We start from the raw sequence: 288,358 nt of genomic DNA on the forward strand, positions 1-288,358 counted from the left end.
GAAATTTTGCTGATTCACTCCTTTAGCGCATAATGAACTAATTTGAACCATTTTCACTTGTGACATTTATTTTTAAATGTACCAGCACTGCTGATGACAGTGGTCATGCCCCCCTGTCAAAGTTATAAATGACCAGCCACCAACTTTGGCTTGATTGGAAACTATAGGGGAAAGGTACAATATGAATTCCTCCCCCTTGTGCCCTGGAGTAAATTGAAATGGCCATGAGGGACATTCACAAGGTCATTCTAACCTTGATATAACTATTTGTGAGGCTAAATGACAAGTGAAAAGAACATCCTCACTCTCTTCCTCCGAGGAAAGTCTCAGTCTAGAGACTACAGTATAGTAGCTGTTAGTTACTCAGCTGACCTTCATTTCTGAGCATTAAGAAGAAGAGATTAAGCTGCATGTTTGTCATTTCTTTTCTTTTTTAAAGTGCCAAAGACCTATGAATCATCACTTCCTTGCTCTTACACAGCATGCTCTGATGGATCTTTCCGCTGCATGTTAAAAGCATATAGGAAATAATCATTACAAACTACATCTGTGTGATAATTTGTGATAATTGTTGGATCTCTGGATTGTTGCACATGACCTTGATGCGTGTACGTATTAAAAGGACAACTCATGAAAAACAAGATTTGAATTTTTTTATTTTTACACATTTTTCAAAGAGATTTTCAGATGTCCACTTGTGTGGACAGCATGCGTTTATGGTTTGAACTGAAGAGATACTGTATTAAACATAATACAATAATCAAACAGATAAAGTATGTGTATTTAACAAACTAATCAATAAAATTATATCAAATCATGTGAAAACTATAAAAAATATAAATGCGAAATATTGCAAAGGCAAATTAACTTCATACAAGTTGCACTTCGCGTATCTTTGATATCAGAACATGAGGACGTGATTCCATCAGAAAGCCTGTCAAGGTACAACTGTGGAAACCACTCAGATGCTCCCTCCAGTGTACCAGAGTATGGAGATTTACCCTTATTAGCTGATAATTCTGATTATGTTCAAGATGGGCACATTTCTAGCATAGCCCTCCTCTGAGAAAACCTAGCGATACGTTTTTTCAATCTCATCTGAAATGAGCAGTGTTGGGGATAACGCATTACAAGTAACATGCATAACGCATTCAGATTACTTTTTTGATGTTACTAGTAATGTATTACAAGTAACATGCATTACCTAATCAGATCATTTTTTGATCTAACAAGTAATTAATTACAAGTAATTTGCATTACGTAATCAGATTACTTTCTGATGTTACGAGTAAAGAAACGCATTACAAGTAACATGCATTACGTAATCAGATTACTTTTTGATGTTACGAGTAATGTATTACAAGTAACATGCATTACCTAATCAGATTATTTTTGATCTAACAAGTAATTAATTACAAGTAACATGCATTACGTAATCAGGTTACTTTTTGATGTTACGAGTAAAGAAACGCATTACAATAACGTGCATTACGAAATCAGATCACTTTTTGATCTAACAAGTAAAGTAATTAATTACAAGTAATGTGCATTACGTAATCAGATTACTTTTTGATGCTACGAGTAAAGAAACGCATTACAAGTAACATGCATTACGTAATCAGATTTTTTAAATGTTACAAGTAATGTATTACAAGTAACATGCATTACATAATCAGATTACTTTTTGATCTAACAAGTAATTAATTACAAGTAATGTGCATTACGTAATCAGATTACTTTTTGATGTTACGAGTAAAGAAACGCATTACAAGTAACATGCATTACGTAATCAGATTTTTTTTAATGTTACAAGTAGTAATGTATTACAAGTAACATGCATTACATAATCAGATTACTTTTTGATCTAACAAGTAATGCATTACAAGTCACATACATTATGTAATCACATAACTTTTTTTGTCAATGAAAATTACATTCTAATAATACAAATACATTTATTTACAGTCAAAAAAAGTCACTGCAGATTAAGTATTTTCAAAAAAAGTATTCACAATATAAGTATTAATTGTAGCTGAAATATAGCCATTGATGCATGAGGTCCACTATAGTGGACAGACGATTAATCAGATTAATAAGATTAATCAAAACTTGGAAAATTTTACTGTGATATGACTCATTAGATATTGCTAGATATTGCAATATTTGTTTTACCTACAAGAGTCTCCTAGGATAGAAGGAATGGGTGGATATTCCGGAGCAACTTGGCATTTCTGACTGACCATTGACCATCTTGGTTTGGAGGGGGAAAAAATTGAAACACAACGACTTGCCACTTGGTTGCAATGTATAGGGTGATGCACCAGGGTCCACTGAAGAGGTTGATGTGCAACTATGCCATCAAAACCCATGCAAATTCAAGAAAATGCTTTTTTAATAGCTGTCCACTGTAGTGAGCACTATGCATGAAAGGGTTAAAGTTGTTCAAAGCTGTTTAAAATATAAAACATTTTAATGAATTGCTTTGTTTACAATTTTACCTCAGTTTTACCTTTGTATAAAACAATTTTATAATATGCTGCCATATACAGTATAGCCTATACTATTATAAACTGTAATATTGTGAAATGTCATTACAATTTTAAAATGTCTTTCTTCGTTTTAATATATTTTAAAATGTAATTTATTCCTGATGTCAAAGCTGTATTTTCAGCATTATTACTCCAGTCTTCAGTGTCACATGATCCTTCAGAAATCATTCTCATATGCTGATCTGGCACTCAAGAAACATTTTTTTCACTCAAGAAGTTATTTAAAAAGTTAGATAAAACAGCATTTATTTGCTCATTACACTCAGAATATAACACTGTCTTAACTGTTTAAACTCTTGATCAAGTTAATACATCCTTGCTGAATTTATTTATTTAACTTTTAAACAGTAATGTATATGATTTATTTGCAATGTAATTAATTAAGAGTAAGGAATTATTTGTTTTACATCAAGGTGGAAAAGGACTTTCATCATATAAAACAAGAAAGATTGTATCAAACTTAATAAGTAATTTTACCTTGCTGGAGAAATCAGATTACATCTACTGAGTTATGCTTCAGTAAAACCTTGTTTTTACAGGTTGGTGGAATTCAGTTGATCAGTAATCTTTCAACAAAACTCTTGATGTTACCACATGAAGTACATTTTCCAAGTAGAACTGTTTTTATGCACACAACAATCTTTGTAGCTATTGTAAGGCAATAGAGTAGGCATGTTTGATTTAAGTCCTATATATACAGCAGAAAATGAGTTGCACACGAGCCAGTGACTGAGTAATGTGGTTTGACAATCTGAAAGACGTTTTACATTTGAATGCAAACTGTCTTTAGTCAAATGTAAATTTTCCTTATTGCGCTCTCTTTCTCTCCATCCTTGGTGCTTCAGCTGAAATGAACCAAGCAAGAAGACAATAAAAAGAGAAAAATTAGCAATAGCAAAAAATAGCAATTTTACATCTTTGCATCTCAATAGAGACTAGCCAAGGGGCAAAATAATGTCATTGTGTGATTGGTCATGAGTCACCTCTTCAGCGACAGTCATGATCACACAGAAACGTCATGTTTCTGATCCCCTCTGACTGACTCTGGGGCCTTTTAGCGCTTTTTTACTTCAGATGCAGTAGCTAAACTCTTCATTCTCATCTTCAATTAATGTTTGTACCGACACCGCTGACATGTTATTGTAGTTGTAACAATGTGTGAATACAGGCGGTTTTTACTAAAACGTGAGAGATCGATTTTCTTCACTGCGCTCTTTCTCTTCATGGTGTTGGGGCGATGTGGACTGAGCAGAACAATTTCTATTGCTTTACTACCAGCTCCATTAAATGAGTAATTCCATTAGCTTTCTTTCAAACACTGACCGAGCCATTTAAGATTCAGCTGAAGGTCTCGCTGCTATTGGCCTGTAGCACATTCCAGCCAGCTTTCCCTTTAAGTGCCTGTGGTTTGCCCAGAGAGAGTGCGTCTGAACATTAAAAGAAGGAGAATGTGGGGCACAGAGGAGGAGAAGCTGATGAATAATAACAGCATGGACTCGGTCGACATACATTTTTCACATTTAATCATAATACTTTGTAATTAGGTACATTACATCTGAACAAACTCAAAAACAGCAATTAGTTATATAGCTACATTTCAAGCGCTAACAATGCCTTTATTTATGAAATGTATAAAATTGATAAATATATATATTTAAAAAAAAAATTATAATATTTGTATATTATTAAAATAATAATAATAATAATAATAAACATGTTTTATTAAACATTTTATTAAGAAATAACTGATAAGGTATAAAAACTGATAATGTATTTTTATAAACTAGTTCTATCAAATCGATGAATCGCAATTAATCGCTAAAATGTATCTATCTATCTTATATAAATATATATTTTTTAATTATACAATTATTTATGAAAAATTCAAATAAAAAAATTTATAATGTATATTTTTAAATAAAAACTAGTGCTGTCAAATCAACATAAAAATTTGTAAATGTATGTGTGTGTGTGTGTGTGTGTGTGTGTGTGTGTGTGTGTGTGTGTGTGTGTGTGTGTGTGTGTGTGTGTGTGTGTGTGTGTGTGTAAATGTTAGATTTTATTAATCGGGATTAATCGACAGCACTAATGAAAATCCTTCAGAATTTATATAATGTTCAATAAATATGTAAAACAACAAAATAATTTATTGAACATTAATTAATCAAATTTATTTTGAAAAAAAGTGAATATTTTAAATAATTCATTCACATACCTTGTGAATGTTAAGAAGACTTTTAGGCTTAGATTTATATGATTCATACTCTGTTTTATTACAGTAATAAAGTGCAATTCTCAGAGTCTAATAAAAACAGAATATCACAACTTCCTGTATCATGTTGACTTACTGGCCGTTTACACAACAGTTTTAAAAACTAAAAACTTTTTATGCGTTTTGGCAGTTTATTTACACGATAACGGCGTTTTGGCGGCCTGAAAATGCAAACTATTAAAACGTGTTTCAAAGTGCAAGTTTTCTGTATAAACTATAAAAACGCAAATTTGAGAAAATGGTGACATCATGCACGTGCGTATTAAGTGTTCAGCCTGGGGTGCGTTTCCCGAAAGCATCGTCGTTGGCCAACTTTGGTCGCAAGTTCCGTCGTTACCAATAGAGTTCAATGGACATTGCGATGAACTTGCGACCATAGTTGGCCAACGATGCTTTCGGGAAACGCACCCCAGGCCTACAGCGTTTTTAGTCATTTTCACTTATCCATATGAACGGGATCGTTTTGACAACATTGTTGTTGTCTGTACACGAAACTATTCATAAACACAAAGGAAAAACGTTTCCATTTTTAGGACATCGTTGTTGTGTAAACGTACCCTCAGTCTAATGAAAAAGAATATCACAACTTCCAGTATCACGTTGACTTAGTTAGGCAGCAGATTGTCTTTAATTACATGCTAATCTATTTAAATTGTCCACATGCAGGGAACAATGCTAAAATTTCATTCAGATGAGTATCACAAAGAGCTGTTCTCTAGCCATTGCCATCAAATCAACATTCAAAATGCAACGAGTTATTGCACTTCTTTAGACCCCCCACCCCACCCCACCAATAAATATTACACAGTTATTTGGAAACTTGTTGCCAATGTTGAGAGCTGTGCTGGTCACCATGGAGATGCTCTAAAGCCGAACCTCCGCAGTTCTAAGGGAGCAATTACCTGATGACATCAAAGCCCTTCAGTAGCACAATAGAAGCATGCAGGACAGACAGGCTTCAAACAAATTAGTCTGAAGATTCCCCTCATTTGCATTAAATTTCCACGTCCACGGAGCAGAGAGCAACAGCAGGATGCAAATCAAATGTTAATAGTAAACAATGTTTGATGTACTTGGAAGTACATTTATGCTTGAGGAGAATGAAGGAAATGCCTCATTATTGAAGCATTCCGGGAAGGCCGACGATGTAGTTCACTTATTAACACTGTAAAGTTTTTTTGTAAGGGTAGAACGAGTGTAACACAGCGGGGCGATTTGGCAATTGTCAGAAAGCAACTGAAATGAATCACTTATGTCTGGTTTCACAGACAAGTCTTACATCTAGTTTGAGCTGTTTTAACTGAGAGCAACTTGCTGCCATTGATTTGTCTGAAGGTGCACATCAGTAATGTTTTTTAACCACTTAAACTCTGCAGCATATTTTGAATTTTTTAGAGGATTTGGCATACAAGCATGAGCGTAGAATCGTGGTGTTATGGACTTAACGTAATCTACTAGGGTAAATAATTTCAGAGAAAGTCAGAATAAATCCAAATGTAACAATTTATTATTAGTCAGGTAAATGTACCATGCCAATTACATAATCAATTATCAAGATAATCAATAAAATAACATCAAATGCTCAGAGATAAAGAGTAAAAGATGCATAACTGACATTATAAAAAATTCATAATGCTGAGCATCCGAGGACATTACATCCTCATTACGGGCTGATTTGGCTACAAATCGCCCTGAGCCTCTTGAAACATTTCTTTAAATACCCAAAGACAAAACATTCCCCAATGTGGGGCATGAACTTACAATAGGAATTTGCATTGACTAGGGTTATACACTCACCTAAAGGATTATTAGGAACACCTGTTCAATTTCTCATTAATGCAATTATCTAATCAACCAATCACATGGCAGTTGCTTCAATGCATTTAGGGGTGTGGTCCTGGTCAAGACAATCTCCTGAACTCCAAACTGAATGTCAGAATGGGAAAGAAAGGTGATTTAAGCAATTTTGAGCGTGGCATGGTTGTTGGTGCCAGACGGGCCGGTCTGAGTATTTCTCAATCTGCTCAGTTACTGGGATTTTCACGCACAACCATTTCTAGGGTTTACAAAGAATGGTGTGAAAAGGGAAAAACATCCAGTATGTGGCAGTCCTGTGGGCGAAAATGCCTTGTTGATGCTAGAGGTCAGAGGAGAATGGGCCGACTGATTCAAGCTGATAGAAGAGCAACTTTGACTGAAATAACCACTCGTTACAACCGAGGTATGCAGCAAAGCATTTGTGAAGCCACAACACGCACAACCTTGAGGCGGATGGGCTACAACAGCAGAAGACCCCACCGGGTACCACTCATCTCCACTACAAATAGGAAAAAGAGGCTACAATTTGCACGAGCTCACCAAAATTGGACAGTTGAAGACTGGAAAAATGTTGCCTGGTCTGATGAGTCTTGATTTCTGTTGAGACATTCAGATGGTAGAGTCAGAATTTGGCGTAAACAGAATGAGAACATGGATCCATCATGCCTTGTTACCACTGTGCAGGCTGGTGGTGGTGGTGTAATGGTGTGGGGGATGTTTTCTTGGCACACTTTAGGCCCCTTAGTGCCAATTGGGCATCGTTTAAATGCCACGGCCTACCTGAGCATTGTTTCTGACCATGTCCATCCCTTTATGACCACCATGTACCCATCCTCTGATGGCTACTTCCAGCAGGACAATGCACCATGTCACAAAGCTCGAATCATTTCAAATTGGTTTCTTGAACATGACAATGAGTTCACTGTACTAAAATGGCCCCCACAGTCACCAGATCTCAACCCAATAGAGCATCTTTGGGATGTGGTGGAACGGGAGCTTCGTGCCCTGGATGTGCATCCCACAAATCTCCATCAACTGCAAGATGCTATCCTATCAATATGGGCCAACATTTCTAAAGAATGCTTTCAGCACCTTGTTGAATCAATGCCACGTAGAATTAAGGCAGTTCTGAAGGCGAAAGGGGGTCAAACACAGTATTAGTATGGTGTTCCTAATAATCCTTTAGGTGAGTGTACATAGGCAGTTCTTTGTCGAGGAACAGGAGGTAGTTTGGATGAAGGCCCCTGGGAAAATGGCAGTATGCGTTTGTGTTGTCCAAATCTCAGGAGATCAAAGTATCTGAGGCTCTGTTTTTCTTACAGAATTAAACAGTCTTAACTTAACACACATAACCAATTTTTCATCACAACAATAACCCCTAAAACACCAAGAGAGAAAGACTGGCTTATCTCACATATGATGCTGTCAATCACTTATACACAAGAAAAACAAGGAAAAACTGTCAAAAGGACAAAAATATAACTTTCAAATAACATAATACAAAATAAAGGTTTATGGCTAAATAAGTCATTTTAAGAAACCTTTTCTGCTGCATGAAAATATGTTTCTTAAGCACCAAATCAGCATAGTAGAATGATTTCTGAAAGATAAATTGACACTGAAGACTGGAGTAATGATGCTGAAAAATCAGCTTTGCCATCACAGGAATAAATTACATTCGAATATATAATCAAATAGAAATAATATTTCACAATATCACTGTTTTTACTGTATTTTTCAGTAAATAAATGCAGCAGAAGACAGAAAATCATAAGTGTGTTAACATCTGTCTACTAACACAGGATGAGTTCATTTCTATACAGGGATCAGCCAGTAATTGAGTCAATGAGACTGGGCACAGTGTCACTGGACATTTTAACACCACTTTGCTCCAGTGGGATCTGTCCTTGCAATTAGTATATGAAAAGTCACTTTGGATCCAAATGGACTGCCTAATAAACTATGAACTACTTCAGAGCTCATCATTGTTGGTTATTACACAGTGCTAATGTGTTGTCTCTCACCTTGTATAAGGTGAAAACAGCGTTCAGGGTAATCGTGTACAAGTCAGATTTCCAGTGGGCAATGTTCTGTACAGTGGCTCTATATCGTGCTGTCCTCATTAAGGAAGACCTGAAATGTGCAGAAGTCATTTATAAAGCATGAAAGGGTGAAAGATCTCATTGATCTCTAGGTCAACCTCATTGCTTTTAATAAGACACTTTGCAAGTCTTACTTTAAAGAACCAGTTCACCCAAAAATAAAAGTTCTGTCATCATTTACTCACCCTCATGTCATTCCAAACTTTCTTTCTTCACTTCAAGACTTCTCTTCTTCTGCTAAATATTGATAGACCAAAAACCAACAAAAAAAATTAAATTAGATTGAATGGAGGATTTTAACTGTGTTAAGATGATTGACAGAGCAGTTTACGGTGACAGGATGCATGCGACAGAGCTGTCCGTTAAAGATGACGAAGATATCCCAAAGCTTGCCTACTCTTTTTGCTACACACTCAAAAGTATGTACATTTTCTTCACATAATGAGTACATACTTTTAGGGCGTAGTATAAGTAGGCGAATTGGGACGCAGCTTTTGTTTGGAGTTCGTTTCAGGAATTTAATGTCAGTTGGCATTCATAATCTTGCATTACTGCCACCTGCTGTCTCACTTTAATTTACTATTTCTAAATTAAATTCATCCTTCCAGTACAGTCCTCCTTAGGACGGACATTAAACAAATATCTCTGTCCTTGGTCATTATTTCGTTTCAGGAGTTCGAAACAGCTTGCCAAAGCAAACTTCCTGGAAAAGTTCGCCCCAGCTGGTAAACACCTTCTGGTTTACCATAAGTCCGTGGCGATAACGTAATAGGAAGGTGTGGCTCTGAGGCTCCACCTTCTTTGACATGGAAATCTTCAATCCTTCGAGATTAGACATCCACGAGTAAAAACATGCACTGCTTTGCTGGACATGCACTGCTGGAGCACTGCTTTATAGTAGAAATTAAAGTTGTAATTCTAATTACTGACACTGTTTTTCATGTTTAATACTGTAAAGCTCCTTGCTTTAAAGTAATCTATTGTATTAAGTGCAGTTATAAAAAGAAAAACGTGACTTGAATGGCAAATTGCAGAGCTGGTGTAAACATATCCACATCGCTATGATCAGATGCTTTCTTAACTGCTGTTTTCTAACAGGTCATTTTTGTTGTTTATTTTGTTATTGAGAGGAAAGCGCAGCACATATCTACATGAAGGCTGCTCTCAGATGTTCGCAACCAGTGTACCGCAGCTCTCGTTTTACGAGACCCCTGAGCGAAGAACGAAAAAGAACTTTGCTATGAGTATATCAGGGCCTTAATGTTGTAATGCCCTAGCTATAGATGTAATACTAATACCCCCAGCACACACTGCACATAGGCCTACTCGTTACTACAAAAAGCGAGATCACACAGACGTCCCACATTCATCCCCAACTGTGACCTGCTCGAGTCAGTCAGTAAATCAACAACACACCGTAATCCTCCCGTATCCGTCCATGCATTTATACAAAGAGTGATAATAAACTCTGCTTCACAATGCAAATTCCTCCCTTATAATCCTGTTGTTGTTAGTGGATGTTTTGTTCTGCAAGCAATAGATAACAAATCTGAGCATTAGGAATCAATGCTATTAGCTAATGTGCATGAAGTTTCTTGCCGGAAAAAAGTTTCACACAAATTTTAGACAGTAAATATTGGGCAAATATCCTGTGATGTTTGTGTGAACTTTTAAATGTTTGTATAATTGGGCATAGCAGATTAATATGTCACATCTCTTTCCTACATGTCTTTGATCTGTAAAAGCCTCTGCATTATTAACCTGGAAGCTGAAATTGCTATATGGATTACCATGATTGCTCAGATAAAACAAAATATTAATGAGAATCTGACTTTATAGCTGATTATGTTTGGTATATTTATTAATGACAAGCTACAGATTGTCATGTTTATTGTTCAAGGTCACGACCTCTAGATTTACCACGTCTGATGACTTAAAGCTACTTTATGCAGCTTTTTTTTATTAAAAAAAAAATAAATAAAAAAAAAATAAATAATTTCATCTTATAAATCAAGTCTCAAATGAAACCTATAATAATGATTTATGTTTTTGAGTTGTTGCATACTGTACATCATTCACCTGTCTGTCATGTCATATAATGTTATACATTTAAATAATGTTATCATGTATTTTGATTTGGCCAGGGACAAATAAACATTTTTAGTGTTCAATTTATTTTTTGATCTGATTTTTAGATTTGAAATATTTTTATGTAATTTAATTTCATTATGTGGCTGAATCACATCAGTTCAAATAATTCATTTCATTATCTTTCTAAAGCTGTTTTGGAACAACGTGTATTTTGAAGCACTATAAAAATAAATTGAACTGAATTGAATTGAAAGTCTTTGAGGTCCAGTAACTTCACAACCTGATTCACTTTCAGGACTGTTTATTGCACAGCTGGAAGACTAACCTTAAACTGATTTCAAAATGATGATGTTTGTCTCCTAATATGGTGAGGTTATTTATATGATTTTAGATTGCTTTACTATGTGGAAAGCACTAGAGGAGGACATTAAAGAGCAGGCTTTATCCCTCAGATCTTATCAGGAAACTCCATTTTGAGTGCATCGCAAAAAACACAAGCATTTCTTCACAGGATTTAACTGATTTGAAGAGACAGTGCACTTACTCCCAGGTACAGAGCCCCTAAAGGGACATGGTGATGGGAAAATATAAGATAGTAGGAAATAATAAAATATATTTCAGTGCTCTTCCTTCCTTGCAAAACATTTGAGTTCCCTCGCAAAACTTTTGCGTTCCTCCGATAAAGTTTGCATTTGTTTCCAAAAAAATCAAAAGTCCCCATTCTCTGGGGAACGCTAAAGCAATTTTTTCCTCTCATCTCATCTCATCTCATTTTTTTTTTTTTTTTCATCACCATGTCCTTTTAGGGGCTCTGTATGGCCTTTAAAGGTGTGGAGTGGAGTTTAAATGAAAAAATAATTTTCCTTGTTTGTATCCCAGTTTAATATGCAGAGACAACTGCATATTACAGGCAGTTGGCGTATTTGAGAAACAATCATTGTTTTTACAATTCAGTTTAGCTCAAAATCATAACTTGAACAGGATAAAGGTCATACAGTGATGCTAAAAATGTGTTTGAGCTCCATATATTTACAGTTCAAATGAAAAACCTTGATAACATTTTCTGTTTGAGCAGTCAAATTTCACTCCCAGTAAATCCAATGATCATTACAGGATTCTCTGGGATTCCATTTGCATTAATTTATTCCCTTCCCTGCTCTGTTCCGAGTCACTGGGCCTTGTTCCCTTGTTCTTTGTAGTCGATCCATTTAAGAGGTATGAATCCCCCTAGTGAGTTCCTTTGCCTGGAGCTCAAAAAGTAGGAGCCTTAAAGGGGGCAGACAGTAAGAAACTCTGGATACTCTCGCTGTTTCTCAAAGAGGGCAGGGGACAGAAAGAGTCTGACAATGAAGGGAAATTAATATATGAGATGTTTGAGAACTGAGAAAATATCCTTTATGTCAATGCAGATCTTCCAATGATATTTCTCTCTGCTTAAATAATAAACCTGATTCTGAACTAAAAAACATCCAAGCACTGAAACAGTAGGAAGTGCAAATGCATGCTGTCATTTTTCATTCAAGCAATTCAGATATTAATGTAGGAGAGAAAATGGTTTTGGGTTTTTTTTAGATCTTTTTTGTTCTCATAAAGAAAACAGATGTTCAGACTGTGCTGGAAAGCATGCTTAAAGCCTTATGTTCTTTCTTTGATTCTTTGGCTTATGCGTCACAAAATCATTACATTTAAGGTGTCTCATTTTAGTTCATTTAGAATTATTTTCAAGATTTACTCATTTGCTACCCACTAATATACTTAATTAAAACACTAAATGAAATAATTAGGTGTAATTATAAGCTGTTAACCAAAATAATTACATGTTGTTCATTAATATTACTCAGTTCTTATGTAGCCTAATTAAACTCCATGAAGACTAAAGTAAAGCAGGACCACATTTAATTTAAAAGAAGCAAGGAGCAGTGGGAGGACATTGTGGGTGTAAGAAAAAAAAGAAAGAATGAAGTGCTTCACCCTGAGTTAAAAGAGCCCAATGTATAGATCACTTTGAAACCTGTCAAAATCAAAAGAGAAAGGAGTGAACTGGGCTTGAGAAAGAGCAAAAAAATAAAAAAATAAATAAAAATAGGCTACTCAAAGCACTAAGAGACTTTGAAGAAAGGCACAATAAAAGGCTTCACAGTCAGTAATTTAATGAAATAACATCCTTCAGCTCCAAGAAACACTTTGCTACCTTTGAGGTATTTTTAAGCTGTAATTAGCCTACTGTGTGGCGAGCAGGACGAGGCTGAGGGCCGTGGGAGAACGGCGCGATGCCGTGATTGATAATGAGTGACAGCATGCGGTCTCGTATCTCTCATGGAGGAGCTGAAGCATAAAGGAGGAGCAACGACAGTGAAGATCGAGAGAGGCCAGGCCTGGATTTTTTTTGTGTTTTGCTATATGTGACAGCAGTCGTCCGTGAGGGGCTGCTGTCTTTATTCATTTTTATGTCATATTATACCAACAGAATATGGCAAGAGTGAGGGTCAGAAAGACAGACAGAGGTCTGATTCAGCCAGATGTTTAAGTCACATTTAAATCAGCTGCATTTTTTGCAAAGAAAAAGGCCAAAATATGTTTGCAGTTACATGTTAACAAGGTCATACTCAGGTATATTTAGGCTGATATAAAAAAAAAAAACAAGAGTAACAAAAAACGTACTCGGTTACTAACGTAATTTCGGTTCTCTCTAGAAGAGGGAACGAGTACTGCGTAAGTATCTTACGCTAGGGGAAAATCTCTTTTCCGCGAGATATTGAAGCCAAAAATTATCCTTAATTTTGTAATAATGTAAAACGCGTTGCAGCAGCATGCAGACATAGGCAAGACTGCTCGCGTGCCTATTGGCTGACCTGCGGCAACTGCAGCAGCCTATCGAGAGAGGCCTCTCGTGACGTCAGATACAATGAGGGCACTTCGCGCCCACTGCGCCACGTCCCGCCGAAACAGGCGTGGCTTAGGCCTATAAATATAGCTCGACAGGCTGATAGAATCTGGTTTTTCATCGCCGAAGCGAACCAGAGCGAGTTGCATGCACGGCTAAGATACGCAGTACTCGTTCCCTCTTCTAGAGAGAACTGAGGTTACGTTAGTAACCGAGTACGTTCTCTTACGAGAGGTCTCTCGTACTGCGTAAGTATCTTACGCTAGGGGAACCCAATGTAAAATGCCGTGCGTGCTGAGATCCAACACCAAAGTTCCAAGGGCAGGTGCCCGGTGCTCATATAGTGCACGATCACCAGGTAACTCACAGAGAGTCTGGGAAAAAAGGGGCTAGAACAGCATTTTTTCCCCGATTTAGTAGCGTCCTATAAGGCGCAAATTACATTAATAGTATTCCATACAGACAGGGCGAAAAACTCGGCCTGAACTGATGAATATTGTGGGTCTTACACACTGCCCATAGAGTTATTCAGTCGATCAGCGAGCAGCGCTCAGCAGTTTCAGTATTCTGAGCCGATAGCATCAGAACAGACAATACTGATTTATTAGACCGACAGCAGCTTAGCTTGTAAGGCGGGAACCTCTAGGTTATAAAACCTTATAAATGTAGACGGGGAGGCCCAGCCTGCCGCCATACATATATCTTGCAAGGCAATCCCACTGGACCAGGCCCACGACGAGGCCATGCCTCTTGTGGAGTGCGCTCTGACACCTAACGGGCACTGCAGGCCCTTAGAAGTGTAAGCCAGCGCTATAGCATCAATTATCCATCTGGATAGACTCTGTTTCGATGCAGCCAGTCCCTTAGAACGTCCGCTGAACGAAACAAAGAGCTGCTCCGTCTGTCTGAAGACAGTCGAGCGAGACACATAAGCCCTCAATGCCCTGACCGGGCAAAGGAAGCTCGCGTCCTTCTCCTCATTAGAGACTGGCAGGGCCGACAGGGAAATCACCTGTGCCCTAAACGATGTGTTGAGGGATTTTGGAACGTACCCGTGCCTTGGTTTGAGTATGACTTTCGAGTCATTTGGCCCAAATTCCATACACGTCACACTCACTGAGTGCTTGTAAGTCCCCTATGCGCTTCACTGAAGTGAGAGCCAGAAGAAACACTGTCTTGAAAGACAAGTGTTTAAAGCTACACTGTGTAACTTTTTTAGTTGATTCTTAGCAAAAAACACTTAGTTCTTTCAAAAATATATGTGCTCATTAATGTATATTTACTTCTTTCAAGTAATAAAGTATTCTCTTAAGTTTATAATCTGCCATTGAAAGTACATACGGGTGAGGGGTTCGAATGCCGGTCGCCATGTTGCCCCTCCATCTTGAAACTACATTAGCCAAAGAGGGACATACCTGTAAATTCAAGCTTCGCCTTTTGCGTTTTTCACTCAGTGACACCGTGACGAATGCGAGGGGGAGATTACTCGCGAGCTCGCGAGTGCCGGCAGATTTGAAAGATAGTGTGGTGTGTGTGTGTGTGTGTGCGTGCGTACTCACATTTGAAAGAGAGAATTAAAACGTCAACGCGACAGACAAATCAGCAAGACCATAGTCAATATTGGAGTAACTTTTCCCAGATGGAAAGAGCTCATGAGGAGAAAAGATTTTAAAACGGACGCCGAGGTTGCCTGCTTTCTTCTCGACAGGTAATTCAGCCTGTTGTAATTCATTTGTGTAAATTCGAAGTTTTATAGTTGCTTGTCTAACCATAGCATGGTTGTGCATAACGCCAGAACGACCTCTAGTATAACTTCATCCTCGCGTCAATGGTGAAAAAGTATTGTTTACCTTGTAACATAAATCTGTGCTGCGACAGATCACAGGTGATGAATAGTTTTAAAGGCGCAATTTTTTAAGCTATATAAAAAAAAGGACACTGTAAATTTTAGTTATTTTTAATTGCTTTTACTTTGTACACATTGTAACGTTAGCCTAATCTGATTATGCTGGGATAGCCGATTCCAAGGGTGACGTTTACCTCCTGACATCTGTCCTGTAGTTTTATTCATTTTAGACGTATTGTTTATTATTGTCATGGACGAAGTCGATAACTGGAAGCCATGTTAATCTTGGAATAATACGGCCACCGTAGGAGTTAAAACGCCCTCGGAATTGAGAGGAACAGAAACTAATATTCACTGGGTAGTCATATACAATTTCACCGCTAGATGGGGGTAAAAATCACACAGTGTAGCTTTAATATCTATCGTTTGGATTGGCTCGAATGGGGCACCTTTCATGGCTTCCAAAACCATAGAAAGGTCCCACACGGGGACTGAAGGAGGTCTAGGAGGTGAAGGTTCACAAATTTAAGAATCTATTTCAGATATGCTTCCTTAAATAACATCACGGTGAAGAATACTGATTTTAGCATTTGAGGTTTTAATTTAGATAGTATATAAACTGAGAAAGTGATTATTGAGTTTACAGCAAGATATTCCTGCCCGACCTGTTTTTCCTTTGTAAGTTAAATGAGTCAGATCACGGAGACGCTAACCTATTGTCTTTAATGGCTCTTGGAGCAAGAGCCACAGTCCAGACGTTGAATCGTTTGGCTGATTGGATTAGCACATATGCATTTGAGTGGTTATGCTGATTAAATTGAGACTGCCGGTCTGGGGCGGGTTCCTTAACCTGTATACTAATTTACATGCTTTGTTTGAATTTGTCTCCACCTTCAAAAGTCCCTCCTCCTAAAATGCCTATAAGACACCATGTAAATTTATATACTTTAGATCATGTTGGAAGTACTACAGCGACGTACAGCGGAGTTCTCAATAAAGAATAACTTCCGTTGAACGCGATCCCAACTGTCTCCTGGTCTCTGCTTCGATGAAAGAAAATTTTACAACAGAGGATTCAGCCTCTTAGCTCCCTTAAAGGTGCCCTAGAATGTGAAATTGAATTTATCTTGGCATAGTTAAATAACAAGAGTTCAGTACATGGACATGACATACAGTGAGTCTCAAACACCACAGTTTTCTCCTTCTTATTTAAATCTCGTTTTTGAAAAACACCCCTGAAAAACAGGCGAATCTCCACATAACACCGACTGTGACGCAACAGTCGGGATCATTAATATGTACGCCTCCAACAATTTGCATATGCCAGCCCATGTTCAATGCCAGGCGGAACTGTGCAGCCGAATCATCAGAAGTTCTGCAGGTGAAGAAACAAGCGAGGATCATAGGGAAAATGGCAGATCTGTCTATAATCTATCTATCTATCTATCTATCTATAATCGGATACCGCTACAGTTTAATTCGAAGTTGTTAGTTTGCTCTGCCCATTTCACCATGGACTGTTTCTCTAACCTGGAACAATATCAAGCAGCCAGGCTTCTCTCAGCGTATCATACTGACGAAGGGGGCAATTTCAACTAACGTTATATTCCCGCAAGCGGTAAGTAGTGATTTTATTAACGATAATTTACACTGTGTTATCTAGATCCAGCTCGATATTGTTTTTTCCTCGAGAGACATCATGGCTTGCGAACGAAACAGACCGGAGGTCCACGCTCAGCGCGGTACTCGCGCTTTTAGCCAGAACTGCAGTGGGCGCATGCGAAGCAGACCCAGCTGAAGTATCGACGATGCTGAGGCCATGAGACCCAGCATTCTCTGAAATTTTCAGCGGAAGAATTCCGTCATGCGCTGAATATTCAGTGCGCGCTGTGGCGATAGTTGCGCTGTCATAGATGTTGTTATGATGTTATCGGATTTTCAGTTGATATTCTCAATTCATTCACTTAACGGACGCTCTGAGGTAAAGCGTTACAGTACAATCATAACATAGTACAGACATGATCTTAATTCCATAATATCCTTAAACATAACAATATTGCTGGCCATAAACTGACAAAATGCGTGTCGCGGCGCTTCTCATCCGGTGTGTGATACATCGAGTTGTCATGGACGCGACACGGCGCTAACTCTCTCTGCCTGCCTTGCTTGCGCTAACAGCTTCCGCCCAGATGCGCAGGGCTCTCTTGCGTGCGCAATCTGCTCCATAGAACTGGCTTAAACAGACGATCTGACGGGTTTTAGAAGATTAAATACAAACCGAAACTAAAAAACAGACCAGGCCTCTATTTGAGACCGGCCTTTATTTATCCAAACCTGTAGCCACACCAGGCGTGTAAAAGAGACAGGCGTCTATTTGGGACTCGGCTATTATTTGAAGTTTTACGGTAAACCAGTCCCCTCTGCGAATTTGTGTGAGGATTTTTCTGGTTGTGAGCATTCTGAACCGGCGTTTTGCAAGCGCTTTGTTCAGCTGTCTTAGATCTAGTATGGGTCTGAGACCCCCGTCTTTTTTCGGTACCAGAAAATATCTGCTGTACAGCTCCCCTTCGCTCTGAGCTTGAGATAAAAGCTCTATGGCCCCTTTGCTCAACAGTTTCGTTATTTCGGCTCGAAGTAGGTGTGCTCCTTTTTTCTTCACCGTAGTTTCGACGCGTGCCGCACAACGGCGGGGGCGTCGACTGAACTGTAGCGAATAGCCTCTCTTTTCAATGTTCAGCACCCACTCTGAAACCCCGGGAAGCTCTGCCCATGCATCTGCACGAATGGCTACCGCGTGGCGACCGAAGAGCTTCAGTGTGCTGTAACATAAACGCTGTGCTTGCGACATTCGAGGCAGGGGGCGCGCTGATCACAGCGGGCAGTCTGCCCACGCTCGACCCTTCTATGGCGGTTCGCCGAGAGGGAGAGGGCGGGGTGAGCCCTGTGGGGCTTGTCATGTCTGTGAGTGAATGTGGGCGCGGGCCAGCGGGCACATTTACATTTACATTACATTACATTTATGCATTTGGCAGACGCTTTTATCCAAAGCGACTTACATTGCATTATCCTATACATTTATACATAGGTATGTGCAATCCCCTGGGATCGAACCCACAACCTTGCGTTGTTAACGCAATGCTCTTACCACTGAGCTACAGGAAAGCTACTGCACTGCACTGAATACACCGTCTGCCTGGGCAGACTGAATGTGCGTTGGTTTCGATTTTACAGAAACCATGAGACATGCAGAATGTAGTGTTTGTGGGCACTGGGTCGTGGGCACATTTACTACGTTTAATGCACAATCGACATGAGTCGATTTCATGTGTGCGAGCCCTGGCTTGTGGCGGGCTGTGTCTGTGTTTAGGAATGAGCACTGAGCTGGTATTTTTACTACACTCATAACACCCTCGGCCGTGGCCGGAATACCAGAAAATACACTCGTTATGGGATTTATCTGGGTCGCCGTAAAAACGGCGTTTGTGTGCAGGCAAGCGGGCTGTAGTTCTGGCTTGTTTACTGCAAAATACACTGGAACTGTCGCATTTTCTGGAACTGAACGAGCGAGAAGTTTTGGTGGAAGTCTGGCCGCAGCGAGACCTGAACACCGTCGTTTCCCTAGACGTGCTAGGACGACTTTGAGGCCTCGGGCTTTACCGCAATCCTAGGCCGGGGCCCACGCGGAGGGGGCCGGCGGTTAGCAGAGCGAGAGCGTGTTCTCAAGTCCCGGGCCTGTCGGCGCTGCGAAGTGGCGGTGGTGGGTGGAGGCTGTGGCTGTGAGCTTCGAGCAGACGGCTGTTTCGCACGGCCTGCTGTGGAGCTGAAGCGCTTCGGCAGGAAGTGCTTCATGGCCTGTGACGCTTTCTGCACTTGAGCGAATCTTTCCACGAAATCATTGATGGAAGATCCGAAGAGGCCGGCATAAGAGAGGGGAGCGTCGAGGAACGCAGAGCGCTCTGAATCAGACATCTCCGAGAGCGTCAACCACAAATGTCTCTCAGCTACGGTGAGAGAGGCCATGCTCCGTCCTATGGCCTGTGCAGCGGACTTAGTGGCATGGAGAGCGAGGTCCGTGGCGCTCCTTAAGTCCGGCACGCAAATCGCTTCCGGTCCATCCTCATCCAGTTTTCGGAGGAGATCGGCCTGGAAGATTTGCAAGGTGGCCATCGTGTGCAACGCCGATGCAGCCTGTCCAGCAGCGGTGTAAGCGCGGCTGAGCATGGTTGACGTCGTGCGGCAAGCTTTGGAAGGTAATGCCAACTTAGCGTACCGCCCAGCAGAGGGCGGGCAAAGATGAGCCGCTATGGCTTAGAATGGTAGACAGAGGGACGCATTCTGGCTGAGAGGGGAGCGTTCCATGACTTAGCGACTTCTTCATGAAGCTCAGGAAGAAAAGGCGCGGGTCTAGAAATCGGTGAAGCGCGGCCCCCTTGAAGGAAAAATCCATCCAGCCGGTTGTGCGCAGGCTGCTCTGGCGTTGACCACTCTAGGCCGAGGCTCGCCGCGGCTTGTGCGAGTAGACGCATCAGCTCTGCTTCGATGCTGGCTCTTTTTCCAGACGGCTCGTGAGCAGAGGGAGCGAGATCCACAGAGCTTGCCCAATCCTCACTGCCCGATGCCAGGATAGAGCAGGTATCATCCCCCACAAACGCGGCTTCTTCGTCGATATCCAAGACGGAAGCGGCGGCAGACGGCGGCCGCTGTCCATCAGGAAGAGACTCTAGCGAAGCGGGTGAAGCAGGCGGGCGAACCGGCGAGCTTTTGTGGGTTGGGGGAGGTTCTGGAACCCGTTGAGCACGGCGCTTTTTATGGCGCGGTACCGCGGCGGGCGGAGGTGCAATCTCAGAGAAGGATGTCAGGCGAGTCCTCAGAGTCACCATAGGCAGTAGCTCGCAGTGAGGGCAGCCGCCGTCGGCGAGTGTGAGAGCTGTGTGATCCTCACCCAGGCAGGAAACGCAGATCACGTGGCGCATCTTGAAAAAGACGCCCGGCTCTTTTAGTGCAATGAGAGTGTGTGTCGCGGCGGCGAACACACACACAAAACACAGTAGCAGAGAAAAGGATATAACGCCGGATAGCGCAGCAGGAACGGCGACTGAAGGCAGCGCGGCCAGCGGCTTCAGGTGCAGTGGCTCGTCCTGCTGAAAGGCTTTCTCAGACGGCGCGGCTTCTTTCTCTCCGGATCCAGCGATGCGTGAGCTCCACTGAAGTGATGAAAAATCTGATTCTATCAGCCTGTCGAGCTGTATTTACAGGCCTAAGCCACGCCTGTTTCGGCGGAACGTGACGCAGTGGGCGCGAAGCGCCCTTATTGGATCTGACGTCACGAGAGGCCTCTCTCGATAGGCTGCTGCAGTTGCCGCAGGTCAGCCAATAGGCACGCGAGCTGTCTTGCCTATGTCTGCATGCTGCCGCAACGCGTTTTACATTATTACAAAATAAAATAATTTTTGGCTTCAATATCTCGCAGAAAACAGATTTCCCCTAGCATAAGATACTTACGCAGTACGAGAGACCTCTCGTAAGAGAACCTAGCTTGTATATTGTTGTGTTACTTTTGACCCACCTGTGTGTTACACTAAAGTTATACTGAAGTCCTTCTACATGTTTACAAAATACCACCTGGTATTGATAGATATGTTTTTCTAAAAAATTGTACTTTCGCCCCTGCCCTCCCCTATTCATTTTGTATTTGTTTATTTTATTTTTAAAGGGGTGGTTGATTTATGATTTCACTTTTCTAACTTTAGTTAGTGTGTAATGTTGCTGTTTGAGCATAAACAACATCTGCAAAGTTACAACACTCAAAGCTAAAAGCAAAGGGAGATATTTGCTTTTAAAGAAATCATTTTTTAAAAACTACAACAAACGGCTGGTAGGGACTACACGACATTCCTCCCGGGTTAGTGACATCACAAACCCAAAAATTTACAAAAATCCCCCTGAACACGATTTATAGATTATCAAGACAGAATATGCTAATCAATGACTAGAAGATAACCCTTAACTCCACATCAGCTGCATAAATTCATCAACTTACCATTCAGAAATGTCCTGTTGCTTCTTGAGTCTCTCCATCATTGTCCGACTCCGGTTTAAACATAAAAGGCTAAAAGTTTTTGAAATTTTCAGTGTGTGTCTGTGTAAGGTTATCTGAGCTGCTAACACACAAACACACAAGAGCTCTTGAAGCTCCTCCCTCTGTGACGGGAGCAGCGGATAATTTGCATTTAAAGGGACAGACACAAAAATGGTGCGTTTTTGCTCACCCTCAAAAAGTGACAATTTTAACATGCTATATAAAAAATATCTGTGGGGTATTTTGAGCTAAAACTTCACATACACACTCTGGGGACATCAGAAACTTATTTTACATCTTGTGAAAAGGGCATTATACCACCCCTTTAAAATCTGTTGAATGTTTGCCTTCGCCGGTTCGCATAACATCTGAACTGCGTTACATACTGCGTTACATACTGATTTAATTCAGACAATCATTTGAATAAGTCTGTCCTTATGGGCACAAAATAAATACTGGCATTTTAATAATATTTAATATGTATAAGACGGTCGGCTGCTTCCTCAAAAATGGTGTAATTAACTTCTTTTGCTTTTAATTTTTTTATTTATTTTTTTATTCTGAAAGCACATTATGTTTGGTCACGTACAAGGGAAACAGACGTGTCAAAATCCATTTTAAGCTTTGTGAATTAAGACATTTCCTGTTCTTCTGATCTTGCTTTCTGAAATGAGGTGAATCCGGTGTTCTCGCAGGCAAAACACTGCTTCAGGCTCTTGGGCTTGTGTAAAATACCTTTGCAATCATATCCGATTGTTTTGTTTTCCCTCTCTGCTTTTTAATTTGTGTGCTTGAGGCATCCAGAATATCCTGTTGAGAATGTAAGGACAATAAAAACGTTGTAATGAAAAATCTGCACACACACACACACACACACACACTTCATTATTTAGAGATATTATTATCTGACAAGAAATACATACAAATTAATACAGTGGTGGTCAGAATTAATGGCACCCCTAGTAAATATTTGGCTGTAAAAAAATAAATCTGCATTGTTTATCCTTTTGATCTTTCATTCAAAAAAATCGCAAAAATCTAACCTTTCATTGAAGTAAAAGAATTGAAAGTGGGGAGGAAATCACATTATGAAATAAATGTTTTTCTCCAAAACACGTCGGCAACAATTATTGGCACCCCTAGATTTTTTTTTACAAGTAAAATATCTCTGAAGTATATTCCCATTAATATTTACCTTTATTTAGCACACCAGGGTAGCCTGGGTTTCCCCATGCTGCCTTGAGCGCAGCGCAATTTTATTCACGCTGCTAGGCAGTCTGGATACCATGGACCAGATTTTCCCCTCAGCGAGGGGACCAATCACAGAACGGGGAGGGAGCAGCAAGACGATGACGACGTCTATGCGACACATCGAAGCAGTTTGTTTATATCTATGGATCCAACATGGCAGCAGACGCGAAGTTACCTTTCGATGCAGCCTTAGATAGTGTTCTAAGTAGTTTAGAATGCAAGTTTATTTCGTCTTCTTCCTCGTCAAATTTTTGTCGCTCTACATACGTCATCTGGTATAATTGAAACAATTGGCTATGAGCTATGTACAGGCACATTTGATAGACATTCGTAGCGCCCAATAAACGGCTCTGGGCATTCGTAAACCACGCCTCAAATACGAGAAAATGAACATGTGGTTCCCAGACCACGTCTCAATGAGCAACGCATTCTCATCCTAGGGCGTCATATACTGACGCTTTTGACATTTCGTCTACATCGAACGCACATGGCACCCTTTAGCGTCAATATGACACGCACAGAGCTTTGTTCGGTTATGGGTAGGTTTAGGTCTGGGGTAGGGTTAGGGTTAGACCACTAGGAGGCGCCTTCTGGCCCATATCTATCTGCGTCTCATATTGACGCTAAATGTGCGTTCGATGTAGACGAAATGTCAAAAGCGTCAGTATATGACGCCTTGGGATGAGAACGTTAGCCAGGCTAACACCAGGGTGACTAGGAACATGAAATTGTTTAGCTATGACTTCTTGTTTCACAGGAGTTTAAATATGAGGAAACACAAAGGCCAAATTCCCTGAATCATCCATCACAATGAGCAAAACCATAGAATATAGTCCTGATGTGCATCAAAAGATTGTTGACCATCACAAAATAGAAAGTGGCTGTAAGAAAATAGCTAAAGAATTGAAAATCCCCATTTTGACCATCAGGGCAATAATTAAGAAGATTCCAATCAACTAAAGATGTTACGAATCTGCCAGGAAGAGGATGTGTGTCTATATTGTCTTAATGCATGGTGAGGAGGAAAGTTTGAGTGGCCAAAGACTCTCCAAGGATCACAGATGGAGAATTGCAGAGATTACTTGAGTCTTGGGGGTCAGAAAGCCTAAAAAAAATTATCAAACAACCCCTACACTTTTTATTTTACCTTTATTTTTCCAGGGAAGTCCATAACAAGTTCTTATTTACAATGGCGGCATGACAAGTGGAATGACCACTTACGGAAAGGGAAGTAGGGCTAAAATAAATACATTAGAAATACATACAGGTTACAATTTCATAAAATACAATTTAAAACAACACAGTAGACAACAGACACTTATAACCAGCTAAGTGTACAGGTACATAGAAGTGATAGTGGGTGGGTCATCAAAATCTATTTACTGAAAAAAAATAAACATAAAAAAAATTATTATGTAGAGAAGCAACTGCATATATCCGTGAACACGGATGATATAATAGTTTTGAAGGATGAAATTGAAATTAGTGTATCCAGTTTGAGAATATTTTGCAGAGCGTTCCAATCGCAAGCGGCAGCAGATTGAAAAGATGCCAGACCAAAAGCAGAGTTGGTTTTGGGAATGCTTAATTGAAGATGAAGTGAGGACCGGGTATTGTATATGACAGGCTTTGGCTGCAGCAGGTGACCTAAGTAAGGAGGTGAGCGGCCGAGAAGGGTCTTGTAAATGAAGGTGAGCCAATGAATTTTACGGCGATTGTGAAGGGAGGGCCAGTTGACAGATGAATTTAGCGTGCAGTGGTGTGTATTGAAAGGAGCATTTGTGGCAAACCCGATAGCGGAATGGTAAAGAGTGTCAAGTTTTGATAGAGTGAACTTGCGAGCAACCCTATATATAGTGTCTCCATAGTCTAACATGGGTAGAATGGTCATTAGAATAAGAGTAAGTTTGGCAGAAGTGGTGAAGGAAGAGCGGTTTCTGTAAAGGAAACCAAGCTTGGCCTTGACCTTAGATTGCAGATTTGATATGTGGATGGAGAAAAAAAGTGAAGTTTCCAACCAGATGCCCAAGTATTTATATGCAGTGACTTGTTCTAGAATAGCCCCCTTGCAGGTGGTGATGTTAAGGGCAGGAGGAGGCGTAGTACCCTTACGGTAAAACCACATGATTTTTGTTTTGGAGGTATTGAGAGTGAGTTTGAGTTGTGTAAAGGACTGCTGTAGTTGGAAAAAGCCATCTTGCAGGGTAGCTTGAACAGCATCTGGAACCTGTGGCATAAAGGATTGTATCATCAGCATATATATACGAATGAGTGAATTACCAACTGCCTGGGGAATGTTATTATTATAAATTGAGAAAAGTGTAGGGCCAAGGATGGAGCCTTGGGGGACACCCCTGGTGACCGAGAGGGAATGGGAGAAAAGGTTTTCAAATCTTACACGTTGAGAGAGATAATTTGAGAACCAAACCAGTGAGTGATCAGTGACACCAATGCTGCTAAGTCTGTGGATGAGTGTGTTGTGGTCCACGGAGTCAAAAGCCTTTGCAAGGTCAATGAATATAGCAGCGCAGTGGTGTTTGGTATCTAACGCGGATGTAATGTCATTGAGCACTTTAGTGGTAGCTGTAACACAACCATACCCTGATCGGAAGCCAGACTGTGCCCCAGAGATGATACCGTTCACATTAAGATGATTGATTAGTTGTTTATTGACAAGTTTTTCCAGAATTTTAGACACACAAGGCAAGATGGAGATTGGCCCGTAATTGTTTAGGTCAGCCTGATCACCGCCCTTATACAGAGGAAGCACAACCGCTTCTTTCCAAGAAGGTGGAATCTCGGCTGTATGGAGGGAGAGATTAATGAGGGCTGTTAGAGGAGCCACAATGACAGGGGCAGCAATTTTTATGAAAAAAGCGGCAAGATCATCTGACCCAGCTGCTTTATTGGGGTCCAGAGCGGTCAATTTCTTCAGGACTTCCCCCACTAAAACAGGCCGGATGGAAAAACTGTGAGGAGGTGCTGAAAGGCTGCAGGTGCTGTAGCAATAGGGTTTAACGCCTTGGAGACAAAGCCAGAATTTATGAAGTGGTGATTGAATGCTTCAGGCATGGAGTTTTTATTAGTAACAACTATGTCATCCACTTTTAGGGACAATGGTATGGTCCGGGGTTTGTTTTCAGTTTTTTTTTTACCGTATTCCAAAATGCTTTTGGATTCGCACCACAGAGTGTGAACTGTTCTTTAAAGAAGCCAGCTTTAGCCTCCCTCACCGCTTGTGTGGCCTTGTTCCTGATTTGACGAAATAAAAGGTTGTCTTTGGCAGAATGTGACTTGCGTGCTTTGCGCCAGGCTGTATTTTTTTTGCTGAAGCAGAACAGCTAGTTCACGATTAATCCATGGGCTGTTGCGTTTTTTATGCGTATCTTTTTGTTTGGGGCATACCCAACCGCATGTTGTTTGGGTTTCAAGAAAAATCCTCCTCGCCCCTCCAAAAATAAACTCCAGCATATTCAGGTGTCAGACATGACTGGAACTTCAAAAGGGACCGGATTCTATGGTCAGATGAAACAAAAAAAGGCAAACCCACCAGATGTGTTAGATGCAAACAGGGATAAAAAGTACCCCCATCCCTACGGTTAAATATACTGCTGGATCTTATATGTTGTGGGCCTATTTTTTTGCTGGAGGTCCTGGACATCTTGTTCAGATACATGATATTATGGATTCTAGCAAATACCAACAGATAAAAAATCAAAACCTGACGGCCTCGTGGTTGGATCTTCCATCAGGAAAACGGTCCAAAACAAACATCAAAATCAACACAAAAATGGGTAACTGAGCACAAAATGAAGCTTCTGCCATGACCGTCCCAGTCCCCTAAACTGAACCCTATAGAAAATGAGTGGGGTGAACTGAACAGAAGAAGCACCAACATGAACTTGTGAATCTGAAGGAACTGGAGAGATTCTGTATGGAGGAATGGTCTCTGATCTCTTGTCAGTTATTCTCCAAACTCATCAGGCATTATAGAAGAAGACTCAGAGCTGTTATCTTGGCAAAAGGAGGTTGCAAAAAGTATTTAATAACAGGGAACCAATAATTATGGCCAGCGTGTTTAGGAGAAAAGCATTTATTTTATAATGTGATTTCCTCCCCACTTTCAATTATTTTACTTCAATTAAAGGTTCGATTTTTGCGAATTTTTTGAATGAAAGATCAAAAGGATAAACAATGCAGATTTATTTTTACAGCCATTTTTGATCACATTTACCAGGGGTGCCATTTATTCTGACCACAACTGTACATATAATTATTATATTATATTATATTATATACTTAGTATGATCTTGCATGCGTTGTCATATTTTATCCAATAAAAGATTCATAAGGTAATAAAGATCTATATCTCCTCCAGGACATTGTGAACAACAATTTAATTACTCTTTAAAGTATCAGCCAAAACACTCTTACTTTTCCAGGCACAAAGAATGAAACAGTGGCAAGCACAGAAAAAGATAGAAAAAAATGACAGGCAAGGTCATTTTGTCTCTTTGTAAAAATCAACACAGTCTGATAAAAAAAAGGGGGTGCTATATTCTTGTTTTTCGGTCAGTAGATTCTGCAGATGTGAACACTGGCCTTAAGACCACAATCAAATATGTTCACAGTACAAGTTACTCACTATGTCCTAATTTCTCTGAAGAATCGGTTCTCTACCAAAACAAGAATTGGTTCTCTACCAAAAGTTTCAACAGGAATTGTGAGGATGCGCTTCCCTTGAGAAAAAGAAGTGCGCTTAATGTGCTTCAAAGTAATTTTTAAAAACTGTACTAGCAGTTAACAATTTTAATACAATAAAATACCACTTTTATTTATTTGAAAACACAACCTACAAGTTCCAATAGAAATTATATTAAAGCACTTTAACCATATATCAAAGACAACAGAATTATGAAATTATATATAAAGATGCTCTTCCTTAACTGGGTCAGAAGTTCAGCCGATTGCATTTAATATAAATTTAAACTATAATCCATTTTCATTTAATTGCAATTAACGTGCAATTAAGTGTCTGAAAACATTCCATTCTTTTATAAATGTATGCTACGTTCAAAAGTTCCTGCAGCGATCTCCAAGATTGCAAAAGTTTGATATTTCAAAGAACCCACAAAGATAACGTCGATTTCACATTGCCTGATGTTTGCATCATACCGGTCTACTGTCACTATATAACCATGAATAAAGTGATTCTTTGATCTCGAAAAGCAACTGAGTATCTTCACTTTGCCAGAAGGTCAGAATTTATCAATTCATTAAGACCATATCCTCTCGGAAATTGAACCATGATTCAAGTCTCTTCTTGTTTAAATGAACACAGCCCTGTAATCCTTGATGTAGTGACTTATTCCCAGCACTTCAAGTGGTGAGGGATTAAATCAATGAACATTGATTAATTGATTTGTCTGTGATGAGAACTTGCTCGACACCCAGCAAGTGCATTGTGACAGCTCTACTGGAAATCATCTCCCGGCATAAACCTGACAAACAGGGTTTTGTTAAAGCACAGTACATTATGTCAAGGTCCCCCGAACAACATCCTCCATAATGTAGTGGTGCGATCGATCAGGACCATGTGACCTGGATTAAGAGCAGGCGAGAGTAAGCAACGACTGACGAAACGCCCGGGCTGCCAGATGATCAGACCCGCCGAACATGCAGAGGGAGAAGAATGAGACTGCGCGAAGCAGTAATCGATAAGTTGTCTACGTTGAAGAAATTAATTCAGAGCTTTTAATATCCTAACCAACAGAGCATTACAGAGTCTTAAATCTCTAAAAAAGATGGGCTGCAACTCTTTAACCTTGGTTAGTGCTGCTCCATCTTCTGAAATATAAGATGGAAGTCAACACAAAATATATTTTGCAGGGCACTCTTATTAATAATTGATTTGTGTAACCAAGGGCCAAATATTGCTCATGCGGCAGGACAAATACTTGCTACATTGCTGTCATGCTGAGATATCCCAACTGAAAATTGCACCAGGATGCACCAGGATGAGAGTCGACCTTGTATGTGAATTTGCTGCAACCAATCAATTAAGATAATAGTGACTGAATGCAGCACGACTGACCGAGAGAGCGATCGCGTGAGCCCAAGAAGAGTTTAATGTTGCATTGTTCTTCAACGCTGTGTTAAATTGAATTCTTGATGGATGCTCATGACTCTTACACTTGGGTTTCTCTCTCCATGTGGTACGAGGTTTGTCAGAGGGCATCAACTTGAAGTCATGAAACATAAACATCTTTGAAATATGTCAGCACGGTTCTTCAGGAGCTCAATGGCTGCATTTGTTTTCACTCAGAGAGCTATTTGTCTCATAGCTGGCCTTGATGTTCTTTTTCGATGACGTTGTGTCATGTAAGAGCTATGGTAGTCCTGGCAGACAATTTTCCAGCTTGCTACCACATCAAAAGAATAGAAACTGAACCTCAGGATGTAAAGTATGGTTTGTTGCAGCTTTTAAAGAGATAGTTCACCCAAAAATGAAAATTCTGTAATTTACTCACCCTCAAGTTGCTCCAAACCTGTATATATATATGTACATATATATATGTATATATATATATATGTATATGTATATATATATATATATATATGTATATGTATATATATATATATATATATATATATATGTATGTATATATATATATATATATGTATATGTATATATATATATATATATATATGTATATGTATATATATATATATATATATATACGTATATGTATATATATATATATACATATATATATATATATATATATATATATATATATATATATATATATATATATATATATATATATATATATATATATATATATATATATATATATATATATATATATATATATATAAAACCTTTGGACCAATATTTATTGTGAAAGGTGCTATACAAATAATTTTAAATGATTAATAATTAGTTTCAATTCATATTTATAGATTAAGTTATTTTTAGCACAATGACAACATAAAATTGCAATTATTTCATTCATAATATCACACTTACTTTTTGGATATGGGGGTCCCTGGCATCAACTAGTTTGAAAATCTATTTAAACTAAATTTGCTTTCTTGGGACTTCAGACAGACATTTCGAGGAGAAGACCAATACGGCTCAGTATTTATTTGTGCATTATATTACACATACATTTGTGTATTTGGATTGTGAGCAAAGACTACAGTGTATTTGCACTTGGATAAAAGACAGAAATCCTTTTCATTTCCATAAAAATGTGAACTTGAAATCCCCCCTCGAAATTCACTTCCCAGACTCAATTTTACTTAATTTTCCACTCACACCTCTGAAAGGCTGAGGGGGTCAGAATTGCGTACTTAAAATGTCAAATTATTGTGAAGGGGCACAACAGCTAATAATTGGTGCAGTTCCCCTTAAAAGTACACTTCAAGGTACTGATTTGCTAAACCCCTTAAGGTACTAGTTTTTTTTTTTTTTTTTTTTGACTGCGTACATTCACAGATACGGGTAGCTGGGCACAAAACCCTTTTTGTTATCCGGTTCTACCACTCATATATTAAAATAGCATATAAAAACTAATAATAGGAGGACAAATAACAGTAAAATAAGGCTTAATAAAGACAAAGTTTAAAGCATTTGCCCTGAGTTTTTATTTGAGTGGATTTATGGTCATGCAAACAATGAGTAGAAAGGGGAACAAACCTACGGTTCAAGAATAGAATGTATTTGTCCAGACCAAACAACTGCTTCGGACTGCACCAGGATAACAAGATAACCAGAAAACGGCAGTGAAAATAAAACCGTAAGGAAATGAACCTCCATCCATCTGACATTATACAAATGTGAATGTTACTCAAGATTTATAAGCAAACCAAACATGAACTGTATTTCACCTTTATGAGTTGAAAGACAGCATCTAGAAAAGGCATTGTGGAGTCAAGGCACACATAGACACGTCTAACACTACAAGAATCAGACACATGAGGTGTGTGATAATAATCCAGGCTATCCTACATGGACCTGAAAATATTGCTTTCAAATCTAAACCTACACTTAGGAATGGCTGTTAAACCCAAAGAAAATTACTTGGAGTTAAAAGCTTGATCTGTAAGAATGATTTTCAGTAAACGAAAAATAAAGTTTTCACTTTCACTTAGCTGGAAAAGAAAAGTGTCCTTCGCAAACTGTGTCCGCAAAGATGGAAGTGCATATTGCTCAAAAATACCATTGTATGCCATAGCATTAAAATTGGTAAAATTAAGGTGATGTTCATTAAACCCAATAATTTAAGGTATTATACGTTAGGATTATTGGCAGTGTAAATAACTGAAGAACTTCTTACTCGGCTGCTCAAGCGGATTATATGAAATAGACTAGGGATTGTCAAACTGGGGTCCCAAGACCCCCAGGGGGCCACAAGAGGCTGCACTGGGGACCACACAATGCGTATTTAGGGCTTTCAAAGTTAACATGCACTCAAGATATTAATAAAAAAACAACAACCTGTTTTAGATTGTTCACTGTAAATTCAAACTGTGGTCAGTGTCACACATTTAACTGTAGTTCTTGCTGTAGGAAATGTAGCAGGCATTTTGGATTGCCTTTTTGGACACTGGCTTCATTTTTGAGAACCATTTTAAATGAAATCCAGAAATATATGAGTAGGTGAGAGCACAGAAAGACCAAAACTAAAGGATTACGTTGCTTAATTTTAGATGGATGTTGAAAAGCAGAATAGACGTGTCCTTTTGAACTCTGCAGATTTCACAAGCTGTTGCTATCCAGTAATGGTGTGTCTAATGGCAGCTTGTTATGAAAATTGAGTTTTTGGCAGCAGAGATGCCACCTGCAGACTGCACAAATTCCGCAAAGCCTTCTTCTCGTCTTGCCTGTTGAGCAGCACTCTCAGTGGACTTCCTTTCAGCATTTCTGGAAATCACCCATCAGCAATGCGTTGGAGGTTACTCAAGACGTCTAGATAGAAGAATTAAAACCTTGTCAGTAGTTTGAGGTCTGCGTGCTCTTTGAAGCCAACACAAAACCGAGGGTCAGGAGGCTGCAGGAGAGACGCAAAGGGCAACTGTCAGGCTCAGTCAAAGAACCCAGAAAACTGAGACACAAGAAATACAGCAGCCTTATCGTCCAACAAAAGAAACTGAGAGTGTGCATAAGGATGAGGATGAATAAATGATCAAAGAATGTTCATTCTGGGTTGAACAATTCCTTTAAAATACACATTCCTTTAAAAATTTTAACACAGGTTTTGAAGCGATCAAATCATCATTAGCTATAATTCAAGTGACTGAGTCAGTCCAAAGAGGTTTTATTAAAAGTAAAGGACTCCTGGTTGGGTAAATGGTAATGTTACGTAACAGTCAGTCCTTGGTTAATAAACAAGATTGCTTGAGATTAAATACTGGTCAAAGCGATGGAGTGATATGGAGAAATGTCTGTCACCATCTGCTGTTAGACAATTGCACAGAATGGTAAAAAATAGTAATGGTAAAAAAACCAAAAATGTATATTTAAGCAACATAAAATCATTTACATTCATTAATTTGGCAGACACCTTTAAACAAAATGGGTACGTTTAAGGTATACTGTACATTTCATCATGTGCTATTTTCAACCAATGCTATGACCTTGGTGTTGAGCTATAGAAACTTAAAAAATGGATGAAATCCAGATAGCAGATGGGACATGTGGCTGCCTTACAAAATGCAACAGATGTTTTGAGTTTCAGTAGTAAGAAGTTCAAATAGCTTGTAGTAAGGTGAACAGAAATGCCTACAAATGTATAAAACACATTTACAAGATCATGAACTATTAAACTAACTATAACAAAAACTATTTGTTACTGCATTGATTTCATAGTAACATTTATTGCATTTATTTTATTTGTAAGATATAATGCCGTTCAAAAGTTTCGGATTGGTATGATTTCTTATTAATTAAAAGAAATTAACATATTTGTTCAGTAAGGATGCATCAAATGGATTTAAAAGTGACAACAAAGACATTCATAATGTAAGAAAAGATTATTTTTTAAACTTTCTATTAATCAAAGAATCATGGTTTCCGCAAAAATATTAAGCAGCACAACTTTTTTCAAAATTAATAAGATATGTTGAATTTCATGATCATCAAATCATCATATTAGAATGATTTATGAAAGATTATGTGACAATGAAGACGAGTCATGGCACTGAAAATTCAGCTTTGCCATCACAGGGACAAAATACATTTTAATATGTATAAACATTTTATTGATATTTTGATATTTTACAGTTTACTGTATTTTTGATAAAGTACATGAATAGCAAACAAAATTATGAGAAAAACTATTTGTATTGCATTCATATTTTTGTATATTATTATAAAGTTGTATATTATTATCATTCAAGACTGAATTCTGCTAAACAATTTCCCTTTCTGACTTTCCCTTCAGTTAACATATAGCTGAGATGTTTGAGCTCCAACAATCCCCTCATCGCATTTCTGAGCCCTGATTTCAGGGATATGATGCTGAGTCTCTGATGAGTGCGAGAAAACACATGCTTTCTCCAGCAGTGCAGACAACAGATCACTGAGGCTGATGTCAAAGGAGCTGTAATGAATTCTTTTGGAGTCAAAATGTCTCTCATCAAGAGCAGCATCTCCTGGTCCTAATTTAGGAGAGAAGAGTAATATAGGTGACTATCTGGAGTCATTTCCTCATCTCCTAACCACATGGGAGCTGTGTAATTCCCCAAAGGAATCACTGGATTGTGATTGAAAAGTGTGCAAATCAAAGGGTGGGAGGACGCCTGGTGCAGATAAACACGACTGCAATCAGAAATCATCAAACCTGAGCTGAACAGTTCAACGTGAGCTTAAGAGTTCAACTCTGACATCATGTATAAGGAAAGCTCTTGACAGCGATGTTTAAACACTCAGAAGTTTCAGAATGACATCAAAGAGAATAATCAAATCACTGTCTGATGATTGAGCTCAAAAATGGTTGATCTCACTTTAAAAATAACTTGAAACATTCAAAACAAAGTGAAAATAAAATTTGAAATTAACTTTGCAAGACCGTAGTCTTTAATTAAACATCTAGGGCATCACAAAAATACTATAATGACCACTTGCAGGCACTATTTTCCTTTCACATATAATATTAGCTGTTCCTTTAGAGCTATTTATTCATAATCCATTTCAGAAAATTCAGTGCAAAATACATCTCAGAGATGAAGCCAAACAAATGATTGATTTTAAATCTCTAATAGCTCTAGTATGCAGTCGGAGTCCCAGAGTACATGCGGCTAATGCGCTTTGCTGGAGGCATGAATGGACACACTGAGAGCCTAAAGGCTCAAAGACATTGTTAATGAAAAGTACTGACCTATTCCAGACATGTCACATAGCGAAATTCTTCTGGCTGTGCATAACAAAAAGGAAAGAGGCGGAAATGATTAAGCACATTGTTGTGCTTATGTGCAACGAGTTCAACAACACCTGGAGCAATCATTTGCTTCACTTCAATCCAGAACAATTACACAGACTCCTAATTGCAACTTTTAATGTTAACAGCAGTTGTACACAGTGAGTGGAATCCCACAGTCACAAGGATTGCTAACATTAATATAATATTTTTTCCCAATCTCAAAACGCTTTACAGAAACAAAAGGATAACGTTATGCCTGCATAAGGAAATTGATATACAAATGAAAACACATTATTAAGTACATTACCACTATATGTGTATTTTTGACTTTTAGACTTGCATGCAACAATGCTTGCTATGAAGTGAGCCCAAAATGTCTGATTACTAGCTTCATTAATGGGCCCCTATATGTTTAGAATAGGTTTAGATGTTTAGATTTAATGTTGAGTGCCAGTTTTCATCCTGTCTGAACGCTTTGTTTAAGTTTCAGTTTCTTTAAAACCCGCAGCTGATTGGTCAGCCAGCTCCTGTCTGTTGTGATTGGTCAAGCAGTTAGAGAGTTAGATTATGGTAACGCCCCAAAAACAAAATCATCACGCTCCAGCTACCAGTGCCGTAAACACTATTGGCGTTAGTTTTGCCATATCAGTTCTAGCCTGAGTACAGTAATGACAGTCAAGAAGAACAAGCTGATCAACCACCTTCGCAAGCTTGATTTGTGCAGGAAGTTTCACAGCAGTAATTGTTATTATTTTAATACTTCGCTTCTATTTCACATGTGATGTCATTTCTCCGTTACCATATTGACCTGCATGGAATTGCATGTTTCAGGGCACAACAAAAGGTTGTTGTTGTACTGCTGAAGAATACTGTAAAAAAAACATACATACACAAGTTCCTCCTCCATTTGGAAGACCTTAGGCCAGACCAGAGGAACGTTTTCATAGTTCCTATGACTGTTGGCGAAAGTACCCCATCTTTGGAGTGTTCGCACCGCAGGAACTGGGAACGACTTTAGCTATATAGGAATGCCTTTTGTGGGCACTAAATTAGCTCATAATTAAGCATAGGGTCTAACCCAGCACAATAGGAACTAACAGTGATATTGATTAGCCAAACATGAAAAACACTGGCACCCGCCATTTGTAAAAGTACCTATATATTTACTCCACAAACATGGAAAACAGCGGTGGATAGGCAGATGGCGAAATCCAGGAAGTTCTCAACCTTTACGCTGAGGAGGAAATCCAACGCGACTTTGAAGGGACCAAGCGAAACATGAAACACGAAATTAGGCATCAACCACACGGCAAACGCTAAAATACTTTTTCAAATACCATTTACTTCCTGTCAAATAACATTTTAGGACTTCTAAACAGATCGTAAACTAATGAAAATGGAGAATGGAAGCGCTGTGTGGGATCGGCTCTGGCAAAATAAATGTCCCGCAAAACAACCAGAGCGGCCAGACGTAAGTGATGGTTTATGTCATTTCGGAGTTCCTACTGGCGATGCGAATGCAACCAGGAAAATGGCCAAAGGGAAAAATTGTATTCTCGGGGGAACGCCCTGGTGGCTAGTTCCTATAATTGAGTTCCTTTAAGTACCTGGCACAAAAGCCCCTCATGTAATGATGTTTTGCCCTGGTAGTGGGAGAAAAAAAAACAATGTTTCCTAGACATAATGATAGTCCATACATGGCCTCATAACTACCTTTGTTTGAGGGCGAGCAAAGTAGCCAGCAGGTGGCATTTTGCAATGTGTTACACTGTGACATAGCCACGTTGTGAAAATAATAGCAGGGCTACAAACAAGGCGTTTAAGGCAGGTGTTTTCTGTTGGAGAGATTAACTCCCTTTGCCGTTGACAGTAACTCTGCAGACTGTTTACATGCACAAACAGCTATATTACACACTATAGGAAAGGTTAAAAAAAAAATAGGTGCCCTTTTACACAATAGAACATCTTAAATACTACATTATAAAATAAAGAAAAAGTAAAAAAAGGCAAAAACAGTGCAAAAACAATGATTATGGAGCCCCAAAACGAACATGGTGATTGAAAAAATTATGATATTGGAGGAAAAATTGCGTTCTCTGGCAAAAGCACTGACATATCCTCCCATCAACGTGTTCCTTTAGGGGCTCCATACAATAATAAAAATGTTTGGGTGTTATATGACTTTTTGTTGGTTCTCATTTATCTTCATGGAAGATTGACACTTTGGGATATGCCAAATGTTAATTTTCTATACATCCTAAATATGCTTTTTGTCAGCACAAAGTACAAAGACATTTGGTTTATAAGAATATTTAAATAAAACTGTAGCTCCATATTTTGTTGTTAGCAGTAGCTAAGCATCTAGCCTAGATTGTTTTATTGAAGGTAAATTGAGCCTGAAGGAGAAAACATTTGTCTTTAGCCTCGCTACAGCTTCTTTTTCAAACGCATGTGCATGAACAGACTGGAATACTTAGTTCTAGCCTCCCACGTCTGCGAGCCAAGTTTAGAAACTTTAAATTGATTTGACACTCAAATGGATAAAAGATAGCGACTTTTCTGTCACAATGAAAGCTTTGTTTGTGCTTCTATGCAATCCTGCATTGTCAGACAAAACAGGCTTTAAAAAATGACATTTGAGTTAACATTAACCTATAAAAATAGGTTACCTGACGCTTATCTTTAACAACTGGCTTCAAAATACTGTCTTTTCAAAACTTTTGTCTGGTACAGCAAGTCACCTCTTTTGCATTGTTATTAGGAATTCACTCCACCAATGAGCAGCGCCAATTAAGTCTTTTTGGACTTGGAGAGCAGTTTAGGAAGAGAAGTGAATTCGACTAGTGTTGGTGGTAAGTAAGAGCTGGCTGTAAGTGGTAGTAGTAAGTAATAATTGTTTCCAAAACAGCGAAGCTTTTTCAGTGCCGTCATTTCTCCAAGTAGCAGTGTAGGCTAGTGTGTTTTCTCCAAATGTATAGCTAGTTTTGAGTCACAAAATACGTTAACCTGCACAGTTAATCAAGCTCACAATGCGAATAATTACAGCGATATAATTACAAATATTTGATACACACTGGTACGATACCTTGCTTGTGTTGCGTTATTCGCGTTGCCTCTTCTGTGCGTCTTTTGGGACATGCGCAAATTGCGCACAACGCCGAGGCCACCCGTTGTCCAAATGAAGCCCAAAGTATACTTCGGCTGTATACCGTCTAAAGTATACCAAAGTAATACCGTCCGCGTGACGTAATTTTCATCATCAGGAGGGTCCACGGACGTCGGCAATTTTTGTGACCGCGCAGACGGTGCGCGTGACTTGAGCGCTTGAAAACAAAATCCACTATTAGTACGCTCGCGCTCAACTGTGCACAAGACAGAGCGGAACGCAGAAAATGAAGTAGGCCTATACCGGGTGCTTTGTATACACAGTACGCGGACGAAGGCGAGCTAGAATAGCTTTATCTAGGACTATTAGTATGACCGAGAAAAGAAAAGAAAAAAGAGATTGGTTCGACTACTAACATGTGAAATTAAATCAAAATTAAAAATGAATCAATAAGTTCAAATTTAGATTTTTTTTAATTACCTGAACTTTTCACACAGATTGATTAAGTGTACCGGTAGGTGACTGTAGGGCCCCATGTTTCATATGAGTAGTTGTAGTGTGGCAAGCTACATTTTCAAAGGTCATCTATAGTAAGACAGCAAGCATTTTTGCACACCTGGAGGCAACAGCTATGTGACCTTCAACTAGGACATTGAGAGATTTGGTGAGGAAAAAAAGAAAGAAAAGAAACTCAGTCTTGTCAAGATTAGGCTTGAGGTGATGAGTAGGCAGCCAGTTTGATAGGCTATATCAGAGAGGCATGCTGAGAGATTGCATTTGTGCAGACAGAACGGAGGATAGAGATACAATTGAGTAGCATCTGCATATCAATGACAGCAATGAAACAAAAGAAAACATTTCAGTCTCTCAGACTCTGACAAAGAATAGATTCTGGAAGTCCGTAGTGTAGCAAGGGTTTGTTTAATTTCCTGCAAAATTGCTTAGGAATTATAACTGTAACTGCAATAAAAATGATTTGATGTAAACTGTTTCTCTTTTTGTAAAGTCATAAATATAGGTTTCTAAAAAACAAAATGTGAAACCATCGGCAGGGCAAGTAAAATTTGAACTACTGACTACTGGGGGGGGGGGGGGAGATCCTTTTTGTTGATCCCTTAGGGCAAAAAGGTTTGCTTTTTTATATAGGGTTAACATATTACTTTTTGCTCTAAAAACAGTTTCAAGTAAAATCCATATGTGCTGAAAGTGATTTTCAGTGTGAACGATGTTCAGTCAATACCACAACAATAGGATTGCTGTGTGTCTAACTGGAGTCTACCGGAATGTTCTACTTCACATAAATCTCCCTTGGCACAAACCTCCCTTACAAATCTGATCCTGCCAATGCCTGTCACTTTTAACTCAAATTCTAGACAATTTTTACTCCAGTTGAATGAAATCTGTTTAAATATTTGACTACACTTGTCAAGCAATTTAGATCTGTTTATTTAGCACTGTCCCAATAATTGATTTAAATAGACAGCTGTAACAAGCAACACGATGGGAAACGAGGGTAAGCTGTGAGGTGGAGATGGGCCAGAAACTTGTCTGAATGTCGATATATGGTAGCACCTTATTTTACAGTCCTGTTTCGCATGTACATACTGTATACATATTGTAGTAATTACAATAACTGGGCAATTACTAGGTACGAGTTCTGAACCTAACCCTAAACCTAATCTTACCCATATTGTCACCTTATATTATTTAGTACTTACTTGGTAAGTACACTGTAAGTACATTGAAAGTGCACTTCTTTAAAATAAAGTGCAACCTGACATATTTTCACTCTCAGAAAAAAGGTACAAAATCTGTCATTGGGGTAGTACCCTTTCAAACGGCAAATTGTTGTACATTATTTAGCCCTAAATGGTACATGATACATATTAGTACCACCCTAGTGACAGCTTTCGTACCATTTTTTATGATGAGCTACAGACCCCCTAAAGGGACATGGTAATGGAAAAAATGTATTTCAACACTTTCACATTCTCAAAAGAACTCAAAGTTTTGCTAGCAAACGCAAAGTTTCACAGGAGAATGCAAAAGCATTGAAATATATTTTCCATCATCAGGCTCCGTAATATACTATTTGTGGGTTCCAGGAAAATACTGCTTTTTTTTTTTTTTACTTTACTTTATGGTTTCCTGAACTTCGGAAAGGGTTTTAGTAATTGTATAAATAAAAATGCTATTAAAAATCACATGGTGTGCTAACAAGAGAGAACAGCAGATAATCACCTTATATAAGAGACACAACTATCTTCCCATCTCACATGATAAATAAGCACTTTCCGCATTAGTCTCAGCCTGCGGCAGATCAATGTACACTTGAACTGCTCCCTTAAACGATCAGGGTGACGGGTCGAACACTTCACTTAATTGATAACAGTATTTACCATTGAGTAAACTCTTATAATCATGATGAACTGGAATGCTAAGGTCCACCATCAAGCATTGATTCCCAAGTCATCATTCTCAAGTGATTGCTTCACACTGAAGTCAGTCTTAATATAGCAACAAAGCACTGCATTGTGGGAACTGAACCGAGCGCTCATATAAGATGCTTGTTGTTCAGTGCTTGTGTGCCCAGAGGGGGATTTAATTATATCATAATTATCTCCTATACATTCTAAAGTCAATCTGTCCTCATTTCTTGTTATTTTTTTGTAGTAATGACGCAGAATGTCTCCTTATCAGTGTGATGAGGAAGCTTGCCCTGAACTGTTTTTTGTTACATCAATCGCATAAAATGTGCGAATCCGAATGAGTTGCTATCCGTACAATAACATGCAAACCGTATTTTACAGCATTGGTTCTCACTTTCAGCCTTTTTGATTCCAAGTCCCTCGATTGCCAAAGACGATATTCAAAGGCCCAACATGTAGGCTAAAATATTTCTGGTTCTTCTGCTGTAATGAAAAAGCTGCTTGTTTGTACTTTTTTTTTTTTTTTTTCATTTACAGAGTGGTAATATATGGAAATAATTAAAGTAAATTCTGTAATTGAAAAAAGAAGAACTGACATATTTATTTTTTAACTCACAAATAGCAATTTCTCAGAAAATTATTTTAAAATAATATTTTAGAGCTTTAACTAGAAAATCTTTTTTTATTTAAATTACACTAAAAACAATTTGGTGTAGAAACAATTTTCACTCAATTTTTTTTAGTAAACTTCACAATTAATTACAAAGAAACAGCAAGTAACACATTTAAATTAAACATCAAATTTTGAAGTAGAAAGAATAAAATACTGTCTTGCCAAACTTACTCCAATATTCTTTGATTCACTTACAACTTTGAAAAATCTTTCTTTATAGTGTATATTCCCTGTCGAAATTTACTTTTTAATATTTTATTAATCTTCTTGATTTTCCAGTTCTAGGAATCGCACAAATTCTCTCACATATGCAGCTTTTCCAAGACTGTGGGAACCTTGGTTCTTAAATGAATGTCTTGATTTTTTATTGATTTTTCAAGCATATTTTGAAATCATTTTTCAGTTTTTCTCGATTGCTTAAACACATTTCTTGAAACTATGCCTCGTATTCTCAAAACTGTAAACACAAATCCATAACGTCTCACCCAATTCCCCAAACATCCTATTTTCAGGTCAAAATGAAGCTCTACACTCAAAACCATTCACTCTTGCTGAAAAACCAAACTTTGCCCTCAGACAGGACACACAAGCCCTCAAAATCACACACACTACAACATAGTCTAACACACTGGTGCAATAAATTCAAAACAACATTTCCAAAACTGTTAAGTTATGAGTTATGTTGCTTGTGGTCCCCCCCCCTCACAAACCTTTTCACATGATGAACACAAAAGACACAACCAATGGATACACTGGCACATTTTTATTCATTCATGTACTACACAGTACAACACACACACAACAAAACAAAAAAAAACTTTTTTCCCCTGTTTTACTTTTTTTTTCTTTTCTTTTTTTCTCCTCTATTTTTTTTTTTAATATTTACTTAAGATGTGTGTGACCATCATATGACAGTAAAAGAGCACACACAAACCTTATTCTAATATGGAATTGTATTGGAATGGTAAAGAGTGTTGGTCGTGACAGGAGGGCCTCCACTCAAGGAGACAATATGATGAACACGTCTAAGAATGTTCCACATATGGTTGAAATACAATAATTTGCCTAGATAACATTCTGGGAGTCAAGACTAAAAAGGAGAAAGGATGCCTTCACTGTCACACTCTGCAGCCACTCTGTGTGACTGTACGACTGCTGGCCTTTTCTTGCAAAAAATAAACCTCATCAAAGACTATTGGAAATGTTTGTCTTTTATTCAGTGAATTTTGTTTGCCACCACACCTCCCTGAAGGCTCTCGAGGTGACGGTAAAGCGACTCAAAATTGGCCTTACTCGTAGCCCAGCCTCCCTCATAGTCATGCCATTGACAAAGACATGGGCAACTAGAGTGGCTTGAATTTCATCTGAGACTGCTTGTCTTCTTGCTCTTCCTCCTCCTCCTCCTCCTTATCTTCGATCTCTTCCTTCATGTCTTTCTGGATCCATTGTTCCAAAACTCAAACTGATTTGGGCCCTTTTATATATCTATTGAAGGATCTGGTTGATGTGTGTTAAATTTTGACTCTTAGTGTTTCCACCTGGGTAATTGTGTGCTAACTGAGCTGAAGCTGTGCTGACTTGAGTGAACAATATTGAATGCTAGTGCTTTCTAAATGACAACATGGTGTAGGCAATGAGAAATGAAGGGATTTGTGTGTAGAGTTTTGCAGTGAAAGTTCAACAATTCTGACTCATGTGTCAAAACAGGGAATAGTGTTTATAGTTTAGTCAAATGGGTGTGCTTTTTGATAAATGGCATTATGGTTTTGAAATTTTAATTCAAAAGCCTGGTTATAGTGTTTAAGCAATCGAGAAAAACTGTAAATCAACATGCGGCCCCCTTGGAATTGTGCTGAGCCCCAGCCCTCTGGCTGAGTTCAGTAATCAATAAAATAAAAAGCAGTGAATGATTCTCTCATTTTCTTTTGCTGTTTGATTAACATTAAATGACACAGACAGCAGCAAGTTTATTAGGCTGCAGTCACTTTAAGACCAAATGCACAGATCTAATATAGGCAACTGACAAGCATTCGATTACCTTCCCAATTGTTTAAGTTCACTTAAGACATAACTGACTGCGTTTTAGTGAAAACTCGCCATGACGGACAATTTGAATTTTTTTTGTGTATCTGTCCATTTTAGTATCGTGCACGTCCGGCAGGAGACTATATGTCGCGACAGTTTCGTTACATGATTTGACTGATTTGGATGTTATGCAGGAAGGGCGACAGCGTTGTGAAACTAAAATTCAATTAATCGCACAGCCCTAGTCATTAAATCATTTTTGAGAGCAAGGGTGGTTCGGGGGCCACCCTTCCTGTATAGGGAGGACCGGCACTGGATTGGTAAATGCAAGATCCCTTGTAAACAAGACATTTATTTTGTAAGATTTCTTAACGTCTAATGAACTGGATTTTCTGTTAGTTACAGAGACTTGGCTGAATGCAGGGATACAAGCCACTTCTCTGAACTTGTGCCCACAAACTGTTCTTTTTTGAACTGCTATAGACTCCCTGCCAGGGGCGGTGGACTGGCATCCGTGTTCAGAAACAGCTTCTGTTGTCGAACTCTTAAGACTGAATCTTTCTCAAGTTTTGAAGTACTTCTAGTTCAGCTGAATAACACACAACGTGTGGTTTATCGCCTGAAACCTCATATGGACTTTTCAAAAGAGCTCTCAAATTTCTTAGTTGACGCTGTTCTTAAATATAATAGGCTTTTTATTGTAGGGGATTTTAACATTCATGTTTGTTGTAAGTTAAACTTCCTGGCCAAGGATTTTATTAGTCTGGTTAACTCTTTTGATTTTACCCAAGTGGTAAATGGTCCAACTCACAAACATGGTCACACCTTAGATCTTGTATTGTTGACTCGTTTTTTTTCAGTTCTTCATGTAGTGCTGACTTTTCTGTGCATTTCAAAGAGGCTTGTCAAATGTATAATCGTGATTCCCCTTCAAATATTTCAAATGTAGATGAACATCTTATGTTGTTAAACATCTTGAATTCTGTGGCTCCATTGAGAGAAAAACGACTACAATTTAAACCTGAACCTTGGTTAACTAGCATGACACAAGATCTTAGACAGGTATGTCGTAGAGCTGAACAGAAGTGGGAAAAAGATCAATTATAAGTGTCCTTTAAATACTGCACGAGTCATTAATCTGGTACCAAAAAAGTTAAAGCTGCAAAATCTCAATATTTCTCAGATATTATAGCTAAAAACTGTCACAAACCTAAAACCCTTTTTACTATTCTAGATTCTGTTGTGAGTCCAACTGGTGCGGTTTGTTTTAATGCATCAGCTGCAGAATGTGACAGCATCCTTAAGTTCTTTACAGATTAAAAAAAAATTGACATATCATATCAGCATATTATACCTCCAAATTTTTATTTTAAGCAGCTAAAACCTATCACACATCCACAAGACATCGTTCCAATACGTTTTCACGGTCTCTTCCTACAGTGACTGTTCCAAAATACCTAAAGAATGTTTAAAAAAATCTAATCTTGACACAGCCATCCTATCTAATTATAGACCCATTTCAAATCTATATTTTCTTTGAAAAGCCTTCGAAAAGGCTGTTTTAGTACAACTGCAGAGTTTTTTAAAAGTCCAATAGTATTTTTGAGAATCTGTAGACTCGGGGGACTCTATTGATCATAGAATCCTTATTTCATGCCTTTAACAATGTGTGGGTATTAAAGGTTGTGCTTTTGACTGGTTTAAAACTGGTTTGTCTTGATGTTTTTTTCTACATCTAGCTCTGCCCTGCATTTTGGAGTTCATCTGGGCTCAATTTTGGCCCCCGTTTTGTTCTTTTTATATATGCGTTATATATATTCCTTTGGGGGTCCATTTTACCAAGCATGAGGTGTCATTTCATTTTTATGCTGATGGCACCCAAACCTACCTTCTCTATGAAAAATGACTAAACAGGCTTACGATCACTTAGTTATGCATCTGATATTAAGTCTTGGTTATCTTTTCTCAATAAGAACAAAACAGAGGTCATCGTGGGCCTTCAGGCACCTCTGATTGTGATTTGGGAGATCTGGACTCCTATGTAAAACCTTCTGTGAAAAATGTGGGTGTTGTCTTCGATTCTGCACTTAAATTTGATAAACAGATCAATTCTGTAATCAAATCCATTTTTTTCCAATTAAGACAGCTATCAAAAGCTAAGAGTTTCTTATTTTTTGTAATTCTCTCTGTATAAAGTCGAATCAAATATAAATTGTCTTCAGATGATTCAAAATGCAGCGACCAGACTTCTGACTGGCACCCGGATATTTGATCATATCTCCCCAGTATCACGCTCTGCACTGGCTGCCGGTCTGTTACAGAATTGAGTTTAAAATTTTACTTTTTGTTTTTAAAGCTCTTACTGGATCGACTTCTATATATCTCTGTGATCTTTTAAATCCAATAATATCCGTTAGATCTCTGAGGTCTTCAGAACGAGATCTAGATTAAAGTTGAAGGGTGACTGTGCTTTTTCCATTGTTGGGCCAAAACTGTGGAATAGTCTTCCGGTTTCTCTCAGATTAGAATTAAAAATATCTCTTTTTGCCCAGGCTTATAACTGTCCCTAGAGTTTAAGGCTTCATCACTTATTTGTGTTTTGATACTCTCCTACTCCTCATTGCATTGCGGTTTAAATTGATATTCATTTTTGTCTATTTTTTAGCATGGTTTTGTACAGCACTTTTTCTTGTACAGTTTTGTTCAACTACTGTTGTTTTTTATTGGGCTTTTGATTTTGACTTATCATGAGTCAGTTGCTGTGAGAACCAAAACAGAAATGTTCAGAAATCATTTACTGGATATGTCTGAGTGAATGTATGCTGTCAGCTCCATATTCTGCTTTATTAAACAAAAAGGTTCAGCTGCCATGTTAGTTTTATGAGACATCAGTCAACAATATCCTTGTATGCATAGATGGATACACATCGAGACAGCCAATCTTATTAATTTGAATGAATTCAAGGTCCAAATTAAACTTTTTCTGGCCATAAATATACTGTTAATATAAGCATGCAATATTTTTCTTAAAAATGTTTGTTTATCAGAGAGTTATTTAGCTAGTTTTTGCATATTTCTGATTCAAATAATGGTGTAACAGTCCCAGTCCACATATGGTGAACTTCTATTCCCCAAAAGATTCTCTCACAGTTTTCTAAAATAGCCATTTTTCTGTGCAATCAGGTGGTCAGTGAACAGACTGTGGGCGGCCCATGGGTGAGTGAGCTTGAGACTAATAGTTTAGGACTTTGATGCCAGGCCTATTAAACAATGGAAGTGATCTAGCAAAGGGAGGGAGGGAGGGAGAGGGGTGGGGAGAGTTTCCTTGAATCTCAGTAACCATTTTGCCTACAAAGCCACTTTATAAACACATCACACTTTAAAGGTGCAGTATGTAACATTGGGGTGACAGTGGCTCACAGTGGGTAGCACTGCCGCCTCACAAGGTGTTCTGTGTAAAGTTTGTTTGTTCTCCCTGTGTCTGCATGGGTGTTCTCAGGGTGCTCATGTTTCCCCCACAATCCAAAAACATGCAGTATAGGTGAACTGGATATGCTTAATGTCAATATGTTGGAATGCATGTGTGTGTGTGTGTGTGTGTGTGTGTGAGTGCCAAGCCATGGGGAGGTTTGGGGAAAAACCTGGCAACCTACCGCGGAAAAATCACTTACAAGTAAATTCATGGACAGTTTCTCATGTAAAGCAGAAGACTGACCATAGCATCACCAAGAGTCAGATGCGACTGAAATGGTTAATGAAAGAATGTATGTAATATTGCCAGCTAGCGGTTGAAATTGGTACTGCAGTCCAAGTTCAAAATATTGGGGAGTGTCATTTCCCACCCCCTCCTCATCAGATGTGGGTTGCCAGATTGAGGATACGCAAAAGGAACAAGCGCAATTGGCAATGGAATGCGCCTTACACACTGTAAGTTCATGAGTTGATGTATCTGCGTTTTAATATGCTTCTGGTCACAGAAGTTTTTAGATGGATCTCTGACCCAGTTTGTTTGCTGGCATACATGGCAGCAATGCACAGTGTTTTCTACCAACTTGTAACCCCGGGTGTCGAAATACTATTGGATAAATTGGCAGTGTGCAGAATTACAGACAAAAACAGATATTCTGACACGGAACGCACATTTTAAAGTAGAATAAGTAGAATAAGTTTTTCAGAGAAACAAGTATGTGAACTTGGCATGTTTTCTAAACATCTAAACATATATGGTATTTTTTTGCATTGGTACAGTCAAAAAAATGACATACAGCACCTTTAAGGTTAGTGAGTATTTTCCCCCCACATAACTAGTACAATTTAAGACTTCCGCTTTAAAATCACGTAGTAACCAGACTTGCAAGAAACTTGGCAAATACGGAGGATGATATTGAGAGACGTAAATAATAACAGTAATTCAAGAAATGCCACATTTAATTGGACCTGATTCACACATCTTGCCACCAGGGAATGTTTCTGGTTATTACATCAGCACGAAAGTGTGGGCTTTCAAATGGTGGGAAAAGGGAGATCGTTGGAAGCAGCCAGGCCAAAACTATTTATACTATTTACTCAAGTGCGTTTAGTTTTGTTTTTGTGCTTTATTTCATTATTAGAGCTATTTTTAACAATACACTAAAAAGCTCAGCTCTGACTGTCCCTGATTGGCGTTAGGGTCATGCAGTCAGAAAATGTCCACCATTAGGATTTATACAAGCAAGCTAACAAAGTGAGATTTTCAGACTGTACTGAACTTTATTGAAGCTGCATCAATGAAAAAATAGGGCTCATATGTGAAAATAAAACTACAGAGCGAAATGTGCTACAATGTAACATATGCATGTCATTACAGATGTGAGATACAATATCAGGTGTGTTAGTGGTGGATAAATAAGGCTTAAAGCATAAGGCTTTTATTCAGACTCAAAAATCATTTCACAGTGACAGTCGTTCTTCTATATGACTGTGCTTCTTAATATCCCATTTTCAACCAAAAACATTTCCATAAATGTATAAGCACGTATTGCGTGTCCTTAAAAAAGAAAGAAAGCTTGCTACGGCAGTAAGAACATTCACTCATACATTTGCACTGTACTTGTGATTTAAATAGACATTTGTTTCATTAAACTGATGTATTTGGTTCTTCTGATCTCCTGTGAACCTCATGAGAGGTGCAGTGTTGGAGCATTAGCAGCAATAGTTATGGGAAGTTTAACATTTACATCCATTCATTTACCATTATGTGTATCTGATATCAAAAATGTTAATGACTTTTCAGTAGTTCCTGATATACTGATCTAGGAGTGATTGGGAAAAGCCACCCAAGGAAAAAAAAAAGTAATGTTGTCATGCAGTGTATTTTACATAAATACAAAAATTACAACTTTTTATATGAAGACTGTGTAAACACTGCTTGGGCCCTTTAAATGGCGCTTTCAAACTCTTTTCCCATTACAAAAACTTGATTCACAATATTTAATTCATTCTTTTTTTAAAGTGTCTCTTTTTTCAGTCTAAGTAGATTTCTGCCCCGTCTCAAACTTTGAAAAAGGTGTGTTTGAGGAAGCAAAAGAAAGTGTGTGTTTAAAAAATATGGAAGCTATTTTCTCTGGGGTATCATTAAAAGGTTGGCATCTCTGGTCTCAGGACTGGTTTTAACAGTCTGCTGTCGTCTTATCCTTACATGCCCTGGATAAACTCTTGCAGCTGTCGCACAATCTCCGTATCCACCGTCTCCATAAGAGCCTGGAAGCTCTGGTCTCCCATTAACATCTGCTGAGCCTTCAGCTTCTCATAGACAAACTGCTGAAGAGAGACACTGTGCACAGGGTCCTCAAGAGCCAGCTATAAAGGAAGAAAAAAAAACATAGTATGAGGATAGCAAATGAACTCTGGTGCCCCATTACTTTTATTTTTTTCTTAAAGAGGCCACATTATGCCCTTTTACAAAGTCTTGATTTTGTTTTTGGGGTCTACTGGAATAGGTTTTCATACTTGAATGTTAGAAAACACTTTTTTCACATATTTTGCATTATTGCAGCACCTCTTTTCACAGTCTGTCAGTAACGCTCGGTTTAGTTCCAGTCTCTCTGAAGCCCCTTTTTCTGAAAAGCGCAATGTGCTCTGATTGGTCGGCTGGACCAGTATGTTGTGATTGGTCAACTGATTCAATGAAATGAAATGATTAAATTAAATGATTCAATGAAATGACAGGCCCTTACCATAATCACAAATTTCAAGTTACTACAAATTTTTTGCGTATGCCTTGGGCGGGAATTATTAAAAAAAGGGAACAGTGTGACGTGTACGTTCCTGGAAGAAAACTTGAGACGGCAATCAAGGTGTTTCAGAAACATTGCTTACAATGTATTTCTTACTTTTTAATTTAAGCTAAATGATTCAACCCTGTTAATTATCATAATTTTTATAATATTTTCCTTTTAATGTATGAGAAATAAACACAAAAATCATGCATTATGTTTTATTTAATAAAAAATATTTAGTTTTAGGCCTTATTTTAAACTTGGAACAACAAGCACTAGCTCACTCTTCATAAAGTCAAACAGAATGTGTGTTATGGGATGCCAGTGTAATATATATATTCTAGAGAACTAGGCTTTCAGAATAAGCCCATTGCAGAGTTAGTTTATAAGTGTGAATGAATTACTTCAATATAAGGATATGGAACTGCAGTGAAACAAAACACTTAAAGCTGTCACAAAGAGGGGATCATACAAAGATAAAAATATATGAAATACAATATACACCATTAGAATGATGGATTATATAATAAAATGTCTAAAACTTTGAAAAAACAAAGTAAAATGACAACAACAAAAACAAATGCTAAAAAAACAAATGAAAACGTCTTTTTAAGGTCAAGGTGTTTTGAGTGTTAAAGAACTGCTTTGATAAGAGAAAAATAAAAATTGATAGTGATGATAGGGCCCTCGCACCTTTAGGAAAACAAAGCATGGGTGGACAATATTTAAATAGGTAAATATAGGAGGAATACATCAAAGTAATTTGTATTTGCCACTCTTCCTGCTGCTAGCTGGTTAGCACTATGACTGTAACTAAATTTTGGCATGTAGATGTCTTCAGGCCAGGTTTCTTATCAAGCATGTGAAGTTTGGGGCAGATTAGAAATTGTATGCTTGAGTTACAACAACTTGCTGATTCATGGCGATAATAGCATGCTTTAACACTTAGCTAAGTGTTTCTAGCATGCTTTAGCACTCAATGGCATATTTTAGTATGTTGCTGGTAGTGTATCACAGTTTTAAACATGTCACTTCCTGTTTCCAGGTGGAGGTATTACTTTAGCCGAATATTGGCGTGTAGATGTGTTCAGGGCAGGCTGGGGAGCACTAGCCAGGCGCTCAGAGTGAGTGTGTGGAGGCATCCGTACGTCCGGGACACAGCCACTGCTGCTCGTTGGCGATGAAAGAGGGGCCTGAGGGTGACAAGGCATAGCGTCGTCGACCACCAAGCGCGCCCTCTTGGGACCCAGAGGTTTCAGAAACTGCTCTTTTGTTGAAACTGTGGGTACCACTGGCCCGGAACAGAAACAAAAAGAAACAAAAGGAAACAAAAGATTCTCCGCCCGATCCACCTCTGGGTCACCTGTCTCAGGGTCGTTTGCATCTTCGCTTGCCTCCTGGTTGGGCAGTGGCTTGGACGGGCGGGGTCGACTTCCTGCGGCTTGCTCCATGCTGAGACCTAGGTGGTTGCTGCTGCTGAGGTTTCACAGGAGCGGAGGACGCCGCAGAAGGTTGACCTCGGCGCTGAGCAGACGGAGGGTCTGCGGTTGGCGGACGGGTGGGGGCAGCAGCTGTCTGCCGGGCAGGATGTGTCGGATGGCCTCCGTCTGCTTCTAGCTTTGCTGAGCTTTGCCCAGCAGTTCTCGGCCGCATCGCTGAACAAACCAACCTGGGAAAGAGGGGCATCCAGGAACCAATATTTAAGGTGGACATCGCCTGACCGACGGTAGGCGTGGAGGTCAGTTGCCACACAGAGCTCCCGGAGGAGCTCTCGGTCAGAACCACCCTAGTGCATGTCCATGAGCACCTGGGCCTGGTGGACTTGCAAGAGCGCCATGGCATGCAGGGCGGAAGCAGCCTGTCCACAGGCTTTGTAAGCCTTCGCCGTGAGACCAGACGAAAACTTACAAGGCTTGGACTGGAGGCGTGGATTCCCCCACCAAGAGGAAGCGGACGCTGGACACAGCTGCATCGCAACAGCACGCTCCACCGGCAGGAGATCCACATACCCCCTTGGCTGCTCCACCGTTGAGGGTGGTGAGGAAGGAGGAGCCAATAGGCCGTAGTCTGGCACTATACGGTGCCGACCACGACCTAGTAAGCTCCTCATGCACCTCCGGGAAGAAAGGCATCGGGGCAGCACGCTGAGAACCAGCAGGGCCCGCCCAGAGAAACCAATCATCCAACCGAGAAGGTTCGGGATGTGGTGGAGGGTTCCACTCAAGCCCGACCTTCTCGTGGCCCGGGAAAGCATAGATCCATTCTGGATCAGACTCAGATCCATTCTGGATCAGACTCGGGCAACGCGCTACACTCCCGAAGGGCAGACAACGCAGACAAATCCTCATCTCCAGAGGACTGAAGCTAACCCTCCAATGCTGCGACTGACATCTGATCGTCAAAAGGGGCCCCAAAAGACACGACTGGTCGTTCATGAGAAGGGCCAGCACGTTTTTTTGGAAGCTCCCGTGGCGGTAAGTGAGTCTCGATTTTAACGCGCCATAGTCATATTCCCACAATGGGAACATGAACTATTCACAAAAGCTGCCTCAGCGTGCTGAATGCCCGAACACGAGAGGCAACTATTGTGGCCGTCTGCTGGCACCAGGGAACGACCGCATCCAGAAACGCACAAGGCGGAATGACATCCTGAAAAGGACGCAGTGTCACGCCTGTGTTGCTCTTTTGTGAAGAAAAAAGAAAATTCTTTCCACTAACTCACCCAGGGAATGGCCGCTGTGTACTGTACACCAAATAACGCCCACCGAACCGACACAAGCTCTTAGAAATGCTAAGAGAGAAATGCACAAGCTCAAGTTGTTGGACATAGAAATGTTTGCGGCCACTCCCTGCACGCTCCGTCACACCTACACCATTTAGAGAGTCTTCAACACTCAGAAGCACTCCGTAGAGTTCAGAGATGAACAGGAAGCTCGGCTTCTAATTGAAAGAAAATGTGTGCGTGTGCCCGCTTCCTGTTTATTCCCGCACTGCGGGGCGCGTGACGCGATTCGCGCACACCAGCGGTCATTGGCTCGTTCTGTAGACACTCAAAGATGATAGGGCTTCCCTGAAGTGATCTCAATTACGATGTCACGTCGATGTTACGTCGAATGTTAGCGACTAAAAGGGAACTACAAAAATCAGAGGAAATTAAAAACAGCTGAATTCATGTTGCGTTTAGGACTTCTCCCCAAGAGACTTTTTTATAGGTATTGGGACGTCACATGTATGTACTGAATTCCGTATGCATCCGTGAAATGTAGTGGGAGGGGCAATTCGTTGAAATTTTATAGGTGGCGATATCGAGCCATTTTGCCACACCTAATTCTGAACCCATATGAGATGTACATTTTCGCCAGTTCTGACGCATGAGCAAAGTTTCATCATGAGATTGAGCATGTTTAGGCCCTCAAAAATGCGATTCATTTCGAAGAAGCGGAATAATAATAAATGGAGCAATTTCAAGAGCAATTCTCTTCGAAGAGGAACATAAATAAATGTGTTTAAATTATTAATGTAAGATTTGTGGATATAAAGAAATACAAGTGCAAAACCCTGTCGATGCTGGAACATGATCCTAAGAATTGTTTTCTGTTCTCCCTTTTAATAAGTCAAATCTACTTGATATCTATATCTGTTCAGCACATTTGTTGGTGACAGAGACATTGAGATGTCAGCAGACAATTGCGAAGGAATTTTCTTGGTGTAAAAGAAAAGGCATTGATCCGAGTTTAATCAAATGTGACTTAACTCCTGAAGAAAGAAATGAAAATACAAGACATCGATTCCCTCTCAGTATTTATATGCTAATCACTCCTGTGGCCGACTGTGCTAAAACAAAGGGCTGACGTCCCCATCCTCATTAAGATGAATTCATTAATTGACTTTGCATTCCATTGCGTAGACAAAGAAGTGTCACACTTTCTTTCTGTCATACACAGGAAAACAATACATTATTAGCATTTATTGATAAAATGACTCAAATTAACCATCTATAGGAATATTTTAAAATATATATTTTTATGACCAGTTGACCAGTGAATGACCAGTCAAGCTGTCATCAATTTTAAAATTAGATCATGTTTCAGAGGGTGAAGTCTTTAATAATTTGTTACATTTTTAATGATGTAACGTTATCACTGCACTCACATGCACTGGCAAACTGTAATGCCCTTGAATACCACAATGTAAGATATAAATAATGCTCTGCTAATGAAGAGGGAGGGACATGGAGAGAGTGATAGAATGAGAGAGAGAGAGAGAGAGAGAGAGAGAGAGAGAGAGAGATTAAAATTAACATCGCTGCATATATATTAATTTGATGTTTTAAGCTCTATTATGCATCAAATGACCGGAAAAATCTAAGTAAATATAACATTTAGGGAAGTCTATTTAGGATGGTGTAATTTCAACCCTCTCTTTGACACATGCTGATTGATGTATTGGCACTTGATGCTTTCAGTAATCCTCAACAGCAATGTTATAGTTGTAAATATTGCATAAACATCGCATTAATACATTATACGTTTATTTAAAAAACATTAAGATGTGTCATGGAGCGTACATCTGTCAGTGTGATGAGCATTAACAATGCCAGCTGTGATCTTTGGTGATTATAATTATAATTCACACTAAATTAACTCTGGCAGCTAAATTTTATGAAAAATAAAAGAGGAACAAAAAGTCATTTTCCGCAGTACTTTTGGATTTAATGATTTCAAATGCCACCATCTGCAAATTGTAATATCCTCCAAAAAGGTTAAATATGACAAATGTCTAACACACAGTCTCTCTCTCCACATAATATTGGTGTAAAACACAAGACTCAACATTTACCCTCCCTGAGACATTTGCACAGAAAGCTTAGCCCCAGTGCTTACATCTTCCCCTGAGATGTTTGATCACTGATTCATCTGATTCCCAACCACCAGATCAGTAGTGTCATTCTCATTTGTGCCCCCAATAATTTTGTAGGATTCTTTTTTCACGATTCTGACACCATGCAGGATGTGGAAGCAAAGAACCTTGTGTCTGTGAAGTTTGCAGCTCAACGTTTGATTAAAAGGGTAAAAGTGATGGTTATTTTTCCCACACTCGTAGTCACGGCTTGATTAACAGTTTAATAGTTGAGCCCAAGCATCTGTTGCCAAATCGAAAATGTCACTTTAGAACTAGCAACAAAAAAATGGGCTGCTTCAGTTAATAGTATTACTGAGTAGAGTATTATGAAAGAGAGTGTGTGATAACCTGTGTCTGGTATAGCTTTCTTTCTCTAGGTCAAGTAATAATTTTGTAAAAATAATAAATAAATTTGCCATGTCAGTGTGCACTGATAATATAATGCACTAACAATATTTTTGTAGTAGCATCCTTTCAATGGTTAAGGGGATTTCACATGACAGGCGTCAGCCCTGGTCAATGCATTGATCTCTATGAAGTGAAGCATCAGATTCAGCGTAACCCAGCGCCACGTCGCTTTTCAGTTTAGCCTCGCTCAAGATGGTGTGAAAAGTTCAAATAACCCCCTTGTTTAAAACCTTGTTTCATTCAATCAGCATTATTTAATTGACTGATGTAACTTGCATTGAAGTCACTGAAAGGTCCCCACCACTAACTTCAAGTGTCTTGGAGACGTTGCCACAGTTTTTCTGGATTTAGTCTCAGTTTTTTCTGTTTCTTTGTGCAATCCCAGACAGACTCGATGATGATGAGACCAGATCTCTGTGTCGATATAATTGTAATAATCTCACTGGATTATTACAATTAATGGCAAAAGGAATGTTTGGAAATGTTTATATGTATATATATATTAATTTTATACAAATAAAAATATGGTGTCTAAGAAAACAATGAGATAATATTTCCCCATGTTTAAACCTAATGGACAGTGTGAGCTCTTGACATATTTAGTCCAGAGGGATTTAGCCTTAATAGCAGCTTATTTTTCTTCCCAAGTGAATTTACAAGTCACAATGGATTGATTTCACAGAGAACGGCATTGGCACTGCTGGCAATACACACAGTAATATACACTAAACAAACTATAACCCAATTACACCAGATGACATTTTAACATTTCACGATGCAACATGCTGAATGAATCATAGTGTTTTAAAGCCAAGGCTCTTCTGAGGAGTTTAAAGGTACACTCTGAGGACTGAATGCAGCATCTTATAGTATTATTATTATTATTATATTACTAATATTATATTACCACTTATATAAATAATATAATACCATTCAGAAGTTTGGGGTCTGTAAGAATTTTTTTATGTTTTTGAAAGAAGTCTCTTATATGCTCACACCAAGACTGCATTTATAACAGAAATATTGCACTGATCTATATAAATGACTGGATTGCTCATGATGACTCCATAAAAAGTGAAGCCACCATGCTGCCATATTGGTATTCCCTAGTATACCCTCACATTATTTTGAATTAATAGGAAATCATCTGATTTTAATGAGAAAACATTACCTAATGAGTCAGGGTTTTTATAAGTCTCCCTCTAGGCCTCTACATTCTTACAACGCAAACGTTCTAGACATTTAAAAAGTTATTTGTTCAAAATCAAATCGGAGATTTTCACTGCTTATTAAAAGCTATGTTCATCTTCATTACAGTAGCGAATATCAGATCAGCTGACGGGTGAAACACCTCAGCATTTGTATTTCAAATGTCAAAATTATTCTTCTGATATCTGAATACAGATTTATGCTTTAAAAGGTATGCACATTCAACTTAATTCGTTATGTACAGTTATTCACTATGGTAATGCAAATATGCTGTGTGTGGGGTAAAACATCCACCTTGCCACCTCATACATTTCTAAGATTTTTAAACAAAATAGACCACTTTTATGGATTATTTTTACTCAAAATCTGTTGCTCCATAAATGTTCAATACAAACATACTATATATATTTTTTTTTTCTGCAATCATACACTACGAGAGTAGTGAAAAGTACATTTTTGTAAGGGTGTTTCTTTAGCCCCGTTGTACCCTGTTTATTAGAAAAAAAGAAGAAAAACTATATTGCTAGTAATGTAAAAATAGCTAAAATACTAACCCATGACCAAGGGAAAGGTGCATCATGAGGTGCCTTTTAAGGAACGGCCTCATAGTTACAGTATCAAAGTTGAAACACAGGAATCAATAGACAAATGGTGCTGCTTGTGACCTTGGTAGTCAAACAAAATTGTACATAGACTAAATCAGATCTCTCCAGTGATCCGATGTAACCTTGATGCTTTCCTTGGAGCACAATCAATACGTCTATCAATTGCAACTGGACAGCTTCAAAAAATAAAAAAATAAAACGCGGTTTTAAATTCCACCACTCACTCCAAGCAGCATTCATGAGCTTTGAGGGATTATAGACATATGCTCATTGTCATTGGTAGCATAAAAACCAACTGAAGATTAATTTATGAGTGGATGAAATGAAGCGCAATGATATGAGATCACTAGAATGCAATTGTGATACACACAAAAAACACAAGCATCTGCAGCTAAACATGCAGATCGGATGACAATATGAAGCAGCACTGTCAGCTCTCACACAGGAAAGACCCTGAATTTCAAAGGGTGTTATTATCTCTAAGAAAAATGAGTTAGTTTATGGAGTGAAATCTGTCCTCAAAGTCATCAAAATGGTTTCTTATTGTAGGACATGGATCATTCTGCTTAATCGAAACCTCCAAGGCCATAAATTGTTGAGACCTAAGTGGCAGTTAGACACAGGAAGCGCTAGGACCTTGAACAACTGAAGGATTTTGTTGAAAAACAAGGATGGGTTTAAGGAAAAAGGCAATCCAAAAAGGAACTTTGAAGTATTATTCTGAGCCAAGCCAGTACTATAAAGCAGAGAGGCCTCTGGAAGAAATCCTGCTCGAGCCGCCATGAACTTTTAAAGGATTTTCCTGAATAAAGTCAAAAACTTTGAAGACCAGATGTGTAAATGCCAATATTCAGTCTCAACTTTACTTAAAAGTAAAGGCAGTCATCTATATTTAAGCTTGACTGGACCCTTGATCTCCTTTTCCAGTCTCTTCGGGAATCCCCCACATAGACTTTAAAGTAAAAAAAATAAAATAAAGATTTACTTAGTAACACTGTATAATAACTTTCATTAAGAACATTACAACACTAGAATATGTTAAACAGACATTAGTCAGGAAGTTAGAACATTGATAATAGCTAGACATTTCTAGAGTAGGAAAAACCTATAAGTTCATGTACTGTGAGCACCCCAGTGGGTACTTGCAACATTTTGCTTAGATTGTATTTAATAACTAACTTCTATTAACTAAATCAAATTAATATTTGGTGTGTCCACCCTTAGCGTTTAAAACAGCTTTTCTCCAGGTAGGTTTCTTCAAGCATCATCTGTCATTTATATAAAAGTTATCAGATTAAAACTGTCATGATTTTTTTTTCAGTTTCTTTCTAACGTAAGAAAAATATTGTGCCATATTCATGAAAGACTATGCATTTCTGTGCAAATCATTCATAAATACATTGCTGTGTAAATCTTCCCAGTGATTTGATTGCAAACATTTAAGCAAGAATATTTTACGTATATCCACAGGAAATTATTCAGCTCATTTTTCATAAATTAAGCACAATGTGACACCTTTTCACAAGAATACAAAAAAGACATTATTTTCTCATTAATGCCTGTAAAACAAATGATTAACTATAGTAGTAGCAATAGTAGTAAGAGTGTTAATAGGAAGATATTTTTGGTTTGGTGTCCATGAAAGGGAACTGATGAGGCTGTGGGGGTGCATAAGATAAAGAAGATTTTGAAACGTATAAGCAACAGTTTCAGTCTCAGGGAAAACAACAAAAACAAAATCATTTATGTACATTTGTAAAAGAAAAGCCATTAGAGAAAATCATATTAAGGGCACTGTCTCATATAGCCATAAAGTGTCTACTCCACAAAAGAAAAGACATCTCAGCTATCAGAAAAATCACTGCAGAACCATTTGGTGCCCAACACAATCTCAAAATCTCAGTCTCTAATTCGCTACAAATCAATGTTCATTCAAATGGTCCTGGGATCTCATGCATTAAAATCTAACCCCCCCCTCCTCCCTGTATAATTTACAAATACTTGTTCAGTTTATGAAAAACAAGTTACCATTTGTACATGTACAAACTTTCATCCCCATTCTGTCTCCTCCGAAAAATAACCAAAATGGAGATTACAATGCATTTTTATTTTTATTATGCATAACTTTGTCTGCATGTCATTTCCTAGTGCAATTTAGAAGGAATTTCCCAAGAGCATGACTTTTAGGAGTCGAAATTATGATGAGCCAAATAAATTGGCCATACAAATATTTTTATACCTTTTTTATTATGCTACAGTGAGGAAAATAAGTATTTGAACACCCTGCTATTTTGCAAGTTCTCCCACTTGGAAATCATGGAGGGGTCTGAAATTGTCATCGTAGGTGCATGTCCACTGTGAGAGACATAATCTAAAAAAAAAAAAATCCAGAAATCACAATATATGATTTTTTAACTATTTATTTGTATGATACAGCTGCAAATAAGTATTTGAACACCTGTCTATCAGCTAGAATTCTGACCCTCAAAGACCTGTTAGTCTGCCTTTAAAATGTCCACCTCCACTCCATTTATTATCCTAAATTAGATGCACCTGTTTGAGGTCGTTAGTTGCATAAAGACACCTGTCCACCCCATACAATCAGTAAGAATCCAACTACTAACATGGCCAAGACCAAAGAGCTGTCCAAAGACACTAGAGACAAAATTGTACACCTCCACAAGGCTGGAAAGGGCTACGGGGAAATTGCCAAGCAGCTTGGTGAAAAAAGGTCCACTGTTGGAGCAATCATTAGAAAATGGAAGAAGCTAAACATGACTGTCAATCTCCCTCGGACTGGGGCTCCATGCAAGATCTCACCTCGTGGGGTCTCAATGATCCTAAGAAAGGTGAGAAATCAGCCCAGAACTACACGGGAGGAGCTGGTCAATGACCTGAAAAGAGCTGGGACCACCGTTTCCAAGGTTACTGTTGGTAATACACTAAGACGTCATGGTTTAAAATCATGCATGGCACGGAAGGTTCCCCTGCTTAAACCAGCACATGTCAAGGCCCGTCTTAAGTTTGCCAATGACCATTTGGATGATCCAGAGGAGTCATGGGAGAAAGTCATGTGGTCAGATGAGACCAAAATAGAACTTTTTGGTCATAATTCCACTAAACGTGTTTGGAGGAAGAAGAATGATGAGTACCATCCCAAGAACACCATCCCTACTGTGAAGCATGGGGGTGGTAGCATCATGCTTTGGGGGTGTTTTTCTGCACATGGGACAGGGCGACTGCACTGTATTAAGGAGAGGATGACCGGGGCCATGTATTGCGAGATTTTGGGGAACAACCTCCTTCCCTCAGTTAGAGCATTGAAGATGGGTCGAGGCTGGGTCTTCCAACATGACAATGACCCGAAGCACACAGCCAGGATAACCAAGGAGTGGCTCTGTAAGAAGCATATCAAGGTTCTGGCGTGGCCTAGCCAGTCTCCAGACCTAAACCCAGTAGAGAATCTTTGGAGGGAGCTCAAACTCCGTGTTTCTCAGCGACAGCCCAGAAACCTGACTGATCTAGAGAAGATCTGTGTGGAGGAGTGGGCCAAAATCCCTCCTGCAGTGTGTGCAAACCTGGTGAAAAACTACAGGAAACGTTTAACCTCTGTAATTGAAAACAAAGGCTACTGTACCAAATATTAACATTGATTTTCTCAGGTGTTCAAATACTTATTTCCTCTTAGTTCCTCTCTCAATTAAGCTTTTAAATGATAAGTGATGAATGTGTAATCATGATTTTATTAATGTACTGTATCTGTGATTGACTTTTTATGTATAGACATGATATGATATTACTTTTCTACAAGCAGTTTTTAGTAAATGGTTATTTGCAATTAATTTGCCTTAATGTTTTTATGTACTTTTTGTACTGTATATTTGTGATGGAGTGTTATGTATGTACATGATATGATATTACTTTTGCACAAGGCAGTTTTTGGAAATGGTGATTTGCAATTTGCACAGCTTTTTGAGTAGCCCTAACGCTATATACTTTTTTGTCTTAACCGTTTTAACTCTGTATTTGTTTTTTGTCTTTGTTGTAATACTTCTTGTAGCAATCTCCCTATATCCAAAATGAATTTCTCCTTTGGGAGACAAATAAAGAGACTTTGACTTTGACTTATTTGCAGCTGTATCATACAAATAAATAGTTAAACAATCATACATTGTGATTTCTGGATTTTTTTTTTAAGATTATGTCTCTCACAGTGGACATGCACCTACGATGACAATTTCAGACCCCTCCATGATTTCTAAGTGGGAGAACTTGCAAAATAGCAGGGTGTTCAAATACTTATTTTCCTCACTGTATATTATATAATATTATATAACTATGTTAAAATTTATGTATTGATATTTTACTAAATGTATATTATTTCAATAAATTAATATTTATTAATAAAGATTATATTCATATTTAGGATGGACTCAATATTAACTACTCATCTTCACAATTTAGTCATGATCTTAATTTTTTCATTGTCTTATTAACAAGAAATACTTTAGTAATTTATTAAAAAAAAATATTATCAGTATTGCAAAAACAAAACTACATCAGGGCACTCTGCCCTTTGGTTTAAACCTCAAAGCCAATAGTACGGCCACTGACTATACAGTACCTGTACTGACTAGTACTGTAAGGTATTAAAAGCCAATCCATAAATCCATTTTCCAAAAGGAAAGGTCAACCTCACTGTTTATGCAGATCAAAATTTTCAGGGATGATGGGGCAGCTGTAATTTACTTCCCGAGATGCCAATAAATCCTGCCTTACCTTACAAAGTTGTCTGAAAGGTTAAGCCCACGTTTGCTTACTCTGCACTTCCTCAGGCTCTTAAAATAGACTCTAAATGATATTAATGGTGTGCTTTGCATCCACTTTGCTGAACTGGTAATGAGGAAGTGGATCAAAGAGATGGAGCCATGCTTCATGAATTTCTAATTAGAGTTTTAAGCCTCATCAAGTCACTCAAAGAAGCCATGGACTAAATGTAAGCGGCGCTTTCCCATACAAATTGTGCATTCAGTCATTCAGAATCAACCATCATCCTCTTCTGTGAGCGACATTGTCTTTCTCTGTGTTCTTGACAAGTAATGGCTTTTCTTTAATCTGTTGGGTCACACAGAAGGGAAAGGAGTAGCGGGTGGCTCTACTCGGGCCAGTGACTTTAATATCTCCCGCTGACAGACGTGTCACAGCGCCGGATCATTTAATAATGAAGGGAATTCTCCAAGTGAAAGGCTGCTGTAGTCTTAAAGCCTTTGGAGAGGAAACTGCTTTTCACAATGTTGTATCCATGTTTAACATGGGGTCAGTGACAAACGCTGAATTGCAGCTATGCTGAATTTTTTTTAATGTCATGAGGCTGTTATAAATTTTATCCATTTAAGCTGAACTGACAACAATATTGAGGATGGATTCACAAAACATTCTTATGAATAAAATTCTTCTTCATTTTAATTTAGCAGTCAACCAATCACGAATTCAAATATTACGGCCTAGTCATCATAGGTAAGTCGCAATGACAATGCACTGGCATTAGCTTTTGGATCTCAGGAGATTTTCCGAGGATACTGTACTGTATGTCATCAAAAGTAAAAGCATTACTATTTAAGTGAAAATGAATGGCAGGTAATATACATTGTGGTGTGCATTTTGAAACCAGAAATTAACTATTCAGTTAATGGAAAAAGCCTGTAATCTGTAACCTTTTTAAACAATTAAACAAGTTTTATTGTAGTTTATGTATGGTAAGACACTTGCATGTCATATTAAAATATTTGCAAAATCAAGCTCAGATAGAGTTATGAGGTTTTTCTCCAGCGAATGTTGGAGATTTGTGTTTTTTCAGTCATTAGAACGGCCGCATCTGAGGCATTACGACTAACTTACAGGTTACAGAGTTTAGGAACGCATGAACAGAAACGTTAAAATACTGATTCTGTTTGGAGTGAACTTTCTGATTTTTAAGCCCTGTTCTTAACTGCTATGTTTAATATATTTAGAACTTTAGAGCAGTTTTAAGAAAAAAATATAAGAACTGCACTGCACTCGCAATGATATGGAAAAGTACATAATCAAATTCATAAATATTACACCATCTGAACATTTTTAAAAATACATACAGTACTGAATGACAAACTTCTTTGTCTTTGTCATAAAATACATGTGCTTGTTCACATTGAGCTTGAACCTTAAATACTCCTTTATTTTCAAGATCTGAGGTGAATTATAGCTATAATATAACAGTACCTGAGATTATCATTGCCATTGTATGTTGTTGTTCCAGCAGCAATGTTGCAGAAATTCACATATCGCGTCATGTCTGGTTGGGACAAAAACTTTGATTATATATAACTGTTATCGTGTGTCGCACCGTTGCACCGCACCTGGTTAGGACTTAGTGTAAGAGGTTTATTGAATTACAACATAACACTAGCTGTAGCTACATAAAATACATATTACTATTACTATGGATGTGCATGAGTACTCTGAAGATTCTTGAACTCAGACAACAGTTATTGACAATGTAAACAATGATCGATCATGTTTACCCATGACGTAAAGAAGATGCAAGAAAAACAGAGTGCAAAGTCAGTCTTGAGACAGGCCCTTTAAAAAAATATTTAAAATTCAATGCCCATTAAAAACACAATGACGAGTGCTGAAATCCCATCAAGCCAGTTGCGACAAAAATAGTGTGCTTGCTTATGATTATTATGGTAATATGCAGTCAGCACAAAAAGACTGTTTTTGAGCTGTTTTTTTCAGCTGATCAGCAAGTCTTAGACTGGAACCTAATGTACAATAAAAATATATTTTTTAAGAAATCCACTTAGGAACAGTCTTACAAACGTCTTAGAATTTATTTAGCTTCTGAAGATTTTCGTAAATCCGGCCCCTGATAAAATCACATGGGAGACTGCAATTCTGGTTCACTAAAATAAAAACTGCAAATTGTCCTGGTGGTTTAACCCTGCATGACAACTGAGAGATGAATGACAGGATTAGCAATGTTACCCGTTGTGCAATAAAACTGTATCCCTGAATTGATTAGCTTTAATCCCACTGCTAATCAAATTGTCTGTTTAAGTCTGGCTATTAAAGCAATATTGTACACTGTAAAACAAGAGTACATCAAATACCATACTCTTTCGCTGTAACTGTCCGATCAGAAGAGAGAAACTTCAAGTCTGACATCTTATGCAACACTCATTTATAAATTATACTACCGAATTGTCCGAAACAAAGAAAACAGCATAAATAAATAAATAACTTACAAAAAATAGATGCTTCTCTCTTCACACATTAGAAATTGACATCACTTCTCTGAAGAGATTCACTGTCAAAATGAACTCAGTATATCATAGAATATAATCTGGATTATATTTCCTTTCCCCACAACTGTGCTTTACAGAGGGAAAAAGCTAATCAGGCCATTTCAAAGGTCTAGATGAAGTTAACATTCAACATTTAACACCGTTATTTGAAATTTCTCAAGACTAAATATACCCCTGAAGCAGGAGATTACGAAAGGTCAAAATTAGCATTTTTGGCACGGCAGCAGCATAACAAAAAATCTGCTACTACAGAACAAAGAGATTACAGACTGAAAATAATTACTTAAACTGAAAGAAAAAGTGGATAGAACTAATTGTTTATCAATTAGGTACGTGATCGTGGGGCAAGCGGTGCCAATTTTAACTTAAATTGTAAAGCTATTAAGCCTAATTATATTTCAGAATGTCTGCTGAAATTAGAAGCATCTATAACACAGGACACAAAAACATCTAAAAAATATATAAAAAAAAAAAAAAAAAATATGAATAAAAAAATCTATAACACAGGACCTTAGAAATAAGAAACTACATATAAAAATACATGTAAAAATACATCAAATAAAAAAATATTAATATGTAAATTGATTGTCATGACAAACATTATGCACTCTCAGCTAGATTGAGGTGACAACTTTCTAAAAAAAAAAAAGATTTAAATGTATTAATTAGTTAAACAAAAATTGTCACAAATAAAAAATTAAATGCCATAAATAAACAAATAAACTAGATGTACCGCATCGCGGTACAAAATATGACCGCCGCTCAGGCCTGCACTGGCTTTCCACAAAAATAAATGACGTGGAGTAATTTGGCTGTATTGCGTGTTTATGTATATACCTAAAAAAAGTAGTAGTATGTGCATGTCTGTCTGTGTGTGTGTGTGTGTGTGTGTGTGTGTGTGTGTGTGTGTGTGTGTGTGTGTATGTGTGTGTGTTTGTGTATGTGTGTGTGTCTGTGCGTGTATGTATGTGTGCGTACATGTGTGCGCGTGTGTGTTTGTGTGTGTGTGTCTGTGCATGTGGATTTGTATGTGTGTGTATGGGTGTGTGTCTGTGCGTGTGGATGTCAGTGTGTGTGCATGCTTGCGTTTGTTTGTATTCCTGCATGTGTGTGTGTGACAGTATCATCCTAAACCAGCAACCCTTCGCTCAACAGCACCATCTACAGGCCGATGAGTGTACAGTCACTAAATGTGCACATAAATGAATTTATTTTATACCCCCCCATGGATGAAATTCTACGAAACTTAGCAGAGGATACCCCCAGAGGATGTCAAGTTAATCATACACATGAAATATGGTGCAGTTCTGAACATCTCCACTGAAGATAGGGGCGATTAAAGCAGAATAATATTGCATTTTCATTTTTTATGGGAGGGGCGCAAATCACAAATGAGTGATTGTGGGCTAGGTTGATGTGGGCCCTTAAGAGCAACATACCATAAAAATTTCTTTTGTTTCGGTGTCCCTGGTATCGTTGACGAAAAATTTACGGGGGCCCCAGCGCAGGGGGGAAGTGGCCCCCGGGGACCAAACAAAATTTTTCCGTAAAAGTCTAGTAGACCAACATACCATAAAAATTTCTTCATCCTCGGTGCCACGGTTCAGGTAGTTATTTAGGAAAAACTGCATTTTTTGAGTTTGGGGGGGCCCAGCGCGGGGGGGGAGTGGCCCCCGGGGACCAAACGAAATTTTTCCGTAGAAGTCTAGTGGGGCTACATGCCCACCAAATTTCATGTTCCCCGGTGCTTCGGTGTCCCTGGTATCGTTGACGAAAAATTTATGGGGGCCCCAGCGCGGAGGGGGGAGTGGCCCCCGGGGACCAAACGAAATTTTTCCGTAAAAGTCTAGTAGACCAACATACCATAAAAATGTCTTCATCCTCGGTGCCACGGTTCAGGTAGTTATTTAGGAAAAACTGAATTTTTTGGGGTTTGGGGGGCCCCAGCGCGGGGGGTGAGTGGCCCCCGGGGACCAAACGAAATTTTTCCGTAAAAGTCTAGTAGACCAACATACCATAAAAATTTCTTCATCCTCGGTGCCACGGTTCAGGTAGTTATTTAGGAAAAACTGCATATTTTGGGGTTTGGGGGGGCCCAGCGCGGGGGGGGAGTGGCCCCCGGGGACCAAACGAAATTTTTCCGTAGAAGTCTAGTGGGGCTACATGCCCACCAAATTTCATGTTCCCCGGTGTTTCGGTGTCCCTGGTATCGTTGACGAAAAATTTACGGGGGCCCCAGCGCGGGGGGGAAAGTGGCCCCCGGGGACCAAACGAAATTTTTCCGTAAAAGTCTAGTAGACCAACATACCATAAAAATTTCTTCATCCTCGGTGCCACGGTTCAGGTAGTTATTTAGGAAAAACTGCATTTTTTTGGGTTTGGGGGGGCCCAGCGCGGGGGGGGGAGTGGCCCCCGGGGACCAAACGAAATTTTTCCTTAGAAGTCTAGTGGGGCTACATGCCCACCAAATTTCATGTTCCCCGGTGCTTCGGTGTCCCTGGTATCGTTGACGAAAAATTCAGTAAGGTGACGGGAAAAAAAAAAAAAAAAAAACTTTGACAATCCCTATATGACCGCTTTCGCTAGCTACGCTAGCGGCGGTCATAATTATGTCACATGACAAAAATTATTCACTGTTCGCTAGATTCACTTTCCCCATTCTCCCCCATAAGCCATTTAGCACAGTGTTCCTCAACTCTGTTCCTGGAGGCACACAAACGGAGCACATTTTAAATGTCTCCCTTATCCCTTATTATTGAAACGAATGGGGAGGACCATATAAGAGCTTGATTTGAAACCGAAACATCAGACGCAAGTGCTTTACTTCTGAAGGACATACGCAACTATATATATAATATGCGTTCTTTATTTACCCTAACGATTATAAAAACGATTATATTCACAGCTCTAGTCATCACCGAGACTGCCATGATTGTCGCTCGTGCGGATTGATATTAAGGTCTGTTTGCAATTTATAATTGTAGAAAAGATGTTTCTGAACCCAATGATACAAGAATCAGCAGGTGTTTCTGTGCTGAAAGTAAACCCAGACACAACTGAAATCAATGTTTAGGAAGCCAACTTCTGGTATTTTTTTGCACAAAATAATAAAACGTAGTGTCAATAAAATGATTAATTTCAGTATTTATGATGTTATAAATGAAAATGTCGGTACTGTATCTCAAAGCCCTTGGTATAATCTATCATTTTTTAGAGCAGTAAACACAAATAACCTGTTTTCGTCATTTTTATAGCTATGACTACTTTGTCTTAATCTCATTATTAGATTCTGCTACTTTAGCCGGGGTTTAGACATCGAGGCGAAAACAGTAGGTGAAAAATCCCTGGATGAGCAATTACTTCCGCCTAGATTCTGAAGTGCGCATTCGATGGACACTTTACTATACCATGAGGTCACGGGTGAGGATTTATGAATGGCAGTGAAATGACGCAACTGACGCTGGTAGATCATGTGACTAACAACATGGCATATGCATTTTAAGATAATGCTTATTTGCCAATTACAGGAAAGCTTCCCATGGGGCAATTTGAGATTAAGAGTCAATCGTGACTCTAGTGGAAACACTCTGCTGAGAGCTGCTTACTGGATACCAGAGACTCCGTCTGTCACCAATGAATTAAACACACCCTATAAATGTGAGAAACACAAGAAAGAGATCAGCCTTGCATGATGCTTCCAATAAATGAAGCAAAAATGTGTCCGACACCACTTATCAACTTGACTCAAAGCACCACTGACACAATCCTCTCAGTCACTTGAGGAAAGAGAAGTGCTGCTCGATCCTAAGAGGCAGCTCTAGAGGACAAGAGTGCTGTTATGCTTGCGCCGCTAATGCGTGGCCACGGAAAACAGAAGAGAGTATAGAACGCTTGAGAGGGTTCTCGGTATGGTCCAATCAACAAACTGAAGGTTAAGCTGTCTGAGACATGCTGAGAGCTCTTCATTTAGGTGTGGAAAAGGTCAAAGACCTTTAAAATGGTTGCATGGAACTACAGAAAATACAGAACGGTGACAAACAAAACCATCCAAATAAAGTTAAAGCCACAATGAATGTTGATTGGAAACCAACTTATTTGGTTTATGTATTTAAAAGACTAGAACTACAACCCAAAGTTTTTCATTTGGTATTCCACAGAAAACAATCGTAGCATATACGGTTTTGGAATGACACAAGGTAAACAAATGACAAAAGTTTCAAGTAATTTAACAAGGGTCTTACAAGAGAACTCTGATACCCACCAAAACAGTCATTAGGTCCATTAAAAAGCAACATATAAAAGACAAAATGTCCATTTAAGTCCTATAAACATTATTCTTCATTGTGCCAAAGCAGTGTGAATGTCTTTTTTTCCCATGTGCCATTTTCCTCTCCCTTGCTGTCCAGTCCAAATTAGCATATTACTATTATGCTATGATAACAATCACATAATAATCTAATTAGACTAACGGCATGAGGGCCGGCTTGAAAGTTTTCATAGGCAGACTGAAGAAAGCTGTTATTATTATTTCATAATCATTGTATTTTTATGTGATTTGCAAAAAACCCTGAAATCTTGAGCTGAATACATTACTGATGATTGTCTAACACAATTTTGAGTTCTAATTTAGTTTTGATTCCCTTAATAATAATATGCTAATGCAACCATCTAATATGTCAACATTAATGATCTGGAGAAAAAAAAAAGTTATACTAAAGGTTCAAACTAGGCTATTAAATATTTGAATGTCGTGCAACAAGTGTTAGTAATTTCACCAAAGTAAACTTAATAAAACATTTTTAATAAAAAACCCTGTCACAGGTTAATTCCTCTCAATAATAAGTTATTTCCACTGGATAATAAGTTAGAATCATTGGGGGAAAATATATTTTTCCATTTAGTTTGGGATCAGTAAGTAATTTTATTCAGCAAGAATGCCTTATTTGGTGCCCTAAAAACATTTATAATGCTACAAAAGATTTATTTTAGATGTTCTTTTGAACTTTCTATTCATCAATGCATTATGAAAAAATAATTGTATCACGATTACAACAAAAATATTAAGCAGTATTAACATTGATAATAAGAAATGTTTATTGTGCATCAAATCAGCATATTAGAATGATTTCTGAAGGATCATGTGACACTGAAGACTGGAGTAATGATGCTGAAAATACAGATTTGCCATCACAGGAATAAATTACATATATTTTTATATATTACAATATATATATTTTTTATTCTAATAAAATTGTACAATATTACTGTTCAAATAAATCCAGCTTTAAAGGGGACATTGGATTGCCCCTTTTTACAAGATGTAAAATAAGTCTCTGATGTCCCCAGAGTGTGTATGTGAAATTTTAGATCAAAATACCCCACAGATCATTTTTTAGCATGTTAAAATTGCAACTTTTTGGGGGTGAGCAAACAAACACAGTTTTTGTGCATGTCCCTTTAAATGCAAATGAGCCGGTGCTCCCGGGCCACTTTCAAGAAGAGGGCGGAGCTTCAAGAGCCCATGCAACAACATAAAAGGACAATCTCACACACTTAAAAGGTCAGAAACTGTCAGTAGCAATGTTCAGCCTTATATGTTCAATCTGGAGTCGGAAAATGATGCAAAAGGTGCAAGACGCAAGGGCAACGGTTAAAGACGTCCATCTAGTATGTTTACATCAAAAAACATCTGGAAAAAAGCATAGTGGAATGGAAAAACGCGTTCTGTGTGAATGGCCCCTTAGGTAAGCACTTCTTTCATTTAAAAAACATTTCAAAAATCTTACCGACCCCAAATGGCAGTGTAGGCTTCTGCAGCAAGTCTAAACAAGGCCATAACACTTGAATACAGACGATATCAAGAGCCAATAATTTAAAACAATCACATTTTTTCACCCCCACCCCCACAGGTCAATGAAAAGTGAAGAATTAAAAGTGTGTGAAATTAGGAGCATTTCGCTCAGAGCAGCATTAAATAAAAAAGACATTTAACACGCTGACTGGCACACCCTGGGATTCACGGGTAATAAATCAGAGTGAAATGTGCTTACTAAATAGATGGATCTGGGTTATGCAATATCACATCCCGGAAAGCAAACGGTTTTAATTCGGTATTCTTGTTTTGACTGACCTTCAAACCCTGAAGCATACAAACAAATAATGAGAGAAGGCAGGCACTGACAAGAAAAAAGAAGGCAGGGATGAGCCTTAGTATTGAGTTTGACTATGACAGAGACACTAATGTAAGAGGCAGCATCAACAGTAAAAGATTAAGCATATTTAACCTATCCTGTTCACATCATCAAAAAAAATGACTAATCCACTTCAAATAAATAGCCCTGAGATGCCATATGCCGTCTTGGACGCTACTTGTCAGTATGAATGAGTGTAAGCAAAACCATCTTCTTAATTACACAATCTATATTTACTTTCACTGAGTCAGGATGAAATACAAAAACTAAAGAGCTTTATTATAAATTACAAAAGATGCCAGAGGGCCGAATGCCTATAAACACACCAAGGGGAAACCATTTCAGTTCCATTTCTTTTTATAATGGCAATGATGCACACAACACATCAGTTGCAACAGAATGACAGTTTAACCAGTTTGGGAAACAAGGTTAAACAAGGTTAATGCCACCCCTATTTCAGAACTATCCCGCTGTCTAAATCCGCTGGCACCAATTTTGTGCGGGAGTGACTGCACAAATATCACCCTGTCCGTAACATCATGACAGTTGGGTGGTTAAATGGCTGCGATGATTTGAAATAAAACCTTTTAAATCTAAACCTGCTTCATGCTGGGAAAAGTGATAAAAAAAAAGTACATTTTTCCTTTTAATCCATTTTGTGCATCATTAACCAGGGGGAACTTGCACCTTCCCTGTGTCAGTGTAGATTTGTAGCGTAATACATCTCTTTGACTTTATCTACTGTCTGTTGGGCACCCCACCGCCTGTTATGTGCGGACTGATTGCTCGCTGTGTCCATTCCCTCGATTAGTTTCCTCTCTCGCTGCAATATGAACTCCGGTCCTCCTTCGAAACTGCTCTGAACACTCTACGACTTTCTGCAGGAACACTAACGTAATTTAATATACCACTTCCGTGTCAAAGCGTTCCAGGTATGTGTCCGATATAAAGATTATATGATCAATAAGTTCACCATATCTTTTTACACTGGTTTAACTCACCAAAATAACTTTCTTTTTATGTTAAACAAGATTCAACAATTTTTTTATTAAAGTCAGTTTAATATAATTGAAGTTGAAATGACTTAAACATCCAAGTTGATTGTACTTAAAAATGTAAGGCAGCTTTTTCTTTTTAGCCTAAATACATCAAAATGGGACAAAAAACAAACTTATTTGAGTTCCATGGTGTTTAAGTGGTTATATCATGCCACTAATGCAACTTGGATAATAACATGTCAATCTCATCCCTCCTACTTGAAGCATTTCAGTCTTTCGGGGATGTAGGCGTGAGACTGCTTATTAGGGAGGAATATTTTGGTCATTTTGTCTACTTGAGCACTTGACAGACAAATCGGAGGTGGTGGTGTCCATCTGCGCAATTGTTTAATTATTGGCCAATGGATGTCTTAGTTTTTCTGCATTCCACTGCGCTGTATTTCCCTTGTTTTTCTATTTAAACATGAGCTAGACAGAAGCTTTTAAATCATTGCGCTCACGTGTTGCATATTTTGCAGCATCTCACGCACAACACTAAAGAAACTAGTTCTAAAGACATGGCACTCAAGTTAAAATAAAGTTAACAATAAAATAAATAAAGAAAATATAGAAGTTAACACTATTAAACCAGGTGTGTAGTCACCGACACATCCAAACAGACTATATACATGTTACCGTAACTCTTCAAAATGACTCAACCTACTCCTGTACGGAGTACAGTACACAACATGCTTGTTGCACCGTAACACACGGAAGTGGTACACAAACATTTTCCAGCACCTCCTGGACATTGCAGTGACCAATAGTATCATTTTACACAAATAGCTGTGTGCCATCCACTAAAAGCAGGGTTCCCACACCTTGGTTAACTTCAAATTCAAGGACCTTTCAAAGACTTTCCAGATCCAATACCCTAAAATTCAAGGACTTAATGTGGGGACACATTTCAAGTGAAAGCAAGGTTACATCGTTTCATCTATTATCATTATTGTTATTTTATTTGTTTGGTTGCTGTATACGTATATGTATGTATTGGTATGTATATATATATATTTATATGTATGTATACATAAATAATTGAACATGTTATCTATTTTTATTTATTATTTATTTGATAATACTTCTGTATTTGTATTGCTCTTGTGCGTTTTTTTGGACAAAATTAATAATAATAGTTGGAAAAAAAGATAGGAACAAAAAAACAGTCAAAACAGTCTTACCGGTACCTATAGAAAATTACCTATCTTAGCTTCATGTTCTAAAGTGAAAAAAAATCTAGTTAAAATATTTTTTTTTACACTACCCTGCATCTCACATTTTCAAACAAAATGTGTTCTATGTGAACGGCCTCTTTGGCTGTTGGATCATATCTTACTGTTTTTTTTTTTTTCTAAAAACAATAAATGAGCATCTGCGTTCAGCTTCATTCAGTTGCACTCTGACTACCGTATTTTCCGGACTATAAGTCGCTCCGGAGTATAAGTCGCATCAGTCAAAAAATGCGTCATGAAGAGGAAAAAAACATATATAAGTCGCACTGGACTATAAGTCGCATTTATTTAGAAATTTATTTCACAAAATCCAAGACCAAGAACAGACATTTAATCTGGAAAGGCAAGTTATTCAACTACACAGAACAACAGGCTGAATAATGTTAGGTGTCCGGTTTGTTAATGCAACACATTAACAGTTATTCAGCTACACGATAACATTAAGAACATATACCTGGGAGGCTGAATAGGCTAAATTAACATAAGCCAGCGAGCCCAACAAGCAAGTTACCAATAAACAAGTTCACCAAGCAAAAAAAAGTCAAAATCAGCTATTTGGGACTAGCCTATTTCGTCTACAAAAAGGAGGATGTTGACCAAAAAGAGGTAGGCTACTTTGCTGGAGTGTTATAAAGTTGTGGATGGTTGTCTTTTTTAAACATTCGTTTATTTTTCGTGTTCGCATTTATGAGGAAAAAACAATGTTACGTGATATTACGGACGCGACCGTTATGAAAGCGACACTAAAAGACTGCTTTAAAACTTTCACAGAGACCTCAAACAGAAAGCACAAAGCCTTTCTTTAAAACGAATTTCGTTTTGTATTAATTGTATCTTAATTTTAATCAGTATTTCATTATCCAATTTCCTGGATTTAATAATGATTAATAATAATTAAATATAGCAGCCAGCGCCTGAACCCGAGATTAAGCTATGATCCATGTACCGAAACTCAGCGTAAAAGGTAGCCTACTCGCCTCACACACCTAAAAAAAAAAAAAAAAAAAAAGAAAGAAAGAAATATATCTATTATCTACAGAAATCTCTACTTTTAAACAGAACCATTAAAAAAAATATAGCTATATTTAATCTGTATGAAAAGTGCATTTCTCCCGATCACTGCTGCGAAGATCGCGAGTCAGTATATTGTCAACTTCATCTTTACAGAAAACACTTGTTTATTAATAAACAATTAAAATGTCTCATTGTAATATTTTACATATTATTAATCATTACTTTTGCTGGGTCTAGGTGCCGTTTACATGAACACGTCACTGAATCAGCACAGAAAACATAATTTTTCAGGTCCTAGAACCCGAAGAACGTTAGGTCCTGCGTAGAACGTTCACCGAATTCTGAGAGAAATATGTTTCTGGAATAAAATATTAAGTGGCCTTTTTGTTACTTGTAATGAAGCTTGCTTATTAGTGAAATTATTAATAACATGGAATGGTAATTATTGACTTTAGCCTGGATTGATGGCTCGCAATATCGCAATATATTTCGTTGGGAAAAAAATATCGCAATGTAATTTTTTTTCCAATATCGTGCAGCCCTAATCCTTGGTGTCGCTTTTGAACAACTCCGCCAACTAGAGCGCTCCCTCTCACGGCTGTAGACGGTAATGTTTTCTCTTGGTTCATCTCAGTCTGAATTAATTTTGATATATAAGTCGCACCTGAATATAAGTCGCAGGACCAGCCAAACTATGAAAAAAAGTGCGACTTATAGTCCGGAAAATACGGTATCTGTTTTAAAACACTAGAAAGCACTCTGGGTAAACGCTATGTACGCTTTGGCCTCTGTCTTCATGTCACCGGGTACAGTATTGATGCAAATTGTAGTCTGCAAAAGCAAAATATCGTCAAAAACTATGCTGTATCCCATCAAAAACAGAAAAATGAATCCCCCGGAGTTGTGTTTTGATTAGTCACAGCTGTCATTTTTGAGTACTCTGGTACTGAGAATCATCCCACGTCATTCTCTAACAAAGAAACACCGTCATATAAGACCAGTGAGAAAAGGTTGCCACTTGCAAGCTCAAAAATGTGCTTCATTTCAAACCAGTAAGCGGCTGAAAGTATCATAAACCACCAGAGCCGTTTTATCATACAGACAATTAAGAGAAATTACTCACTTAAAACCGAACTACTTGGAAAAAACAAACAAAAAAAAACCTTGAACTACTGCACTTCACATGATTGATTTGATCATTTTCAACTGTTGTTTGGAAGCTATTGTTGTTGGCAGATTTTCTATCAGGAGCCCCACTCAGCTGAAACATGCTCATGTGGGTGTTACACAAAAATAACATTAGGAAAAGACAGACTGAGATTTCACCACAATTCTCTCCAAAACACAGCAATGGCATTTTATTCTCTCATTACAGATTTTATCTAAACACTATGGGTGAGGCAGTTCCCATAAAAAAGAAGCAAAACATCAAAACACAGTTTGCCACCCATATGGCACTTTTGTACCATGGTTCATCTAATTTCTAACTTTCCATTTGTTAACATTAACTAACAGTTAAAAATACTTCTAAAGCATTTATTAATCTTATTTAATGTTAATTTTAGCATTCACTAATTCATTATTAAAATCAAACGTTGTGTGTAAGTATTATTTAATGGACTTTAATGGAAGCTAACATTAACTATTAACTAACAAGTATGAATAATTACTGTAATAAATGTATTACTGATTGTTAGTTGATGTCATTTGATAGCAGGGTTCCTACACATTTTCTATTTCAAAATTCTATACTTTTTCTATACTCAAATTTACAAACCTCTGTAGATTTTTCAGACCATATTTAAGATAAATGGTTCTTCAGCATTATATTCGGTATTCCTAAATATTTTTAGTTTATGGTTTTTTTTTATTTTTCATTGATTTTCTTCAAGTGATGACATGCTTAAATGATGAGAAGAAACCTTAAATGTTTTAAAACCTGTGTATATTCATCTCTGACACATCGGTTAGATACTGTAAATGTGGTTTGATGTTGCACGATCAGCAAAGTCTGATTTAAATTATCGTTTGCTCCCTTATCTGTTGCATGTTTAAGTGGCACACGCACATTCATTCATTCTTATTTTAATATTTTAGGAAACTGAATAGAGGCAATAGACAAAAAACAAACAAATATTTTTCCATACTTGTGCAGACCTGTAAATTACTCAAATCTAATTCCATACTTTTCCAAACTGCATAGTAGGAATCCTGTGATGCATTAACTAATGGGACCTTACGGTAAAGTGCTACCAAACAAATATCATGTTGAAAAATTGTATCTCTATACAGAAAATAAAATAACGGTTATCGATATTAATATGTTAAAATATCGGTTATCAATATTGGCCTCCAATTAATCTAACTGGTGCATCCATAAAAATTACTTACTGACAAGTATTTATTGAACCTGGGCCGGATTCATGAAACATTCTTCTTAACTGCCAATTTCTTCTTATTTTTTGTCTTAAGGCGAGACACGGCAGGCAAAAACATAGTCTTTTTTTACTGGTCAATTTTGAGATTTTTGGATATTTGTCTTCATTAACATGTCTTCTTTCAGACTTGTAGTGAAAAAAAGTCCGAAATACACATTTAGGTCTTTATTTTACTACACTTTGTCTGTTTGCGTCTGTAGATTTCTCATAAATTCAACAAAAGTTGGCGTTCTTAATCAACATGCTGCTCCGTGATTGCTGCCGGCACCCTGTCATCACATGCACCGCTGGAAAGCTCTCTCTCTCCTATACAATCCTGTCGGATCCAAATATGGTCATTTCCTTTTTATCAGCAACCAATCGTGAAAGTAAAAGGGCTGAATGCGCAATCTCATTGGCTGATGATAAATCTTTAAAGAAGGTGTTCTTAAGAAAATATTGAAGAACTTATGAAGAATTTTTCAAGAGTTGCACATAGCAACATTCTTATGAAACTTCTTAGAATTTATCTTAAGAATTTTCTTAACTTCTCTCTGAAGAGGATTTCCGTGAATCCGGCCCCAGGACCATAACCTCAGGACAGAAGCATATAGTGAACCGTGAGAAAATTGAACCTTTAGACCCTTATCCTTAGGATAAGTTGGATGTTCATCAAGCTTGTTCATGAGAAGTTGAGATCTCTGAACACATTAACACCCTTTGACCTCTTTGTTTGTGAACTGAAGTAGCAATGCAGCCAGTTCTATTTGTCCAATCAGTTTTAATGTACTATTTCAATCAACACCCACTATAACTGATCAATAACAGCCACTTTGTGACATCTGTCATCAATAGGCGAGTGTAACATCTGTGACCTTTGAGCCGAGGTGAAACTCACCTGTTTCCTCCTCTTGTCCTGTTCTGTTGGGGGTTCTTCGTCATCTGTCAGCTTCGGCTCTTCAAACTGGCTCATCAGCATGCAGCTAGAGGACAGGCAGCCGGAGAAAGAGAGTATTGTGAAGTGTGTGTGTGCAAAGGAGAGAAATTACATTCATGTTACACTTTCACTTTCTTACATTTCTAAAATGTGCCATTTTCCCCCATTTTCCAGCAGTTGTGTAATCTCTCACTGCATTTATGAACACTCTTTTGACACCTCACTGAAGTATGTGTGAGGAAATGATAAAATGCCTTAGGAGATGAACATAAGGGTATAGCACCACATCCTGAAGTCATGAAATATTTGCAACCTCACAGCATCATTCACATTTCATGACCAGCTTTATACACACAACCCAAACGTATACATAAAACAAACATACTGTATACCAGGGGTCGGCAACCTATGGCACGTGTGCCAGAAAACAGATCTACATTTCCAGGTAATCATTACTCATAGTAATACAGCTTGTTTTATTAAGGTAGGAGTTATAAATATGATTAAGGTGTGAGAATTGAACTGCGCAAGTCAATGAAAGAGGGGTTGTGGCACTTAATGGAAAACAGTTAGCTGACCAGGTCCTGCAAATTCTTCAGTTTTCCAGCATCTTTTGTATATTTGAACCCTTTCCAGCAGTAACTGTATGATTTTGAGATACAATTTTCAAACTGAGGACAATTGAGGGACTCAAACACAACTATTAAAAAAGGTTCAAACATTCACTGATGCTCCAGAAGGAAACACAATGCATTAAGAGCCTCATATATATAATATATATATTAGTGCCGTCAACGTTAACGCGCGCGATAATTTTTTTCCAGTTTAATGCATTAAAACTATTTAACGCAATTAACGCAGCATAATTTTTGTGTCATCCTTTGGCTAGCGTTACATAAGTGTTCATGCTCTTATTAATGTAAATGCTTTTAAACCATTCAAGTGCGACAAGAAAAAAGAGAACGCACTGTCTGTGAATATCCTGTGACACACACAACAGACACAAAAACGCACGCAAGTATAGAGTTATCTTTCACGCTTTACAAACAGTAAAACACAATTATGTCAAAATGTCAATTTTGTCAAGTATCCTCATAAAAGTAGTCTTAAATGAGTTAAATAAAGTCTTAACTGAATGGAAAGAGCTGTGAGAAAATGAGACGGGTGTCAAGGTCTTAAAGTGGCAGCAGCCAATAATGCGGTCTGTCATTAAAGTTAATCAAAGAACAAAGGTACCATCTATATTTAATTTGTAATTTATGCAGTGCAGACTGTTTGATAACTTTATTCAATTTCTGTATATTTCCTACCTGTTAGACATCAGTAGCTGTATAAGTATCAGTGATAGAAGCCTTCATTCATAAAAAGATGCCATTAAACAAGTACTTAAAATATACTGTCTTTAAGTTGTTTCTACATTAATTTGGCGATTAACTGTGAAATTATTACATTATAAAATATATTAAAAACGTATAAAAGCTTAAGTGTTTTTAATCAGAAAAAAAGTATGATTAATCTAGTTCATTTTTTTTAGCGATTGACAGCACTAATATATACACACACACACACACACGTAACCTGCTTTAATAATGAATAATCTAACAAATACAAACATTGTGACACACATCACGATCACTTCTCTTAATGTTGAGCATTTGTTTCATGAAACCCTGCCATGACAGCGTGTGCCCTTGTCCACCAGGTTTTCCAGGTCATTAGGCAGACAAAATGCCTCTGTGGAGAAGTGTCATCAAAAAGAGAGAATCAAACTTACTCTTTGAAGGTAGCCGTCTCAGGGTCTTCCGTCATAACATCGTGCAGCGCCTCCACGCTGATGTTAATGATCCCGCAGAACTTGTCCTGGATCACGCTGAAAAATGATTGCAGTGGAAAAAAACGTTATTCAGAGAACGAACACAGCGTTCCAACATTCAGAGAACCATGTTGTGAGTAATGACACGACTGTGACAGAAAGATGTTTTAGGGTGTCTTCACAAGCCTGTGAGCAGGGATGTCATGGTGGAAGTTTTAGTAGTCAGAACCAAAGGGAGTGAAATTTCACAATACGATACCACAACAGAAAGTAATACGCTATTCAAAACATTAATTTAGCTAAAACGTACTGTATAAACAAATGGCATAAAAACAATAGCCTTCAAGTATTTCTCAATTAAGTAAACTTCATTATCTTTATTTTTATTATTGCCACACCAAGACAGCCATTTCGAAACAAGAAATGCCTTTGCATGCAGGCAAATACGCATGTAAGCGTTCAAAAGCAGTCACCTGTCAGTCTGACAGCGCGTGGGTATGGAGTTGATACTCGCCTAGCTAAACTTTAGAAAGACTGCTATTGTTACAATTTTTTTTATTAAGTTAAGTTTTAGCATTGACTTGGTTGCAAAGCACCGGTACTTTCGACATCTTTGCCCATGGGTATTGAGATTTTCAGTCTGAAAAAGAAAAAAAAAACCTTTTCAGCCTGGAAATAGCTTGCACTCACAAAACCTTTATGCAAGGAACAATCACACAAGAAGAAATACTCAGTCTGGCTGAGTGTTAAAATCCAAACTACACTCAAGGGATCTAAACATGGCAATAAATGTTGAAAGTCATTAGATTATTAAACCCTTAATGCAGATGTTCTTTATGCTTTCTGTTATGTAACAACAGTTAGCACTTTATGAAGGACAATCTCACCTTTTCACAGTCACATGAGAAGGAATGTAAAAGGAATAATTTACCCAAAAATGTAAATTCAGTCATAATTTACAACCCTCATCATGTCATTCCAAACACATACTGCATGACTTTCTTTTGTGGACCACAAATGGAGAAGTTTAGACAAACGTGAGCTGCTCTTTTCTATACAGTGAAAGCTCCAGTAAAAATAAAAACACAAACAAGTGCTATTTTAGTATTATTTATATACTATTATAGTTTTTGCTATTTTTTTGCTTTTATTTTTATATTTTTCAGTTGTCATTTTCATGTTCATTTTATTTTTTGTAATAGTCATTTTTATCATTTTTTTAAACATTGCTATTTTATTAGTAATTTTAGAGATTCAACTTATTTCAATTACTTGCAAAGGCAACAGTTATAATTTTTTAAAGTTTTATTTAACAATAATAACCTTGAATCATTCGACTTGTGCACTGTATTCCAAGTCTTCTGAAGCCATATGATAGATTTGTACTTGACTGAAATTTGATTCATTATTCACAGCTGTCGTCACCTTTCACTTTCAATGTACTGTGTAAAAGAGGAGCTCTGTCATTCAGCACTAAACATCTCCTTTTGCATTCCATGGAAGAAATCCATTCATATGGGTATCGTAAGATATGAGTGAGTAAATAATGACAGAATTGTCATTTCTTTTATCCCTGATAACCCTGTAAGAATGAAAACATCCTAGGGTCTTGACCTTGCCAGCACCTTCCCATTTCTCTTCTATCCTGTGTTTAGCCCTTTCCATCACAGCCTTCAATATAATCCCCCAATGTCTGATAAAAATTGCTTCATTCGTCACTCATAGATCTGGAACACACAAGATCCTTTGACTGTCTACTTAGAACCCTGTGAAGATTCTTCCTCCGCCTCAGATCTGCTCATATGCAGCATTCAATGAAAAGCCAGATAAGGAAGGTCAGTCCTAATTAAATCTCAAAAACACTGCTCGGTGAAATGAACTAGTCGATACCATTTCTAGAGCAGGAATCACATCTCTGCTTTGGAAGATGATGAGGTACTGAGGCTGCTAAGGGAGAGGGGCACAGCCGATATGACTTAATAACAACAAATTGGTCAGAAATGAAAGACGGCTGGTATGAAATTACGATTGTGATACGAAGTGTGCCTGCCTATTACCCATCTGCACCCCAGTACTGGGGAATTACTTAATCCAAAACGAGGTGTTCACATCATATTTTAACTACGTTTTCATTTATTTTTACTACATAAAAGTAAAATTCTCAATATTGCATGCGCCTCACCATTCAAAACTGATGACTAAAAAAGTTTTAAATAACTCAAAATGTGTCATGCTAAGCATATATTAGAATATATATACTGTAAAAAAGCCAATTAGCATGTTGCCGGAAGACACCCTGTAAGTCAGCTACAGACAAACCTGGCAAGCACCAAAGCTAGCTAAATATCTACATCAGCTATACATTTATTAAAGCTTACAGCTGTAATATTACATTTTTGTCTAGTATAATACAGGGTAGGAGGCAATCTTATCTCAACACGCCAATATTAGAGCTACAAGAGCTGTGCTATTCATCAGATGCATCATATTAAAGATTTCTTATCACCCTGCTTGGACCTGAAAAAAAGGCCTGTATACTACCTAATAATGCTTAAACCGGCACTTTTGGACAATTAAACTAGCAAAAAACATATTTTTTATGGGACAACATATCAGAAGAATTGCATTAATGTAAGACTACTGTAAAGTCTTTAAAAAAAGTCCAAATCAAATATAATTTTATTCTCTTTTTTTGTGCACTTATAATGAAAGTTGAGGCTGGACCCTCAGACATTTGACCTTTAGAATTAGAATAGGCTGTTTTAGCTACTGTGCCTTTAAATGTGAAATCAAAGTAACAGCATCACTGACAGGCCATGACTGTTATAATATAATTTCTCTATTAAAGTGAAGTATTTAAATGAATCAATGACACTGCATTTTTTTAATTAAAAAAAGTAAACTTAAAAATTCCTCTGAAATAGAGCTGCACAATTATGACAAATATCAAAAAGGGAGATTATTGATTGAAAGATTGAAACCTTGTCAAAGAATGGAAAGAAAAAGCTGAATCTATTTACCTGTGAAACATGTCTTGTGGTTATGCTACTTGAAATTAGTGATAAATTAACCACAGTCTAAATCACGTAATCCACTTGGCTTTCTTTATGAATATGTATTCCAACTGTAATCAAGCAAGCAGGATTGCTCTACACTGTCTAAATGTTCTGGCAAACTCCAACATCATTATTCCAAAGGCAGCTGGTTGAAAACACTCTGGACGGTTCTATTTGTGCATGTGTAGAAATGAAAACGAAAATCTGCATATCCCATTTTTTTTGGCCAGGCTGTATGCACAGAGATCATTACATCATTATTATCATCATCTGTTTATTCCGCGCTCTCCAAATGACTGAAGCAGAGACAAATCTGTATCGTTTCATTGCTGTCATCAACGTGGTTATACTTCATTAAGGGGTGAAATTGTTTGTGACGTATTGCACCTCAGAGAAGAAACATTCAGTGCCTTTGGCATTGCTGTGAGCCCACAGGTGTTTATTCAGAGTGAGTCAGAACACAGCAAATAGAATAGTAATGGCAGGATCAGAAAATGCCATGAATGAATTTGAAAATTAATATGCTGGGCCTCATTTCATGCAAGCCTCTCGGCACAGCTAAATACCCTTTCAGAGTCAGCTTTCATAATTTTCTCTGCGTCGTTCAAGACACACAAGTATAAAGAAACGAAAAGGCACCTGAATATGAATGATTGTTGACTGGCGGAGCACAATTCCTCCACAAAATAAGTCTGTATATTGCAATATTGTAGTATCACAATTATTAAAATAGTATTTTGAGGCACACCAGACAGAAAATTTTTGATCAGGGTCAGAAATTAAGGTGAAATTAAAGGCAAGGATGATTTGTAATATCGATTTTACACAACCATTCATAAGTAAGGTGAAATTTCTTAATGTTTTTGAAAGGAGACTCTTATGCTCACTATGGCTGCATTTTTTTTAAATTAAAGCTTTACTATTGTGAAATATTTTTACAATTTAAAAGAACTGTTTTCGATTTTAATAAATGTAAAAATGTAATCTATTCCTGTGATGGCAAAACTGAATTTACTTCAGCATCATTACTCCAGTCTTCAGTGTCACAAGATCCTTCATGAAATAATTTCTAATATGCTAATTTGCGGTTCAAGAAACATTTCTTATTTTTATTATCGATGTTGAAAACAGTCTGCTGCTTTGTTTTTGTGAAAACCATTAACCAGTCATTTTTTTTTCAGGACTCTTTGATGAATATAAAGTTTAAACATCTTTATTATAAACATCTTTACTGTCACTTTTGATGAATTTAATGCGTTCTTGCAGAATCAAAGTCAAAAAAAAAAAAAAAAAAAAAAAAAAAGCTCAAATTTTGAACGGTAGTGTATTTATATTTGAAAATTCTGATCTAGGGCTGTTTGGTGTTTGCTCAGGCATCATTGTTCATATTATTATGTCTATTACTCTCCAGCTAAAAACCTTTTATTCCAGGGTTTATACAGATTCTGTAAAATGAAATTCCAGGACTTTCAAGCACTACTTTTTTTTTATTTCAAGGACAACAATCAACACTTATCAAACAATATCTTTATTATTTATTTATTTATTACTCAAATTACAGATATAAGGTATCCGACGTTTCACTTCATAGAGATCAATCCATTGACCAGCGCTGTCAGGCATGGGAAATCACCTTAACCATTGAAAGGATACTATGACATCGCTTGTAGATATCGCTTTCCTCATTCAAACTGATTTTTAGCGCAATTTTCCACCGGACAAATTGCGATTGTTAACTCATGATTTCTGTTCTGTGCGTCTGTGCGCACCAATCTTGCACTTCTATCTACTCCTCAACCAGACCACCTAGAGACTTCGGGTTTTCGGCATTATGTTAAGGAAGGTCTAATCTCGGGAACGCACAAAAAAAATCCAGGAAAAGATTTACTATCTCTTAGTGTTGTGATCCCATGAGGTGAGAAAATTGCGCTAAAACACTCACTGAGTTTTTATTACTTGTTTACCCTTATGAATATATGATTGACCTGAAGAATGAAAGCTATATCATATACTTAAGGGCTGCAACGTTAATTATGCATGAAAATATTGCATTTGTGTTTTTTTCCTAAAAAACTGAAACACTAATTTCATATACATTGTACGTCAATAATTCAAGCACTTTTCAAGTACCTCTTCAAAAATAAAGATATTTTCAAGGGTTTACCAGGACCTAAATGTAAAAAAGTCAAATTCAAGTACTTCACGCACTTTATACACCTTGTACGAACCCTCTTATTCAGAATATGTAAAAATCTACAGCATTATTTAAATTTATAGGCAATCATTTTCAATCTAATTATTCCTAATTAAAATGTGGTATTTGACATATGTATATTTATGGCATGCATCATATTTATTAGTAAATTAGTCAGGAAAAAAAGCTCCCCAAAAATATTTAAAAAAAAAATTCACCTGAAATAGAGCTATAGTACAGTACAAAAATTAACACTGTCATTTATCGCTCTTGAAGTGTAATTGCAATTCTTAATGTTGATTAATAGAATATTCATTAAAATACCTTAATCACTAATGAGCGGATGTCTTTTCATGCGGTACCTCTAGATAAAATGTTGGAATAATGTATTCATGATCAGTTAAAAACGGTAGCGGTCGTAATTGCAATCTAGCTTATTTATTGAATGACTGTGCATTCATACCCTGCCTGCAAAAGTAATGGAAAAGATACATTCTGACACTGGTTTAGATACAACCAGAAAGCAAGATGTGGCAATAATGAAGAAAACAACATCGTGTTCCTGAGCTTCAGAGACTGAGGCTCAGAGATACCGCTCACGGATCCAGGCTGTCTCTACAAGCGTGATAATGCATGGCTAGCCCACTCTCTCCCCCAAGACTCAGGCTTAAGCCGCACTGGGAGCCTCCTGCATATCACTGTAAAGCCCTGACAACTGCAGATGGAAAACAAGGCCATGATGGAGCTATCATTGTTGCCAGTTAATCATTTCTTTGGGTGGGAGGGAGATTGACAATGAAGGGCTCTGGTATCGATGCCATTATTGATTTCATAGAACAATGACCAGTACGATCAATCTCAATGAAATAAGGTGACAACAGACCTGCAGCGGCACCACAATCGATTTCACCGGGCCGAACGCAATTCCATAATACAAGATTTCAAGATGGCCCCATATACAGACAGATACATGCATACAAAATGTGGACACATACAGTACGACAGATAGGATAAATCCATAGAGTGAAATATTTTGTAGGTGACCGGCCACGTGTGTTGTACGGTCCAAACATGAGCCTGCATGCAGAAACATGCTCAAGTGTTTTCAAGCAGCCGGATTGAATATTTATATTGTAATGAGAAACATGAATGTGCGTCAATCATGAATTTCTGTACCATTTCTCTTCCCCTGATAGCCTGCACATGGTACAAAAGCAATATGACTGGTCAGATTGTCTGGTCTTTAAAATGGCCAGGGGTTAGCAACCTTTTGACATGAATTTTAAATATTTCTTGTTAATCACTGTGCCACATTGCATAGAAAAATATGTTGTGATGCGGTGCAGAATGCTTGGCACTGTTTCCCAGAAAGAAAAAAGAAAAATCATGCAAATTTCCACCTCATTGTGTGTTACTGCATTATTTGCACTTGTATTTGGGATGTGTGTTGTGGAGGCAACTAAGTGCATCACTTCCCTTGATGCTATTTTGAGTTTCAACGTCACTGCCAGGATCATGTATGCCCAGTTGAAAAGACTGAAGAGAAGTGACTCAAGCAGATGTGTTATTCTGCAGAAAACCTTATTTAAAACATTACTCATAGTAACATCTCATTTATTTTTTTGAGAGCAAAAAGAAACAGAAAAAAAAAAATCTGCTCACAGAAAGTCATTTTTGCTTTTTGTTGGTCAACGCGCCAAATCTGCAAGACCAATGTCCACCCGTTGTGAAATCCGTGTGGCCGAATCTTTCGACCTCACAAGAAAATTCCCAATTGCATGGACTGCAAAAATTCACTGAACAACGGCAAATGTGGCTGAGCCTTAATATGTAAATATATCTCCATAAATAAAGATATAAACTCGCATTCAATTAGTTATAAAGTCAGAATTGCGAGATATATACTCACAACTGTGACTTATAAAGTAAAAATTGTGAAATAAATGCTCGCAATTGTGAGAAATAAAGACTTTTTTCCTTGCAAGGTTACAGTATATCTCGCAATTCTGAGAAAAAAGTCAAACTTGTGAGAAGTAAACTCGTAATTGCCAGAAAAAAAGACAGAATTGTGAGATAAAAAAATTGCAATTACTTCAATTATTTTATTCAGTGGCGGAAACAAGCTAAAAAATATCGTTAAAAAAAAAATACTTTGACTTTGATACCGGTTCCTGAACGATAGATTTTTCAATACCAATTTTACGAAAAACAATATTACATTACATATTACCTTTGTGTAATACCTTTGTCATATTACATAAAAACTTTGGTTTTATTTTTTCAATTTGTTTACTTTTTTACACTCAAAGACTCATAAAGGCCACTAGGGGGCAGAATATATGCCTCACGCTCCTGCGCACATATAAAGCTTGCCGCAAAACACTGGCAAAAGTAGCTTAATGATAATGAATGTGTCGGGAAAAAGTAGCAAGGAGACATTTAATTATTTATTAATACACTAGTGTTTTGTAAGTCAGTATTGGCTGCAAAGATGAAATTGGCGATGCTGACTCCACAGTTTAGTGAACGCTCGCACACCTACAGTAGAGAGAAAGGCACCTTTCATTTGGATTACATTACCAGAGAATATTTGTTTTCGATTCGAATTGGTTTGTTAAAAGTAGACATTTCAAGCTTTCTATATGAGTTTTATATTTTATATAAATATATATACTTTCTCCAGTTCTTCTTGCAGTCGAAGACAGAGCAACTTTCTGCTCTTAAAGGGGTCATATAATGCCATTTTTGTACAAGCTAATATGATTCTTTAGGGTCTAAATTAAAAGTTTGTAATATACTTTAATTAAAAATTCTCATTAGTATTGTAAGAAAACACTCATTTTACCTGGTCAAAAATAGCTCTGTTTTCAGCACGCCGTTTAAGTGCATGTGTCTTTAAATGATAATGAGCTTTGCTCACCCCGCCCCTCTGTTCTGTGGGGCGTTTTGACCTGACACAACACACGTGGAGTGTTGCCTTGACAACAGTTGAGGGTTTAGTTTGAAGAATGGCAGCGGGAGTCTCTGAGGACACTGTGCAACCGTATCAATTTGAACCGGAGTCAGACCCGGAACAAGATGACGGCCCCGAAGAAGTTCGACAATTAAGGCTCGAACAGGACGTTTCTGAATGGTTGCTTAACGTAATGTCACTTTGATCTATCTTTGTGTGTACTGGCAGGGTAGAGTAGTGAGATACGAACGCTATGCGTTTACTGATGTATACGTTAGTTCATTGACAGATTGATGGTCATGAAAAAAATGTTTTCGGTAAATGTAGGCTTGTCAGTGATGCGTAACGTAATCTATGCAGTGTTAGGTACAACTGTCAGGGCTGAAGCACTGACATGAGGTCATGGCAGGAATGTTTCTAACAGTAGTTGAAGGACACCTAAGAATTTTGTATTACCATTCATCTTCATGCAGTTATAACTGTTTTTTTTAACATTACTTCTTAATCAGTAACAGATACCGTTATAAACCATCTACAAAAGTAAGCTTAGTGTAGTATTACCACATTAACTTTAACACCTGCGTACACAGTGTGTAATAACACAATAACCATAACGCGTTGTTCATTATAAACGTGGGATTATGAATTATATTGAGAACGTCGTACATAGAAAACATGCCGTAATGTACCCTGAGTGTAAACCTTAGCCGCATTCATCGTGAAGCGTGTAAGCGATTTGCAAAGATTAATATAAAGGTTAATAAAATGTTACACTCACTTCTTCTGGAGATGCAGCAGGAACACGAATAGTTGGTACCGAGCCTTTTTTCAGGAGCAGCTTCTTAGCAAAACCAGCTTTATACTGACCTCGTTTGTATAAGTCTGGTGTGTGAAATGATTCGCGCAAACATGAAAGCATTGACGTTGATTGTGGGGAATATTCCCTTCGAAAACAAAACTCAACTGCGTCTTCAGCGGTTCGGATTTAGGAACATCAAAATGACTGCTATGTTCGTTATTACACCCAAGAACAGAACACCACAATCGCTTAGACGCCATTCTGCTCATAGACAGTGCTCCAGCGCATCAACAATGCGGACTATGATGACAGCTCGCTCACGAGCGAGGGCGGGTCTGTGTTGAAACGCTGCTGTCAATTAACAATCGTGGGAGGGGCGTCTGGCTGTATGACGTCATGGTCGAACAGCTTGATTTGAGACAGGGGAAAACATATAAGAAGATTTAAAAAAAAAAAACACTGGATGGATTTTTATCATTTTATGATGGTTGGGTACAGGCACTGCCAACACACATTTCAGTACAATCAACTTGTAAAAGTGCATGTACCATTATATGACCCCTTTAAATTTATTCATCAGATTTTTCGTGTTTCCGGTCTTGCCAGCAATTATCTTGTCGCAAAAATTGCATTGCACACTGTTGGCATCGAGCCTGGTGAATAGCCACAATTCTGATCTTTTCCACATCTTTTCCATCTACGGGGGTTGGGACACTTTCACACTACAGCCTCACATGTGAGCCATGTCTCTGGGCCTAACTGGCGTAAACTAGTGTTTTTCCTCACTGAGTTGACGAGATTAACCCCTTAGGTATTGAAATTTGGTACCGAACAACAAGAAATGTTTTGATACTCTATGGCATCAAGGCAATTCGGTCAGAGCTAAAAAACCCAGCCCTACTTGTAATTATGCATAATTTACAGTTATTACTAAAGTAAGTACATGTAGTAACGTGAAACTATGTGACCTTGAAATAGTGTTACCTGAGTTTGGTTCATGATCACTCTTGCCCTCTATACTTAAAAAAATGGGTAGTCATTTGCTTGGTTCGTTTCTATTCTATTACATCAGTAGTAAAAAAATATTTAACTATGAGGCATGGAAACTTAAATTACTTGTAATATTATAGGCAAAATGACTGACTTTTACAACACCTGACATCTCAATTAGATGCAAATGGAACCTTGAAACATAATAGCTATAACTTAGAGGCTATCTCACAATGTGACAAGAGGGATGATAATGGGGCTATCACTGACATCCAAACTGCTGACGTAGCTAATACCAACATGCCATTTCTCCCGACAAGTCACCATTATGAAGAGATTTTTCATTCGTTTGGGCTCTGAGGTGAATGTCAAATGATTTGCAAAAATGCTTTCATTTGTACAGCTTGCTGATGACATCTACAATATCAGCTTCAGGCATTTGCATGCAAATGTGATAGGATTCTCCTGCAGTGTTTATAAGATGACGAACCTGTTGTCAGACGGTAAAAGCGACAGGAGCGCCAGGGCAGAGAGCTTTCTCCTGTCAGGCTGGGTGATGTTGTCCATGCGGTCCACCCACATCTCAATCATACTCCCCAAGAGCTGGTCTGCCTGGGAAGCAGAGATCGCCATGATAAACAATCTTGTTCATATAATTCTCATTTATAATTTAGCTGTGCACAGGTAAGTGAGGCACACTGGGAACAAGATTAATACATCCTTCATAAGATAAGAGGAACACATTAGGGTACGTCGAGCCGCCTGACAGGCCGAATATATAAAAACCTCCGTCTTTGAAGTTGTTTGGCTGAGACTGTAAATAATAAAGGGGTCTCTGCAGGAAAGATATTTCTGGGATTGAGGAAATTAAGGAGAATACTGATATATGCTGAGACTACAATAGTGCAAATGAGTTCGATTTTTCACCGGGGATATATGGCCCAGGGTTTAAAGGGAAAGATTCTGTGTGGGCGGCTCAGCAAAGCATTCGGGTCCACTGGGACCAAATTACAGTAAGATCAGCTCCCACAAACACAACTAAAGATATGCTGCGCAGAGAAAGAAAACTAGGCCAGGCTTTAGAATATTTAGTTTGTTGGTTGATTTTTTGCTTCAGTCTATTTGACCTTGACATATATATATATAGCAGTGGCATGTAACGCAGTGACTCTTACTTTGGCAGCGTTGAATTTGATATATTTTTCAATTGTAGTCTTTTAAAAAGGCATCTGAAATAACAAACTAAGTGCAATGTAGTGTTGTGAAAAATATAGATTTTTCAATACATATCTGAAACGCTTCCAATACTCATTTTCTGCAGAATAGATGATAACATGATTACAGCTGCTCTTTCTTGCTCTCTCATCTCTTCGACAGCAAGTTGACACAGAAACCCGCCTCCCCTCACTCACTCATTATATTTACTACGGATTAATATTGTTGGTGTTACAGAGCTTGAATTTTGGCGAAGGATTGCGCATAATTTTACTTATTCCCACCGATGTGCATAACTCCGCCTCTCATTACTAAATTGAGTTCTTTTTCGCTGCTTATTGCACTTAAACAGTCAAATACAAACAAAAATAATGTCAAAATGCCAGTCTTGGCAAGTATTCACATAAACACAGTTAGTTATGTTTTAAGTGAGCGTAAACAGTTGAGAAAGAAAACATGTTTAACAGTATTATGGATCAGTGTGTCAGGTCTTAAAGTGACAGCAGCCTAATATGCTGCCAAATTATAAGGAAATATTAACAATATCTATATGGTTATAGATATTTCCTTATGGTATCGAGGTCAATATTGTGGTCTGTGAAAATGCTGAGAGGCTAGTAACTTTGGGAAACCACTAGCCACAGTGGCTGGTGAGCAAAAAAGTTAATGTCAAGCCATGTATGTATGTATGTATGTATGTATGTATGTATATAAAATGAACTAAAACCTTAAAAAACATTTTTATTACTTAAAAATAAAATAAGAATGAACTGAAATAAAAAACTGAAATTTATTTCAGCTAATTGCAAAAAAGTTTTTAGTTTAAAAACTAAAACCTAAGTGAAAATAATAAATACAATAATTAATTAAAAATAATTCAATGAAATAATTCAATGATATACAGCTAGGCGTTTCATCAGAACTATGCTCTCTATCAGGCAAGCAAATGCTGGTGGCCTGGCAGTCATCCTCACCTCCTGGTTGAATTCCACAGCCATCTGAGTGAGAAGTGATTTAAAAAAGCCTGAATTCTGCAGGAGAATCCGACCCATCACCCCAAGGTATGTAGACATAACCACAGGATACCTCTGCAGTCAAACACACAAGTACGTGCAAATATTGAAAACTGGAAACAGTGGAGTTTCACTGAAATGAGGTTAGTGCAAGATGAATACTGTAATAGACTATACTGTGTTCAAACTCACTTCTCCTTCGACAATCCCTTGTAACACAGCTGGCAGAAGAGGCTGAAACATATGGGAGCCTAATATAGGACTTACTTTGATGGCAATTTCAACAACCTGCAAGAGGCAAAGGGAAAGAGAATGAATTGATCATATATTATATATATAATTGCCTAGAATCGCCAAGTGCTCAAGGAGTTACACAACAGATGGAAATCAAATGGTTAAAACATTTGAGGATTGCAGAAGATCAAACTCATTTTAAAGCTGTGGAAAACAGTTAAATTGGACTAGAAAGAAGCTTTGGAAGAGATGATAAATAGTGGCTGAATCATAGTAAAAGATGGATCTTCTAAGCAGGAATCGGGTGGTGAGTGATTTGAATTCTCATCTTTAAATCCCTCGGTTAGATGTTCTACTGTGAAATCATAACACTGTTACTATTATGTTTTTCTTCAAAAACATAAAAAAAACATGTTTTCCACATGGATTGGGTGAAGTTTTATTTAAATCGATTTAAAATGTATGTAATTCATTCAATATAATATTTTCTGAAATATAAATATATGGCATAAACAAACAGCTACCTACTTTTTAATTGGTATTTTATTGCCTACGGCAATTAAGAACAACTGTGGGCATACACACACACAATAAATACAAATGCATGAACACGTCTTTCAAAAAAAAGTAGGGAAAAACCAAAACCAAAAAGCAAAAAAATAAATTAAATGAAATAAAACTACAAAGTACACAACAAACATCTAATATACAGGATCTACATGCATAGCCCTCTTGTTTTTATAAGCAAATTGTAAAATTAGTGCAATACCACATGGAGATTTTTGAAATGGAAATAAATCAATGTTATTTTTTTAAATCCCCAAACTAATTTTATTTGCAGTACTGAGGTCTTTGGAACCCCAAACATAAAAAAGAGATGTTGAATCTGTCAATCAGAACATCAGGGTCATATGCCTTGTTCAAGGGCACAATGGTGGTGGTACAAGTCTTGCTTCTTGCAGGAATCAAACCACAGGGACCATATTAATATTTCTGAACACCATCATACTCGTGAATCGAGAAGGAGAAGGCCTGGAACAAGCCTACAGGCATTGCCTTTAGGAAACGTAACGGCCAAATAAAAAGCATATTGAATCACCATGTTTAATATTACATCACCAGCAAAATCAGATTGAAGCCCCGCTGCACAATTCTGACCTTGAGGACAAGCAAATAATTTTCAATAATCTCAAATTGCCTTGTCGCTCTGAAAGAGAGGAAGAGAAGCTTGTAATTGTGTGAATTCTGTTGTCAGACTATGTATTGGTTTGAGAAGGGATCTTGGCAGCCCAAGGCCATTAACCTCCTGTTCCACCCTCACTTTGACAGGATACAGGATGAACCGTTCCCTGAAGGTGCGCTCCTGTTTTCATTTTTCTTCTTCAAGCTGCTGGTGCACAAACATCCTGGCACATGGGGCAGAACTTTACTTAACTGACTTCAGAGGGTGATTTACAAACAACATGTATAAAGTAATGTGTCTGGATTACAGCCATGATGGAGTAGAAAGCTTGAGCTGGCAAAGTCTTTCCAGACTGCTGTCGGAATTACACCATTATCGAGGTTCACTTACATTAAATGTCAATTTTAGTCATTTTGACTTCCATTTACTTCCATTGACTATTTCCTGCAAAGATAAGCGTCTTGATCAGGGTTCCATACATGTTTAATTCTTTTTAATCTCAATTGTAGCATAAAGTTGATCAGCACAGGAAATCATTTTGTTGAATTTGTTAGTTTTTAGCAATAGTAATCGTAGCAGCAAATTGCTCTAAGCCATGTCAGCACCGTTTTTTAATGGAAAATATGCGGCGGCCATAATTTTCAAGATACGCGAATGTCCTCCTAGACAATCACGGCACTTGGGACAAAGACACCTCATGGCAGTTTTCAAGTCAATAGGACAGACTGTTGCGTAGATATAGATGTTTTTGTGTTTTTATCCCATTCTATAGCACCACCTTTTTCACGCAACCACAAACTGAGCTCATTCATAGGTTTATCAAGTTTGGTGAGATTATCTCATTCCGTTGAAGAGGGATAGCAGTCTTAGTAAAGTGACAAAGCCCACTTCGAACGTTTTGATGTCCCGTCATGGACGTCAATCAAATTTTTTTCCTTTTTGATAGTTATGAACACCAGAGACTCCAGAGAATTTTTCTGCACCGGTCTGGTTCAGATCTAACGGAAAAAAAAACTAGTACTAGCTCACAAAAGTATCTTTTTTTTAATTTTTTTTTAAATACCATAAAATTTCAACCATTGAATCTGTGACGTGTTTTGTCTGCCTTGAGTCAAGGGTTGCAAAGGAATAAGAGCGGTTTCGGAGTTATAAGCCATTACGTACTTTTGACCACTGTAGCTTATAAAGCCCTAAACGGCTTAGCTCCAGTCTATTTAACGGACCTTCTATCGCCCTATAATCCATCGCGCTCTTTAAGATCACTAAATTCAAGGTTTTTGGTCATACCTAGGATATCCAGGTCCACCAAAGGAGGGAGAGCATTTTCACATTTAGCTCCAAAACTCTGGAATAGTCTTCCAGATACTGTTCGTTGCTCAGACTCGCTCTCCCAGTTTAAAACTAGATTAAAGACGCATCTCTTCAGCCAGGCATTCATATAATACTTTTAATCTTACAGTTAAATCCGACCTCTAGTTCATAGACGCCAGAGGAGAACTGGCCCCCGACTGAGCCTGGGTTCTCCCAAGGTTTTTTTTTTTCTCCATTAGGTCACCTGATGGAGTTTTTTCGGTTCCTTGCCACGGTTGCCTTTGGCTTGCTCAGTTGGGGATATTTAATTTAATTAATCAATCAACAATACTATTGATCAGCATTACCAAACGTGGACGTTTTCCACTAGAAACAAACATTGATGTATTATTTTAATTTAATACTGCGAAGCTGCTTTGATACAATCTGTATTGTGAAAAGCGCTATATAAATAAACTTGACTTGACTTGACTTGTAGCGCCACCATCAAGCCGATTGGGGAAAGCATGGTGACGTTGTAGACGGAGAGGGTACTCCCATCCCTCAAAGTCTCTACGACTTACGTTTTGGATCAGAGAGAAAGAGTGAGCGGGTGGAAAAAACAGATGGATTATGGCATTTAGAAGGGAGAAAGATGCCAAATTTACCATCTCTCACTCAGCAGCTGTACTCTTTTTTGTAATTTAATGCCTGGGTAATAAAACATTAAATATTGTTATAAATGTACATTACGTTTTTTTTTTTTTTAAAGAAGAAAACAAATAAAAAACACAATTTTGTAATATTAATACTGCTCTGAAAAAAGAAAAGAAAAATTCATATACATTACACTGGGACTTTTGGGAAATTTGATGTAAAACTGCAGGAAGATAACTGCTTAGTTTGTAATAGTTTTTAACTCGCTTCAAACTTAATTCTGTAAACCTCTGCACACAATAACTTTTGAGATTACGCTAATGTAAAAGTAAATCTAGCATGCCGTGTTCTAAATGCATGTTATAAGGAACTCAAACTCACAGCAAAGGCAGTGATAGAGTTTGTGTGGACCAGCATTTACTGTGAACTAGGGCTGCACGATTAACCTTTATCGCATCGATATTGAGGTTTTAACTCCCGCAATAACCTAACCTCAGGAGTCTGAGGTTTTTTCCCCCGCCTCTGACATTTGAGTGACAAACCTATTAGCCAATCAAAATGGTCGAATCTCGCGTTCCTGGCTTGCTGGCCAATTAGAAATGGCAATGGAAAGTTACAAGGTTGTATGCAGTGCACCGGCTTTCTGGCAGCAGCAAAGCAGCTAACACACAACCTGTACCTCGAAAAAGCTTGTAACTGCGCAGAAATGGCCGAAGGCACTTCTTCGGTGACGGGAGAGGAAGCGGGGGAGCACTTGTACTTCAGCTGTTTGGACTTATTTTGGATTCGCGAAGAACGACGTGGAGCAAAAGAGTGCTAAAATATGTCGACGTGCCGTGGCCAGATCCAGAAGAAACACTACCAATCTATACCAGCATCTTAAAAATCACCACCGACACCAGGGTTCCAGACTGCGACCATTTTTTGAGAATGTGCGAGTTAAAATTTTATGTGGTCGCATTTGTGCGAGTGCATGGTCATGTAGCCTACTAAGTTAAATTCACGCATGAATTTTCTGCATTGAACTTGTTTTAGCGCCCGCCAAAGTGAATTTTTGTCCCGCCAAAGTCTTATTTGATCGGTGAGTAATGTAGATGAACTGCTGCGCTTGTGAGTGACAGGGCGCATGTTTAACTGAAAGAACGAGCAGAGAGAGAGAGAGAGAGAGCCGGTCGCGCGCGCGCGCATTCTCTCTCTCTCTTCGGAGCCAGGCGAAAATGTAAACAAGACTTCACCGTCTCCAAACTAAGCGCTGTCTTGCTCTCTCTCCCTCGCACATATTAATCAAAATAAATCGACACGGTGGTAAAAGGTCGGAAGACCAAAGTTTCATGTGGATCATTCGGAGATTTTTTTTTCTTTTTCTGAATTATCGCTGGGTGTGAATTGTGCTAAATAAATTGAACTGAAAAGCGTTCCGGACATTTAACTGACAAAAAAAAAAAAAAAAAAACTCTTTAATTAAACGGAAAAAATATCCAGTGATGAAATGTTTTCTGTGTTGACAGAAATCTTGGATGTCCATGTCCTAACTGCTGGGATAATCACACAACGCGCATGACACGTCCAATTCGTGAACTAATGACTCCTTTGAACCGATTCATTTTAATGAATGGTTAAAACAACTGATCTTTCCAACACTGAACTCAGGAGACGTCTGAATCGGTGTATAACTAATCAGTAACACTTTACAATAAGGTTATATTTATTACATAAATTACATAAAAAGTACAGTTTGCTTACTCAAGCTTTAAAATAAATAAAACCAAAAATATCGAAAATCGCACCGCAATCGCAATATTTGTCAGAAAAACCGCAATTAGGTTTTTTCTCAAAATCGTGCAGCCCTACTGTGAACCGAGCCGCTCTAAAACACTGTACGCTTGTGCAACACAGTGACATGGTTTTGTGATTTGGAAAATAAAATATAAATCTTCACTGAAACATGACCACTGAAACATGGATTTAAGACATTTTAATGCAAACTAAGGACTTATTTTTACATTAACAACACCCTGTAAAAATAAAAAAGGGATGAGTCAAAATGATTTCTTGTGGTAATCAACTTCATGCTACAACTGTTGACAGAGCATAACCTTTTAAATTTATTTTACATTCCATCATATAGAGATGCACTAACCACATCAGTTCTGCTAAAAGCAGCTGTAAGAATGTTTCTCAAAGGAAGGATCTGAGCACTGACAGTATGCAAGCTGGTGGTCAGTGTGTGTGTGAGCATCCAAGGGTGCCCCTACGGGCTCCCACTTGTACTTGGCTCCAATTGCACGGTTTGCTCTTCAAATCAATCACAAACTACCACATGTTTCCCAGCAGACGTCCTGGCCAGGGCGGATAGAAGGCCAAAAACATTTTCCTAAACCTCACTAGAAATCATTCAGACTAGCCTGACATGCTGCCCTAGTTTCATGCAAGTTTCCTTAAAAAGGCAATTTAGCTTCATCTACTCACTTTCATGTCATTTCAAACCTTGTGCACTATTTTACAAATCTTCTGAATTTACACTACCATTCAGTTTTATTTACAGAAAATAATAATATTGATCAATTCAACTGACAGTAAAGACTTTTATGGTGCTTTTGTGTCCATTTTAAAGCTTGGAAGCTTTAGTTCTCATTGTAATCGAATAGAATAGTTCAGAACAGATTGTCCTTTTTTTCCACAGAAAAATTTTTTTTGCAACAACACGAGGGTGAATAAATGATGAAATTCTTTTAATTTTTAGCTGAACTATCCTCTTAAGCCTGACAAATCCTATTCACACGGTGAGCAACATCTCTGTCTGATTTTTGAGTACTCTTTACAGAAGTACCTTAAAATTAGTTCCTCTTGACTCTGTCATGAAATAACATGAACTGTATAGTCCTTGAATCGTGTACACCATAGGAGAGTTAAATGGCCTGTCATCTCTCATTGTCCTTTAGCCTTTGACTTAACTGACATCTCTCCAAACACATTTTACTGAGAAGATTAATTAAAAATATCAATAAAGTGAAAGTAGTGCCTCCAGATACTGCTAATATAAATTAACAGTTAATTAGGGAGTTACAAAGCTGTTGTCCATGGGTGATTGGTGATGATTTACGTGCCAAACATGCTACCTGAGGTGTAAGAAGGCAGGGAATGCTCTGTGAGGTTAATCGAATGGCTTCCCACACGTCTGAGACTTTCACTGCCTACACAGTTGCTTTAATGCATTCAGAACAGTTCCCATGTAGAGAAGCAAACGGAGAGGTGCAAGTCTGAAAGGTTGTTTGATACGTACAAACTCATTAAATGTTAACAGATCAACCATTCAACGAACAATTAGTTATTTACTAATTCCAAAGCTGTATTATTGTACACAAAAGAGAGATATGAAGCAGAATGTCCTTGCTTCTCTTTTCCATTCAACAAAACTGGATGGTCAAGATTCAAAAAGGGTAGAAAGCATTTACCTTTTCTATTCTATAAAAACAATTTTCTTCTGATTTAAAAAATAAATCTGTGCTAGACTAACTGAGACTTGTTACAGCACTTGTATACTGTTGCCTTCTTGTTGGTCTGGGCTGGATTTTCTGAAACCTTCTTAACGCTACGTCGTTCTTAAGTTATACCTTAAGCTGTACTTTATCGTTAATGCGTGTTTCCCGTACTTAGTTAAGTACACCTTCTGCAAGTCATACGTTCGAAAGGTTGGTCTGGGCCACTCTTAGCTATACCTTATCAGTGTTGACAGTCTATACGAATATAATTCTGAAGTTGTAATACACCCAGTGTTCAATTAGGCTAAGAATTTTCATGCAAAGAATAAAATTGTCATTACACTGATTGTTGTTAGATTTTTAATTATATTATCCAAAGGTACATCAGTTGGCAAACCATTAGGCATTAAAGGCTTAGAAGTCTATTAAGGGAATGATTGTGGTGGGGAGTTTGCTCAAACTATGGCAGCGATGCAGCGAATAGTTGTGCTAAATCAAAGATGGCGCCGTCCACGGAGCCCTTCCAAATGCCAGTAAAAGCATATAGGCTACTGCCAGTTAAGCACTATTTGGACGCTAATTGTTTCTCGTGGGGTCGTACGGTATTTTCAAACATTTACAGGGGTTAGTCCGTGATTTTATTGCAATCCGTATTCCAGAATGTCAGTGTTTTTCTCCCACCACCCACGTAAAAATCCCCGGCCGAATTACCTTCTGTTTTCTGTCTTCTGGTGATTTAATTGCCATCCACATCTCTGAGTTTACAAGAAAAAATCACTTCAAAATTCACTGTTTAAATCCTTTTTGATCACTGCCGAGCACCGTACGTACGATGTACACTTTTATTACTGAAATGCTGGAAAGTATTTACAAGAACAATATTTCATCACAGCTCCACCTCAACAAACAAAAAGGGGAAAGAGAAGAAAGCACGTGAAATGGGCCGTTATTGTGGCAGCAATATATGATACAATTTTAAAATATGTAGGCTAGGCTATAATTTTTTCATAATATCCCATGAGTCCTAATAAATGCAATTTCAACTATTTCTGAAGTGATTATTTTATTAAAAAAACACCACTTTCTCAAATAACGCAGTGAAGCAGCCCCTGCATGAGTGAATAATTGACTCTCGAGCCATCGATATCAACCAATTCAGCACCATCGCACGTAAGAAGGTATATCTTAAGCAACTTCCTAAGGTATGGTTTGGGGAACACGCCTAGAAATGATATACAGGTACCTTTAGTTAAGTTAAGCCTTAAGAGTCTTCGTAGCACGCTAAGAGAAAACGTTATCGGGAAATCCAGCCCAGATTGCTTCTATTGTTCTCCTCATTTGTAAGTCGCTTTGGATAAAATAAAAAAATGTATCTGCTAAATGATTAAATGTAAATGTAGAAAAAAAAATTGCTATCTTTGAGTGAGAAACATAATGAGATTTTTTTACTGATTAAAAATGTTAGTAAAGACATTTATAATGTTACAAAAGATTTCAGTTTCAAATAAATACTTTTCTTTTGAACTTTCTATTTATTTATCAAAGAAAACTGACACAGTTTCCACAAAAATATTACATAGCAAAACTATTTTTAACATCGATAATAATCAGAAATGTTTTTTGAGCACCTAATCAACAAAAAAAGCTGAAAACTTTGCTTTGCCACCACAGTAATAAATACCATTTTACAATACATTAAAATACTTATTTTAAATTGTAATATTTCACAATATTACTGTTTTTACTGTTTTTTTTTTGATCAAATAAATGCAGCCTTGGTGAGTGAGACTTTTCAAAAACATTAACAAAATCTTCCAGACCACAAACTTTTAAACTGTAATGCAAGCTGTTCACTGCTAATGTTCCAATTTGTCATCTCTTTCAAATCTCATTTGCAGTCGTATTTGTAGCAAACTCATATGTGGAGCTCTAAATCACCATTAACTTTCGGAGTATGGAAAAGAAGAGCTTGGACATTGTGCCAAAAATATCATTTTGAGTTTCACCGTGGGAAGAATATAAAGTGGAATGATATGGGGGCTAAATTATTCATCAGAGAATTAAACAACTCTGCTTTTAATATGTTTAAAAAAAAAAAATCTTTAAAAGACAAAAAATAAAAAGACATGTTGGGAACAAAACGACCACCATAATTGGTTCTGAATGTATAATGCTGTATACAGGGATTCAATGCAAACAAGTTGAGAATGCTGTGGATTTCCCACCTACAGTAGCATACCATTACTTGTTATTTTCAACAAACGTCTTGTAGACGCAGATTCCCACCGTCAAAAGGCACAAAACAAGTGTATGTCTCAGATAACCTTGGGCTTGTTTTTTTCCAATTAAAGTTGCCTTCACTCTAGTGGAAAGATGCTGCCTGTTGGCACAACGCAAGACGCAGAGCGCGTAGACGTGTGCACACCTGCGCTCTATGCTACTTAGGATCTACAGAGAAAAATGATTGAAGTTAATTAGAAAAGTTTCACAGTATACCCTGAAGAGATGACAGAACAATGATGCAGTCACAATACAATGCTAACATAAAAAACAAATATCCAAAACCTCTGGTAATGCATTCCAGCTCTTCCTGTGGGGGCGCAAAGAACGTTTTATTCTCCAAATTGGCTTGGGGTCTCCGATGAGCATCTGCTAACCTATGAAGGAGAACCTGGAGGCCAAAGCGAAAAGCTTTATCTGTAATGGCAGCATCCTGACAGCCACTCTGTCTCTCCACCACCAGAGAGGACCGGCACTGCAGTGCGGACAAGAAGCTCGCTTTGAAGCCCACATCAGGCAGGCTTCTTCCAGTATGACCCCTGCAAGATAATTATCTGTGCTACAAGGACCAAATGGTCACATGGCAAAATGAATTAATTAAAATGGTCAAAAATAAAATAGCAGGGTCCTGCAAATAGTGCTTTCACCGTTTCTTCAAAGTAGAAATCCACCCCAACTGTTGGTGTGGAAACGAGAAGTGTTTGAAAAAACGGAGGGCGATGTCAAAGAGCGCGTCTCTTCTGTCAGATCTAAGAGCTTTAGTGCATAAGGTAAAGCAAGCAAAGTTGAGATTGGCTTCAAAAAAAAAAGAAAGAAGCTGAGCTGACTGTGGTCTACTCAAAACCAAAATGACAGAGTTGAGGAACGGGTTCTCTAGTCATTACTCTGCAGCAGTGTCAGGGCACTACATTTCAATACGGAGCGTCAAGAAGACAAGCACAAAAGAGCCTTGAGAGGAAGGATGGATCAGGCTGTTTGCGAAAGAGTGTTAGGGATTGAGTCGTACCTTCAAAACCTGGACCTGCCCTTCTGTGGTGATGTCTCTCAGAAGTTCACAGAAAGATCTGCACAGAGCTTCAGCATAGTTCTGGAGAAAGAGAGACGAGTGTAAAAACAGGGCACAAACATTTCTGTTATGAAGTACATCATGTACTGTATTCTTATTATATTGGATAAAATATTGACATGTAATTAAAAAAAGTTTTCATGAAAACATGGTTGAACACATTTTAAATGATTTTCCTGCTTTAGTTTGAGAGACTGTTGCCCTTTTTTCCATCAACTTCTATTTCTTTTTAAAAATATTTTATGAGAAATATTTCAAATGTTTTAGCATTTTTACAATTACAAGTTTCCCAACAAAACATCTTCGAAATACCCCACTTAATCCGTTGAGTTAATTTAAATAACAACAGGCGGTTTATTAGACAAATAACATAATTTCTCCAGAAAGCAACACCATTTTTGACGGGAAAATGACAACATAAACATCATTATGTATTAGCAATGGATTTAATTCATTCTAAGATGTTCTGTGGTGTTAGTCTGGTTTTAATTTAAATAATGGTTTGTTAAAACATTTCATTCCGTTAGTTGTTATAAAATGAAAGAAACAGGTGCAGTCAATTTTTCCAACCAAAAGATGGTAATAAAAAAATCTAAATTAACTAAATTAACATGTTACCATCCTCATTTAAGCTAACTTTAGCTTTTTATTAACATCATGTTACACATCCTGTTCGTTTACTCATTGTCGTGTACATAACTTACTTAGAATTTATAAATTGCCTAAGTTTGAAAGTCTTTTAGTAATGTATTCTTATTTTTTTCGTTACAAAACTTAAAATGATCCTCCAAACAGGAATGATCCTGTAGAAGTCACTGATTATACGCAATAATTAAAACTGAAACATCACACACACACACAGTAGTCCGTTAAGATTTATTCCTTTTGAGAAGGTGCAAATAAGGTTACGTTCACACAGTCATTCCAATCTTCTTTGAATTTCCTCTTATTTGAAGTCGTTTTTACTCCTACCTGTAAGAAATCTGTAGCAGAGAGATAAATGTAGGCATTGATGATCTGAAAGCAAGTGCGCACATTCTCCGAGCTCAGTTCTGAAATAGAGAAACAAAATAAGAATGAAACCAGGGTGAAGCAATATCACAAGAGTAATATCTCAGAGAAAAATAACAGTTGGGAGAGAACATGAACACCAGCAGTGAGGGAGACAGAAGCGGTATGTGGAAAGACAGACATTTCATATAACAAAACAGCAGTCTGGAGCACAGACAACTTTAAAACACTGCTACTCTGTCTCATCGATAACTCTCACTCCTTTATAGAAGACAAGATAATAACTGCAGTGGCAAACATTACCTTCACTTATTACACGGCTCTGTGAAATACTTGATTCTGATTGGTCACTGGTCAGGGAATTACCAAGACTTGCACAAATACTGTAGATAAAGTAACTTCGCACAGAATAGCATTCCCCAATTTGCAGACAGCTTTTTTACAGAAAGAAGAGCCAGTGTTGTTCCACTCAATGTTAATGGCTTAAAAAAGCTCATGAGTGGTTGAAAAATGTCTCCCAGTTCATCTGAGCTTAATGCGAGACAAATATTCACTATTTGTGGTTCAAATCTGGACTCAGATCAAAACATGTTCTCAAGCCACTTCTAGGTTGTCTTTGCAATTTGGACAAGAGCATTGTCTTGTTGAAAAATCATTTCTCTGATCATTCCTCTTCAGATAACAACTTTTCATTTGTGGGAAGCAAGCCATTCTGCAATATTCTCTTGTTCTTCAAAGCATTAAATGACTTTTCACAGTGAAGTAGCTCACCGATACAAAATGACACAGTCTCTTCCTCCATGCTTCACTTGTAATAGAGATGCATTTATTTATATATTTCTCACCAGATTTTCAAAGACACCGCTCTGGAGCATCACCATGCATCTCGTGTTTATTCAACTCTGCTGAACCACGCCGAATAAAACTTCCCATATTCTGCCAAAAACATTCTGTCTTTGATGTTTTTCTGAGATAGCAGACATTTTGTTAATTTCCTGACCAATAGTTTGTAGTTAAGAAAATTAAATGCTTTGTGTTTAGCCATTGTTTTTTTGTACAGGAGTATGAGTGTATATATTAAAATAATTAATAAAAAAGATTAACAGTTAATGCTTGTGCAAAATATTGTTAGATGCATTTATTGAACCCATCTACTGTACATTTGACAGTATTTTTTTGTAATAATTATCAAATAATTAATTTTGATTAGCCCTTGTTCAAATTTCTCTATTTTCCCTTTGGGGTGCTAGTGAAGTGCATAAATTAAGGTTACAGTACACTAAGCTTTAAAGGAGAACTCCGGTCAATTTTAACATTGAGCTCATTTTTTTGTACATTTGGAGTGCTGTCAATACAGAGAACAACGACAAAAATCGGTGTTGCCTACACCGAGTTATTCTATTTTTAAAATTTGCACCCTGTTGACTTCAATGGGGCAAGTACTAAACCTGCTTTTAGCCTCTTAACATCCTTGATGTGTCATTACAAGTGCACAGAAAATGTGAGTGATTCCTTCTGAGTGAACACGAGTGAGTCTGACTGCAGTAGATGTGAAAGAAATGTATAAAAATGATGTTATTTAAGCCAGCGCAAATACCTTTGTTTACATCCTGTTTTTCGGTTGAAGTCCAAAGTAGTCGATTGCAGAGTTCACACGCATAGGTTTAATACCTATGATCACGCGCGTGAACTCGGCAATCGACTACTTTGGACTTCAACCGAAAAACAGGATGTAAACAAAGATAGAGAGATAATCATACAGCAGTTATAGTATAATTATATCAATACACATTGGCACAACAATGAACAAGAAGGAAGCCACTCATCTACTGCTACATTGCTACAGTTGCTATGGAATCCAAAAATCACCTTGCCACAGTTTTTTTCAATTAGATGAAGCTGATCTTATTGAGCTTGACTTGTGGCCTTTATCCTGTTAAATATGACTTTAATTTATTTTCAGTTGGTTACTGTGAAAATCAGGACACTGCGAAGGCCAACTGTCCCGGCTTCCCTTTGCAGACGACCTTGCACAAAGCCAAGGTCGACCTCAGCTGAAAAAATGGTGCAAAATGTCTCAAAGGCTGAATAGGATTTGGGGTGAATTCCAAGGGCTTTAGGATGGGCTGACCCTTATATTGTTAACAGTAATGAGAGATGGCAGAATCACTGCTTCAATTGTGCCTGGAACCGTAGCGTGTTTTGTACTTTTCTAAGGTCAAGAGGGTCTCCATTCTGCACAACCTCTCGGTGACACACACAGCACTACTGCCATCCTCATCTGATGATCTGAAGATAAAATTGCTTTTCTGAGCTGGTTAAGTTCAAATGCAACATCACAAGCCCCTTCATCTGCAGGATGGACAGAAAAACACACAAATCGCCAGTGAAAATCCAGTGGCTATTTTAAAGGAATCCATCCATTCACTTGAGGACAGACATATACACACAGACATACATACATGTATGTACACACACACAGGCTATTACACCATGCCATTATTTATTTAACAAAAACTAGGCCAAAATGAAAAAGCCATGGATGACAAACTAAGTACACTCTTACTGATTCTATCGGAATTAAGAGGGTAAGTAGCAGTCAGACAATGCTGATCAAATGCCTTTGATTAATTGATCATCAGCAAGCATGATCACCTCTATAAAAGCAGAAGTTTTGGCAGTTTGCTGGTGTAGAGCATTCAGGTGTGTGTTAACACAATGCCAAGGAGGAAAGACATCGGGGCAATGTTCTTAGAGAAGCCATTGTTGCTGCCCATCAATCTGAAAAGGGTTAAAATGCCATTTTCAAACAATTTGAAGTCAATTCTACAGTGAGAAAGATTATTCACAAGTAGAAGACATTCAAGACAGTTGCCAATCTTCCCAGGAGTGGACATCCCAGCAAATTCACCCCAAGGTCAGACTGTGCACTGTTCAGAGAAGTCGCAAAACACTCAAGAAATACATCTCAGACTCTACAGGCCTCAGTTAACATTTTAAAATTCATGGCAGTACAATTAGAAAAATACTGAACAAGTGTGTCTTGTTTGCAAGGGTTGCAAGGAGAAAGCCTATTCTCTCGAAAAAGAAAGGACAGATGAGACCAAAGTGGAGATGTTTGGCTATAATGCACAGCGCCACGTTTGGCGAAAACCAGCCCAAACACATTATACCAAGTGTCAATCACACTGAAAGAAGGTTGATGATTTTTGGCTTGTTTTGCAGCCACAGGACCTGGGAACCTTGCAGTCATTGAATGACCATGAACACCTCTGTATACCAAAGTATTTTAGAGTCAAATGTGAGGCCATCTGTCCGACAGCTAAAGCTTGGCCGATATTAGGTCATGCAACAGGAAAATGATCCCAAGCACACCAACAAATCTACAACAGATCAGCTGAATTGTTGCAATGTTTCAATGGCCCAGTCAAAGTCCAGACCTCAACCCTATTGAAATGATGTGGCGGGACCTTAAGAGAGCTGTGTATAAACAAATGCCTGCAAACCTCAATGAACTGAAGCAGCGTTGTAAAGAAGAGCGAGACAAAATTCCTCCACAACGATGTGAGAGACTGATAAAGTCATACTGAAAACGTTTCTTTCAACTTATTGCTGTTAAAAGTTGCTCTACAAGCAATTGAATCATAGGGTGTACTTAGTTTGTCACCCATGGCATTCCCATTTTTGTTTTATTTTTGTTCAAATAAAAAATGACATGTGTAATATGTCTTTTTTTGTTGTTCATCTGAGGTTGTATTTACCTAATTTTAAGAATTGTTAACAACCAGATAAGTTCTATGTTCTGATACGTAAAACCGTAAAATTCTAAAGGGTGTCCTTTCTTTTTCACATGACCGTATGTGTGTGTGTGTGTGTGTGTGTGTGTGTGTGTGTGTGTGTGTGTGTGTATATATATATATATATATATATATATATATATATATATATATATATATACACACACACACACACACACACACACACACACACATATATATATATATATATATATATATATATACACACACACACACAAGCATATATACCCTGACACAGTTCAGATAAAGCAGCTGGTTTCTCAGAAATGGGATTTGTTCAACTGTGTTGAGTGGTCCATTTCCTGTACAAGAGCACTTTACGCTTCCTCTTCATACCGCACTATCATGGGAACGCAGTCCGCAGACTGCTTGGATTTCAAATCATTTGAATAAAATTAAAATCGTTCCCATTTTACAATAAATAAATGAAATAGTTTCTGAAGCTCCCCCGCTTCCCCTCGCCGTGATTCACAGACATCTAACGATGATGAGGTACGAAACAATTTAATTTATACCATCTCGTGCAGTTCATGAATATTGATGTCATCAGAAGAACGGCAGCTCTGCTCAGCCTCTAGAGCACCGTAACAAGTGTGTCATGAGCACTGTTATTACACAGATACACAATGAGCTGAACAACTGAAAATAAGATGGAGGGGAAAAAAGAACTTGAATCTGAATCAGGGAACATACTTACAATCCTGCTATTTCACAATTAGTCAGCAGTGATTTTTCAGACTATGGGTAAACAAATCTGATTTAATATATGAACCGGCACAATGAATATAAGTGGAGGTCTGATGCTGTGATTTCCATCAAAGTGACGTCAATAGACCTTATTCAGAGCAGCACCATAACAGGTATGAAAGCGAGGTTGTGAGGGATAGATTTACCGTGTTTTCAATGGCATCCGCTGTAAAAAGTTATATAAAGCTCCTAGATCACTTATTTTCCACAGCTCATATTGACTGGAGTTTTTTTTTTCCTACTGAAATTTCTCAGAAAGATATTTTTGCAGTGTGTCATCAGCAGAACAATCCAAAAACACATTAAATAACAGTACAACCCACTGAGAGATGTCCATCCCTCACAGCCACGCTTTCATTCTTGTTTAACATCAAAAAAGTATTTAAAAAAAGAATAAGTAAATAAAATAGTATTTTTTGTGTGAAAGCAATTTCTATCATATTTCAAATTATGTGTAATGTGTTTAATAGCATTCTGTTAATGAAAATGACAGTTGTGGGACAATCAACGCTTATTATTATTTTATTTTTATAAATCATTGCCACTCAATAAATATTGAAATGTTTTTTTTGATGTAATAACTTAAGAATAAAAATCACCCTGAAGGCATAAGTGTGCTATAAATTGAAAATAATAATAATAATAAAAAAACACCCCAATATAAATCAAAACAGCACCATTATTGGCAAAAACAACAATAACATCTCTGCCCACTACCATTACCATAGTTTTTGTAAATACTTGCTTTGGTTTTCTTTATGCTAAACTCTGAAGTGTTAAATTTATTCCTAGTGCCATAGCAGGAGTATTTACACCACTAATTAATTTCTGCTGTCGCAAATTGAGAAGTTAATTACATTCCTGAAAACCTTATTAAGCTAAGTGTCAACATTTCAGAAGGCCACATGGAGTTAGAGCTCATAATGGAAAAATGCTGATCCTATGGCATTTTGCAGGTCTGGTTGCAGAGATTAAATCAGCCAAACCAAACACCATTCAGAGAATATTATACATTACAATTAATATCAGATATGCATTGTTAATTGCCATTCATCATCTCTTTCAAAGCTTGTTTTTGAGATCAAAAAAGCTGGCAATGTCTGACAGCAAAGTGTGACGTCAATTTAAGTGTGACAATGGCACTCATACTGTATAAATCAAAATGAAACCACTTACACGCAAACACAATCGTAATGTCTGCATTCATTGCCATCATATTACATACAGTGAGGAAAATAAGTATTTGAACACCCTGCTATTTTGCAAGTTCTCTCTTAGTTCTCCACTTAGAAATCATGGAGGGGTCTGAAATTGTCATCGTAGGTGCATGTCCACTGTGAGAGACATAATCTAAAAAAAAAAATATCCCAAAATCACATTGTATGATTTTTTAACTATTTATTTGTATGATACAGCTGCAAATAAGTATTTGAACACCTGAGAAAATCAATGTTAATATTTGGTACAGTAGCCTTTGCAATTACAGAGGTCAAACGTTTCCTGTAGTTTTTCACCAGGTTTGCACACACTGCAGGAGGGATTTTGGCCCACTCCTCCACACAGATCTTCTCTAGATCAGTCAGGTTTCTGGGCTGTCGCTGAGAAACACGGAGTTTGAGCTCCCTCGAAAGATTCTCTATTGGGTTTAGGTCTGGAGACTGGCTAGGCCACACCAGAACCTTGATATGCTTCTTACAGAGCCACTCCTCGGTTATCCTGGCTGTGTGCTTCGGGTCATTGTCATGTTGGAAGACCCAGCCTCGACCCATCTTCAATGCTCTAACTGAGGGAAGGAGGTTGTTCCCCAAAATCTCGCAATACATGGCCCCGGTCATCCTCTCCTTAATACAGTGCAGTCGCCCTGTCCCATGTGCAGAAAAACACCCCCAAAGCATGATGCTACCACCCCCATGCTTCACAGTAGGGATGGTGTTCTTGGGATGGTACTCATCATTCTTCTTCCTCCAAACACATTTAGTGGAATTATGACCAAAAAGTTCTATTTTGGTCTCATCTGACCACATGACTTTCTCCCATGACTCCTCTGGATCATCCAAATGGTCATTGGCAAACTTAAGACGGGCCTTGACATGTGCTGGTTTAAGCAGGGGAACCTTCCGTGCCATGCATGATTTCAAACCATGACGTCTTAGTGTATTACCAACAGTAACCTTGGAAACGGTGGTCCCAGCTCTTTTCAGGTCATTGACCAGCTCCTCCCGTGTAGTTCTGGGCTGATTTCTCACCTTTCTTAGGATCATTGAGACCCCACGAGGTGAGATCTTGCATGGAGCCCCAGTCCGAGGGAGATTGACAGTCATGTTTAGCTTCTTCCATTTTCTAATGATTGCTCCAACAGTGGACCTTTTTTCACCAAGCTGCTTGGCAATTTCCCCGTAGCCCTTTCCAGTCTTGTGGAGGTGTACAATTTTGTCTCTAGTGTCCTTGGACAGCTCTTTGGTCTTGGCCATGTTAGTAGTTGGATTCTTACTGATTGTATGGGGTGGACAGGTGTCTTTATGCAGCTAACGACCTCAAACAGGTGCATCTAATTTAGGATAATAAATGGAGTGGAGGTGGACATTTTAAAGGCAGACTAACAGGTCTTTGAGGGTCAGAATTCTAGCTGATAGACAGGTGTTCAAATACTTATTTGCAGCTGTATCATACAAATAAATAGTTAAAAAATCATATATTGTGATTTCTGGATTTTTTTTTTTTAGATTATGTCTCTCACAGTGGACATGCACCTACGATGACAATTTCAGACCCCTCCATGATTTCCAAGTGGGAGAACTTGCAAAATAGCAGGGTGTTCAAATACTTATTTTCCTCACTGTAACTTATTGTAAAGATGCCATGGAGGACCACCAAAGCTAAATCTGAGTATTATAGATGATTCTTTTCAGGGAAAGAACAAAGTGCTAAGATTCTCTGAAATCTATTATTGATGCCACAGGGAACTGTAAAATGAACATTTGTGGAGTTTGAATTCAAATATAATAATTAGCTAGGAATTCATGGACTAATGCAGTCAGACAGAATTATAAGCTAATCTTGCTCTGACTAAACCGGGCTCCCTCTGAGAAAATAATGACCACTCCATTAAGGCATGATTAAACATGCTGCTATTCAAATCTATTTCAACTTTTTTTTTTTTTCAGTTTTATATAGGCTTTATAAGAAACCTGAATGGCAATTAAATGGCCTTTACTATTTAACTATGAACTTCTTTCTTTTTAAGTACTTAAATCTTAAAGCTATGGTCTACGATTTCAAAGATTGTTCATTATTAATAACCTCGTTTAGATGCTGGTTATGGTTCTACAGTACAGTCCTAACAATATGAAGAGAAAAAAGAATGAAAAAAATCCATTCACTCTATTGGGTGTACAGCTGCAGAGAAGTTGACCAATGTAAGCTGTCCGGCCGGACAGCTTACATTGGTCAACTGCTCTCATCCAATCCCCCGCTCCTCTTGACGCTCGCGTCTCCACCCCACCGCACCCCACCCCGCCCCCCTCCTGCGTCATGAAATTTCGCGGGCAAGCAGCTGACAGTCTATGGTAGCTAGCAAAGTAGCATCAGCTCAGCAATGGAGAAAAAACAAACCAAAAAAAACGACGCTGACACGGCTGACTTTTTGTTGAGCAGGTAAGCATTTATTTTTTACTTTTATGGTGTGAGGTGTTACATAAATAGCTTTTTATCAGTCTGACAACATGCTTATGCTGCCGGTCGGCATTGGAATGTTAGCCGTTTAGCATCGCCTATCACGGGTCAAAGTGATTATATTTCTTGAAGTGCTTGAATATATTTCAGTATATATTCAGTTTCTGTTCGAGCCGATCGGAATTTGAACAAGATGCGCCAATGTTTACTACCGGTGATCACAGCTTGACTGAGTGACGTTATTTAGGTCGTTTCCCGGTGGGAGGGATCAGGTAGCACAGAAGGGAGGGGGGTGTGTGTGGAGGGGCGGGATGAGTTTTTTAAAACTTCCCAACTGTCTCAGGCTTTCTCGGCCGATTTTCAACATCGTAGACTACAGCTTTAAGGAAAATGCATTACTGGTTAAATGACTGAATTACTGAAAAAAAATCTTCAATATAATGTGAAGAGTAGAAAAACTTTTATACATTTACTGGACACTTGATTGAACATAGATTACAAATGACAAAAAGAGCAGGTAATTATCAGACATGAGCCAACAATATTAGCAGCACTGCAACAGAAACAAGTACAACTACATATTTTAAACCTGACTAGTTTGCCTGAACAACTAGCTGACTTGCGCGTTCACCTGACCCCAAATCATTTCTTAGGATGCGGACAGACACATACAAAATGGCTGGCAAGAGAGCAATGGATTAAAATAGAATGTTTTTACTAACTAACTACTAACTTAACTTAACACAATGTCTTAAATGCAAACTCATGGTGTGAGACACTTAAAAAACATTAGTGAATGCAACGAAGCTTAAAAAAAAAAAAAAAAAAAAAAAAAGATAAATAGTTTTAACTCATTGTTTTAATCTAATGTTTAAAGCAATCTTCAGGATGGGAAAGGCATCATATACATTTTTACAAAAGCACATATCATTTCTGTAGTTAAAATAAAGAAATATTTGACTTCACTCATAATCAATCCGTACTGCAATGCCAAAAATGTGAGTGCTTTTATTTAATATAGTGCTTAAATTTGCAAGAATTTTCTATTACTATTTAATAATAGCTGAAAAAGTAGTAATGGAATTTTCATGAAAAATTAAAAAAACAGAATAGTGCTTACTATTAAGCTATGTGACTGTTTAAATGCTTAAGGACAATGAGGGACAGATACAAGGTCTTCCTTGTGCACCGAAGTGAAACAAATCTCAATTTCATCCCTCGTGCCAGCTAACATGCTTTTAATATTCAGCCATTGTTCCTTGCTTCATTAAGACATTAAGAGCTGAGGCCTTCAGAATTGTTGAGTTCTCAAGAGTGCAGACGGCCAAGGGCCAAAGGCATGAAGGCAAAAAAATAAAAAAAACCTGTCAGCTGAACAGATGTGTGCAGGGCACTGATAATGCATTTAGATGTGAAAATGAAACAAAATAAACACAACTCAATAAATTTCACATGGCTGCCATTCTTTCCCACTGACATTAAATCAAGAAAAGCGATATAACCTCTCGAAGAACCAACCCAAGCCTCAGTGGATTTTTGTCATTAAATTATTTCGAAAAAGGTCACATCTAAGCTATAGCTTGAGGCAACGAACCAAATGTTATACATTAAGAGTGAACATATTAGCTTAACAATTCGAAATATCAAATCAATGTACATAAGAAAATCCGTGTCAGGTTTTAAGACTGGTCTGGTCAACATGAAGCCACATTTATAAAAGAAACTCAAACAAGCTAACAGGGAGAAACTTGCCATCACTGTTAACAGACCAGAAGCTTTACATATGCATCCAGCGGATTTCACAGAGGTGATGATAATGCTACATTAATTTAACTGAAGTAGAAAATTAGATGTACCCTGTGAAGAGCTCCACCTGTGTGCGAAAAATTTCTTTTGTAGAGAAAATTATGTAAATTGCATTTCAATATGTATGGTGTGACGCTCTCAATTGTTTCCTTGCCAGCGCTTTTAAGCACATAGTGTTGAAACCACAAAGACTTTTTCATGCTTTTCATGACAAGCTAAAGGCCATAATGTTAGGCAGTTTGTGTTTTGTTTTACTTTGTTTTTTAAACTCGTCTCTGCATATTATAAGTGCATTCATTCAGAGATGAAATCTTTGACAAAAACTATATTTCTCCCAGTACACCATTAAATTGATCCAGATTTTCAACTATTGCCATCATTGTTTTGATGATTATAGACTGTCCTCCCAGTACAATCTATTGTTGTGAATAGACATACAGGACACGAAAGACAATCGCAGATTTCTCAGAGTAGAGATTTTAATTCATTCAAATTTATTCTTACTGTAAATAAGATCTTGTGACTGGAAACAAATAAGACTGAAAGAGTTTTGCAAAAACATGGTAAAGATCTTAACCTTTAATTTAACCGTTTAATTATTTACTGAATTAAGAGGCCTTTTAAGAAAGATGACACTTTAAAACTAAATTTGTGAGCAGGGATCCCAAAAGTATGTCTTCTCTGTGTGTGTGTGTGTGTGTGTGTGTGTGTGTTATACACACATACCCGTTCAAAAGTTTGGGATCAGTACAATTTTTTATGTTTTTAAAATAAGTCTCTTATGCTCACCAAGGCTGCATTTATTGAATTAAAAATACAAAAAAAATGTAATATTGTGAAATATTAATACAATTTAAAATAACTGTTTAATATTTGAACATTTTAAAATGTAATTTATTCCTGTGATCAAAGTTGAATTTTCAGCATCATTACTCCAGTCTTCAGTGTCACATGATCCTTCAGAAATCATTCTAATATACTGATTTGCTGCTCAAGAAACAGTTCTTATTATCATCAATGTTGAAAACAGTAAAAAAAATTGTAGGATTATTTGATGAATAGAAAGTTCAAAAGAACAGCATTTATCTGAAATGGAAAGCTTTTGTAACACTATAACACTACTGTTCAAAAGTAAGAAAGAAGAAGAAGAAAGAAAAATTCAAAATAATTTTTTTGGAAAGAAATGAATAATTTTATTCAGAAAGGATGCATTAAATTGATCAAGTGACAGAATCTTTTGTAACATTAAAAGTGTCTACTATTTCAAATAAATGCTGTTCTTTTGAACTTTCTTTTCATCAAAGAATGAAAAGACAGACAAATAATGTAGACAGATGGACGGATGGAGAAACAGATAAACAGAATGACTGAAAGACAGATAGAGAGAGAAAAAGAGAGACAGACAGAAAAGAGATAGATAGGTAGAACAATGGTTGGATGGACAGAGATAGACATACAGAAAAAAATACAGACAGACAGAAAAGAGATAGACAGATACACAGACAGACAGACAGAAAAAGTGATGGATGATGGATGGATAAATAGACAGACACACTAATACATAGAATGACAGACAGATACATAGAAAGATAGACAGACATACAAACTGATGCATCATAAAAACGCTTGTATCCCACTGCTCTATTAATAACCGTGTCTCCTGAGGTTTAAAAAACGGAATTGCGTTTTGTTTTCACATAACCAGTGGTAGTCCTACAGATTCCGACTTTGTACACAGCCCCATGCTGATATTTGTTTGAGTGGCGCTTCTGAAAGTTTAGTTCTTAAAGAAAATACGCTTTATTTATTTTTGCCTCTAAGGGATTGTTATGAAATGTAGATGCCGCTCCATTACTAGCATCTCTCACGGGCATCTTTCTGATCTTTGCAAAAGGCTTGTGGCTACGACTCTTTGACACAGCCAGTAAATACTACTAACAGCCAGAGCATCTAGGCACTTCTTTTTTTTTTTTTTTTTTTTTTTTTTTAAATGTCAGGAGATTCACCAAAGAGACAGTCAAAGAGGCAGATAGAGCATCCCTTGATCAGATTAGATCCAGACAAACAGCATATCTACAACCTGAAAAAGCATTTCTCAGCATATCAGGAACAGCGGGCCTCATTACTTGTCCTGGAAGAAAAACACACACACACACACACACACACAAGGGCACGCTCAGCAGTTTCAAGTGAGACAGACTAAAACTCTGGCAGACGAGAAATATTCTTCCACTGAAAAAAGTCAGTCAAAGGGTTGCTGAAACATCTATGAGGTGAAGTCACAATTCTATGGGTTTTTGCTGCTTGGGGTCAACAACAACAAAAAAAAGACAATTCAGTGAACGTTTCTACTGCAGGGTCTGATAAAACTGGGAGGGAGGGACAATTCCAGCGCTGTCAAGATCATCAACCACAGCCATCAGTTACAGTGAAATAACTCACCATAGAAGCATATTTCTTGAAAAAGCAATGACTTTCCTGCCACTGTGAACTGCTGTAAGTAAAGCAAACTGGCTTAGGCATCAGCCCGATGGCATTTCAGACACTCACCGGTGCTATTGAAATGGGTAGGAAGTTTTGTTAGGTTATTACATCCACTGCAAACCATCTCTGGCATTTAAAAGGAAAATCTCATGGCCCTAAGTTTACTTATTATGGGATTTCTGTTGTGTATGTGTGAGAATAAGTAGTATTTACACTGCTAATAAAGCTCTGCTGGCACAAACAGAGAAGTTCATTACATTTCTGAAAATCTTATTAAACCCAGTGTCAACATTTCCATTACAGGCTCTAACCCCCAAGCGGGTTAAGGGAAAAGTCACTTCAGTTCACAGGTCTGATGGCGCAGAGTAAATAAAGCACCAACCCAACAAACTGAATAGTGCCATTCAGAGAACATTATTCATTTTTCAAAAACTCAATCCCTGATTGTACTGTCCTGAGTAGAAGCTAACTATGTCGCAACTCTACTTCGTTAATTAAATTGTTGTATCTTAACAACATGAAATGGGGATTTTCAAAGAACTTTTGTATTCTGGAAACAGTAAAGTTTCCCTTGAGCACACTTGTATTTGTCTTTTATCAGCAGTTACTCAGCATGAGAATGTCCAAATCTAATCATTTTTTTTCAAACGATACCTACCATTTGACTCTCCATGCTACAGTTTTGGAGTTATGAGTCTTTACTTTTGTGTATGTCACTCTAAAAATGCCTTCAGGGCTTAAAGGGCTAACGCTATTTCACTGTAACAGGAAGCAAATGGCAGCGCCACGGTAAATCAGCTCCACCTCACGAACACGCTCCAGAATCAGAGAAAGACAGTAGTGTAGTCAGCAGGAGGGCTGTAGCAGGAGCCTCTCATCCCAGACCTCAGCAGGTGAGGAGCTGCGAGCAGTGAGAGATGAGGGAAGTGAGCTGTTTGGCACACAGCGAGAGCTCTCCTCCCCTGTCGAACAGCGCTAAGAACACAGATGAGATTTCATCATCCAGGCAGATAAGCTGGCCTGAACGGTGCGCTGCGATCGCAAGAGCGTTGGCTGCAGGCGACAACCTGAAACTTTTTCATTTTTCACATTCTGTCAAACGGAGTTACGTTTTCTACCTCTCTTGTCCCAATTTGCATTTGTAAAAGCCATACTGCTATGAATACCAGATTTCAGAGAAAAAAAACATTCAGTCACTGAGATTAAACTAGGGTTGTCACAATACCAAAATGTAGTCATTATCAATACCAGTGAAATTCATGATTCTAAACACCAGTTCTGAACACCGACTACTCAAAAGCCACCAATAAGCAATTTGTTTTTGTTATGACCAATAACTCAAGCCTTGAGACTAAAGCCTTGTCTCTTGTCTCGGCCAAAAAGCTGCTCTTGAAAACACCAAAAGGTCTACAGGCGATGGTCAACTAGCATGTGCGTTCTATGCCTGCGTGTAAGGAAATAACTGTCTATATCAGCAGGTATCAAGCCTATTTTCACCATTCAAAAGGGGAAACCGAAACTAGGACTGTAGATATAAACCGTAAAGAAAGCAGTGCTTGCTTAACATTTTGAAAATCAATCATGCTGATCACTTTCTTCATTCCAGTCAGCTAACGTTATTATGAATATATTCGTGCATTTGAATGCTAAGGTAAGATGATGTAAAATTTGAATAGCCTTCAGTTTGTACAGTCTTGACTTCTTCGCTTTCATTCTCGTGCACGGACTCGTTCGAGAAGCTGAAAAGAAAATCAGAGTTCTCTCTAACTGAAGGCACTGCTGTGCATTCAACATGCTGAATTGGCCCCCAAAAAAAGCCTCTGACTAGAGCCAACGGTGTGGAATACACCGAAAAAAAAAAAGTCGCCCGATGCTCAAAAACGGCCAACTGTCGGCTTGGTGTGTCCCGGGCTTAATGTTGATAGGCTATATTTTTTCTATTTTAGTATCAACTTTGTACCAGTACTTTCAAAATCTCTAGATGATACAGACTAATTTCCGGTCAGAGGCCATCCTCATTCCATTCCATGCAGCGATTTTTTTTTTTTTTCTCAACTATCTCCCCAAAGAATGGATGAAAGAGACTGAGTCTTAACAGGCCCTTGTGCTAATATTACCATCAGCACCTGAAAGAGACGAGGATAGGAGAAATGAGCATGCAAATGGAAAAATCACTTCAATCAGCTGCCTCTCTTTGCATTTCAATGGACCGGCAGATGCTTTAATATAACGCTTTCTCTCTCTCGTACTGACCTCGATCATCCCTTGACTCCGACGGCTACGCATCTTTCCAACCATTTAAGGTTATGAGAGGTGTTGGCCTTACGCTTGAACGGTCCCTATCCAGCGAAACACTTCTGTGTGACATTTCCCAGAGGCTAGGAGGCAATGATGCAAGCATATTTAAGCCCCAATCAAACCGTTAATTATCTAATTCTAATACAACTCCAGGGAGGCAAAACCAGCAATTTTTGTGTTGCCTCAGTCGGTCTGAAAGTCATCGTATTCACGTCTGAGAAACAGTCCAATTACAACCAAAATAACATTTAAGTGAATTAAAGATAAAAGTGAAAGAGACAACCACTAAAGGGATCTAACTGAGCAGAATAAAGAGCTCAACAACTATCAACTTGAATATGAAATTGGCTTCTGCTCACCCACATGAATAAAAGAACTACTTAAGTAAGCTGCTGATTGACAACCAATCTGACTTGAAATTTTTAAAACCCATTAGACTACAGGATTGAGGTCAACCTAGTTAATATTCTGCCAACAATAATTGAGAAAATTGAAGAGGATGAATTAAGTTCTGCTCTGGAAATTGCATTTCAGGGCCATTCAACAGTAAAACTGGCTTTTAGGTTGATCCTAGGGGTTAAACGGATCGTTGTTGATCCGTATGGACCAGACCCCGCGGTTCGGCACGCATGTGATTCACGGATCAATTGCGGATCAAAGTTTAACCGCAATAGAGCGAAAGGTTATCATTTGAACTTGTGTTTTTTCTTGCTAGTTTACACATTCAATAGATTTTAAGACCATTCCAGCACTAGATGAGGCAAAAGAGAATTGAATTCTGTATCGTGCGCACAGCCGCACACACAGAGAGAGGCGCGTTTCAGATAGCGTGCAAACTCCGAACTGATTCCTCTTTCGTTTCCCCATGCACTTGGATGGACACATACACACAAATTATGTCAAAATCTCGGCAAGCATTCTCGTAAACACAATCGGTTGTGTCTTAAGAGAACAAGTTGAGAAAGAAATCGGATGTGTATCATTGTACTGGATCTGTGCGTGCATGTTGTCTTAAAAGTGACAGCAACTTATATATATATATCTGATGTTGTAATAAATAGTAACAAATGAGTAAAAAATGGAAAGCAAAGTTACCCCCCTCCCCACACACACCCTCCAATTTCTTTTCTTGTTTTTGCTTATTATTGTGTTCATAGAGCGAACCTTTCGCTGATTGCTTACAGTTTAAATCCCATAAGTTCCTCCCATAATTCACGCAAAATGTCATAGGGCGTAGGAGGTGGATATGGTGGATACCGTTAAATAAAAAATAAAAAATAAAAAAGATTGAGGTAAACAACTATCTAAATTGAGATCTTCAGATGGAAAAGTCTGTGAACTGCATTTAAGGGCATGTACATTAGACAGTTAAATTGGCACTGGCTTTTAGCTAGATCTGTAATTTAAAAAAAAAGAAACTGGACACTTAAGGAAAAACTAATTCAGAGGCATCTACTTACCAAGTAGGGCATACATATTCTGGAAGATCCTCAGAAGCTCAGGGGTGATGGCAGGGCTGTTCTCTAAAGTCACAAACCTGAATGAAGAAAAAGATCATGCCATTTAAACAGCCTTCATTTAAAATGCAACACCTTTTTTTCAGTCAAAGATGTTACTTGATCATCATGACATTAGTAATATAATAGTAATTTTACAATGAAAGAACTATGCTTTTAGTGTCCATGGAAACACTTCATGGCACCAATTCATAAAAAGGGTGGCTTCAAGCTGAGCATCTTCCATCTTTAAACAAAACAGGTGATCTTTTATAAAAGCATTGCAGAAAATGGATGCTGCTAAATTTGTTGAAGTGCTGCTATATTTGATCCAGAGGCTACAGAGGAGTCTTTGTGCAGGTTGGGTTATTCTACAGAGTGACTCTCTTTGTCTTGATCCGAGAGAGATAGAGTGACTCAGAGAAAATGATAAATGGACAGCGGGGAAGAACAACAAACCGAGAGAGAGAGAGCGAGAGAGAGAGAGCGAGAGAGAGAGAGAGAGAGAGAGAGAGAGAGAGAAGCCGAGGCAGCCTTGAAGCCTTGGGGGGGGGGGGGGGCACTCTTCAAAGAGATGAGCGAAGAGAATGAGAAGACTGACGGAACAGAGGGAAATTCACTCAGAAAGGAGAAAAAGATAAAAAAAAGTGTATGAATTACAGCACTACTGAATAAATCTATAAATACAAAGGAGGGTTGAGCTTATTATCACAGACAATATCGATCGGAATGTAGGACAAGCAGTTCAAAACCCAGAGTTGAAGATAAATTAATTTATGCGTAAGATTTCTCCTGACTCAGCGTTGTCTTGTCGCTTGACAGCAAGTGTAATATGGGGCACTTGCATAAAAAAGTGCTGGCCCGGTTCCTCCGAGGCCCAACTCCAATGATTCATGCTATCATTCGCATCTGGACAGGCAATTTGTCACACAAATCCTTTAAGCATTACGTGTGTCAGTGGTTGACAGGAGTGAAAGAGCCACTAACTGGGATCCCATTTAGATTGAGGGCAGTTAATACAAGTGCAATGCTTTAGCTGTATTCCTGAGGTTAGGAATATCTTGAACAAAGAAGAAATGTGACACTTATTTCCTTAGTCATGAATTGGGTAAATCTCATCCCATATAAAAAACCACGTGATATTTTACATGATAATGTTAATTTGTTAATACAAAACTGTCAAGAAATTAAATACCCTATTTTTCACAGTTATACGCAATTTGAAATTGAAAATCTGAAATAATCTAAATTTCAGAATTTGAATTGAGATAGCAAACAAAACGCAGAAAGGCAAAATTACATTTCTGAAGAAAAATAAAACGAGTTTAAAAAGAAATGTGTATTTCGTTACATCCACTAGTGTTCAAAAGTTTGGTAAGTGAGATCTTTTAATGCTTTTGAAAGATGCTCAACAAGCCTACATTTATTTGATCAGAAATTACAGTATAAACAGAAATAGTATTACAACTTAATGTAATTTATTCATGTGATGGCAAAGCTGACTTTTCAGCAGTCCAGTCTTCAGTGTCACATGATCCTTCAGAAATCATTTGCTGATTTGGTGCTTAAGAAACATTTCTTGCTATTCTTATTATTCTTAAAGCCGTGTCGTGATACATTTTATTAAAGGATTTTTTGATGAATAGAAAGTTAAAAAGAACAGCATTGATTTGAAAGACTTTTTTATAACAATGTAAAAGTCTTTGCAGCCACTTTCGATAAATTGAATGCATCCGTGCTTAATAATTCTAGTAAATTCTTAAAAAAAAAAATTAAAAAAAATCACTGACCCTACACTTTTTAACGGTAGCGTATATTTCATGAAATGTAATACATTTTGTGGATCAGAATGGAAGTACACTTTATTTCCCAGACATTTGTATGAAATTGGTCTTCCAGTCATTTCAATCGAACTTCCAGTAATGTTGTGGCTAATTCCATTCTAATTAACTGAAAGGAGGCCAATTCAATTGCTACGGCAATGTCGATGCCACTAGTTGACTTTCTTCTACAACGGTGAGCAGCAAGCTAGCAGTTTGAAGAGAGCTGACAGAAAGCTGGAAATTTGTCCTATCCTTATGTTCACCATGGTGGCCAGCTGCACCGTTGAACTCACACAGCGCACAAAACAGCATAAGAGCCCGAGGAGAGTATGTGACGCATTATTCTGTGCTGCCCTCACCACTGGCATCGCTGAGCAGCGTGGAGTACAGAGGTGAAACAGCCACATGACTCACATGTAGTTTTTGTTGAATTTTATGACAGATTTGAACTTTTTACGCACTATGTTGGGTGAAATGTGACGTCAAATTCATGTGGGGTCTTTAGGGCAATGAAAAAAACAAACACTTGAATCTGAAAAAAATAAAAAAATAAACATAGTAATAATAAAATTCCTCATTCTGCATATTATAGAATTCAGTCTCTCTGTAGAAGCACGAGATGAGATGAGATAAAACCACTCTTGAAGTGAATTGAGATCAGATCAGATATGGGATCCTGCTGATATATAGATAGACAGACATAAAATAAAATTGTGACCGTACATGGAAAGCAGAATATATAGAGAGTATAGGTAAATCAAGGACTTCAGAGAGACAAGTGAGAATAAAATAAACACTACCAGTCAAGTTTGGACAGTGGACACACTACTTGTTACCAAAGGTGTGTGCCTCCTTTTGTATTAATATATGGTAGCCCAATGCTGGAGAACAGTGCTCTAACACTCAAAGTTTGACTTTTCATTTTCTTATAACTCATCACCACTTTGTTGTAGAAACTGTCTTTTTCAATTTCATTCCACTAAATCGATCATCCAATATTGTGTACTATATTGCTACCTGTTGGTTAACAACTTTATTTTAGCATTACTTTCTATTTGGAAGATATGAACAGATATGAGGCTGAATCTTGGTAATGCTTTCAACATCTGGTAAGAGTCAATGCCCTGAGGGTTTAAAGAAGCCTGTGAAGTTTAGGCAATTGTATTAATTGTTCAATTTGTCAATAGCTTTTCTAATCATATGGCCTAAAGTCAAACCTCTAGAGATTCCTAAGGTCAAACGAAGTACAATGACCAGTCATATCCAAGGTCAACCACATTGCCTGTTAGCCATTTTGAATTTTATTTGAAACTGATGCATCTATAAAGCTTTGGTGCATTAAAACAAAACTTAACAATATCAACGATAAGTACGATGCCCTGGGTGATAGAGCAGGGACAGCTCCAACTAGGCTATGTTCAGACTGCAGAGGCTTTTTTTGTGCTCATTTGTGACACAGATCTGTTTATTTCATAACAGTGTGAACACCGGAATAGAATCTGATCTTTTCGATTCTGATTTGGGCCACTTCCATATGTAGTCCTAAATCAGATACAGGTGTGATGTTTTGCTAGCCAAACTTGGAGAACCTAAACAAGAAAACATTTGCTCTTTCTCTTCACCCTCGCCTGTATTCTCATTATCGGCTGTGCACAAATTCACTGGCTTCCGGCCATGGCACATCACATTATAAATGAAGGTGTATATGCTGACTAAAATAACCTCTGTGTTTACTTCCGTATAATTCCGTGTTGCGTGCAGTCTCTGTTATTGTTCTTTTGCGCAAGCGGGTTAGTTCGGACCGTGACCTGCTCACACTCAAATCTGATTTTGGTTACATTTAAAAAATTGTTACAGCTCTGCAGACTCTCAACCAATGCCATGTTGTATAGAGTGGTGCAGGTATGACATCACTTTGAAGGCCAAAACGCAGTTAGCATTTTAACACTTACGGTTCCATCTTTCCAAAGTCAATGGGTTTTTTGAATGGGTTTAGGTTAAATGGCTGAAATAAGGTCTGTGGTGAACACAAGCTCAATACACTTTCACGTTTTATTCTTCGACATAAAATACATCAATATTATCCACTTGTGATTTTTTTAAGCTGTTACGTGTCTTGAAAAGGGGACTACAGAGGCTGTCAAGGAGATTAAATGTCATCAAGGTGAAAAGATAAGCTCAGTCCGCTTTTACAGCATCATTATGCTTATAATTGTGCTCTTAAAAACTATTCTAATTCAAAAGTTCTGGAAAAATGTTTTTAGATAAAAACTGAAAGAGTTGACGGAAGCTTAGTGATGGTGACGTTGAATTCATGGGACAGTGTCGTAGTTCGTTTATAGCCTACCTTTAGCTTTTTACTTCTGGCAACTGTATTTAAGCTTCGAAATTCATAAAAGTTGTGTTCATCTGTGATAATTATCTTGATGTACAAAACGTGCAAGTATTATAAACTTCTGTTGATCACAGAGCTTGTTTTTAGCGATAAACCAAAAGCCTATGGGAAAATTCTATTGGGTTTTTGTCGAGGGAACCAGCGTGATGCTGACAGCCAGTTGGCCTACAAAGTGACCTCATACCTGCACCACTCAATTCACTAAGGAAGCTTTGTAAAGGCTACAGAATGTATATTGACACTGGTCTACTGCTTTTCTTTTACTATAGAGTCCAAAAAAATTAAAACAGTTTTAAAAAGACATTCATATGTAGGTATAGTCACAATTCATATTTGTCTTCAAAACCATTTCAACCATTAAAGCATAAACCTCTAAGCCAGTCAGGGGTGTCCAGACTTTTGACTGAAAGTGTACAAAAGGCATAATGACCTAGAAATGGAGTTGAAACACATTTTTGGAGACTTACCAGAGCTCCAGACCATCTTCCAGCAGGTAAACATGAGGGGGCTGCGAAACATCTGTGCTGAGCTGGATAACAGGTAAGAGGAAGGGATAGAGATTCTTGCTTTCCGCTCCCAGGCCCTGGACAACACAAAACTATATTTCAACCAATAATACCTGGGAAAAACTGATTGCTTAACTTTTTCAGAATGAAAATAAAACAATGTAAAGCCCTGAACATTGGCTATGTTATAGATTCCTAACAGTTGTACAATGAAGATGCAGACAAAAAAACAAAACAAAAAAAAACATTTGTATTCAGATAAAAATGTGATAACAGGTTGTCAAGATAAGGAGCTCTGCCAAAATGAGTTTCTTACAACTGAGCAAAAAAACATTATTTTCTGTCTGAATAGCGGCAGGTGTGACATTGTGTCAGTAAGGGGATATCAGGAATACACCAGCGGCTGTGTGTTTTCTGGGTTCATTCAAGGGCCTGGTCTTGAGCGAGCCTCGCTATCCCCTGGGAAAGATATGTCCTCTCAGCACCTGACTGATGAGGGCTCATCACATAGACCACCACAAAGGGCTCTTAAGTTCAGGGCATGACTGCCTTCGACGGTCTGCTGATTCGGAGCTGTCCATCAAAATCACAGATGGAGAGCTCTAGCGGGCTCAGAGAAGGTAGAGCTGTACCATCCGTAGAATCCAGGTGAAGCTTTGTTACTGTCAATGGGCCAGTGATGAAAAACAACAAACAGAAGCCAAGGACACACACCACAGACACGAAAAGCCATAACGAAAGAAAAGAGACGAGGAACTTGGGTTTGTGTTTTCCTAAATGATGAGTTGCAGTACTGTAACACTTTGTCCTAATAATAAATAAGCTAATAAGCTTGTACTGTATATTGTCCTTGTTAGGCAGAAACCTTTTATCTCCATATTACATCTTTTTTTTCATAAATCATTACTATTGGTCACCCTTTAAAAACAGCTTGAGACTGAACCTCATAACTCAACTGGCTCCTCAAACTGTTGGTCAAACATTATAACTCCAATCCGCCTCTATCGCTAATGAAGTGCTTCATGCAGTTTGGACCATCTCTGCTTGCTTGCAATGAAAGGGCAAATAAAGAACTGGTAACACTAAAGTAACACTGTGGGCCTATTTTAACGATCTGAAATGCAAGTATCAAACGCGAAACGCAAGTAACTTTGTGGGCAGATCTCGGGAAATGGGTTGGGACGCAAATCTAAAAAGGGTTGGTCTGAAGTAGCTACATTACTCATAGGTGTGGTTTGGGCGTAACGTGAAATAGACCAATTAGAGCGTCATCTCACATTCCCTTTAAAAGCAGGCGCGCTTGTTCCATGACGGATTGCTATTATAATGGCGGATTTGCCAGGCGCACGTCAGGAGCAGTTCACAGCCGAGGAGACATGTTCTCGTCAGGGCCATAAAAGACAGAGAAGTTACATTGTATGGGGATGGGAGAAACTCTAGGTTAAACCTAGGTTAAACAGGTGTATAATAATTTGGGTAAATGTGTAAGCTATATTTATGCCTATTTTTTTCACATCTTCATGGACACCACAACGATTTCCCTCTGTATGATTTGTAATTATGTATGATTTGCAAAAATGGCAACTGCTGCGTGTAGATGAGAGAAGCAAAGTGTATGCGTGTTGTGCACACGCTACATTATGGCCAAGCATGCGCCCTCAAAATAGCATCTGAATAATGCGCCACTGATTTTAGACTAGGTTTTTCCTGGTCTGTGGCGGAATTGAACCGACCCCGGGAGCGCAAGTTCATTCCCTAATTTACCGGCGTGCGTCTGTGGAGGGAAAAGTCCGCTGTGCGTCCGGTGCAAAATAGAAATGATACATGCGTCGGTGTACAAAGTCAATTGCGCTAGGTTCAAGATAGGGCCCTACATATACATATATATATGAAACATTAGCCGTTTTATATATGAAACATTGAAACATTAGCCGTTTTATATATATATATATATATATATATATATATATATATATATATATATATATATATATATATATATATATATATATATATATATATATATATATAAACGGCTAATGTTTCATGTATTTGAGGAGTGGAAAAGATTGTCAGTCTAGTATTTGTCATCAATACTGTCTTAAATAACCAGTGCGAAACACTTTGTCTTTATTAACATGAGATTTTGGCCATATGAAAAAAAACTGAGCGACCACACATAGCTACATTATAACCTGTAAGTTGCTGAAAACATAATGCAGTGCACATACTGCCTCAGACACGGCCATTCTAATGACAGACAATACACGTCAAAAACGGTCAAATACCTTGCAACTCCATTTGAGCTTTTTTTTTTTCATAATATAATATAATATAATGACTTGCAAGTACCTGTCCATATATAGAGTCACAGTTTCCACCCAACAGAGACAATATAAGTCTTGCACATTGAGAGGAAATAGCCACATCTGTTTTGAAAAATAAGGTGGATACCAGGGGTAGCCAACCCTGCTCTTGGAGAGCCAGCTTCCAGCATACACATCTAAACCAGTCAAGGTGTTCAGGATTACTTGAAAATTACAGACAGATGTGTTGGAACTTGGCTTGACTAACCCTGGTGTAATACGATACAATCACAAAAATCAGATATAGACTCATTTACCAAATAAAAATTCCAACTAGTTCACAAAAAACATTTTAGTTTACCAAAAAAAGTTTCCAAACATTCCAAATTCCAAACAAAAGCTCCATCAATTACATCGGACAATTTTGCAGGCCAAGGCAATTTAGCCTCTGCAGGTCAACAAATCATATCCAAGTGTGCAATAAAGAGAGCATCCATTTTGGAGCATCTGTCAGAAATATGCTTTTGGGGATGGACCCATGATGGGGCCATTTAGGGATGATTGACTTTGAATGTTCACTGGTAATATTGTCTCTTCAGCATTCTGTGCCAAGCTGGATAGCAGCAGCTGTGATACCATATGGCTGGAAGAGGAGGCCACAGAAAACACAAATAAATGCAAGGTTAATAGCAAACTGCTGATGGCGGGTGGTGAGATATGCAAACAAAAGATAGTTTCCGGAAGGACTGCTGGCATTTTAATATGCAAATCTAAGGACTTAGCAAAAAAAAAGAAAAGAAGAAAAGATTAATGAGTGCTGGTCAACTAAGCTGGCACAAGTTTCGGATTTTTGGAAGTATGCAAATTTCAGCCAAGCCTTGGGCGATCTTTTAGACTGATTCATGTGCCTGTGATTTACAAGAACTGAAGACGCTGTAATGAAAGGGCCTTTAACGTGAGCGAGAAAGTTAATATGCAAGATGTGGTGACTGAACAAAAGAGCACTTTTAAACACAAAGACCAGCTCATTCAAGCTGATGATTGCTCAATAACTCTCCTCAGAAGAATATTTATGAAATGAACTATGAAATAAATGCCATTTTCGACTTTTGGCCGAAAGAGAAAAAAGGCGAAAAATAAATGCTACCCTGTCCCTCCTTGTTCAGTGCCCAGGTTTCACTCTTGGCTCCACTTACAAAGATGCACAACTTCTGAAGTGACTTTGGCTGAGCTCTTCTCAATATAGAAATAAATAAATTCCAATATTAAATGAATAATTAATGAAATGATCACAGTATATTCCAGACAATTCCATATATAATGAAAAAAAAAATAAAAAAATACAAAGCCTTTTGGTTGGTTGCTTTATATGTCAGTCATATAGTGCCTTCCTGGCCAAAACAAAATAAAATGTGGACACTGGCTATGTGAGACCCAATCCTGCTTTGACCCAATTTTGGCATAAAATTTTGCCATAAAGAGAATCTAATCAATCAATTTGCACAATATGATTTCTTATTGTTAATAATTATATTGAATAATTATCAACTTAAATGTGCCGTTATTTAAATGTATTTTTATAATTAAATAATTATTTAGTTAATAAATATAATTAATAAATGGTAAAATAAATTTCTTTCATAATTCAGTAATTGGTAAATAATAATATCAATTTAATATTTAGTCATTATTTGTCATTATTTAATGTAAATACTAACAATTATTTAATTATAAAGGATTTAAATAACTAAATACATTTAAATGTTAATAATTATTTAAATGAACAGTATATTACAGACAAATCCATCTCTAATGACATGCAAAAAAAATAAAAAAAAATAAGGAATTTTGGTAGCTTGCTTTGCATGTCAATCATATAGTGTCTTCCTGGCCAAAACAAGCTGCAATGTGGATATTGAACTTTAGAAGTTTAGTCAAAAGTCTGGCTATGAGAGAGACCAAAATAACCAAAACTCAACATTAAGAGCATGTATGTTTTTGAAAACGATACCATTATCGTCTTTGTGTAAACTACAAAAACGTGAATTTGTGAAACCGGTGACTTCATTCACGTGTATTAATTAGGTGCGTCATTTTTCTTTACAAAGTGACATCACCAACTACTGGCCTGACATGCATAATAGAGAGCTTTGAGTCGTTTTCACAGGTCTGTGTGAATGAAGGATCGTTTTGTCAATGTTGTCGTCTATACTCAAAATACCCAAAGGAAAAACGTTTCCATTTTAAGTACATCGTTGTCGTGTAAATGTCCCCTTAGGCAATCTCCAAGAGTCACAACCCAGTATGCAGTATCCATAACCCAGGATCCATTTAGTCAAAATTGATTTTATTTTATAAAATGTCGGTGTCCCTGCATCAGCAAAGCGTTGCTCAATGGAGCTCTCAGTTAAACCAAGCTACCATATAGCAAGATATCCAGCTACTGCAGCCTCTGGATGGTTAAATGTGAGTGTCACTCATCTCCTCAGGGGCCGGAGTGACACAGAAACTGCTCCTGATTCATAGAGCAAAAAAAAATAAAAAAAAGGGGGGAAATAATAAATAAATAAAAAGACAGGATAAAAAGAGCAGCTTGCAGGATCCCATGTGGAGGAAGATGGAGAAGCACTGTGGCAATTTTCAAATACACCCATCAATAACAAGCCCCTGTCCGCATGTGTGTTCATACGCTCACAGCAGGAAAGGATGAAGTGTTTCGTACTTAAATAAAGGTCTTCTGCAAAACCATGGCTGGAGGGCATTTGTTCATATCAACAGACGACGACGGTGAAAACCGGTGGTGGTACGCACATCACGTTCAAGTCAGCACTTGAAACACAAACAGAATGCTAAACACCCGACCCGACCATTTCAAAGGCTCGTTATCGGTTTCATTCTTGGCCCCGTGGGTATGCCGTACCTGTACGAGATGGATGAGGGTAGTGAGAATGGCACAGCGGAGCATGTTGTGTTCTTCTGACTGCTTCCAAAGAAGAGGAAGGTACTGAACCAAGCAGCCCACGTACGGTCGAATCTAGAAGAGAAAAGGGGAAAAGTAAAGCACTGATCTTAACTGCAAAGGAGCACACAAACAAACGAAATTCTTTTTTTTGTTTTGAGCCTGAATGCTTTAGATTAATTAAAAAGAAAAATCGGAAAACAGGTCAGCTTCAAAGAGCCTCTAAAAATGTGATTACACTTTAAAGCAGGAGTGACCTGGTAATTATAATTATGGCTGTCATTTGATTTTAAAACTCCAGTAACCAACAATTAGAGTTATGGAGTTATTAAACTTTGTGATCGCAATGATACTCAAATATGATGATCCTCTATTGAGGGAAACATTTAGGTAGGTGACCAATTTATACTATGTAAAAAATAGTGAGTGAATGTCAAATTATGAATTAAATATGAAAAATAACTTTGAATACTAGTTCTATATAATCATCAACACCATTATTATTATTATTATTAGGGCCCAAGCCCTGAAAGGGCAAATATATAATATATATATTAGATAATATATATATTATCTATATAATATAGAATATATAGAATATATAATATATAATATATATATATATAAATATAGCTGCAAGCAGCGATGAAGGGCCAAAGCCGGCAACCCGGCTTTAGGTAACTAAAGGCACCGGGGTTGCGGTGCCACCGGCTTGGGCCCGTAATTGCTGCTCGCAGCTATATATATACACACATACATATATATACACATACATATATATACATATATATACACATACATACATACATATATATATATATATATATATATATATATACATATACATATACACATACATACACACATATATATATATATATATATATACACATATACATATATATACATATATATATATATATATATATATATATATATATATATATATATATATATATATGTGTATGTATATATATATATGTGTATGTATGTATATATATATATATGTGTATGTATGTATATGTATGTATATATATATATATATATATGTGTATGTATGTATATATATATATATGTGTATGTATGTATATGTATGTATATATATATATATATATATGTGTATGTATGTATATATATATATATGTGTATGTATGTATATGTATGTATATATATATATACAGTACCAGTCAAAAGTTTGGAAACACTACTATTTTTAATGCTTTTGAAAGAAGTCTCTTATGCTCATCAAGCCTGCAGTTAAAAACAAAAACAAACAAAAAAAAACAGTAATATTATGAAATATTATTACAATTTAAAATAATGGTTCTCTTTTTTTAATATATTTTAAAATGTAATTTATTTTTGTGATGCAAAGCTGAATTTTCATCAGCAAGTACTCCAGTCTTTGGTGTCTTATGATCCTTCAGAAATCATTCTAATATGATGATTTGATGCTCAGTTATTATCAATGATGGAAACAGTTGTGCTGTTTAATATCTTTTTTTGGAATACTTTTTTCAGGATTCATTGATGAGTAAAACGTTAACAGCATTTATTCATAAAAACAGCATTTATTCAAAATAAAAACATTTCTAACAATATAAATCGTTACCATCACCTTTTATCAATTTAACGCATCCTTGTTGAATTAAAGTACTAATTTCTTTTAAAAAAAATAGTTATTGTTCCCAAACTTTTGAACGGTAGTGTATATTGTTACAAAAGATTTCTATTCTAAATAAATACAGTTCTTTTTAACTTTTTATTCATCAAATAATCCTGAAAAAAGTATCTCAGGCTATAAAAAAAATATTAAGCAGCACAACTGTTTCCAACATTGATCATAAATCATCATATTAGAATGATTTCTGAAGGATCATAAGACACCAAAGACTGGAGTACTTGCTGATGAAAATTCAGCTTTGCATCACAAAAATAAATTACATTTTAAAGTATATTAAAAAAGAGAACCATTATTTTAAATTGTAATAATATTTCATAATATTACTGTTTTTTTTTTTGTTTTTGTTTTTTTTAACTGCAGGCTTGATGAGCATAAGAGACTTCTTTCAAAAACATTAAAAATAGTAGTGTTTCCAAACTTTTGACTGGTACTGTATATATATATATATATATATATATATATATATATATATATATATATATATATATATATATACACATACATATATATATATATATATATATATATATATATATATATATATATATATATATATATATACATATATACATACATACACATATATATATAAATATTTTCTTAAATATATATGCATGTGTGTATATTTATATATAGAAAATAATTATACTCCATACACACACATATATTATGTAAACACAAACTTTTATTTTGGATGCGATTAATCGCGATTAATCGTTTGACAGCCCTAATATATATATATATATACACACACTGCTCAAAAAAATAAAGGGAACACTTTTTAATCAGAGAATAGCATCAAGTCAGTTAAACTCCTGGGATATTGATCTGGTCAGTTAAGTAACAGAGGGGGTTGGTAATCAGTTTCAGCTGCTTTAGTGTTAATGAAATTAACAGCAGGTGTACTAGATGGGCAACAGTGAGACAACCCCCAAAACAGGAATGGTTTCTCAGGTGGAGGCCACTGACATTTTTTCCCTACTCATCTTTTTGGACTGTTTTTCACCAGTTTTGCATTTGGCTAGGGTCAGTGTCACTACTGGTAGCATGAGGCGATACCTGGACCCTACAGAGGTTGCGCAGGCAGTCCAGCTCCTTCAGGATGGCTCATCAATACGTGCCATTGCCAGAAGGTTTGCTGTGTCTCCCAGCACAGTCTCAAGAGCATGGAGGAGATTCCAGGAAGACAGACAGCTACTCTAGGAGTGCTGGACAGGGCCGTAGAAGGTCCTTAACCCATCAGCAGGACCGGTATCTGCTCCTTTGTGCGAGGAGGAACATAATGAGCACTGCCAGAGCCCTACAAAATGACCTCCAGCAGGCCACTGGTGTGAATGTCTCTGACCAAATAATCAGAAACAGACTTCATGAGGGTGGCCTGAGGGCCCGACGTCCTCTAGTGGGCCCTGTGCTCACTGCCCAGCACCAGGGAGCTCGATTGGCATTTCCCATTGAACACCAGAATTGGCAGGTCCGCCACTGGTGCCCTGTGGTTTTCACAAATGAGAGCAGGTTCACCCTGAGCACGTGACAGACAGGAAAGGGTCTGGAGAAGCCGTGGAGAATGTTATGCTGCCTGTAACATCGTTCAGCATGACCGGTTTGGTGGTGGGTCAGTGATGGTCTGGGGAGGCATATCCATGGAGGGACGCACAGACCTCTGCAGGCTAGACAATGGCTCCCTGACTGCCATTAGGTATCGGGATGAAATCCTTGGATCCATTGTCAGACCCTATGCTGGTGCAGTGTGTCCTGGGTTCCTCCTGGTGCACAACAATGCCCGGCCTCATGTGGTGAGAGCATGCAGGCAGTTCCTGGAGGATGAAGGAATGATACCATTGAAGGGCCACCACGCTCACCTGACCTACATCCAATAGAACACCTCTGGGACAATGTGTTTCGGTCCATCTGACATCATCTGGTTGCACCTCAGACTGTCCAGGAGTTCAGTGATGCGCTGGTCCAGATCTGGGAGGAAAAACCCCAGGACACCATCCGTCGTCTCATTAGGAGCATGCCCCGACGTTGTCAGGCATGCATACAAGCACGTGGGGGCCATACAAACTACTGAGTACTATTTTGAGTTGCTGCAATGAAATTTCAGCAAAATTGACCAGCCTGCTGCATCATTTTTTCACTTAGATTTCCGGGGTGTCTTTGAATTCAATCCTCTGTAGGTTGATCATTTTCATCATTTCCATCAAACGATGTGGCATCCTTTCGTTCATAACACATTACCCAGTCCATATTAGTATAGATATCCAGCATGATATTTTTCCCCATTGAGATCTGATGTGTTTTCAAAGTGTTCCTTTAATTTTTTTGAGCAATGTATATATATATATATATTTATTATTACTTTTACTCAAATTTTCTTTGAACTTCTCTGAAACATAATTGTTCAAAACAATATTGTTATGACCCATTTATACAGTGTTAAAAATATGGTCTGACAACCATGTCAAATTCTTAATTTATATTTATAAAATGTATAAATAAATAAAAATAAACATTTATTATTACTTTTTTTTTTTTACCATATATTTTTACATTTTTTCTGGCGAGCAGGACGAGGCTGAGGGCTGTGGGAGAACGGCGCGAGGCCGGTGGCGTGATTGATAATGAGCGACACCTGCGCAACGCACCGGTCTCGTATCTCTCACAGAGGAGCGGAAGCATAAAGGAGGAGCGACGACAGTGAAGATCGAGAGAGGCTAGGCCTGGATTTTTTTGTGTTTTGCTATATGTGACAGCAGTCGTCCGTGAGGGGCTGCTGTCTTTACTTTCATTTTGTATGTTTATTTTATCGTTTATTAAAGTCTTTGAATGTTCACCGGTTCCCGCCTCCTCCTTCCCACAACATCTAACCTTGCTACAATTTTATTGTTCAGTACAATATCATTGCGTTTGCTATTTAAGTGATATTGAAAGTCACTAAAACAAAACTTCTGTAGCAAGAGCTCTTTTAGTCTTAGCAAGTGCTGTGTTGCAAGTTCTTGCAATGTATACGAGCGATTTGGTACTTGTTTTAATTAACAATATTCCATGAAATATTCCTATTGGGCTATACAGGCTAAATCCTCCCTCACATCTCTCTCCCAGTCTATTTTTTGCAGGGGTGCCCTAAAACGTTATATTCTTCACTTCTAATCCCTATGAGCATCCTTTACTGTGAGAATGTTTCACAAGTAGAGAAACATAAAAGAGCAGATACCTTACATTTATCTGTCAAAATGACAAAGCATTTTGAATTATTATCCATCAATGTTTTTCAAATTCTGTGCATTAACGCAACCTCTGCCAGCCTCATATTTTATTTATTAATATATATTCATATTATTTAATTCATATCACGTAAGTATTTTCTTCTGTTAAAAGGAAAACAAAGTTTAAATATGCCGCAAACAGTCTGTCACTATGCACCAATACGTGATAACAGTATTTGCATGTCATAATTAAATTATATACACACACACATATATACAATTATATGTGTATATATGACTAAGATAATTGCAAACAATTTTGTGAATTAATCTGATTACTCTGTCAATTAATATCTTTTACTCTTAAATCTACTTTTAAGCTCTGTCTGCACTGTAAGTGATGCAGCATAACAAAACTAGGGCTTGACAAGGATCATACCAGAGGTTTAGGGTTTTGTTTGTGCTGCTGTGCCTTTAAGACACAACACAAACAACACAAATGTACTGCAGAAACAATGCAAACCTATTGACGACGTTCCCGCCTCAAAATGTTAATTGCAACTTTATTTCACACCACTTTAGATCTTGCAATTTGGAGAAATAACTTTGTAATTAAGGTTTTTTTATTGTTTTTTTTTACTCTGAGGGCGAAGCAGCTTTAAAAGATTTTAATTATTTCTTTTAATTGTGATTTTATATCTCACAGTGTGACTTTCTAACAGTCTGACTTTCTCACAAGGCGACTTTCTAATTTTAAACTTTCTAACACAATTGCCTTTATTTATTTTTTATTTTGAGGCCCAAAATCGGACTGAAATAATCGAGAGAGATATAAAGAGAGATATTCACAACTATATATTTTTTTCCTCTCAGAATGCTGCATATTCCTAACATTAGGATCCTTCAAAAAGATTTGCAGAAACAGGAACAGACAGGAATTTTCATATGTTTTACTCCTATATTATTAGTTCTTCAGGTGTTTAGGATGAATAAATTCTCCTTTACCTCTCCATAACTGAATTGGCCCAGTTTAACATTTCTGATCACCCAACAGGCATCGCTGGCGCACAGGGTTTGAAATGAACTTTGTCACTCACCGGCTAATTTGGCTACTAAATTAATTTACCGGCCATTCAGAACTTCTACTAGCCAAAAAAATAAAATAAACCAGATTAACTACTTCACAGCTTATATATTTTTTATACAATTTGAATTTCATACATTCATTTCTTATTCAACCAAAATCCTGTCTAGCCATCTCCTCCCTTCCTTTTTCATCCTCATCACCAAAAATAGATTTTTTGTGAAACATCAAACACTGGCTTATCCTGTGGTCTCAGGATAAGCCAGGGTCTGCTAAAATTGTAGGGTTTTGGAAAATTACAATGTCTTTTCAGTTAACTAAATGCTTAATGTCCTCCGAGCTCTCATCTTCAGCTGTATCAGTAAGGAAGTGCTGTTTTTCACCTCGGTATTTGCGTGTGAAATGAGTGAACTCTGGCCTGCGGGAAGTATCGCCACATTATTGTTTTTTGTTTTTTTTAATCTTCGCTTCAGTGTAAACGAATTGCGCACCGTTATTTGTTGTGTAGTGATGGGTTTATTCAAGTAAGCTAGATATGTATATATTAAATGCAGCAAATGCTGTATTTAATCATGATGACTCACGAGTTGAGTATTTGCGTTAAATCTGCGCAGATTTGGCTTACACAAACTTCCCCAGCAAAGTGAGTAAACAAAATAAGTAACAGGCCAAATTGGCTAGTGATTTGACAGCGTTACCCACCACAGTTGATTTTTACCCTCATTTGGCGGGTTGGCGGGTGTTCATTTCAAACCCTGCTGACGCATAAACTGTGTTGACGTATTCATCTAATGTCAGAAAGATGCTAAAGGTCACGTTTCAGAAGGCACATGATAAAGGCATTAATAAATCCATTTAACTTTCCTTTCAGGGAGGACTGTGAATACATGGGCGAACTAGAAGATTTTAAAATAGCTCCCAAAGATTTGATCCGATTTCCAAAAACTGCCTAGAACACTCCATGTGCACCCCATGCTAAAAAGACAGCCGGTTCAGATTTTAAACCATGAGTGAAGCAAGCTTTAACAAAAGTTGAAACTAGCTTAGCTGTGGCATGAGGAACTTGCAAAAAAAAAAGTTAAAAGTGATTGAAAAGCATTTGTTTCTCTCTCTTCAGAACATGGAGGCTAAAAGGTCAAATAGATCTGTCAAGGGTCAACATATATATTTCTAAGCTCGTAATTACAAAAAAACGAGAATTAATTTATCATATGGTTATAAAGCACAGATTTGGGAGCCAAAAAAAGAAACAAGGAAAAAATAATGAACATGTTGCGTGGAAACACTTTCATATTTAATGCTGGTCATTTGACTAAACTTTAAGCTGAGTATATACAGTGGAGCATTGAATCACTTTACACGGTATGACCCTTTGTAATTTATGCATGTTTGACCTAACAAAGCTTAAATCATGAATCTTTGTATTCTACCATGATTAATATAACTATCATTCTTCAAATGGCTCAGAGTCAAGGCTCACGCAATGAAAGGTAATTTTCATTACCAATGAAAGGTAATTTTCGTGCCCTTGTCCTCAGTCAACATGGTTTGGTAATGACATGACATGACATCAATATGTGTCTTTCAGTGTGCAAAAACAACAAATACTAGCGTTTTAAATAGAAAAGCATGTGACCCCAGGCGGTAAAGATTGCACCCTCTGTGTTCAGATGACATCATTTGACCTCTCAGGGTGACTGAAGCTCACCTGGATGCTGACTCTTTCGATGACGCAAGAAATAACGTGGAGAACTTGCATTTTGGTGTCGCATTCATTGACCTGTTGCAACAGCTGGAACAACAGGCCGAAAATAGACTCCAAGTACTGAAGAGGAATAAAATAGATGTTAATGAAGGCCTTTAAATCAATAAATGAAATGTAATGATGTCAAATGTTCAAAACAACCGTCTTACCGGTAAGAATTGCTCAGTTCTGAACTCAAAGTCATCGACGGGTGAGGCTGAGTTAAGTGTAATGACTACAATGACCTCTTAAATACACACCTGATTATCAGACATGAAGATGAATGAGGATGAAAGTGATTCAAGTAATCATACGCAAACAAGCGGGAATGGCTATGGGTTAATAGGCAAACTAATTACAAGTGTGCTTAAATGCATTCAATTAAAGTTGACAAATGACCACTCTGGTGAAAAGACTGGAAGCTGCGACAGACTCAGCATCACTCAGAGAAAAGGATATCCAGCTTTAGAGTTGTGGCCGTTTCGATGCGAACCTAAAACAGAGAAAAGTTTCATTATTATGCAAAAATTAATAAAGCGTGATCTGATCTGTGAAGTATGAAATTTTAATGGGAGAATGTTCCACACCACCAGTGACACCAAATGTAATGGAAATAATAACCTTCTGGCCAATGCATTTCCAAAATGTTTTCACTGGTTCATTAATTTATATCAAGAACATTTATATTAATAAACATTTCCATTCTTTTTCCTTGGCTTTAAGATTACTTTTTTTATTACTTTTCCACTGGTTCTGTATTACAGGATTTTTTAAAATTAAATATCTAATGAAATGTATGAAAGCTGCCATAACTAAAACATTTTACATTTTCCAGCAGTGTAAAATGTCCATTAATTTGCATCACTGTAGGAACCCTGACAAGTGTTTGCAAACACACTACAGTTCAAACATTTTTTTTTTTTTTTTTTAAAGAAACGTGACAATATTAAAATGTATAATGTTACAACAAATGTTCTATTTAAAATAAATGCTTTGTTCATCCAAGAATCCTGAAAAAAAGTACCACGGTTTGAAAAAAAAAATATTAAGCAGATGTTTTCAACATTCATAATAATCAGAAATGTTGCTTGAGCAGCAAATCAGCATATTATAATGATTTCTGAAGGATCATGTGACACTGAAGACTGGAGTAATGATGCTGAAAATTCAGCTTCGCATCATAGGAATAAATTACATTTTTAAATATATTAAAATAGAAGACAGTTATTTTACATTATAATAATATTTCATAATGCAACTGTTTTTACCAAAAAACTATTTTTTTAACCAAATAAATGCACTGAATCAGTTAACATACTGTAACAGACTTATTTAAAGTTTTCCCTGCATATCAAACTGAGCTAGGAAAAACTATTTTACAAGCTTCACCTCCAAAAGAACTCTTTTAAAGGACAGCCATTCCATTTCACCTTAAATCAGTGTGGTACATGTCGACAAGAGACCTCTAAGCCTACTCAAGTTTCCTCAACATATGAATCTTGAGAGTTAGCCTGTAACCAAAACAAAATTAACATCATTAAAAGGTCTTGCCGGTACGGGATAACAGAGGAGCCTGAGGGTGTTTAGCAAGGATTGCATAAAGAGTGCGACTCAAGCAGGTGGCTAATGACAGACCCCAACACCCTCTCAAAATGATCTATTACACCGGCTGATGGGACAGCATGCTGCGCTCCACAAACAGGTTTAGAACGAGCAATAGCAGGAGATTATGAAATTTCCCCAACACATCAAACTTAATGATCAAGCAATTTTCTGAGAAATAGCCAAGGGCCTGAAGCAATGCATTTATTAAGTAGTGAACGGACAAAGACCGAAATGGACAAGAAAGACATCTTAACTACTGATTGGTCTGATTCGTCTCTGAATAATCCTTCCATTAAAAGTCCGTTCTTACTGGCAGCTGCTTTGCTCCAGTATATCAAAAAACGATCTCTGTTATGTTAATAGAAATGCTGGAAACTCTCACTTTCAGCCACTTTGTTTTTGTACTGTATATAGAAAAAAAGCAGTATGTCAACTTAGGGATGCAAAATAAATATCATACCATATTGGTCATTGGTCGATTTGAAAAAAAAAAATTACATTTATCAGTAACAGACTATGTTGTACATTAAATTGTTCAAGCTCATTTTCTCTATTTTTATGTAAACTTTATATTACATTTGCTGTTTATTTAAAGGTATAGCGGAGGATTTTCTTTTTCCGGGTGGATCATCAAGACTATTGGTCCTCCTAAGTGTCAATCATTCTGGTGATATGTTTACGTAAGGCCGTCGTACGTGCTCGTGCACACGATTCACACGATGGCGTGCGCTCAAAACACAGGTTGGGCTTCCCACTGATGCCTCAGTCGCGAAGTTTCTACTTGACAGGTAAAGTTTGGCATGCTATTTGGAGAAATCCATTTAAAATCACTGCTAGTAAAAGTTAATGTAAGCTATAATTAGCTCGTGCATACGTTTAATAGGCGTTCCCTCTCGGGAGCAGGTAGAGTGTTGCGCATGTGCAGTTTTCAAAAAGTGGAGAGGGCGGTTCTTTTCTAAAATTTGGGAAAATCCTCCGCTATACCTTTAACATTCAATTAAAGTTCATATTTAAAACACATAATTTACTAACGCTGTTAAAAGTCCTCTTTAGCAAATCTCAAATGAAATATCCATTTTCATACTGCACATTCTGTGATACCTAAAATCACTTATAGAATTTAAAATGACTTCTTTATTTTTGATTAATAAATTAATTATAATGCACAGTATGGCCCCTCCTCAAGGCTGGAACACTGCCAGAAGCCACGCCCCCTGTCTCTGACATCAGAACACATACAGTCCAACCAAAGCCCAACCTACCTGTGGGAAGATGAGACATTAGTTTTTTTTCAAAATTTTTCAAATATTGTGCATAAATATTTTTTTTTGGGGGGGGGGGGGGGGCTTCTCTGTATAAGTACAAACAGTTACGTTAATGACTGGCAGTAATTTGCGAGTGAGTTCAGCCATCTTCAGTCTAGCTCGCTAATAAACAATAATTACGTGTCATCATTAAAACGTAATTACAATCCCTAGCAATCTGTTGAGTTATAGATAGCAGTCAGCAAATTGTTTTTGTGTCGAGACATGACAACTTAGTGGAGCTTCATAGAGCTTCAGACATGCCCACTGGCCAAAGGCTGCAGACCAGAAATGTCCCAAGCATGGCATTAGAACAATAAAAGAAAGTAATACAGGCAGAGGACAACGTCTCTGCAGACCCAAACAGCACTACACGCTTCTAGAGGAATACAATTATCAGTTTATCTGTATCGGCCAGGATTATAATATCGGCAAGTTGTCTTATATCTGTTTTACCACATCTGTGTAAATTATAGGTAACACTTTGTGTCCTAGTTACACATCTTACATGTATTTATAGGCAAAACAGTAAATTACACAATTATATGCAACTAACCCTAAATCTAAACCATAACCATATAAGTACATGTTGTTAATTAATATTACTCCATAAGTATTAGTCCATAATTGTATAATTACACTGTAACAAGAATAACTTAAAATAAAGTGTAACTAAATTATTATTGTTCGACGAACAAAAGTGTGTGATTTCAGATACAGCAACTGTAATTGTGAGTCTCTATACTAAAAAATATTGTTGATTTAACTTAAAGTTGCCTGGTTGCCTTAAAATTTTGATTTAATTTAAATTAAAAATTGTAGTTAATACAATGAAGGAGATTGGTTTAATCAACAGAAACTCAAAATAGCATGCTATCTGAACCACATTAATTATCAAAGTGGATTTGAGAAAAGAAAAAAAAGTTGTGACAAATCATGAAAATAATTTTTTACGGTGTAGAAGGCTAAAGCTGGAAGACTGTAAGAGAAGCGCCGCACAGGTGGCACAGTTTGCACGTCTTTTACGCTCCTACAGTATTTAGGCAACCAATTAAAACACAAAAAACCTGCTATTTTCTAAGCATTTTCACAGCTACAGACTGTAAAGCATGTAACTAACAGAAACAATATCGTCAGTTCCCGAATTCAATCCATCGTCATTGAAATGGGTTTAGGAGGGCTTACATATTCTACAGAGGATTAAAAGCAGAGATAAGCAGGGCTGCCTCCTCTCTCTCAGACGTAAAACATCAAACACCGGCTGAAAATAAAGCACTCTGCTCCCTGCCAGAGTACAGAGCGCCCACCCAGCAGATATGAGGGAATTATGAGCGAGGAGATGGGATTCTGTGACAGGAACCCTTTACTAAGGTATATGCCTGCCTGCGGATGTCGGACGAGTCCACGTGCCACCTGGCCAACCAGAGCGGCCCATCAGTATGGGTCTGCCTGCATCACTGTTATCAGCCTGCTCAGCTTGCCCCCGATATGGATATGAGCATCTAATCCTGCTTTCTTCGGCTCGTCTGAATGGAGATAGGTGAATAATAGCTATTAGTCTCCACAAGCAATCGCTGAAGACACAGCTGCCGAGGTAATTCCCCCACAAGACTTCCCACGCAAACACATATCCATGCACTGTTCATTGTTCACAGTGTTTTGTTTTGGCTATAGTTGTTGTTTTGAACATATACAATAATAAAATACAAAGTATTTGAGAAAACTGGAAATTCTAAAATACTATTTATAATAAAAAAAAACAAAAAAAAAAACATAAATACTTCTTGTTTCAGAGACGCAACTTTACAGGCAAAGTATGTGCCAAAAGTTAGGAACTCTCTTAATTGTAACAGTGGCAAAAAATAAATATTGAAATTATATTTAAAATTATATGGTAATACTTTAGCATTCATTGACTACATTAGGAAACATGAACTAACACTGAAAATACTTAGCATTTAGTAATCGTAGTTAATGTCAGCAATTAAAAATACTTTATCAAAATAAAACATTTTTGTGTTAATATTTAATAGACCTAAGCTAACATGAACTATGAATGGCTGCATTTTTATTGACTATTATTAATAAAGATGAATAAATACTCTTGAAACAAATGAATTGCTTATTAATGTTAGTTAATGCATTACCTAACATTAGCAAATGGGAACGTATTGTAAAAAGTTATAAATTAGGTTAGGGTTAGGGTTAATCATAAAATATACAATATTATTATTATAATATATAATAATTATATCATAAATTAATTTAAATATAAATAAATACATTTTACATTAAAATAAATACATTTTATAAAGTTTTAAAGTGATCATCCAAAGATAAAAGTTGACATCAATCTTTTTATTATATATATATATATATATATATATATATATATATATATATATATATAAACAAAATTTAAAGTCAGCCCCTGGCAAATAAAATACCAGTTTCCTGGTATTTAGCTATTTCATCTAAAGTAGCTCAATACACATTATTTGTTTTTGTTTTGTTTTTTCTTCTAAACGCATAGTTAATAACTTAATGTTAAGTTTTTTATTTTTTTTATTAAAATCGATTATTTCGTCACAATGCTTCTTTTGGACTTATCTTCGTGTATATCAGATGTCAAAACATTAAAGAGGAGGTACTTTTCCCCTAGTAACAGCAGTGCAAGCGAAGGAGCAGTACAGTATTTGCAAATACAAGCTGTATATATGTATGAGGGTGTGTTCATATGAAAGCGATTAGTCTATTCTTTTCAAGCTGACAAACCATGAAATAGAAGTAGCCCGATCTCATTTCCTTTGCATAATAGAGTTCGGGCAATGTTGAAACATATAAGATAAATGATCTACTGCTGTGTTGAAAGATCCTGGAGGCATGAGAGCTCATTTCTGAACAGGCCAAACACTGCACATTCTTCACATTACCTAGACATACAGTGTTATTGACACGCTTTCTTGTTGTGCCTAGGATAGAGGTCAATAATTAAAAGAACACAGCTGACATCCATTCAGACCAAAACCATCTCATAAATTAATTAATAAACGTTAAATTAACGTGTTCATTTATCATACATTTGTTTTTCTGCAGTTTAACACTTTAAAGATATTTAAAAACGCAATTACGCAATCCGTTTAATTTTTGCCATCCTTTGGCTGTGCTATATGATCGTATTATCATTGATTCAAGTGCCATTAAACCACTCAAGTGCGATAAGATGCAAAAAAGAACTCAAATCTATGCTGGCGTGCTGTCTGTAAAGCGGCTTTCTGTGAACAAACGCCGAAACCAGACAGCGTGCCAGCAGTCATTGCCAGCATTGAGTTCTCTTTCGTGCTTGAACAAACAAAAACGAACAAAATTGTCAAAATTTTGTTGAGTATCCTGGTAGGCACAGTCTTAGAGGAGTTAAAAAGTGTTAAATGAATAGAGTTGTGAGAAAATAGGATGCGTGTTAGATCTGCATCATGTGCGTCAGGTCTTAAAGTAACTGCCATTAATGTTAATCAAAGAAAAAAGGCAAAGAGAAAATAACTGACTTTGACTTAGGAAGACTGTGCAGTGTTTGATTTTTACATTTCTGTATATTTATATGTTAGACCTAACTGAAAATCTTAAAGCATGTTACATGGGTCAAAAACAACAAACAATAAAAAATCTTTTTCGCAGGGCAGAAATGATACTGACCTTCATTCATTGTGCTTAGGAAAAAAAGATGCCCTTAAAAAAATACGTAAAATATACTGTCTTTATATTGTTTCTACATTATTTGAGTTTCAATGTGAAAGAATTACAATATAAAAATATTTAAATGTTAGCTATAAATATATACACGTGGTCAAAAGTTAAATGCTTTTGAAAGAAGTCTCTTATTCTCACCAAAGCTATATTTATTTGATGAAAAATGCAGTAAAAAAAAAAAAAAAAAAAACGGCAATTTTGTGAAATAATGTTTTAATTTAATATTAATTATCTATTCAAATCAAATGTGTCAGCATCTGACAACATTTTTTATTTCAACACCATTCAGATTATATACTGGACAAGACCATTTGAGAAACAATTTCAACTTTTTCTACATAATATAAAAAGGCCAAGGCATGTGAAAATTTATCATATTTTCAAATCTATTATTTAAGATTTATTATTTCTTACTATAATCTCAGTCCTTGAAAGCTGTGCTTAACCAAAACCCCTTGGATAGGACACAAATAAAATGTTCTTGGTAAACATACATTTTGACAAACAAATGCCATTTTAATTGGTTGTTAAAAAAATTGCCACTCACACTAAGTTCCAAATCTGCAACTTCTTGCACTGAAATTAAAGCAACACAGATCACAACATGTCATTATTTTAATGATGGATGACTGGCCTATAATGAATTTCTAAGGCTTGTGGAGCTTTAATTGAACCCAAGAAATGACCAATGGGTTGTTTTATAAGCAGGAGGCTAAAATCTCCAGAGTTGTTATGTTGAAGCTGTGTAAGAGTAGTTTGTCTTTGCCTGGAGCCCTCAGGCCCGAGGCAACTGTCAAGTCAACTCAAACTGCGAGTCTGCACACTGACATGACAGCACCTCTAGAGCGCTGACGGCTCACCATGCTCAGACGACGAGCGTTTGTGGAAAAGCACGAAGGTAGAGTCTGCAAATGTGCTCAGAAAGTAAACTACCCGTTTAGTGCACGTCTGCTTGCTGGCTCAATAAAGTGAATATTAAGCTTGTTAAAATGTTGAAGTTATACAGATAAGAGAATGAACTGTAGATAATGGTTACATTTAAAGGGTTTGCTCACCGAAAAAATGAAAATTCTGTGTCTTACACACAGGCAAGCTCATGATCTGGTGTTTTCAAGCGTTTTCAGTGCGGCTTATGCTGCCTTCACGTGCTATCGGAATTATCGTAAATACGAGTTTGCTAGATAAAAATTGCCCTCTCAAGACATATTTACCATTGGGAAGCTTGGGGGTAATATTGATACCCATGTTCCTGTGTTAAGTGGGCCATAAAGTCTTTAAGTCTTAAGTGTGTCCCCGGCTTAAGACACTACCACAACTACAAAGTCCAGTCATTGCAAATACCTCTTCAATTTGGTCACTGAAAAGGGGTTGGAGGACTAAATTGTGCTCCCAAAGTGCACCATATTAATGCATTTAACTTTAAAATATAAAATGTTCTTCTGAGGTCAACCCCCTTATAGTCCCACAAAATTCTGTGGGAAAAACTGCAATTGGATCAAGACAGCAAAATTCGACCCCAATAACCCTCATTGCATGGACAAAAAAAATTGACATTGACCAAAAAATACATTGTTTAAAATATCTTATTTTGTGTTCCATATAAAAACATGTAGTTCCGAACGTGCAGTAAGTCATACACATTTGGAATGCCATAAAGGTCAGTACATGATGACAGTTTTTATTTTTGGGTGAACTATCCCTTTATTGCTACAACAGAATTATACTGCTCCAAAAGAAAGAAACCAAAAATGAACGCTTAGATGTTCTAACCATCTCAAGAGACCCCCTAAAACATAAGACATAGTACTGATAAAAGGCTATAAATGCCTTAGGTTTTACATCCAAATTGCCCTGTTGCCAATTGAGACTCACCCCTGAGACGGGACAACATTTCTATGCCTGACATGTTTAGGATGAAATGTGAAATACATTAAATTAATATATTACCAGCATTCAGCATTCCCAGTTTGTCCCGTTTTCCTTCGTTCAATAATACTTATTTGTTTGCCATTCCCTCCCTGGATGGGTTCACTGAGTGAAATGGAGCTGGGTTTTTACTCGGTTTTATAAGCTAATAACAAACAGGTAAACTTTATTTGGATTCCCTGTCACACGTACCTAGCAGCTGCACAGCTGAAAGAGAGTTAATGGTGTTTGGTGAGCCCATGGTTTGCCTCGTTCCCACGGTCTCTGACTTCAATTTCCTGTGGCACGCACGTAAATACATACACAAACACCCAAGCGAGCGCGCTCGGCCGGGAGCTCTCATACATTTGAACAGCATGCTAATGGTCTGTCATCTCCACAACTTAAATATTTAAACTGGTTCTACTGAGCCTGTGGAGCCTGCAGAGGCGATATGACATGAGAGAGTGGGCCGCTCAACGGCCTTGGTACACACTACACCGACTTCCATAAATACAATGAACATATCAATGAATAAATAAGTGCACGTTAGGGTTGGGCAGTAAGACGGCGTAAACAGCGCGATGCTAGAAATATCCACATGAATTATCAATGAGCAGGAGTGCGTTACACTGTTTACATGTTATGTGAAAGTAATGAAGAAACATGGAATATAGAAATACGGAATAGGACGTGTCCCAAATAAGTAAAACAAACCTATTATTATGAGATGCTTGAACAATGCAAAGCAGATTGCACAAAGATTATACATTATGTATTAAAAATATGTATTACTTAATGTATTAGGCATTACTTATTTTTATGTACAATGGAATCCACACCGTTGATCTAGAATTTGAAATGTAATTTAAACCTACAGTATAAATCAGGGTTATTATCGCTAACTAAAACTACATCTATTAAAAACAATTAATATAAAGCTAAAGTAAAATAAAATATAAATATTAGTTCAAATTAACTAAATGAAAATTAGTTCCCTTGGCAAGAAACTAAAACTGGAAATATATAAAAAAATATATAACTAAAACTGAAATAAAATAGATTAAACCTGAATAGATATATAGATATGCATATACACATGCATATACACATACATACACACATATATACATAACATACATACAGTCGTGCTCAGAATTAATCATACCCCTGGTAAATATGATCAAAAATGGCTGTAAAAAATTTATCCTTTTGATCTTTCATTCAAAAAATTGGCAATATGCTAACCTTTCATTGAAGTAAAAGAATTGAAAGTGGGGGGGAAATCACATTATAAAATAAATGTTTTTCTCCAAAACACGTTGGCCACAATTATTCATACACACCCTTTTATTAAATACCTTTTTGCAATCTCCTTATGCCAAGATAACAGCTCTGAGTTTTCTTCTATAATGCCTGATGAGTTTGGAGAATAACTGACAAGAGATCAGAGACCATTCCTCCATACAGAATCTCTCCAGATCCTTCAGATTCCCAGATCCATGTTGGTGCTTCTTCTCTTCAGTTCACTACACTCATCAGGTCAGGGAACTGGGACGGTCATGGCAGAAGCTTCATTTTGTGCTCCCTAACACATTTTTGTGTTGATTTTGATGTTTGTTTTGGATCGTTGTCCTGATAGAAGATCCAACCACGGCCCATTATAAGATTTCTAGCAGAAGGCGTCAGGTTTTGATTTTTTATCTGTTGATATTTGATAGAATCCATGATGCCATGTATCTGAATAAGAAGTCCAGGACCTCCAGCAGAAAAATATGGCCACAACATTAAAGATCCAATGGTATATTAAATTGTACACATGGGGTACTTTTTATCCTTGTGTGCACCAAACCCATCTAGTGTGTTTGCTGCCAAAAAGCTCTTTTTTTAGTTTCATCTGATCTGACCACAGAACCCTGTGCCGTTTGAAGTTCCAGTCGTGTCTGACAACTGAATATGCTGGAGTTTGTTCTTGGATGAGCGAGGAGGATTTTTCTACATTTCTACAACATGTGGGGATGTAGGGGTTGTTTGATTTTTTTTTTAATAGGCTTTCTGACCCCAAGACTCAACTAATCTCTGCAATTCTCCATCTGTGATTATTGAAGAGTCTTTAGCCACTCAAACTTTCATCCTCACCGTCCATTAAGACAATATAGACACACGTCCTCTTCCTAGCAGATTCGTAACATCTTTAGTTGATTATAATTCTTAATTATTGCCCTGATGGTCAAAATGGGGATTTTCAATTCTTTAGATATTTTCTTACAGCCACTTTCTATTTTGTTATGCTCAACAATCTTTTGCTGCACATCAGGACTATATTCTTTGGTTTTACTCATTGTGATGGATGATTCAGGGAATTTGGCCTTTGACCCTGGTGTGCTAAAAAAGGTAAATATTAATGGGAATATACTTCAGAGATATTTTATTCATAAAAAATTCTAGGGGTATGAATAATTGTGGCCAACGTGTTTTGGAGAAAAGCATTTATTTTATAATGTGATTTCCTCCCCACTTTCAATTCTTTTACTTCAATGAAAGGTTACTTCAGATTTATTTTTTACAGCCATTTTTGATCATATTTACCAGGGGTATGATTAATTCTGAGCACGACTGTACATGCATACATACATACATGCATACATACATACATACATACATACATACATATAGACTAAAACGACAAAAGCACATAACAAAAATGACAAAACATTAAACTAAAATTAACACGAAAACTGAAAATATAAAAATAAAAGCCCATTCAAAATAATAACAAAACTATAATAAAACTAAAATAATAACTTAAATAACACTGCTATAAATTTATTTTATTTTATTTAAATTGTGTCAATAATAAAATTTCAAATAAATAAAGCAGCATTCGCACTAGTAGTCTTAGACTTTTGGACCCTACTATACCCAATTTAATTTCTTGCAAAAATAAGTACATTGTGATTTATGGCGTTACCATGATATAAAACTGTTCATACAGTAATGTAAGATTACTGTCCTCCCCTAGTACATATTCATTTTCATGCTAAGAGCTGCACAGCAATAACTTTAACCACCAGTATGACGACGACAGAGGTGCAAACTGTGCCGTAATCAACGCCTTAAATGTAAATGTAATCAAGCCAGGAATGGACAACAAGTATGAGTTAAACCTAGATAAAATGCTTGGATGATTTTATGCTACCACTCCCATTTTAAAAAATACATCATTTCGTAGCCAGCGACAGCAATCAAAATTCCAATCAGGTTGATGGAAATGAAAATGATTTGTGGATCGTCCTTCGCCTTGAATGTTTGAAGAAATCCCAAAAACACTTCTGTGATAATTTTCCATCACCGACTGAACGTGTCCACTCTGCTGATAAAGCCTTCATTCTATTTTCAGACTCCGATAAAGCCACCGAGAAGGGATTTTCACAAACATCTGTATGCATATGATGAACTCCAATAGCCACTGTTGACATCCTACTTGCTAGCATATAAATATATTTTTACCATATACTTAAAAACTTCAAAAGATAATATTCTAGACGTTCTAAACTACATATTTTCAAGAAGCTTGAGACACATTTTTAAAAGTTTGAGAGAATCACAACGGCAAAGACGGCCAAAGACCTCAATCAGTTGAGGAAAAATACCAACGATTAAGAAACTGTGCAGACTACACAGCTCTTCAATACAATAAGTTTAGGATATTCAACAAATGAATAGTCTTGTGCAATTAAAGATTACTGATATTTAGTCTATCACAGTCTCCACAAAAAGTGGAGCTACAGATTATGTAAAATAATGAGAACATTGCTCACAGCTAGTTATTTGAAGTCAGACAGCAACTGTCTGAATGTGTTACAACAGCGCTGCTCTGATGAGTATAGAAGCTGTGCTTTAATGGTGAGATTTAGAGAATTTTAGAGTTTTACCACGCTAACAAGTCACTGCTAGCACAATGCATGCTAATGCCGTCAGCAGGATAAATCCCTTTGAAAATGTAGTCTCTAAATTAACCCCTCTTAATGAAACACCTCTAAAACAAGCTAATTGCCCTGACCCAACCTATCTAGAAAAAAAAAAAAACTTGAAATGCAGGCAGTCAATTCTGTCAATGCATTGAACTGCATAAACCTTCATATCTGAAAATCCGATCAGAAAACTCAGGCTACTGAACAGCAAATGAATACAAAATGACTGTAAGCTGGGAAAAGTGCTGGATGGCAAAAAGGTTCTCGCAGTGCGCAAACTGCACATGAAATTGATTTTGAATTAAATGGGGCTAAGCTGCAGGCTGGAGGGTGCCTTTACTCACGCAGTCGTATTAGCGATTAGCCACTGGTGATGCTGATTAATGCTATTGTTCATAAGTTGGCATCTAATGATGGCCTCTAATTATTTACCGAGACACAACGAGGGTAATCAGAGACCTCAAGCATCCCTAATTGGGGAAGACAATATTGATTTGAACCAAGGGGTGATTTGTCCAGACTTTCAATGCAAAGAAAGCAAGTCAATAATTGGTAATGCTCATTGGGAATTCATAATTGCTCTCTTGCACAACATCACATCAGGGTTATTATCGTTAACTAAAACTAAAAAAAAAAATATATATATTTTTTTTAAATGAAATAGATCTGAAATAAAATGCTATAAAATAATTTGATGAAAAACATATTTACAAAAAAATTGGAAAAGTGGCCTTGGCAACTAACTGAAATAAGTCGAAGTTGAAGCTTTCAAAAAAATAAATAAATGAATAGAAATATTTAAAAAGAACAAAAACTGATTAAACAAAATTACAAAAGCACATAAAATTACTGCAAAAAATCAAATACAAATTTAAAAATAAAAGCTAATCATTTTGATAAAAACTATAATAGTATCACATCTAAGTGTGGTGTGTGTAGTCATCAGTGTGATTGGGGATTCTTATACTTAACATACTAATTAATCATGGAAATTATTGAATAGACATCATAGAGAAATTAAGATGCTGAATTCTTTTGAGGAAGACTAAATGAATAATCAATGAATAATCTAATATTTCACATTGTTTATGATACTTTTATGGTGCTTGTGTCCTTTTTGAAGCTAGAAAGCATCAGTCCACATTCATTGTAATCACATAAGGGTGAGTGTAAATGACAGATTATTAGTTTTTGGCTGAAATATCCCTTTAAGAAACCTGGACATCCTATGTAAGCTTCACATACCACAAGATCGGGGTCCTGCATGAGACTGAGGATGACCTCGTAGAGCAGGGGCCGGAGATCCGGCTTGAACTTGACCGAGATCCATTGTCCAATCAGCCAGATCACCCGCCTTCTGATCAACTTGTACCTAAAAAGCAAAATGAGCCAAATCAGCATTCCCTGTGCATTGTGCTGTTAATGGCTTAACATCTTTTAAAAAGCTTCTTTTATCTGAGAAGGTAAGGTTCTGAATTGCAGGTGTAAGACACAATAGGGAGATAATGTCCTGAAATGGTCTTTTACTCTTCAAATCCTGTATTCAGCAAACCTTAAACAGTTCTCATTTCCATGAATACAGAAAAACTTGCAGGTTTCTGTTCCCGGGAGGAAAAATTACATGAGGTTAGTATTCAAAAGGCAAAAACTTTCTTTGCAGTAACTTTAAGTTCAGAAAAAAAGGAAGGAAGGAAAGAAAGAAAAGCTGGCACAAGTACAAAATAAAACACTGGGGGCTCATTTATAAGCATATACTAATCCTACATATTCAAAATATTCCTATCATTCTGCTTTATTAAAGTGCAAATTATTTTAAAATCATGCTCACAGGTGATTGAATGCACTCCACCTACAGAATGCCTACAGATCTCTCTATGTGCTGAGATTAAACAACTAAAGTGCATTCGGAAATGTATTCAAGAGTTACAAAAAGGTATACAGCAGTGCAGCCGAGGACACCTTAATATTTCTGCCCACTCAATAGCCTAATCAATGTTTAATTTTTCATAATTAATGTTAGATTTATTCATTAGTCACACTGAAATGCAAATCACTTCCCGATCAAAATCGTTTACGTATTTGTGGAACGTGCATGTGCCCTTGATAATATTTGGAATATACGGTACTATTTTGTTCTGCTCTCTCTTGTCTACTAACACTTTAATAAAATAATTTTCATTTTTGTCCACGACAAAATGCGACTAATGACTGAAGGATGAATTGCAAAGTGTAGGTTAATAACTTTTAAATATTAGTTTGTCGCTTTTACACATTTGTACATCGATTTATGTTTGTCAATAATACTCACTCTCCTCCTGGCTCCCAAAATGCGTGCTAGACATCTTACAGCTGGCTGTTATCTTTTAGGTCTCAGAATAACTTTATGGATGTGTGCCCATAAATATTATAGATGTTAAGAATAAATACAGAGGATATTCAAAATAATAACAGTAATAAAAGGGGCAGGGGTGTTCGCTTTTGTAAAGAATCCGCATTCTCCACCAAAAACTAGTCAACATTTAAATGTTTTTGCAGTATTGGTTCCCAAAAGCAAAGCAGGCATGAGTCTGAGCCCTGGGGTTCTCTCAGGTCACTAGAGAGAATAAAAGAGAGGCATCATTTCAAGGCTTTATTTGAAGAAAATATCTCTAGAGAAACAGGCTGCGGTGCCAGTGGCGTTGATAAAAAGTAAGTGAGCGTGCCAGGGGTTTAAGCTGCTTTCGTCTGCTTGCCAGTGAGCGACAGAGTAATTAGAGCCAATGGTGATAAAAACTCCAGCATCGCACCCGAAACTACCAATACTAATATCAACAGCACCTCATTACGTTAAATATAAAGGTCACTCCACAGAGAGCAAATATATTAGCCAAGCTGCGCGTTATAATGAGTCCACTCTAAGGAAAACATTGTATTTGCTCAACAAAGCATCAGCTAAATGACATGTAACCAATGATTACTCTCAATGGTAAACAGCGTAGCATATAAACATGCAAATAAAGGTAAACAGGCCTGCTGACGAAGGCACTTTAGCTTCTTGTACACTCAAGTGTAAGGAGTCTCCAGAGAGACCTCATTTTCCTTTTAAATCATTTGAATTCATTTTTAATAGGAATTTAATATGGAGTTTGGCAACAAGGTTATGAAGTAAATGGATACAGGAAAGGACGAGAGGGGTTGATAGCATGAGGTACAAAAAATAAGCCATAGACACATATTTCCCTAAAGTTAGGCCGGGCATTTAAATAATCTCTCTAAATTATATATTTTTTAAAAATATTAAAATGTATAAAATTTTAATGTAATGTAATTTACTCATTTACACACACACACACACACACACACACACATATATATATATATATATATATATATATATATGTATAATAATAATAATATAATAATATATAGTATTTTGAGCATCAAATCAGCACATTCTGATTTCTGAAGGATCATGTGACACTGAAGACTGGAGTAATGATGCTGAGAATTCAGCTTTGCATCACAGGAATAAATTACAATAATAAAAAAACATTGAAATATATTCAAATAGAAAACAGTTCAGAAGTCATAATATTTAATAATATCACTTTTTTTTTGTTGTTGTTGCTTTTTTAATCAAATAAATGCAGCCTTGGTGAGCATAAGAGACTTCTTTTAAAAACATAAAAAATTGTACCGATCCCAAACCTTTTTAACGGCAGTGTGTGTGTGTGTGTGTGTGTGTGTGTGTGTGTGTGTGTGTGTGTGTGTGTGTGTGTGTGTGTGTGTGTGTGTGTGTGTGTGTGTGTGTGTGTGTGTGTGTGTGTGTGTGCGCGCGCGCGTGTATAATTCTACTAAATTTAATTTATGTATTCGATTACATTGAAATGACATCTTGACAACATGAAAAATTAACCCAATTCAGACCTTTGTGTTGCAAATGAAATAATTCCTAAAGGACAAATTATACACACACATCCAGAGTAAAATCCCCAGTAGTAGGAAGTTGCTTGTGTTGTTTGTTTGGTAATATGCATCATAAAGTTTGTATGCATGCCTGAGGCAGTGTCTAAAAGTGTTTAATGAATCACCATATGAGCTTCATGCAAGTTTTTGCCAAAGTTCTGATCAATCTTTCAAAAAAATAAATAAAACGTCAATCCCAAAAGGAAAGACTCAAGGGGTTTTCACAGTATGGTCCCCAAGGACCATCTTCACATTATTACTGTGAAAAACACATTTTACAAATTTAAAAAGAGGACAGAGTGCCTGCCATTGTGCAATTAGTGAAAGGACTATTAAATGTGTCAGAGAGCCGTGACTGTGTCGCATTGGAAATTTAATTTTGTGATTTAGTTATGACCTCTAGTTGCATACGTTCATGTATGTATGTGCGGGTGCCACAGAATTCAAATTCTGCTATTTAGTATTTGAATCACTTCATAAAAATAAATATATTCTAGTAGGCCTGAAAGGTGCTGACAATAATACTCTGCCTCTATTCACAGTAAATGATTGATTTTAAAGAGGGCTGCTGTCAAGTGGCTGCAGCTCAGACACGTCAAAACAGACCATGGCAGGGGACGTCACTCAAAGACTGCTGATAACCTCAGTCTTGTCTGTGTCAAAAAGAAGGGTACGGAAGCGAAGCTCTATAAAGGAGACTGAAGCTTGTGGGCTGTCTCTCTTAAGTTTGTCGTGAACACTTGAGCATTGAAAAGATGAAAGTATCTGAACACTAAGTTGTCATATACAATGACAATTAGGCCTCCAGCAGGGGGACTGGTAATGAAAACATTGTTTCAAGTACATTACTGCTTTCAAATAGCTGAGTCATCATAAATGAGCTCTGCCATGCTGCGTCTCTTTCACATATACACAAAACACAGCAACACTTCTTCAATTACACACCTCTAATGAGCAACAAACCATTAAAATTAAGCAAACACGAAGAGAAACAAAGGAACCCAAAACAATTTCACTGTCACTCTTTTGCTAATGAGCATACAGTATTCAGTTTGAGACTGAGCATACAAAAGACCCGATATTTATAAGTGAATATCCATGGCAAAGTTTTAGTTGAGCAATCGGACACCCCGGACTTTGACTATCAGAATAAAATCAAGTTCAATCTGCTATTTATTCTTAAGAATCACCCGCTCAGACAATAAAATGCCATCAAAACAAAATGCAGCCCACCCATCATAACTTACCATAACCTCATCTCTGTGAATCCATCACTGGATTTTCCACATCTGTACAAACTCACCTTTCTACCATTCCTGAACATACTAGCTCAATTGATATCCTTGCCAAATATGATACCTCCATTTCCACTGTAATCGATACTCACGCCCCCCTTCTACACACACTTCTCCCTGGTTTACTCCTGCTCTTCGCAGCTTGAATACTGTTGGCTGTCACCTTGAACAACTCTACAGGAAAACTAGTAAGTGTGCATTTTACTGCTTAGAAAGACCATATTGAGCAATACAAATACGTTAAATACGGCATGCTAATTCAACCTTCCACCACTGTTAAAAACCTGGGTATAATTTTCGATTCTTCCCTCTCTTTCTATCCTCATATCTCATCTGACCAAATCCTTTTTCAACCTCTGGAATATTGCTCATTTACATCCTTTCTTAAATATCATGATGCTGAGACCCTAGTTCATGCTTTTTATTACTTCCCGCTTAGATTACTGTAATTCTCTCTTTTTTGGCATAGCCACTACAACACTAAATAAGCTCCAGTATATTCAGAAAGTCGCAGCCAGAGGCCTCACACATTCCAAGAAATCCTCCCACATTACTCCTGTTTTACACAGATTACATTGGCTTCCCGTTCGTTTCCATATTCAATTCAACGTACTCATCACATTCAAAGCCCCCCATGGTCTCACTATTGGTCTTACTATTGTAAAGCAACTTTGAGTTTGTAGAAAGGAGCTATATAAAATAAACTTATTATTATTATTATTATTTCATTTAGCCAGACATGACCTGCAGCATAAAGTCTGATCAAGTCTTAAGCCAGAAATTTCCCATCAAGATGTTTTTTTTTTAAGTTAAATAATTTTTCCAAGTTTTGAACAAAACAGATTATTGAAGTAAGTTTTACAAGAAGTTCAATGTGTTACTAGCCATTTTTTTGTAATTACTTGTGAATTGTGCAATTTCTGAGCAAATTTTTTTTTTTCATTGCAGACATGCCTCTATAAACTTTAATTCCCGACTAACTTCCTAAAAATTTAGTAGTGCCCATCCAATCCAACTGGAAGTGGTGTATTTTGGTGGCTATGCAAATTTACCACACTGCATAAACAAACATAAGTAATGGGTCAAATCATAACCCTTAGTGTGTGTTTGGGATGAGGTAACATCTTTGACTTAACACTCAACACAGTTTAGTCGCCCAAAGCTAAACTGGCACCACAGCTGCCACACTGAAGCTCTGAGATGAAAAGGTCATTTCATGCTGCTGCGAATCTCACGCTGACCATCATCATCACACATGCTGCTGCTCTCAGAGGTCGCCTGCAGTGTGGCTGCTGCAATGTATTTGAAACGCTATAGAGTCTGGCATGTGGCGAGGGTCGCTGAGCACTGGCCTGATTCTCCAGTGCACCAGAGGACACGACCCAGCTAGGACAAAGAAAGGACGCCTGCTTCCAAGAACTCTTAGAGTGGGGGAAGCAAAGATGGATTTTAGTTTGCGAAAGAACGGCAAAAAATCTCTTTCAGGTTCACAAGAGCTGTACGCAAAAACAAACATACAATACAACCAGAGTAGCCTGATTTACCCCAAAAAATACTCTTATGAGCCTGTTTGTGATAGTGAATTAAAAACATACAAGGCGACCAGTGTAGTCTAATTCACAAACATACTCTTACAGTATGAGCCAATTCAGATTAGTGAATCAAAAATATACAGCATGACCTGTGTAGAGCAATTCACAAACAAATGACTCTCACAATGAGCCTTTTCGTGTTAATGTATCAAACAAATACAGCACAATCAGTGTAGTCCAATTTATGAACAAATTACTTATATGTACCAGTTCTTTTTAGTTTCTTTTAATGACAATTAAAAAAGACAGGTTACCATTTGAATCAGTATGAAAGACTGCCTTGTATAAATATACAACATTAGTAGAGACAGAATTTCATACATTTGCTAGCAAAACCGATATATCTAAAATATACACACATTAATAGGAAATGAGTCATATGGAATCAAAATCTGAATCTAAGAGTTTGTGAATATGAACAGGTACGAATCCATAAATCTGCATCAATACCCAGCCCTTCCACACTTAATGCACTCATTTTACCCCTCAACCAAATTTTTGTTACTTATTATCTAATTTAATTTTGTTATTTAATAAGCATCTTTGATTTTTAAAAGCATTTATTGTATTTTTAAAAATACTGGCACATGTGTCTATTTATATGTACTCCAGTGTCTTTTATTCAGGTGTCTGGCCTCTCAGCAGCCCGTTGCACTGTCCCCAATGTCCAAGGCCATAATCCATCTATGGTAGGTAATAGTTCACTATGTCCTGCTAAAGGCGGAGAAAGAACATGACAGAGTTTTTGTAAATGGTGAAGACGGATGCAACAGGCTTCTCCAGCCAATCGATCCAGACTTTAGCAACACCTGTCCAGCGTAGCTGCCCTTTTTGACCCCTGAGGCACAAGATCAGCGCTAAGATAATCTGTCCGTCAAGAGTCTCGACTTTGTGACACGGTAGGTCAAAATGAAGTGATGAATCAATGGGAGGGTCTGGAGGGATGCCAGTCAGGAGAAATGAAAGTGCACAAGGTCAAGGAATTTGCAGGCGTTTCTCATAACATGTAATGAGGACAAATTACCAAGGTATAATGCATATTGGTAACTTCCTGCTGAATATAAACTAGTCAAATCCCAAAGCTCAAGGCACAGATGGCAGATGTCAGCACCAGGGTTACTCATATGTATCTCTGAAAATCCCTCGGAGGCTTTCTCAGGCACACTGTCTCATCATGACAGTGACAAATGTGCCTGATTAAAGAGTGGCAAGCGTACATTTGCTTGCTCTGTCAAGAGACCGCCTCAATGAACATGAAAACACACACATTCGAGTGGTTGACTGATCCCCTCTGGAGCCGCACAAAAGCCTACCGACAAGCACATATTTGCACATACATCGTCTGTAGCAAACTCTCGGCATGTTATGCGTAAACTAACGAGAATGAAACACGTGGATGGTTACAAACAAATGTGGAATTTGGAAATTCATGACTTTGTCTCTCTCTTTCCTTAAAGACGCATGAAATTGCTTAAAAAGTGACGCTTTCTGCCATTTTTTGAAGAATTTTGTATTGAAACTAAGTTTGGTCAGGACACTTTTATGGACACAGGACACAGGAATTAATTATACAAATTGATGTAGTGCAGAACGAGTCATCAATATTTTTGTTTCATTTTACAGGAAAAAATGGGTATATCTGCTAAAATTTACTTTTGCTACCATTTATAGATATGCTTGCATAAACAGTACTGTTCAAAACTTTGGAATCTGTAATATTTTAATGATTTTGAGGTATCTTATGCTTACCAAGGCTGCATTTATTTGATCGCAAATACAGAATAAACAGTAATATTGTGAAATATTACAATTACATATTAAAAGGTAATGTATTCCTGTGATGGCAAAGCTGAATGTTTCAGCATCATTACTCCAGTCTTCAGTGTCACATGATCCTTCAGAAATCATTCTAAAATGCTGATTTGGTGCTCAAGAAACATTTCTTATCATTATCAATGTTCAAAACAGCTGTGCTGCGTAATATTTTTGCGCAAACTGTCCCTTTTTTCAGGATTCTTTGATGAATAGAAAGTTCAAAAGAATTATAGAAAACTTTTGGTGACATTATAAATATCTATCTATTTACCTTTGATCATTTTAATGCATCCTTGCTGAATACAACTTTTCATTTCTTTCAATACATTTTTTTTACTGACTGCAAACTTTTAAACGGTGGTGTAGATGACCTCAAAACATCTAAAAGCCACAAAAGTTTTAATTTCATGGAGTCTTTAAATGTCAACATCAATGTTATGAAATATGCAAATTAAGTTTAAATCCCACTCTCCTAACTCAATAGGAGAAAGAAACCGACGTACAAAAGCAAAATGGAAGGAGAAACTGGCGGTCATGGTTTCAAATGCGATCATAATGAGATCTTCCACAACAGAGGTCTGTTTTTCTTCTCTCTCTCTCTCTCTCTCTCTCTCTCTCTCTCTCTCTAAAGTAACAAATTATGCTTTGTGTAGAGTCACAATCTTCATTACCTCTTTTAATTTTGTATCTGTCCTCCCACAGAACTGTCACCAAAACATAAAAACGACATCAGGCATTGCACAGCAGTGTTGGGGAGTAAATTACAAAAAGTAAAAAACAAACTACATTTCTTAGCAGCACAAAATTATCTTTAAGGAATGAGCTACTTTTCTAAAAACGAATCCCAGCGGCCACTACGTCACTATAATTTGTATGAATATACAGTTAAGTGACGGAAAGTGGGCATTTTAGGAGAGCAATTCATTCTAATAAATCTGTTTATTCAGCCAGTTGAACCAGTTAAAAAAAAAACAATTTAATGGTCCAATTGAGTCTCTGCAGGACTTTACATCTTGCTTTTCAATACAAAACATTAAAATATTTATTACAATAATTGGCCAAATGTATATTGATAATTGATATCAATATACATTTTGATAATAAATGTAATTGATAATAAATGTAGAATATTGTTAAGTTTGTTTGTTTGTTTAACACCATGCCAGCTTCTCTGGCTACTTTCTTGGCGATCAGGTTTTTACAATCTATTTTTGCTAAAAACTGTATTTGGTTAAAACATTTCTTCAAGAGTGTTAATGAGGTAAAAAAGGTTTACACAGGGTTAAAACCAGCTCAATCTAATAAAACATGCTTCAGGGATAAAGGGTTTTGACAGAAAAAAACATGTTGATGGATCTTCTTCTAATATTAAAAACTTGTGTGTCATCCTGGAATGGCATATTCGCCAACGGGTATAAACAATCGGTTACACTTTAGTTTAGGGTCCAATTCTCATAATTAACTAACTATTAACTATGATTTTTGCCTCAATAAACTGCTAATTACTGCATATTAATAGTTAATATGGTAGTTGTTAAGTTTAGGTATTGGGTTGGATTAAGGGATGTAGAATATGGTCATGCAGAATAAGGCATTAATATGTGCTTTATATGCAGTGTTGGGGGAAGTTTTTTTGAAAAGTAATGCATTACAATATTACGTTACTCCCTTAAAAAGTAACTAATTGCATTACTCAGTTACTTTTTTTAGAAAAGTAATGCGTTACGTTACTTTTGCGTTACTTTTTTTCACCTGGGCAGGGCTTGTTTTTTTATAACACAAAAAGTTATATTTTTGGGCAAATGTAAAGACCCTTTCACACCAAAAGTGAAATAAGCCTGAGGCTGAAGGAAATGCAAATTCACAAGTGTATAGTAGAGGGCGCAGCTCAAACAAACCTTTCAGCTGTGCTGCCATTTTGGATAACGGAAGAATAGGATGCAGGAGAAAAAAGTTTAACACTTAATTTACCAATAAAAACTAAAAAATCTATAGTCATTTTTGCTCATGGTTTAACTGAATCAAAGGTTAGAAGCAAGTACATTGGTCAATAAAGTGAGATTAAATGCATAAAAATGTATGTTTTATTTAACATATTTAGTTATTGAATGTTTGCATAGGATTCTGATTCTGCATTTCACTGATTTTATTCATTTTGAGGAATATTTCATCTTTTTTTTGTGCAAGTGAGATAAGTAAATGCACGCTCACGTTTAGTCTAGAACTACAATAACCATCATGTTCACACACAACGCCTCTGCACTTCAATTTGTCTTAACATGGGGACAAGAGAGCTGCCAGTCAATAAATGGGAAAACAAAGTAACTTGTGCTACTTATTTGAAAAAGTAACTCAGATAATTTGCTTTTTAAAAGTAATGTGTTACTTTACTAGTTACTTGAAAAAGTAATCTGATTACAAAACTCAAGTTGCTTGTAATGAGTTACCCCTAACACTATTTATAAGCTCTAATAAACAGCCAATATCCTAGTAATATGCATGCTAATAGGACATAATAGTGAGAATCGGACCCTAAACTAAAGTGTTACCAAACAATCTGGTCCCATCGGTTTGAAAATGAATTCTTCTCCCAACATTACAGGGCTGATTTCATGGAGTTTATACATGGTATATAGATCCTACTCGGTTTGCCATTTGCTATTCATTTAGGAATGCATTATTGGTTTTAGATCCATAGGAGGTATTGTTAAATGTAGAAAATCTTGAAGTGTATCTAACTATTTCGAAGGGGTAGTTTGACTAGTTTAACTACTCTAAATTAAGAGCAGTTTGTCAAGTCATTTTCCCCAGCACTTCTGAACATACTTAAAGCTACACTGTGTGATTTTTACCCCCATCTAGCTGTGAAATTGTATACGACTACCCAGTGAAAATTAGTTTCTGTTCCTCTCAATTCCGAGGGCGTTTAAACTCCTGCGGTGGCCGTATTATTCCAAGATTAACATGGCTTCCAGTTATCACTTCGTCCATGACAATAATAAACAATACGTCTAAAATGAATAAAACTACAGGACAGATGTCAGGAGGTAAACGTCACCCTTGGAATCGGCTATCCCAGCATAATCAGATTAGGCTAACGTTACAATGTGTACAAAGTAAAAGCAATTAAAAATAACTAAAATTTACAGTGTCCTTTTTTTTATATAGCTTAAAAAATTGCGCCTTTAAAACTATTCATCACCTGTGATCCGTCGCAGCACAGATTTATATTACAAGGTAAACAATACTTTTTCACCATTGACGCGAGGATGAAGTTATACTAGAGGTCGTTCTGGCGTTATGCACAACCATGCTATGGTTAGACAAGCAACTATAAAACTTCGAATTTACACAAATTAATAACAGGCTGAATTACCTGTCGAGAAGAAAGCAGGCAACCTCGGCGTCCGTTTTAAAATCTTTTCTCCTCATGAGCTCTTTCCATCTGGGAAAAGTTACTCCAATATTGACTATGGTCTTGCTGATTTGTCTGTCGCGTTGACGTTTTAATTCTCTCTTTCAAATGTGAGTACGCACGCACGCACACACACACACACACACCACACTATCTTTCAAATCTGCCGGCACTCGCGAGCTCGCGAGTAATCTCCCCCTCGCATTCGTCACGGTGTCACTGAGTGAAAAACGCAAAAGGCGAAGCTTGAATTTACAGGCATGTCCCTCTTTGGCTAATGTAGTTTCAAGATGGAGGGGCAACATGGCGACCGGCATTCGAACCCCACACCCGTATGTACTTTCAATGGCAGATTATAAACTTAAGAGAATACTTTATTACTTGAAAAAAGTAAATATATATTAATGAGCACATATATTTTTGAAAGAACTAAGTGTTTTTTGCTAAGAATCAACTAAAAAAGTTACACAGTGTAGCTTTAAGCTCCATTTTTCGAAGCAACCTGTCCAAATCCCTTTTCTTGTTCTTTTCTTTAAATCCAAAGTTTCTTTCCTTAACCCTCATGGCCTTCAATGAATATTTCAACACCTTTCTCTCCAGAACATTTATTTTACATATCTGATACCACATATCTTCCAAACTCTCTTGACCTCATCAAGTCCACCGCAGGAGTCTCCGAGAAGAACATTATTTAACCAATCCATCAGCTAAAGCTGATATAACACTATGAAGGTAAAAGAGTAGCAAAACTCGTGAGCATGTAGATGTGAATTTGAGAACTTGTATAATAAATATTCGTACTTGTACATGAACATTTACACTCACAGCTCCACTGTGAAAACCTGTAAAATAAAAATCTGACGTTGAATGTTGAAATTTGCACTCGCAGACAATAGTCACAAACCTGTATTCTGAATCTGAAGCTGCAGACAAGTAGTCACAAATGTTTTGTATTTTTTACACAAATGTGTAAAATGCCATTCACAGAAATACAATGACAGACACAAACTTGTAAGATATATTTGCATTTAATCTTACATTCACATTCGCAGTACAACCTCAATTGTGCACTTGCAACTTCTCAAATCTGTCACTGCAATTTCAAATTTCGCGGCTTGACTTTTGCTACTCTTTTCGCGATATATCAGGTGAAAAACTGACTTGTGCACTTGAAACTCAGTGGCGGCGAGAGAGAAAGGGGGTGGGAGCGGGGGGTGTTCAAAGGAGTCGTTTTATTGGTTGGCGCCTAGCCAATGAAATGGGACTTCTATTGTACAGTATGCGATGATGTCACGTTGTTTGTGACTATTGTCTGCAAATGCAAATTTCAACATTCAACTTAAGATTTTTATTTTACAGGTTTTCACATTGGAGCTGTGAGTGTAAATGTTCACGTACAAGTATGAATATTTATAGTACAAGTTCTCAAATTCACATCTACATGCTCTCGAGTTTTGCTACTCTTTTACCTTCATATAATACTGCCATTGTAAGGAGGCAGCAAATGTCATTGAGGCACAGTGTAAAGATTATCTAGGCTCCCGTCTGAGAGGTTTATCTAAATCTTGATATATTTGTGCTGTTCTTAAGACTTGAGAAAAAGTGAAAGATATCAGCTCTTTCCAGGGGTTGTCTGCATTCAGCATTTGATGTTATCCTGCACAATTTTAAACTCCTGAGGCCAAAAATCCCCCCCCCAAAATAGAGTTATTAAAATGTGTACACCTTTATGTAACCAACCTAGATTTCCAGAAACAATCATAGGAAACAGAAAGAAACTTGAAGGTGCTGGGATTCATCCCACATTCTTTTTGATAAATTGCCTATCTGAGCCCACAGAGGAGTAATGCAATAAAAAAAAATAAAAAAAAAAACTTCTGAGAGAAAGCTTTAGTCTTTTATCTTTAGGAGGGTTAGACCCCGTCACTGCACAGAGGCGCTTCTTTGAATGCACCTGTTGAGTGACATCACTTCCTGGAATAATAGAACTGATTATCATTTCATCTACAGAAAACAGTGCTTAAGAGGTTTAATTTGTTGATGTCAAATGTCATACTGCACAGACATTCCATTATCAAGTGTTCTTTACAAAGGTTTATGAATGTATAAATGGCTTTTAGGAGATTAATGATGTTTATTAGATCATACCTGTTATGGCTGACTTGTAGCTCCCCTAGGAGTTGGTTCTTGAACCACTGATCAAAATCCACATTGTCAAACAATTCATAAGCGGCTAACCCAACGGCGTTGTACACTGCAAAGAGAAACAATTGATTTTTGCACAAGTTAACATTTAAATTAAAAGTTAAAAACTCGATTTTCTTACAAAGATGTATACATAGTCCGTGTCAGTTTTGCATATATAGTGATCTAGTGATATATTATATATATATATATATATATATATATATATATATATATATATATATATATATATATATATATATATATATATATATATATATATATATATATAAAAACACACACACACATATACAGTGTGTGTGTGTGTGTATACGCACACCCACTGTAAATATGAATGACTACATTTAATTATTGATCTAGTACAAAATTGTAATATATTTATTATATTATATATTACTTATAACAATTGGAAAGTAAAAAATGATAAATATAAATATTACATAATACATATTTATATCCATCAATGTATTTATTAAGCATATACAATAAACACACCAGTTGACTTTTGTGCTGTAGCAGCTGTACAACCACAATAAATTATACAAAAACATTCAAATAAATAAATAAAGATTGTATGCTACACTACTCATGTGCTAACCAGAAAAAAAAATAGGTCTTTAACTTAGACTGACCTTCATGTAAAGAGGTAGCAGAATAATATACAGTGCCCTCCACAATTAATGGCACCCCTGGTAAATATGATCAAAACTGGCTGTAAAAAATAAATCTGCATTGTTTATCCTTTTGATCTTTCATCCCAAAAATTTGCTAAATTCTAACCTTTCATTTAAGTAAAAGAATTGAATGTGGGGGGGAAATCACATTATGAAATAAATGTTTTTCTCCAAAACACGTTGGCCACAATTATTGGCACCCTTTTATTAAATACTTTTTTCAATCTCCTTTTGCCAAGATAACAGCTCTGAGTCTTCTCCTATAATGCCTGATGAGTTTGGAGAACATCTGACAAGAGATCAGAGACCATTCCTCCATACAGAATCTCTCCAGATCCTTCAGATTCCCAGATCCATGTTTGTGCTTCTTCTCTTCAGTTCAGCCCACTCATCAGGTCAGGGGACTGGGACAGTCATGGCAGAAGCTTCATTTTGTGCTCCGCAAAAAAATTTTGTGTTGATTTTGATGTTTGTTTTGGATCGTTGTCCTGATGGAAGATCCAACCACGGCCCATTATAAGATTTCTAGCAGAAGGCGTCAGGTTTTGATTTTTTATCTGTTGATATTTGATAGAATCCATGATGCCATGTATCTGAACAAGAAGTCCAGGACCTCCAGCAGAAAAATATGCCCACAACATTAAAGATCCAATGGTATATTAAATTGTACACATGGGGTACTTTTTATCCTTGTGTTCACCAAACCCATCTAGCGTGTTTGCTGGCAAAAAGCTCTTTTTTAGTCTCATCTGACCACAGAACCCTGTGCCGTTTGAAGTTCCAGTCATGTCTGACAATTAAATTTGCTGGAGTTTGCTTTTGGATGAGCGAGGAGGATTTTTCTTGAAACCCTCCCAAACAACATGTGGGGATGTAGGGTTTTTTTTTAGGGTTTTTTTTTTGGCTTTCTGACCCCAAGACTCAACTAATCTCTGCAATTCTCCATCTGTGATCCTTGAAGAGTCTTTGGCCACTCAAACTTTCATCCTCGCCGTGCATTAAGACAGTATAGACACACGTCCTCTTCCTGGCAGATTCGTAACATCTTTAGTTGATTGGAACTTCTTAATTATTGCCCTGATGGTCAAAATGGGGATTTTCAATTCTTTAGCTATTGTCTTACAGCCACTTTCTATTTTGTGATGCTCAACAATCTTTTGCTGCACATCAGGACTATATTCTTTGGTTTTACTCATTGTGATGGATGATTAATGGGATTTGGCCTTTGTGTTTCCTCATATTTAAACTTCTGTGAAACACGAAGTCATAGCTGGACAGTTTCATGTTCCTAGTCACCCTGGTGTACTAAAAAAGGTAAATATTAATGGGAATATACTTCAGAGATATTTTACTCGTAAAAAATTCTAGGGGTGCCAATAATTGTGGCCAACGTGTTTTGGAGAAAAACATTTATTTCATAATGTGATTTACCCCCACTTTCAATTCTTTTACTTCAATGAAAGGTTAGAATTTTGCACATTTTTTGAATGAAAGATCAAAAGGATAAACAATGCAGATTTATTTTTTACAGCCAGTTTTGATCATATTTACACTTGTGGAGGGCACTGTATACTAATACAGCATATATACATGTGTATATAATACTAGATTTAACAATAGTGCAGAATCTAGAGCAGAAATATTAAATATTTATTCTTCATTTTACACAAAAACATCTCTTTTTTGCTATTTACATTTTTAAAATACTTTTTGACTGCCCTATCTTAAGTCTCAGATGTGATGGTTGTGTATAAGGGTAAGTAATGCATGATGGTACCTGCATCCTTCATGAGCATCTGCACTGGGTCCTCAACATTACTGGGGCCTGAGAGAGAGAAAGCAAGCATTGTGATATTTTTCCCTCCTCGAAACCTGCACACAATGTGCTTTAGGCCTGTTGGAAACATCTAGCCCTTTACACATCTGTAATAATTGTGACTTAACCACTTTGCAAGCAGTAGTAAAAGCAGCAAAGCATGTAATAAAATAAACAAATAAAACTTTCATCCCATTTCCCTAAGCCAATCACAATTAGCCATTCCAAAGCGACAATGGGGGGGGGGGGACGCTCCTTATTGTCCATGTATAATTAGAACACAGAAAATGCTCAAGAGAAAAACAATGACACGACTAGGAAATTAACTGAGGGATCATTATGAGAATCATCATCGGAATGTGTGTTTTTATAATGACTTCACACTATAATGATGCATGATGTGCAAAAAAACAAACAATTTGTCATCTCTTTCAATTTAGTAAAACATGGAAATGCAATAATGATGAAAATGTGCCAAACCTAAATTCCAGGCCAAAACACTCAAATATTATTATATGAAATGTCCATAAGAATACCATTTAGCAGTTAGCACATCATCCTAATTTAATCATGATAGTAAATTTTAATCAACTAATTTACACAGAAAGCTCATTTGAGTCATTCACTAATTAATTAGGGAGCCAGATCAAAAGCAATGAGAGCGTAACGCTTGTCAGATGGTCCTTGTATTTGTCTGAAAGTGCGAGCTTAATTGCTACACGTGGCTTTAAGAGGAGCACTAGCGGTGGACACGCTTCAGCTTAGCAGGGTGTGCTTTATAAAGGTGGCATTTGCCCTGCAGGGCTATAATCAAAAAAGTCCACATCTAAAGTAGAACCCCGGGTGACTTTGTCAGTTTTTCCCTCACAAAAAAAGTTTGAGAAAATCCCTCATTTGGAAACAAAAAGAGCTTTGAAGAACTGATGGCATGTGTCATTTGGTGTCAACCCAGCCTATCAATCCAGCTAATGTCAGCAGGAAGCTAGAAATGAGAGTACTTCCATGCTGAAACACTTCAAAAAGAGCTTCTGTAAAAACCGTGTGGCATTCAAACACATTTTCAGTGCCTACTCTTGTAGCACACATGAACGGCTTTTCAAAATATTTCATGTAAGAAGCGAACATGTTAATTACTATAGATAAAAAGGGACCTGCAGTGTTAACTGGTGATAAATCACCTTCAGTTTATAAAAGAATCCTTTTTCACCATGTTCTCAACTACTCCTGATCCAGATGTGACATTTCTTTCATTATCACAACATAATGACAGCTCATTTAACCAGTGAGTTTCGTTTGATCAGCGATTCTTTAATCATCACATTCAAAGCTTCGACTTGTCTAATTTATTGTCTATTATTTCTTTATTTATTGACTTGTATAATTTATTTATAAATTATTGTCTAATTTATTTGTGTCCTTGAATGCTAGGAGTCATGAATGAAAATGCTCACTTTTCTCTGTTAATAAATGTAATGAATCTATCCCTGCTGGACCAAAACAAAAACAAAAACAAAAAACTTAAGCCAGGTAAAACCAGGTCATAGGTGTATTGAGCTGGTTTAGCTTTCCAAAGCCAATTTAAAATCTTTAAAAAAGAACAGAATAACCAGCTTGGCAAGGTTGGGAAACAAACCAATAAGCTGTTTGTCCAGCAGAGATTTAGTTAGGGTTGGAAATCAAGCAGAATGTATTTATTTATCTATAAAATGACCAAATGATTTTCATTAGGCTTGATTCTGATAATGTTTCTTAGCATCTACATTCATAAACTGATCCAGAGGCAAACCGGCACTAAAATACTCAATCTTTAGTCAGATTCTAGAATGACTCTTATGAACTACTTTTTAAATACTCTCAGAAATATTTAATAAACATAATCATTATTATCAGTTTAAATCAATCTGATGACTCACTCACTAAGTGAATCAGTTATCTTGAACATCAAATCAAATAAATCCAATTAAATCATTAAAACAAATAAATAAAACTGGCATTGTTTTGTTAATATGCGTATATTTAAGTAAACAGTTATGTCTAATTAGTCTTAAAGTACTGAAAGAATCAACTTGATTCATTATTTCGCTACAATTTTCCAACCCTAGATGGAGTTGATGTAATATTCATCAACACATCAAATAAAACCAACCTTGAAGATTCTGCACCATCTCCAATAGTACTGGTGTCAAAGTTTGACTGTAGTTGTGGAAAATGTCCAAGAAAAGCACTTCCGTGCACGGCTGTAAAGATAGAAAGAAACAAAATGTGAGGGAGCATTCGATGCAGGAACAACATTTCAACACAAACATTTACCCACCAACACAAACACATGGAAGGCAAACCATCTGGTTTTCCATCATTCTTGCCAACACGATCAATAGTGTGCAATGAAGAAGTGGGTCAGGGTTTGAGACCTGACTCAGTGGCCTTCAGCATCTAATATTACAGGCAGGGACACTGACCACCCAGTGGAAACAAGGAAGTCAAATATCACACCTTTGCAAAGTGTGCCAAGAGAAAAGTGTCACAAAAGTATCACAGAAAAAAAAAAGACTTCATTTTAGATTTTAGCTTCTACCAAGAAATGCTGTACGATTAATTAAAATAAAAACCAAAATTTTGATATGGCTTAGCGCGATTATCAAATCAGAAAGGCTGCGATTTAATTAAATAAATATATGCACCGGACACAAGCGGCGCAACAAAAGACAATATAAGCCATTATAATGAGCGATGCTGTCTACACTTGATACACCTTCGCTATCTTAACACACAATTTTATTTTTAGTTACAATTAATTATTTGAATTAAGCACTGTTTTTTTTTCTATCCACAACACAATCATAACAGACATGTGGCACATTTTTGGGTTGTAACCACCGAGTTGAGATCCACTGCTAGGCAGATGTGCAACAGTCATATTGCTTATAAATATTTGCATTCAGAGGACAAGAAATATTTAAGCCTTATGCATAATTAAGACATTCCCTTTCGAAATTACCTGAAGGTGAAGTGATTCCACAGCGGTGTCTTTCAGCGAGTAAATGACAAATGTGATGTAAAACACATTTCGCATGAGGTTATAAGTTAAGTCAGCCAATGTCATTTTAAAGCCAGGACATAAAAGCCACATTAAGTAGGCAGCCAGATGTAATGCAAATCAAGTCGCATGAGGGCAGTAACAAATGACCCTGTAGAGTCACGGCCCCCCCTATGTAAATTCCATAGAAATGAGACAGACCCATGGTTCCTTTTAACTCGGTCGCTTTGCATTTACTTACACTTCCATTGACCTTGGAATACATCTTTCTGTAAGGCAGTTCACCAAAAGACGGGCAAATGGAAATGTTGCATATGCAAAAAGCAGTTTTAGAAATGATAATTATGAAATCAGTCAAACTAAATTTCATAGAGAGAGACCACTTACCCGCAAACTATACTTCCAGGAGTCACCACCTGTCTCTTCCACAGCTGAAGAAAGAAATAACATTAAACACAACTTGTCACAACATATATCATGCACTTTAAATGGATAGTTCACCCAAAAATAAAAATTCAGCCAGTTATTCATCTTCATGTCATTACAAACCCCTATGACTTTGTTGAAAAATGTCCTGTCCACTCTATTCAATATAATAGGACTGAAGGAGGACTGAGGCTGTCAAGCTTCAAAAAGCAAAATCATCCTACTTGTGCACAATATTCCAAGTCATTTAAAGCCATATGATAGCTTTGTGACAAACAGAGCAAAATTTTAGTCATCATTCACTGACAAACTTCCACTCCAAAGGCTGTTAACCATTTTGACTGGACCATTGAGTTAGTGAGCTGAATTTCAATTAGATCATTTTTATGATTATTTTATGGTGATTCCTTGTCATTTTAGAGCTTGACATTCCCAGTCCACATACATTTTCATTATACTGAAAAGAGTAGCCTGTATATTCTTCAAAAACTGTTCCAATTTGGAATAACGCAAAGGTGAGTAAACGATAAGAGAATTTTCGTTGTTTTGATGAACTACACTTTCAACCTTCACAACTTATGAAAGAACATTTTTTTCTATCAATCAGGTAGCCTTTATGAGAAATCATATCCTGGTTCCACACCATGAATGGGGCAGGATTCTCTCCTCCCATGATCCAATTAAAGAGGAGGTCATTAAAGTGATAATTTCACCTTCTCTATCATCTCTAGTCACCTTATGTTCCTAAGGGTTGGTCATCAACAGGCCAGAACAATTCCGTCTGCTGCTGAGTCACTGAATTAATCGCAATTACGCTGCCTTGACAGCCGGACCCCTGGACGATTCAACAACTATGCCAGAAAAAAAAATCACTGGACCACGGCAATATACATTAGAAAATGACACCAGCAAAGTACACCAAGAGATTTTAAATTACGGCTAACTGTACTTTGTGAAGCTCATTTCCTTGAAATAAATGACATCTTAAATTAATGCAGCAGGTACGGTTCAGCATCTCTGGACATGACACAATGGAGGGCTCAGTGCCAAAAAGGGCAGCTTCATGACTTTAAGTTCATGGGTAGTACATCTGTTGTCATAGCCACTTTCACCTCAGTGATTCAGAAATTCAGGTTGAGCCATATATGGTCATGATTAATGAACACCTGCAACAGTGTGGTTCATTTTGAAGCCCTAAAACCCAGAAAAGAATGTCCTATGGGATTTTAGAATGGTGATTTTTAGTATTTGAACATCACATAAATTAAAGGTATAGCTGGATTCAAAATGAAAATGATGTCATCATTTACTCACCCTCAAGTTGTTCCAAACCTGTATGAGTTTCTTTCTTCAGTTATATTTATTTCTTCAGAACACAAAAGATGATATTTTGAAAAACGTCGGTAACCAGACAGTTGACGGTAGCCATTGACTTCCATGGTAGGAAAAAAATACAATGGAAGTCAATGGCTACAAACAACTGTCTGGTTACCGACGTTTTTTGAAATATCTTCTTTTGTGTTCAAAATACTCTTTTTTTTATTTTTTATTATCTTTAGAAGAACCCTCTGTGGGGAAGGAAATCCAAGAGTTCACATATCATTCATTGAATGCAAACATGGCTTATCATTTGAAACATGTAATAGCTTAACATCAGTTTGGTTTTTCCGGTCATGTGATCTAGCAGTTAACATTTGGGATTCCAGATAGATTCTCTCTCGTGTATCATTTCTTCTCACCATCTCTACGGTCTCTCTCTGATTAAATGGCAAACAGCCCAGAAAAACAAAAAGAAAAAGTTTTACAGCTTTAGATATGTTATTGATTTCATAATTCACATTTACCAAAACTCTCTGGGTCTTCTTCCCACATGGTTAGCTCTTCCTCTGTCAGCAGAAAGTATTTGGATACCAGTCTCCTGCCGATCTCCGTCAGCGTTTGGTGTGTAAAGAATGAAGTCTTAATTTTATGTGCCTCCAGGCTCTCTGGTTTACTGTCTGGAATGCATATTGGAACATCACTTCAATATACAATTATCCATATAGTAATGTTCAAGATATTAGATCATTCATTAAAATGTCTCATGTGCTCCAGCGGTTCATTAGTAAGGCAATAAAACAATATAACGGGAGGCATTTTTATATCAGTTTACTTCAATCTCTATCTAGGGAACCTTAGTCATGACTGAACAGCCAGATTTCATTATGAAACATCTCAATGGATCGCTTTTGCCCTCTACCAACTCTGAAATGTCCTTGATGAGTTAAAAGGCTGTTATCCATTTCCTATTTCGAATAAGCTAGAACTTTAAAATGGAGGCTCGCCATGCCAAAGCCATTACTAAAGTCATTGCTGCTGATGGGCTGCCTACCTTCAATGTTCTTGGCAGGTTTGTAGGCATCGTTTTTAACAATCATCTTGATGAGGTTCATGCACTGTACAATAAAACGCTCAAAAACAACTCCTTCGCCAGCCTCGGTGAACACGTAGCTGACCGCGAACTCCAGCGATCGCTGAATAAGGGGGATGAAAGGCCACGGGTGATATTCCAGGAAGTCCAGCAACTAGCAGAGAGCGTTAAACATGAAGTTAAACCACAGTTCAAGAGTTCAGCATGGCCCACATCATCTCAAGTAAAAGTGCCCAGATTATTTCTTTTTTCCTCTTAATTGACTGAACTTTTAGACTTACAACTTTGGTGAACAAAATGATGGTCTTCTCAAGCTTTTCTCTGCAAAGACTGCCTGGACCAACATGCCGGCCTGCAAAAAGTAGATGGAAAGGCTGAAAACATATACTTCAGTTTCCTTGTATAAGGAATAGTTCCATACAAAAATGAAAATGTTATCATTATTTAGTCATCCTAATGTTGCTTTAAAACTTCTATGACAAAAAGCACTATAAAAAAAAAATCATAAAAGGTGCCCATATGATGTGTGTGCAGTACCTATCTGAATGATCTGATCTGTATGAGGAACAGACCGATATTCAAGATGTTATCCACTGAAAATCTAATCTATCTCTTCTTAGCACATTTATGATAGTTCAAAACCTATCTGAATGATCTGTTCAGAAATTACACTGATCCAGTTCTCTATGATTTGCTCACTTGAGGAGAAGATTGTCTGTTATAGACTTTGTTAGCTTTTTGTTTGCCAGTTTGCTTCACAGACAAGGTGTCTGAACTACTTTTTATGATATTTTTATAGTGCCTTTTTATCATTTTGGAGCTTGACATTCTCAGTCTTTATTCACCTTCATTAGCCTATATGGAAAAGAGGTGCCAAAAATCATTTATGTTTTGCACAGAAGAAAGTAAATCACTGAGGTTTGGAACAACACGAGGACGTGCAAATGTGTAAAAATTTTCATTGTAAAGGTGAATTGTGCCATCAAACGTATTTTACACATAGTACGAATATACTGTGATTGATCATAATGTCTAATTTATATTTATATCAGTTTATATCTTACAATTCAGACTTTATAACTTGCAATTGAGAGTTAAACCCCTGGTTTCACATACAAGGTTTAAGATAGTCACGGACTAAAATGCATGTTTGAGGTGTTTTAACTAAAAGAAACTTATCTTAAGAATAAAGAGTCTTAAAATATGTCAGTGCCATTGTTTTATCTCAAGATTCACACCAGTAATGTTTACTTTCTAAGGCATGTTTATAAATCGAAATGCCCTAACTGAACTAAGGCCTAATCCTGGCTTAATCTAAGCCCTGCCTGTGAAACCAGGCCAAAATCTCACAATTCTGACTTTTTTTGCTCAGAATTTCAGGATATAAACTCGCAGTTGTTAGTTATATGTATATGAACTCACAATTCTGACTTTTTTTGCTCATAATTTCAGGATATAAACTCGCAGTTGTTAGTTATGTATATGAACTCACAATTCTGACTTTTTTCTCACAATTAAGAGTTTGTATCTCGCAATTAAGACTTTTTTTTCTCAGAATTGTGATATAAACTCGCAATTGTGAGTTATCAAGTTCTCACAATTCTGATAAAAAAATGGTGACTGATCCATACTAAATCAGTCAAACGAAAGCCAAAAAAAGAAAAAATAATTCCTCTCAGCAGCCAAACCGCAGAGACTAATCTGTTTCCTTGCAAGGCAACACTCAGGACAGCGTGATACAGTGTGATAGAGCAGGGTAACCTTTCAAGGGGATTGGGCATCAATTTCTCGGTGCAGAGAGAAATGAAGAAATGAATAGAACAAAAAAGCCTGGATTATTTGGAGGACCTTATCTGGCCCACAGTTGATATTTCACATTCTGTTTGCTCATAAACTAAGTTTCTCATCCACGCCCGAAATACCAACAGGCTGAATGAAACCTGACCTGCGGCCCAGCCAGGAGAACATATTGCCTGTGATATCACCAGTAGATAACAGCTTGCTTCTGTCTCATCTGATGACATATAACTCATGCAACGACAAGCCTGGGAAAAGCAGGCACAGTGTCTCCAGGTGAAACCATGCAGATTTGGCATTATTGTCTTCTGCTTTAGCAGAAATTTAGTTGTAGCCTTTGAAGTGGTGATCTTTCAAAAATAAATTGGTTTGGCCTTTGACTATGCACTCTATACTCTAGCAATAAAGAACGACAGTCCATCAGAATTAACCTTGTGATCTCAATCAGAAATATCTAAAAGTACTTTTCATACAAACCCTTATTACTTATAATATTATTTTGGATTAAACTGCAGAAAAGATAATATTGAAGCACAACGAACCTGTACAATTTCAAAATGCACAGTCTTAAACAGGAATATAAGAATTTAGGCCTATTATAGTGATTAAATTGTAGATGGGTATTTGACTTAAATTGACATTCAAAAATGAACAGGAACATGTATTTGCTTCACTCAATAACAGATAATGAACTCTGTAACCATAAAATGTGGCTGTTATCTCTGAATGGGCTGAGGATTAAAAACTCCTACAAGCAAAATCAAATGTTCATTTCTCCTTAGATGGTTCTAAATCCTCTAAGTCCTCTAAATCCAGTTCCACTATAATATCACACCACTTTATTTTCCAAATGGGAATAGCTTTGAATAAAATTGAATTGGCAAAAAACAAGTCTAACAGTAAATCATGGGGAAAAGTCTTTAAAGGTGTTCTCAGTAGGGTGACCACCATCAAACAAACCAAATGTGGGACGTTTATAAGTTTGTGTGGGACAATGTGGGACATGTTACCAACACTAAAACATAACTTAATCTAACTTAATACAAACATTTGTATTCTGCCTTTCAGCTGATAAAAAATACCATTACATCACAATGTAATATGTTACATGTCATTTAAATTCAACATCACTGAGCCCAGGCAGCAGGCATCATGCAGATAACTATTTTTGAAACAGTTCTGACCAAGTCCAACTAAAATCCAACAAAATAAATAATGAACAAATAAAACAACATGATATTTGATCACTGACGGTCTTATATATTAAGAATATATTAAACCAAAAACTTTCATATTTTTAGAAAGGATGTGAATTAAAACAACCACAGCAGGCAAAAAGTTGATAAATTCTGTTAAATTAACAATTTTATTCACTAAATTATCCATTTGTTTTCTGACAGGGAACACATGGAACGAATCACCGCTCCACATTTTGATTGACAGCCGCCACAACAAGTGACCGTGTTTACTCCTTTCTTTTCAACCATTGGGTAGGATTTTAAAAACAGCTGTTGTATTTGTACTTCTGATGAAGCGCTGTTAAATATAGGTGAAAAACTACGCCGCAAAAAGAATAAATAAAATGCTTTCTTAAAAAGGCAAAAAAACCCGCACGTTTTCTTAATATGATAATTAATTACCAACAGACTGATGAAAATGCGGGACATTTTCTCTATATGCGACTCGCGGGACAAGGGGTGAAAATGCTGTGCGTTGCAACACAAAGCGGGACGGGTGGTCACCCTAGTTCTCAGTGATTTGTAAAAGGTTTTACACAAAGAAATGAATAGTACTAAATATGTGTAAAATCAAGTATCTTTACATGCGATTACTCCTGTCATGCAAGTAGCCTAATTCTTTACTGTATTTTTGATCAAATAAATGCAGCCTTGGTAAGCATACAATATTTTTTTCAAAAACATTATCTTACCAACCTCAAACTTTTGAAAGGTAGAATACATCAAGTTACTTGTGTTTACAAGTCATAAGATTTACTAAAGCCGGGTTCACACAGTACGATTTTGGCCACGATTTGGCCGCCTGAGACAAATTTTGTGAATCCTAAAAGATTCCTCTGATCCTAGGCCAAAATCAGAAGTCGCTCGTTTGACATGTTCGCCGACAGCCGATTAATGACCAACGCGATCAAATTTGACCTCAGACGAAATTCTACCATTGTCAGAAGATTTGACGCACAGTCCTGCATTGTGGCTTCTCCTACGACAACCGTCAAATAAAAAAACCAATAGGAGTGGAGAACACAATTAGTGACTTGAGACAACAAACCACCACTGTTTTTCCCCAAGTTTTCTTTTTAAGAAAAGCCATGATGAAAATTAACGCTAGAGACTGTTTTTGTTTGCTAGCCACAATTTTTAATCCTGCATGTAAATGCAGTACACAGTCACTGAATGTGTCACAGATTGATGATGTTAAACACAGAGCGAGTTGACATGAATGACAACTGAGATCCTACAGTGTTGACAGCTTACAGCGGGGATCATGTTCGTACAGTCTGACAAGCAACGATCATAAAGGACTATTATAAATCATAAATTCCTATGTCGATGGAAAAACATGGAAGAAAATGTATGACAAATGTATTTGAAACAAAAGAAAAAAAAAATTAGAAAACACCATAGAAAAAAACTGAAAAACAATCCCAAAAATGGTGTTACACTATTGGAATTAGAAAACATACTCACAGCATTCTAGAAACTGCTTTAGCCTCTCGAACACTGCATTGAGGAAGCCCTAGGGAAGGAGACACAGATAGCAAATGAAACATCGGTATCAGGTGTGGTTAGCGACTTTGAAATCACGCCGCTGACAATATCTAGGTTTTCATGTTGAAGGCAGATTTGGCAGGAAGCCCCAGGCAATCTTAACTCAGGCTGGGGAAGGACAGGCTGTTTACGTGGGGCGTCGGAGGAGAGATTTAGAGAGTGCCTGTCGTGCCAGGATACAATCCTAGAACGGTCGTTAAATAAATGGAACCAGTTTGATCAACACAGGACAAAAGTAACACTCTGCTGACAGATGGAAATTTCTGCACCACACACAGTAAATTACAGCAGTTCATTTGCTGCTAGCACTATAAATAATGGGATAACTGACTGTCTCTTTAGAGGTATAAATGAAGTGAAAAAGCAACTGTGTACATATTAATGTACATTCATTTATTCTATGCCTTAAGCTGCAGTACACACACAAAGAAGCAGTATGACACAAAAAAAAACCTAATCTGCAACCCTATGTACAGTAACATCAAACAGACAGCATTCAAGTATTTAAAAGTATAAATAAAAAGCAATATACAATAAAAGATCATACTTCATATAAACGTATAAAATACATCAATGTATACATTTATCAATTTTTTTTAAAATAAAGAATACATTAGTATAAACAGAAACTTATTTATTTATTTTTTATCTTTTATATATATAGCCTAAATAACCATTAGGTTTTATATAATTTAAATAAAGAAAAAAATAAATGTACAAAATAAAATGATATATAAATATATAATACAATCACTTGATTTATTTTTAGATACAAGTAATCATTAGTTTAGAAACAAAAAATTCAAATTTTGGTTACACTTGTCATTGGTCCTATTTTAACCTGGTCACTTCATGCGTTTTTACTGATTGATAGCTACATAAATGTGTTTCTGCAAAACAAATATTAATCCGAACTTTAATTCCCACACTAATTGCAAACTTTAACTTGAATTTATTTTGAGTTCACGTCAGTGAAAGCAACAGTTATGAGCTGTATTTCAAGATCAAAGACTGCAATAGGAGAGAGAGCAGCATCAGCACTGGTAAGATCATTTAGTCGGTTTCCTTTTAATTATGATGAACTTTCAGTTTAATTTGCCTCAGTTTGCACGTCGGCTTGCTGAAGAGATACTCAGCTAGTCATCTGCGGCGGGCCATATCTGTGGCGAATGGCGAAAGCGATATTTTCTTCTCGACTGCCTTTTATGTAATAAACTGATGTTCACTTGTTTCTTATGCCATTTGCTGAGGCTAACATATAAACTCCCTGTGATGAGAATCTCACTGGTAGCTGAACACCCTGTGAAGTCCACTTTAGACACAGAGCATTTTCAGTCTACCTTTGACTGATGCCCAGTGTTTGATAGGGATGAAGCAACGAGCATGAAGAGGATTGGGAAAAAAGCTGGATATTTTATGACAGCGACTCTCTGGCTTTGAGCTGAAAGACAATATTAAAGTCCAAAAGACTCCAGAGAGACAAGAGAGCTACTGTCCTACCGGGAGAACACGGTTTCTCTGTAGCTTTGGTGGCTGATTGATAGCCAGAGGTAGCAGCTCAATGAAAATATTCTCTTTTGAGTTGCCTTACCTCCAGAAGGGATCAATGATGATGCCATCATCTTTTCCTTTACCGTAACTAATAAGCTCAAATTCAAAATGTCAGTTGCATAGGCTCCAAAGATTTAGTCGTCCTGACAGTCTACAAATTGACTGCAGGATCAGGGGTTTAATAAAAAAAAACTTGGGGTCTTCTTTAAAGCAGAAAGGAAATATTCATTTTGAATATACTGTGAATATCCGGTATGCATCACCCAGTCCTACTATACTGAAATACCCTCATATACTATATATAGACAGTTTGTGTATTATGAAGTAATCCTAACTGTCCTTTGAGAAAAATATGTTTAAATCTTAGTGTAACATGCACTGCACCAACAAAGCTACAAAACTTTTTCTTCGACTCAATGTTTCCTGCCAATTTCTTTTTTTTTTTTTTAAGACTCATTAAGGTTTAGGAAGGATCATAACAATGTAATTTGAATATTATCTCTGATATACCAACTCCCACAGATGCATTAAGAGATGAAGGCACCATATGGGCTTCCTGCAGAGGCTAACTGCATTTCAGCATGTGCTTTGTGCCAGAGAATTCTCCTCGTATCCAGATTACATCGAGACGAAACTCTCATTTAACCCATTTAAATACAACAAAGTGAACAAATAAATCACTATTATTTCTTACGTGTCAAAGCAAGGCAGAAAATGTTGTGTTTAAAGGAGGGATTTTCTAATGTTTTATGCACAACTACCTCAGGATATATATAATGTATTAAATATTCACACTGACCTTTTTTTTCTCAACCCCTAACTTCCACTTGAGAATAAGCATCTCATTTATGAGCAATGATTTATTTTTAATGTCAGAACACCAACATCATAACATCATAACCCTCAGGTTGATTTTACTTGCAAACAAATACTGTTTCCACAATACTGAAATGCAGAGTGTGGCATTCTGTATGTCTTTGCTATTATATGGGCCATTCTACAGAACTGGTTCAAAGTCAGAGTTGGAAACATCTTTAAAAAAATTAGTTTTTTTCCCACAAATTTTGTGTGTATACAAATTGTATAATATGGTACACATTTCTAGTAATTGTGCAGTTAATTCTCATATTGTATTTTCAGAAGGTTTTGGAATATTTGTCCTCTCCTCAAATTTGTCACTACCGAAACACAATATATAATTTAATAAGAAGGATTATATTGGCCTATTAAGATTTTGTTTAAATCAACCTTGTAAATATATTTTTAAATTTTATAAAAATGTATAAATAAAATTTCACAGGTGAATCAATAATTACAATTTTAAAAAAATTTCAATTGTAATTTATGAGGTTTGTTGTATTTTGAATCCATTCTTTTTGTAAAAGGCATAAAGTCAATCATACTAATTTTAAAGTTAAGGATTTATTTGTTTGAATATACATTGAACTATCATAACATCTTAGCTGATAATTCAATTTATTTTTGACAAAACATCCCATGTTTCAGTAGTGACAGTAACGTTTTGGTAACGACCACATCACATTACAGAATTTTAACTTGCATACTAAAACACTACTAAAACATACTAAAATACTAGTGATTTGCATAACTGTCCTTAAATTTTGTTTATTTCACCCAAATAAAGGATTTTGTGTTCCTATTTGTCACTACCAAAACAATGATGTCACAACCGAAACTTTACCACGTTTCGGTAGTGACAATTTTAGATACTTTTTAGCCTAGCTCAAAGTTGCTAATCAGCACATGGTTAGCAATCACAGTTCTGAACAGTTGTACATACAAAAACTAAATTTTATGGAAAAACACCCAAAAAACGATGTCACAACCGAAACTTTACCACGTGTTTCGGTCGTGACATTTTTAGATGCTTTTTAGCCTAGCTCAAAGATGCTAATAAGCACATGGTTACCTAGCACAGTTCTGAACAGTTGTACACACATAAAAACTAAATTTTATGGATTAGCATTATGGAAAATGATGGGCCCTATCTATTAACCATGTAGCTACTGTATGAGAGAGAGGGACAGAAATGTAGGGGTGTAGTTAAAATCAGTCTCAGCCAATGGACAAAAACATACACTGATTTGGTAGTACCATCCAAATGTGGGACACAATTTTTACATTAATTTTCATGATTTACAAAGAAAATCTAAAAAAAAATGTTTTAACTTCACTTAAAAAAAAAAAAATCAAAAAGATCATTTAAAAAAAAAATGTATATTGAATAATATGCAAAAATTATTTCAATATCTTTTTCATAAGTTGAAATTTAGGGTTCGGGACAGCCACCTCCCAATTGAAAGTACCCAATAAACGATGATTTTATATATATTAAGCTTACTGATACTTTAAATATTATTATGGGTTTCGACAGATAATAGAAAGATCTTAGTAAACATCTAAGATTTGAATATTTAAATGTTTTTTTAAAAGTGTTTTTTGGTTGTGGGACAGCAGTTTGCACCAATTCTTTAGAATGGCCCATATATGAATTATGATACACCTGATACATTACATGTATTTTTTGTAATACTCAAGAGCTCACCATGATTTCCATGTTGTTATGTGGCTCAATGAATCCATGCACCGTAAGCTTCCGAAGAACTGCAAGAGGAACAAAACAATCCATCCAAAACCATTAGATCTTAAAGATTTTATTTACCAATTAAATTACTAGTGCTGAGTAATATTACCATGTACGCTGAATGAGGCAGAAGAAAAAGCCTTAATTTAATATAACCATAGATGCTTAGTCTACTGCTCAATAAATATAGTTAATAGCTCTCAGTTAATAGCCATAAAAGCTATTCTTATAATGATACAAGTATACATATAAATAAAGTAATTATTCAAGTCAAGTAATAAAAAGTAATTAAAAAAAAAATTCTTGGCATTATTATTAATTAAATTTATAGCCATGTTTATTATAAAATTGAAAAATGTTACATTTATAAGTGGATTGATTCGTTAAACATGTTTAGAAACATTCACCTACGTTTGGGTGCAACATACTGCTTCTATTTTCTCACAAAAAGTATTTTTATTATACATTAAACGGATGGTGAAAAAAATGTAAATTCTGTCATTTTTTACTAACCTTCATGTCGTACCAACCCCTTAAGACTTTCATTCATCTTCGAAGCACAAATGAAGATCTTTTTGATAAAATCAGAGAGCTTTCTGTCCCTCCATTGATAGCTATGCAACTACCACTTTGACGCTTCAAAAAGTTCATAAAGAGATCGTAAAACTAATATGAATTTATATGAATAATCCATATGAATTGAGCAGTTTAGTCCAAATTTTCTGAAGAGACTCGATTGCTTTATATGATGAACAGATTTAATTTAATATATTTTTTTGTATACTTTTAATTTAGTATACTTTTATTCATATATAAACATTCATCACATTCTCATGTTACGCAGCACGTTTGAGCTTCTGCAAGAACCAATGAGGTTCATTCTCGTGTGTTACGCAGCACGTTTGAGCTTCAGCAACAACCAATGAGGTTCATTCTCATGTTACGCAGCACGTTTGAAATTTTGCAAGAACCAATGAGGTTCATTCTCGTGTTATGCAGCACGTTTTTGCTTAAGCAAGAACCAATGAGGTTCGTTCTTGCGCGTAAAACCGGTTCAGTTGAGCTTCTGTTTATGCTCGTTGAGCTTCTGTTTATGCTCGCTGATCAATGTTTATATGTGAATAAAAGCCAAACTAGATCTGTTCATCACATAAAGCAATCAAGACTCTTAAGAAAATTTGGACTAAGCCACTCAATTCATATGGATTAGTTTTACAATCTCTTTATGAACTTTAAAACGTCAAAGTGGTAGTTGCGTAGCTGTCAATGGAGGGACAGAAAGTTATCAGATTTCATCAAAAAGATGAACGAAAATGAACGAAAGTCTTACGGGTTTGGAACGACATGAGGGTTAGTAATTAATGACATAATTGATAAACTATAATATAAACTACTAAACTAACAGCAATAAACTATTATAAACTAACCCTTTAATGCTGTCGAGTTTGCCTGACAAGCAGGCCAGTAGGCTAATTAAAATTAGCAGTACCGTTTCAGATTTTAAGCCTAACTCCCTGTTCATGTTCGATTGCAGAGGGCTTAAAGCTACTAAAATTATCCAGCGAGAGCAGTAAGTGGTTTGCAACATCAACTCAACCAGTGTCTGTGCTTTCATGTATAGTCTGCTTAAGTCTGTAATCTGCAGTCGTAGGCTGGGAAATTTTCTAAGAAGCAATAAGTGTTTCAGCACTGGTCGTGCGTGCGTGTGTGTGTGTACCTTTCAGAGAGAGCAGAGTACGCTCCAGGGAGCTAAGAGCAGTTTGTTGGTCTCCAGCGTAGATCTGCTGTAGGAATGTGTCCGTGTGATGATTCCACAGAGAGCAGGCAAAGCTATAGATGCTTGATGCCAGCTAAAAAAAAAAAATAAAAAAAAAAAAAAAACAGAAGCACAATAACAGAGGGACTTAATTAGCATTTTGTAACCATTTCTTAGGGGGCATTCGCATAGGACAGAGCTACAATTTGATGGAAATATTTGGCAGATATGCTAAAAGTCTTAGTCTTCAGTGAATCTTTGATATGAAGCGCCCACTACACTAACTTTACTTTTGTTTGTTTTTTGGCCGAAAGAGAAAAAGGCTACGCTCTTCTCACATACTCTGATAATAATAAATTTGCAGGACTAGACATTATTTGGATAATTGGTCAATAAATAAATCTGTTAAACCTGATTCTGCTGCATAGAATTGAATAAAGAATAATATATTGATATTTAATATTAATTCTGTCAATTTTAGTGTGTTACTTTCAAGAAAAGTGTGTTTTTTTACTGGCTTGTATTTTTTAATTCCAGTAAAATTTTAATTATTGAATTATTTAAGCTCAAAACTTATTAGCCTATTTATTCATTTTGGTAAGCAGCTGTGTAATTAGCAGAATAACATGCAGTCAGCCGCACGTTAATTCAAAATAAATCCTGACAGGGTGATCATCTACAAGCCTGAAGGGGTTTATTTTGCAATAATAAACGAATGAGATCAACATTCACTCAGCAGCACCCAAATATTTCTTAAGGGCAGTTATTATTTTAAAGCCCAATTTATTTCAGGCATTACAGCATTAACATAAATCTCCATTATGGGGAAAGCCAAAATAGAAACATCTCAGAATGACAAAAAAAATGCATCTGTAACACAAAAAAAACCGGCCAACCAAACAACCAACACACACTATGAAGAAAACTGTGATTCATACAGTTCACATTACAAAATCATCCAGCGCACAGAGAAAAAAAAAATTCTTCATAGCTTAAGGACAGTGAGACATTAGCAGTAATATCTTCCACGGTTCATTCAAAGATATTCTCAAACCACCAGAGAGGACGCAAGCATGTCATCAAAGACTGCGGCACAGAATGCTTTTCTTGAAGAGCACTTCAGAGGAGCTGCCTGACATGAACAAAAACTCAATCTGTTTTCTGTTTTGCATAGCAGATGATGATTAGCATTAATTACATATATGAGTTGCATAATAAATGACTTTGTGTATAATGATAAATGGCATTTTCAAGGGAGGAAACAACATAATGATGACTACCTGAAGGAAAGTACAATTAAATCACTAAGGCAGCTGTTACTGAAAAAAATTAATTAAAATGCACTTCATGGAGAAAAGCATCATATTCTACTAACATATTATTGAAGGGGTGTGTCACAGTGTGGTTGTAAAGAAAGCAATTTGCGGTCTATACCTAGAACAGGCACACATCTACAATGACTGGGGCTTGGCCTTCTTATCACTATGGCAATGTTCTTGGCTGAATCCCCATGAGAGACGTATAAAAAGTGAAAATGGATGACCCGTTTCGGTACATCTTACAAAAAGTCGGATGCACAAAAAAAAGATGCATAGTGTTATAAGCATTAAAAGGTGTGACAAAAGGATATGGCACTTTACATGAACAGGGTGAAATAAAATTGGTGTGAAAATATGTTTTTCTTTTTCAACAAATGGTCAGTGAAAAGAGGTGGGGGATGGGTGGGGGGGGATTAAGGTTGGCAACCCTCTTATACCAGGTATGAATACGTGTGAATGACATTTTCTATCTAGTTATTAATACAACCAATAATACAAATTCTGTCATCATTTAGTAACCCTCATGTCATTCAAAACTAGGGATGTGACAGTGAGGAAATTTTCCCACCAGTTAATCGACGTGTGACAACGCGTTTTCCCCTGTTTTTCCACCTCGCTTTTAAAATCGCCGCTTTTAAATCGCTTATGAATGTCCGTGGGGCCGTGTGCATTTTACTTTCGCTTTCAAATTAGCGGCAATTCGGGTGCCGCAATTGCTTGAATGGTGTGTTCATTATTATTCTTAAGGAAAAACACAACAACAAAACAGTACAATGATAAACTCGCTTATGTTAAACACAGAACTACTTCGCTTTGAAACCGAATCTTCTGCCATCATCTTGTCAGTCACCCTGCCTCACTCTCGTCACGTAATAAATGAAATCTGACTCCTGCTGCTGATCTGTGCTGGAACTGAGCAGATGCATTTAACTTTTAATTGTCGTGTCTGTTCTCTAACTGAACTAAATTATTTTTATTACTATAAAAATCAAAACGACACTGGAGGGCGGTGCCGCGGTTGGCAAGTGATGTAACCGGTGTGCGGCTGAACACCGGTAACACAGACTATCATAGCAAACCTATTACACACCCTAAGCCCTCATGATCTTTAACCAAGTCCACTTTCATGGCATAATGGTGCTTTGACTGTCGGGTGGAATCTGCTGCAGATTCAGAGTTTTGAGGGAGCATATTGGCAACAAAGGGGGAGCTCACAAGTACCCTTCTGAAACCATAAATGACAAATGGGATGCCCTACGACAGGGGTGCCCAAACTTGGTCCTAGAGGGCCACTGTCCTGCAGAGTTTAGCTCCAACTTGCCTCAACACAACTGCCTGGAAGTTTCTAGTATGCCTAGAAAGTAGGGATGTAACAATTATGGAACGGTATGGGCGGTGCATGCACACTGGCGCGAAGCAGAGCAAGCTTTTTCAGTTCATTCCTAGTGGAAGCTCAACTTCCATAGGAATGAATTGAAAACGCTCACTCTGCTTCACTCACTTCGTGCCAGTTCGACACGCACCGTCAAACAGTAGCATGGCGACGGCAAGCGGAATGTTGATGTTGACTATTCAAATCGGAGGTGAAGCGGCATTTTGACTCCCCGAAGACTAATAATCACCACAATGAGAAGCTCCAATCACCTCTGTCTGCATGTAAAAAGGCAAACCACAGTGACCGATGTGGACATGACAATTTACTGCATGAATGATACCCACAGCGCTTGGGGAAAAAAAATCTTAGTCTCCACTTTGTATGAACAATCTGGAAGAATCAAAAAGTAGAGTGATTAAGTGATGGTTAACTTTTAGGCTGCACATGGAAAGTGCATTTCTACACATTACATCGGAACTCAAAGGTGTTGCATTAGTGTTTGTACTGCTTGTTCTGTACGTTTCCAATAGTAAGATCACAAAGAGGCAGCAAAATCAATATTTATTTAGCTATACTTCACATAAAAACAACATCTATATTCTTATCACACACTTCCTTAGAAGCAATCAATGTCTTTCGATTAAGGTCACAGAACTGTTTCCTCTGTCAAATCCAATTCAACAGGATCATATTAATCTGCTGTCAGTGATCCTCTAACACATGAGCTTGTGAACACAGTATACTGTATTTCCCTGGACATACTTTGGTCTTGCACATGTGGCACATCATTTACACCACTGCAAAAGCCATAGTGTTACAAAAGACACAAACACACACTTGGCATGTCGCTACAGGCAGAACATCTTGTACATGGATAGGCTAGGCCTAGTTGGTGAACGCAGGTAACAGAAATTGTCTACAATGGACAGGAGAATAAAAAAGGATTTCTATGCATTGAAAAGTGACCTTGGGAACTGCATACATAAATTCCCATCTGGTTTTGCACATTGCATTGGAGACAACTGCGTATATTGCAGGGGCACTGCTAAAGGATCTGGTGTCTTCTTCCAAAAAAAGGACAGTGATAAATAAATAAATAAATAAATAAATAAATAAATAAATGAGATCACCAGCAAATAAAGATCAGGAGATCTCTTTGCATTCATTAATCTTATTAATAAATGATAATAATCACTAAATATATTTTGTATAATATAATTTTGTAAATATACAAAATTTTAATTTAATTAAATAATTTAATTATATCAACTTACATTACAATTAATAATTAATTTTATTAAATAATATCTAATTACATTTAAATATTACATATTCAAGTATTTAAATATTTGACAAGTATAAACCTCACATAACTGGAACGCCATAAAACAAATCTCCAGGAGAGGTGCCTTTGCCGCATTATTTTAGAAGTCCATCACACGACACTCATTTATTATCCATATTTTCAAATGCAACAGAAGCGCATAGCTCTTCTACCTCAATCAGTCGACTGCTATTTGATATTGCAAAATGCAAATGTCCTTGTTCTGAAAGGTGTCAACATCCTCATTTTACAGATGAAAGACCATCTGTAGAATATGCCAAAGGTTTCCAATTTGTGCATCCAAAGACAACACTTTTTTCTGCACAATTAGTATTGAAATTTTGATCTACACAGCAAATGCTGTTTACATTTACCAAAAGGCTCAACATAGTTATTTGCCATTTGCAAATGTAGCAACTGCTGGAAAGACCAGGTGGCAAATGATAGTTATCATAAGAGCAAATGATGTGTAGACCGTGAAAAACATTTTTTTTTTTAACTCTCCAATAGCATGAGGGATTTTTTGTTGTTATTTGTGCATTTATATTGACAAGACAGCCTAGCAACAGGTGAAATAATCAGCAATTACCAGAAGCCAGAGTGAAGGTACAGCCGTAATAATCATCTGAGAGCGCATATGTTCACATTAGGGATATTATGAGAAGCATACCATGTGCTTAATGTACACTAATTACCAAATTACCATGGAAACATTTTATTCTAATCTTTTAATATATAACATAACATGTCTTGTTTTTAGAAGAGTTCTGCAAAATCAAATCATTACAGAGCACATTGAGAACACTGAATAAAACATGAAATGACCATTAACAGAAACAGTAGTTCATGTCATGCTACAGGTCAGATGGAGGGATCAGCACAAACAAATTATTTCCTGCCTCTGCAAACTAATTTAGCACAGTATAATAAGTAAACTTTAAAACTAAGTGTAGCCTCTTAATGGAAACTTGAACATTTCCCCTACACGGTGGATTTACAGTCAAGAGTTTACCCAAAAAATGTGTGTGGCAGCACAGACATCAACTTCTGAAACTGACAGAGAAAATATCACAATTGAAGACTAGCAGTGAGGATGAGGAGCTGTTCGGTGCCAGTTGCCCTCGCCCAAAATTGAGGTCAGGGAAAGTTATTTTAAATTGTTGGTCTGACTTGAATGGATATACTCCATGGTAAATATTAAGTTCAACAGGGGCCTGCTTCTGGTGCCATTAGATGATTAGAACTAGGGCTGTAACTACCGATTATTTTGATGATCGATTAATCTATCGATTATTTTTAAGACTAGTCGATTAATCTATTGATTATTTCTCTGTTAATTATTTTCTGGCCAGTTGATTAAGCCTTTAGTTAACCTCCAGTAACTTCTGCCATTAATCTTTCAACGTTTTATTCAAACATTTTCTCATTTGCCAAGAATTAAAATAAGCAGTACGAATGTCCATGATGGCTGCATACATATGGAGCCTTCACGTGCTATGGAAAAGATGATATTTTCCACTTGTCAACTGGTATTTACCAGTGTGTTGTGTTCAAGTGCTTTTGTTGTCGTAATGTAGGGAAAAGATGGACTCACAGATCCAGACCTGTTATTTGGCTAAAACAATTTTAGATTGCTTAAGTCATCTGCTACAGCAAGAAGATGACTTATCAAAACTCAAACAGTAAATAATATGCTGTATATTTTCTAGATCATGAATAGTAGAGATTTTTTTAAGGACAAGGGAGTTAATAGAGCTAATATTTCTGTTTAAGCTGTAAACGCTAGGTCTACTTTTATGTGAAGCAGCTACTAGCCTAATCTTTCCTACCAGCTCACTATCCGCTAACAGTAGCAAAAAAACGTTTAGTCGTGTACTATGCTTACCATTCACGACTCTTGCGTTGCTCTCCGCCATTTTGAAAAGGTCAAAGGTCATCTCATCTCGGCAACTCGTGCATCAAAATATTCTACGAGCTGCCCAGTGGAAAATACCACATGAGGGGGTGTTCATGTGCATTTCCCACGTCGGCTTTAGGTATTTACCATAATTACCATAGCACGTGAAGGCTCCAATAATCACAGTTTGGGACTGACAACAAGGTGTGAGTCTTGACATGTTTTAAAGGGTACATAACATACACAGTTTCACCTAATCTCATGTTAATCTTGAGTACCTATAGAGTAGTAGTGCATCCTTAATATATCCAAAAAGTCTTTAGTTTTATCATATTTATAAAAGGAAAATACAGCTTTCCGATTCTCTCCGGAAAAAGCCGAGCTCCTGGAGGCATGCCGTGGGCGGAGCTGTATAGAGTCAACATATATTCACTTATGTGCTGATTTCCAGCAAAAGACAGAAATCTGATCCAGTTGTACTTACATGAATGGGGTCTTTTATCACTGGGAACGCTCTACGTTTTAATAGCAAACGATGTGCAAATCCAGCGTCGACCTGGGCCTTGTTAATAAAACATTCGTCACTGAAATGACCAGAACACACAACCGCACTTGGTACACTCCGTTGCTGCCCCGGAAAAACAAACTGCATCCACTGTTCCTGTAACGCTGGGTTCTTTGGGAAGCTGAACACGGTAAGCTTTCCCTCACATCCAAAAACACACTTTGGAGACATTCTTGAACAAATCCTATGCAGCAGCGCTGGCTGCCAATGATTTCCTGTTGAAGCGCGTTGATGTGCGCGGTCTAGCTCTCCTCTGGTCGACGTGTGCGCGGGCGAGCTTTTCCGAGAGAAATGCTCATATAAGGAGTTCCACTCTGGTCTACGTCATTAGATCCACGATCGAAAAAAAAACAGCCGAAACTTGTACCAACCCGGAAGGAAGATTTTCGGCACAGAAATTCTCCGTTATTCGTCCAAAATATTTTTTTTTAAACTTTGGCCATGTTTAGCATGAGAATCCATCTCTTTAACACTGTAAACAACTCTGAATACATGAAACACCATTGTACCCCCCCCTTTAATCATTCAGCAGATTAAAGGTAGGGTAGGCAATTTTGAAAAGGCTAGCAACAGAGAGCTAGCTTAAGGTCCCATCCAGTTTCATTAAATGGCACAAACTCAGAAAATCAGATGTGTATCAGTATATTGGATCCATGTGTTAGGTCTTAAAGTGACAGCAGCCTAATATACCTGCTCCCTTAATGTTAATCAAACAATCTCTCAGTACTCTGAAATTAATAACTTCAGTAGCTTTAATAAGACTCATTATATATTTAATTCATGCAGACTGTTGTTTTATTTGATTATTCAATTTCTGTTGTAGGATATTATTTACCCGAATACTACGGTGAATAATGCCTGAAAAAACCGAACACCACTTTTGGCCTCTGCACGTCAAGAATTTCTTTGACATAAAATACTGGAAGCGTACCTGATAGTTTCAACGGTGCTCAAGGTTGGTATGATTTCTCCCATTGATGACGATTTATTTTATTTCTCCTATTCCTTACCTAGGTTGTGAATTCACTCTAGCACTCAATAAACGCAATTTACAACATCAGACAAAAGACATGCCAGAAAAATGGCTCAAAGCCTTTAAGAGAGGTTGAAGGAAAAAACACACACCATTTTTCAAAAACAATTTCACGCTATGTGTAGCTTTACAACAAAGAGGCAGATTTCACTTCTTAAAGTTTATTAGCAAATAAATCCACAAAGTGACTCAAAACTACCTGAAACAAACTGCTGACATTGGTGTGGTGAGCAGAGCAAAGCCAATCCATCATCTTTATATCCAAGCAGACTTTCGCAAAATACTTAATTTTTTTGGACCACAGTCAATTTGAAGAAACTTTTCAACAAAGACAGGTGGGATTATTTGTGCTAATTCCTGACAATACACAGAGGCTCGCTGCAAACCTTTCAGCGTTTAATAGAAGATGCTTGTTCTGTGCAGTGCAGTTTCATCAGCTAGAAGAAAGATTACAAGCAACTTTGCTCCCAAGTTGCCAAATATTGAGGAATACAGCATGCAGCTGCAGTTTACATACAATCTCCACCTCCAGATGAATATTGTCACATGCGCACACAATTAAACATGCATATGACAGGTGTTCAGTGCCTAGCCTAAATAAGAAATATCAGTTCTGGAGCTTTGAGGTATATTGGGCCTCCAAACTTGGGAATTATCAATAGCAAAGCACCTGGCATGTCTCATTACAATACAGCCACTGGAGAATTATACTGAGCTCCAGGAGCCTCTAAAAGCAAGTGAACACTTGTTGAATATTAAACGATGCTGTGGGGATCAGGAGCCACAACGTCTACGGATAAGCGCTCTGGGATTTACTATAGCATATCTCTTACCAGATGGGAAGCATAATGAAAATATGTCACATGATATCATTGTACCTGTAAACTATAAAACACTAACTCCATTTTAAGGCTTGTTCACATCAAGTGCAAAAGTGCAAGAAGTTTTTGCTTGATTTAATTCAAAACACAAGCCATTTGATAATACAGATTTAATTTGCTTTGTTACACAGATAAATATAGAAATATATATTGCGGATTAATGAAAAATAGTGTAACTTACAGTCAGCCTGATCCACGTCTATGCCCTGTTTGTTTTGCGACAATGGCTAAAAAGCAAAGAAAAACAAACAAAAAAAAAAGCAACAAAAAACAAACAAATCACTATGAACTATGAAAATGTATTGTTTTTCATTTCACTACTTTTTGCTCTGCTTTGCCACTGTTATGCTTTTATATCATCCTTGCACTCAGAGACCAATTATATAAACCGCTGACAGCTCCACACTGTACAACTTTAGACATGTTTTCTTTCTGTAAATGCCCATTCAAAACAGAGACAAACATTTTTAAAAACAGAGTTTGCTTGTTGTGTGGCCTGGACATCAAAACAGCAACTGTCATTGAGTTGAAGCACTGCTGAGAAAAAAAAAAAAAAATATATATATATATATATATATACACACAAAATACTCTTTTTATCCAAACAATGTCATGATATTGAGAGAAAATATTTCTCCTAACAACTTAACATATTGTTAACAAGCAATATAACTTATATTTAAACTTATATTTAAAGTAAACTCTGAAATTCATTTTTAAAGGAGTCATGAATTGAGAAATCAAATTTTCCGTGATCTTTTGACATATAAGCAGTCATTAAAATATCTTGCAAGTTTCAGAACTCAAAACTTCTTTGTTAGTCCAAAAACAGCTTTCATTGAAACCAAGCTACCAAAGCGATTTTCTCTCAGTATGGCGTCAGTGCGAACGAAAAGATCAACAGAAGGATCAACTCTGCCTTCTACATCATTGCCTCTTTAGCCCCACCAGCCTAGTCGCACACATGTAATAGGAGGTAAGTGAATACAAGAGATACACAAACACAGGATTACTCCAGCAACAAAACGATAGAACGTCCCATTCCGTGCCGATCTGGCCCAGGCGGTACACATATGGTTTTGTTTTCCACTGTGGGGCTGATAACAACCAATCCTGAGTGGCAACGTCACTTCACGCATTCTACCAGCATAGTTCAGCGCGGTTAGCATGACCATGCTGAGAATTCCAGGCCGGGAACGTACCAGGCTCAAGTTGAAATATAACTGGAACTGTTCCTTACCGTTCTTAGAACCATTCAGCCCGACGAAGGAAAAGCGGCTTATGTTTCACAGTTGCCAAACGTTTCAATGAAATAAACACCCTTCTGTAGCGTCTTTGTTTTAAACACTAATATAATGCAATACCTACCTCACAAATCCATGAGGATAAGGAACACATATAAATAAAGATGATTATTACGACGCTGTTGCAGACTGGAGTGTCCTTGAGATTTGAGTTGTCTTCTAAATCGGGATCAGATTCTGGCACAAGTGCTTATGGCTGAATTTCACCGGTTGACATTTTTTCAACATTCCACACGTGTAATGACGGGGATATTGAAAATAATTTTATGCAAAACTGTCACCCAATCACAGCAGTGGGCATTTACTTCCAAGTCTTGAATGCGGCATGCCTTTCAAAAATGAGTGTTACAAAGAGAGGACCAAAAGCAGGATAGAAAATAGCCTATTACTACTAAATTAGGACGTTTTTTGATGGAAAAAACTTGAGAGGACCAAAAGCAGGATAGAAAATAGCCTATTACTACTAAATTAGGACGTTTTTTGATGGAAAAAACTTGACATTATAAAGTGGACATCAAAGAACATTATAATTAAAAAAATACAGTTCATGACCCCTTTAAATTATTCGAGACCATGTTATAACTGTACATGTAACCTACTTGCTGATCATCAACAATCACAGAAGATCCCATGTGACAAACACACAAGCTCCTCTCATCCAAGTGCTTGTCATATCAGTCACAACATCAGATTCATCATGTCATGAAAACTCGTGGCGCATTCATATATGCCATATAATGTGTTGCTCCACTGATGTGCTGAAGCAAATTTTGGATTAGTGAGTCACGGATTTCCTCTCTAAAAACTTCAAGGCTAATATAACGCTGGCGGTGAGCCTTATGCCTACACAATAAAATCAGATCTGTTTACGACTATGGCTGATGACTATAGTTCCCATATGGACACTCAATTCTGTCTTGTTAGCCTGCTCACACCAACTAGTCATTAATCTTCCTTTATTACAGTGAGCCATGGACAGTGCTTTATGAGTCTATATGAAAAGTAACCTGTCCTCTAAAGTCCAAACAGAATCTCTAACAGCTGCCTTAAAGTGACATTCAAGTAAAAAATACAAATTCTGTGATCATTTACTCACTATAATGTCCTTCCAAACCTGTATGGCTTTGCAGTCTGCACTTAAAGGGATAGTTCACCAAAAAATTAAAATGAAAGAATCTCCAAAACTGTTTGGTTGCCAACATTTTTCAAAATATGTTCTTTTATGTTCCACAGAGGAAATTCAGAAATTCAAACAGTTTTTCCATTTATATGGAAACATTTCTCAAAATATAGCCATTTTTGGGTGAACTATCTCTTTAAATAATTATGTTTAATAAAATTTTGCGGCAGAATTTTTGTATTAATTTTGTTATACATAAAAAAAAAATCCTTATTAGCCATTTAGATTTTTAAGCTATTGTTTCCGAACTGTTCTGTCTTGAACCCAGACAGCCGCATTCATTTAGTATATTATTCAGCATTGTTATTCATTATAATAAAGTAGCAAATATTACAATAGCCTAATTCACTTAAAATTACAGATACTGTAGAAGAAAGACTTTCCAATTAGTTTCTTTCTTTAATGAAGTGCATGAGCTTTTAGGGCTTCAGGGGGAAGTCATGCAGAAATGTGCTAGAGAAAAAATTAATAGTGAAATTATTTATAAACAAGATCTAATTAAGTCGTGATTTCTGCTTTACCGGTTTTAAAAAAGCAAAAGCAAAATAATGTCCTGGTTGGGAATCACTGTTCTGAGGAAGCTCTTCACTGTCGACTGGTTGCGACATCAAGAAAAGTGTTTGCAGGGGTCAAATGAAAAGTATTTCTTAGTGGAGAAAAAAGGACCTGCATTAACATGAACAAATGCCAGTGATAAATCACTTGTCAAAATTACGAGTCTCCCTGCAACTTGGTATGGTACAGGTGTCTTATCTCCGCAATTCTAGCGGCCAGTCAGAACGTCAGTAAAATGTAGAAGAGAGGGAAAAATGTGATGCAGCTTGAAGTCAAAACATCTGCTGATATTTCACACAGGAGTGCTCATACATCTCCTGTGAGGCTCAGTGAACTGGGGCAGAGGGTGAGAATGTGCACAGCTTAACAGTGGCTCCTAGAGGCAGGTGCTTGTAGAGCGGCTAAAATGACGAATGATAGTCCATGTCACTGAAAGTTCCTAAGGCGATCTCTAATAAATTAAGGTGGAAAATGGAGAGGAAAATAATAAGAGAGCAGAAAGCTCTTTGGAATAAAACCAGCATAACATCTGGGTGTCATGCCCAACAAACACAGAATACTAAGTGCCACCTGTTTTCGTCTATAATTGGCCTTAAGTTTTTTTGTTTTGTTTTTTATCATCATTCTTTGTTTATTACCTGAATGCATGCATTAAAAGCATACATTAAAACAGTATTGGCCCGATAAGAAAATTTTGGCTGATATATTAAAGCCGATAAATTATGGATTATTTCTTTCAGCTGAGACACTTCAGATGCGCACTGTTCGCCATGATGGTTTCGAAATGCTTGAAATATGATTGAAATCACTGATTGAAAATACAGTTAAGTACAACATGCAAGTCTGTCATATTGGCTACATACAATTATAATGAGAACATTATAATTGTGTGCTTGGGACATGGCTTTTACTGGGGAGATTTTTGGTTTTGTAATCAGGCTCTCAAAAATTATATAAAAATTTGCGTTTAGATTTATCGGCCAATTTATCGGTTATCGGCTTTCAAATATAAAGAATTATCTTTTATAGGTATCGGACAAAATGTTCATATCGGTGCGTCCCTACAATATTAAACAAACAAATTGTTACTGTTGTGGTTATTAATAATAATAACAATAAATATGAATAATGGTAATAATAATGTTATTAATGAATATTTCTTTAGTGTGTAATGCTGTTGTTTGAGCATGACAAATATCTGCAAAGTTACAAAACAAAAAGTCCACTCCAAAGAGAGTTATTCTATATCTCAGGTTTATGAACTCTCTAAAATGTCGTAGTCTTGAGATTTTTTTCTGAGAACATACACATCACAAAATTCCTTATTTATAATAATTACTCCCACCAAAGCCATGAGCAAAAAAATGGCGTTCATAGTGTGTTGAAACTCCCGGTTATGGTAACGGGCATGACATTTCCAAAACACGTTCGAAGCAGTTGACCAATCACAACACACTGGTCCAGCCGACCAATCAGAGCACACTGCGCATTTCAGAAGGAGGGGCTTCATAGAGATCGTAACTAAACAGAGCGTTACTGACAGACATGGAAGAGAGGTGCTGCAATAATGAAATATATGTGAAAAATAATGTGATTTTTGAATATTTAACCATGAAAACCTGTTCTAGTAGACCCCAAAAACAAAATCTAGAATTTGAAAAAGGGCATAATAGGACCCTTTTTATAACAACATTATTTAGGAACCATAAGAGTAACACGCTTCCCAAACATTTTAACAAATTAATTTTCATTAATTTTTCCAGTTGTGATTACTGGACGAGAATTTAATTTCACTTAAAAGCACATTTTAGAGCTGGTTTTGGAGTCATATTTTAACTATGGGAATTTCCATGATGCTTTAACATTAAATTCATTTCCTTATTGGGTTACATTTTAAAATTTCTGCAGCGCTCTAAGAAATATTTTATTTAGATTTGTCAATCGCATTTGACCATTGTCCAAAACAACCAATTACCTACATAATACTAGTTTCATTTCTCTTGCATCACTCTGTGGTCTCTTTCTTCTTACATTGTAAACTAATTAAAAAATTAATCAATATTTCACTGAAAATCATCCCCTTACACAAAGAAAAGAAAAAGCGACACATAACAACCTTGAGCAGCAGGTATAATTCTAAGAAAAAAGGTTGCGCAGAAAATAACACAGATGAAGGTAAGGACCATGAGGGCTCTACTCACATCCTGGAAGAGTCTCCTATCGGTGGCGAGGCGTTTGGAGGCCAGAGTCTTGGTGACGTGATAGAATGTGAGCAGGGCTCTGTGCTGCTGAAGACTGTCCTGAATCTTCACAGACTCCAGCAGAATAGGGATCAGCTCGGGCCACTGCCGAGGACAGTCCAGGCGTGCCACTTTAGCGATCAGCACTGCTATCTGGGTGGCGATCTGCAATACAAAAGCAACTTTAAAGGGAATTCAAGGACACGTCCAGTAGCAGATTTCAATCACAGTTGCCGGTGTGAATATATCAATATTCTTTAAAATGTGAAACGAATGACTACTGAAGTAACAGTCCTCATCCTGTGGGCATTTAGCCCTTTCAAACATGTCTCAAACGGTTATGAGATTTAAATGAACCATTTTAATTAAATTAATGAATCCAATATCCCTAAATGCAGAAGTGTTACCACCATTAAAGCAGCAATTTAAGCAATCAAACCTCTTTGAAATGATGGCTGAAATGAAGGAGGCGACTTATAATTCTTATACCATATTTACATATAACCAAATATTCACTACTGAGGGGGAATCAGGTAAAATGTACACATTTTAGAATTGTTCGCTGAAGAAAAAAAAAAAAAACATTCATCACCCACTGATAACTGGAAGTGGGGCATCCACCTCAATGTCCTAAATTGTCATGAATCTAATTAATAATAATAATGTTTCATTAACATTTATTTATATTAAAGAATGATTTGTAGGCCCAAAATACTGAATTCTGGATCAGATGGGTAACCAATGGTTTCTGTGGCAGAAACTATGGAAAAAAAACTGTGTGTGTGATGCACAATTGTTTTCGTGTGTGTATTTTGTTTTGTGTATGTTTTAGGCAAAACCGTAATCTGTTCTGATTATCTCACACTCAATACAAATTACACAGCAATGTTCTAACCAAGATTATACTTGCAAATTAGACCAAAGTTCCAAAATGTTCCATTATAGTGATCTGTTTTGTAATAGGAATAAATACTGGCACACTCTGTACATATCAAAATAAATTCTCCTTTACAAATATGCATTTGGCATACACTTCTTTTCAAAGTAATTTACAATGCATTTAATGTATACATTTCACTATTATGCGTGTTTCCTGGTTATTAAACCCATGACCTTGGTGTTGATAGTGGTGTGTCCTACTACCAGTTCAGCTACCGAATAAAAACCAGATAAAATAAATGAATGAATGTATGAAAAAACATATTTTCTCAGAATTGCGAAATATAAACTTGCAATTGCGAGAAAAAAGTTTGAAGTTTATATCTCACAATTCTGAGAATAAAGTAAGAATCGCTTGGCAATAGCGAGTAAATAGTAATTCAGAATTGAAAAGAGGGATTAAAAAGTCACAATTACCTTTTTTTTTGTTTTTAATACCTGGTGGAAACATGCTTCTATAAATGTATTTACATTTGTATTTTCACATTTTGTTTCCACTTCGTCATCCAATTTGGAAATAACAAGGCAGTGTTTGTGTACTACATCTTCTTCATTCACCAAAGTCTCTAGATATCTGTGCAGTGTCAGCCATGGTCTATAATAAGAAAGCACTTTTAAGCCTACAATTAATTTAAATGTGCATGTGACGTTACTCCACAACAAGAATTGAGCACAGTCATTAGCCAGTAATAAACTAAACAGTGTCCAATACCAACCCATAAATAAAAACCCTGCAAAATACAGAAATAAATGCAGGAAAAAAATACGTAGCAAATGAGAAAAATATTATGATAAATTCATGTTTAAAAGATGCGTTTATCTATTTTTAACTTGTCAATATAATTGACTGTGCTATCCTCCAAATTGCCTCGAAATCAACATCAACAAATAATCAAAACGTTACATTCTCCTTAACTTACATTATCCATTACCACAAGAGTTATTAGTTAAAACTGCATCTAAATATGAAATGGGCAAAGATATTAAAAGAAGAGCAGATGTTGAATCAAATCCATGGATGTCACTCCACTTTATTATAATGACTTTTCTTATAATGATTCAGGCTTTATTCAAACTTAAGGGTTGAATTGATGCAATATATAAAACTGCCCCCCAAAAAAAAAAAATCAATGTCTCCAGCATTCCTCAACAACCCATTACAGCACAGACTTTAAGTGCTTTTTGACTCCAAGCCCATTGATCTTTCACTACAATCACAGATCAGACCCTCCACTAAACAGAAGAGTTTAATGGTACTCAATCATGACTGGTAGTTCATTTTAATGGTCGACTGATCATAAACAGGACAGGTAGAACATATGGTCAGGGAATGGACTGCATTTCTCTTCGAGTGGCAAGTGTGTGTGTGTGTGTGTGTGTGTGTGTGTGTGTGTGTGTGTGTGTGTGTGTGTGTGTGTGTGTGTGTGTGTGTGTGTGTGTGTGTGTGTGTGTGTGTGTGTGTGTGTGTGTGTGTGTGTGTGTGTGTGTGTGTGTGTACTTGTACAACTATCTTTGTGAGGACCAGTTTGAGTTTTAGACCATTGGAGTGAGGACAAAGAGAGTAAAGTGAGGACATTTTGGCCGGTCCTCACTTTCTGAGACCCCTTTAAAGGCCTGTTTGAGGGTCAAGACTTGGTTTTAGGGATAAGGTTATAATTAGGCTAAGGGTAGGTTTAGGGTAAGGGTTCGAGCTAGGCACTTAGTTGTGATGGGTAAGGTTAGGGTAAGTGGCTAGAGATTGCATTGTGTCAATGAATGTCCTCATAAAGAAGAAAGTGAGTGTGTGTGTGTGTGTGTGTGTGTGTGTGTGTGTGTGTGTGTGTGTGTGTGTGTGTGTGTGTGTGTGTGTGTGTGTGTGTGTGTGTGTGTGTGTGTGTGTGTGTGTGTGTGTGTGTGTGTGTGTGTGTGTGTGTGTGTGTGTGTGTGTGTGTGTGTGTGTGTGTGTGTGTGTGTGTGCACTAACCTGGTTGACTGGCTCATTAAAATTAGTGATGAGTCCTGCACGGAGGGTTGACTTCTCTTCTTCTGAGAGAGCACTGAAGAAAAAGAGAGAAGTACAGAGTGTGAGAGGTAGAAAGGAAGTTGTCAATACTGAATCTAGTGTATCTGAAACAGAGCAAAACAGTGGCCCCAAAAAGTATTTGGACACTTTTAAAAATGTATGAATCTCATCGCATTTGATACAATATGATATTAATATATTAAGATATTAATAGTTTTAGGGACAGATTTACTAACAGCTTGCGCCAGCGCAAACCCTCTTTTGGCATTAAAAAACTACTGTTAGGATTTAGAACACGCAGTAAAAACTTAGCGCTGAGAAGGCGTGGACAAGGTTATTTTTGCGGCTGACCTTATTGCATATGCATTTGTAGGAGTTTTCCTTTCAGACACAAAATTTATGGGAGGAGAGTATTTAAATTAATCATGCAAGGTGATTTACTAAGGTTTGCGCTAGTCAATGTACTGGTATTTGCGCCATTATTTAACGCCCCCAAAAAAGCATGTTGTAAACCAGATGTGCTGATCTTGGTGGATTGCGATGGTCATTATGGAAATGATCTGACTTCGTCTGTGTTCTTTAATTTGAGCGTTGTCAGTAAATCACCTGCAGAACTTTCCACTCCCATCTGCGCTTTTTTTAAAATGTGCTCTCATGATAATTTGCCCCATTTAGTAAATCAGGCCTTTACTCAAAGATTCATTAAACTGTTCAAAAGTGACAGTAAACACATTTGTAATGTTACAAAATATTTCTATTTCAATTAAATGCTGTTCTTTTCAACTTAGAATGATTTCTAAAGGATCATGTGTCAAGACCGGAGTAACGATGCTGAAAATCACAGGAATAAATTACATTTTAAAATATACTCAAATAGAAAAAATAATTTTAAATCATAATATTTCACAATTGTACTGTTTTTACTCTAATATTTAATTCAATAAATGCAATAAATGAGCATAAGAAACTTTTAAAAAACATGCAAAAGTCTTAAAGACCCTGAATTTGCATTAAAAAAAACTTCAATATTTTATGAACTCATGTTTTTCCATTTAAAATTTTAACAATAGCATTAAAACACCAGAACAGATTATTCTAAGATGTCTGAGAGAAAATAAATCCCACCCTTTAAACCTAGTGCACCTTTGAGGACTGAGCACTTTTGTTCAGCTGAGTGGAAATCTCCAGCGGTTCACTCACTAACCAGAATCTGACTGAAGAGTTAGTGAATTACAGCAGGGCAACAGCCTAAAATTAATTAGATGTTCACTGGAGGCCACAGGTGACAGAAGCACTAAAGTAAGAGTCTATCTGAATCAGCTGGTCTGTCACCTCTGAAGGCCGGAGGACAAAACGACAGAGCAACCACACACATAGGTTTTAAAGAGCTGCAGTTATGCTGGACATTTGATACCTGGACTGTGCTGTCTGATACAATCTTACATTGTAATTCTATTTCTCACAATACCGCATCGATACTTCAGGTCCTTTCATTAATGTTTTTTTAATGCATTCAAGCATGTAATTTCCAATAATTGGAACGAATAGTATGAGAGACTGAAACAGTTCTCTCACATTTCAATTATGATCCAATTACAATTGCAATGCATCGATCGTTATGCATTTGTGTATAATAGTTACAATAATATTGTTGTATCATGACGTCTATAATATCGTGAGGTAGTTATAGCAATAACGAACCCTACTTAACACATAACACATTAATAATACCATACAAATTTAACTTTTACAAATGCTGCAAGCAGTATTATTGCAGGACCATGAACATTCACAACGTTCCTACTATCTGACAGAAATCACTGAAATAGGAGTCCTAAGAAACAACACTTTCTACAGCACATCGCCCCAGGCTCAGTAAACACAAACCAAAAAAGAATCCGAACACTGCCTGCGGATGTTAGCCAATCGGAAAATTTTAATGCAATCCTCTGGCAACAGATCAAGTTATAGGCTAGAACAGCGGTTGGTAACCTATGGCTTGTGAGCCACACCTGGCTCTTTGACAGAAATCATCTGATTTTGATTGATTGATCTAAAAAAGATGTATGAGTACTCAGGGGGCGGGGCTTGTGTAGGGGTGGGCGTGTTCGTTTTTTTTTTATTATAAAACGCGCTTATGAAAATTAGAATTGACAAATAAAAATATGACATGCAAATATGTCTATCAAAATAAGAAAATATGACTAGAAAAATAACTGCTAGATTATCAATAATGAGAGTTTTCAAAAAGAAACATTTACAGCTGTGCCAGAGGATGCAAATCAGCCCCAGAGCATCACCGAGCCTCACCATGCTGAACTGTAGACAGATTGTTCTTTTCAGCATATGCTTAATTATTCTTCCTCCAGACATACTGCTGATCCATAGGGCCGAAAAGTTCCAGTTTTGTTTCATCCCTCCACAGGACAGAATTTCACAGAAACTTCTGTGGCTTATTTGTATGATTTTGAGCTAATTGGATCTGACTTTTCTTGTGCTTTTGGGTCAGTAGGGGTGTACATCTTGGAGACCGCAATGCGAAAAGTACATGCCTTAACGTGCAAGCTGAAACCTCAGTGCCTGTTGCCACCAAGTCTTGCTGCAGGTCTTTTGCAGTCACTCAATGGTTTTTCTGAATCTGCCTTCTCAGAAATCTGGTTGCAGCCATTGATAGCTTCCTTTTTCTGCCCTGTCCAGGTAGTGTAACCACTGTTCCTTTAACTTGGAACTTGCGAACTATGCGTCCAACGGTGTCTCTAGAAACATTTAGTGCCTTCGCTATCTTTTTTAATCATGTTCCTTGTTTGTGAAGGGTGACGATATCTTCTTAACTTTTTGGACCATTATTTTGTCTTTCATGTGTTCTAGCTCAAGCACACATGGTGCAACTAATGAAGCCCTTGATTAGCAGCATCAGGTGTGCTTGAGGCAACACCTGTTTTGCAGATTTGGGCTGTTGTGAGGGATTCTATTCAGGGGGTTGAATAATTTTGAAAGTTAAAACTGAATAAAAGTTCAGTTAAATTTGGGGAAACCACTTGAACCAATTGTTGTGTTGAGTTATGTCAATTACTTTTGTTTTATTTGTTCATTGCAAACAGCTGAAAGTCTGTAAATTGTGTCAATAAACGTGATTTGATATGGGGGTTGAATAATTTTGATTAAAACTCTAAAAGGAAGAGCAGCTGCATGAGATGAAGCTGAAGAGTCAATGTACAACAGTAAACTGAAGCCTGCTCTATATGACACATCCTATATGAGTTTAATCAGATATCCTAGATACAAAAGGACGCAAATGCAAACTTGAACTAGTTAAGACTGGCTAAAAAGTGTTACTCCCATTGAGGATGCACTCTTCTCATAACAACGTGCTGAAGCACAGGCAACGATAGCATAAAGAATTCACAACATTCTATAGTGTTCTCATTATAATGTTATTTATATGGCAGATTGGCGCTGCACAACCTCCAGTTAACTGTATTTTCTACTTGATGATGATTCCAGAAATCCCTGCGTGTTTTCAAAGCTATGACGAGAAACGATTTTGATTAAAATGTAGGCCTGTTGAAAAAAAGATGACGATTCCAGGGCATCACTGCGCACTTTCAAATCCATAGTTTCACTTTATTTCGCCAGTCTGGATTGCATGCTGTCCAAACCTTAACCAATCAGACATCAGGAACCACCCAAAATGTCACAAAAACCAATCAGAAAAAAAGTATATATTTTTTAGTCACGGCGATCATCGTTTTCTTGAACGATCGTCACTGTCATATCCGAGTACTCGAGTACATCCCTACTAGAGATCAGCTTTCTCCAGAAAAAGCAGTCAATTACAGTTCCTTTGATGTGCATCATACCAAAAGTTTAGAATAATAATATACGGTATATTACAAGTTCGAAGACAAAACACTTATCTATGGTAACCTAGAGCTCCTGCACTCAGATTCAAACAGCTTGTTTGTGGTAACCGCAAACAGAAAGATTGCTAGAACAGCAGCGAAAATTTAAACTGAAAACTGAATCATATCCTTTTATTGAAACGAGTGCTCTGCTGTGCCAAGAGACATTTCACAGGGTACTTTTGCTTTTGCAGCAGATACCTATAAATCCTATAAATGTAAAGTAAAGAGCATGATGTGCTTGATATTAAAAATAAATATTAAAAGTCCAAACAGCCACGAAAGAGAACTGAATCCCCTACTGACAGGATACTTTCTGTGCGCGTGCAGCAAGAGGAATAGGACAAGCATAATAGACTTTTTTTGTCTTTGGTTGGGCACCTAAATGGTCAAATGCACACAGAAATGTGTAAACGTCTATCTTTGTGAGTATTCATGTCAACACAGTCGATGTAAGCCCTGTGCGTCGTTCTTCACTCACTCACTCATACGCACACACACGCACACACGCACACGCACGCACGCACATGCACACACACGCACGCACACAGAGGATTTATGCTCCTCAGGTGGTAACTCAACCTCAGTGAAAGCCCCGCACAATTAATTCAATATTGCAAATTCTTTATTGTTTGTTATTTGTCTGTTTATAGTTGTCTATGGACCTAATAACATTACCAATATTGAAATCAGGGCTCGACATTAATGCTTGTCCTCTTATCCGGGACAAGTGGATTTTTTGAAGGGGCAAGTGAAAGAGAATTTTACTTGCCCGACTGGACAATAGCCTGATTAAATCTTCAGTGACAAAACACGAGAATGATTCAGATTTTATTGCATTCAGTGTAAACAGATATCGATAATAGATGGTGTATTTCTGGTAACAAGGTCGTGCTGTTGAGGCTCACGTTGCCTGTCTCTTTAAGAGAGGATTTTGTGGAGAAATCAAAAGAAATGAGCGTAACAACACACATAAAGAAACTCACAGAAGAAACATACTAAGGTAAAAATTCAAAATATTTAGTTTGATTTACAACATATAGTTAAGTAACATAACCTAGGGAGCTGTTTTTCCGAATATTATCATAATGATTGCAAATGTTACATAGATTTTAGTTCAATAAACAAGTGCTTACATTTTAGACAGAATATTGACTGTTCTTGTTCTATTTTACCAAATAGAAAATAGTTCCAAACAAAGATCATAGCAGAACTATTGCACATTCTCAAAGCAACACTCAGCTGTGTTTTGTTACTGAATGATTCAGCATTTTGAACGAATAGGTTGAATGAATGCTTCAATGACTCATTCATTAAGTGACTTGCCACCACCTACTGGCAGTTTAGATTCATGTTTAAAAGTATCATTACATTTTTTCCAACATTTCTTATATTAAAATATTAAAAAATATTTTCTGTATATTAAAAAATGTTACATTGATTTCATAACATTATTCATTGCAGTTATAATTTTGCAGTGTAAATGATTTCATTCGTTTGGTAACGACCCTAGTGTCTTGTTATTATAATTGAATTTATAGATCAAATGTAAGAATTTGACATTAGCATACATTTAATAAGGTTAAAAAAATTGCCTTTATAAAGGTAAATAACACCCTTGGGTAAATATTTTTAAAAATGCAGATTTAAGAATGTAAAAGCTGATAAAACACTGACGAAAATATTGCTTCAGAATAAATTAAGACCAAAATTTCAAATAACAACCAAAACCTACGACATCAGAACAAAATGCTGTTCTGCTAAATGAATATGACTAGTATGAAGGCTTAGTCACCACTAGATGTTCATATACAAAAAAAAAATGCATTTCAAATGAATAATTTTGAAAGGAATCTGGATTTTAATCAGTGCAGTTCTAGCTATCACTAAATTAGTTATGAGAGAAATCATTGTAATAAAAACGCTCAATGTAATTTTACATTAGACAGTGATGTACTTAATGGGCATTTATTAGTTTGGATATTGCTGGGCTGCTTTGACGTAAATGTGATAATGGTTCTATGTGGGCGATGAAGACATCTCTGAAAATAACATCACGCTCAACTCTCAGTTAAAGTAACAGCCTTGATAGAAAAGTCTAGAAATGGTAATGAAGAATCAGATGTACTTACTGGGGTGCGACTCTTCTCCAGTAGCGATCAATACCGTTCTTGAAATAAAGGACAGCTAGCCATCTCACATTGACGTCCAACAAGTGATTATTGAAGATGCTCTGAGCAAGATCAAAGAGAACGAGATATTAGACCTATAAACCCAAAAACAATCAAAAAAATACTTTGGGGTGAAGTGAAAAGTTTGAATTGTCATGCTTTATTCTGTAACTGACAACAGGCCAAAACCATTCTAACATTTGGGGCAAGTCATTTACGCTCACACCGAGGCTGCGTTCATTTGAAATCATCTTTCATCAATGGAATGCATCCTTGCTGATTAAAAGTGTTAATTTCTTTCCAAAAAAAATTAAAATAAACTGGCCCCAAAATTTTGTGTATATATACACAAACACACACATGTAAATATAATAAACAATTCGGCAAAGAAACAATATAACTATTTCTAGTTAATATAAAAATACATTTGTGCTAATATGTTGGCAGTGCAAGTACAAATCATTCAATTATCAACAGATTATTGTCAGAAAAAAAATGCACAATATATGATTATATGCGAACATGATTATATCTCAATATAAGTATATGTTTCGCCACAGCCATGGTCTCTTAATAAATTTGGTAGAGTGTTCTTTTTTTTTTTTTTTACAATTTTTTTTTTACTTTCATTTGGTGCCTCTAGTGACTCAGATAATACACACTTTACCTTTAAAAAAAACCCACGACAATTTGAAAAAACTGTATTCATGCATTTCCTGAGGTGAGGTGAGGCAAGTTAGGTTAGTGAGGCTAAAGTCCAACACTGAATAATTAAAGGCTATTTCACTGTAGAGTGAGATTCAGGATTTAATCCAGCATGCCATGTCCGGAATAAGAGCGCGGGGAGCGAGAAGCAGGCCACGGAGAGCTAATTCTCATTGATAAATATGTAGTAGCAGCTGTGTTCAAGAGGGATCAGCTCCGCCAGGCTCTGACGCAGGGCCACCATAACCCAAAGCCTCAATGCTCGACTGCTCAGAGACCAGCGCTCATTCCACTCAGCCAGATTAGAGTCCATAAGACGATGAGCACAGTGCAATAATTCACAGAGGATAACTGTGAGGAAGAAGTCTGTTGCATTAAAAAAAACAAGCGCCGAATTACACGACACTGTGACGCAAAAGAATGCTTATTGCTTTCAAAATGTGACAGGTGAATATCATATCAATAGACAGTTGACAAATAAACATGACTCTGAAAAATGGACTCGCCGCCTCAGAGTAATTCACCTCAAGGTCACTGAAAGCACCATTTGGGTAGACAAATAAGCTAAACGCGAATCCATACAAATGGGGCTTATTTCTTTGGGTGACAGACCGAGTGACAGCAGGTTGGCTCAAACACAAACAGATAAGAGAGGCTGATGGGACGTGACAGACATTCTTATAGCACTGCAGTCGAAGTTGACACCTGCAGAAGTCGTTGAAGGAAAAACTCTGCTGATACGTAGGATTGGGTTCCATTCCTTTGCAATCCTATTTCATGCTAAACCTCACCAACGAAGAAGTCTGTGCCAAATTTGAGGGCTTAAAGGATTTGAGAGGACATCTACACAACCATAGCCAGTGGTGTATGACTACAGGGGTCATACTGAGCCCCCCTCAGGGGACGAGAGTGGTTGTACTGGCCGAGCCTGAGGGTCCACAGACACCTCATTCTCTGAGAGAGAGAGACGAGTCATACACGGCACAAGAGCAGATTTCTGCAAATCCTGAAGATTTTTTTTTTTTTTGGACCTGAATAGGGACGTCAAAAGTATGAAACTGCCCTTAGGCCATGTAGAAGATTTTTTTTTTTTTTTTTCAAAGTCTGATAAACAGAGCCTACTATATTTTGCAATCTTTACTCTCAGCTTGCACCCACAAATTCATAACGGCACGCTCAATTTAGAAATTAAGACGGCCTAATGATCAATGCAGGATGAATTTTAGAGTTGGACTTTAAAACCCAAAGCACCACCAATGGGTCAAAGAAGCACTTCACATTTTGAATCGTAATTTCTCTTTTATTCTGGTTGACCTATTTCCACAAGATATATTTCACCATATATTTTTGGACATAGCAGAAAAGGTAAGTGTAAGTAACAATACCATGTTGTGCAAGATCCTTTTTCCATTTGGATCGTTTTATTTATACTTTATTCAGTTTATGATTAGAAAATCACTTTACAGCACATTTATTTTTTAATCACAAAAATATACCCATGTCTTTTACAATATTTATCACATAAAATTAGTGAACGTTACCATTCAAATGAAACATTTCTCTTTCTTTGTGTTCTCAATTAGCAAACTATCAGCTTAGACTAGTAGCTAATATCATAAATAGGTGTGTAAAGGTTCTCGGTAAAATAAAAAACGGATACCCCAAAATGTACATAAAAATTGGTTTATGGAAACCATTCATGGCAACTTTAAACGAGAAACGTGAATGGTGATTATCATATATTTCATTTACTGGTATAGACAGTAGACCTTAGTCCTGAATCACCCTTCTGCTGCTCCTCCCAATTTAAGTTCAAGCTCAAACCAAAAAACAGGACAGCACGGTCTCCACTGTCAAAACAATAAAAGAGGTTTAAATCTGCCTTTGTTCAGCATCTGAAATGTAGCCATATTTACATAAAACTGGACGTGTTCACCTCTAAAGATAAGAACAACAACTCAGGCTGTTTGTAAGGAGATAGGCCATGACATGTAACAGAATTATACCCCCTGCATTCAGAAGCCTTTAACCTCTGTGCAGCTCAAAGGTCATTACTAATTCATCTACAACCAGTATGAAGTGTAAAATATTAATTGCACATTTTAATAAATTAGCCCATGTGCCAGTGCAGAGGATGGGGAAAAAAAAAATTGCATGAACTGCATATTATTATGAAAATGATTTGGGTTCAGTATGCAGAATCAATGCCCTCCTGGACCACTTAGAACACCGTTGTTTGGTTTGTCATCACTGGCAGCCCTTGACATCCCTTAAGAACTGTTGCATACTTCATTGCTTTAAAAAGCTTAATTTTTTATTTTGTAAATAAAACAAAAATGAGTCATGGCAGCTAATGGCCATCTGGTGTGGATGTCGGCCCACAGATCAGGTGGATCACCATCACCCCTCAGTGCAGACTCAGAGCACAGAACAGCCTCCAACAAAAATCTTCCTCAATGTCACGGCTCAGCGACCAAGACTTAAAAAAAAAATAAAAAAAATCTTAAAACCCCAAAGGGTCATTTCTACAACGCAATTTATTTTCGTGTCTTATCATATAGGATAAAATATTAAACTTGAATTTATTTTTAAGGTAGTTCGGTAGTTTTATTTTCATATTGAAGTAAAAAAACTTTTAATTTTTTTTACTTTTAATAATAAAAGATTTTACTAAGAAATATTCCATGTTTTTTTATTTCTACTTTACTTTAATCATTCATTTTATTTTTCTAAAAATAGTTAATATTTTTGTATATTTATAATAACTGGCAACATCTAGTACATTAATGACATAATTTTGGCAGGAAAACAACAAACATCAGTAAGTAGTATTAATGTATTTGACAAATTATGTGATGTTCTGTGGTATTCTTTAGTTTGCCTCACTTTTTTCCCAACTTGTGCGTTTAAAATCACTGAAATCTGCAGAACAAAACTTTTAAAAGACGGTTTAAAAAACAAAAATAACTGATGTTAGGCAATAGTTAATACTGTCAGGCATGTTTAAGTACCTGAGACAACATATCTATTAGGGCTGTCACTAACGATTATTTATGTAATTGAGTAATCTGTATTTTGACGATTAATCGAGTAATCAGATTTTTTTTTTTTTTTTTGGTAATAAAAAAAGATCAAAGTGAACAATAGCCTTTAAAATTACTTAAAATACATATAATAAGGTAATAATAATAAAGTATTAAAAGCAAGTAATCATATGGTTTTATAGAGCAACACTGTTAAAATACATAAAATAATACACATAATATAAACAATCAACTTGTGTACATTGTACTATAACAAATGCCTACAGAGGGCGCCAGCAGCCTGGTGTTCCACTTTACAGCAGATTAAATCCTCGTTTAATATTAGCCATACAACATTTAGTCTAAATGTTCACTTAATCTTTAATACAGTATTTGGACACTTCTTTACGATGTACTTTCTTACACAAGAATATGTGGACATCAAAACATGCAAACTCAGAGCGAGGGAAACAGTTTGCATAATGAAACATATTGATGTATTCTACTCTGTTGGTGTAGGTTTATAAATTTTTTCCTTACAAATTTGATGAAATGGCACACATTGCGTTCACAGATGAATGTTTTAAGCGACCCAAACTCACAGCATATTCAGAGATTGAGTTTGAGACGCTCCACGCATGTAAATGATAACAGCTCATGTGGAGCAGAATTTTCTGTGAATGGAGATGCACGTAACCTACACACATGTAAATAAAGTGCATATATTTTAAAACCCGCAGGGCATATATTTATTTAATTGAATTGCAGCCTTTGTGAATTCACAATTGCACTATGCTATAGAACTTTTTTCAAATGGTTTTAATACATCATACAGCCTTAGACTACAGTTTGATAATGCGGTTCATGGATTATTATCCGTGAAATGCGCCACTTCTGGTATTTTGCCGGTTACTCACAGGTAAATTGCAATCTAGGACTTTTTAAAAATCAAGTACTCTCATTTAATCGAGGAATCATGACAGCCCTAAAATATTTACACACACACATATATTCAAAAAAGTTACTGCACAATAGGAATGGCCACATTAATCTAACCTCAGTGAAAACGTGAGGCGGGTTAAAACAGAAGGTGGAGTCTAGCTCTAGGGGTGAGTGATAATATGACCAATATCATAAACAATTGAGTGACTTTACTTTCAAAATTATTTCATTTAATTTGATCTATTTATTTTTTATTTGGAATTTTGAACAAACCAACAGGTAAGGTTATTCAAAACAAACAAATGACAAGTCTGGCATCAATATAAAATCTTCACATCATGCAACACTTGAATTTGATAAAAGATTCAAAGTAAATCATTAGAAATCTGACTGGATAAGCCACATTTGAAATCAATGTCAAACAGTCAATATACTTAGATCTGTAGCAGCACATCAGTTTTAATTAATATACAAAGAAGCTTTGCTTGATTTAAAATGACCAAGAAATTCGATTTGGGGCATACAACCAGCCCCAGTTTAAATGCATCACAGAAATAAGAAGGAAAAAGCCTCATAAAACATTGAACTGCAAACTTAATAAAAAAATAGGAAAACATTTTATATCTACTCAATCTTACTATTATATATAATGTATAATACATTCATATTTCGATGAATGTAATTCTCTAAAATGTGCAATCTACTAGATTCAATTATTTAGGGTGAATGTGAACCATCGGAGATGATTTCTGCTGAAACTGTAGTTCCCAGCATGATTTGCTCGGGACTTATTGAGGAGAGTTAAATGTTGAAATTAAGTGTCATTTTATGCGTTTTTGAGCAAGATGAGAAAAGGCGGAGACAATATAGTGTTTAATAGTGTTTATGTTCAATTATATTGGAATTGTTAGCAACATTTATATTACACCATTTATATTACACTGTTTATATTACAAAATGTTGTTTTTCACTGTGGAAAAGAGTGGAGCATTTGCTTCGGCTGTGGAATGATAAAGCGCATGTCATTACTACTTTTCTCAAGGAGCGTTTAATGCTTAGCACTTAGCATGCTAATATGTGCTATTGTTAGCTAGCTAGTACAATCTTATAAATCAGTCATTTAACAAAAAAAATATGATAATGAATTAATTAATCCTGTCAGGGAAACATATAAAAACACTTTGATGCCACTCTGAGTCACTTTAAAATGACCTCTTTCCGTGATGTTGAAATTAAGTCAACAAATTATGTTTGGTTAATTTAATTGACTCATGTTGGACTGATGCACATAATAAAAACATGTAAATTCAACACAACCCAGTGTATATTCAGACAGTTATTCATGCCCCTAAACTGAGCAGATTCTCACCAGCAGCACTGAGTAGAAGCCAGGCTGGGTCTCCCATTGGCGAAGCTGCTCCTCTGCAGGCTTGAGCACAGCTGTGTCCTGACTGGTGGCCTGGGTCAAAACCTGCAGCACCACCGAGCTGCCGCTCTGGATGTCCATTAGGTAAAGCTGCAAACACAAACAGAGCACACAATACGGCTCATTTATCATCTTATTAGACTGGATTCTTGAAAAGCCTAAGTTAACAATGCTACCCACCAGAGTCCTTTGCTTTTATGAAATACTTAGAATAATAGCAGTTTACTCGCGACCACACATTAACTACAGCCTGCACTTTTAGCAACGATGAGTTATATCATTTTATATATATATATATATATATATATATATATATATATATATATATATATATATATATATATATATATATATATATATATATATATATATATATATACACACACAGAGGTGGTCAGAATAAATGGCACCCCTGGTAAATGTGATCAAAAATGGCTGTAAAAATAAATCTGCATTGTTTATCCTTTTGATCTTTCATTCAAAAAATTCACACAAATCGAACCTTTCATTGAAGTAAAATAATTGAAAGTGGGGAGGAAATCACATTATGAAATAAATGCTTTTCTCCAAAACACACTGGCCATAATTATTGGTTCCCTGTTATTAAATACTTTTTGCAACCTCCTTTAGCCAAGATAACAGATCTGAGTTTTCTTCTATAATGCCTGATGAGTTTGGAGAATATCTGACAAGAGATCAGAGACCATTCCTCCATACAAAATCTCTCCAGTTCCTTCAGATTCACAAGTTCATGTTGGTGCTGCTTCTCCTCAGTTCACCCCACTCATTTTCTATAGGGTTCAGTTTAGGGGACTGGGACGGTCATGGCAGAAGCTTCATTTTGTGCTCAGTTACCCATTTTTGTGTTGATTTTGATGTTTGTTTTGGACCGTTGTCCTGTTGGAAGATCCAACCACGGCCCATTATAAGATTTCTAGCAGAGGCAGTCAGGTTTTGATTTTTTATCTGTTGGTATTTGCTAGAATCCATAATATCATGTATCTGAACAAGATGTCCAGGACCTCCAGCAAAAAAATAGGCCCACAACATATAAGATCCAGCAGTATATTTAACCATAGGCATGGGGTACTCTTCATCCCTGTTTGCACCAAACACATCTGGTGGGTTTGCTGCCAAAAAGCCTTTTTTTTTTGTTTCATCTGACCATAGAATCAAAGTTAGTAGAATCGTGTCTGTCAACTGATTTTTGAGACATAATTGTTCATTGAATCGATTGTAAAATCGATTTTCCATGTCTAAAGACGTTTCCATTTTAAACGCCAAATAAAGGCAAATCCACGGACAACTAACAGGCATTAGGACAAACGTAAAGAGGGCACTTGAGACGCACAAGTCAGCAATATTTCTGATGATTTATTGGCGTGAAGTTTCGTGCACAATGACAAACAGGAGTGCAACATTCTCAAAAAACAAAAAGCAGAGTGGACTGCCATAACATCAATGAAAAACATTACTTCAGGCTTCAGCTGGACACGCTCCGAGAGAAGTTAAAATCGATTCCCTATTTTCGTTTTCGAAACTTTGGTTGGTCCGATCGATTGTGCAATCGATTTTCGAACGTTAAGTGACAGCCCTATGTCTGACACCTGAATATGCTGGAGTTTATTTTTGGAGGAGCAAGGAGGATTTTTCTTGACCTCCCAAACAACATGTGGTTGTGTAAGGGTTGTTTGATCATTTATTTAGGCTTTCTGACCCCCAAGACTCAACTAATCTCTGCAATTCTCCATCTGTGATCCTTGGAAAGTCTTTGGCCACTCAAACTTTCCTCCTCACCGTGCATTAAGACAATATAGACACATGTCCTCTTCCTGGCAGATTCATAACCTCTTTAGTTGATTGGAATTTCTTAATTATTGCCCTGATGGTCAAAATGGGGATTTTCAATTCTTTAGCTATTTTCTTACAGCCACTTTCTATTTTGTGATGGTCAACAATCTTTTGATGCACATCAGGACTATATTCTGTGGTTTTACTCATTGTGGTGGATGATTAAAGAAATTTGGCCTTTGTGTATTCATCATATTTAAACTCCTGTGAAACAAGAAGTCATAGCTGGACAATTTCATGTTCCTAGTCAGCCTGGTGTGCTAAATAAAGGTAAATATTAATGGGAATATACTTCAGAGATATTTTACTCGTAAAAAATTCTAGGGGTGCCAATAATTGTGGCTGACGTGTTTTGGAGAAAAACATTTATTTCATAATTTGATTTCCTCCCCACTTTCAATTATTTTACTTCAATGAAAGGTTACATTTTTGCGAATTTTTTTAATGAAAGATCAAAAGGATAAACAATGCATATTTACCAGGGGTGCCATTAATTCTGACCACCACTATATATATATATTGTATATATATATATATATATATATATATATATTAGGGGTGTAACGATACACAAAACTGACGGTTCGGTACGTCCCACGGTTTTGACGTCTCGGTTCGGTTCGGTTCGGTTCATTTAGGTGGGGTGTGGGGTTTAGAAAGCTTTTTTTAAACAGTGCTTTAATTAACAAATTATGTCCTTGTCTTTAAATTAATTCAATTACAAGTAAACGTTTCGCAAGGATAAAAAAAATTATCTGCTAATAGTGTAAACTATATAGAAGCCCTTACTTTCACATTACTATAACATTAAAGCTTAACAACAGAGCCTAGACTTTTAGCCTAAATTCAGTTGCTATTTATTTTTAGATATAATAATAATCAACACTCAAGTAACAAATTGTATGAAAACATGTAAACTGTACATAAGGCAGTTTTTACATTAACATATGTTTTTACTCTAATTTATATTGAAATATAATCATTTACACAGTTGCTGTCATTTTCATGACAGATATTTTAAACATACATATATAATAATCAAGATGTCATTAACAGGTTAAGTAAAATATAATATATAGGCTAATATAGTGCATTTATTTAGTGAAAGAGTTCATTTCCTTAGCAAACCAACAAGCTGTGGACACTGAATGACTTGCCTGAGGTAAATAAAGCTATGTGAAAAACTAAGTGTTTTATTGACGTATTTCCGCTGTTGAAACACTGACTGAGCGATTACACGAGTTCTGATGACTTTCAGTAAGTATACTGTATCTTTCAACATACCTTCAGGTGTCCATTCATGTTTATTCTGTAACTGAGGAAGAGATGCTCGCGTTTACTCGCGCTCCGCGCTGCCGCTTTAAATGAGGAGCCTAGTATGGTGATCTGTCACGCCACATCAAAGAGCGCCAAAACGACATTTAATGTTTGAATTTCGTGATCAAATAGACAGAATCTGAAAGATTACACCTTGCTTATTATCGAAAGTAACAAAACACTGAGCTTATTGCGATTAAATGTGGTTAATGGTGGTTAGGCAACAACGCTGTATTCGTTGTGTACACATAAGACATGAGGTCCAATGGGGGCGTGGCGGGCGTGTTCGGTACGCCATGAGAGTATCGCGATTCGTATCGTTGGTGGTGTATCGCGGTTTTTCGGTTCGGTTCGAATATCGTTACACCCCTAATATATATATATATATATATATATATATATATATATATATATATATATATATATATATATATATGCCTATATATACACACAGTGCTGCTTGAAAGCTTGTGAACCTCTTGCAGAATCTGTAAAAATGTCATACAAAATGCATGTTATTTTTTTAGTACTGTCCTGAATAAGATATTTTACATAAAAGATTTTTACATGTGGTCCACAAGACAAAAAAAATTTAATAAAAAAAATAGCTGAATTTATAAAAAATGTCCCGTTCAAAAGTTTATGTATGATTCTTAATATTGTGTGTTGTTATCTGGATGATCCACAACTGTTTTTTGTTTTGTTTTGTGATGGTTGTTCTTGAGTCCCTTGTTTGTCCTGAACAGTTAAACCGCCCAATGTTCTTCAGAAAAATCCTTCAGGGACTCAAACACAACTATTAAAAAAGTTCAAACATTAACTGATGCTCAAGAAGGAAACACGATGCATTAAGTGACAGGGGGGTGAAAACTTTTTGAATTTGAAGATCAATGTAAATTGTACTTAATCTGTCTTCCGGGAAACATGTAGGCCAGCCTATGTATCTTCTGTTGCTTCCAAAGGGCAGTAGTAAATGAAAAATATATATATATTTAAACAAAAAAAAGGGATTTCAAATATGCAAAAGATGCTGGAAACCGGAAGAATTTTCAGGACCTGGAGGAGTTTTCTGAACATTGGGCCATTTACCTGCTCAGGTAAGTTACAACAATGTCAACTGTTCCTAAAGTCTTGACCTTGAGCCATTCTTACTGCTATAGTGAAATCTGCATAAATGAACCCAGGCTTGTTTTATTTTATTCTAGCCAAAGAAAATTAAATAACATCAAGTTGGAAAAACTTTGCTGTGCAACTCTGCCCCCTATTGTTGCAAAGCAAAAACACCTACAATGTTTTTCAAGTCCTGTCCTAAATAATGCCAAAGTACAGCAGATGGCTTTAGAGCTTTCCCAATCTCATGGACAAACAGAAAGTAGCCACTTAAATGACATCCATGCTGTGATAGAAATGAGTCCCATTTTTATTTTTAATTACTGGTAAACACAGCACAGATGCTGTGCATTTTAAATTATGAGCTCAAAAGCATTTTGCAAGTCACATAGTTGTAAGCATCAATGCTTGAAGTACAATCTCATAGTTATTAGAGCGATAAGTGCAACTACGCTGCAAGCGTGTTTAAAGGTGTTTCAAGCGGAAGGTTGCCAGCTGCGATGTGTTCGTTCCAGGCAATCTTGTGTGTAAGGACTCAACTACACCTTTCTGGCAATCACATCTGATTTCAAATAAAAGAAAGAAAAAAAAAGTCTGTGCAAACAGCCAATTTATTAATCTGTCTGCTTCCCAGTGTTATATACCCATTGTTAGGCCAGGTAATAAACAATGCAAACTATCACATGCCGGTTCAGATCTGGGAAGAGCAACTGAGAACAACAAGAAAAGGTCAAATAATCTGGGTTCAGGCAATTGAGCAGAATGTCACATGGATTTGAGGTATAGTGACATATTTCACTAGCCTTTAAGAAATGAGTTAAGCTGTGATCAGAAGTAGCCTATACATGACGTCAAACATTACGAAGCCACAGCACAACACAAGAGACAAATCAGCCCTTGCTGGCAGACGCCATAAAAATACCATTCTGGGGGACAAAATGTCCATTGACGGAGTTCTGAATAAATAAAATGCTTTGTAAGGACCATATGAAACACAAATTTAATTCTACAAGACAACTATATGCATAATACATAGGCTACAGCTTTGACAAAAATACTTTCAATCAGAAAGAATGCATGAAATTGACCAAAAGTTACAGTAATAATAAAATGTATAATAAAACATTTCTATTTCAAATATATGCTGTTCTTTTGACTTTCTATTAATCAAAAAATCCTGAAAAACATGCATCATGGTTTCCAAAAAAATATTAAGCAGGACAACTGTTTCAACATTAATAATAAGATTATGATGATGAAGAAGAAAGATTTCTTGAGAAATCAGCATATTATGATTTCTGAAGGATCATGTGACACTGAAGACTGGAGTGATGATGCTGACAATTCAGCTTTGCCATCACGGGAATAAATTACATTTTAAAATATAAAACTGTTCTTTTAAAATCATACAAACATTTCACAATATTACTGCTTTTACTCTATTTTTACTGTATTTATAAATAAATGCAGCCTTGCTCTTTAAAAAAAATATATGTAACAAAATCTTACTGAGCCCAAATGTTTGAAAGGTAGTATAAATAATATTCACAAAAATTGCTGACAATTTTCCTGACAAAAATGTTTAATACCACTCAAAAGGCTATTTGTAGGTTTTGGAACTGACAGAAAAGGAACAACAACTAAAGTTTGTTTTTTGTTCAATGACCAAATTGTTACCATCCTATGGGAATAGTCAACTAATTTAAATTAATTAATTAAAACTGTGGCTGATATATCGATCTATAATTGCTCTCAGTGAAAAGGTCTGACAGCACAATTTCTCTATTTGTGCTCTTAAAACACACCCACAAAATCTGAATAGTTTTAGAGTCAAATCCCTGATGCCAGATTACACAAGGACTGAATATAATGTAAACATGAAATAGACACGTCTTTGCTCACCCAAAAAAACCAAAACATATTGCATTTTAATATAGCTAACATCAACCTTGAACCCTCGAGATCAGGTCAATAACACAACCGATCTGGAATGATGCATGTCCACGTGCATGTGGATATATCTGCATTATGAATTCATTCTGTAGTACCAGCATAATTATGATCGTCTTAGAGCTTCTTCTTGGCCTGTTTATGTATGAAACCCTTAAACTGCAAACATTACATGATCTGTGAAATAAAGAATGGCTCGAGTGTATGCATCGTTACGATAACAAATTAACAGCATAAGATTAGGCTATATGGAAACATGTCAATCATTCATATAAGCATACTGGTAAATCTGTCAACTGTCATTTGCTAAAATAAAGCCTAAATTAAGCGAATTATGATCAGTCTTTTAGATTATGATTTCATCCCAGTGATATGCAATATCCACACACGAACAAAAGCAGAGAAACATCTAGTATGTAGCTCGGTAAGTTAGCTAATATACTCTACTGTAACGCATGTCGGCCTACGGACTAAAGTGAAGTATTTAACATCACGAATTACTTTAGCTGGAGGAGTTATGAGACCTAAAACATCCCCTCAAGCCGAAGATCTTGTTGACGTACCTTCCGCAAATATGTCAATGCCGGGTGAGATGAAAACAGTTTGCAGTCGCCTCTAAACACCGCGATCACGTTGTGAAGAGGATGGCGCCATCCACAGCGGCTGCTGTCGCACTAAAATGACGTCATCGCACGTCCAAACATTTGAAGTGACAAAATTTAAGTGATTATTTAATTTTGAGACTAAGCCCTTGTTATAATGTTGATTGTAATTTGAACGCTGTCTTAAATATTTTAGGTTTTCTTGATAAAATATAAATTAGCTTAAATAAATAGGCTAATAACAAAATTAAGTGATTATAAAGTTTGGTTATCTGAGGAAAAGGTTGTTTTAAACTTGTCATTTGTAGATATTAAATAGAGGGACTATCTTTCCTATTATTCTTGGTTTTCTTCATTAAAAAAAGTGATTATGAAGTTAAATATAGCCCTAAACATATGTGAATTCTGTGGTAAAAGATAGCGAGAACACTACAAAGCGAGAAAACTTGGGTGTTTGATAGGTATTTGATGATGACTATTTGATGATGTTGTATGAAAATAGCCTGTATATTATTTTGGATAAATACCATACACAAATGGGCACTTTGAAAAAAAAAATCATATTTTATAAATGAGCCTATGGTATTGCAATTAGGTAAAACGATTTCCCTTTGCAATGTTACCCATGTTATTAGCTAGGCTATATTCTGACTATGAACAAATACCTCTTTTATGTTTTCTTGTAGTTTTTAATTCCTAATAATAAAAACAATAATGCTTTATGGTGAATACATGTTGTGTATTTTAGTTCGCATAATTTTGAAAATTTTCAAACACATTGTGTAAACAAAGATTTATTATTAATGACACCGAAGCTTGTTACAATATTAAATTGAGAATATTAAATGAGTTGCATTTATTGTCCAGCAGATGACGCACAACTACCGCAAAAGTGCAATTACTTGCAGTCTATGGTAAAGGGGTTACTCATGCACAGCAACTAAAGGCACTGACCCAAATTCACCCAAAGACACTAGCTGTGCGGTTAGGGTTTGAGTTGTCTTGCATAGCCAAACTATTGACTAACAGACTGTGGGTGGTCTGAAGCTGTGCAAAGACAGGGCAGCTGAATAGGCCTAATCATTATGTGTCACCAAATTATGTTTCCCAATTACTGGTATTATAGCCCTACCTTGGAAGGAACATCAGATTAAATATAGTGAAAAGGAAAGTGGGTCATGCAAATAATGAAACAAGAGTCAGAAATTTGGTGTGAATGGGGCAATATTTACACCCTGGATTATGGGGGCATAGTTTTACTTCTAACCAAATCACAATGCAGTTTGTAAATTTGTCAAAAACTTGAATCAATTACTTTAAATAAAATATCAATCTGAACAATTATATCCATTACCCATGAAATCAAATCAATATCAAATACAAAATTATTTGAAACAATGACTATTGTATTATAATAGTTATTCTGTCATGACAACTCTCAGGAGATTGGTATAGGTAATAGAGATTGGCATGGTGGTTATGGCAATGTTAATGTATTTGGTCTTGGCGGAATAGACAACGCTATCTCAAGACCAATTCTAGTGGCTAATACAAATGAGGTCGTACGAATTCGTACGATTTGTCTAAACCCAAGTGATGGGTAGGTTTAGGGGCGGGGTCAAGGGTAGGTCATTCATACGAATTCATACAAATTGGGCAACTCATAAAATATGTACGATTTAGCAAAAATCGTCTGAATTCGTACGAGTGAGGTCGTATACGTACAAATTGCTGTGAGATCGGGTTGGAATAGATCTGATATGCTGCTGTTGCTGTTGCTGCTGCTGCTGCTGCAGAGCAAGTACCGAAACTTGCTGTCAATACATTCACAGACATGCTGCTGTGAGCATGTAAGACATGCTTCTGACATGTAACATACATGAATTAACCCCCGTAGCAGATCTATATAGGTGGAGCTGGGGAAGAGGGAGGGTTCTGAGAGCATGCTGCAGACTGATAACAGCAAACAATGCCAAGTATTTGAATGTTTGAGCAGCAAGCTCATTGGCCACTGAAGCAACAGCAACCAATCAGTTGTGCTAGATAATGACATGATGACATAAAGACCTATCAGCCTGCACCATTTAGAGTTCCATGCAAGAGCTGTGTAATTATAAAAAAAATATATTTAAAAATAATAATGTTAGATTTATTATTAATAATATTATCTATAGTAGCCTAGCCTACATGTTGATATTGTTTTGGAATAATACTGTCACTACAGAGAGAGGGGGTGAAACTAGGCCTATGTGGTAACCCACAGCTTGTTTTTAACAGAAATGGGGAAAGTCCAGTTCTTTTCTGTATGAGGATGTGTGGGTACATACCAAAATCACAGTCAGAACATCTCCTTGCCTAAATCTGGGTGAATTGCTGAAAATACAATAGGCTTTGTTCAGCTTAAGCTTGATGTTACATGACTATTATTATTTACACTGTTACATAAAGTTGATTAATTTATCAAAGATGTAGGGAAAACTCCAGATATATGAAAGAAAGAAGTATAGATGTCTTGGAGAGAAAAATCAAATATTGTGTGGGGCTTAAAAACACCATGTAATACAATACTACTACTCCTATATATATTATTGCCATAAACAGTGTGCCAAAGTTCTGCTCAAACAGAACGTTAATTGGCATGACACCTGATGCCAGCCTGCTGTTTTATGAGCAGGTCAGAGGGTTTTTAACGGTGACCTCGCCAGTCGGTGTCCGGTCTGAGGACGGCCCATGGCAACTGCGCGAGAATGTCCAAGTTCAGCAGAATTTACTATGAGAAGGCAAATGCTGTCCAACAGACTGAGAACTGATGAGATCAAATTCAGCTCGGCAATAATCTAACTCTATTATATGTGCGCCAGCCTGTGACAGAAAGAGACGCGTGTTTCTCCGAAGAAAATCCTTCCATAAACAGAGCGGCTCGTAAAACGCAAAGCCACGCACATCACGTTTGTTGAATGTCACTGAACTCAAGTAACCCAGTTTAAGGTGAGACCATCTCACTCTCAGCCAATCAGAATCAAGGCAGAATCATGCAGCTGCTGTGGACCAATCAAGGCCCTGTATTTAAATTTTTTCCAGCTCACATTATTTTTGTAAATACTATTTTAATAGTTCACTTCACACCCACAGAAACGGTTAACGTACTTGAAGACGTTATGCCACCTCTCGTTTTTTTTTTCATTCTTTGCTTCATTTTCTCTTTCGTTCTTTCATTTTTATCTTCAATTCAATTCATATTGCTTCATTGGCATGAAGCAATATGACGTAGGTAGGCTACATATTGCCAAACCATTGCACAAAGCAAAACAAAAAACATATTAATACTATAATGCAGATGTGTTCACTCAGTGCCCTCACCATTTTAAATTCATCATTTTCATGGAGTGACTAGAACTCAGGAATGATCTGCTGTATTTGACTGTACAGTGAGTCTCTTAAGGAGGGAGGAGGAGGGATATGCCACAGTCTCAACTGCTCCTGATCTACATTCATTACAGATTCACTCTTCTAGGTAACCATGACTATGTCATCCATGTCATCCGGCCAGCTGGTGGTCACTAAGTCTGTACTTAGAAATGTCTGTGTGTTATATTCCTGACTGAGACGAGATTCTCTGTTTAGTCTCAGATCAAATTGGAGATGACTTGGCTCTTTGGTTTGTTCTTTCCAATGCTGCATGTAGGCCTATGTCTCTTCTCTTTATTCAGATTTTCTTTCATTCCTGCTGGTTTTTCAGGGGCAGTGATATTGAACAGTTCTGAGTTGGTCACCATTATACAAAAATGACTTTTCTGAGCTCTCAGTTATTGTGTTTTTAGTGTTTCAAAATGAAGTGAATCGAGACCTTTAACTCTCTTTTTTTTTAATAATTAAATTGAGGTGAAAGCGCCCAACATACGTCATTAGGTGTCCCAGACAGAAACATAGTGTCGGCCCAGGTCCGGGCCACATCTGGTACATGTGGATTCAACGCGTACCAGATGTGGGCCGGATCTGGGCCGACACTACGTTGCTGTCTGGGGTGTTTCTGTGGACATGAAGGATGCTTCTACAGAACTCTACATGTAGACCTTCTAAAGGACATTTATGCCAAACCTTGGCTGTAGTTACTCGCTGAACCTCACTCCCCTGGCCTCAAGAGCCGCACTATTGACACTAGAGGCTGCTGTCTTTAGCGTCCTTATAGCTCGCCCACCTCCCATGCCTGCAACGTGGGTTCAAGGCTCGCACAGAGTGGGGCGAGTAGGACATGAGGGGTTACATTTGTGCAGTGACCCGGATGGGAGTGAGATGTAGGGGGGTGAGTGTACACATAAGGCAATAGGCAGTATGACACTTAAAAATCTATTTATCTAATCTGTCCAAACTCTGATTAGAATGTTTATTTTGAATCATTTCATTCGAATGGCGTGCAGTGCCCTGCAGGCTTTTATAAGTAATGCTTTAATTGCCTACTTGAAATTTCCAAAGGGTGTAATAAATCAGACCAAGATAATTCTATCTATCTATCTATCTATCTATCTATCTATCTATCTATCTATCTATCTATCTATCTATCTATCTATCTATCTATCTATTGTCTGTGTCTATCTACTTTGTGAAACACTTCTGCAGAACTTCAGAATAGGCCGCATTGTTCCACAATGAAATCTCCTAAAACAATAAAACACTTGTATGTATTCATGCATTCCAAGAAGTGCAAAAACGGTTCCCTTGTAACTGAGCTTTCTGCAGAGGTCTGCGGTTTCCATGCCAGTTTTCAGATGAGAAAGCTTGCTGCAACCCCTATTTCACTGTCCCGCCATGCTAGGGTGAGAAGGGGCAATCTCACTTTGATGTCTGTGGGAAAAGTCTACCTTCAGTGGGATTTAGGCCCTTGTGATTTACAGTAAAGAAAAGAGGAGTCATAAGACAACGATTTGACTCCCAAACATCTAGGAGTAGTGTTTGCTTTGAGTGTGATTCGTAGTGATTTACTCTGTACCATCTCATGTGGCAATTATTATCCATAATGGGCTCCCACATCTGTAGTCATTTAATTCAGAAAGGACTCTGAGTGAATGTCTGGGTGAATGTCTGAGTGAATGTCTACTCAATGGGACTCTGAGTGAATGTGAAAGGCAATTTTTGTATTTATTATTTATTGATTTATTTGATAGGGACCATACATATTCATGAACATTGTTGCATAAAAATACACCATGTAAATATGCCAGAATTAGTAAAAATAACTACTTTTCATCTGCAGTCCTATAGGCCGGTAACATAAGACTAACATAAAAGCAGCCAACAATCATACAGCATTCATTCGCTATAACAAAACAATATTGTATACATTGACAAAACAAACAAACAAAACAAAAAAAAAAACATGATGACAAAGACATTGTTCATCCACCTCTATACTGCATTTAATTTAACAGTGAAAGTGTGTGGGTGATAAATGTGCAGTTACAGTAAAAGTGAGTACATCTCTGGTTCTATAGGAGCCACTGTTTTAAGAGAGTTTTAAAGGTGTTGAATGTAGGACACTCTCTTATTGGAAGGGGCAAGCTTTTCCAGAGTTTATTAATGACAATACGTTTTGTCCAAAAGTGTGTGTGTGGGGGGGGGGGGGGGGGGGGGGATGTTGTCACCTTAAAACATGTCTTACCATGCTGATTCACATTTACAGCTAAGAGGGAATTTCATTTTTTTCTTCACAATTCATAAATGCATTCCTGATCACTGAGTACACTTTTCCCAAAATCTTCCCACAGTTGCGGTTGCCAACTCACAGCTTGACACACTCTTCCATCATGCACTAAAACCACAGAAACATTTCACACATCTCGAAATCACTTCATTCCACTATCATCATTTACACTCATTAAACATGCAAGAGTAATCACACATTTTGTAAAGTTCTTCAAAATTATACTAAATAAAGAAAACGACACCCTCTAAAAGTGTAAAACAAACATATCCAGACAACATATTCACATGTTAACATATACATATGAACATGGTTTTATTGCATTAGATACAGTATCAAACCTTTGGTGGCATCTGCAAAATGTTGCAGGACTTTTCTCTGACAAAATCTTACAGAAAAGTGGGGCCTTTCTTTTACCTCCAACTTTTTAAAAGGTCTTTTGTAGGTGGATTAACCAAAGGTGTTAATCGCATCATCTACCGGATACTCCTACATATAATCATCAACCGTGGGTATGTGCCACAAAGTCTGAAAACCAAAACTTCTTTGATACGTATTGTTCCATAACCTAACAATTCTCTCTCTCTCTCTCTCTCTCTCTCTCTCTCTCTCTCTCTCTCTCTCTCTCTCTCTCTCTCTCTCTCTCTCTCTCTCTCTCTCTCTCTCTCTCTCTTTCTCTCTCTCTCTCTCTCTCTCTCTCTCTCTCTCTCTCTCTCATTTTTTTTATGTTTTTGAAACAAAACTCTTTTCAACATTGCTAATAATAATAATAATGTCTCTTGAGCAGAAAGCCAACATTAAAATGATTTCTGAAGGATCATATGACACTGAAGACTGGAGTAATGATGCTGAAAATTCACCGTTTTCATCACAGAAATTATTATTATTATTTTTTAAATGTATTAAAATAGAAAACAATTCACAATATTAGCCTACTGTTTTTACAATATTTTTGATTAAATAAATGCAGACTTGTTGAGCATAAGAGACTTCTTTCAAACACACACATGTATATATGTATATAAATGTATATATTATTATCATCATCATCATCAATAAGAAATACAATGTCAAAATGATCCACGGATCCACTCGAGAAAGGTGCGTTAGCAATTGTGAATAAACACAACTTCTGGATCCAGTGCTTGTCATCACTAGGACTTCTTTTTACACATGCTTCTTTCAGGCATTCCACGGATACCTGAGAAATTCCTGAAATGTTCTGTTAGGTATGATTCTGAACGTGCTTGTACACTCCATGTGCATTAGTACACTGAGTACACAGACATTCCTCTGTTGTATTCATGGTTAAATGCTTTACTGAAAGTGACTGAACAGGGTTTTCTTTATCAGGTATCAGTACTTCCTTTGCCACCCTCTACATGGAACTGAAACTTTCCTATTATCTCTGATGCAACTTTAGATATTTGATCCATGCATGTACTGTACAGTATGGTTTCTGAAGCAATATCTCCTTTAAAAGTTAAATGCATTAATCAGAGTTAATTTTAAGTCTATTTTAAGTACACAGCCACAGGATCTTTGCAGTTTTACCATATTTCAACCACATTTAACAGGTAAAATTGTGAAGGATTTTGTTTCTTATGATAGTTACTGAAGGCCTGTTTATATAAATCATTCCAAAACATCTTCTATTCAAAAGGCTTTCTTTTAACATTCTTTATGGCCTCCACATGTTTCCCATGAGAAAGTCTCACAGCACGAATGGGACAGAGTTTAATGTAGTTTTATGAAGCCTGGGAGACTCCATTCGTTTGAATGAACAAAGAGATGGTTTTGAATCTGGTATTGTTCAGACTCACACATTGATCTCTGTAATGCTGTAGGAGTGAACTGCAGGATGTTTTGCACATAAAATCTAGACAATTGCGGCTTTCGTAAGGCATGAAGACATACAGGATTTTAAACAATGCGTTGCTAACATAATAATGGCCTTTACTGACTCTTGTCACGGTTGTGGTACACTAAAGTGATACCACAAGAGGCTGTTCATTACAAAGATTGTAACACGGGTAAGAGGTTTTGCATTGTGAACACCTTTTATAAAATGGCGACAATAGCACTACACTCTTAGAAAATAATGTTCAGAACTCAATTTTAAAGTGCCCCTAATTATGCTTTTTTTTTTTTTTTTTTTTTTTTTTTTTTTTGGAGATCTCCTACAACAGGTTACATCAACTCCGGAGATTTCCTAAAGCACAGCGATCGTACACTGTAAAGACAGCAATGATGGCTTCAGTTTTACCATATGTTCGATGATGAAACATTGGAAGAACTAGTTATTCAACCTGAATTTCCATCGCAAGAATGACTTGAGCAGGACGTTTCACAGTGATACACTACTTAGTTTGAGGTACATTATGAGATGTTGCACCTGTAATTCCTCACCATCAGCATTAACAAGTGAATGTTCATCAACAAACCGATGTGTATATTTCGAATTTATTGCAGTGCACATGCGGGAACTGTATCAATAACAGCGCATATACGTTAGCCCAGCACTAACGTGAATCACTGATGTAACATTAAAGTTTGCAAAATAAATCTTGCTCAATCCTTTATTATTACTCAAAGTAGTAAGAACGACAGACAATCTGCATTAATCAATCTGCTGTAACTGATTGGGAATATCTTTGATAAGGAGTTGGACTGAATTGTCAACTACTCTGCAGAAGGGTTTTCCTTATGTGCCCCAAGTGAGTACATGATGGTTTTGAACTTGTAACGTACTGCAGTTATGTATTTAGTGTTTTTATTTCTTGAAATATTTTTACTTGATTAACTTATATAGGTAGATCCGTCGCCTCCTTTCTGGCTCCTCCCTCCTTGGGCTGCGTTTAAATCCACCTTTAGACATATGCTGTGTCCCAATTGAGAGGCTGCAACCGTTGAAGGGCGCATTTGCCGATTGCATCACCGCGGTATGATAAAGGCTGTCCCAATTCGAAGGCACCTTCAAATGCAGCCTCCAAATGCGTCCTTCGTTTTCTGTGAAATTGAGGATACAACAGATGGATCCTACCCCAGAATTCATTGCACGCCAGTGACAAGATTTTTTTGAGAGAAATTGCCATTTACACTTTTAAACATATTGGGTTTTAGCTTACCCAAATATCTAATATTACGATACAAATGTAAAAAACAAAACAAACAAAAAACCTTTAAAGCGGTTCAAATGTTGACATATATTACTAAAGCCCCGTTTCCACCGCAGGAACTTTCCTTAGCACTTTGGGGTGGTACCATACCTGTCAACATTTGGGTACCAAAATACGGGAGACCTGGGGGGGTTTCAGTTCTACCACATGCGGTTTCATGTCATCTATGCATTACACACCCCACTGACAAATCATAGAAAAATTCAGTTAAGAAAGTTGTATTCATCTTATCAATACACAACAAATCAATATACAGAAAAACAGATTTCTAAAATAAGGTAGCCTATAGGCCACAAATCTGTGAGTAGGCTACAGTTTTCAAAACTGAACAGGTGATGTTGTGTAATATTTAGTTACTGTAAGAAACTGATAATTACATCCAAATATTGTTATGTCATAATCAATCAGCATATTGTTGTGTAACTTCACCAATTGGAACAGTATTTCACAATTTTTCACAGGAACTGAATATTACAAACAACTAATTTGCGAAAGGACGATTTACAAAACAACGATTGCGAAAGCGTGCACGGATTATGAATTTGTAAGTAGTTTTTTTTTTTTTTTTTCTGTATAATTCTATTTTGTTAATAAATTTTGCATTCTATTTTGGCTTTCTCGTGTGTCCCTATTTTTGTTGTGTCCCTTTTGAGCCACGGGGCGAAACGGATTGAAAAACCAAAGCAACTGTAGCCTACGGTTTACAAATCTGAGCACAGCTGAGACTTTTTCTCTGGTATAGCCTACTTTTGGCGTAGGATATTTATTTCTGTCAAGGTCAGGCTGCGATGTCAAATGTATTCCCAGGAGTGAGTGATGCGCTTTCCGCTTTTAAAGTTTTATAAAATAAGTAGCCTAAGATATGGCTTGAATGGTTTAAAAGCATTAGCAAGAATAAAAGCGCATCATATAATGTAACGCCATGCAGCCAAAGGATGACAGAAAAAAACGGATGCTGCGTTAATTGCGTTAAATATTTAGCCTACTTACCACTGAGTCTTTTCCCATTTCTACCAGTAACGCTTATTCAACTCCACGCGTCTACTACCTGCGCGGATATCGACGGCACAACTGGGTTGTAGGTTGCCAGGTTGAGCTCACAAATGGGTTGAAATTTGTATGATGTGTTGACTGCGCGAGTAGGATGGGTTTCATACAAGATCTGGCAACTGGACAACCTTGGAATAATATATTGATGTGATTATTCATGTAACGACGTTTGGGCCATACAAATAACGGGAGTTTCACGGGAGAAATAACAAAACGGGAGGGGGGCGGGAGATGGGTGTGATGGGTGTTTCTTGAAATACGGGAGACTCCCGGGGAAAGGTATGGGTGCTCAGTGTGTTTCGACCGTAGGGATGTAAGGATGTCCACTGAAGGCAATTTTGTAGAGAACCCAAGTGCAGTTTTATTTCCAAAACGTGATCAAACATAAAACAAAGGCATGAACATGAACCTTACCAACAGTGGTTACACAAACAATACTTGACAAGAACACATGGCAAACATGAGGGCTTAAAGACACAAGGACTAATGACTAGGCAAGGGACACCTGTGAACAATGAAACAATGAACCAATGACAACATCAGACAAGGGAACACGTGGCAGGATAACATGACTATAACAGGGAATCACATGACAACAGGAAACATGAAACAAGAGCACGAAACAAAACCAAACCAAAACAAGACAAGACGTTACAAGGGACCAGGGTCTAAATTAAGTTTCGGGTACAAATCCCCCCCTCAGAAAGTCCCTGCTCGCGAGGTAGTACTTTTTCAAAGTTCAGGAACTTTCGGGGGTGGGACTTGGGTGCTGAACATGCTGATTGGTTGAGCTCATGCAGCATTTTGATTGGTTGACTCCACGCTGCATTTTATTTCAAGTCTGTTGCAATGCATGCAGTGAGAGTTTGCTATTTGAATCAACAATGTTAAAAAAATACGACCGATGGACCAACGACGAGGTTCAGGCTTTATTAAGCTCCCAAAAAGCAAAAAGAAATTTTGATTGCGGAGGACAAAATGCAACTGGAAAGTCATGCGCAGGCCTACGTTACCAGACTAAGTTGCATAATCTTCACGGTACTTTAGATCGCGATGGAAACACAGACAGAAACAGGTCTGGGGGAAAAAAAGTTCCTGGGACAAACTGTTCTGGGTAATTTTGGTGAAAACGCGGCTTAAGATGCGATTATGTATAGTTTATACTCTTTATTATATATGGAACACGGTGAACATTTTTTTTTTACTTTTGAGTTTGTGAATCCTGTTTTGTTTTCAGACAGCTTAATATAACTTTCCAAAAAGTCCATTACAAATGTTACTGCCGCTCGTCAATGGAAGCTGTCACAGAACAATCCTCTGTAGGCTAGACCGTACTATTTAACAATGCTCATTCCGATCTTCGTGGCCTTCGAAGGATGCAGCCTCAGAATTGGGACACAGCAATACAGTCGCAAACTTCCCTAAGTACTTCCCCTCGGGGGAATCCCCGCCATCATTTTGAAGTGCATTTAACTTTGTCCATTTGGTGAGGGAAGTTTATTTGGACAGACCCTCGACCCCTTCGATTCTGACAGAGGGAGCGAGTCTACTCAACATGTACACTTCAGGCAGATCCATAGATCACAATGCAAAACGATTCGGGGGTTAACAGTTTAGGACTCAAGGACCAGATGTTTGAAAGAAGACCCGGAGTCAGAATTATAATAAATTGAAGAAAAGTTTTACTGGAGATAGTTTGCAGTTTCATCAGCAGAAGTCAGCTTCAAGATTCACACAGGAGTTCGTAGGCCGCCCCGCTTACAGTTACAAAGATCACAGCAGTTATACCATTTCCAAGGTCTAAGCTACGTCATTGCTTACAGGTTGAATGATTCTCATTGGCTAAGAAATAGATAAACATAGTAATTTTCCACACATATACAGATAAACTGAAGCATATCTCCATAGATTATGCAGCTGACACTTGGACCCTGAAGTTAGGCACGTCGTGACCTTCCAGGTCGTAGATTTGGGTTGCTGGGTGCCAGCATATCCCGAACAACAACTCAGTCAATCTCCAATAATGCCAGTGGTTCCTTAACCTGCAACCAAGAAGACTAACACACACACCGACACGGTTCCAAGGTTGAATTTGGCCAGGCTCTAACTATAAACAGGAGTCTCATCTCAAAACATTAAGATAAGTTCTTTCTCTCAAGGATAGGAAACTTTAGTCTAAATGGAAAGTAAGCTTTAACTGAGAAATGGTCCCTTAAACTATAGACTTCAATGACCCCTATTTGTTTTAACACGTTGAAGACCTTTCTTAAACACATTTGCATGTCCCTATTTCATTTCTGGAAGCCGGGCTAAATAAGCAAGCACTGTTACTGCATTCAGATATCAAATACTGACATTAAAGAATACATGAAAAGCATTCAGTAATCACACTGGTAACTTCTATAACAATGTAAAATATCCAGAGAAGTCATTCAACTCATTTGATATTTAGAAGGAAAAATATTGATCAATACCTTGATTATAATCACTCATTACATACATTGAAGCAGCAGTGGATTCCAATCCACCCCCTTCACTTCCACCCCACACAAATCTAGTGTGAGATATTGGCATTATTTTGACAATTAACCGCATTTAATACTTGTAGCTACCTTAAGCTGACTGTTTTTGTAAACACAGTAATAGTTTATTATTGTATTGTCATCATTTTAAATATATCATAAATATATTAATATGTTAATATACTTCGTCCACTTGGCGAAGTTTAACGCACTTCAAAATGGCGATGGGGATTCCACTGAGGGGAAGTGTTTTGGGAAGTTTGCGAGTGTATGTCTGAAAGTTGAGATAAACTCACCCACTCTTCCCACTCTTCTCACTCTTCCCCTTTCCCCTTTCCCCTTTTCCAATGAACATTGTTTCTGTTCCCTCCCTCCATCCACTTAGGTTTCATTTCTGTTTACGGCATTCCGGGAAGGGGGATTTTAGGGTGCATTCCACTTCGCTTAGACATACACTCGCCAACTTCGTCTCAGGGGAATCTCTGCCATTTTGAAGTTTGTTCCACTTTGTCAGTTGGGTGAGGGAAGTTTAGTTGGATAGGCCCTCGACCCCTCAATTTTGACAGAGGGAGCGAGTCTAATCTGATGTACACTTCAAGCAGCTCTATATCCGACAATTCAGCTTGATTGAGATGTCACTGCAGATCGCACTTAAAATGTATGATATATCAATTATTTTGAGAATTAATTGCATAACAGTATTTGATATATTAATTATGTTGAGATTTAATCGCATAATACTTGTAGCCAAGGGCGTAGATTTGGTTTGAACATTGGGGGGGTTGAAGTTTGTGTCTGCATATTTTTCATGTGATCATGGTATAAATATTGGGGGGGTTGTAATGTATAGATTTAAATATTGGGGGGGTTATATCCCCCCCAACCCCCCCACAAATTACGCCCCTGCTTGTAGCCATCTTATGTTCACAGTCAAATTTTATACTATTGATATATATTTTTTCCATTTGTGTAATTTTTATTTTTCTCCAACAGCTCACATTTCTATAGGATTTTAGATATTTTCTCCAACAACTTATATGCGTAGAATGGTGCATAAAACAAATTCATAAGTAAAAAGGGATTTAAATAATAAATAGGCACCATAGTGAATTTCAAGTGATCGAGGGCTTAGTGCATCACATTTAAACCTCATGAAAGAGTTCTGCCAGTAGTGGGCACTTGTGCAACATAAGCAACACATCCGAGTCCACAAGATGGAGGGAACTTAGCGAGTGAAGGGCATACAAATTTGAAGTAGAACGTAATCATGGGTTTTCATTATGTTTTATGGACTTTTAGTTTGTATCACCTTGTTTTCATGTAATCTGTTCCTGTTTCCATTGTTTCCCATGTTCTCACTCATTATTTGTTACCTAGTTGTTTATCACTCATTATTTGTTATCTAGTTGAGTTGCTCATTATCTTGTGTATTTAAGCCGTGAGTTTAGTTTAGCTTTGTTCGGTTTTGTCTTTGTAATGTGTGCAAATCTGTTGCTTTTGTTTTCTCACTGTTTGTGTTTTCTGCCTGCGTTTTTTGCCTTTATTATGTTTTTTGTCAAAGTAAAAAGCTGAAGATATTATTTTAATACTATAGGCTGTTTATGGTTGCCAAGCACTATAGCAGCTCGGCATATAAGTGAGCTCAGTTTATAGCTTCAAGTGCAGCTCATCCAATCAAAACTTTCCGTCTTATAATTTATATTAAAAATGTTACTTTAGAATCTTAAACACTAGTACACTCTAAAAATAGTTTTTCAAAGTTGTAAATAAAACAAAAAGTTGCTGTCTACAATCAACGTGGATGTTTAAGTAATTTCAATTTAAATTACATTACATTAAACTGACTTAAACAAAATGAGTTGGATCGTGTTTTACTTATAAAACAAGTTGAAAATTGCTTAACTTATTTTGATGAGTTAAAGCAATATAAAAACATATGTTGTCATAACTTATTGATAATTTTTACAGTGTATTATGTTTTACAAGAATGCTATTTCAGTCTTTCTATTTCAAAATTTCACATTTCAATTAATGTGATACTTGCCATTTCTTTTCTTAATTTTTTTAACCTTGTTTATGAATGCAGGTAATTCAACTCTAAGCAGAGAATAATGTATGTGCTATAAGGAAGTGTTAGTAGAGCCGGGTGAGAGAATGACTCTACACTCTAAAAACTAATTCAGAGGACCTTTAGTCATTACTTAAATATATATATTGTTGTGAAATAAAAAATCAAGTTCTGAGATACTGTTAGACTTTTTACTTGTAATTGTTATTTTATTGAGCTGGGATGACACACAAATTATGCCTATTGATTAAACATACTATCATGACTTGTCAGAGTTTAACATTTTCAGTTGATCAAAAATTAATTTAATTTTAAGTTCTGTTAATGTAAAAAACAATTTGATGACGTGTAAACGGTCCACAGTTACCGTGTGCATGTTTAAGGCCAGATGAGTGTGGCCACAGCTGAAACTCGCTGAAGCGTATTGTGGTGAATGGTAAGTAATTTTATGCTTACACATATTCGCATTCGCTCAGGATTCTGTTGGTGATAGCCTACTGTAACCGAATACCGAAATCTGGAAGTCCTTACTCTGAAATTTGAGCAGTGTTGATAGTAGGCTATACGTTAGTCTGTGTGCCGAGGTAAAGTTGGCTAGTAGCTACGCTATTTGTTCAGATACTTTGCTCAAAACAAGTCGGAGTTATGTAGGGCCCTATGAATTCCGTTTTAGTTTTCCAAATTTCGTTTTTATTGTTTACAATTGTGACAGGCGCCCGCGCATTTTACTGAGAGAACGAGCAGAGAGAGAGAGAGAGACCCTCCTCCGGCCACGCGCGCGCACTCTCAGTCTTCAAACTGTCTTGTTCTCCCTCCCTTCCTCGCGCATATTAACGTTAATCAAAACTGATATTACCATCAAAATCAATAGAGAATTGACACGATGGTAATAGGTCGGAAGACCGAAGTTTCACGTGAAGCATTCAGAGATTTTTTCCCCTTAGCTACAGCTGGGTGTACTAAAATAACGTTGCCTTATCTTCTCTGAAAAGCGTTCCGCACATTCAGCTGACATAAACCACACTTTAAATAAACGAACGAAACCTTTCCAGTGATGAAATGTTTTCTGTGTTCCTGTCCAATGACAGTGTAGTGACCATACATTTCAATTGAATGTTTGATTTGAAGTGATAAGTCGGCTATAGGTTGATTTCTAAGAAAATGTATGCTTTACGTTGTATTAGAAAGGACATGGTAATACAGTTCATTTAAATCTTTTGAAAGGGAAATATATTAAAAGATGAATGTTACATGTATGTTTAAAAGAGTAATCAACTTCAAATAAAAACAAAAGGGCTCAACTTAACTCTTGCAGAGATCAACTTAATTATTAAGTTCATGTTACTTAGAAATGTGTTTTATTGTGGCCAAAAAAACTGCTTCACCTAACTTAAAACATTATGTTGGATCAACTTAATTACTTGCATTCATGTTGAAAATTATTAAGTTCGTGTTACTTAGAAATGCGTTTTATTGTGGCCAAAAAAAAGTAATTAACCGTACTCAAAACATCGCTTTGAATTAATGTAATTCTGCCAGCAGTCTTAACATAAAAATTCTAGTGGAAAACGTTAACATATTTTTTTTTGTTGACCCAATGTTTTATTTTTTAGAGTGTATCTGACTTGACAGAATCACTGTAAGGAGTGTTAAAAGGAAGTTAGATTGTAGATACAGGGGGCCAAAACATAATGAATGTACAAAATATCCTTATAAATAGACTTTTGAAATGTACACCATGCTGGATAATATAATCAATCTTCACCATCTGAAAGATCTAGCAGGTTAGAGAAAATCAAATAAAAACCCTCTGGTGAGGGGGAGACGGCAGCTGTGATTCCCAGAAGTTTATAGAGGAATTAAATATTTGCTTGTTTGTACTTGACTTACTGAAAGCAACATGATACATGGCTGTTACACTTCTACACAGTTTCGAGAACCGCTCAGGCGGGTTCAATGAACTGAAGAAACTGTGGAGAAACATGCTTGAATAAATTTCTATTTCGCAAGAAAAGTCATTGCCATACTTTCACTTTATTAATACAATGAACTTTTTTTCATTATTATTTCTTTAGTAAAAAAAAAAAATGTTTGAAACATTATATATATAGAGGCACAAAGGATACAAGTATTTTGTGCAAGAATCCATATATAATTCTCACACCCTACTGACATTCAGGTTCTTTTTCACACACCCACATTCCAAAACCTATTCTTGTGAACAATCTGTTTTAAAAGACGTTGTAAGAGCTGGGTATGTTTTATTTATTCTGAACACCCTTTTGGCTATTTACGGTAATCGATGCACCTGGTGGTGGGGAGGAAGTAGAGTTTATCAGCTGTTCACCTGCGTGGTTCGAGTGAGAGGGGGTGACGGGGGAAGTCATATTTTTGTTGACCGCTATCTAAACGCTGTATATCGAATGTCTGAGAAACAATTATGGAATGTTTCAATACACAACCTTGTTTGCTTCTCAAGATAATAAAACGACAAAATGCAGTCCTTGGATTTGTCATCATTGAAGCGCGTCTGGCAAATTAGTTTTCCCTGTTTAGCCTCTCGGTCGACAATTTTTTGTGGCTCTCAGATTGTCGCCCACAGACGTCATTGCCTACTTTCACTTGGCCATTTTTTATTTAATAATAATAATAATAATAATAATAATAATATTAATAATAATAATGACAAGTGATAATAAAGTGACAGCCTATAAAAAAATATGAAAGTGTAATGATTTGGTTGTGGTGGTGAGACAGCATTCAGCAGACAGCGTGAAAATCCAAACGCAGTTTATTAACAAATGAAGAGTTCAGATGCAAAAGCCTCTAAGTGCCATCTGAAATTTTCTTCTAGAATGATCATTTTTATCAAGCTCGTATATTTAAGTTCAGTAATTTCACTTAAATGGCAATGAAAATTAACTATTAATTGTCATTTAAGTGAAATTACTTAACTTAAATATACAAGCTTGATAAAAATGATCATTCTAGATGAAAATTTCAGATGGCACTTAGAGGCTTTTGCATCTGAACTCTTCAAATGTAATCACGGTCATAGTCCATGCCAGGCAGAGGGTCAAGCACATGCAAACAGTCCTAAATACAAATCCGATCCACAGAGAAAGACAGGAACATGGAATGGGATGTAAATGATTTTTGATTGTTGTTGTTTTTTAAAATGAAAATGTCCCTAAAATGAATTATAAAGTAAAATTTATAAAAAAACATTGCAAAAGTTATAGACTTACATACGGTATAGTGTGGTATGTAATTCACATGGAGAAACAATACACTAATGTGAATGATGCAATGTATCAGTCTTATCAGAAAGGTGACACTTCTGTCAGATAAAAGCTATTTCCTTTTACTTATCACCACATTCACAACTTAATGAGGTGATAAAAGCCACTTCAGAGCCACTGAATTGACACTGTACTATCTTAAATAACCTTTCATATGTCTTGATTCTGGCTATATGTAACTGATTCAATTCAATTTTTAAAAATTTCTAAGCATAATTTGGTGCCACTGTACATGTAAGTTAAATTATCTGATACAGCAGGATTATTATCGTTAACTAAAGCTAACAGTAAAACATTTCTGTTAATTGAAATAAAGCTGAAATAAAATTAAATACAAATGTAAGTTGAAAAACTCTAACTAACCGTAAATTAGAAATGTTGCATTGGCAATAAACTGAAATAAGTTTAAGTTGAGTTAAAGCTGCAGTCCGTAACTTTTTTTGGTTAAAAAATTATCCAAAATAAATTTTTGAGCAAATACATAACCAGTCAGTGTTCAAAACTATCTTGCTGTAGCTCGATTCAAAACGGTAAGCTTGTAATAATTCCAGTGATACTGGTGGATTTCCACGGGAAATCCGAGCATGTCTTTGCGTCATTACGTCACATCTGTACACATAAAGAAGGTGTCTCGGCTAGTAGGCTATATTGTGTGTGAGGATGTTGGAGGTGGAGATTTATAGCCTTTTCTCATAGCACATGATATAATTAAACTTTTCAATTTGATGGTGGATCCAGAAAGGTTCAAAGGACAATCACCAGTGACAACTGGAGATTCACCCATTGTAAAATGCAAAAGACTTCAGAGTGGCTACAGAAAAAAAGAGACTGCAACTGGGCCCATGCGAAAACAAGGATAAATATCGGAAGGGCTTTTGAAAAGTGGCGTGAACTCCGTGTTTTGAAGGGGTTCAAAACGGACGCAGAGACGGCTTTTTTTCTGCTGGTCAGGTAAGACATTTCAATGGTTCAATTATGTAACAGTAGCGCACTTGTTCGCTTAATTCATACAATTACGGAGTACTGAACTACAGGTAGCCCTAATACACATTAAATGTAGTCACGCAATGCTGATGTTGTTAACATTAACAATTTGAGAACAAAGTATAATTTGCACAGTTTGACGTCATATGATAAGCGATCGTTAGATTTAATCAGCGCATTTTACTGCAATGCTTTTTTCCCCCTAGTTGGTCAGAACAAAAGTGGATGTTACTTTTTCAGATTACATTTCTTATGTTGGTCATACTTCCAAAAAGTAGAATCTATGATTCTGAATGACAGTATCCATATCGCCGTGGTGACTGACAGCCGCACATTCTCCTCAAAACATTGGATTCATCCACGCTGTGCCGTGACGAGGTAGCCCAGGAAAACCCTGACGAACTTCCGGCAAATTTGAGATTTGCTCTGCAAGTCCGTCTGGTCAAGAGCCCAATCACACCCATTTCCAATTTTTCCAAATCGAGGCACCAATCACAAACGTTGAGGCGGGCTTTACACGATGACGATCACTCTGATTGGTTTTAGGTCTATCCAATTGCGTCCAGAGGCATTTGAGCGACGTCCGTCGGTGACGGCCCTTTGGAAATGGGCTGTGAATGAACCTTCCCCAGACCCACTCTCAGTTACAACTGAGAAGGGCCTGGTGTCAACCAGGCTAGTCGATAACCCACCACGTAAAGTCGATAATTCCGCGAATAACTGCAATTGCAGATTTCGAACAGAGATGGCGACAAAGAGGAAAAACTACGTACTGCAGCTTTAAGTTTAAAAATTATTAACCGAAAATAAATAAAAACTAAATCTAACTAAAACGTAAAAAGTTCTGTTCCTGTTTTGCCTGCCTGAGTTTTAGTTAGTTTCCCTACATCTGTTTCTGTTCACCTTGATTATGTTCCCAATGCATGTATTTAAGCACAGAGTTTCCTTAGTTCTGTGTCCTGTGTCGTCATTGTTTATGTGGTTAAGTTACGTCCTTCTGCTTCTATCTCCTGAGTGTTCATGTGTAGATTTAATAAAGACATTTTTGTTTCCCTATTCCTTTCGTCGTGCGCCTTATTACAGCCATCAAATGTAATATATACAGCACAAAGAATAATTATTCATCAATAATCTCCTTCATACATCATTCTGCACCCACATAATGTACATTGAGCAATAGGCAACATGCCATGTGCATTGTGTTTGAATAGTTACTTGAGTAGCATTACGACCAGTCAATCAATATGTTGTGTACACATTCACAGGTTTAAAATGGCAATGAGAACGTGTTTCTCAGCAGGTCAGTTCTGCTTTAGGCACATGCTGCACACAGCTGGGCAAGGAGGTCTCTTGTGTTTGCACAACAGCCTGTTGCATGACGAAACAAAACATTCGGAGAAGGTTGAATGGAACATTCTGCTCTCTGCCATCAAAGGGTATACAGTCATGGAGCATGCTCTGCTTATAACCGATACATAATCACACGAGCACTGCATGTTTTGTCAACAATTACATTATGAAGTTCAAGCTTTATCTCAAGGGTGGCTGAAATTGTCTGACCGCTGACATAGGGGTGAGCGGGGCACAAAGAAATGCGGGCTCTTTGTAATACACTTGTTTCTCAAATACTTCCACTCATGCTAGCATGACGAAACTTAGTGTATATATGTACAGTATGTACTAGTTGCCATATCAACACTATAGAGAAAAAAATTCAGAAATATTTGGAAGATATCACTGAACATTTATTTAATTATAGCAAAAGTAAATTTAACAGTTGAGATAATTCTTTAATGCTTCGCTAACTAGCAGAAGACACTAACCAGGTTCAAATCAGTTGCGCAGATGGGGAACGTTGTAACACTGCATTACAATGTGCCCCTATTAGAACAATGCTATACTATTCTATACTTTTATGAATTATATTGAGAAACATTGAGGAGAAAGGTGAATAAAGACTGAGAGTCAATGTTCAGAAATTATTAATTATTATTATGTTTTGAACTAGCTGTTTTACGGTGTGTTGTCAAACTCAAAAATTCGTTTATTTTTAATTATTAAAAAATGGCATTATTTTATATGAAAAAGTTAATAATATATTAATATTTTATTGAGAAAATATTTTAGTTTGTCTTGTATTTGATTTTTTGATTAGATCAGATAACATTTTAATCTGTCATATGGCCATGTTACTATGTGCCCCTTATGTACCCCACCTCTGGGGCATGTTGTCACAGTTCACTTCTATTCTTTTGAGGTAAATCAAGAAAAAAATATACACTGTATTAATGAAACAAACCCACATAATTGTACTATACATATGTGAAATTGATGAAGGAAAAAAGAAACACTCTGAAGGTTTACACAAACTGAGACAGTCAAAAAGCGTTAGGTTGTGCCCCGCTCTACCCTACGTGACGTGTACTTCTTGATGAGCCAGTGTTTTTCCACCGTTGGGGCAAACCGTTCTCATTGCTTAACCACTTTATTTTAGTACTTTGTAAAATAAAGTAACTACATGGGTTACGGTTAGGTTCAGGGTTTGACTTTCCATGTGCATTTCCTAATTAGCATATAGGAAAAGCCAATTACTCTGATATAAATTATACGTCATTGCTTGGAGATGCAGTGAGAATGTTCCTGCTGTAACGTATCAGCATTATCCACTGAAACCATTGTGTCAGATAACAGTTATTTCCTGTTTCTCATCACCTCATTCACAATTATTTCTTTGGTGTCTTGACGCTTTCCTTTTACACTAGTAACTGATGAATCGTCCAGTAAGATTTCAACATTCCTGAGGTTTTTTTCTCCAGAAATACTTAACTGGTTTAGCATTCCTGAAAACAGCACACACAAACAGCACTGCAAGAAGATTCTAGATCACTCCTCTGAAGAGAAGGAAACTAGTAAAACTCTAGACTATTTCTAGTCTATTTATTCCTTCTAAAAAAAAGAAGATACTGTTAGTATGTATGGCAGCTGATAAGGACTGGTCCCAAGGCCATACAAAAGGAAAATTGTAATATAATTTACTAATACTCATGTTTTTCCAGACATGTACGACATAATTTCCTATAGAAGAAGAAACTTGGATGACCACTCTGTTCTTTTCCATGCTGTTTCAATGAATGGGGGTCTTCTTGAAGTTGTCAAGTATCAAAAAGGATGCTAATCCACCATAAAAGTATAGTAAATGAAATGTTTGATTCATGAACAAATCATTCTTTTGAGTTGGATCTTTTCAGGACAGATGCAGTTCACAAAACTGATTCTCAGGTTTAACTTACTGATGCAGGATATATATGTGAACCACATTCATGATGCTTTTAAATCTTTTAGAAGAGTGTAGTCTTCAGTCCTCTGCAATTTCAAAGAGCAACTAGCAATGTTTATGAATTCTTCTTTTGTCTTCCACGGAAGAAAGTCAGTCACACCGGTTTGGAACGACATGAGATAATTTACAAGCTGAAGTTGCTATGTCACTTTTCACTACCATTCCGTCACAGAGGCTGTTCCTTAGGCAAGCAAATTGACAGACTCTGGATTATAGCATATTTTATAACCTACTCAAGTTGCATAAATGCAAATCAGCTTACTGTAAGTTATACAAAAGTATTATGCAAAAGTAATACTCAGCATTCAAGTATTCAAAATGAATAGTATTAATACCACACCATCCTTTCAAAACACGTTTGTTAATAGAATGCATCATACCAATAACATCTATAAATGACAAGTGGATCCAAGGTAATTTTATTACAAATTATTATTCTTACATTTTATATAAACATTATATACACAACAAATTGTACAAAACAAGGCACAGAAATGTGCAACATTTTTACGAAGACAAACAGAGCGGCTCTCTCCATTCTTCTGACCTTAAATAATACAGTGAATTCACATAAAATCCTTCTTTCTATTGAAATCCACAGACACATACACATGTAAAAGTGGTCACCAGATAACTTGGGAGAGAATTAATTTATGCCTTGGTACAAGGTGTGCATTAGGTTGATAAATAAGCTTGGTTTTACAGTGCTTTTTTTTTTTTTTGTCCTTCTTCATAAATTAAAAACTTACAAAAATATATATAACAAGCATTGCGTTGTTAAGGAAGAGTCCGAGATCCATAAAACGGATGTTCTGAATGCAACAGTAGAAAACATACAAATAGTATCAAAAGATGAAGCCCTAGAATCTCAAACCATCCAAAAAACAGCCCACTGGTAGAAAAAGAAAATGCCCTGAGCAAGTCCAGTAACCAGCAATCATCACCCATCTGAGCTGGCCATGAGCAGCACCAGTTGTGTTCTACCCACCGAAACAGATATGGTGCCTTATCCCACCAAATGTGTATCAAATCAAACAAAAGTGCTCAGGCCCTGTGCCACCTTGGGTCCCTGGGTAACAGTGCTTCCTCTCAGTAGTGCAATCTGCAAAAATAAATAAATATTAATATAAACATATATATACATATGTATTATAATAATATAATATAATATAATATAATATATATACATTTTTATTTGTATATAACTTATGTATATATATATATATATATATATATACACACACACACACACACACACACAAGTTAAACATATAGTTTGGGGCTGATCTGAATGAATACACACAATAATGCATAATGTGAATAGTCAACATGCATACATACCGTTTCCTAGGTTTTACTTCCCACCCATCACGACATTTAACAAATGTAATCTCTTGCCCTGGCGTGATCTCTGTCTCTTCAGCACAGAAGGTGAACCTGTGAAAGAAACAATATTACAAGATTACCAAACACAGTTAAAAAAAATAAAAATAATAATAATAAATTTAAAAAAAGGTGTAAAATGAGTCATTTCACAAATTCGCAACCAATGAGCTCCAAGACTTACTTCTTCTGCGTTTCTCCTGCTTTGACTCTGATCCTCCGAACCTCCAAAACTTTTTTGTCCGGTTTACTCGACCAGGACCAGAATGATGACTGAATGTGTCTAAATGCGGACTTCCAGGAATCGGAAGGGCCTTCCCAGCGAAGTGAAATTTTTAGCAGGTCACCGATGTCATCTTCCGTGAAGACGAGAAATGTGTTTGTGAGGTTCAGACCAACTCCTTCAGCACTGTGAAAAGAGAGATGCCAGGTCAGATTTTAACCTTACTGAAGTTGCTTTCACATTCAAAAGAGCCCATATAAATGTTTACCAGTTAATTGGAGAATATTTTTGCAATATAATCTTAATCATGAGCTGCTTACATGTCTACGCTGAGGTCATTGGTATCATTATGGGATCCGTGTAGTTTGACGTAGAAAGTGGGATCTGAATCTGCATTCTTCCTGTCGAACACATGCATCTTCATCTGGTAGTGGTAACCTGTAGAGAAAATAACCAGTTTAATATTGCAACAAGCAAAGTGACTCATCATTACAGCATGTGACTTTGAAAGGACACTATAATTACTTACCGCCAAAAGGCGTGTCCGCGCGAGTCTTCAGGTACATCTTGCTGTTTCTCCTCTTACGCATTTTCTTGGAGTTGTAACCAATGCTGTTGCAGCGGTTCTTCCTGCAGCTGAGACAAATGCCCTTCTTAAAGCGATTAGGGTCGGTACATTGAAAGGCGTAGCTCACGTGGTCCTTGTTCATGAGGGAGTCCACAAAGAGATGCACTGCCCGCTCATGCTCACACTTCATGACTTCCACAAAGTCTGTGTGGTGACAAGACAGATGTGGTAAAATGATGGTTGGCAACCATGAAAAGAGAGTTGGAAATTGCCAAAACAGCAACAAAACTGAAGTACTTACTTCCTGCAGCAGCAGTGGATAGCACATCTCCTAAAGAACAGCCTGGTTGTACATCCCCACCATTGGGATATATATCAATGTGCCCAATTGGCTCCTGGATCCCAATACTGACTCCCAAAGCTCCCCGTGTGTATGTGTGCAGGACATCGACAAAGTCTGCATCATCCGGAGAAAGCCGCTTATGGGACTCCGTCCCCTCGAACATGGGGCCAGCTGGATCTAAACCTGTTCAAAAAGGACAGAGATTTAGAGATTTAGGCCTCAACGTGTGCAAAAAGACTAAGCAATTCCAAAGCTTTGTTTTGAAAAGAAAAAAGAAAAAAGCTCACCAGTTATACGTCCAATATTCCCTTTTACAAACGTTCCAGCATATCCAGCAACATGAGCCCCAAGACTGTATCCAATCACGTGCACGTCCTCAAGCTGTAGCTTCTCTTCTTCCTATCAAATATAGACAAATTCAATAAAAAAATATTATTAATATATGTTAATAAGTATTAAATAGAATAATATTGTATTAACTATTTCTTATTTATTGTTATTTCTTTCTTTCATGCAACTAAATTTAAAATTCTACAAATTATTAAAATGAAATAGGCAAAATATTTATTTGCTTGCTTCGTCTAACTAAATTCAGAAGGTGAAATTCTAAAAAGAAATAACTATCCAATAGGTACATTTCTAAACAGTTTTTTTAGATCCTGCAAAACAGATAATAATCGTAAATATTATTGTTCAATATAAATTATTTATTTATTTGTGTGCTTTGTCTAACTTCCTTCAAAATGTAAAATGTGCTATAAACTTTATCTGAGGGAAAAGATTGTTTAGACGCCACAAGGCTGATGAGAGCAGCTTTGAGATGTAAAAAAGTCATTATGCTTTTTGCACATGATTGCTGTGCCATGCTCAGTGCCAGCTGGGGCATCTGTGCGCGTGTGTTGGGGGGTTAATATGTTCAGCTGCTCATTTACACTGCTTGCATCTTTCCTGTGTAAAGTTCCTCAGAGTCTAAGGAACCCAGCTTTGATGCATGAATATGTATTGTTCCATGAGAACACCCATAATGCCCATGGGCTAATTCCCAACATCTCAAACAACAAAAAAACTAAACAGACCCATCTGGAAAAGACAAATTGTACTTCACCAGGACATCTGCTGTCCTGAGAAAAGATGAATAATACCAACAAAGAACCAATGTATAAGGCCACAAGCAGAGTTTTCACGGTTGCCAGTTCTCTCAAATGCACACAAAGAGAAACAAACACACCCAGCGGGATGTATAATATAGACGTACCTGGAGCCAGTCCAAAAGGGTAGCGACGCTCTGCCCAACCCGGTGGGTATGGTTGACGGCATCAGGGTAAAGATGGTGGGCCAGTTCCAGCCAATTGACCACCACCACATTAGCCTCAGACTCTCGCCTCTGAACAGCAGCCACCAGCTTGTGCATCCAGCTCTCAAACATCCCACTCATCTGTAAAAGATAACACACCCTTTACCAAACCAAACCAGCAAAGGTCCAGCAATCATGTGTGAAATTCCAATATTCGCTTTACACCTGAGAAGTGAATGTATTGCTACACTAAAGAAAGTTTCTGGTAAACCTCCATCATTGTTTCAAAGATAAAATATTTGGAACCTTCTGAAGATTAAGGCTGTGGAGGCTTGGGTGTCAACATTTTTAAAAGTCGAATCCAATATTAAAACCATAGGCACATGACAATCTGGAATGTCTCACCGTCCAGCCGTGGATGATGAGAATGGTCTTGACTGTGGCATTGAAGCCACACTTCTCAATGCTTTCCTTTTTCCCAGGGTGGAGGTAACAGCCGTCATCATCAAGATCAAAAGACTTTCGCATGTTGTACTTGATTCGGTCATGAAGTCGCACAGGATCCATAGAGAAGTTGTCTTTTGCATCATCTGGAAGGAGGAGTAAAATTATGAATTGGGTTTATGTAAAATCTCTAAACTCTACATGCAATAATGGAGAAATAGTGCTTAAGGCATTTCAAAGAGCTTATTTGTTTCATAAGGTGTTGAGCTTGAGTTCATTCATGGCAAGTCTTGTGACAACATCTCGTTTTAATGACTAGCTTGAACAATCGAACGACTGTAGAGAGAGCAGAACTTGTTTTCTCTGAACCAGTTGACCATTATAAGAATGCCAAATATAGTCTTGATTTGGGACGTAAGAGTTTACAAACAGTCCACGCAGTATCAAGAGGATGAAACCATGGTCTTTCTTCCCTTACTTGGGCTGAAAAGTTGCTGGAGTGTTGAAACACCATCAGTTTAACCAATTAGAAATGAGCTACAGGGGTGAAATCACATACATTTTCACAATCCCCCTGAGGTGATAGAAGTTGTACGTCTTTGTGTAAATGGCGTAAGTCTTCACATCTTTGTATTACAAGACTAATGCTTAAAAACGTTTTTTGGTTTTATTCGTAGTAAAATCATGGTTAATTTGCGCAAGGTGTGTGTTATACACACACACACACAACATTTGAAGTGGATCAAAAAAGTTCAAAGTTGCCCTAAGACAAGAACAGGTTTTGTTCAAAATTCGTTTATAACTTTGATGAAAGGTTTTGATCCGCTTCAAATGTTGACTACTGTATATACACACACATTACGAAAATTAACCATGGTTTTACTACACTAACCATAGTATTTGTAGTAAAACTGTGGCTATACAAATGGTAATTGATCCACTAAAAAACATGGTTAAACTTTTACCATAATAAAACCATGGTTAATTTTCATAAGGGGTGTGTGTGGATCACACACATACATGAAGTTAATGTTTAAAACTTACAGTTATAAAATATGGTACCTTTACATCAAATCGAGCAAAAACACGGAGTAAAACTTTAACAAATTATGTTAAGGCGCTCCCCGGTATTTCAAACGTCCATTGTTCACAAACGTTAAAGTAATAATTACTTTGTTTATTCATTTTTTAAATCCCCCGCTCATGCAGGCAAGTCGTTTAAAAAGTTATATAGTTCCCAGCACAAAGTCACTGCGGTCGACAACGCGGCAGATCGTTGATAAAACGTGGACTTATCTGGACGTTTGTTTAAAGGGCACATCCGAAAGAAAGTGGATTGTCCGGGTTTTGCTTTTGTGAGTCACCGACACGTCAAAGAAAGCGGATATTTAAACTTTCATGTCATTCATTTTTGTGTTTTTTTGTTTTTCATTGACAGGTTCATTCACGTAATCATTTGAGAAAGTGAGAAAAACGCGTTTCTCAATTACAGTTTGAATGAAATCGGGACTGTTGGCCATTGTCCGCGAAGAGAATGACTGAAAACAGAAAAGCTTAAAAATATAAAACATTGAGGAATTTTTGCACACTAAAATAAACGATTAGTATTAAAAATCCGTTAACAGCAATTATTTAGTAAACTAAAGACTTAAAAGAGTCCACTTACCTTTCGAGTGAGCGTTCTCGCCGGGCGAAGCAGCTATGGCACTGAATGAATGGCACAGGATAAAACACAAGCAAATTGCTATTCTTATTGATTTTTCTAACATAATGTTCAGAGCTGTAAAATACTTAAGTTACTCTTTTGACAAACTTTAGTAACTGAGGAAGTTTTACGAATTAATCCTTCACTGAGAGGTGCCAGGAAAGTATATGAACCTGTATCAGGTTGCTCATTAGAGTTTTAAATAGTTTTTTTCAGTCATCTGACCATCGGCAGATATCTACGACAAAATTCTTTCACTCTAATTGGTCAAGCCCCTGCGTCTACGCCGAGGGCGTGGCATATACGTTTGAATGAGTAGTAAGTTTGTCAAAAAGACTGGCACAAATTCTTTCTCACGCCACTGTTAACCCTATGCCTCCCGGGTCTCGTGCAGTGACTGACGCACGGAGCATACCACACCAACGGTTAACGAGTCATCAGCACTGCACATGACTGTGCTTGTTTACAAATATAGACAAACATGCGATGTTTATGTTTCAAAGTCTATTGGGGCAATTGTTGTTCAGATTTTACAATGTAGGGGAGACAGGGCTCTTTCTAGATTTTGGATTTTGTTTGTTGGTTGTTATTTCAAAAACGTTGAACAAAACTGTCCTGAATTCTGTCATGCCAAACTAAAATTGCAATATGATCTTTTTTTTTTTTTTTTTTTGTCTAAATTGTACTGAATTTATGGCAGTGGAGTTTTATTGAGTTTGGTTTTTACCTAAAAAAATTAGGCTATTAATGAATTTCGAATTTATTTTTTAGAAGATTAAATATTATCTATTAAAAAACTATCTTCCACATTAACTTGATTATTATTGATCTTCTCAATAATAAAAAAAAACTGTAGGACTATTCTCTTTGAGATGTGGTCAATGAGTATTCAATGAAATCTCAGTAATGTTGGAAATGTAAAGGTTTAGGCATATTGTCAACACTTCTAAGAACTTTCAAAAACAAAACTTCTCTAAGAAATATTCACTGGCGTAAAGTCACACATGCAGAGATATGTTTGAAATGACCAAAATATTTACCTTCACAAGTTGTTTAGGCTAAACGACTAATTTCGTCATCATAGGACAACAGAGGTCTTATGCGATGAAACATTACAGGGCAGCTGTTGGCCAGAAGTGTCAAGATGACAAACTTTGTCTTAGATGATTTTGACAAACATAACATTAGAACTAGCTACTGGATGTTGGTGAAATCCAAGTGGGTCATATAAAAAGCTTGGCCCCCTCCCTCCATTTATATAGTGGATTCTCTTTTAGAAAACGCCCCGATGAAGCCTGTGCATAAGACAAGTGCTGCATACTAAAGAGCTATAGAGCTTAACAAAAACACATTATTCATCGGCCACTTTCTGTCTGTGGCATAGTAGTTGGGCATTTGGACATGTTGACATCAAAAACATTGACCTATTAACTTAGTTTCATCAAATGAAAGAAAAAAAGACTAACAGACTAATAAATGTAGCATTTCCTGCAACATTTATGCTTTAGGCTAAATTGTATCTCATGCAAGCTTATAGAATGTGACATATGAATCTATGCACCAGGTTTATTATGGTTAACTAAAACTAAAACCATAACATTTATTTTTTATTACTTGAAATAAAATAAACTTTAACTGAAATTAAATAAAATATTAAAAAAAATCTCATTTTAATTTAATTTAACTTGATGTACTTCAATTTAAAAAAATGAATTAAAACTATATAGACAAAAAAACGATAGAACAAATACACACAACAAAATGACTAAAACTTTAAAATTAAAATAAAATTGAAAATATAAATAAAAACTGATTGAAAATATTAATAAAAATGATAATAAACTCAATGATAATTTATAATATATATATATATATATATATATATATATAAAATCTGCAATTCTAAAATTACATTGCACAACACGCTTGTTTCATTTACATTTGCCCTGTTATGCAACAATACATATGTGTTAGTGTTACAAACACATTTACAAACCTGGATCATTCTATTTTCCCCATTTTCTTTAAAATCTTGAGTATTTAGCACTCACGTTTTATTTTAGAGCAACAAACAGAGTTTAAATGTTAGGCTACTAATCCCTGTTTCATGCAAGGTTTTACTCTTTGGTAAATGGCCTGGAAAGTGAACACTGAAGGCCTATTAAGTTTCAACACATAATGCAATCCAGATTTGCATTTCCTAAAGGAAAAGGGCAAGAAGCAAAAGAAAAGTTTAGGTAAAATAATAGTTTCCCACAGTCATGGAAAACATGGAAATATGGGAGAATTTTAAAATTGTGAACTCCATGTCACGCAAACCCATAGATGTAATATAGCCTATTTAAATGAAGTTCTAATATAAGTTTAAATTAATATGATAAATAATCTAATTTAAGACTGAAATGATCTACAAAACAAAACTGGACTTAAAACTTTATCACTTTGGGTTAGAATATATTCAGAATAAGAATAAGGATATTTATATACACGATCTGTATATCACATGCCTGGTTTTCTGTCTGCTCTGACTGTGTAAAGATCTGTGCTGACTTTTAGATCCGATTTTACCAAATTTCCTGGTAGGTTTATAGACGTGCATTCATGAAATTATTATTTTGATGTTATAGTTTTATATCACAAAGTGACACAAGCATAAATTGTGTTTTGGAGACGTTTTACGTGTTTAACACAGAACCGGAAATCGTTTTGTTGTTAGTGTGACGCGTCGAGACGCGCGGCGCGAGCTTGTGAGGAGGAGCAGGTGATCAGTTACTATGGCAGCTCCCACTGCATTAACAGTAAATTACATTAGAATACAGACTTTAACATCATATTTTCAGCATTGTCGGCGATCAAAACGATGGATTAACCTGAAAACAGTCAACCGGAGAAGCCCTTTTTGTCAGTCACTGAAAAGGTTAGGACTGTATTTCCCCCCTGGTTCAGATAAACAAAGGTTGCATGCGTTTATGAACAAAGCACGCGTGTTTTCTTACCGAGCAGCACATAAACGTTTTTTTTTTAAATTATTTTTTTTAGCCTGTATCAATATAAACAGGACACACAGGGCATATAGTCATTGTTTCAGAAGGTCATTCATTCGGCAAATACATTTCTTACGTTTGAATATTCCGCCACCATGTGGGTGTCATAGACACTGTCTACTGATACTCAAGCAGGTTTTTTAAAACGTTGTAGATCATGCATTATAACGGGTTTAATTAAATGGATACCTCTTCCATATGTCTTGCGCGGTGTATTGTTACATATGTTATGTTTGTCACATAGGTATGTTGCCACTGTGGTCTCAGGGACAGAACTTGCTCGGCATATCCATAAAGAAATCCAGAGTGATATAGCAAAACTAGTGGCCCAAGGCAACAGGAGACCCCATCTGAGTGTTATCCTGGTGGGAAATGATCACGCCAGCCACACTTATGTGAGAAACAAAACCCGGACGGCTTCACTGCTTGGTGAGCAAAACACAAAGTCAGCGTAAACTTCAGCATTTTAAAGCAGTGGTTCTCAACCAGGGACAAGTGGGCCTGTCAAATTTCAAGGAGGGGGAGGCCCCAATAAGTCTTAAAGGGATATTTCACCACTGGAAAGATGAATGTGTATTTAAATTGGGTCATTTATGTAGTAGAAATGTGAAAATATTTTAGAAGTTGGTGCCTTCTAGACTGAGAAAAGACAGAAATTTATTTTTGGCTCATGTGGATGAAAGACGACAACTCCCAATGCACTTGCTTCACTGCCCTATGAGGCCACTCCCAAGCCACGCCTACCGGTCACAGAGGGCAGTATCGGAAGAAATGCTACAACTAGGCTACTAGTTGACTCGAAACTGAAAAGACGCCGTTTTATCGTGAGATCCCACCCCCTATGGGCGGGTTGAAAACATGCGAATTAGCTCCTACTGGCTGTAGTCTCTAGCCTCTGGTCAAAAAAGCCTCCGATGACGCAAAATGACGATTTTTTTCCCCCAGACAAACAATACAGTAATCTCTCGTCTCAGGGGGACATGAGGGAGGGAAGCACGATCATTCGAAAATACTACCGGGTTTCTACTGATACAAAGCTTAATGCTAATCGGTGAAGTATCCCTTTAATGTCACCATGAAACTTTTTTAACGTAATATTGCAATATTTATCACAAATGATTTATCCATGCTCAACTGCACATCATTATTTTTCCCTAGCATTCATATGCCCTCATAATTAAAATAACCTCCCCTCCCTCTTGCAGCCACATCTTAGAAATTACTAAAAAATATTGAGTCAAAAAGTTTGAGAACCACTGATATAAAGAATTTGAGTGGCTTTCAAAAGTAGACAACTTTATCTGCATAAATATGCTTATGTTAATTTTGGATGTTTGAAAATATAATGTTACATGAAGTCACTGTGATTTTACATTACAATATGAAGCATATTTTCACTAATGTCTTTTTCAAATGTATGGAGGAAAATTAATGCCAAAATTGTTTGAAACAAAAAAGCTTGTTGAGTTGCACTTATTGATAAAAATAGGCATTGCATTTTTTATGGGCAGAAATTCAACAGGGTCATATATTAAATTTATATTCAATTCAAAATATTTCACACACATTTTCATTAGCCTATTAAAAATTCAATAATCCATATTCACCTTTCAGATTTCATTTGCATTAATTTTCCATTTCCATTTTATGCGCATATTGGTTGAGCCCGCACTGGTGTGAGCTCCGCAACAGACTTCTTCCTGACCGTCAAAGCGGCATTATGTCACGAAAGTGCGGAAGACCGAGAGTGTTTAAGTTACATTCATATTAGGGTGCATTCAAATGCAAGCACGGTTATTATTAGTGCAATTCAACAAGCTTTTTTGTTTCAAATACATTTGGCATTCATTTTCTTCCATACTAATGGTACTTGTTTAAAAGGCATGTCAAGCAGTACAATCTCCAGGCCATCATCAGTCTCTCAGGATGAGATGTTGGAATTGATTGACAAATTCAACAGAGAAAAAAGCATCAGTGGGTTGCTGGTTCAACTCCCTCTTCCAGGTATTATGTGAAACTGCTAATGGTAAATAATTGTTCAGTAATTATAAACAAACAAATCCTAATGGTGATAGTGCTACAGTTATTGTCATGGACTAGGACTCTTATTTTGATATATTGTTGTGCATGGTTCGAATTATGTGGGAGCCAGTGGGAGCTGAGATCCCATAGAGAGAGGATGAGCTCCCATGAAAGCAGTAAAATCATACACCTGTGGGGGTCTCTAAAAATCATCAGCACCATTATTTTAAATTACAAATCAGACTACTGTAGCGTAAAAGATAGGACAAGATGCCAAACTCATGGATCTTGCGGGATCTCGGATCGTCATCACACTACATTTTAGCTTCGCTTTCTGCCAGGACTTTTACTGACTTTTCTCAACTCACAGAAGTGACGTCAACGTCCGAGGCGTAATTTGCAGGTGGGACATGTCCCCACCACTTTTTGCTAAGGTCGATATTGTCCCCACCACTTTTGAAACATCTCGCGGCACTAATATACTGATACAAATAAATAAAACATCTCTGGTTAACTAGCAGAGCATTAATTTAGTTCGTTTGTTAAATAAGAGGCGATCTAGCGCTGAAATGTGTTGTTTCTGAAATCAAGTGATCAAAGTGCTCGTTGCCGCTGCGATCAGTGGCGCGGATACTGTGTTCTCTTTGAACTCTCTGTGCTCGCGCACAGTCTTCACTCGGACGCACCCTTCAGTCCGTTGTGGAGACTCTCTATTCGTTCCTGTGAAATCACAAAACAAAATGCACACAAACGTGTCCCTGCCTGATATACAACCACTGATAAACATAATCGGTTTTGATGAGAAAAAAAAAAAAAACCTATACAAGTGCGGATTAGAACCCAGAACCTCTGACACGCTTGGCCAAAGTTCTGCCACTGGACCACTTAAATATTCACTTAAAATTGTTGTTCTCACCAACATATATTAACTTCAACTTCAACTTTTATTTATTTATATAGCACATTTACCCGCAACGTTGTTGCCCAAAGTGCTTCACAGTTACAGTAAAAAGACATACATATATAAAAACAGAACATATCAAGCCTAGCGGATGAAGGCATATTTCACACTCTTAAACATCTCCCTCACCCACCAGCATAATGAGATCAGTGTGTATGAAGAAATAAAACTAAATAAAAGTGTATACCTTCAGTGTACACCACCCTTAACTAAAGGCTAAATTAAAAAGGTAAGTTTTTAGCTGCGACTTAAATATTTCTATTGATTGAGCTAACCGGATATGAAGGGGGAGGCTGTTCCACAACTTAGGAGCCACAACTGAAAAAGCTCGGTCACCCTTTGACTTCTTTTTAGAAAAGGGGACCGCCAGCAAAGATTGGTTCGTGGATCTTAATGTCCTGCCTGTTGTGTAAGAGTCTAAAAGATCCACAATGTATTTTGGGGACCTGTTGTGCAATGCTTTAAAAACCATTAATAAAATCTTATATTCAATCCTGTATTGAACCGGCAACCAGTGAAGATAATATAGTACTGGAGTAATGTGGTCCCTTTTTTTAGTGCCAGTCAGAAATCTTGCTGCGGCATTTTGTACCAACTGCAGACGACATAGTTGACGCTGGGGGATCCCTGCATAAAGAGAATTGCAGTAGTCCAGTCTGGAAGTAATAAAAGCATGAATAACATTGATATTAGACTTCATTAAACGACAAATTAATTGAACCAAATGTACTATTTAAATTGAATTGTGTTAGCAACGCTTTTTTATTAAACATTTTTATTTATTTACATTAGTCAGCTACACACTGCGCCTGCTCATAGGCTTTTTTTTTTTCTTTTTTTAAAGAGACCCCCACAAAGATGAAATCATAATTCGAACCCTGTCGTTGTGATTTGTTTAGTTCCTATTTCTCTGCTCTGTTCTGTTTTGGTTACTGATTATCTCCTCGTTTGTTTCTATGTCACGTAGATCATCACCTGTCAGTCTTTTAGTTCGTCTTGTATTTAAACTCCCTGTTTTTTTAGTCCCTTGTCGGTTATTATCTTATATAAAGTGTTGAGTTTTTAAAGTCTATTTCAGGGTGTATGCGGGGTCTTAAAAAGTATTAAAAGTTGATGAATCAATTTAGAGAAAATTAAGGCCCTTATTTAAAAGTCTTAACATTTTGTATCATCTTTTCGTTATGTATATTTGTCCAAAGAGGTTGTATGCTAAAGTTTGCCTGAATTTAATCATTGCGTCGGCGAATAGTGGGATTCTGTGTAGTTTACTTATGGAATCCCGCTAGATATGACGTCATCTGTTACCGCATTATAGAGCATATGTCCTTTCACGCCCGGTTGTTAAACAACATCGTCGACTAATGGGGAAATGCAATATATCAACAAGCTTACGTTACATCTTAAGGTTTTATTTTAGTTGAAAACATTAAACAATATGTGCAGACGACGACATTATGTCATCAAATACAATCAACACGCTCCAAAGCGCCACCCAGTGGATTTAATTATAACTGTGAGTTAGTGCTTGGGACTTATCATGGATTCACAGCATTTACAAGGCCAGCAAAGCAACATAGTAAAATTCGAATAGTATTTTATTTTTTCGATTAATAATTACAGATCGAATATTCGTGCACACCCCTAATGCCACTCTGCTCAGGTGCATCAAATCAAGCACTCCGTAATCACAGGTAAACTGTCTGACCAGTCAGGTGTTTGTCATTAGAAGTGTTCCAGAAAAGAGCTATGGTTTGCAGACAGTTATAAGAGTTGATGTTACAAATGCGTCTTTTGAATATACTTTCTGAACTCGTTGCCCCTTTAGCTCGGAGAGGATGGTTTCTCTTTCTGGTTTCTCTTTCTAATACACCTTGCATTGGGTTAGTCACTCAATTAATTATCTTGTGCTTCGTTCCCACCCTTCTGTATTATGTTGCATTGATAAGGAGTTATCAAAAACTAAGACTGTTTAGTTGTGCTATCTTACAATCAATATATAAATGTAAGGTGTCGCCGATGTAACGGTTAAAACTTGAAGTGGTGATGAGGTCTTAAAATGTATGGAAGGGGTCTTAAAAAAGTTCTTAAAAGGTATTCAATTTAATTCCATGATTCCTGTAAATAACCTGTATTTAGAGAATTTAGCGTGTTGCTTTTCCAAAAATGTTACAGTTATTTCCTTTGGTATAATAAAAACAGCATGCTGAATTTATCTGGTTCAGATTTGCAATTGTGATAAATTTCTTGAATGTATCTCTGTCAGAGCACATCAACGAGAGAGCCATATGCAATGCTGTTGCCCCAGAAAAAGATGTTGATGGATTCCACATAGTAAACATTGGGAAACTCTGCTTGGACCAGAGGTGCATGGTGCCAGCCACAGCAGCGGCAGTGTGGGAAATCATCAGAAGAACGGGTCAGCTTTCAAAGAATTGAGATTCAAATTTTCTTGAAGATGTAAATAGTCACTTTCTCAGCCCTCTCATATTGCATCCCTAGCAGAGATGTTATTGGGCTGTATATGATTACATTAGTTAGCAGCAGGTGTAAAAACAGTACCTGATGTCCGTTTATATTACTTACACGTTTGAAAATATTGTTTTTCAATTGTATCTGTATTTTTAGGGTTTTACATGACATGGGCATTTGTGAAAAATAAGTTAATAATGTTAACTCAAATTCTATGTCTCTTTTTTTTTGTTCAGGCATTGAAACCGTTGGAAGAAATGTGCTTGTTGTTGGACGCTCCAAGAATGTAGGAATGCCTATTGCAATGCTTCTGCATTCGGATAGAAACCATGAACGGCCTGGAGGTGAGATTAGTGTCATTTCCATATTTTTATTTTGTAATAGCCTGCAGATAAACAGGTATTTTTTATTGTTGTTTTCCAATGAGTATAAATACATGTGCTGTGGACACACACTCTTGAATTGTACTTAAAGGGATACTCCACTTTGTTTGGAAATAGGCTCATTTTACAACTCCCCCAGAGTTAAACAGTTGAGTTTTACCATTTTCGAATCCATTCAGCCGAGTTTCTGATATTTAGAAGAATATCAGTAACCAGGCAGTTTCTGGTCTCATTGACTTCCATAGAAGGAAAAAAAATATACTATGGAAGTCAATGAGACCAGAAACTGTCTGGTTACTGATATTCTTCTAAATATCAGAAACTCGGCTGAATGGATTCGAAAACGGTAAAACTCAACTGTTTAACTCTGGGGGAGTTGTAAAATGAGCCTATTTCCAAAAAAAGTGGAGTATCCCTTTAAGTAGTATGGCAAGTAGCATACTACAATTCATATTACATTATACTTAAAGTCACCATGAAATCAATATATACATATTTTTTTATGGAATATTGCAATAGTTATTATAAATGATTTATCTGTGCACATTATTATTATTATTTTTTAATTCATGTGTCCTCATTGTCTTTAATCAAAATAACTTCCCCTCCCTCTTGCAACAACATCTCTTCTCTTCTCTGATGATGTGTTTACTGGTATGAGGCTGGGACAACCTGTCACTCACATGAGATCACAGCAATAGCAAACCACAATCCAATCACAAGGATCCAATCAATTCCTAATGGCCAAAATCAAATCCTGCCCTACAGTTTTTCTTGTTCAAGAAGCCATTTCACTTGGATATATGGCACAATAGGCAAGAAAGACTATGTATCTTGTTAGGGGTTAACAGTTTAGGACCCAAGGACCAGATGTTTGAAAGAAGACCCGGAGTCAGAAATATAATAAATTGAAGAAAAGTTTTACTGAAGATAGTTTGCAGTTTCACCAGCAGAAGTCAGCTTCAAGATTCACACAGGAGTTTGTAGGCCGCCCCGCTTACAGTTACAAATATCACAGCATTTATACCCTTCACCGAGGTCTAAGCTACGTCATTGCTTACAGGTTGCAGTTTCTGAAACAGATAAACATAGTAATTTTCCACACATATACAGATAAACTGAAGCATATCTCCATCGATTATGCAGCTGACACTCAGACCCTGAAGTTAGGCACGTCGTGACCTTCCTGGTCGCATATTTGGGTTGCTGGGCACCAGCATGTCCCGAACAACAACTCAGTCAATCTCCATAATGCCAGTGGTTCCTTAACCTGCAACCAAGAAGACTAACACACACACACCGACACACAGCTTTACCCAAGGTTGGATTTAGCTTGGCTCTAACTATAAACAGGAGAGTCTTCTCAAAACATCAAGATAATGCGTTCTTTCTCTCAAGGAGAACTACACTTTAGTCTAACTGGAAAGTAAGGCTTTAACAAAGAAATGGTCCCTTAAACTATTGGTTTCAATGACCCCTATATGTCCCTATAAGACCTTTCTCAAACACATTTGCAAGTCCCTATTTCATTTCTGGAAGCCGGGCTAAATGAGCAAGCACTGTTACTGCATTTAGATATCAAATACTGACATTAGAGAATACATGTAAAGAACATTTCAGTGATCACACTGGTAACTTCTATAACAAAGTACAATCTCCAGAGAAGTCAGTCAACTCATATGATATTTAGAAGGAAAAATATTGATTAATACCTTGAATATAATCACTCATATACATTGAAGCAGCAGTGGATTCCAATCCACCCCCTTCAGTCTCAATCAACCTAGTTCAGTAGTAAGGGCACTGATCTGGGAGTCAGTTACTTTAAGGACTGAATCGTTCACTTCCTAAAAAGTCTCACAATGCACCGTGAAAACCAGGGAGCATTGATGCTCACTATATGTTCTATGTTCCCTTAACACAAGTTCTGAAGCATAAAACACGTGAGCCAACTCACCACACATAATGACAAGCAATAGATGTTTTTTTTTAAAAATACAAACCAGCATAAACATACATCGATAGACAGGTAATAAACATAATCTAGCTAACATTTATAATTTATTTACGGCTGAAATGTTGCACGTATATGTAACAAGTGAAGTATTTATCAGTGCTTTAAATAACATAAAAACATAATGTTAGAAAGATATCAGTTCATAGATATGTTCATAATGCCAGTACTAGTGATAATGTACAATAAGGACGTTGTCACGTCGCTGGAAATAGAGTCATCAGTGTCCCAATGTGTAGAGAGCCAGGGTCCATACTGTCCTACTCCTTACCAGTGCCCATATTTATTAACCACCTAGGGAAGCTAGTGAGCTGATTGAAACGCACCCTGCACCAATTTTCATTTCATGCCGGCTTTAATGATAACCTGATAAACAATCATTTTTCTTGTTACAAGATTCATGAACTTTTAAGTTAAATAAATTACACCAATAATTACATTTCCCAAATATAAGGCTGCAAGAGCAAGCCCTGGATGCCCCGGTTGCAATGAGATTTTTTTTTTTTCAAAGCTAGATTTTATGTCTAGACTGTAGCATTGTTATTTATCAACCATGTTTTGTTTGAAAGTACAAGTAGTTACTGCAAACACTGATCATTCTGCGAAAAGCAAAATGGTCTGTTTTTGTTTAGCTGTTTTGTCATCGGGACGATTTCAAAAGGCACATTTTCAGAATTTCGATCAATAAACCAACAACCCAGTCACCTTGCTTGTTGAAGGGGAGTGAGATCCTTGCAAATGACAAATTCACAGAATGAACCCTGGATGAAGCTGCTGGTGATGCAAGCAGTCACATCATTACTATCAAAAATAAATGTTGACATTTTACCAGTAACCTGTAATAACCTTCTCATGCATTAATGGAAAACTAACCGGCTTTCGTGCTTAACCATCTAGTTATATAATATATTATATAAACTAGATTTACACTAAGGTTTCATTTGTTAACTTAAGTATTTATTAACAATTGTGTCTGTTAATAGTTAATGAACCATGAACTTACATGAACAAACACAGAATAATTGTATTTGTATTAACTAACATTAACAAAGGTTAACAAATGCTGTAAAAAATATATTTCTAGTTAGTTCTGTAAACCCTAATGCTCAAAATAATTAATTGGTTTGAGTAGGGGTAAACTTAAATTAAACAAATTACTTCAAGCAAATTAACTTTTATGATTATTTAGAACTTTTTTTTTATTTTGAGTTCACAAAACTGACACATTTTAAGTAATCTGAATTGTTTCATTGTTTTGAGTTTTATGAACTTGTCTTTTTTTAATGCAGACTGGGCTGGGATTTCTATTTCCCAGCATGCTTTGCCATGACACACGAAAGGGAGAGTAAATGCTGAAATTAAGTGTTATATAATGTTTTATATAATTTAGTTGTGTTTATGTTTAGCTATGCTATTATGGTGAGTATTCCTTGGTTTCAGAACAGGTATTTGTTAAATGTTATATATTGCCGTACTTATTCAGCAATTGCTCTGCTATGCTAATGCTATCAAATCTTATATTACCAATTAGCATTTACTGATTTAGCTAGTTAAAGCTAGCTAAGTTTCCACTACTAATAGTTTCTAAGGTGAGATTACATGATAATTTTAAGTTAAATGAATGAATTAGATTACTAAAATATTTCAAGTTAAGAGTAATTAAAATGTATGAGTACAAAATAATAATCTGCCAGTTCTGCTTACTTAAAGTGTACATTTTTTAACTTTTGATGTAACTGATTATCTCAATTTTTGAGTTTTGCCAACTTATTCGGGTTTACAGTGCATGTTAACTAATGCATTAACTAATGTTAACAAATGATACATTTATTGTAAAGTGTTACCAAATATATAATAGGTTTTAAAACCATTATACTTCATATGAAAAATAGAATAGAAATAAAGACGTTCTTTATTTTAAAATGTCTATTATTTTGCAATGCATTATACTAAACAATGAATAAAATATTGTACATATTTATGCTTAAATAGTTTTGAGTAGGTTTAAAAAAAACAAAAACAAAAATGTTTTATTGGATCATCACTAGCATTGGTATATCTCCAATAACATGGTCAGTTCAGGTTTAAACTCAAGTGGAGTTTAAAGTTGTCACACTTTTAAAATAATGCTTCTTGGAATAAAGGAAAATGAGAGACCGGATGCTTTTTTTTCTGGAACTGTATAATTGCTAGAAGGGAATCATTTATTTAGATATCAAAGATTAAGGTTATGTTTGTGCAAGATGATTGCAACAGGTGAAATGCAAGGTGTGCTTCAATTGAGTTGTGAAATCAATCATTTTGATAGTAGGTTTGTGCTCTAACATGTAAGAAATTCTTTACACAATGAGAGAAGCGGCCCTGAATACGTTTTGCTTCCTTCTTATGTGTGACTCACAGCCTTACAAGTAAAAAAGTGAAATTGGGATTACCCGAAGACCTTTTTTTTTTAGCAGATATGTCTAATGATGAGGTCCTGTGACAGTGATGATCACTGCATTATAATTAAGATTGTAGTTATACAGTAATACAGTATAAGCTTACTTGCACACAGTAGTAGTCAATTCCACAGAATGAAACCTGTAATTAGCCAAAATTCAAAGCTTTTTGGTTTATGTGGAAATATACAGTTACACATTCTGGGAATGTCTGCTTAGGAATTTCGTAATCTTGCTGGTGGACAGAAACCACCCACCATTTAAATTTTTTAAGCGAATATGTGTCATGAACCAAAAAAATGTAAGTGGTATGAATTTCCTGGTGCCTGCACGTAATTAAATGCTGATGAAATGTTTAAAACATTGATTTTAGATATAGGTGGAATGATGTGCATGGCAGTCAGATTTTAGATCAGAACTACAGTATTTAACTAGTGAAAGTAGTATTTACTTGTGAAATCTGTTTTTTAATTATGGGTTTACTGAGATAAAGTGATTAGTATTGTACTAGTCACGCCATGATCAACTCCATTTAAAATAAAACAGCTTTTATTAGGAAGATTTTTAGATATTAAAGTGCTCCTATTATGCTTCTTTTTTTTTTTTTCAAATATTAGGCCTACCTTTCATGCTGTGTGTAATATAGCTGTTTGTGAATGTGAAAGGTCTGCCAAGTTTTAAAGATCAAAGTGCATGAACACTAAAGTTATTGTCTCCTAAAAAGAATAATCTATTCTGAACTGCTGAAATGAGTCATCAGCAATTCCAGTCTCGCTTCCTGTTACATACCTATGTAACAATGGAACAGATTTGTATAGTGGCAGCCTATGGTCTTCATTGGCTATAGGACTGGGCCATCTGACCAATCAGAGCAGTGTAGGCCTGTGGAAAGGAGGGGTTTAAAAAGACTGAATCTTCGAACAAACTGTTTTCAGACACTTTGAGAGATAAGATGATGTACAAGGTATATTATGAGAAAAGTAGTGTTTTTGTTGTTGTTGTTGTTTTTTATACTTTTGATGCATATAAATCTATTGTAGGAGACACTTTTAAAATAAAATTAGGAACCTTTAAAATAGGATAATATGGGCACTTTAATGTGGAAAAAAATAGACTGCACTTTTAATTATTTGCTAAATACATATACACGAATGATGTACAGGAAACAAAGCCTACATTCACAATTATGATGTTATAGTATGTGATGTTCACATTAAGGCCTACTACAGTGCATTCAATGATGAAATAATTCTGATGTGTATATATCTCCCAGGTGATGCCACAGTTATCATGGCTCACAGATGCACTCCTCTACCACGACTGAAGGAACTTGCCAGTCTGGCTGACATTGTGATTGCGGCTGCAGGTCAGTTTTTTTTGTAATATTATTGCACGGCCATCTAGAATGCTTGATTCTTATTGGTCAATAGCTGCATTCTGTGGTCAGATATTTTTGTGTAATTACTACTAAACTTTTTAATGTGTTAGTTTATTATTACGTCCATGTATTTATTTGGTAAGTAGTCATGTAATAAGTGGGATAATGTACATTAAGCTGGTCATTATCTCAAAATAAACGCCTTCAGGATAAGATAAGAACTGTACTTTGTTGTCGTTCATTTTGTAATAATGACTAGCTGACTATATTATCCCTTGATTAGACTTTGGTTATGTAACATATTAAGTCAGATGTGCACTTATTTTTACAGAAATACAAAACTAAATGGTTGGAATGAGTTTGAATCTGTATGATCTGTATTTTATATAAAATTTAGACTATGTATAAATATTAATATTTTAATAAGATAAAGAAAATATTGTGTACTTTAGAGAATGTGTCTTTTTGAACAGCCTATTTAAATTTGTAACAACAGGTGTTCCTCACTTAATAACGGCAGATATGGTAAAAGAAGGAGCTGCGGTTATTGATGTCGGCATCAACCGCATGAAGGACCCTGTCACTGGTAAACTTCGTCTTGTTGGAGATGTGGATTTTGAAGGTATATGACACATGACTGCTTTAGAATTTGGTTCCGTTTTTTTCTTAGAATTATTTAAATACTATTATAGCATTCATATTTTTGTCATTTTGTTATGTGCTTTTGTCATTTTAATTTAATATTTCTATTTATCTTTAATTGATTCTTATTTTAGTTTAAGTCATTTTAGTATTTCAACTTATTTTATTTCAGTTACAGTGGATTTAAAACGTCTACACACCCCTGTTAAAACAGTTTTTTTGTGATCTAAAAAATGAACTTGATAAATCATATCAGAACTTACCGTATGCAACTTTAAAGGGGTCATGAATTGCGGAATCAAATTTGCCTTGATCGTTTGACATATAAGAGGTCATTGTACAATAAAAAATATTATGTAGCCTATAGGTTTCAGAACTCAAAACTTCCTCATTAGTCCAAAAACAGCTTTTATTGAAACCAAGCTCAGAAAACGGCTCGTTTCAGATTTTGTCACATTATTACGTCATAGTGCGATGAAAGACCGGCTCTGCAGAAAAAGATCAACGCCTACTTCTACATTATTGCCTCTTTAGCCCCGCCCACTGATTCATGCACACCATGTAGTAGTAAATACGAGACAGATGCAAACACAGGATTACTCCAGCAACAAAACCATAGAGATGCCGCTGAGGATCACAAGACGTTTTGAAGCGGCCAAGTTGTGGAAAAACAGTCTTTGCATTGCCATCCTTGTGATCCTAACATTAAGAAAGCATAGACGAACTATATTTTTAATGAAGTTCCTGTCAGATTGCATCAATAAGACACTATTCGTTTGTTCACTTAATTTTACAGCGGATTCGTTTTTTGACAAAGACACAGTTCGACGCAGGCTTTTCATAAGATGATGCAGCGACGAGTCGACGACTACATTGAATCTGACAGTAATGTTGCAACACACAAGTTATACTGTAGTGCCACTGTTAAACAGAATAGTTGTGATTTGCTTTCCTTTTCTGCTGCATTTATTGGGTTAATGCATACGGAAGAAAGCACATAGAGAACGCTGCTTTTGTTATTGTTTTGATCGAAGCCGTTCGCTGTAATCCTGAATAAAAGCTTCAGTGAGCGACATCTTCTGTTTTGTCATCAGTAAGACATCACAACATGTTTCATTACACGAGACTGGAAATGGCGATTATACGTTTTTCACTTTATCGAAAAGGTTGAACTATGATAGCCTATAAGAATGACAGTGTGAAAAATATTGGTACATTCATTCATAATTCCGTTTATACAAAACACTGTAAGTTATCATTTGTCAACTATAACTGTAGTAACTCTAAGTAGGCTATACTTAAACTTTTTTTGCCACAACTTATAAAGCACATGTCATGTGCATAATATGTACAACAAATAAATGTTTCTATGTAACGAGATATTTTTTCAACATTGTAAGTTTTCAGAACAATTCCACACGTGTAAAGGCGGGGGCGTTGAAAATTCGGCACACCCATCAAAACACAGTGTTTGAAAGACCGGGTCAAAAACAGGATAGAAAATAGCTATTTTTAAATAGCTATATTTACTATTACTAAATTATGATGTAAAAAAATATGATAACATCATAAGTGGACCTCAGAGAACATTATAAAATTAAAACAAAAAAACCCTTCCAGTTCATGACTCCTTTAATGTAAAAATGACAATGAAAACCAAAGTGGCACATTTCAGATCACTTAAAATCACCTAACTGCCTAAGCGAGCACACCCTTTTATTATTGTATATGTGGCTTCATGTGAAATAGTACATACCTGTCTTCACCTGAAGTGAAGGAAATGGGTGATTTGAACCATTCAAATTTTGTGAACCGTGAGTCAGCTGATTTATTGAAAAGATTTGATTTAAAAGGATTTGTCCATAAAAATCCTTTGGATGTCAAGGTTTGCTGTCAATAACAATTTATAATTCAGACTTTTCCTCACACAAAGCTTTCTTCAAAAGGAAGTGAGAAAGTCAAATGGGCTTGGAAATGGAATGTCAGAATTTATTCCTTTAAAATGAAGAAGAATTCGGTATGAACGTCATTTGATGTATCTAATATCATTTCTCAATCCCTCTAGGCTCTGTTTCGAGTTCATTGTGTGTTCGTTGGCTACAGTATCCGCTTAGCAACACGATTTATAGTTTATTCTCTCTTAGAAGTATAAAAGAAATACTTGGCTCAGGCAGAGTTGTCAGTGTTATTTAAGACATGGTTTGTTTTTTGTCTCTCTAATCAGCTGTGAAGGAGAAGGCCGGATTCATCACTCCTGTGCCTGGAGGAGTCGGCCCAATGACCATAGCCATGGTGATGAAAAACACAGTCACAGCTGCCAAAAATGCCCCAACATACTGAGCACACACACAACCGGTCATTATAGGTGGACAAGATGCAAGCACTTCACCGTCTTGATACTTTAATTGGCACCATTGGTCCATATCTTGATTATAAACACAAGCCCCTGCAAGCTTCCACTACAACTTCCTTCCCTGCCCATCCACAAGCTGTAACAGGCTCTTCTAGCTGGCTCAGCAGCCATGCATGTCTGTGACAGGAACTACACCCTAATTCTTTTATTATAGAGAGATGCCTCCTCGCCGTTGCCCTTGCTACAGTGTTATTATTTTCCCGAGAAAAATGGGTTTTATCATGCTAGTGTAATATTACCTCCCTGAAAATGCATCAGTGGAGACGGAAGTCTTTTAGAGTTTCGGTAGCACTTGATCGGCTGCTCAACAGGTGGCCTCACGGCAGGGTAATGGATGGTTCTCAGATATCCCACAGATGAATCTGTCCACACTGAGGGAGACGTATTAAAGGATATTAACACGTTTTCTCAGGAAATTATTTTAACAATGTCATTTGAATTCAGAACAACAAAATGGCAAAAAATAACACAAGGATGCTGCTGTATTTAATATGCATTTATTCATCTACCTATTTAAGGTATTATTTATACATATAGTTTATTATGCAGAAATGGGTGTTTTTGTATATATAGCTCGTATTTATCATTTTTATCGCCATCAAATATTTAATATTATTTTATTTATTTATTTATTTATGGCATGTTCTTGTCATCAAACAGTTTCTTTATTATTTTTTTGCATTTTGGATTCTTTACATCCAGACTGCCAATAAAACAAAACATTGAATTAAATATATCGATGCTTCCCTATAACATTTTATAAGGTGGACATATTTTGCCCTATAAAAAGGCTGTGAAACATAAAAATGCATTTAAAGTAATGTCAAAGTAGTTTGTGCCAACTTTTCAACTATACATGTCAACTAACTCTCATTAGAGTATTAGTAGACTGTTAGGTTTGAGTTCGTAGAATAAGATGACAAGCAGTTGCAAAGTTACTTAATTAGAATCTCTAAAGTGGACCATTAAAACAAAGTGTTACTGAAACTGTTCTTGTAGCTTGGAAATTTTAGGGATAGTTCACCCCGAAATGACATTTATGTCATCATTTCCTCACACTTAGGTTGTTTCAAACCTGTTTGACTCGTATCTGTATCTGTAGAACCTGTATCTGTAGAACATAAAGGCAGATCAGACAGATCTTAGATTAAGCCAGGAATAGGCCTTAGTTCAGTTAGGGGATTTAAGTAGCTTTTTTAAACGTGCCTTAGGAAAAAAACTACTGATGTGCATCCTGAGACAAAACAATGGCACTGATATATTTCAAGATATGCCAGTGCAAGTTGCTTTCAGTTAAAACAGGTCAAACGTGCATTTTAGTCTGAGACTATAGGGACTATTCTCTGTGAAACTGGCTAAACAAAAGATATTTTGAGAAGATATTGTTTGATTTGTTTTGTCCACAAAATGGAAGAATGGGTGAATAAATGATGACATAATTTTCACTTTTGGGTGAACTTTCCCTTTAAAGTGTAATCTGAAAGATGAACAATAGGGTGAAAACCTTTTTTGTGTAAAAACATTGCGATGGATGATGTACCAAACATATCAAATCCTCATCTGATTATAGTTTTTATTTTATTAGAAGTTAGAGAAATCTCTATGCAAATAATTTCGAATCATGCTTATGTGATACTTAACATCCAATTTGCTGGTGATTATTTTCTAAAATCATTAAAATATTTGTTTAATCATTGCTAAATTGTGTCCTAAATTACTGCTTTTCAGGTTTTTTTTTTTCAATGTTCCAAGCGCCTTGCCAATTTTGTGCGTCCAACAGCTAAATATGATGTCTAATTACCAGTAACAGTCAAACATAATGTAGACTGCAGTGTTTAGAAAGATACAAATGAATTAATAACTAATTATAATTAATAATAATAATAAAGAGTAACACTCAGAAAAAGAAGAAAAACATGTAAAAATGGGATGCTACTTTTGGAATACCCCTGGCTATTCATTATGGTTCAGGAGGGTAATGCAACATGACAGTCAGTAAAACAGATGTAACACTTAAACTAATACTTTTTATCTGTTATTAGACTTTTCTTTAATATCTCTTGTGCCAGTAAGTAGCTAAGAGTCTGTTTTTGCAGCTGCTGGCAAATACTTTGGTCACTGAAAGAAAAAAACAAACATGTCTGTGCAAGCTGCTTGCCTATGGACAAGGAAGTGATGCAGAGCAATACAGGTTATGCCTAAAAGAGTCTGCATTCTCTGCACTTCCTGTAACCTGATTGGCTACCATTAGTGACGAACAAAAGGATAAGGATGATATAAATTGTGAGGAAAATCCTTCCATCCGGAGAGCAGCAGAAGCTTGACGAAAGCCGAGCAGACCCAGAATCTCAAATCGAATCAGTACTTGGGCCACAGCATGACACAAGTGGATAAAATGGGTTTGCACTATCAGGGTGAGTCCGAATATACTTTTTAGGATCTTACAACAAATGTATTGTTTTCTATTAAAGACAATAAATGTGACATTTATAGTTAATTTAATGTATTGTTAAAACTCCATCAGTACTTGGATTGATGGTGTTAGTCCTCTTCTCTGGACTTGGAGACACTAAGGAGATTTCAGATGATGTGCTCCAATACAACACAACACATGGTGGTAAGTACCCCTAAAAAAAGATTATAATATCAATGTGGTAACACTTTAAGGTTCATTTGTTAACATTAGTTAATATATTAACTAACATGAACTAACAATGAGCAATACATTTGTTAGTGTTTATTAATCTTTGTTAATAAAAATACAGCTGTTCATAGTTTGATATTACATAGTTTGTAATATTAACTAAGATTAATAAATGCTTAAGAAGTATTGTTTATTCTTAGTTCATGTTAACTAAGGTAGTTAGTTAACATGAACTAAGTTTTTTTTCTTAGTTAACTTAGTTAACATGAACTAAGTTTTTTTTTCTTTCAAAAATATTAATGGTAACATTAGTTAACTAAGGTAGTTAACTAATGTTACCATTAATGTTTTTGAAAGAAGTCCAGGTAAAAACTGTAATATTTTTTTAGATCTTTTATATATTCTTTCCTAGTCGTTCTTAATATTTCAGGTGCGAAATTGTTCAAAAGACTGTTGTTTAATCTCATATCAGAACTTTAGTGTATGAAATATGCAAACATGTCATTTAAATATGCATTGTGCTAAGAATGCAGGTTCTTTGGCATGTGGACACAAGTCTAAATACCTATCAGTTAAACTCACAGTCCTTTCACGTGTCTCCAGTAAAACTGTCTGGGTGTGTGTGTGTCTATCAGTAGGTAGTGAAGAGCCACCACGGGTTTTGGCTGTTCAAACGCCCTGCAGTCCAGAACATGAGGGATTCTGTTTCAATGGTGTGTGTTCCTACTCCACCGAACTGGAAACCCCCATCTGCCGGTGAGACCAGCCACCAAAATCAGCTCATCTATAATCATAAATTAAAGACCACATCAATTTGAACCTGATGAACCCTTGATTTTCTGGTTCATGTTTGTTTAATTAGCAAACTAGCAAGTTGCAAAGCTTGGGTTGTGGCTGTGATGTAAATACAGCCTTGTAGATATTTACAAAATGGGATGTTCCTTTGGAAATGTCCCACCCAAATTTTCTTTTTATACTAAGAATCAACATACTCTATTAAAAAAAATTTTTTTCAAAGATGTAAATAAAGCAGATTATTGGTGTATGTTTGCATTTCAGTGTTACTTGCTATTTCTGTTTGTGAAATTTACCTGCAAATTCTGAGTAAAAAATGCTTTTTTTTTAGTGTAAGGACAATAATTCTAGTCAACAAGCCCTTTTTATACTGTTCAAAATGATTCCTACATCCTGAGACCTTCCTGACAAACATGATTTCCACTGTTTTTAGGTGCAACCACCTGTACAGTGGTGTGCGCTGTGAACATTTACTTTTGGACAGCCACCAGTTTTCAAGTCCTGAAGAACTCATTGGAATTAGCTGTGGTGTAGTTTTATTACTGGGAGCCATCATTGGACTGATGTACTTCTGCTTACGGAATAGGTAAAATCCGGAATACAGCAGTTAGTCTTTTATCATACAAGTAACAAATGCTTTGTTTATTTGCAATATTATTACGTAACTATAGCGCATTCACGGTATGAATGATGATTAAATATTATTTTCTTGTACCTCACAGGTGTCGGAAGTCATCACCACCCTACAAAAACTATGGCTCTGAGAACTCTGTTTAATTTATTGAGCTAGATATGATTAATGCTCCTAAAGTTAGGACCAAGACCAGAAGAAGGATGAAACTCTTCAAGCAAGACAGACCAGACTGACATAGAGGCACAGCTCCCTCTAGAGGACAGAGTGAGAACGGCAAATAAACACTGTGTGACACGTTAAGTTCTCCATGATCCGCAAATTACTTATTAATGTAATAAAGTACTATAGCAATCACAGTTGGAAAATGCAGGTTTTTCAACAAAGTCATTTTATATGAATTACATGCGTCGAGTGCTACTCGATACTTGTAATTATACTATAACATGAGCACTGTAAAATCATTTACTTTCATTTCAAATGGTTAAAAGAAACTGCATGTAGAACTATCAATCAGATGAATTTCTGTTTATCCATAAGCAAATGTCATACGCTGCCTCAGTAATGAATGTACTGTGTAAGCGCACATAGGTAGGATATTTATTTCACAACTAGCATATGAAACTACTAAATATAATATCTAAACCATAATGTATTTGTATAAGATGTTTATTTATTGAAATATTTGTATAAAATTTGCTCCTAAAATAAAAAAAAATGAATGCAAATGTATTTTGTTTGAAATTACTGTTGTATTAATGTAGAGATGAACTTACTAAACTCAGCTCAAACATTATTCACATTAAACTCTACCATTGTGGGTAACATTTTATAATAACTGTATGCTATGAATCATTAGTTAAGCAGTAGATAGAAACAGCTATAAATGCTTTATTCTTGACTTATAAGCATATCTATAATGTGTTTAATAATTGTATTTTCATACTTTATTAATGATCAGTTTATCATTTCTAAATTATTACATTATTTACAAACCTGTTATTTAGGAGTTGTCCGTGGTTCATAAAATCATTTAGAAAGTGCAAGTAAATTATTAATAAACAAGGCACATTTATACATCTTATTTAGACATATAGTAATAGTTACTCAGTGTGTTAATAAATGCTTTATTAACACGTATTCCTACTGTAATTCATGATTAATTCAGGTAGTTATAAAACATTTAGTAGTTGGCAGTTAACTTTTTTTGAGCTAATCTAAAGTGAGGACTATTTACGCCTAGTAAAGCTTTTACAGAGGAGATTTAAAGGCTCAGTTATCTTCTAAACAGAAAAAGAAAACAAACACAACACAGACTGATACAGAACAGAAATATTTATTTGAAGATGCAAAAAATTAAACTGTACAACTGGTAACTTGAAAAAAAGAAAAAGAAAACTCTTCAATGTCATAGAAAATAAAATTTCCTGTACACCTAAAATAACTGTGTAGTACAATGAAACTAAGCCTCTGCAATCTCTATAAAAATACATTTCTGTAAAATGTAAACATTGCTGAATATAAATTTACCAGTGCCAACACTTATATATATTTGTACTAACAAAATATAGTACTAACTTTAAAACATTAGAGAACAGCAGTGCAAAAGATATCTGAGCCTTTAAATCTTCTCTGTAAAAGCTTTACGAGGCGTAAATAGTCCTCACTTCAGATGAGCTCACAAAAAAAGTTAACTGAGTCGCTGTGGAGTACTTGTATTTCACGTTACAGTCGTAAACACCATTCACGTACAGCCGTCTCTGCACTCTTCCGACCGCGTTTTCTTCGTCGACTCTGCCATGATTCAAGTCTGAAATGCGTGCTAGTGTCTTCCATAGAGGTTGCTTCATTTGTTGTTGACGTATGTGACGTCGTGCCGTAAAGCAAGTCGTGATTCTCGCAAGATTTTTTTGGGACGCCACCTCTCAAACCTGCATTGAGAGGTGGCAATCAACCTCAGGCAATCATCATTTTGCGTCATCTGAGGCTTTTTTGGCCAGAGGCGAGAGACTACAGCCAGTAGTAGGAGCTAGTTCCGCATGTTTTCAACCCGCCCATAGGGGGTGGGATCTCACGATAAAACGGCGTCTTTTCAGTAGCCTAGTTGTATCATTTCTTCCGATACTGCCCTCTGTAACCGGTAGGTGTGGCTTGGGAGTGGCCTCATAGGGCAGCGAAGCAAGTGCATTCTGGGAGTTATTGTCTTTCATCCACATGAGCCAAAAATCTATTTTTTGGCTTTTCCCAGTCTAGAAGGCGCCAACTTTGAAAACAATTCCACATTTCTACTACATAAATGACTATTTAAATACACATTCATCTTTCCAGCAGTGAAATATCCCTTTAACTGAAAACTAAAAACTTATAATGCGCGCTGGCCATTCATTTGCACGACAACAGTGTTTGGTGTCTAACAGCTAAACGCATTGACTCAGAGTTCAGTATTCTACACGCTTATCTTTACATTATGAAAATAAAATTTGAAATGATTACTACTGTATGTATTTGCATTTTAAGTTTTAATAAAAATCTGTTTCAAGCTACATTTGGTTGGGAGGAACTGCAAACATCAATGTCTTATTTTTGCACTGTTTTTAGCATTCGTGTTTTTTACTCATAAATGTTCTTGGTCTTATCATGAGTACTTCTGGTGTGCTAATGAGACTCACAATGCACAGCGAATCCAGGTCATTTAAAGGTCATATTATTCATTAATATTTTCTTCTTTTTTAAATCACACTGGACGTTCTAAGAAAAAAAGAATCAAGCATTTACAAGGATGATGTTCAAAATTCAAGCACATTTTAAACCTTGAAAACGTAATGGTTAAAATCAATCAAAGGGATTTTCAAAACTCTCTATGTACCCAGGTGGCTATTATTATTCCCAATTGGACAAAATATTACTATAGGACATCAAAAGAAATGTAAAGAAAATCGTTTTTGCAAATTTGAAAACTCGATTCTATTAAAGGTCCCGTTCTTCGTGATCCCATGTTTCAAACTTTAGTTAGTGTGTAATGTTGCTGTTAGAGCATAAATAATATCTGTAAAATTATAAAGCTCAAAGTTCAATGCCAAGCGAGATATTTTATTTAACAGAAATCGACTACAGTGAACGGCTCGTTTGGACTACATCCCTCTACTTCCTTCTTTAATGACGTCACTAGAACCGTTTTTTGACTAACCTCCGCCCACAGGAATGCTCCCTCAACTCTACTGGCTACTTGCGCACTTCTTATAACTTACTGTTTACTCAGCTCTTACGGTGATTTTCTGAAATAAAACTGACGCTTCATCTTTTGTGTGATGTACAATAAACTTTATATTAAACTATCATTTAAAGTATATGTTTGATCATCATTCAGACAGCAGACTTGTAGGCTATTAATAAATAATGGATACATAGCCTACAAGCAGATGACAAATACGTTATAATAACCGTAATTAAACTACTAAATTACTACTATACTACTATACCTGTTTCATCTCTATACAGCACTCTGACTCTGTAGGCATTATTGTCGACTCGAAATGAACGCCGTTACTGAGAGTTTCTGATATTATCATCATTCCGTGAGCTGAAATTTCCCTGACAGACTGAGCGTGAGCTCATGAAGCTCCGCCCCCTGCGTCGTCCAGCAGCACCTCATTTGCATTTAAAGGGCACACACTAAAACAGAGCGTTTTTCTGTGCCCCAAAAAATGACAATTTAAACATGCTGTAAAAAATGATCTGTGGGGTATTTTGAGCTGAAACTTCACATACACACTCTGGGGACATCAGAGACTTATTTTACATCTTGTGAAAAGGGGCATAATACGGGACCTTTAACCTTATATAAAGATACAATTGTTCATTGTTTGTTAATGTAACTTCACAGTGCATTAACTAATGTAAACAAATACAACTTTTGATTGTAATAATGTATTAACATTAACAAAGATTAATAAATGCTGTAGAAGTGCAGTTCATCATTAGTTCATGTTAACTATTGTAGTTAGCTAATATTAACTAATGAAACCTTATTGTAAAGTGTTACCGATTCAAGTTGAATTCAGTACTAATTTATTTAACTTTTGAACACTTATTCCCAGAGGGTATAGTGTCGGCCCAGATCCGGTCCACATCTGGTACACATGGATTCCAGACGTACCAGATGTGGGCCGACAGTATGTTGCTGTCTGGGTTTGATCCCACCAGAATCCTTCAGGACTATTATCAAATTATCATAGAAAGTCCAATAGGAAACTGTCAGTGTGTATTCAAGTACGCCACTGAGTAAACAATCAATAAAAACAGCTTATGAAAAATATGAATTGGAAACTCAAAATATTTAAATACCTGACAGTAATATGGCAACACTTTCGGGTAGTCAGCTGGGTAAGTGCACAACAATGTAATGCTCACCTATGAGGGAAACAAAGATAGACATATGAATTAAATGATCAAATTAAAATTGAATGATAAAGAGTGCATTTAAATGTAATTCCCCAACTTACTGCAAGGTTCTCCACCTTCAGCTTGATGTTGAATTGTGGTCTGGAACTGGGGGGAGTATGAGCTGAGCCCTCCACATAAGCCCTGAACTCTGCATGGGAGAGCTCATCCACTTGTAACTCTTCTTCACTTGGAAACATGCTCACTCTCAGAGGGATTGGATGTCAAAGGCAGCCTGCTCCTCTTCCTTTGATTAAACAGGCACGGAGAGACAGCCTGAAGAAACACAGAGAGACAATGTCTGCTTTGATTTCAAGCTCCAGCAACCTGAATTACACTAATGGCAGCAAAGTCTTGTATTAGCAGATAAGCAGTTTTTCAATTATTAGCCAGATTTATATACAAGGAGCTCTCTGGAAATAATAAATGGCAAGTAATTTTATTATCTAGATAGTAAATGGAAGACTTAGACCCAACTCTTATTAACAAAGTAAGTTAGCATAGGAATTCATAATCTGATAGTAAATCCTACCTGCGTTTGGTTTCTGGTTTTGTTTGCATCACACTGTCTGAGAGGTGTAGCAATATTATTGTGTAAAAATGAAAAATATTACTATTAGCCTAATTAATCTTTTATATGGATATCAGCTGTATTGGCGGGTGTCTGGTTTCTCATAAAGATTTGACTTTACTATTCAGTGTTTATTGCGTCGACTCGATGACAGTTTGTTTGTTCTCACTCATTCAACTCAGCTCAAAAAGATAAGTATGGTATGGTTTGTATGTAAAGTTAATAGTCAAGCTATTTTTTTTTAAAGATTTGCGGGCTAAATTAACTTTGCTAATTGTACAAGGTCATTCATTTAGGTATCAAATGGTGCTTATGCTTACCAGTACAAAATTGCGTCAATGAAGAGAAATATGTTAATTAGAAGCGCTCATTCGGTAGTTTAAGATGTACCTGTGGTTTTATCCCCTATTAACTTAGCATTATACAAATATTTGTTTATTGCGACGAAATCATTTTGGCGCGAGGCCTGCCCTGCTCGTGCACTTGTGAAGTCCTACTCACCCCGGGCCGCGAATCAGTTCTTTCGAACAGTTAATTTCAAAGAGCCGGAATTAGTAGCCAACTTATTCAGCGGTTCTTCACGTCTCATTTCAAGTCTACTGATATTGACGTGTCTTCTCCATAAAAAAAACAAGTAGGCCTACTATTAAAAACAAAATCGTTTACTAGGGGCAAAATAGTTGGTTGGTGACAAATTATGCCACTGACTGTAACTTGTGTAAAAAGAATTTAAACAATAAATATTTGTAGGGCTATCAATTATATTTTTAAACAGATAACATTTTACGACCTTTTCAGATGTTGATAGTGCAAAGAAAGGCAAACAAAAAATACCTTAAATTGGCGCTGTGGGCTGTCCGTTTGCCCACAGTTTTGTTCCAAAGAACGGTCCCACTTTATATTAAGTGGCATTAAGTACTATGTACTTACATCAAAAAATAAGTACAATGTACTTATTGTGTTCATGTTGTATTGTAAAACACTTTTGCTGCTATTGAGGTGTGATACGGGTAAGGTTAGGGACAGGTGTGGTGGTGTGGGTCGGTTTAAGGGTGGGTTAAGGTGTAAGGGAAGGGTCAACTGTGTAATTACAAATCTAATTACATAAATTAATTACAGCTGTAATTACATGCAGGCATTTTTAAAATGTAAGTACAATGTAAAAACATGTAGTTACACAATAAGTACATTATATCAAATTATTAATTTCAATGTGTACATAGTACTTAAAGCCACTTAATATAAAGTGGGACCCAAAGAACAAACCTATTCTGTAAAGTACCCTATATGATTTCGATAGGCTGTATAGGACGCACACTGGTTTTCATAATGAAAACGATGTCTGCTACCCTCATGTGGGTGTGAGAAAAAACAACTTCCCACCAGTCACTTCAGGTGAATGAAAGGCTAATCATCTAAAGACCAGTGACCAAAGTTTCAATGAGTCAAAAAAAGGAAAGAGAATGAGTAATAGGGAAATTCAAACCTGAAATATGATCACATCTGAAGATTAGGAACATTAAATCTGAATTAGCCTATATGGCATAGTCCAGTGAGTCTAGTTGTATTCATGTTTGTGAAGTTGTCACATTTTTTCTGAATTCTGCCCTTTTAACTAAAATCCCAAATATCATATTTTCGTAATAGGCCTAGCCGTTGGATAAATACATTCTGGAATACATTCATATCTAGGCGACTTGTCCTGTGTGGCCTCAAAAAGTTTGGACAATTCACCCACACTTAAAATGTATGTAATTTCACTGGATAAATTATCCAACCAAGTGGCATCTGCTAACTAATGACGCTAGAGCTCTTTCAGAACTAATTTCTCTGAGCCATTCTTGCAATTACTTTTAACCAACTGTGAATATGTAAAGTCAAGATCAAACAGATGTGCTACAGTGTTTGCATTTGTAGGTTATAGCCTACATCACAAAAATGAAACATGTCTTTATGCTTCTTTCTGAAAAGAAGTATAATTAACAGTTAAATGTTTGGTTTCTTTCTGAAAAGAAGTATAATTAACAGTTAAATGTTTTTTTTATATATATATATATATACAGTATATCACTGTTTCTTGAGATAAGGGACAAAAGTACTTTTGAAAAGTGACAAGCAAAAAATCGATACTACATTAATTTGAACTGGATATCTTCATAAACACGGGTCTCATCTATCATACCATGAAAAGTAACAGGTTTTTTAATTAACCACTTTTTAAAAAATGTACATTTACTCACTTAGTTACTTGACATTTGTCAACTCTGTCTGACACATGAAAATATGTTTTTTTGTGTGTTTGATCAATTCAACAACACTGTAACAACACCTCGCTGCCTGCTGTGAGTGTGTTTGCTTCGGTGCTGTAAGCTCCGTCTTAGCCTCGTATTTCCTTGTTTTGAACCATCATTTACTACAATTTCTAGTTGTTTATACTACTACTAAATACAGCTTACCCAACATCTCAGATTAACCTGACATCGCTAGCTTCCGTTACTACTAGCACAACACGCTAGTAATTCGCTAGCCTGTTAACGCGCCACCCGTGCGCTCAGCTATTTTTATTTATTTATTTCTCTCTCTCGCGCTTGCGCCTTTGAGTTCATAAGCTCAGGTGAGTAAGAATCACTCAACAACCTGCACTTCATGTCACATGTTTAGCATAGCCTTCTCTGTTGGCAATATAGGATTTATATGTGATAAATGCAAGGAGACAGTTAGGCTGACAGAGAAGATTTCAGAACTAGAAACACGCATCCAAACTTTAATTGAGGATAGTAAGAGTGCTAGAGCTTCAGATACTATTTTGGATGCGCCTAGCATAGTGAACTCTTTACATGATGCGGTTCCAGCTGAATTAGTGCCTGCGCAGCCGGGCAAATGGGTGACAGTGAGGGATCGCTCTAGTCGCGGATCAAAAAACCACTCTTCCGTTCCGATTACCATAACAAATCGATTTGCCCCGCTCAGTGAAACACCCACTGAGAATGATTGTGCCCTAGTTATTGGCGATTCTATTACACGGAACTTGAAAATAGAGACACCAACCACCATAGTCACATGTTTGCCGGGAGCCAGAGCGCCTGACATCAAAGCAAATTTAAAAGTGCTGGCTAATGCTAATCGTAAATTCTCTAAGATCATTATTCACGTCGGCACTAATGATGTTCGACTCCGCCAGTCGAAGATCACCAAAATTAATATTAAAGAGGTGTGTGAACTCGCAAGTACGATGTCAAGCACTGTAATTTGCTCTGGCCCCCTTCCTGTTCGCAGGAGTGATGAGATAGTTAGTAGATTGTGTTCGCTTAACGGTTGGCTGTCTAAGTGGTGTCCGCAACATAATATAGAATTTATAGACAATTGGAAAAGTTTTTGGGGCAAACCTGACCTGTTGAAAAGAGATGGTATTCATCCCTCCTGGGATGGTGCTGCTCTTCTCTCTAGTAATATGGCACATAGTCTTAGAGCTCAAACATGACAATCTGGGGCTCAAGTCAGGAAGCAGACAGACTGGCTAAACCGACTGTCTGCTAGCGGCCTCGCGTCACCCAGGTCAGATAAATCCCATCACATAGAGCCTCTTTCACCTAGCTATCATCATATAGAGACTGTGTCTGTTCCCCGAATTTGGAAATCCAAAAAAACGTTTAAACCCATCTAAGGTTAAAAATTTAATTGATGTTCAACAAATAAAAAACAGCTATAATACAGATGAGCAAATGCTAAAGCTTGGGTTGCTGAATATTCGATCGCTTACTTCAAAAGCACTCATTGTTAATGAAATGATTTCAGATAATAACCTAGATGTGCTGTGTTTGACAGAAACCTGGCTAAAACCAAACGATTACATTACTTTAAATGAGTCCACCCCGCAAGATTACTGTTATAAACATGAGCCTCGTCTTAAACGCAAAGGGGGAGGAGTTGCTGTAATCTATAGTAATATTTTCAAAACCACTAAGAAATCAAGTTTTAAATATAATTCTTTTGAAGTGTTAGTACTTAATGTAAAAATATATAGTATAAATGATAAATCACGTTTGAGATTTGTGCTGGCTACTGTATACAGGCCACCAGGGCACCATAAAGATTTTATCAAAGAATTTGCGGACTTTCTATCAGAATTAATATTGACTGCAGATAAAGTACTAATTGTTGGTGATTTTAATATACACATCGATAATGAAAAAGATGCATTGGGATTGGCATTTAAAGACATTGTAAACTCAATTGGAGTTAGACAACACGTGTCAGGACCTACTCATCGTCGTAATCATACTCTAGATCTAATATTATCACATGGAATAGATGTTGATGCCGTTGAAATTCTGCAGCAGAGTGATGACATCTCAGATCATTATCTAGTCTCGTGTAAACTTCATTTAGCCAAGGCTGCAAAGCCGACTCCGTGTTTCAAATATGTTAGACCTATCACTTCTGCCACTAAAGATTGCTTTATTAATAATCTTCCTAATCAGTTTCACCATCTCAGCATCCCAGATAGCTTAGAAGAACTCGATATTGCAACAGAAACTTTTAACTCTCTCTTTTCCAGCACTTTAGACACAGTTGCTCCGTTGCGCTTAAAGAAGATTAAAGAAAATAGTCCAACGCCGTGGTACAACGAGTACACTCAGGCCCTTAAGAGAGCAGCCAGAAAAATGGAGCGCAACTGGAAGAAAACAAAACTAGAGGTATTTCGCATTTCATGGAAAGAGAGCTCGATTGCTTACAGAGAGGCCTTAAAAGCTGCTAGATCTGCTTATTTTTCAAACCTATTAGAAGAAAATAAACATAATCCTAGGTATTTATTTGAAACGGTGGCTAAACTAACGAAAAACAAAGCTTCAAGCACCGAAGTTTCCAAGCAACACAGCAGTAATGACTTTATGAACTTCTTCACTTATAAGATTGATAATATCAGGGAGAAAATTATAACTATGCAACCATCTACTACAGTATCGCATCAGGCAGTGCATTGTAGTCTCCCGGAGGAAAAATTTGATTCGTTCGTTGCTATAGAAGAGGAAGAATTTACGAAACTCGTTAAATCATCTAAATCGACAACATGTGTGTTAGACCCTATACCGACTAAGCTACTGAAAGAAATACTTCCAGAGGTCATAGATCCTCTTCTTAATATCATTAATTCATCTTTGTCTCTAGGATACGTACCAAAAACCTTTAAGCTGGCTATGATTAAACCGCTTGTTAAAAAACCGCAACTTGATCCTACAGAATTAGTCAATTACAGGCCGATCTCGAATCTACCTTTTCTGTCAAAGATACTAGAAAAGGCAGTATCTTCACAACTGTGTTCCTTTTTAAGAAAGAAATTATATCTGCGAGGATTTTCAGTCAGGATTTAGACTGTACCATAGTACTGAGACTGCTCTCGTTAGAGTCACACATGATTTGCTCTTATCATCCGATCGTGGTTGTATCTCTCTATTAGTGTTACTCGATCTTAGTGCTGCGTTTGACACCATTGACCACAACATTCTTTTAAATAGACTAGAAAACTATGTTGGCATTAGTGGAATTGCACTAGCATGGTTTAAATCATACTTATCTGACCGTTATCAATTTGTAGCAGTAAATGAAGAGATGTCTCATCGATCACAAGTTCAGTATGGCGTACCACAAGGCTCAGTACTAGGACCGTTGCTGTTCACTCTGTACATGCTACCATTAGGAGATATCATTAGGAAACATGGAATTAGCTTCCACTGTTATGCTGACGATACTCAGCTCTATATTTCTTCAAAACCTAACGAAACTTACCAATTCACTAAATTAACAGAATGCATAGCTGATATAAAAAATTGGATGACTCGTAATTTCCTACTTCTAAATTCTGAAAAAACAGAGATTCTAATTATTGGACAAAAAACTTCCTCACGTAATAACCTAGAATACTGTCTAACACTTGATGGCTGCTCTGTTAAGTCTTCGTCGTCGGTTAGGAACCTGGGTGTGCTCTTTGATACCAATCTTTCATTTGAAAGTCACGTGTCTAGTATCTGTAAAACCGCATTTTTCCATCTTAAAAATATATCTAAATTACGTCATATGCTCTCATTGACAAATGCGGAACAATTAGTTCATGCTTTCATGACATCAAGGCTAGATTATTGTAATGCTCTACTGGGTGGTTGCCCTGCACGCTTAATAAACAAACTACAGCTGGTTCAAAACGCAGCAGCTCGAGTTCTTACCAGAACCAGGAAGTATGACCATATTAGCCCAGTTCTGTCAAAACTGCACTGGCTCCCTATTAAACATCGCATCAATTTTAAAATATTGCTGATGACTTACAAAGCACTAAATGGTTTAGCTCCGCAGTACTTGAGCGAGCTCTTAACGCATTATAGTCCTTCACGTCTATTGCGATCTCAAAATTCCGGCCAGTTGATAATACCTAGAATATCAAAATTGACTGCTGGCGGTAGATCCTTTTCCTATTTAGCACCAAAACTTTGGAACAATCTTCCTAACATTGTCCGGGAAGCAGACACACTCTGTCAGTTCAAAGCCAGATTAAAGACACATCTCTTTGACATAGCATTCACATAATACATTATAGACTTCTATAATTCAGTGTTAGGCTGCATAGATTAGGTCTGCTGGAACCGGGAACACTTCCCATAAATCCTGATGTACTTGTTACATCATGAGAAGAATGGCATCTACGCTAATTTTAGTGTCTTTGTTTATTCCGAGGTCTTCCTGCAGCCTGCCGGATCCAGGCCGTATCCAGATCTGACGAAGGCCCTTCGCCTGGACCCGATGACAACGCAGTGCTGAAGTGCCAACTAGCCTCTCCCTATGGAGGATCCCTTTACCACTCTACAGATAAAGCGTCGTCGGGAAAACTCAATTTGCGTATCTACCCCGAATTGATAAAATAAAATAAAATTCTGAATCAAAACTATAAGGAAACACCAGTAATTTGTTTAGGCTTGGTTTGTAGGGAATAACAAACCTGCACACATATATTCAAACGCACATAACTATAGAACCAATTCTTAATGCGCATGTGAACGCCATCAGCGTTTCTTACAGGATTGCGTTTAAAGTTTGTGTAAAGAGAATGGTGTCTTCTTGGCGGCCCCTAATTTAATAACAAATGATCGTTGCGACGGAAGCGAATCAATCAAAACTAACTTTAGCTGTAAAATAACTTTATTAAAGAACCGCTATAAAGCCAAAACATTCTCTGTTACCTTAAATTATACGTTTATTTCTGTAAAGCTGCTTTGAAACAATCTCCATTGTTAAAAGCGCTATATAAATGAAGATGACTTGACTTGACTTGACTTGTAAAGTCTTTAAGTGTGTAGGGTGTGCCTTAGCAAGGTTAAGTGATAAATTGCATTGTATACACTTTTAATATTATTTTATATTGTTTTGGAATTAGCCATTTTAAATTACCTTCATTTAGTTTACTATTTTTTTCATTTTTAATATATACAATCAATGGTTTTGTGCACACAAGACACTGATGCATGTAGATAAGATGGTGTTTTAATGTATGAACACACTCAATTAAACAAAAGAAACATACATTTTTTTATAAAAATGAAAAACCTCCATCTTACGGTGTTGACACAACGGTGTTGACACACAATTGACGGTGTTGACAAACTAATCGATAAATAAAATTGATTAAAGATATTTATCTAGTTTTAACATGGAAAAGGGAGAGAGTATCAAGGGAAAAGGGTATCAAACTTCAAACAAAGAGTACCTGGTGACAGGATCTTTAAGGCACACATGAACATGTCAAAGTGTTCCTGGTATCAAAAGAAAAAAGCAAATGTATCTGGAGCTCCTCTATTGCTAATCTATATTTGAACTAAACTGTAAATCTAACAACTGATTTGAAAGAGGACAATAGGCTGAGAACTAACTAAGAAAAGTATGTATTAGTGTTAATAGTGCACAAATGTTGAAGTGTAACAGGATCCAGAATTCTCCCCTTGCATTTCCTGACTACTTCCAAAGGCTCACTGAAAAAAATGAAAAGTGAACAATCAGACTCATAATGTCAGTGTTTCTGTAAATCTAAATAGGTTGAAATGTCTTTTGTAATTCCATCTATACTTTAACACAGGGGTTCAGACAGGTAAGTTATATGATTTACTTCAATTTCTCTCAACAAATAGTTTGTCTAACCTGCGGGACTTGGGCAATGGACAAGAGGTGTTGAACATGCCTACGCTCTATGAAGTCCATAACATCAGGGGCTATGGCATAGAGCTCCCTGGTCCGGCTTGCTTGGAGGGGACAAGCTGTCCCTGTCAGTTTCAAAAGGACATCTTTCAATGGACAAAAAACAGACATCCCTCCTCCCATGTTTTGGGTGAAAATTGCCAGTAGGGCCACGAGGATGCATAAACTCAACTTTCACGTCTTGGTGTTCTATATCTACATCAATGGACTTTCCTAACCACCAGTGATCATCATACACCACTGCCAGCCAATCCCCTGTCTCAATACTGTTGATAGTTATATCAACAATAGCACCCTCAGGATCTTTCAATGGCTCTTCTTCCATTTCATCTTCCATTTCATCGACCGAATCCCCTGCTTCTCCCAACTCGTCTTCCATCTCCTCCATCAACATGGCCAATGGACGGCTCTGCACCTGGCCCTTGCATCAGTCTGCTGCTCCTCTGAGCAGTATCTTATACAAAGAGTAGCTGGGGAAAAACATTGGCAATCCAATGGCTCACTGCAAAAGCATGATAGCTGTCTGTGGCAGATGCAATTTTGATGTGGGATCACCTGGTGTATTTGTCTTGATGATGGAACCTGTTTGAGGTGTTGTGTAACAAGTGTATCATATGTCTCCAAGTTCTCTTCCAAAATATGATACAGTTGAACACCATTCAAACTGTTGGAGATCTTCTCAAAGAAATCTTTACCAACCACAACATCATTTCCCCGCAGAAGCAAGGAGTCTGCAGTTCTTTTTACTGTTCCTCCAATGCCGTCTGGGGCACCTTTTCCATGGGATGTTGGGAAGTAATTCCATGTGGTCCTGCAGAAGCCCAGAGTGGGTGGTACTTCAGAAATGAGGTAGAAGTTCTTCTTATTCTTATACTGCTTACTGGGGCCATCGGACCAGAAGTGCACAGTAGTAACTGATGGATATTTAGTCTGTATATCTCTAAGGACAGGATCCATGTGAGTCCAGATTGCTGCTGCATCTTGTCTCTTAGACTCTGACACTGAGCAAAATGCCCCCTTTTCACCCTAGGTGTAATACATTCCAGTATGAAGAGTTAACTCTATATTATATATCTAGTGTATATATATCTATGCACCAGTCTGCGTACACGTCACACAGCAGGAAGTGCCCGCGCCCTCAGATCACTTGGACGTGGTTGTGTTATAAGAGGTAAAAACTATATAAATACTGTTCGTTTTCTCACACAAACCGCTCGTTTCGTGTCTTAGGCCATCAATGTGTACTTACGATGGGGAATTGTTTAATTTGGACGATGGGGAATTGTTTTAATTTGGACTCTGTGCATGCTCTTTGAGACCGTGACCATAGACCTGCATGATATGACTGTCAGACAAGAAAAATATAAAAATATCAAAATTGAAACTACTGCGGAAAAAAAGACACCTACATCTTGGATGCCCTTCAGGTAAGCTAAAACATACCAAAATTTAATTTCAAAGTGAACTATCCCTTTAATGAGTATTTTGGAGCACTTTTCCACTCCGTCAGCTTACATGTCAACACCGTGACAAAACAACATGTTTTTTCAACTTAATCATGTCTAATAAATGGTAGCCATCTTGATTTTCCTTAGTTCTCCTTAGTTCCTCAGCTACCACTAAACTAAACCAAAATACCAACTTTTATTTCAAAATTCTTGATTAAAATCATCCCTACTTTGAAGACAGTGTTGACACATAAAAGCTGTGACCACAGGGATTTCAACTTGTTTGCTGAATATTTAAAAAAAAAAAAGTAAAACTTACGAGACCATGTGTTGGACTGCTGCATCCATCAAGAAGTCAAATGGGGTCCTCAGGGTTAAAGCTGACCAAAATATGCCTGATTTATTTCAAATTTGAAAAATATCTAACGGAGTTGACATGATTTGATGACAGATTTTGAAAGGCTGTTGTTAATGTATAAAATAATGCAATGTTCACTTTATGTATTCTGTGATATTTTATTAAGCCGTCCAATTAACCTCATATTCATATTTGGGCATTTTGGGCATTTTAAAACACTTTTTTGTTTTTTTTTGCAGTTTGATACTGTGACCTCTACAGAGGACGAGTTCATTTGCATGGGCTTTCATAGTACATTGCCAGTATTTTATAAAATTACTATGAAATAATATAAATATATACAAAACTAGCGGTCTAAACATACACAAGTCTTTCATATCCAACTTTTAAAGCCTTTTTAAATTAAACAATGTTTTTTAAGGCAAATTGTAACATTTTGATGGGGGACATGTTTTGATTTCAAGAATCAGTGATATATAGGCCTATATATATATATATATATACAGGTGAAAAAAATATTATATTTTAAAAAGTGATGTCAGAGCAGAGGGGATTTTTTTTTTTGTGAGCCTACATTTTCATTGGCCTGACATCATTGACCACTGCTGTATGCATTATGTATGTTTTAATGCGATCTTAATACCTAAATACTTTAGAAAACCCATACACATATATCAATGGCATCACTAGACATTACTTTAATGTTTGTGAGAATCTGCTGCTCTCAGCCAGCCTGTATGAGCCCTTATGACATGAGGACATAGAATGTTGAGGACAATATAAAAGCGTGAAACTCCCTGATCACTTTGTAGCGAGTAAGGAGTACAGATATCAACAGTGTTTTTGCAGTTTTTGCGGTGTGTTTGCAGTTGTTGATAGCGGTTTATCGTGTTGATTATGGGACAGCGACAATTTCGTAGAGTGGGAGTTGATGGAGGAGGTGAGTGTGCACGGGATAAATCCCCGAACAACACTGACACCCACCGACCACAAGGCGGAGCTCCATCCTCGTCCTGACGAGACGCCTCACGCCTGTGGGCATCGGTGAGGCGGAGAGAAAGGAGAGAGAGACAGAGAAAACAAAGAATAAGGGGCAGAAAAAGAGGACATGTCGGAGGTTTGCCTCTTTTTTCTTTTGTTCGTCTCGCCCCAAATCCACCAAAGCTCAGGGTGAGCAGGTGGAGCAGTGTGAGGTGGACCAGGACACTGATGAAGCCCCATCCAGGAGGTGTACTGATGGTAAATTATGATCTCTGAACAACACAAACTCTATTTTACACTCTTATAAAACACTCTTTTATTCTCTTTTTTACTCTTTCGATCACACAGAACGAGTGGGTTTTTTATGTTGCTAGGCAACCACAGAAACAGCTGTGCTGTCAGTCAAGTAAACGTCAAATCAGCCTTTTATTAACTTTATTTACTTTCTGTTAAAATTGTGGTAGTTGGTTCGTGGAGTCTTTTAGCTCCTGCTAACCCGCGGTAAAACGCGAGGCGCCTGGGGCGCATAAACAGCGCGCAGAACGCTCACTGCCATAGGAAACCAATTGAAAAAAGGCGCCTCTCTCACTGCAAAAAACGCATCAGGTGTGATCGGGGCCAATCATATACACACAATATATATATATAAAAACCACATCACACATTATAAAAAGGCAGATAAATTAATTTATTCCACGATGTGATGAATGTTTGAATATAGATGAAATATAGTTTGAAGATGTGGCGGATGATTTAAAACAAGCTTGTGGTTGATATTCCTCTCTTTAGATCAGATTTCTTTACAGGACATCATCTTTACTGCAGAGGATAATGATCATCAGGAACCTCCTTCCAGTAGTCCTGAAGTCCCCCCCACTGTGGAGGACGTCAAGTGGAGGACGTCAAGCCTCAAGATCAGGACAGTCCAGCCAGTTCTTCACCAGGTGACACTGGATCACATCTGCTGAGACAGCTGGACTGTGACAAGATTGTGAGGATCGAGGGTGAGTTTACTTCAAGTTTACTGTCTGACATAAAATATAACACACACACACTCTCTCTGAAAGTGAATATGTATATAGAAAAGCATATGTTTTAAATAATGCAGCTGATAGTGCTGTAAGGTTTCTTTTAGTTTTTTTTTTTTCCCCTCCATTATTTTAAATCACCATTTGGCTTTTTTTTGCAGTTCACTTAAATAGTCATGTGACAAATGAATTTTTAAAAGTACAAATATTACAAATATATTTCCCTATTAACATTTCATCTGAAAGTATGGCCTCACTGCTGGACAATGCTTTATTAAACAATAAACAAATAAAAATAATTATGTTTTAATAGATCACATTTTCTGGAAATACGCCATTGGCAAGAAATTGGGGGAAGGAGCATTTGGCTCTGTCTTTGAAGGGACCCGTTGCAAGGACGGCCTCATGGTAGCTGTGAAATTCACAGCGAAGACAAAGAACCAGCTATACACCAGCCTTGTATGTAGACTGTGCTCTCTATGTTTGCAATTTATAACAATTTAATTTAAATTGCAGAGTGCAAATATTTCAATAGATAGACAGACTGGGCTAAATCCTTATTTGAGAAACCAATCCTATATCTAACAATAATAAAAACTGTCATTCTTCTAGCCTGACCATCCCAAACCAGTTCCACTTGAGGTGGCCTTGACAGTAATGGCCAATCAAGGCCCAAGCTGTGGCCACATTATAAAGGTGCTGGACTGGCAGGATCATCTCGACCAGTACATCATGGTCTTAGAACGGCCCTTACCCTGCATGGACATGCACAGATTTTGGCAGCATAACAGAGGCCGCTTTATTGAGAAATTGGCCCTTCACTTCATGTGGCAGGTGATTTATGCTGCTGCCCTGTGCTGTTCCAGGGGTGTGCTACATCAAGACATCAAAATGGAGAACCTCCTGGTCAACACAGAGACCCTGGAGGTCAAATTGATCGATTTCAGCTGCGGGGACCTCATGAAAAGCTCATCCTACAAAAGCTACTCTGGTCTGTGTTATCTTTAAAACATACATTTTTGGATTTAAACTCTAGTGACCAGTTACACCATGCCTCAGACATCACACAGTGAGCTTAACAATAAACTAACAAAACTCTCAAAGAATAGTCAATATTAATATTATTTTTGTTGACTAAAATTAAATGCCATTTCAGTTAAAGTGAGAAAAAGCAAGCTTACACATTGTGACAAACTCCTATCTCCAGGCACAGCAAGGTATTGCCCTCCTGAGTACTTTGAGAAGGGCAAGTACTATGGGAAGCAGGCAACGGTGTAGTCGCTGGGGGTGCTGCTGTTTGCCATGATCACCGGCCGTTTCCCAGACAGCAGAGATATAGCTTTGATGGACCCTGATGTCTGGTTCCAGCCGGGCTTCTCAGATGGTTAAAACAAAAAATATGTTCTTATGGATAATGCAGGAATCTTTCCCATTTTTACAGCTTAGAGAGCAAGTGTAAAGTTGAAGGAAATAATTAGACAACTCTCAATCTTTCTGCACAGAATGCTGCCGCTTTATTCGAGGTTGCCTGAAGAGAAACCCAAAGCGGAGACTCCATCTGGATGAGATGCTCTCCCATGACTGGTTCAAGGTACTGAGTCTAAAACAAGCTAAAATGATTTCGAAGGCTATTTGTTAATTTGGCTTGATTATGGACATTAGTTTCTTTACATTACCATTCAGTACCTGCTGTAACTGTCATATACTGAATCCTTCTACATGGCACAGATGTATTTTTATACCTAATGAAAAATGCTTTCTAATTGTGTTTCAGGTCATGAAGAGGGTTTAGCCTTGCGTCTGGCGGGCTGACACAGATGACCCCTCCATCTCTCCAGCCTCAGCGTCTTGCGGGGCTGGCAGGCCTCGGTTGCGTCTGACGCCTTTGCTTGAGGTCGTAGTTTTAGCGTCTTGCAGAACTACTTGCCTAGGGATGTGTACATATTGTAAATAGTTAGTTTAGTTTTACTTAGTTAAGTTAGCCCCTCCATCTCTCCAGCCTCAGCGTCTTGCGGGGCTGGCAGGCATCGGTTGCGTCTGGTGCCTTGGCTTGAGGTGGTAGTTTTCGCGTCTTGCGGATCTACTCGCCTATGGATGTATATTGTGAATAGTTCATTTAGTTTTAGTTAAGTACTGCTCCATCCAATCATATTTTTAACAATGGAGTCACTCAGAGCTCTCTGTTCAGCCCCTCCCACAAGTTCCTCACCCTGCCGCCCTAGAAGTTTCTACCACTGGCATCTGGGTCCCAGAGATGGGGTTTCACATAGCTCTCTTTCTCAGCTGCCTTGGGCCCAGAGATCCTGTCAGGGCTGCTCCAGAATTCCCAGTGAAGACAGCCATAGTTTCCTGTCACTGCTGCTCCAAAACCTGGCGAGGCCCCACAGAAATCACTGTGAAGGTTCATTCTGCTGCAACTCCAGTCCCTGCTTCGGTTCTAGAGCTCCGTGTCAAAGAAGCTCAGGTTGCTAAGCTTTCCAGAGGTTCCTGACATGACCACAAAGTTTCCTCCCAATGGTGCCGAGGTTCATGCCACAGTTGCCAAAGAAGTTCCAGCCAATTTATATATATACACCTGTGTGCCACATTAAAAACAAAATGTTTCTGAAAATAAACACAATGTGTTGTTTTATCAGGGAAACGTGATAATTTGGAAACATTAACCATTCCTATTATGCTTCAGTTCTAGAGATATTAAGCCTCTCGTTTTACCAGTTTCACCAGGTAAGTAATAACAGGTAAGTGACATCTCAAAGTAGAGTTACACTATAAGGCCCTCCATTTAATATTTGAAACCCAAAGAATCAGCTTGTGAATCACCTGCAGACAAGGTCCAAACGCCTAATTTGGCTTTGGGGAGGAAATAAAGCTGGGTTACCTAAAAGTGGCAGATACCTTTATAAGAAACTATAAAAAAAAAAGTGATATACATGAAATTCTATGAATAACAAATTCAAATGGAAGACATACAACCATAAACAAAATGTTTCAACTTGCACATGGTACAACTTTCCTCAATGGGAAATTACCATTAGAAGATGTGGTATTCCATTTTATAACCCTCCAGGAGATTGCAGACAGTCATAATGTAAAAATAAATTATTTTAACTGTTGCCTTTTTGTAAAATTGCCATTGTGAAAATGAAGAATGAATTAAGGCAGAACAAAGTCGAGAATTTTCTAGATTCATTTACAACTAAGATTGAGAATCTTAGAAGAATTATCCCACAAATGAGCGGTGACTTTTTGGGTCATGTTACACAAAATACAGTTTTAAATCAGTTTGAACTTATATCATTTCAGCAGCTGCTGGAAACGGTAAGCAGACTGAAACCTACTGGGTCAGCTATACTGTAGATATGGTTCCTCCGTGGTTTTTGAAAGAAAACATTGAGGTTATTGGACCTAGTATTCTACAGATTGTAAATAAAAGCTTGAACACAGGTACCTTTCCAAGCATGCTGAAGCAGGCCCTGGTGCAACCTATATTAAAAAAAACCTAACTTAGATCAAACTGACCTGACCCATTTTAGACCGGTCTCCCATCTTTCATTCATGTCTAAAATTTTAGAAAAAGTAGTGTTTAATCAATTACATGTATATTTAGAACAGAGTAATATTGGTGAAGTTTACCAGTCTGGTTTTAAGAAGCATCATTCCACAGAGACTGCCCTTGTAAAAGTGTTTAATGATTTGCTGATGACAGTGGATGCTGGTGATTCAGCAGTGTTAGTTTTATTAGACTTAACTGCGGCTTTTGACACTATAGATCACACAGTAATGCTTTCACGGCTAGAGGAATATGTGGGAATTCAGGGGAGGGCCCTAGATTGGTTTAAGTCTTACTTGACTGCCAGAACCATGGCAGTGAGACTGGGCCCGTATACATCGAGATCGACATCACTTAAATGTGGTGTGCCACAAGGCTTTATCCTGGCCCCTACGCTTTTTTCTCTTTATATGCTCCCATTAGGAGACATTTTTAAGAAGTACGACATCACATTTCATTGTTATGCAGATGACTTGCAAATATATTTACCGTTACAAAATGGAAATAATGTGCAATCTCTAATGTCTTGCCTGTCCGATCTTAAATCATAGCTTGCTTGTAATTTTTTATACCTCAATGAAAAAAAGACAGAAGTTGTAGTGTTTGGCCCTAGAGGAACCAAAGGCGCAGCGGAGTTAAATTTCGGATCACTGTCATTATATGTGAAAGATCGTGTTAAAAACTTGGGTGTTTATATTGATAGCGCACTGAAATTGAATGCACAGGTAAATTAGGTGGTCAAGTCAAGTTTTTTTCACTTGAGAAATTTGGCTAAAATGAAATCATGTTTGACACATAAGAGCCTTGAAATTGCAATACATGCTCTTATATCCTCGAGACTTGACTATTGCAATTCTTTATATAAGGGTATTAGTCAAGCATCTATTCAGCGGCTGCAAAAGGTACAAAATGCTGCAGCGAGATTATTAACTAACACTAAAAAACGTGAACACATCACTCCGTCCTTGGTCCGTTTACATTGGCTCCCTGTACAATACAGAATTGATTTTAAACTCCTTTTATTAGTGTATAAATCTCTTCACGGCCTTGCACCGACTTATTTATCAGATTTGTTAATAGGGTACAAGACAGGTAGAACCTTGAGATCATCAACTCAAAACTTGTTAAAAGTTCCGAGGACCAAGTTAAGCTAGAAAGGGGATC

The 288,358-nt window shown here is 36.9% G+C and overlaps 5 protein-coding genes and 1 long non-coding RNA gene across 7 annotated transcripts; 3 read left to right on the forward strand and 3 right to left on the reverse strand.

Moving 5' to 3' along the window:
• Positions 1-46,967: 46,967 nt before the first annotated feature.
• Positions 46,968-216,728, reverse strand: ipo11 (importin 11). Its single transcript, XM_079898081.1, has 30 exons — positions 216,608-216,728; positions 209,760-209,906; positions 203,682-203,782; positions 197,609-197,681; positions 194,668-194,871; positions 180,995-181,127; positions 179,239-179,297; positions 175,041-175,089; positions 170,820-170,890; positions 170,500-170,692; positions 169,973-170,125; positions 168,090-168,133; positions 166,812-166,902; positions 164,627-164,674; positions 162,119-162,224; positions 149,154-149,280; positions 135,833-135,866; positions 135,544-135,584; positions 135,338-135,454; positions 127,617-127,730; positions 122,352-122,467; positions 117,631-117,707; positions 101,307-101,386; positions 100,275-100,355; positions 90,335-90,430; positions 90,104-90,217; positions 88,405-88,526; positions 77,884-77,979; positions 76,071-76,155; positions 46,968-48,392 (listed from the first exon to the last, which is right to left on the reverse strand). Exons 2-30 carry the CDS (start codon positions 209,895-209,897, stop codon positions 48,228-48,230), a joined length of 2,928 nt encoding a protein of 975 aa, XP_079754207.1. The 5' UTR covers positions 209,898-209,906; positions 216,608-216,728; the 3' UTR covers positions 46,968-48,227.
• A 23,089-nt stretch (positions 216,729-239,817) lies between these two features.
• On the reverse strand, positions 239,818-245,089 carry lipg (lipase, endothelial). Its single transcript, XM_079897689.1, has 10 exons — positions 244,708-245,089; positions 243,003-243,187; positions 242,559-242,738; positions 241,591-241,702; positions 241,262-241,486; positions 240,922-241,164; positions 240,713-240,830; positions 240,354-240,578; positions 240,128-240,223; positions 239,818-239,888 (listed from the first exon to the last, which is right to left on the reverse strand). The coding sequence occupies exons 1-10, from the start codon at positions 244,808-244,810 to the stop codon at positions 239,876-239,878; spliced, it is 1,500 nt and encodes a 499-aa protein (XP_079753815.1). The 5' UTR covers positions 244,811-245,089; the 3' UTR covers positions 239,818-239,875.
• A 2,370-nt stretch (positions 245,090-247,459) lies between these two features.
• mthfd2l (methylenetetrahydrofolate dehydrogenase (NADP+ dependent) 2 like) lies at positions 247,460-263,239 on the forward strand. The gene is made up of 8 exons (XM_079897880.1): positions 247,460-247,663; positions 248,035-248,219; positions 249,672-249,794; positions 253,037-253,189; positions 253,479-253,586; positions 259,351-259,443; positions 259,952-260,077; positions 262,322-263,239. Exons 1-8 carry the CDS (start codon positions 247,521-247,523, stop codon positions 262,435-262,437), a joined length of 1,047 nt encoding a protein of 348 aa, XP_079754006.1. The 5' UTR covers positions 247,460-247,520; the 3' UTR covers positions 262,438-263,239.
• Positions 263,240-264,804: 1,565 nt separating this feature from the next.
• On the forward strand, positions 264,805-267,144 carry epgn (epithelial mitogen homolog (mouse)). Of its 2 annotated transcripts, none has more exons than XM_079897881.1 (5): positions 264,805-264,924; positions 265,035-265,127; positions 265,790-265,910; positions 266,383-266,535; positions 266,672-267,144. In XM_079897881.1, exons 1-5 carry the CDS (start codon positions 264,888-264,890, stop codon positions 266,724-266,726), a joined length of 459 nt encoding a protein of 152 aa, XP_079754007.1. In that variant the 5' UTR covers positions 264,805-264,887; the 3' UTR covers positions 266,727-267,144. The 2 variants fall into 2 exon arrangements, with proteins under 2 accessions (XP_079754007.1, XP_079754008.1); XM_079897882.1 differs by having other exon boundaries at positions 265,793-265,910.
• A 3,792-nt stretch (positions 267,145-270,936) lies between these two features.
• LOC307174248 lies at positions 270,937-281,628 on the reverse strand. The gene is made up of 3 exons (XR_013823967.1): positions 281,597-281,628; positions 271,083-271,296; positions 270,937-270,990 (listed from the first exon to the last, which is right to left on the reverse strand). It is a non-coding gene; the product is annotated as an uncharacterized lncRNA (long non-coding RNA).
• Positions 281,629-282,566: 938 nt separating this feature from the next.
• Positions 282,567-284,922, forward strand: LOC307173147 (serine/threonine-protein kinase pim-2-like; the record flags this gene model as incomplete). The annotated part of the gene is made up of 6 exons (XM_079896014.1): positions 282,567-282,669; positions 282,800-282,874; positions 283,501-283,620; positions 283,958-284,103; positions 284,257-284,635; positions 284,852-284,922. 6 exons carry the CDS (start codon positions 282,567-282,569, stop codon positions 284,920-284,922), a joined length of 894 nt encoding a protein of 297 aa, XP_079752140.1.
• Positions 284,923-288,358: the final 3,436 nt, after the last annotated feature.

Source organism: Squalius cephalus (assembly GCF_949319135.1).
Source record: "Squalius cephalus genome assembly, chromosome: 16".
Classification (NCBI taxonomy): Eukaryota; Metazoa; Chordata; class Actinopteri; order Cypriniformes; family Leuciscidae; genus Squalius; species Squalius cephalus.

Coding starts and splice junctions, on each gene's coding strand:
- ipo11 (XM_079898081.1), bottom strand. CDS start 209,897: ATGGACATCCAGAGCGGCAGCTCGGTGGTGCTGCAGGTTTTGACCCAG. Junction 203,783..209,759: donor GCTTCTACTCAGTGCTGCTG/GTGAGAATCTGC, acceptor GATCTTGCTCAG/AGCATCTTCAATAATCACTT. Junction 170,891..175,040: donor AAAGCAGTTTCTAGAATGCT/GTGAGTATGTTT, acceptor TACTTTTTGCAG/GCCGGCATGTTGGTCCAGGC.
- lipg (XM_079897689.1), bottom strand. CDS start 244,810: ATGTTAGAAAAATCAATAAGAATAGCAATTTGCTTGTGTTTTATCCTG. Junction 241,487..241,590: donor GAATATTGGACGTATAACTG/GTGAGCTTTTTT, acceptor CTTTTTGAACAG/GTTTAGATCCAGCTGGCCCC. Junction 240,579..240,712: donor AATGACCTCAGCGTAGACAT/GTAAGCAGCTCA, acceptor CTCTTTTCACAG/TGCTGAAGGAGTTGGTCTGA.
- mthfd2l (XM_079897880.1), top strand. CDS start 247,521: ATGGCAGCTCCCACTGCATTAACAGTAAATTACATTAGAATACAGACT. Junction 247,664..248,034: donor TTTTGTCAGTCACTGAAAAG/GTTAGGACTGTA, acceptor TTTGTCACATAG/GTATGTTGCCACTGTGGTCT. Junction 259,444..259,951: donor CATTGTGATTGCGGCTGCAG/GTCAGTTTTTTT, acceptor TTGTAACAACAG/GTGTTCCTCACTTAATAACG.
- epgn (XM_079897881.1), top strand. CDS start 264,888: ATGACACAAGTGGATAAAATGGGTTTGCACTATCAGG. Junction 265,911..266,382: donor CTGGAAACCCCCATCTGCCG/GTGAGACCAGCC, acceptor CACTGTTTTTAG/GTGCAACCACCTGTACAGTG. Junction 266,536..266,671: donor TACTTCTGCTTACGGAATAG/GTAAAATCCGGA, acceptor TGTACCTCACAG/GTGTCGGAAGTCATCACCAC.